The sequence below is a fragment of the Leptinotarsa decemlineata genome, unplaced genomic scaffold (assembly GCF_025532065.1).
Source record: "Leptinotarsa decemlineata unplaced genomic scaffold, Ldec_3_MD MMD2_tig00026314_RagTag_RagTag, whole genome shotgun sequence".
Lineage (NCBI taxonomy): Eukaryota > Metazoa > Arthropoda > Insecta > Coleoptera > Chrysomelidae > Leptinotarsa > Leptinotarsa decemlineata.
In genome coordinates, this window is record NW_027412684.1 from 15,654,554 (window position 1) to 15,902,613 (window position 248,060).

General features: G+C 35.2%; 4 protein-coding genes across 7 annotated transcripts in view; 2 read left to right on the forward strand and 2 right to left on the reverse strand.

Moving 5' to 3' along the window:
- The first annotated feature begins 92,626 nt into the window (after positions 1-92,626).
- Ey (eyeless) lies at positions 92,627-217,567 on the forward strand. Its single transcript, XM_074181696.1, has 9 exons — positions 92,627-92,928; positions 100,820-100,935; positions 120,831-120,996; positions 123,173-123,353; positions 155,678-155,909; positions 208,325-208,486; positions 210,953-211,220; positions 211,633-211,880; positions 216,070-217,567. Exons 2-9 carry the CDS (start codon positions 100,923-100,925, stop codon positions 216,159-216,161), a joined length of 1,362 nt encoding a protein of 453 aa, XP_074037797.1. The 5' UTR covers positions 92,627-92,928; positions 100,820-100,922; the 3' UTR covers positions 216,162-217,567.
- Positions 175,642-178,550, reverse strand: LOC111502535 (uncharacterized). 2 transcript variants are annotated; one of them, XM_074181697.1, is made up of 4 exons: positions 178,239-178,339; positions 177,879-178,044; positions 177,690-177,811; positions 175,642-176,404 (listed from the first exon to the last, which is right to left on the reverse strand). In XM_074181697.1, the coding sequence occupies exons 1-4, from the start codon at positions 178,296-178,298 to the stop codon at positions 176,009-176,011; spliced, it is 744 nt and encodes a 247-aa protein (XP_074037798.1). In that variant the 5' UTR covers positions 178,299-178,339; the 3' UTR covers positions 175,642-176,008. The 2 variants fall into 2 exon arrangements, with proteins under 2 accessions (XP_074037798.1, XP_023012403.2); XM_023156635.2 differs by lacking the exon at positions 178,239-178,339 and adding an exon at positions 178,396-178,550 and having other exon boundaries at positions 175,647-176,404.
- A 153-nt stretch (positions 217,568-217,720) lies between the features above and the next one.
- On the reverse strand, positions 217,721-243,534 carry Oseg6 (intraflagellar transport protein Oseg6). Of its 2 annotated transcripts, XM_023156636.2 has the most exons (16): positions 243,361-243,534; positions 242,895-243,271; positions 242,059-242,269; positions 239,992-240,278; positions 239,699-239,942; positions 236,949-237,194; positions 236,251-236,523; positions 235,618-235,765; positions 235,358-235,565; positions 232,940-233,037; positions 232,382-232,664; positions 222,815-223,580; positions 221,793-222,249; positions 219,607-219,905; positions 218,070-218,146; positions 217,721-218,014 (listed from the first exon to the last, which is right to left on the reverse strand). In XM_023156636.2, exons 1-16 carry the CDS (start codon positions 243,373-243,375, stop codon positions 217,912-217,914), a joined length of 4,092 nt encoding a protein of 1,363 aa, XP_023012404.2. In that variant the 5' UTR covers positions 243,376-243,534; the 3' UTR covers positions 217,721-217,911. The 2 variants fall into 2 exon arrangements, with proteins under 2 accessions (XP_023012404.2, XP_074037796.1); XM_074181695.1 differs by lacking the exons at positions 242,895-243,271; positions 243,361-243,534 and having other exon boundaries at positions 242,070-242,226.
- A 1,123-nt stretch (positions 243,535-244,657) lies between these two features.
- Positions 244,658-248,060, forward strand: part of eIF2Bepsilon (eukaryotic translation initiation factor 2B subunit epsilon) — an 8,095-nt gene continuing 4,692 nt past the window's right edge. For both annotated transcript variants that reach the window (XM_023156638.2, XM_023156639.2), the window contains exons 1-7: positions 244,658-244,834; positions 244,886-245,010; positions 245,071-245,262; positions 245,314-245,491; positions 245,720-245,964; positions 246,360-246,410; positions 247,864-248,060. The exon at positions 247,864-248,060 is cut by the window's right edge and continues 111 nt beyond it. In XM_023156638.2, the coding sequence (XP_023012406.2) occupies positions 244,724-244,834; positions 244,886-245,010; positions 245,071-245,262; positions 245,314-245,491; positions 245,720-245,964; positions 246,360-246,410; positions 247,864-248,060 (1,099 nt within the window). In that variant the 5' untranslated portion in view covers positions 244,658-244,723. The remainder of the gene's footprint in view (positions 244,835-244,885; positions 245,011-245,070; positions 245,263-245,313; positions 245,492-245,719; positions 245,965-246,359; positions 246,411-247,863) is intronic.

Below are 248,060 nucleotides of genomic sequence, written 5' to 3' on the forward strand. Positions count from 1 at the left end.
AATTTGGGAACTTTCGATTTTGCATATGGAGGTATCAAACGTTCAACTAAGAATGGTAAATCGGAATGTTTATCATGAAGTTCTTGGGGATAATGTATATCCACTTCCAATACATATCCATAAGGACTATCGATATCCACATTCATTATATCAAGATTGAGAATTTCATGAGGTGCTAACCATGAAAATTCACCTGTTGGTAATGGTTGCGACATGCTGTGACCATATAGATTTGTTGCATCCAAATATGAAATGAATGAAGATGGTTCATTTGGATTATAATCCGGTAAAAATGTATTGTTTGCTTTATGTTTCCTTTCACTACATTGACTTATTCCACCACGAATACCTTTTTGAAAGAAGTGAACCATATCAATATCAGTTAGTAATTCCAATTCAATATTAGTATATTTCAACATGGCATCCCACGATAATCCGGGTGCAGTGAAGTATTGTGCCGGATCCAATTTATATTTATCAACAGATATATTTCTAAAGTTTTCAAAAATGTCACATAATAGTAACACATCTGACTTTAAATATAAATCAGAGTATTCACCCAAATCCTGACATTCGAATAAATTCCAAACAAGTTGAGCTCTCCCATAATCATTATCTGATATATGTTCACAATTGAGTTTATCATAAAATTGATTTTTGGTTGGAAGTCTTGGATGATTCAGTTTTTCGATGTCATCAACAAAACTATAGGGAAATACACCTTTCTTTCTCATCAAATTGAAATTTTCAATTTGTGGGAAATGTTTGCGCATCTCGATACACTGATCAGATGTTAAATTTGCACCTAAATTCTCCAAAGAACTAGGCATGAATCTGAAACTATCAATGAATCTCATTTTCAAATAATTCTTCTTCACCCTACCATCTTTATCCGTATAGGAGTGTGTAAAGAGATGTTTTGTGAAAGATATATATTTTTCATTAGTTTGTGGGATGACATCCACTTTATCTTTGTTTTTATACAATTCCTTTATGAATAAATGACAATCATATCCACTGAGATTGTGAAAAATTATAGGAATGAAATTTGGCAATTTAAAATTCAAATTACAAGATGAATGAGCAGCAGGGGACCTTTTTTTTCCTGTGAGGTGACAATGATCCCTCACTTTGACTTCGCCATCATTAAATTGTTTGGAACAAATGCCACAATTTGTGGCAGAAGCAAACTGTTCCTCTTCCTCAGGAGTTTGTACATCCATAGGAATAGGAAACCTGAGATGATTTTCATAAATATTTTTCAAATCATCTTCGATTTTGCTAACGAATTTTTGGGCTGCATCCACACCCCTATACGAAACAAATTTTGATAAATCATCATTGTATGAACATTTAATCAAATAAGCAAATGAATAAGGCTCATGTTTGAATGTCTTGATCGAATACGAGTATTCAGGATTTGGTTTAGTGGTTTGAATCGGCTTCAGTACTGATTCAAAATCTGCATACACTACAAATGGTACCTTCATTTGTTTCTCAAAGTTTTCAAAAGTTAGTATATTTTCAGGTACCGTTTTCCCATATTTATTGACTTTGAAATTGGTTGATGGTGTTGTAGTACTCAAGTGATTACAATCATTTATCTTATGACGTAATAGTAATTGTTCATTAGAAAAATATAATAAACAGCCATCACAAAAATATTTCTTATGTTCATGAGCCGATAATTGGCTTGAAACTAATCTTGAAAGATCTTTGATCCAACAATAATGATTATTACCGAAATCATCTGTGATAAGTAACAAATTGACATGTCTTCTAAGTCTTCTCTGAGAGTAACGTAATGGTCCAATTATTTCATACATTATTTTACCCTTCTCGAATTTACTTTCTAAACCGTACACATTAACTGAAATATCATTCTTGTCTTCAAATTTCACAATATCTTTCAACTTTACCGGAAAATTCATACCTGTTACATCTATGACTGTACTGAAATGTGGATACGATGAAACTTCTGATGTTCTATCGATTGCAGGATGTAGTGCTGAAGTGATAGCCCATGCAAAACAATGCTGATCTTCATTACGGACATTAACCACGGCCTTCCTACGCTCAATACATTCAGGCAGCTTCACATATGAACATCCACTGAGCGGGCTGTATTTATTAATGTTCAACTCCAGAAACATGATTTTTTCACAAGTCCAACCTTAAATACAGAACAATATTACTAATCCATCCAATTAAAACTTGGTAGAAATGTTTACCTGAATCACGTTCCTGGAATTCTGTAGTTTGAGCGATAATCCCATTTCGAAATCCATCAAATAAGGAATTCAAATCAGTAGATTGATCAACTGTTCTATTCTGTGAATTAAATGATTTGGTTTCCTTCAGGTCTTGTGTTTGTAGAATATAACTCCCAAATACTTCCATATTCACTTTGATGATTTTGTGAACCCTGATGGCCGATTCCAATAATTCTATAACTTTCTGCCTGATTTCATTAAAGAATAACATGTAATCGGTGGAAACAATGGAACTCTGCACCCTGTATGTCGCAATCCGACGTTTGAAGGCGCTCTTTATAATTTGAACACCATCACTGAATTGAACACATGTATTATTCTTATGTTGTAGAGTTCTATTGTGAGAATTCACTTGAGTCAATGGAATCATCACATTACAACAATTACATGTGTACATAGGTGCTGCAGCGTCATCTAATCTCACTCGTTTCACTGATGGCCCTCCTTGGCAACTCTGGAGCTGATGACGACGAAGGTTGTCACTACGGGTAAAAGATTTACCACATTCACAAGAATACATTTTCTATGATATGTTCTCACTAACTCACTCGATGGAAACTGACATAACCAACACTCGCCCGCTTCTTAAATACCCTAATCCACGTCGCCTGCGCATCACCGTAGAGAGTGAGGGTAGGTAAGGACACATCGATGCATCCGCTAGAGATGCCTGACGTCACAGCCAAGCCCATCTCCCAATTTGATGCGAGTTGCCGGCACGAGCAAGCAGTGATCGTTGCGCTCTCGGAGAGGGCAGACGTTTGCACAGTCCTCGCCCGCCTGCGTGTCACCATCAATAGCGAGGGTAGGGTGATGCGTTACGTCACATCATTCACTGCTTCGAGAGCGATAGCCGAACAAGCAATTGTCGTTGCGCTCTCGGAGAAGACAGACGTTAGCACAGTCCTCGCCCGCCTGCGTGTCACCATTGATGGCGAGTCTGGGGCGTTACGTCACATCCTTCACTACATCGAGGGAGGTGAGAGCAGACCGATGAATACGCATTACTCTGCCACACGTCGTGGAGTGAACATGTCGCTCTCTAGCCGTTGAACGGTTATTGCTGTGACGTCACTCCACTACTAACTTGGTGCCCTCACACCGATGGAGCATTCATTACTTGGAGGATCTTCGAAGTATGCAGACGTATGTTTGTACATAGACAAACAAGCACATGATGAAACCCTGTACCGTGCATTCTCTAACACACACACACACATACACACACAAAATCTCATATGAAAAAAAAAATCTGAACGATCCATGCACCAGACACTTCAAGGTCACAACGCCTTGACTTCACTGCACAACAAAAAAAAAGCAAATAACACGTCATATTGGTGGGGGGAGGATTAGAACCGGGAAAAAATTTCTGAACGATCCATACACCACACCCTTCAAGGTCACATCACCTTGACTTCACCAAACAACAACCAATAAAAAAGCAATTAATACGTCATAGTGGTGGGGGGAGGCTTAGAACCGGCTCAAATCTCCTACTAACGCTACTTATAAAATATCCGTGCAAAGCTTATCGTTAAATCATCTGAAAATGGAATTTTCAACAGGTGATGATCGACTGTATTGCCAAACATGCGGCAAACTAACTGACTGTTATAAGAAAATAAGTATAGCTGAGGCACCAGTCAATCTAATAATAACACTGATGATCTTCAAATAAGACTCAACCTCTGACGAAAGCAAAAAACTCTTTGGAAGGTTCAAAATAGATGAACATTTCAATCTAGCAGACCACTATTATAATAGTCATGCAGTCATTGTTCACTGTGGTTCTGGCGTTGAATTTGGTCATTATTACGCCTTGGTCAAAGACGAAACGGGCTGGTTTAAGTTTGACGATAGTCGTGTCACGAAGTGTTCTGGTGATGCATTGAATTTATTGGAGCCTCTGGAGACACCCTACATTTTGTTTTATAAGAGAGAGGACATTGACAGATCAAGATCTTCAGATGATATGGTGCAGCAGGTTTTTCCGGGTTTTCCTGCAGCTGAAAAAGCAAATGCGCCACTGGAATCAATGAAGTCGCCCCGGAGGGCCAATTAATTTTTATTGTTGTTTTTATTTTTACTGTTGTTGTACAATAATTTCGAATATCATGAATATCCTTACACCGATTCGGTTGAAATTTGTTACAGTTATTAAAAGTAATAAGGCGCTTATTTTATTCACCCTAACTAGATTAAAATTACTAGGTCCAGTGGAGTCTCACCACAACCAACAATATTGGAGAAAAAACCTACATCACTGACTTGTTGTAGTTGTTAATTTTTTTTAAATAATCAACTGAAAATACAACTTTTTAATCGCTTGTGTTTTCTTCAAATCTATCTTCATTCTCTAGAAAAAAAAATCAAAACCACTTTGCATGTCATGAACACTTGCTTTGGAAACCAGCTGAGAGTGATATCTAGTGTTGTCATATCAGTGAAAGTCAGAGCTGTCAATTAGCTAAAATGTCTGACATGCACTGTATTTATGGATTAGCAAATAGAAATGTGAAAGAAATCATCATAAAATGCTCATAAAATCATCAAAGAAAATCAATTCGGATTTCAGGCTGAAAAGAACACCCAAGATGCAATTTTTTCCTTCCTTTATGAGGTATATTCAGATATTAATGCCGGAGATGTAGCTGCAGCAGTATTTTGTGACCTAAAAAAGGCTCTTGACTGTGTAGACCACAAAATACTTTTGCGGAAACTACATTGCTACGGCTGTGAGGGAGTTACTTTGGATTGGTTTGAATCCTACCTAACTGGGCGCAGTCAAGTCGTAAAAAGTGATGTAACTCCAAAATATATTAACATAGATTATGGAGTGCCACAAGAATCGGTTTTGGGACCCACTCTTTTTCTTCTATATATCAATGATTTACTGTGTATAAACACTTCTGGAAAAATTACCTTATTTGCAGACGACACCACCATTTTATGGCATAGTAAAACTGTTGAAGATCTGAATAATGAGATAATCAGAGATATTAATGTAATCAAGTCTTGGTGCCGACTCGAATCTTCTCTCTTCTAATATAAAGAAAAACAAATATAATAACTTTCAAATGAACTTTAGAAGATATGCCTCTAGGAAATGAGAAGATTGAAAATACAGATTGCACAAAATTTTTGGGCCTTTATATTGACAGTAAATTGAAGTTTGAAGCACAAGTCAACCGATTGAAGAATAAAATCTCCACAGGGTGCTATGCAATGAGAATTATTTCAAGGGAACTTGGTACTGCCACGGCTATGAACGCATATTATGCATTCATTGAATCTCAACTGAGATATGCCATTCCTTTCTGGGGGTATGTAACTCTACTCTGCTAGATTCAGTACTTAAACTGCAAAGAAGAGCCATTAGATATGTGCTCGCACTCGCCTAAAATCTAAAAATAATTTTAAAATATCATTGCCTTCTTCATCCCTAGTGAAGGACTCCATTTTTTATAACGGTATTAAAATGTATAAATCACTTACCGTCTCATTTTAGAAATAGCCACGATATTATTGACAGCTTTATAAAATACACAAATAAACTTCTCGCGAGCAGACCCTATTATAGTTTGCAAGAATTTTACAGTGACAACTTCCAATGACATTGTAATTTATTGCGGGTACTGTATAGCATACTCGATCAGACTGTTAAATTATAAGTCGTAAAATTGACAAAATGTTCAAATAACATTTCATGATTGATATTTTATTTATTCATTGACACTTATTTTATTGAATAAAATGTATAATTGTATATGTTTATATATTGCATATGTTTATATACTGCTTGTTTATATAACAATTTTATTTTTATTTTATTTATATTTAACATAATTGTGTGTATTTTGCCTAAATTTTATTTCTATACGTGTATATTCTACTTTGTCAACAAAACAAGAGTTTTTTCGACAATAAAGTATATTTTGATTGACACCGATAATTTACCAGGGCAGATATCTTAACTGAGTAATTCATGTGCTGAAACATTTAGAACGCTACATGCAAGATTATGTGAAACTAGGAGTTTCAATAAAAACGCAGGTGGTGGAAGACCAGAAACTGTAACAACGCCTGAACTAGATGAAGCTATACTTGATGCGATAGAAGAAGCTCCTTCAAATAGTACCAGGATGATTGCACTGGAGTCGGCCCAAAAACCGTATGGACAGTTCTAAAAAGCAACCTCCTATACTCATATCACATACAGCGGGTCCAAGCTCTACTGCCTTGGGATTTTCACCCAAGATTAATGAATGCTCTGCAGGTCGTTGATTCATACGATGGTACACAATAATATTTTTCTACCAAATATTTTATTTACTGGTTTTAGCCATCATATACAAGGAACAATTTGAAACACTCGCTATTGAAGAAGCCCAGTCTTCTTGAAATACGTTGAACTTCATAGTGAGGAACCCTAAAGACATAGAACTGTTCACCTTTTTGTGATGGCTTGAGACCTTCCAAAACATTACCAGTGGAGAAGGCGTCCACGACAACTTGCCGTTTTCAGATAGTGAAGAGAACAGACATAAAGTGGGAAACAATTGTAGCACGAAGAAAAATCTTGACAAGGAACTAGGCCATATCAGTAGAGGTCTTAAGTAGAATGTTTACTCTAATAAGCTGATACCAGATATTTTTCCTAGAAGACCTTTGCAAAGAAGTGAATCCTATCTCTTCCTTACGTCAGAGGATTGTCGTAGATGATAAAAATAATTGGGTCAAAATACAAATGCGGAAACACCATCCATAGCATCTTCACAAAAACTAAACCGAAAACGCATATAGCGACTTCTAATATTATTGGCTTTTTAAAGTTTTCAGATTGTTAATTTGTATTCAGCTCTTTCAGAGCTTTTCCATAGTTCGTAAAATTGGGATTTTGTTGTATTTTATTTCATTAAGAAACACGAAGAACGAAATGAAAAAATGAATCATGTTTACAGAATTGATAATTATAAACAATGAGAAATATTTTATAGGGAAAATGCTGTATGTATATAATATTCTCAACAAAAGTATGACTATTGGTGTTTCTTGTATTTCGAATCTTGCGAATAATTTAAAATTGCAAAACGGAAAAGGTTTTATGAAATACAGTAACAAAATATAAATATCCAAAACATATACGATTCACTTAATGAAGACAAAATATTGATCAGAACGATAGCATACAGTAAAAAATTGATTGATTTATCTTCGTCAATTAGTTGACTTTTCATCGGCAACTCTCAGAATGTTTTGTCAGACCAGCAAAGAAATTAAAAATTCACTCAAAATAAAAACATCGAAAAACATTTGTATATCAGTGAATAAATAATTACTCAAAAATCATATTCGTACTTCTTCAAATCACCTACCACCTCAAACATATTTTGTTGGAAATGGTTTATTTAAAAAATACGTTCTTGTGCGAAGTGACTTTCTCTCCCTTTCCCTAGGCGTATCATGTCAACAGTCACCACAATAATTGGCGTAGAGTGTAATCTTGTTGACAGCTTCGTATAAATTCAAATGCATGTCTCCAAAATAGCCTCTTATTCTACTATACTAAATGGATATTACCCGTACGTGATACGATAAAAAAACATATACGTTGTGGGAATATGTGGTCTCATTTCTGCTGAATTTAATGAAAAACTAATAGTCCATTTTTATTCATGAGGACAAATTGATGATACATGGTTGCCAATTTATGAACTGAAACTTAAAATACATTTCATTTCATGTAGATGTAAGTACTATTGAATTGATTTTGGTGACTTCTCAAACCTGTTAAAAAGAAAGTACTATTAGATTTGGAACCTTTAGTTCAGTAATGAATATTACTGCAGTCGTTTCTTAACACCAAACCGTTGTTTCAACAAACTTCATTTGATCTTCCTCTTGAAGATGATCACTTCGTGATCGAAACAAGTGCCGATGTGATGAAATAACGGTTTGGTGGTGGTAAAAAACTCCATCAGTAATATTCACTATTAGACTAATATGAGATAAATTGAAAGCTAAATATATCTTCTGAGCATTTCATTTTTGAAGCGGGCTTGATAGAGAACGGAAGAGGAATGGTAGAGGAAGAGCAAGAGATCAAGGAAGGGAAACGAGAGAGAAAGAGACGAAAGGTCAAATAAGGTTGCATCAAATGAACGTAATGACCAAACTTGAATAAGAACAAAAAAATATCACTGGGGATACACTATAAAAACTATAATAAAAACACACTTTTGTCTAATTTCCACGATAGTTCTATATTTATTGACTAGTTTCGGTCATCACATCATTTTCAAAACTAACTAGATTACATTCAAATCTGAGTAAATTATACCTATATTTCCCATCCTATCATAAATAATTTGCTATAGTCTATCCATTCCCAATTGGAACAGCAAAAAAAATAAGATTACAGTCATAAACATTTCTTGCCTGTGGCCCCTAGTCGCCCAGATAGTTAGTGAACGTGCTAGTTGAGGAATAAAGGCTCGGCTAGTTGGACTGGCTGAATACTAATTTTTTGTCCGTTTCACAATATTTCTTTATCAGTGCCGTGTGTTCGTGGGGTTAGGTGAGATAGTGAGTGGTTTTGCAAACCGATTTTTGTAAACTTTTTCTAGAGATCAATTACCCTAACACCAAACTGATATTTTTGCACTCGACGCGCGTTTCGCTAACAAGGTTAGCATCTTCAGGAGAAGCAAATTGATACTGAATCTAAAGATAAGGGTTAGCTGTTTATATACCTGAAGTTTTTTGGTCCGATGTCGACTTTGTTTGTTGAATGATGATTATCCTAATTGATTTTTCAGTAATTAACTAGTAGTACCACTACCTGCAAATTAATTTGTCAACAATAGATTAAAAAGCGGACAAATTAATTTGCAGGTAGTGGTTCCACTAGTTAATTACCGAAAAATCAATTAGGATAATCATCATTTGACAAACAAATTCCACATCGGACCAAAAAACTTGAGGTATATGAACAGCTAACCCTTGTCTTTAGATTCAGTATCAATTTGCTTTTCCTGAAGATGTTAACCTTGTTAGCGAAACGCGCGTCGAGTGCAAAAATATCAGTTTGGTGTTAGGGTAATTGATCTCTAGAAAAAGTTTTCAACTTTCACACCAAAGGTTCCAATCTCATCGTTTAAACCGATTTTTGTGAAAATCTTAGTGTTTTTGGGTACTTTCATCAATATGGCTTTTTGGAGACCTTTTGAAACAAATGATAACATTACGTGTGAGGAATCTGTGTCAATCGACAGGGATCCGGAATTTGGAAATAAGGACTTACATGTTCAAGTTCAGCGAGTAATTTTAAATATTCATGAATGCTTGAAGAAGGAAAACTGTCACACTTCACAGAATGCTATTGTGAATAGAATATGCGAGTTAACGAAACTATCTCGTTCGACAGTTCTTCGAGTTATTGAAATAGGGGATGTCATTGACCATACAATGAAACGAAAACAAAGGAATAAAAAATTCGCAAACGTTGATGGTGCTAAAAAAAGATGTGATTCGGCGAACAATTTATGGTATATACCCAAAAAGGAAGTACCAACCTTGGAAATGATTTGGTATAAATTACTGGACTATTCCGATTACAATTACAAATCTTTAGAAACTCTACGAGGTGTCTTATTGTCTTGTGGTTTCAAATATAAAAAAAATGAGCAATCGGATGGTCGAATTGAAATCGACACACATTGTTCAACTCCGACAAGAATATTTGAGGCGAATGAAAAGCTACCGAGAATCCAGCAGACATATATTCTACCTCGACGAAACTTGGTATGACACCCATGATGTTGTCAAATATGGCTGGGTAGAAACCAAGTATTGTGCTTTGAACACACCTTCTTCAAGGGGAAAACTTGTTATAATTTTGCATGCCGGGAATGAAAGTGATTTCGTACCTAACACTTTGCTACTGTCGGCCAAAAATATAAAAGATTCGTCTACTGATTACCACGAAGATATGACTGCGGCTTTATTCGAAACCTGGTTCAGTGAGCAGCTTCTTTCAAATATTCCTCCAAACTCGGTTATTGTTATGGATAACGTTTCGTATCATTATCGGTTATTGACTGCAATACCAAACAACAACACAGAAAAAGCAGATATTGTTGATTTCATGCGAAATCATGACATGGAAATAAAAGATTCCGACGAAAAAAGTATCACTGGCGACCATAAAACAACGTAATTTTAAAAAAGAGTATATTATTGATTCGATGTGTGAAACACGTGGTCATATTCTCTTACGTTTGCCTCCATACTATTGTGTGTTCAATCTAATTGATATTGATATATTGAAGTACAGTTTATATATTTACATGTAACATATTGTGTTTTTCAAAAGTCTCAGATCCAGTAACTTGGCCTAGATATGTTTATCTGTTCTGCCATGTACTAGATCTATAGACTTTCTAAAAAAGTGTACATTTTATGGTTATAACTAAGCAGTGAGTAGAGAAAAAATTTAGTAGAAAAATTAACATGATAGATTCAATGAATTTTTTTCTTTTTTTAAAAAATAACAAATAATTATATAATATAAGTTGCAAATGGTGAGGATTCCAAACCATTTCAAGCAGGGTCAGTTACAGAGGAGAACAGATATTTTTTAAAGGTAAGGTTCATCTTAAATTATTATTCATTATATTATAAAATTTGTTTGAAAATTGTAGAATATGTTTCTTTGTTTCTTTTTTGAATTGTTCTAGTTTTCGAATACATTTTAATTCAATCGGAATGCAGTTGAAGAATTTAGGGCCGAAGAAAAAGAAAGATCTTTGCGTTAAAGATTTTCTGAAAAGTTGTATACTGAGATTCAAATTACTAGTGGATCTGGTTATTCCAGTTTTTCTCTGGTTAGATGTTTCGTGTCTGATGTACATTCTTTTTAAACACTGGTGAGTAAATAACAGTTTTATATTCAAGACCTGTGATTCTTGGTATAGCATGTCAGTGGAATAGCGTTTATTTTTTTTTCAGAATAATTCTTAGAAGAATATTTTGTGTTTTTTGTAGAGAATCAAGTGTAGTATTGAAGGCCCCACCCCATGCTGTAATACAGTAGGTCATTACAGATTCAGCTAGGAAATTGTAAAGTAAATGGTTTGGGCCACAATGAAAGAAAGCTTGCAGAAATGTAATCAGTCGCCGACTTGACAATATAGGGCGAATTGTGAATGAAGTAGGTAATAGTGATGTGTGGCCCACGTTATAAAAGAAGAGAACAAATATTATGTGCAAAGTTCCATAAATCCGATCGTTATTCATCCCGATGATGATTCCACGTCATCCGAATATAGCGAAGAAGAATTTTGTTTTTTCTAGCAATTTTGTTGGCCTCTAGTGTTTTGTAAATATATGTTTGACGAGAATTCGGTGTGATTATTTGTGTTTTCATTGTATTTTAGAGTTTTCGACTCGGAAATCAACTACCTTAAATTTCGAAGTTTCCCATGGTGGAAAAATTCAGTTAAGATAACTTTTTCATGGGGTGATCAATTGCTATGATTGTAGGAATAAGTAACTGAAAAACTACCACTGAAAAATAATATGCCGATGCCTATGTCGAGGCGGGAATTCCTTATCTATTCTGTTTCAATTGGTATTGGAAATACTATACCTAAATTGTCTATACCTGAAATATCGATGAACACAACAAAAATTTTTTTGATAAAATGTGGGTTTTAGGAACTGGGTTATAGGTTCAGGAGAGGACTATTGTTTAGATCAAGTTGTTCGTTGAGGATAATCAAATTGGGATTTGGAAATGTAATCTAGTTAGTTTTGAAAATGATGTAATGACCGAAACTAGTCAACAAATATAGAACTATGGTGGAAAATAGACAAAAGTGTGTTCTTATAGTGTATCCTCAGTGAACATGAATTTCCACAAAATAAACAAGTCGTTACCTAATCAAAGAAGACAAAAAATATATTTTCTATGAATCTGACCAAAATGAAGAATTTTTTGAATTGAAATAATATTAAATTTCAGTTTTTTTGAATTTCAGTATTATCAAGTGCCGAACAACAAGCGAGATGCCTCATATTTCTAGTATTTGGAAACCAGAATCAGAAAGAACCATGATCATCAATCAAAGGAAAATACCAAAGGTAAAGAAGAAAGGACTATTCAAAGCAGAATCGTCCAATTAGGAACCTTATTGCTATAACCTACGGAATGAACAACTTATGTGTAATGTAATACCCACGGAATATGGGTACTGAATTCCTGAAGAAGAGTCACTTGAAGGCTTGAAAGCAAGCTTGAACAAAAAAAGGGGTTCTCATCGGATCATCGGATAGTAATCCAGGATGTATAAACCTCTGAAGAAGCTAGCCTCTGGCTCTCGCGCTAGCGAAACGTCAGGAAGAAATTCCAAAAATCCAGGGCCTTCAAACCCGAAAAATAGTGACACTGGAGTATCTTTCATTCTCCACCTCTATGTGGTCGCCACTGCCGCTTCTCTTAGAGAACAAAGGCCACCCGAATAATTCCCAAATCTCATTTACCTTCTTGAATCTGCGACGAGTGACTTTTATATGGAAGCGACATTCGTAAATATTTGCCCAAGTCCTTAGCGTAGGAGCACATTAAACCGGGAGCAACGAGTTGGATTCGAATAAACTAAAGAGCGTGACATGAAAATAGGGTGGGCGCAAAAAGGAATGTCAACAGTGTTAATTATAAGTTGGCGTCGACTCGAAATCGTTTACCACTTTGCTCCACTCTTAATTGAGTTGATGCGGACTTTTCTTGCGTATCGGGGTATGTTTTCAGTTGGGACTTTTTTCTTATTACTGTTGAAATAATGAGTATTGATTTCAGAGATAGCCTAAATGGCATTAACTTTCATTGCCTTATATGGTGCAGTGCCATGTGAGAAGTCTCAACTTCAGAAACTATTTTGTTTTCTTTGGCGATTGATTAATCTCTTTACTTGCTTTTTTCTAGATTTTCATTCCGGTGATTTCCTATTTGATCAAATTGGTGCTCTTTCAGGCACAAATGAGTTTATTTTTTGAGGGGATATTAACTTACTTCTTGTTTGTGACTTCCTTGTGACCTAGCACGTACATGAAGATTATTTGAGTTTCTTCATTCATGGTTCAAGGAAAGTTTTGTAGTCCTCACTTTGGATGCACAAATAAAGGTTTTTTTGCTGTGAATGACATTATCAAAATGTTCTTGAACAGACTTCTCTATAGGATGCATTTATGCTTCAAATATGGTGATTTTGTTTCCAGGGAGTTGGACGATCCTAAATTTCGGCTTTCCTAGGCCATTTTCAAATCAGCAGTTCCCTCCTAGCTGAGGCTTGCAAGGTATGCCTGTTGCTCCGATGGAATTCTGAATAAATTGGTTACCGGCCCTGAAATTGTACAATCTTTGGAAATTACACAATATCCGGGTTTGGTCGGTCGGTAGCCAAGCGGTTCGACGTGGGTGCTTTGTTCACTCACTCGAATTGACTGACGTGTTGATCGGTAGTTCAAGCCCTAGTCTGAACGATCAATTTTCACTTGCTATCCTCCAACTCGTGTCAGGAATCACACGTCAAAAGGTAAGACCTCGTATTCCTTAGCTCGCACAATTTTCGACTTCTGAGGGTTGTCATTCGTAGGGGTGCGACAGCTGGTTAACGGAAAACATATTTTATACAGATTTAAACAGTTACTGTGGATTACGTTAAGAGTTAAATGATGTGGATTTCTTAATGTTATCGATCAGTTTCAAAATGGTGAATCTTTTCAGGGTATTTCTGGAAGTGATACAAAAGTAAATGTATGACAAATCATAAAAAATGAACAAGATGGACCAATACTGTTTGAAGTCACCGATTGCAGTGTATTTTACTACAGATACTTAGTTCAGTGGAACTGTTTCTGTGAGCATCTCTTCGAAAAGTACTCCGTTTCGTTTATATGTTGCAGATTTGACATGTATTTTGCTGTACTTCAAAAATTCACATGTTTGAAGCACAGTTTCCTAATATTTTTTAATAGGATGTGTAAATGTAAGATACTTTCATTGTAGTTTTTATCATCTTGTGTGTTGTGTTATACAAAGATGATTCATGGGGCAACCTGAAAAGCAAAATCGAGTTAGATTTCGAAAGTGTATTGAAATGGTTTGACCAGAATAACCACACAGTAAACTATGACAAGACCAAGTTTATGCCATTTGCCATCTACAAAAACAATTTACCTCAGTATGAAACGATTTTAATTCAAAGAAATGATACAGTCGAACTTATCCATTCCACAATTAGTTTTAAATATTTGGGAATAACATTAGATCGACACTTGAGATGGGATATACACGCTCAGAATATCGTTAATACTCTAAGGTACATGCTCCCAAAATTCAAATATTTGGTGAAAATTTTGAATACTCACCATATGAAGGTTCTGTACCACACATTAATAGAATCAAGATTACAATATGGGATATTAGGGTGGGGAGGCATAGCAGATATCCACCTAAAAAAAATGAAATTTTGCAAAAAAGATTCCTAAAAATAATATTTAAGAGACCGTATAGGTATCCTACAGACGAATTATATAAAGAATCGAAATGCTTCGATTTGAAACAATCATTTTTTATAGCATTTCAGTTAACCTATACAGAAACAAACACGAACTGAAAACAATAGAACATAAATACACAACAAGACAAAAAAGCAATTCTGATATTCGTACGAAATCCTCAAAAGAGGGTCTTCCTGTTTATTCGTGGAAATCATCGAAGAAACTGATATTCATTATTGTACTCAGAATAATACAGAAACGTATATTCACAACAATAAGTATCAGTACTATTACATTGTTAATATAATATTGTCCAACTTAGGAGTGTTCTCTATATGCATCATCATTATTATTGTTTTACTTTATATATTTTAATATTCTGCCCACGCACAAGTTTTACTTTTGTGGGCCTTCTTTTCTTTTATTTATTCACCATTGTTATATTTATATATGTATATATTGTAAACTTGATTTGAAATCTTGGTAAATAAATATTATTATCATTATTATTATTTTTTTTTCACCGTAGTGGGCGCTGGGCAGGCCCTATCCCCCGAAGCCCCGATACATTCGGGAGGGCGCGCCAGCATAATCGACCAGTGACCACTCCCCACACCGTCAGGTGAGTGATCATTGGGTCCAAGAATCATGTGCCCTGAGCAAACGCAGTGAGCCAAGAATGACAGCCTTCTGCGGCTAAGATTTCTGCCTTAGTGCGGCAAGCCGGTATGATTTTGATATTCGAGAGTAGAGATATTCAATATCCCCCGGAGCGTAGGGCAACACCGGTGTCTCGTCAATACCGTAAGAGTGCCGTAAATGGCAATATAGCACTCTTAGGGCTGCGTTATGTCGATGGATATAGGCCGAGACTGCATATGCTGGACATGCTGATAGCAAGTGCATTAGGGTCTCGGGCGCCTCGCGGCAGGCCCTGCACCTTGTGTCACGAACCTCTATACCCATCACGCGACTGCGGTAGACTAAGGTGTTGAAGACACCATCCTGGCAAGCCATGATGAACCCCTCAGTTTCCGACTTCAGCCCACTCTACCTGAGAAAAGCGAAGGTCAGGCGCTTTGATAAGCCAAGGTCTCCAATGTTATTGAAGAAGACCCCATGCATTGGCTTATCCTTGTGTCTCCGCAGAAGTAAGGTGATCTCTGCGGCTTTTATCTGAGCTTTTTGCTGAACGGGTTCCAACTCGGTGACAGAGTTGTAGTCACCTCGTTCAGAGTCGAAAACTATACCGAGTTCATCAGGTGCTCGAGCAGCTGCCCTAAGGAGAAATGCTCCAATTCCTGCTCTCTCATGGTCACGGACCATGCAGAGAAGGGGATCCGAACTCCTGACGACTTTACAGGCTGTATCCAGTACCATTCTGTCATGTATACACTCCAAACTCAAAAGTCTACGACCTCCCTGTTGTCGGAGGAAGTACAACCATGGAACGGACGATTTGGGATGCAAACTTCTATAGAGATGCATCATTTTTCGGGTCCTTACGTCGAGTTGATACAGCTCCTCCCGAGTCCACTTCACTACTCCAAACGAGTAGAGTAAGATTGGAACGGCAAGCATATTTATTGCAGCAACTTTGTTCTTCCCCGACAGTTTCGATGACCAGATCTGTCGAAGTTTGTGATGATATTTGCCGCAGAGAGAGTTTTTCACTGCAGTTACCTCTTGTGAGTGGCGTTGTTCCACCCCGAGGTAAGTATACGTCTCTCCGGCATCCAGATGGTGTGGGATGCTTCCATCTATGAGCTGCACATCCTCTCCGTAGTCCCCGCATCGTCTTCTTTTGAGATGAACCATTGCACATTTGTCTATCCCGAATTTCATACCGATAGCATACGTGTACTCTTCCACCACCCTCAAGGACTGATGGAGATCCTTCTCTCCAGAGGCATAAAGTTTATTATTATCATTATTATTATTATTATTGTCTTCTCTTCTATCGGCAAAGGCAAGCATTCCAGATCTCGATTTCATAAAGCGGGATTTCCAGAAGTGATTTCATCCTCTGATATCCTAACACACCTGTTCTCCATACCTTTTTCAGAAAGAAGCTGGATGGCAACATACAGAATTGTGTATATCTTCAATTATATGAATCAGGCTCATGCGGAGTGTAGCAGATTGCTGTTCGACACTGAAACTCACATCATTCTGGAACTGATATTCGAGTTAAAGCTACAACCTGCCCTACACAGAATATACTAAGAATGGATAGCTGTTTGGTCACTGATTAAAAATATCTCAGGTTCCAAGATCTTATTTCAGGTGGAATTCTATACATAATCAATTGAAGCTACTTTGCATATCATGAACACTTGTTTTGGAGACCAACTGACAGTGATAGGATTGTCGTATCAGTGAAAGACAGAGCTGTCAATTAGCTAAAATGTCTGACATGCACATGGCCAGTGACTTGAAAAATAATGAAACTGCATTGCTTTAGGTTTTGCCAAACAAATAGTGAATATCTGGACTATAAAACTTCTGACAAAATCTACAAAAATTGATCCATTCCAAAGTGTTACGTAACCTACAAAGTACGTTACCAAACAATTGTTAGACTGTAGTAGGGATGACCTACATTATCGTCATATGAAGATAATTGGAGGATTGGAAGATGATGGTCCTGAAAGATCATTCATTAGAAAAGCCAATCGGCTCAATTGAGAAGCTTGAGGCATTTGGTGTATTTTTAATTGGTGGGAATTACAATATTTGTTCGAAAGTTGCAGTGGAGGCACGAATAGAGTCAGTCACTATGAACAACAGCATAACCAAGAGGCATAGGAGGGTGATATGCAAAATAGAGATGTTACGTAACAATTCATAATAATATTCGTTTTTATTTTTTGCAACATAATTTTTCAATGGTCAGGTAGGTAATTGTGTAAACTTTTTACGAGTCAAGTATCCAACTGGAAAAGTTGAAAATTACTTTGTTGGAAATGTTCCTTTTGAAGATATTATTGGAGACTTGAGAAAAACAGGTTGTAGTTTGACATCACATCTCTAAATCACCCTGTGAAAGTAGATCCCACGGTATCCGCCATCACGAGAGCAAGTTTTCATTTCTGGTCGGCGAAATTTCATGTGAAACAACATATTACCCTTATCTCGCATTCTCACACGGCGTACGAATAACTAGTTAGTTTTATCGTTTCACACTTGATTCTTGCGAGCTGAAAATGGCAAAAGTTTAGCGGCGTAGCTGTAGTATCCCATTCTGGTGGTGCGGTATCTTGAAAAGTTCGTTCTCTCCCTGCGATCTCCCCCAGATCTCCCCTTCTTTGCGAGAGCGTGGAACGACTATAACCGTCCTTCATTACGTTCGAGCCGGTGGGTTTGTGATTTTATTAAAACGTCAAAGTTTTCTTGTTGATTCGCACAACTTTTACTGGAGATAACAAAGGAGACGACCGGCTAGATACGTTTTCGTAGGAAGGGTTGCTCCACAAGCTTTAATTACTTGGAGTTTTGATAACTCATTCTTCTATTTAGAAGGTTTTCTTTTTCTAAATGAGAAAATATTGAACAATCTGGTTGCTGGAGGATCATCTTAGTGGTTTTCGTCAAAAATGATATGGTGCTTCCCAAAACTCGATGAAGACGTTGACAATAATGAAACAGAAAAATACAAATCAATTTTTATTTTTAAATTGTCTTTTCAGTACAGTTTCCAGACTACTTCATCAACATATATACATATACTTCAGCTGTACAAGGTGCAATTAATACAAAAATTGTCCGGTGATGATTTTGGAGGGAATGTTGCCCTAGAGCAATACTTTTTCAAGAAAAACAGCATCTTTCCATGATCCTCTTGGATTCTTACACTTTTTGTGAGTAAATTTTCCCCCCCAGGTGACGGTGATAAGCCAGATTTTCAGATGAGCAACATTTTTTCTCATTGCATTGCTAAGGCAATTTTTTTTTTCGGTTTTTGCAAACATTTTTGAGAACTCCGTATTTTTCAGAAAGTATTCAGTGGCGGAAATGAGTCACCTAGGCTGAAATAATCCAGAAAAATACATATTTGATCCCTATTTGAGCGAAAAACGAACAAAAAATTGTCAACCTAAACATTTTCAGTTTTTTCAAACAATTTACCTTTTGGCAGACCGAGGTGAATCCTTGGTGAGTATTGATTGCTTGCCAATTAGATCAAATCATCCATTGAACTCAAAGCTTTCATTTCAAAAAGACAGTATTTTTTTTCGTGTGGTGTGAAAAACAGTCCGGATTAGAATGAAGTTCTAAAGTGATAGTTCTAACGAACACGAAACCCTACATATTGATTGCTTTACAAACTAGGTCAAATCCATTGAACCCAAAGTTTTCATTTCGAAGAGACAGTATTTTTTTTCGTGTGGTGTGAAAAACAGTCCGTTCTAAGTGATAGATAGTGTTAGATAACTAACACGACACTCTACAATATCACTTATAACTCTTACTATTGTTTGGTTAATTGTGGGTTAATGAGTACGTTCGAAGATTTGAGATGAAGTTGATTTTGAATTGAATTTGGTTTCAAAGTGGTACAACACGTATAACAAATCATGAAATTTGAACAACATTGACCAACACTGCCCAAAGTTACTGATTGCAGTTTATTTTATTACAGATACTGTTTCTGTGATCTCATCTTCCAAACAGGCTTTTTGCTTCATTTATATGTTTCAGATTCGACATGCATTTTGCTGTGCTTCAAACAATCACATGTTTGAAGCCCAGGTTCTATTTTTTTAATAGGATATGCAAACATCGGATATTTCTATTGTAGTTTCGGACCTAGAAAACAGTTGCCTTTGGCAAAATTCAAAAATAGTTTCTATTCATTTTGCTATCTTTCTTGATGTGTGTTTGTACCTATTTCTGTCTGATGTACCATAGGGGCAGTTTACCTGGTCACACTGCTAAGCGTTTTCCTGAAACCATAGCACTGTTGTGCTAGCTTTCTGGCTGGATGGCAACATACAGAAATGTTTAAAAGAGACCTCGAGTGATACCTGCCATGTTTGAGCACTCATTCAGTTCCTCTTTCAGGCAAATTATTTGGTAGTCGGTTGGATTGGCGTGGGTGGTTTGCTTCACTCACTCTGTCGCTGTGAGAACCAGCGATTCAAGCCGCGAGGCCGGGCGATCGATTTTTACTTTCTATCTTCTATCCCATGCTAGGAACCGTACGTTAAAATGCGAGCCCTCGTCAATCTTTAGGTCGCACAAGGTTTGGCTTATGAACATTGTCGTTTGAAAGAGGCAACAGCTGGTTATCGGAAAACAGACTTGAACATATAGGGGTTTTCATGCAAATTAACGTTTTTAGTACCCTTTATTTTTTTATTGACCCAGTTTCTGATCTGAGGTATGATTGTTCAAACCGAATGGAATATGTCACCTATCACTATAGGGTTTCCAAGCATTTCTATGAGTGGAGCGTCCCAAATTTCTGGTCTCAACAGAACACTCATTATTAAGACTAGGAAAATGCGGAACGGGAAAAGAATTCTACTAGTTTCTGATTTTTTAAAGCTACAGTATGCAAGAATTTACTACAGCTGGTAGTAAATGACCCCAATACACAAAAACAATGCTCAAAGACAGCACCATTTCGACCCGCCATACCTATCATCAGTGGCGCATTGCTGGCCTCAACTTAAGTAGAGGAGATGTCGTGGACAAAGATGCCATCTATGGGATTGACAGAAGACTCGAGCCACGAATATCAAAGATGAACTAGGCTCCCATCAGGACATATATTTGCAATGCCAAGCGTCTACACACTCAGGCTTGTACTATAAGGATAGTTGAGTCTGATAAAGCATTCGTGGTTCAGCCTAGCACAAGTGATGAGACCTATGGCGGATCGAAACAGTGTTGTTCATTTTTGGGATCTGGTTTACCAGATTAGTTACCTTGCAGTGAAAGCTGATGTAAAATATAGAGATGAATCTTGTTCGGCGGTCTATGTCTCAGCTTGGCTTTGCGAATGACCGTCTTGGGGAGCCTCGTTTACCTTTGATATTCGCAGATGATGACATGAGGGTTGTCTACGAAAAATTTTATGCTGCATTGCAGCTGAAAGCAGTGCGTAATTTTTTCATGACAGGATGTATGATAACACGTAAAATCGAGTGAGTTAGCTCAACTATTGTTGAGCAATCACAGAGTCATACGAGGCAATAAAATAGTTACACGTTGTTACGATTTCTTTACCACTCAAGGTTATCTATTTCTGCTCCAAAATTTCAATTACATGAACATATAGCATGCACATAACTTTCTTTCATCCGAGAGACGCACCGCGCGCAACTGTAATACTGCTCTTCTTCTATATACTCGTATAGTTATCTCAGACATTTTTGTCGCAATTCGTTACTCACAAGAAAATTTTGCTGTTTAAAGTTCGGCCACCGTCGTTAAAGCCAAATTTTTTTGCAGACAATCCTATTTCATTGTATAAGTAATGAAGCAGTCCTTATTCTGATTAAACAGACGAGATAAGTTGTTTCTATATCGAGTTCTTTTATATTTTATCGACACGGTACACTGTACTTTCTGTCGTCAAGTTACAAAGAAATATTTCCTAAACATGCACGTCCATTAGTTTCTGACATCACCCTGTAAGTTTGACTCCTTGCAAAGTTCGTCATCCAAGTCTCCTAAGCTCCGTATACAGTTTGCCATTATAAATCTTATCGGCTTCTTGCAAGAGTAACTCCAGAAGGAGGTTGATTGATCCTGTATGTGGCCGTATATATCTGTCTATAAACAGTCTCTCGTAAATTAACTCGATGGATTCGATGAAGGAAAATTCATTTTCCAGCTGTTTGAGTCGCCAGCGAAGCGTTCACTCCGCTACGCTTTTCTTAGGCTGTTTATATAAGTTTGCTTAATCAGGAGCTCGTTTTCTAGGTATTTATTGCGCGATATTTCACTAAATACGAGATGTTTTACCGAATTTCCTACGTAGATTCGATAAGATCATTTTCGAGAGAGGAAATATACCCGAGCTATTTTCTCTAATACGTCGGATGATGGTTTTCCATTAGGAACTTCTTGTATTCTTGTTAGTTCCTCTCGACTGGATATGGAGATTATTGTTTCACTTCAAAAACATGCTTTATTCATATCGAATCGAGGAAGATGACTTCGTTGAGTTAATAGATGCCAGGAAAAAAAAAACAATTAAGAAAAATTGAAGGGGTTATATTTTTTAGGAATGATTAGTTTTTGGGAAAGAAAGTCAGGAGGACAGTGTTCAATGTAAGTGCAATTTGTTACTATTCATTTAAAGTAGAACTCATGTGAATGATATCTGATTTTTATTTCACAACGAATGTTTGAAATACAAACTGAGTAGAGAAAAGTATCTTCTGTATAATTCAGTGTTCATATAGAAGTATTTGTTTCGAAAGAATTTTCTTCTTTCGCATAATTCAATGTTTATATGAAAGTAGCTGTTTCAGGAGGACTTTCTTTCAGTTTGTGTCTGAAAGTTACTTCTTTGCATGATCTATACATCCATGTATAGAATTACTTCCTTCCTTTCTTTGGAAGATTCCCTCATCCTTCTTTTTTTTGTATCAAGATGGAGTAGTAGAAAGCCAAAAACTTTCTTTCCCAAAAATAAAAAAAAGAAATTCAACAATGTTTTATTTTTGAAAACGTTCAATTCTTAGTACAATTGGTAATCAATAATTTCTTAGCTATTTAGTATATCAAACAGAAGAATTCGTGGATAAACATTTTCAAAGTAACGAAAATGAATTGTCTTTTCGTTTCAAGCAGATATTGAAAAAATTGATAAATTTTCTTTCCTTCTCTTCTTCCTCGGATTTGTGTGACGTCAGTTTTTTCTATTTGGGAAAAATTTATTTGTGAAAAAAAAACTTTTTTCTGATCTGTAGACGTTTTGCAAAATTTTATTTGAATCCCCATAATACAACAAGAAGAAACTAACCCCAAATCAGTTACACAATTAAAAATGTACAACTTTACAACTGCTGAAAGAGAAATACTCGCATCTGAATATGTGCGAAATTACATAAAGGAGGTACAACTTTGCTCCCTATAATAACCCATATTTAAAAAATTACAAAAAAAATAACAGTTGAATGACACCTTATTTTTGGAAGGTCTTTGAAAATTTATCTTCAAGTTGAGAAAACAAAAATATGCCAAAAATATGCCACATTAAACACCAGCTTCTCCAGCTTCTTAAGTTTGATTTTTCTTTTTCTTGAGAAAGAAAGGTTTAGGCTTTCCAATTCTCCATCTTCATACAGAAAAAAAGTGGCACTTTTCCTAAGAAAGGAAGGAAGCAATCAATTTCATATAACAGGGGTCGACAAGTAGTTCTAGGTGGCCAAATTTACAGCTAGTTTCTAGGACATGTTTGGCCTAAAATTTTTCAGTGGATACCTTTTTATACATTCACGAAGACACATATTCTTGCAAATCAATTATCTCTATTTGAAGTGATGGCTTTGACAGATTAAATAACTTGTCAGCCACATATGTATATTCTGGCGCTACATCAACTTCAAATGGTGATTCAAGAAATGGAGATAGCTTGGCCATTTCTGAGCAAATGCTAAGTTAAATTCTATGGGGCTTAAAATATTATTTTAACTAATGAAGTTATAGTACACCTTATCTACGTATTAATTAATACTTGGTATACAACATATTACAATATTTGGCGGTCCGGGTTCGACCATTCGCTGACATTTTTGGAAAGGTAATTTTGAGCTCTATTGAAATATGCAGGAATATACAGGTTGTCTCATTAAAAAAGTTTTCCATTAATAACTATTTATCTTAATCTCTCATTTTAAAAAAGACGTTTTTCACACCATTGAATTCTGCGTAAGAAGGGGCTTTAGAAATGTTTTCATAAAAACAAGAAATTTTTGACAGGAAAAAAGTTACAGCAACTTTTTGAAAATGCACATTTTCGAAAAACACGCTGTAACTCAGAAACGGTGATAGATATCTTTATGTGGTTTTTCCCATTGAGTTTGTCATAAATAAAATTTGATCCCCAGACACGGCCATCAGTTTTCATCTATTCAGTTTGAAAACAGGAGTTTTCCTTGGCCCACTCTGTGCAGAGAAATTTCCTCAAGTAATATTTGTAGCGACATAAAAATTATTGATGGATTCAGTTGGCAACATCAAATAAAAGGTAAAGTTAACCGTTAGATTTACATCGATAAGCGATACCAATTAGCAATATTTTAATTAACCTCCCTTCGGAACTCGAACAAGCGTGAACATATTTTATTACAAAGGGTCTCAAAGTGTGTCCTGTGTTTCATGTAGATCATAAGAATGCCGATTGATCAGTCCAATGAGTACACATCGGGCTCAGAACGCGGAATAATTTAACGATGCGACCAGCGGGGGTCTGCACTTGGACTACACACTGTATATTCGCGGCTGTTGATTATTTGCAGTGTTGTAACTGTCGCTATGAAAACACACGTGCTCGAGTGTACTTCAAAGGTGTTCATTGAGAACGCTCGGATAGTAGATCGTTTTTTATATGCTAGGTACACAATTCATGGGGATTGTTATATATGAAAATGATTTGAGTATATAGATTGAAAATCGTCAGTAGTAGTCTGGTTCACATGTACTCGATTTAGCTCTTTTTGGTGATATTTTTCAGCCCTGTCCAAAAATTACGACCAAGGTGTCATTCGATTCGTATTTTTGCCTAGAAAGTTTAAGGGAAGGTCCGAAAACGCGCCGATAAAAATTACAAAAGTTATAAACAATTAAGTGAAAAAAATGAGGCTTTAGTTTTTTCTCAATATCTCGGAAAATTTTCACAATTTTGGCAATTTGAAAAAAGATTTGAAAAGATCAATGAATTTGCGTAAAAAAGTCCCGATTCCCGAAACTGTATCTCGATTATTTATAATTTTTACAGAGCCCTGAAAATAGAGCCAAAAGCGGGTAGTCTGGCTTCCGCGCGCCTTTCGTCACTCTGACATAAAAACAAAAAAAATTATTTAAACATATTGAATATTAATATTAAGGAATGAAAAAATTCTTGTGATGTTGGGATACATCAATAAACAATAATCCGCAGTCAAAAAATGTTTATCCCAATTTTAACGTTAATTATAAATGTGTTAATTAATAACTTTTTCTGAATTGAAAGTTAATATAAAAATCCCTATAATTATTAAACTAAAACCCAGGCATTTTTTTCCTTTGGTGAAGTTATCCTTAATAGGCAAAACAAATTGATTAAGGTTGCCAAAATAAAAAAATTGTTATTTTCTATTTTTTTATTAACAATTGAAAATTATAATATTATAAAAAATACATCACAATTTAATTTTTTTATTGTTTCAATGTCTCATGGCTAAAAACTAATTAATAATATTTTTTTTAATTTTTCACAGCTATTGTTAATTAATTTATTATAAACAAATACATTGTTTATGAGCAATTCGAAAATTTATTTTTGCATTATGTCAATTGAAAAAAATCATGATTTAAAAAAATGGTTTCTTAAACAAATTTCTTTGTTGCTAAAAAATGCGTTTGTTAATTAACAATCGTTTTTTGCAACTATATATTAAAATCAAAAAACCTTTTTTTTTCAATCATAAATTATATTGTTCTTTAAGGTTTTGAAAAAACTTTTTTTTTAAATTCTTTTTTCAATTGTTTATTTCAAAAAAATTGTTATAAACAAATTATTTATTTTTATTTTTTTTTCAAAAAAATAATGTTCTATAATTAAAGTAACTATGTGTTTTTTTTTAAATTTATTCTATTTTTTATAAAACTTTTAATATTGTGATACCTTGATACTTGTCTTTTTCATTCGCTCCTTCGCTTTTATAAGTATATAATTATAACAACTTTTAAACTATTGCAGTTATGACAAATATGCTTCAAGTCTTTTTTGTTCATTATGAATTCATTAACAATTTAAGCCTTTTACTAAAGTTGTGAGCATCGGAAATTTAAAGAAGGTTAATGAGTAAACTCATTAAAATTAAATTAACAGAATGACTGATTGCTTCATTTAATTTTTTTAAACTCCATTCAAATATGACAATGAGTGAATGTTAATGATCCTACAACTACTAAAAGTGCAAGTAATAAAATCCTTATGATTTATTGTTACATGACACGAAGTTTATGTTGAAAAGACTTGAAAATTTTTATTTTTTTAATAAATAACGCTCAATAATTAAATGAATAATAGGACTATAACTTTAGTAAGAGGCTTGAATTGTGAATGAATTCATAATGAACAAAAAAGACTTGAAGCATAATTATCATAACTGCAATAGTTTGAAAGTTATTATAATTATAAAACCGAAGGAGCGAATGAAAAAGACAAGTATCAAGGTATCACAATATTAAAAATTTTATAAAAAATAGAATAAATTGAAAAAACAAAAACACATAGTTACTTTTATTATAGAACAAAGTATTGAAAAAAAAATAAATAAAAAAAATAATTTGTTTATAACGATTAAAAAAATAAAAAAAAGTTTTTTCAAAACCTTAAAGAACAATAGAATTTATGATTGAAAAAAAACGGTTCCTTAATTTTAATATTTAGTTGCAAACGATTGTTAATTAACAAACGCCTTTTTTAGCAACAAAGAAATTTTTTTAAGAAACCATTTTTTTTTCTAAAAATCATGATTTTTTTCAATTAACATAATGCAAAAAAAAATTTCGAATTGCTTATAAACAATGTATTTGTTTATAATAAATTTATTAACAATAGCTGTAAAAAATAAAAAAATATATCAATTAGTTTTCAGCCATGAGACGTTGAAACAATAAAAAAAAACTTTGTAATGTATTTTTTATAAAATTGTAATGTTCAATTGTCATAAAAAAATTGAAAATAACAATTTTTTTATTTTGGCAACGGTAATCTATTTTTTTGCCTTTTAAGGATAACTTCACCATAGGAAAAAAATACCAGGGTTTTAGTTTAATAACTATAGGGATTTTTATATTAACTTTCAGAAAACATTTCAGAAAAAGTTATTAATTAACAAATTTATAATTAACGTTAAAATTGGGGTACAAATTTTTTGATTGCGGATTATTGTTTATTGATGTATCCCAACATCACATGAATTTTTTCATTCCTTAATATTTACATTTAATATGTTTAAATAATTTTTTTTGTTTTTATGTCAGAGTGACGAAAGGCGCGCGGAAGCCAGACTACCCGCTTTTGGCTCTATTTTCAGGGCTCTTTAAAAATTATAAGTAATCGAGATACAGTTTCGAGAGTTGGAACTTTCATTTCGCAAATTTATTGATCTTTTCAAATCTTTTTTCAAATTTGCAAAATTTTGAAAATTTTCCGAGATATTAAGAAAAAACTAAAGCCCCATTTTTTTCACTTAATTGTTTATAACTTTTGTAATTTTTATTGGCGCGTTTTCGGACCTTTCCTTGAACTTTCAAGGCAAAAATACGAATCGAATGACACCTTGATCGTAATTTTTGGACAGGGCTGAAAAATGTTACAAAAAAAAGTATATGTGAACTAGACTATAGCTTCAGGAAACGACACTGAATTGCTAAAAAATATTACCAGCAATCAGCCAAAGGTTTCTGGCCTTGATGTTTTCATTTGTGAAACGTTTCTTTTGGATTTTCCTTCAAATGAAAAGAATATTTTACCACCAACTTGACATCACCGAATATACAAGAAAAGTACACGGAAGTGAAAAATATACTCAAGAAGTGATAAAATTTTAACGCATCCACTTTGAAAAGGAGTCTGTACGTTTCTAATCTTAGAGTTCCTGAAAATATACGGTCTGCCAAAAATTCACAAATCTGGCAAGTAGGTGCTAACAATTGCCTGCCAATAAAAGTGCTAAATGGATAATCAAACTGTTTGGAGCTCTCGCAATCTCACAAATGAGTTTAAGTTTTGTTCATTCACAGGTGAAACTGAAGACGTCAACTTGTAAGATGGGGAGATTTTAATATCAACTGATGACCCTCAGTTGTTTACAAGTGTCTCTATACCAAAAACTATTGTATATTTGAGGGATCTTCTGAGGGTCAATGGTCTCAGTGGAGAAGTGATCAAAGGTTACATACAACTAACAAAAATCTGCAAGGAACAGAATTCAACAACTGTTTCTAGAGACAGCTCGAAAGCATGGCAATGAGAAACTAGGCACTGTTTATTGCTAATCTGTTCATGAGTAGATTGGAATTGAAAGCAAAACAATAAAAAATATGGTAGAGGACTTTGTTTCAACTTTCAACAACAGATCTCCTAACATTAAGTTAACATATAAAATTGAAAACAACGAGGAGTTACCATTCTTGAATGTCTTAGCAATCAGAAGTAACCAGTTTGGTTTCTATGGGAATACCAGTACTTTTAGATATATTTCTACTAGCTCACATCATTGTGCACAACATAATAGAAACCAGTTTCAGATTTAGAAGTTAGTATACTCCACCTCTTGAAGATGCTAATATCGTCGGTGAAAGTGTCGAGAAGGGTGTTGCAGTTCTGGTGTTTGGGAACAGTAATTATTATGGGTTTATTTTACGCTAGAGATTCCAGTTCTATGTTTCATCTCAGAATTGAATATTTATGCAGGGGGGTAATTATTCTCTCCATGAATCCGTCCTTGCTTGGGTTTCATGTGGTCCATGACTGTGGTACATTTGTTTTATCTCTGGCCATTGAACTGAATATTTTCAAATTCAACTAATATTCTGTTGAACCAACAGAATATGGCTGGTTTCAACCGTCCCTTTTTTTCCGTGAATACACTGGTCAGCAGCAGTGCTACTTCAGCCTTTCTTTACCAGAAACGCTGAATGTTATTTCGTATCTGAGACCTAGTATCACTTCTGGATATTCAACTCATCCATCTCCTTCTCGAAGTATTAGGGGTCGTTATTCTTCTATTTTGTTCCATTCCGTGAATGCTATGTGTTCGATTTGGAGGGGGTTGTGTTAAAGCCTTTAGATAATTTCATTTACAGATGGTCTTCAAGTATGCTCATTGAATATATGTAAAGTTTTCCTCATACGAGGAATTGGGCAAATTTGGATTTGGTTCCCTCGCTCACGGGCAGACGGGGCGATGATAAATATGTTGTTTGTTGTTCGCTTCAGCCTAGTTCGAGGAATGACACCCTGAAAGGAATTCGATTTTTAATTATGATAGACACTTTTAATTATGATAGACACTAGCTTGCACTGACGAGTGACCAAATAGCTCGAAACCGGTCTGCAAGTGTGTTCCAATAATTATTCGAGAAATGATGCTCTGGAAGGAATTCGATTTTTAATCATGTTCCAATAAGTGAAAATCGATTCCGGCACCTGTCGGATATAATAATAATAATAATAATAATAATGACCATTATTACCTGTACGTCTATAATATAAAATAAATTGACAAGAATACATTAATTATAAAACTACAGTATGGTCAAAAGGAGCTTGATCAGTCAAGACAGGTCTTCCTCAGTAACCTGCGACACAGAACAAAAAAAAAGTAAGGCTAGAGATCACAAATTATAAACTCCCAAAAAATAATTATGTGATTATTTCTAATTGAGAAGAAAAATTAAAAAAAGTATATCAATAGTAATTACATGTACCTATATAAGGTTGCATTGCTCATCAAAAAGTTTTTTCTATAGGTGTATATGAAACTTAGTCACTGACATCGTTTTGAAATTTTCAGGAAGAAGATTATATGATTTAAATAAATTATATGAGAGTGATTTTTCGAATTGTTTGGTACAGTGGTGTGGAATTTTGATTATTTTTCATGTTTCAGATTCAGTCTGTTCTAGGTATATCGGATTTTTTCCTGAGACAGAAAGGAGTATCATTAGACCATGAAGTTTCCACCGATTGCTCATAGACAGCCAAAAATTACTTTCAGAGAGGAATTTTGCAGTTTTTGTATTCTGGATGCATCTTTCGCTGTCAATACAATGCCCTTCGTGGTATTAGCCAGGAGACTAGTCAGTTTCTGATAGGTGTCAGTCCATTGAACTACAGTGTTGGGAGTTGAGACAGGCATGAACGAATTGTTGTTTCAGATGATTTTCTTTCTTCTTTGGTCTGATTTTATATAATTATATTACTACATGGGAGTTACTATTAATTTTTTTATAATGGTGAAATTTGTTCTTTTTCATACCATTAAGAGAGTCATAGTTACGACCGCACCGGGGGGCCTGGGGGGCCGGTTAGGCCCCCCAGACGTACCCTGGCGTTGGATGCGATCGGGCGTGAAGGGGTGGATTTTCGGGAAATCCTTGCGGGTACCGCCCCTCACCCCACACCAACAGGATTTCGCAGGGCTTCCTCCCGCTCACCGAACCCGGAATTGCTAAATTCTACTTAGTGTGGCTAACCAAGAGACAGGACCATCGGCAGCGTTCGACCGAACGTTCGTACAAGTTAACTACGCTCTTCTTTCGCCAGAGAGTGCTCGCGTCGAACACCTGCCCCCGCCAACCATGCCAAATCAATTGGGAATATAGTCCCGGAAGTGGCCGGCCGGGGTCCTAAGCTCGGATACTAGTAGCTCCGTCCAACCGGGTTCCGACACCTCAAGCGTCTGCCTTGGTGCCCTCCAAGGCTAGACTCGGATACTAGAGCCCGGAAGGACCGCGAGCCCCGACACCTCGAACGCTTGGATCCGTACAGAAGCAGGCGAGGATCACGGAACAGCATAAGCCGTCCAGTGCCTCATAATGGGGCTGCAATGCACCCATGAATGGATTACCGCAGCCCTGTATCCCTTTACCCGCTAGCGGAGCCGCTGCCCCTAAGAGGCCAACGCCAGTTGGAGATGAGGCTCACTAGCCTCCAGCCGCGAGCGGACACTCACCTCCCCCCTAGAACTCATGTTAGGAAAGTTCCCTTTCCAACGTTTGATGAGTAACCGTCGAGGACTCTCACGAGCATCCTCTACCACACATCATATGTCGAAGATGTCGCGCCCATTACCCGTATAGGTGCGGGATAGGGCGGTTCATCAACAACTTTTGGGTGTACGCCGTGTGGTCTGCACCGCATACCCTTACGTTACCCCAAGGGGCACTCATGTTAGGAAAGCTACCTTTCCAGCGTTGGATGAGTAACCGCCGAGGGCTCTTGCGAGACACCTCTCCCACACATCTAGCTTGAAATCGGCCAACGCCTGTTGCCCGCAGATGCGGGATAGGGTGGTTGACCGATAACGATGATGAGAAAAAATTTATGTACTCGTCAGTACAATGAAATACTAATAATTTTTTTCTCAATAAATCACTATTATACGTTCATGGGAGAAAAATTGATATTTTTTTTATTTATGTGTGTGTTCAGTTGTGTTCTGGCGCCAGCAAAACTCTTCTGCATATTAGAGTACGTCCGTTCATTGAAGGTTTCAGCTCGTCAAATAAGAGTAGCTAAAACAATTGAACATGAACTCAAGATTCAATTTAACATGCTCATGGATCTGTGAAATTGATGCGCAGAGTGAGCTGAACGATGTTTTTAAATTGTTTTAAACTGGTTGAGTTCCTATTCTCTGCATCGCATTCTCTAATTATGATTGTGATTACAGGGATGAAACAAAAATCAGGCATGGCTTTTTAGTTGTCCTGGATTGAACTTTAGGTCGAGGATGGAAATGTTTATGTCCCTTTTCTGTTTTTGTAACACATGACAACAATGGTGGGGCCTGTCAAGGGTGTCGTCGTGGTTTTCTTGATTTCTTTTCATTTTTATCAATCACCTTGTTGAAATATTCAAATTGGTGTTTTTTAACACGTTTCTATTAGCTTCACTTGTAGATTTGTTTGTAACCGACTCCATTGGACTCGATTTTGACTAACTTTAAACGGACATATTTATTTTAAACTTTGTACACTTATCAGGAATCGATGACAATACAACAATTCCATAAGTTTATCTCATTATCCTGATCAGGATCGCCAAGATGGAATAATTTCTCCACATAGTCTGTGTGTGACAGCAAGTGAGATAACCATACTGTCTGCGCATGTGTTTATATTGTAACGAATCTGTACACCGGCTGAATCATGGAACAAACACATGACATCACAGCGAAAGAATGCAGTCGGGAATCGCCGGTGAAACTCAAGTACCGAACTGAATACAGAATTCTAGAAAGGACCGTTACCGATGTAAGCACGTCTTCCCGACTCAAGAGGACAGTTCAGAAAGTGAATCGAGTGGCTAAACAAGAAATTCAAATAGTGGAAATAAATTAGGCGTTAGTTGTTGAGTGTTGTGATAAATGAATTAGTTTGTGATTAGTGAAATATTGTTGAAAATAAATTTGTTTAAGGCAGTTAAATCATTGGATTGTTACAATATTTTAGGTATATTAAAACAAATTGGCTTGAAATAACAAACCAAATTAAAAAGTCGAAAATAAGTAATAGTTTAAACAACTAAAAAAACACGCTATTGTTATTGATACCTGGTTAGCAGCTGTTTGCCAGATTGAAGCCATAATAAAAATATAATTTAAAACATCTCACGCTTTTTCACTACTGAATATTTTTTTTAAATGGATTTATTTTGATTTCAGCCTTATTGAAAGTTATTAGTTACATCAAGCCATAGGACTTATTATCGATGTTGAACACAATCTAAAATTTGTTTTGACGTATTTTATAATTTTTTAGGTTGTGTTGTTATCAAAGCGTGGTTTTTTAGTTTTTCAAACTATTATTTATTTCATTTGATTTTTAGACCTCCCTTTTGTTTTCAACATTTGCTTATATGTTCTAAATTTATAATTCCTGGTTACTTGTTTTTCCTACTTTCTTATCTAATTGGTGTTAATAATATCATTTCTCAAAACTACTTGGTGAAATATTGAACCGGCATCAATAGGTATTGACGAGTGTCACTAATCATAAGGAATCAAGTATCTCTGGAATATTCAAAGACGTTCTTTCAAAATGCCAATTTATGTTAAATCAATCCATAATTATTTTCTTACTGTCTGACTTCAACATAACCTAACTGTGCTCAACTTAACTTAACTCAACCCAATTTAAATTAACTCAACGTAACCTAACTGAACCCAACATAACTCAAGGCCAACTTAATTTAACCGAATCTAACCTAACCTAACATTAACTCGACTGGAACGGACTTAACTTAAATGCAACTCATTTCAAAGAATGTGAGTTTTTACTGAAGTCTGTAGATGTTTGTACTTGAATGAACTCGCTTGATTTCAGAAACTCTTCAACTTCGTATAGTTCTCAGATATCAGGGCTTCTTTCAGCCCATATTTGCAAACTGATTCGACAAATATTTTCCATACACTTTTGAAACTTCTTCTGTGTTAAAACCATAAAAATATACGATTTCACAAACTTTCCGAATCAAAAAAGATATTTAAAAACACTCCACTGATCTATTCAATCGAATGGACGACGCTGACGTTCACAGAAGCTCATCATTTATCAATTATACCTTTCATTGCCTTCTTTATTTAATGCTGATGTGCATTTTGAGCACTTAATGAGCCGAATATCCATCGATATTTGTTGCAACCTGTTAAACCGAATCAAGATTTTTCAAGCGATTGCGTCGCTAACTTGATGATGTTCAACGAAGAATCATCTACTTGCGAATACTTTGAGATTAAAAATATAATGATGAACAAAAATCAGTCGAAGAAGTGGTGTTATAGTAATTATTGGCCACTACTTCGTTCTGTAAACTTCAATAGCTCAATAAAATATGTTTCCATTTTAATGTATTTTATTTTCTTCCTTACATTTCATTAGTGATTTATTTCATTTTGAAATTTTTTCGAAATTTTTGTCCGTTTTTACGATAATAATAATAATAATAGTAATAATAATAATCACACTTTAAGTCAAGGCGTGCTGCTGACCACCAAACAGCACTGCCTTGCTAGTGGCTGCTAAGAAGTTACTAGTGAGGCGAGCGAGAAGTATCGCGAAAAACCTTAGGCTCTGCGAGAAACCTTCTCGCTTATTCCAAGAGCCTCCACATGTTGTGGATAATCCGCCGACCTCTGATCAGGTGGAATCCTTTTGGAAGTTTATCTATGAACACTCGCAGCCACTCAACTTAGACACTCCAGCCCTAGCGCAGTTCGAAGCTTTCAACAGAGAGCTTCGACAGCCTGAGCTCAATTAACCAAGCAACCCGATAACTCCGGTTGACGTTCGAAGAGCCATTGTAGGTTTAAAGAACTTTGCTGCTCCAGGCCCAAATGGTGGAGAAAACTACCAATTTTTCGAACGGACAGTTCTGAAAAATAATAATAATGATAATAATAAGCTCATCTTGCAATTGTTCAGATGCCTTGCGGTACCCGACAAAGTAGAGAGATGTATTGAACAACTGATACCACTCTGGCGAACTCGCTTTACCATAACATCTGGTCAAGCAAGAGTCCAAACAGGGTGGGCCACTTTCAGAAGAGGTGTATTTCAGGGCGATTCCCTTAGTCCGCTTCTCTTTTGCATCTCACTATTGGCATTATCCGTTGCGCTCAGAAATACTCGGCACATGGTCATTCATGTTTCATATAGATGATCATAAACTTTATGCCTCTGGAGAGAAGGATCTTCATCAGTCTTTGAGGGTGGTGAAAGAGTACACGCATGCTATCGGTATGAAATTCGGGATAGACAAATGTGCAATAGTCCATCTCAAAAGAGGACGATGGGGGAACTACGGAGAGGATGTGCAGCTCGTAGATGAAAGCATCTTACACCATTTGGATGTTGGAGAGACGAATACTTACCTCGGGGTGGAACAAAGCCACTCACGAGAAATAGCAGCAGTGAAGAACTCTCTCCGGGGCAAGTATCAGCACAAACTTCGACAGATCTGGTCTTCGGAACTGTTGGGGAAGAACAAAGTTGCTGCAACAAATATGCTTACCATTCCAATCTTACTCTACTCGTTTGGAGTAGTGAAGTGGACTCGGGAGGAGCTGTATTAACGCGACGTAAAGATCCGAAAAATGATGCATCTCTATAGGAGTTTGCATCCCAAATCGTCCGTTCCACGGTTGTACTTCTTCCGACAACAGGAAGGCCGTGGATTTTTGAGTTTGGAGTGTCTACATGACAGAATGGTTCTGGATATAGCCTGTAAAGTCGTCAAGAGTTCGGATCCCCTTCTCTGCATGGTCCCTGGTCATGAGAGAGCAGGAATTGGAGCATTTCTCTTTAGGGCAGCTGCCCGAGCAGCTGATGCACTCGGTTTAGTTTTCGACACTGAACGAAGTGACCCTTTCAGCAAAAAGCTCATATAAAAGCCGCAAAGATCACACCTAACTTTCGTTTTCCTCAGGTCGAGTAGGCTGAAGTCCAAAATTGAGGGGCAAGCCATGATGGTGTCTTCAACACCTTAGTCTACCGCAGTCGCGTGATGGGTATAGAGGTTCCTGACACAAGATGCAGGGCCTGCCCCGAGGCGCTTGAATCCCTAATGCATTTGCCATCAGCATGTCCAGCATATACGGTCTCGGCCTATATCCATCGACATAACGCGGCCCTAAGAGTGCTCTATTACCATCTACGGCACTCTTACGGTATTGACGAGACACTGGTGTTGCCCTACGCTCCGGGAGGTATTGAATCCGTTGTGGGGAACGAGACGTGTTGAATTTATTGAAACTACTCGTTCCCCATTATCCGGCTCATACAAGCTAATAAGTCTAATGTAGTCCTTCTCGACCAACAGAGTAAGACGATATTTGTCTTGGAATTTTCAGCTCCTGGCGAGACGAATATTGTCCGAAAAGAGAAGGAAAAACGGATAAAATATCGAGATTTTCTCTTCGAACTCCGCAGACTCTATCCAGACCACTCTGTTGAGATGGTGTCATTGGTGGAATAATGCCCCCTCTACTCTTGAATCGGCTTGAACCGGCTTGCCGCACTAAGGCAGAAATCTTAGCCGGACAGATGCAAAAGGGTGTCATTCTTGGCTCACTGCGCTTGCTCAGGGTACATGATTCTCGGACCCAATGATCACTTACCCCACGGTGTGGAGAGTGGTCTTTGGTTGATAATGCTGGCGCACCCTCCCGAATGTATCGGGGCATCGGAGGATAGGGCCTGACCAGCGCAAACTACGGGTAAATAATAATAATAATAATGCTTTATTGAAAGAGATACTACCCTAACCTAACAAATGGCAGAATTCAACGTTTGCACATGATGAACTAAGACCATTCAATTCAATCGAATTAGGCGCCATTTGATTCACTCCACTTTTGCCAACGTAACACAAGTCGACTATTTCCGTCAGCATAAAAATGCCTGCTCGTGCTCGATAAAGTCGACGAAGGCCGATTTTGCCTGGTCCTGATCGGCGAAGGTTCTACCGGCGAGAACGGTATCGGAGTACTTGAAAAGATGGTAGTCGGTTGCTGATCAATTTTCGGTACATTTCGTCGATTTCCTTTTCCTGTTGTCGTGAAGGATTCAGTTTTTATCACACGTGATGATCCGATCTGAAAAATCATTCTATTGGTTGCGCAAAAGCAGAAAAAAAAACAGACATCGAAACGTGACAATTTCTGTAGACCGTTCAAATCACGGGGTGCCACTTTTTGAGCTTTGCGACCTTTCTAATACGTTTCAAACCATCAAAAATCGCATGGGAGATGACGCCCATTTCTTCCGTCATCTCACACACGGTTTGTGATGAGTCTCCATCAGGATCCTCAAATCCTCATCCTGGATTACATTTTACGTTTCAATAAAGATATACCAAAAGTTGCTATATTTTCCATCCACCAAAATAAATTTTCTAAACTTCTTTTTGAGTAGGAAAGCCTCTGTTCTTTGATAAATTTGATGAGATTTTTCTGGGGACACAGATATTTATACTTTTAATTATCTTTGAAAGATGGAATATAGACCAAAAGGGTAAAGTGACTTCACAAAAGCACTTCTTGTTCCGTAGATTTTAAGTATTTACTGATGATCATCAATTTTTGGGGTTATCCGATGACAGTAAGGCAAAGGTAAGTATTATTATAATTATTTTCTTTGTATTATTCCCAATTTCTAAACATATACACTGGTTGGATCATTCAAAGTTAATTTATTATTATTTCGGTATATCACTTTGTTTACTTCGTTCTTCAACTATGAAAGTTTCAGCAGCTGCATGTGTACTTCTGATCATAGAAGTAATAGAAGAAATAGAAAAACTTACATTCTATGGCATTAGAGGCACGCCGTTGAACCTGTTCAAGTCTTACTTACAAGGTAGACAACAGTTTGTCCATCTTAACAACAGTTCTGATTCAGAACTGAAAATCATAAAACATGGAGTACCGCAAGGTTCTGTTCTTGTACCCCTGTTATTTATCATCTACATTAATGACCTATGTTTTCACATGAGGACGAAATGTCAAATTGTCCTATTTGCGGATGATACCTCTTTCATCAGTTCAAACACAAGCATTTCACGTCTTCTTGATAATGCTGAAACCTTGATGACTAAAGCGGAAGCTTGGTTCTCTGCCAATAACCTTCGACTGAATAAAGGGAAGACACAAAACCTCATAATTTCCTGTAATAATCAGATCACGTTAGGTGAGTGTTGTAAATTGCTTGGGGTTGTTTTAGATGATCGTTTGAACTGGACTCCTCATATAGATATATTGAATAAGAGACTATCCAGTCTCTTATTTTTGCTTAGACAGCTCAGGTACTGCCTCAATTCGAGCATGTTAAAAAATGTTCATTTTGGATTATTTCATTCTGTGATCAGCTATTGTGCGATTCTGTGGGGTAAGGCTGTTGATTCCTCAAAAATATTCAGGTTACAAAAACGCGCAATAAGACTATTAGCTGGGGCTAGGTATAGAGACCACTGTCAAACACTGTTCAAAACAATGAGGATTCTACAACTCCCTTGTGTGTATATATACCAAAATTTACTAGAAATCCATTCAGAAAGGCAGAATATACAAAAAGTTTCTGGCCTGCATCATTACACTACCCGGGCTGCTTCGGCTGATGATTTAGTATTCCCACGTTACAGGTTGTCCAAATCTGAGAAAAATTCATTAGATTTTAAACTATATAAAAAATTGCCCTGCGAATTTAGATCCATGAACGAGAAATTGTTCAAAATTAATGTAAAAAATTATCTTCTCGAACATTGTTTTTATTCTAGAGACGAGTTTATTCAGACAAAAATTCAATTTTGACGTGTATTACCCAATTTATGTGATTGTGATATATTTTATATTGTATACCTGAAGGCTTTTAGATAATGTTATTATATATTCATTCAATATGATATATTAATTGTGATTGACTTGCTATAAACCATATCATGTATGAGTTACATAGTTAAATAAATATCTATCTATCTATCTATCTATCATTATTGAACATTTCAGTAATACCTTCATACCTCACTCCATAGAAGTAAATCTGAACTATCGGAGTAATACAAATGAGGTGAAACATTTTTGGGCAGAACTTTCAGCAGTTCATGGAACTGAGGGACCAGTTGCGTGGCTAGCTAGATCTGCAGATTTAAATTCAATGAATTTTCATTCAAAAGGTTTCTTGTATGGCAAACCACTAACATCAGCATCAGCTTCGTCTCATGATAGTGAAATTACTGCAGAAATATTTACTACTGAATTGCAGAATTTTGATGACCTATACTGTTGTAAAATGAGTGGGAAAAGAGTTGAAAGAAAATGATTCATTCAATGAAAAACTGTAAATTCGTATAAAGTTTGAGTACACTGCACAAATATTTATCTGATTGACTCGGTCGATACTTGATGAATATCTAGCTTTTTTGTAATGAATAACATACTGAATTCTTCACTCTGACTTTTATTTACCACACGTAATCACGTACCTGCACAGGTTCATACACAATAAAAATATGTCTACAAAGACTAGGATTCTAAGAAAACAAGTTCAGTCTCTTGTTTATTCAAAGTTATGTTATTCACTACGAAAGATCTACTGTGAGAGCGAAACATGTAATATATTTGGACATACATTTTATGAAGATCAAATCGTTTCTGCTGCTGGTATTCTCAATGGAAACATTAGTATGGTGTACCTAATTTAGAATTACTAGAAGTGGCTAATCCACTGAGTTCATTCAATACCACTTTTTAGCGATATCCAAAACTGGCCGGAACTGTTTATTGCTAATGAAAATGATTTAGAATTGTTCATTTTGTATGTAGATAATTTAAGAACAAGAATTAGGACATAGTAGGTATACTATACACTAAAACAGTTCCTGAAAATATTCAACAAGGTGCGCATGGTACAGTGGACTATATTGGGGAATTTGAATATTGGAAAGCCCAAAGTACTTATGATTTTCAGATGAGGAAATGTTTTATTTGAACAGGCATATTATTCTCTAAAACATCGACTACAAAAGTCAATCTATGGGCTGGTATTGGTTCATATTTTCCTGATGAAAATTGTACAGCATTGTATCTATATTTTTCTTAAAATACATTGCATGATTTATGATTCGACCCAGCGTTTTTTTGATATTCAAATAGTGAACACTTCAGACTGCCTCTCCCGAGAGTTGCTCCGCCGCTGTCTTTCGTTATCGGAAAAAAATGAGCGAAAACATTGGAAACTTCCAATTTTCCGAGTATTTTTTATAGAACGAATAACACGATCCTCAATACATACGTACAACGTATAAATTCATATCGATATTAGGTTAGAATCAAAACGCACGTGTGTGTTATAGGCGTGGTTTTCGACGAGCCCGCCTCATTAAAGTCGCGGCCACTCCTTTATGCGATGTTACATCTCTCCCTTGAACCTCAAAACATCGGACAAGCGTTATGCGAAATCCATGCCGGTGTAAATCGTTTTAACCCATCCAACATCCGAAGGACTACAGAAGTCACTGGAAATTTACATATCGAAATTTATTGGGGTTCTTTCTTGCTGGCATCGGTTGATACCGTGATCATGAATGAAATGAAAGCCTAATGTCGGGGGGAGGATGCAGGGTACATTAAATAATATCTGGTACTTAGGTAGAATCGAGAAGAATGAGTTAAATGGTGTTGAAGATTGAGTTTTGTGCGCTTAAATAATTTATAGTGTTTCTGAATGAAGCTAAGTTGTTTAGTTTCATACCCCCTTCATGGGTGTAAGTTGTGTGAAGGTGTGTGATTTTTGCCTGAATATAAGTTTATACCAGTGGTCGCCAACCTCTTCAATGTGTTGAGCTACTTTGTTAATTTTGGAATAAACAGCGAGCTACCCACACGGAAGCCACGTAACGCAACGTAAATGAAATAATCCACAGTTTATTTATCATTATATGTATTTATTTTACTATTCAACTAGTAATACATAATACATAGGTACTAATAATAAACTAATAACAAAATAACTAAAATTACTAGTATGTACTTGTTCATAGCTACAATCCTACCTATCAAACGAAGGTGTTTGAAAAATAAACACAAACTTTTATCCAGCCACAACGGCATGTCACGTATGATTTAAAAATAGTTAATAATAACAACAAAAAAGTAACGCACTATCATGAACATAAACATTGAAAAATAAAAAAGCACGTTCAATGAGAAGGCTGACACTCAGACTCATCGATAATTTTTTTAATGCTTGCAGTATAATTTGATGCAGCCATTCGAATACAATTATCCAAATGTTCATCTGTAAGTCTATTGCGATATTTGTTCTTAATAAACTTCATATTGGAAAACGAAGATTCACACAAATAGGTTGAACTGAATAATGCTTTCACTTTCAAGGCAACACGGCATAGAACTGAATATTTATCTTTACTTACAATAGGCCAGATACATTCAGTACTTGAGACTAACGATTTTAAGGCTAAATCATTTTGAAACTCAATGACTTCCATTTCTGTTGCAGCGATGTCTTCGCCAAAGTTCTGCATAACACAAGTTGCAAACTGTTGGATATCAATTTCCATAAAGGGTGAAACAACAAACTGCGCTACTAAAGCCATTTCATTGATATCCTTAAAACAATTTTTGAAGTTATTCTTCAGGGTAGAAATTATTTCTACATGATATTTATTGTCATAGGGTTTTGATGGATATTGAGATATTTTTTCTGAAAGAATAGGAAAATGCTTGGCATCGCTGTTAATTAGGTTTTGTTCCCAAAACTCCAGCTTTTTGATAAATGCTTTTATATCAGAAATCATTTCCGCTAGTTCTTATTTGTCTCTCCCCTGAAGCTGCAAATTAAGTTCGTTTAATTTCTCTGTAATGTCCACGAGAAAACCAAAATCTTCCGGAGTCGGTTCATCGCGTTGTTTGAGAAATTGAACTATGCCAGATAGGACATTATTAAAACGTTTCAGCACCCGTCCTCTACTTAACCATCGGACTTCAAAGTGAAGGAGTAAGTCCCCGTATTGACAGTCAACTTCATCGGCCAAGGTTCTGAATAATCTTCTTTGTAACGCTTGAGCTCTAATCTTGTTCACAATTTTTACCACCAGTTTCATAACGTTGTTTACTTTCAGGAAATTTCCACATAATGCTTGCTGATGGATTATGCAGTGGTAACAGAGAAATTGCGGAAAAGTTTCATCTTTACGCCATAACGCCACCAGACCCTTATCCACAACCCACCATAGCTGGAGCGCCATCGGTTGTCAAGCCTATCATTTTCGATATTGGAATTTTCTCGGAAGAAATAATATTTTTTAAATGAGAAAACAACTCATGTCCAGTAGTGTGTCCTTTCAGTGGAATGAAATTCAAAAGATCTTCTGCCATCTGGGCAGTGTCAACGTCATCTGTTGATTCATCCAGTTGAAGTGAAAAATAAACACAGTTATCTAAGTCAGTTCTTAACTATAAAAAAATATCATTGCTCATTACTTCTACACGTCTCATCACTGTATTAGCAGAAAGGTGCATAGATTTTATAGCTGAAACTATCTCGTCTTTATTTCTAAAGTTGGCAAATAACGAATCAGCAGCTTCTAAAAACGCCTGTCTTATCATTTCCCCGTCTTCATAAGGTTTCTTTTTTTGTGCAATTATCTGGGACACACGGTAAAATGCTTCAGTTGCAGCCTTATTTTTGTCGACTGTTCTTGAAAATATTGATTGTTGTCCAATTAACTGCTTTTTTAACTGTTTCAGTTTCTCCTTTCTGGCGGCAGAATGTAGTGGGAATGATTTTTCAAAATTAGAATGTACAGTTTTATGATGTCTCTCAATATTTCCTTTTTTAGCAACGGAAACCGAAGTATTACATAACAAACACACATTTTTATCTTCAACTTCTGTAAAAAAGTATTGTTCTTTCCATTCCGAACGAAAGTGGTATGTCTTTACCTTCTTACAACTGCTTGCCATAATATTATTTTTGTTGTTCCCTACTAACCCAACCGCTGGACGTTGGTTACGCGTTCAGTTTTAAACTAAGCGCAATGTCGCCGCGCCGTGCGTATTTATCCCGTTCAAAGCAATCCAGATCGTTCTAGACACTAACGCGCTGGTCCGGCTGGTCGGTTCTAGCCGATTCTAGCTTGATGGCGTCAGCGGCAGATCGCTCACCGCAACGTTGCCGCTGTTTATGTTTAATATTATGACAATTATATTTTTTTGTGGAATTTTCGGAAGCTTCTCTGATTTTTGCAGTTTGTATTTTTTAAATTGAAATCGTTGTGAGAGCTACCAGAATTGCCTCCGCGAGCTACCGGTAGCTCGCGATCGACAGGATGGCGACCACTGGTTTATACGAACAAAAACAGTTTGAGTAACTTTTCACTTTTGTCAGCAAGTCAGTTTTGGTGGGAATAACAAAAAAAATACTGAAATGTATCTTTCTTTCTGAAGTAATCTCTTTTGCCAACTAGTGAAAAAATAGTGTACCTAGACCAAAACTCTGATGTCATGTGGTTTAGGAAAAAATCACTAGATTCGACGACTCCAAGCGACACACAAACATTTCTATCTGGCGGTATATGTCTTAAGTATCAACGGGTTTGAATTTTTGAATATCCTTGATGAGTACCTAAAGCGGGGAAACTGAAGTTCTTGAAATAATCTGCAGTCTTACTCAGATTCCAAATGAGCCAATACGGATTCCCGACCTGAATGAAAAATTTGCTAGTTTACTATAGGTCTAGGTATACTTTACACCTAATTCTCATCCTTGGGTTCATCCTTGGGATTATCCGCGCTGCTGAATAGCCTATAACCACTCAGTTTGGTGGTATAGTCGAAGTAAACGATATTGTACACATAAATATTACTGGAGTTTTTTCCCAACACCAAATCGTTATTTTCAACACCTCGACATGTGTTTCGATCATCAAGTGATCATCTTCAAAGAGGAAGATTAAAACTAAGGACTAGTGCGAGGTAATCCTATTTATGCTATAAAGGTAACTCATACAGGTAAACCATCCAGGCATACCAACCTAAATTAATTTTACAATGTTGCCTTATCTATTATTTAACAATATATGTTTATATAAAACAATTTTCAGCTATATAAAAATTAATTTCACAATATTGCCTATCTAAATTTATTTTTGCAATGTGTCCTTATGTAGTAATCAGTAAACCCAACAACATTATTTTATTTTATTTTAACAAGCTATATAGTATGCTTTTTGGTATAGGTCCGTCATCGTTATTCATAATATTATTGTGTTTACTTATTTCTACACTCTCATAGGCATCTAGTTGCCTGTTGTTGTTAACTTGTCTAACTGATCTTAATGAACTGAAGTCTATGGAATGGTTTTGTTGCAAAATATGATGGGCGACTGCTGATTTTTCAGGTTTTCCATATTTTAAGTGTGCTATGTGTTCCTTATATCTTACTTTAATAGATCTTTTTGTCTGTCCATAATATTTTGCATCGCAGTCCTTACATTCAATTTCGTAAATTCCAGACTTTTCCGAATTCTCGACTTTGTCTTTTGGACTTCCCGAAAGGCTTTGTAGTGTATGACTTGTTTTGAAAACCACCTTCATACCTAATTCCTTGAAAATCTTTCCAAAGTTCCTCGTATATTGGTGATATGGAACTGAGATGTACTTATCTTGGTTTTTGTCCTTTCTGAAAGTCGAGATTTCGTTCATCCTTAACCTAAACTTCTTTTTCCTTATTATGTCATCTGCAATACCCCTCTAGAAACCGTTAGTGGCTGTTATTTCCTGTAAAGTACGTTTTTCTTTTGTGAACCTATCATGTCCTAGAGGGAAAGTCAAAAGACGATGCACTTAAAAATTCAACCCAGCACGTTTGTGCTGTCCACAGTGATGTGAACTGTCAGGAATATACCTGTACGTGCTTGTTTCTTTTCTAAATATATCGTATTCTAACCCTCCATATTGGCTCCTCATTACCAAAACGTCAAGAAATGGTAGTTGTCCCTTATTTTCTAACTCATATGTGAATTTTATTGATGGACATCTATTATTTAAAATGGAAACAAAGTCGTCAATATTCGATTTTTTGGTATCGAATATCGCGAAAATATCATCCACATACCTTAGCCAAATCCTAGGAAAATACTTCGACTTTTCTTTGGTTTCCATTTCGAATCTGTTCATGAACAGGTCTGCCAGGTAGGGGGACAAGGGGTTTCCCATGGCCGTTCCTTCCTGTTGTTCATAAAAGCAACCTTCTACCTGGAAACGATTTTGTTTCATACACAAATTAGTAAGAGAAACGAATTCATCGATTTCGTTATTATTGAAATTATTTTTCTCTAGTAATTCCCTGAGGTATTGCAAGGTCTGTGGAATTGTGGATGGTTTACCTGTATAGCATAAATAGGATTAGCTCGCACTAGTCCTTAGTTTTAATCTTCCTCTTTGAAGATGATCACTTGGTGATCGAAACATGTGTCCAGATGTTGAAAATAACGATTTGGTGTTGGGAAAAAACTCCAGTAATATTCATTACCACACCAAAGGTTCCAAACAGTGCATCATAAGTAGATATTGTATACACTTAAAAGTTGGCGGTACTCTCAAAGGTCGAAATAACCAATACATAGAAATGAACCGGCTGCGAAGTAGTCCATGTGGACTGTAGAATTGATACTTTGTATTGGATAATTTTTACTAACCCAGTTTTATGATTGGCTGAAGAGTTATAAAATCAAATTTGAAGTCATGTTACGGTGACGAATAGAAATCGGGAATGCGGGGATGGTTATCGCCGTCGTGTTCAGTTCAGGAACTGATCGTGATTTGGGTGTTGAAATTCGATCTGAGCTGCTGTGACAAAACTCTTCAGAATTGGATGAAGAAAGTAGTATTTAGATTTAAAATAATAAACAAACCAAGCAGTTATGGAAAACAGAAGAATAGTGGAATTAAGTCACAAATACTTGGAACAAATAACTACATATAGACAAGAACAACGGCAAATTTTCTTTTTGGACGAAACTTGGTTTGACACTTACCACACAGTTACGATAGGATGGACTGATGGTTCGAGAACGTGTACGCCTAACATGTCTGCAAACAAAGGATCGCGACTAATCATTGGGCATTGCGGAGGAAGTGAAAGATGGGTTCCGAATTCTTTGAAATTATGTGGAAAAAACTTGAGAACTGCTATGTTGACTATAATAAGAACATGGAAGCTAATATTTTTGAGGAATGGGCTGGAAACACATTGATCTCAAATTTGGATGCGAATAGTGTAATAATTATTGACAACGCTTCCTATCATTCGCGACAGCTCATCAAAGTACCGAATAAAAATTCGAGGAAATTTGAAATACAAAGTTTTTTAATGGATAACAATTCATATTTTGAAGATTACCATACCAAAAACCAACTACTTGAAGTTTTACAGACAAAAACATTTGAAAAAGTGTATGCTCTTGAGAGTATTGCTGAAAAGTATGGGCACACCATACTGAGACTTCCCCCCTATTTTTGTGTTTTTAATCCCATCGAGTTGATTTGGGGAAAATTGAAACAAAGCATCAGGCTTAAAATTATTTTCCAAAATTTGATAGGAAGGTAATAGAGCTAATTGAAGAAGAAGTATCTACTATAACGAAGAAGACTGACAGAAAAGAAATAAAAAAGTAATTTCAGTTGAAAAAGAGTATGTGGAGTTCGGACACTTCCATATTGATGGTGGAAATAATTTCATTATTGACTTAAATGACGACAGTGACAGTGAAACAGATAATATGAAAGAGGAATTATCAGAAGCTTTCGAAGAAAATTAGTGAAGTGTTTTTGAAGCGATCATCGATTGATAAAGATCCAAAAATATTCAAATTTTGACGAGTCAGCAACTTTTACGTTTTCTTCCCAAACATTTTGTTTTGCATTATTCCTAAGAATACTTGCACAAACATAATAATATTTTTATTGATATCAGAAAGCCCTGATTGCAAGTTTTCATTTACTCCATCAGTTTTCGGTTTGATCGAGCATTTCAGTGGCATTACTTTTTTTAATGTGTAATTTGTAATTTGTACCCATGAGTTAAAGAAAATAAAATAAGTAAAAAACCTACAGGTCATCCTTATAACTTCTCGCTTCTTCGAGCTGAAAATTTTAAAAACCATTTGACGAAATCACTTGAATTGAAATTTTTAAACGATAGGCACTATCTAATGAACGCGTCGATTTTCGCCCGCTTTCCCTTTTTTGAACATTTTAATTTTTTCAAGCTGCAGACTTTCAAATCCTGCCCTGGATGTGGATACGAATTGAAATTTCGAAACATTCACATCTTCCAATCGAGATAGGTATTGGTTTCAATTAGTATTATTTAATTTTGTTTAGTTTAAATGAAAGAAATATTTTATTTAAACAACGATAAAAATAAAATAAAAACAACAATAAAAATTAATTGGCGCTCCGTGGCGACTTCATTGATTCCAGTGGCGCATTTGCTTTTTCAGCTGCAGGAAAACCCGGAAAAACCTGCAGCACCACATCATCTGAAGATCTTGATCTAACAATGTCCTCTCTCTTATAAAACAAAATGTAGGGTGTCTCCAGAGGCTCCAATAAATTCAATGCATCGCCAGAACACTTCGTTACACGACTATCGTCAAACTTAAACCAGTCCGTTTCGTCTTTGACCAAGGCGTAATAATGACCAAATTCAACGCCAGAACCACAGTGAACAATGACTGCATGAAAATTATAATAGTGGTCTGCTAGGTTGAAATGTTCATCTATTTCGAACCTTCCAAAGAGTTTCTTGCTTCCGTTAGAGGTTGAGTCTTGTTTGAAAATCATCAGTGTTATTATTAGATTGACTGGTGCCTCAGCTATACTTGTTTCCTTATAACAGTCAGTTAGTTAGGCGCATGTTGGACAATACAGTCGATCATCACCTGTTAAAAATTCCATTTTCAGATGATTTAACAATAAGCTTTGCACGGACTGGTTATTAGTCATATTAGGAAATGCTAGATGGAGTTCCAGAAATTCACATAAGTTTTGGGTACTTCTTGAACATTTACCACAAAGTAAACAAGTGAGGATTTTTCCAGCAAAAGATTTACAAACGCAAGACGAGATGGGCTGTACGGAATCATTCAGTCCAGAGCGATCAGGAGTATTGATTTTGCTATTGTTTTGCTCCTGAAGAGTATTCAACAAGAACCCCAAGAATTCGGAACAATCCTCTTGTTGTCCTAACGAGTATCTAGTGGACTTCAAAGACTCCAGGAAATCGGTTGGGGGGAAAGATGATACCTTCTTACGAATTAAATTGAAAACGTCAAATAAACCCCTTTTAAAAACGCAATTCAGAGTTGGAATTGAGAATTCGAAAAATCTCCGACCATCGGACGAATATTTAGGACATCGAATTTACCTTCGAGAAAAAGTGGCGCGACACGACGACACGTCCAGAAATTACGAGGCGGCCACTATGATTTACGGAATTCCAGCTCATACGCGACTAAGTGATAATGCACGAGGCCGGGGGTGTAAATCAAGAGCGGTTGTAGAGGTATAAATCAGAAGGTGCATTATCAGCCTGGTTCAGCACTGTACGGGGGATCGGGGGGACTGGAGAGGGTCGCTAGCGCCAGATTACTGATGATGGATGATTCGCACGACACCCTGCCACACACGTTATCCCTGATAAGGGACACGGTCTATGTTGCGGTGGAAATTTTGAAGAAAGTTGCCGAGGTAGGATGGTGGGTTGTACGGAGCGTTTTCTAAACGGTAACGGTAATAATTTGGGGTCAGTTTTTTTTGTGAATTCGTTAGATACTTATTATTTTTCAGCTCTATAAAGATCGATGAATATACACTAGTTATTTTACTATTAGCGATGAAACCAAAGCCTGAGGACAGATTTTTGATCTAACACCAGATAGCTGCTATAGGTATCAGTGGTGCTGGGCTGCAGTGGCGTACTCAGAACATAATTATGGGGGGACTGGCCGGGGTCCCTGGGCCAAGCAACGAAAAACTTTTTAAAAATTCCTTAGAATAATCGGTATTTAGGTTTGTTTTAGCTCTTTGAAAGCAAGTTTTGAGTAAGGACTATAGGAATGATTGATAAAACCCAGCAGATAAAATAAGATTTTAGGTTTTATTTTGACAAAATCTTTTTATATCAGCTGTCTTGTAAAATAAAATTGAGTCTTCTTTGGGTCTTCGTCAGTATGGATAATACACTGGCTGTGTCAACTGGAATTTCCCTGTGGATATTAAGATTGGCTAAGCCATTTAGCATATCATCAGACATCGTGTTTCTCAGGTATGTCTTGATTCTCCGAAGAGTGGAAAAGGAGCGTTCTGCTGTGCTGGGCGATATAGGTATAGTGATGAAAATCTTGAATAGGATATGGATGTTTGTTTTATCACAAATATTCAGAAAATCAATTGTATTGACATGATGTGCCTTGTTTCGTTGGAGAAAAGCTTGCCAAACTTCTGCCATCAACATGTTTAAGCTGTTGTTTTCCAAATCTTCTTCATAAACTTCAATCAACTTCAAAAAAGCCTCTTCCATGTCTTTACTTTCTTCACTATTCTCTGGATAAGTATGAAGCAAGCAGTGAAACCCTTTCAAAATGTTCTTGTGCTTTAAGAGGCGTTCTTTGATGCAGGAAATCAAACTTTCAATCCAGGGGATGAATACGTTAATTTTATAAAATTGTTCTGTGCTTACGGATGAGACATTGCTTCTGTGTCTGAATTTCAATTAAGGCTATGTTTTGGACCATATTTAGCAAAGTTTATTTTTTATCTCGAAAACAGATAGAGATAGGTATAGGACATTATCAACAAAAAAGTAATAAAATACCAGAGCGATTCCGAAAATGTATTAATATACGGGGTGTTCCATTTAAAAAAATAAAGTTGCTAGGACTTTTTGATGGAAGTGGCAACGCCGCAATGCTGAAAATAATTTAGATCGATAGAACAGGCAAGGAAATGTGAGAGGTGAAATTTTCAGAAAAATCATGCTTTGCGTTTTCCAGAAACGTCTAACCTACCATCGACCGTGAGTCACGCTGTATTTGTACTGAGGATTTCCTTGCAGAAGTCATAATTTTACATTTACCTATGTTGCTACTCTGACCAGGCGCGTATACAGCGAGGGGTGAAGGGGGTAATTACCCCCCCCCATGATCAGTCACATCATATATATGTATGAAAAAAATATCCGTAGATATCAAAAAATTATATAAATTAGTGAGAAATCAATTACAATTTTATTTTACTGTTAGTCCCTGTAACCCTATAATTTGTAAGAATCCAGTAATTAGAAGGAAATACCGACTCTTTTTGATATGCCGCACATTACTGCTGGGAACTGCAATGTTATTGGTCAAACGACTGACTATAAACTGCTACTGACGCTTGTCATTCAGTGCCGGTCAGTGCGAATAATTGTGAAGTTTCAATTGCATCTTTAAGAGTCCATACATATTGTACTTTGAATATTGTGTTTTATTTAAATTTTCTGCACTATGTATATAAGTTAACAGTGTTTTTGCTCCTTTATATATCTGAAGTAACTGGCGAAGTACCAGCTAAGACCGTTATAAATTTTCTGAAAAAGCTCAACTTGAATTTAGATAATTGTGTTGGTATTGGCACAGATACTTGTAATTTAATGTTAGGGGAGCAAAAAGGAGCTGTTAATGACTCCTCTAAGCGGTCTTTTGTATTGAAGCGAATGAATCAAGCAAAATTAAAATCTTTGTGTGATACTCGATGGATAGATAGGCATGTTGCAGTAATACTTTTCAAAAGTTCCTTTAAAAACATTTTAGAATGTTTGGAACATATAGCGGAATGGCGTGAATCAGAGACTTCTTCAAGAGCTGAATGTTTCAAAACTTTTATATTGACCACAAATTTTCTAGTTTCCCTTTATTGCTTGAGCGAAGTTTTGAGCATAACTGTGAATGCAAGCGAAATTCTACAAACCAATGTAGACTAATTCTACAAACCAAATGCAGCTAATTTGATAAAATCCATTATTGAAACATTAAGAGACAAACGTCAAAATGCAACGAGACATTTCCACGTTATTTTTGAACAGGTGTATCAATAATACTGCCCAGAATAACAAAATCACAGGTTCATCGGTCCAATCCAAAGTGCTATGACCCAGAAGATTATTATCGAATAACAGTATTCATTCCACTCTTGGACAATATAATTGGTGATCTTTGTACAAGATTCAATGATAATAAAATGTTTATTTTCGAGTGGTAAACTCAAAAAATATTGAAGAAATTCAATCAGCAATTGGCAATATCTCCAAATATTTATCAAAATCAGAGAGTATATCAGAAGACTATATAGTTTCAGGTATTTCTAGGGAAATTGATCTATACAGACAGTTCTGGCAGAACGTTAGTGATGTTCCCAGTTCCATAGATGACGCTTTTAAAAAGTGCGATTCTGACATTTTTCCTTTAATTAAAAAATGCATGATGTTGAATTTGACCTGGCCAAGCAGTGTCGCTTGAGCAGAGCGAAGTTTTTCAGCCTTAAGGCGCCTCAAAACTTGGCTCAGATCCACAATGAGTCAGGATCGTTTAACTGGTCTAGCACTTTTACATGTACATGCCTGGGACTTACCCATAGAAGCTAAAGCAGTAATAGATCGATATGTCAATAAGAAACACCGAAAACTAGAATTTATCATTTTATTTATCTGTTGCATTATCTTCCGTACAATTAGTGAGATATACTTTTCAATGAACATACCTATATTGGTATGTAGTATGATAAGTACAACGAATATCATTGTTTATTTTTACTCACCTTGCCAAAGACAAAAAAATGTTGTTTTTCTCTGAAATCTAAAGTTTATTTCTAATGAAATTTTTAGTTATTTATACTTTCTTATTTTATTTATGTTAAAATTAAAGATTTAACAAATCTGACGTTTTTATTTCACAGTTTCCTAATAATTCGAGTCATTGTGAAAGGTGAGTTGGTGAAAAGGCCAGTATGCATTTTTTTCTTGTTGGAATGGTGGTATGGTGAAAATATTTTTCTCCGCAATTACCCCCCCTGTAAACGAAAGTTGTATACGCGCCTGACTCTGACACCAATCATGTAACTCAGTAATATCGTTTTGTACTGATATACAATCAGAGTAGTCTTCAATCTCCCTGAAACTTTCTATGTTTTTTACCACCTTTATTTGTAACTAACGTTACTGCAGGTTCGTCCTATATAAGGAGTTTAATGTATAAGTCTGATAATGTCATTATAGGACGAAACTGCAGTAACGTTAGTTACAAATAAAAGTGGTAAAAACCATAGAAAATTTCAATTCTCTTTTCTTCATTATGATTTCCTACCACGTAGTAACGGCTACATCCATCAATTTACTTATTTAGAGTTATTTTCTCATGAATTTTCGCATGATAGAATTGTCAATGTCAATCACATTTCCAACCAGTGAAGGTACATTTTCCACAAGTTGGAACTCTTGTTCATTTCACTCTTGAACACATCATCTAAATGCCAAATCGACACGCGCCCATCCTCGTTGCAACAAACAGGTGAACAAACAAAAAATCCCGCGACGTTCCGTATGATTCGATTAGGCGATCATTTGTTTAACACGGTTCTATGCACTCGATTTGGTGGTCATTGAATTCAATAAGCCAACAGTGTTCACTTGAGATCTCGTTGAACGATGCTCCTCACTTCATTTCTCACTTATTTATACCTCATTTCTTGCTCCACTAGGATTCGAAGAATCCGCTGGGGCGTGAATGCTGCCTTTTTGAGATGCTTTGAGATGGTATGTAAACAGAATGTAGGTTCGATAGAAAATTGTATGGGAGGTTGTGTGTAGGCGAAGGAAATTTGATTTGTGACCGTGACGCGCAAAATGTTATTGATTGAATGTGGTCGAGTGTATTTTTGATAAATTTTGAGAATCAGATTACACTTCAAGAATCTGCTGTCGGGACTGGTGATAGGTGAATTATTAATCAGACGGACACAGCGTTTACAAATAATAACATTCATCATTAACACCAACAAAACGACAAAAAAAAAACAGTGTAACGTCGTGGCGAGGAGAATCAGAATTAGGATTAGTTCCCGGCCGAAATCGCTGAACAGACTGAATTAATTCCTCGGCTAAGAAATGTGTTCGAAGTAACTCTCTCACTGACAATGGTTGGGGTCATAAATATAGTCAAAAAGGGTCAACCACTTGGGCCCGAATTCCTTGTCTTAATCCATAAAAGTGTTAACAATGAGTAGCTACTCGAAACATCCCAAGTGGTGTCTGTTGTTCTAAATATTCATCTGTTTTTCGGCAATAAACTTTCGTTTCGAGGGAAGAGAGCATCTTAATGATATGCGATGAGAAAATACGAAAATGATAAGAAATTAAAATAAAAGAATTTACATAAAAACCCAAGCAGATACATATTTTGGACCACTTCGCGATAATGCAGTTATGAAAAGTTAATGTCCTAACAAATATTTATAATACAAATTTTAATATTGAATTTTACAATAAGGATTTGATGCTTTATATCTTCTATTAATTATCTGCGAGCGCTTTCGACAGCTGGTCGTACTGTCATCTTCTAGGCACTCCTCAAACTGAACTTGTCATTCGTCGTCTGCTTCTTTATACGGTCCGAACGTCTCAACTTAGGTATTTCAGGTACTTTAGGTAAATTTGCCTGTATTTGTTCTGCATCAGGTACTCTTCTTCGTGTTAGATCTTCTCTAGGAATGTGTACGGTTTTGTTTAATATATTGAATGTGAGGTCTTGTTGTGTTTTGATTTGTACTTGTTCCTCGATAAGTGATTTATGACTGTTAAATTCATGGATGTTTAAGTTTTCCCAAATGTCTATGCGGTTTCCCTTGTTGACTTGTTTTATGAGTTTTATGTTCTCTGGTGGGGGGAAATTATGTTTGTTTTGTATGGCGTGTGTTGCGAGGTTTGATTTATGTACTATTGGATTTATGTATGCCTTTTTGTGCTCATTGTACCTTTGGATCAGTTTTTTCTTGGTTTGGCCGATATAGAATTTGTTGCAGTCCGAGCATTGTATACTGTATATCCCGTTTTGGTCTTTGTCTTCTTTTTTTTCATAGTTGTTTATTTTTTGTGTTATCTTCGTGTTTGGCTTGTATGTGATGTTGAAGATCTTATCACTAAGCGGCAACATAGATATCAGGAAGGAAAATCAACACATACAACAATGTTTCAGTTCGTTCAAAATATCTTGTTACAACTCGAGAACAATAATTTGGCATTGGGATTATTTGTAGACCTGTCAAAAGCTTTTGATTGTTTGAACCACACAGTTCTTCTACAAAATCTGGAATCATATGGCATACGTGGCCCTGCGCTGAAATGGCTTACTTGGTGTTAATTGGCAAGGAATGAATCAAAGCTGAATCAGACATAAAATCAATTGATACTGGCACCCCAGTATCAATTGATCCAATGGTCCAATGATGTTTATCATTTTTCTAAATAACCTAGAGGAGATTTGTGGAAAAAATTGCAAAATGACAAATTATGCTGATGACACAAACTTGCTGGTCAATGCAATAGACCAGGGGTCTCCAAACTACGGCCCGCGGGCCAAATCCAGCCAGCCAGTGTCATCAATCCGGCCCGCGACAGCCAATGATTTACTGTCATCAATCTGGCCCGCGACAGCCAATGATTACCTAATTGTTGTTACTATTGCTGTGATAAGTTAAAGAAGAAAACACAGAATGATAATTACTCGGTTTTATTTACTTGCAAGGTAAAACTTAACGACAGAAATTATGACAAAGAAAACTTAACTTAAGTATCTAAGTTTAAGCATATTAATAACTAACAAATAATTGAAATGAATCACAGTAAAACAAAAACACTAATGAGATTTATGTAACTGTGATTTTCCACCGACAATACTTTGTAGTTGTGGGTCAATTTAACTTGTACCAATTATCAAAAGAGATTTAAGATGCTCATCGGTTAATTGAGATCTGTAAACATTCCTTGTGTACTTCATCTTGGAAAACGTTTTCTCACACAAGTAAGTAGTACCAAAAACAGAAAACAACCCACGAGCAAATTTATGCAAATTATCAAATTGTTCCAGTGGAAGACCCTTATAAAATTCCAACAAAGATGAATTTTGATATTTGTTCTTAAGCATATCACTGCACCGTATATCAATAATTTCCATTTGGACTTCCGGAGCTAGGGTTTCAATGTCAGAACCAAAAGGATTCTGAAAAAGCTCAATTTCATTCGCAATGACATCAAAATTTGAAAAACGAGTATCAAAATTTATCTTCAAAGCACTCAAAGTTTCGATTGCAAAATTGACGGGAAATTCAGTCTCTGTAGTGTGGCTGAATATTTCACATGTTTCAAAATGTGTGAAACATTTTTTACGTAATTGCGATTGAAATAGTATTATTTTCTGCCTGAAGGATTTGATATTGGTGTATAAATCAGGGAGAAGCTGATTTTCTCCTTGCAATCTCAAATTCAGTTCGTTCATATGATTTGTCAAATCGACATAGAAGGCTAACTTCCACATCCATTCACTATTTTCTAAATCGGCAAAAGGGCGCTGCTTCTCATTTAAAAAAAATTCGATCTCTGCTCGAAGTTCAAAAAAGCGTTTAAGGACTTTTCCGCAACTAAGCCAGCGTACGGCAGTATGATATGGTAAATCATTTTCTCCAATCTGTTGAATAAACTCGCGGAATTGTCGGTGATTCAGCCCAGTGGATCTGATGAAGTTAGCAACTGATATGACTGGTTTTAGAACTTCAGACATATCCAAACATTTTCCGCACAAGGACTGTTGATGAATGATACAATGTAAGACTAATGGTTTTGAACCACCATCATTTTCTACAGCCTTTGACACAAGTGCAACCACTCCTTTATTTTTACCATACATATTTTTGCCTCCATCAGTTGTTATAGATTTCAAATTTCTCCATCGTGAATACTATCAATATCAAGAAGTTCTTCATACACTTCATAGCTTTTATCTACTCCGCGAATGAAAATCAACACCTGAGCAGTATCCGACACATCCGTTGACTCATCCAATGCTAGAGAAAACCACTCATGATGTCCATTTTCATCAGACAGTTGAGATGATACATTTTCTGTGATGTCTTGCACCCTCCGAGCCACGGTGTTTGCTGACAAACTGACACTTTCAAAAAAATTTACATTTTCGGAGCATATTTCTTCGGCTACTGCAATCAAGCATTCTTTTATCATTTCTCCATCGGTGAATGGTTTGCCACGTTTTTCGATTTCAAGAGCCACAAGAAAGCTGGCGCGAGTTGCAGACTCTTGTTCAGTATTCGCTTTGGTAAACAAAGATTGCTGCGATTTGAGTCCGCGTTTCAAAGCTTCAAATTTTTCCTCCCGCAAACTTCCTGTATACTTGGAGTAACTTTGAAGATGTTTCGATTCATAATGTCGTTTAATGTTATAGTATTTGAGAACAGCTATGGTTTCATTACAAATTAAACATAGCGCCTTATTACTGGACTCAATCACAAAATAATGAAAGTTCGATTTTTCTTGGAACGTTCTGCATTCACTGTCGATTTTTCGCTTCTTTTCCATACTAACAAATCACACATAAAAACAATAAGTCAAATCAAAATACTTTTGTTGACGGGTGTTACTTTATTTCACAATAGACAGAATACACTAGCTAGAACCAGAACTTTCTCGAACCAACGCGGTAATTCCGAATATTTAATTACGCCTAATGCCACCTAGCGGGTAGCTGAAAAAGATAGTACATAGTACCACTACTCGCCACTAGATGTCGTTAAGTGTCACAATACACAATAATAATTGAAATGTAAAAAAAGCGTAAGTTTGCTTAGGTCACGCACTTTGCGTGACCTAAGTCACGCACTTTGCGTGACCTAAGTCTAGAAATATAGTTAAGGGCAGAAATTGGCCCTTGGAACAAACTGAAAAAATTATTATGGCCCGAAGGCTTCAAAGTTTGAAGACCCCTGCAGTAGACTATCCCGGTCTGATATCCATAACTGAAGAAAGCCTCTATAAGGCAGATGAATGGTTCAGGAGAAACAAACTTATTGAATGACAATAAGACCAAAACTGTAATGTTCAAAACAAACCATGCAGGATTTGACTTACCTCAAAAAATTCGGCTGACGAATATTTCACTCAAAATAGAAAATGAGTGCAAATTCTTAGGTCTGCATATGGACAGCACACTGAGTTTTAACAGTCATATTCAAAATGTTTGTCAAAAGTTGTTGTATTCAATGAGAGTCATTGGTCAGTATGTCGACATTGATGTGATCCGAATGGTCTGTCATTCAAATTTTGAATCTGTTTGTAGGTATGGGATTATTTTTTATGAAGGTATTAGAAATGCAGTGCAAATTTTTATTGTACAAAAAAGAGCCTTAAGAACTATGCTGAAACTAAACTCAAAAGAATCATGTAGAGGCAAATTCAGTAGTCTTAAAATACTTAATACTTTTTAAAAACAAAAATCTTTTTGAAAAAAGTCTACCACAAAATGTATATAACACAAGAAATTCTGACTATGTATACCCAAAACATAGACTAACTGTTACAGAAAGGAGCATGTTCTATCAAACCATGGAAATGTTTAACAAACTCCCCACCATCATCAAACAAATGAATAAACATGGTGAATTCAAAAATGGAATTCATAAGATTCTACTGAATATAGAACCCTATAGACTAGATAGATTATGTCAGACAGTATGGCTGAATACCTCAGCCATACTGTCTGACATAATTTATCTTGCTGGTGACGGTATTTCTGTTTTTGCATCTTTTTGTGATTATTCTTCAGAAATAAAGATATTTATTATTATTATTATTAATCCAATTTTTCAATTTCACAATTTGGGTCTTTATCTTTTTTCAAATTTTAATGCACAACTGTGGTTTATTTTTTATGTGAAACTTTACATTGACACCTCTGATAATGTGGCATATTGGAACACTTATACTTTACCAAACTTTTTCAAACCCCATTTTTTCCTTTGTACTTAGTTATTTTATTATCGGCAGATTCGATAACATTAAGTTACAACTCCTCCCATAGGAATGACACCAATTTCAGAAATTACGGAATATTTCGGAAAGAGATTGAAAACATAGCGTTATTATTATATTTCAGGGGATCCCATTCATACACATCCTGTGACCCATAAATAACGCCTGGCACTCGAAAGAATTCATAACGTGTTGTAAAATTTTGTTTTTCTTCGGACACATAATAAGCTCTATTAGCATTATTGGCAGAGCTGTTGTAGATACAACAAAGAAACTACACATGGTACAAGAACCCTTGAGAATGTAGAAATATATGATTGATTCTCTGCTTCAGGTAGAGACCCTATTGAAGTTAGCATCAATGAAAGTATCTCATTCTCCACCTTTGAATTTATGTGCTGGAGCTCATAGTAAGTTTGTAGATCTTTCCGTAGGCTTTTTATTTTCGAATCGAATGATTTTATATAGAAAACATTCTTCTATGAATTTATGGGCAATACATTCCACGCCTACGCGATTCTGTTGAATATTATTTCCAGCGGAATCTTTATTTTTATAAAACAACATACAGGATGTTTCAATAGTTCGATCTGTTTCAATATTATGAAGGGTGTTTGTGAGTGGGGTTTTTGGTTTTGGTGAATACTAATTAGCCAAGTTATATAAGAAACTAACTTTGTTTCTAATGGATGAAATCAACAACTAATACATGATTTTAAAATTATTTCGCCTTCAGTATTAAAGAAGAATAGAGACTGCTATGAAATTTTCAATAATGTAATCGTAGGTAACAAACATTTGCTTGTAAAAGTCATTGCTTTCACTGTGGAAACTGGTAATTACCCAAAATATAATGTACTACCTGTTTCTAGTGATCAACATCTCCATTAAAAGTCCGCTAGGCTATAAATCTGTCACAGTTAAGTCCAATAATCGTTTTTTTCCAAATTGATCCATCAAAACATGAGCATCATGATATTCATCCTTTGCCAACTGAATATTTTCATAATCGAGACTCATTATGCACATGATGCTAATTTATCTTCAAATTATTCGAATCGCAAGTTTCGTGAAGAAGTTGCAACGTCAGGTATAAAAAAATGTGAAAAATGCCGGAATGTGAGCAAACAACCTTAGATATAGTTTATTAGTGACATACACATTTTTCACTATAAAGCTACACTTTCTGATAGTAACATTGGCTACTTCTTCTTTCGATATTGCCTCAGAATTGGCAATTAGGCGGGTGAATTATTTATATTCTATAGTTCATGGGAATGAAGTCGCGGTAAAAACTGCGGTAACTATAAAACTTTGACAGTGACAACTGAAAATACCGAAATTAATTAAATCTATGAGCCGTGACAAAGGTTTCACGATAAAATTGCACTTATGGGAAGCCGGAGTTGGTCGCTAGTCTACAAGAAAATCAGGCGAAATATTGATTGTTGAAGGAAAGGAGCTTGAGTTCAATTTGTTTCCATATGATCCGGTGTGAAAGTTAACGACGCGGAAGTTTTTTACGCGCTCTGTACGTTGTTAATATTATCGAATGGGAGATCTTTTGATGTAGACATATAAGTAGTCGAAAAAATAATATTCCTGACCGCAACTCAGAATGGAAAATTGAAATCTGATATTCCGACATACGATATTTGCTTGGTGCAGTGTAAAGGCATGCACAGAGGTTTATGCATAAAAGATGGAATGTACGAGGGTCGTTCAAAAATATAAAGCAATAAGATTAGAATAGAATAAGATTATTTTGCAAATAACTACTTTGATTTTTATGAACGAAACTTATGCGGGCTAAGGGTTAACGAGTATCTTTCAATATGCGATTCTTACTGATAATAATGATAAATGTCTTCTTCGACAAGAAATGAGATATTACTTAGTAGTTCCCCAACGAAAAATCGACTATTTTTGAAGAAAAGTATTTCTCGTCCACAAAGTTTTTTCGTTGGCTGTCTAGTTCTTTTTAGAAAATCATGAATGGATTTTGATACTCTTTTTTACCGGTTGGGTGTTGTAAATGTCATATGTATGGTGTTTCTTTGTTTATGTCTCACTGATATTAGATCTCTTCGAAAATATCAAGTCATGTTTGAGGGAATTTGAAAGTTTTGATCATTTTACCTTCTGATGAGACCCAAAATAAATTAATACTGAATTATTATTTTTTAAATGGTAATGTGTTCATTACGATCTGTGCTTTTTTTAATAAATGTTTATAAAACAGAGTCACCTGATTTATATTTTCACCGATACTATTCACAAATTATAATAGAGTTTTTTTAAATTCAGTTAGTCGCTTGTTCCCCAAAGAATGTTAAACGTTACCAAAAGCGAACCCGCCTACTTGTCAACGATTTCCTTTCACCTCGTAAATTTCTCATACATTATACATCGAACTGGATACTTTATAAAAACCACCTGTTAATTTACAACAGGAAAGATAATATGACGAAGAACGACCACCTTGAAGAAAAACAAAAACTAGAAAAATCGTCGCAGTCATGTCGGATTTGGTTCAGACGATGGCAAATTAACCGTGTAGATCTGTATCTCTAATATAAAGTAAGCCGGCTCAGATTACGACGGGACTTTGTAAAAAATACAGTACCTACGTCTAGTCATCTAGAATTAGGTATTTCGTGAAAAAGGTTGGGAAACTCACTGCTCTCCCAAAATCAAATTCCAATTTAATGTTTTTGTTAATTACTCAAGATATCGTGATTTGTTGACAATTAGAAATGTTCGTCGTATTGTTAATTCCTGCTGCACAATTATTATTTATATGGATAAATGAAAGAAACGTGCGGAAAATTGAAATTCGTGAATTATTCTCTAATTTCATTATCCTTACTTTTTGCATTCGAAATTGAACTAGAGATTGTAGTAGTGGCAATTTCAAAAAGACAGTCAATAAGTTGCTTGATTTCTTATGGTTTCGATATTTAAGATGTAGGTGATAGTGATGAGAATAGAGTGGTAGGTGCTAACTCCACATTTTTATTTTTGGGTTAGATTGTTCTCAACTTTTTCGTATGTATTTAAGGAGACTGACTGATCAGCAATTCATTTTTTAATTTCAGAAATTCTATTCCATTGTGTTTTGCTCGTTCATTGTTACAGACAATATATCTCAGTTATTGAATTTTTCTCCACATACATAGTTGTCAAATAACATAAAAACGGTCTTTCGAAACAAAACAGTCATATATTTATCAAATTACACAATGATATATCAAGAAGGATATTGTGAGATATCTTCAACATGATATAACTCAGTGATTTCAGAAATAAATTATATGAAGTTGCAACGCCTATGTTTTTAGGAGTTTTTAGAATCTAAAGCTGTAATGAAAATTTTCCTAAGAATGGCTCCAATACAATTTTGAAACTATTGAAAAATTGATATCATTCAGCAACGAGATATTACTTTGAATATTGTATTGTAACATTCCATTTTAAATTTTTTCATTTTATACTGATTGCGAGACAAACAGAACACAAAGAAACCCCTTCTTGTCAATTTTGAATTGTAGAATGTAACTCACCAATTATTTAAAATTTCTATTTTCTATTTTCACAGATCTGGAAATCTTCTCAGCAAGCTGCTGCAGAGTCCATATTGTTCATTTTGATTATTTTCATTCATTTTACAGTCAGGTATACGAATCAAACGTAAACAAATACTCTTCTTCTTTTGTTCACTCAGTGAGAAATGAGGTACAGACAGAGATATCTACTTGAATCGGCGGGATCCGTGTATATGCCCGGAGGGACTAGTGGAATTGGTAACATTGCTTGAGTTCTGAATTAAAACCGATTCTATGTATGGAGGAGAAAATAAAAAGCATACAAACATAAAAATATTAGAACCACTAAAAGCATAAAAACAAGTAATTGTGTAAATTGGACACAACGAGGAGATCGTCTTTGTCGTGTCTGACTCCACTGTAAAAAATAGGTCTGAGGTAGCTACTGCTGGAGATTGCCGGAGTCCCGGATCTCAAGAATCAGAAAAGTCTAGTTAAAGGAATGTGTAACAAAAGCCTCGAATGTTCTTGATGGTTTCTGGAATAGGATTTCGATCAGAAGTTGTATGGTTTAGTGTATCGAACCCTATAGCTAAGACCCTTTATTTCGTTATTTTTCCTATTGAAGCAACAATTGGAAAGAGTAGAAAATTTCGGAACATTGACACTGATATTTTTATACAGTGACTATATTGAATATTAATCGTTTAGTATTTTTGTTGATTCAATCATTTCAAGGTTGAAAATGCAAAACCCTATTGAAACTCCCAAGTAAACCGCATTCCTTGTTTTATTGGTATGCTTGAAATTTCTTCTCTATCAGTGTGACAACGTTGATCTACAGTGACAAGTGTTGGAAAGGGGCATTTCTAGAAACTTCTGCAGAAAAAGTCCGAATAGGAGCTTTGAATTTGGTAACCCTTTTCTGCACTTATAATTAAATTTCTATAAAAACTTCAAGAACCGACCCGCGCCCTTGCCTCTGCAACTCAAGAGTTAGTCATTCCAAATGGACACTCAGGTACCGCTTTCTTGCTCTAGATCAAGGAACGAGTAAGGAAACGGTACAGTATGTGTGAAATATGGAGGAAGAGAATTCCCAAAACGATCAATGGACAACTATGTAACTTAGTTCTGTTATTGGTTTTTAACATATATTCTATATTGGCTCGATGAGTTATTAACAAAACCTAGTATCAATACGAGTCTAATAACACCGGGAAAAATTAGAAAAACGTATGTAGAAATATGTAAAAATTGATAATATTTTGAACAAATTTTGCTGGAATAAAGACCGTACTTTCATAGAAACAAATTTATACGGAATATTGGAATGCTTCAATAGACACTGAAATAGCAGGCGTCGGTATTTGCAATATAAAGAAGTTAAATTACTCCGCTTGGTGCACGAAATGCCACTGGTATATCTACTTTCAACTTTGAATATGCATTTTTATTTTAAGCTTGGGTATTGTACATTGTCAGAGCGTTGATTGATAAAAAACGTTTGCGATTTTGAAATACACGTAAATTTGCGACTTGCCCGACTTTGAATGGGTGGAAGCTCTGCCCCGACTTAGCACTCCATTTTTCAACATATACATATAAAAGATAAAAAAATCATAACATACACACTTTTCTCTTGAATTATTTTGTCATTGGGGAAAACCGTATGATATGGCAGTTTTTGAATTTATATCGTTCAAACAGACAGTGTTGAACACTTTGTGAGTAAGCTATCATCCATGATATAAATTGAATTGAAAAATGTTCACGAACTTTTTTTATTTCTCATGTGTTGTGACTGTGGAAATAAATATACCCCTGTCTGTCTGTCTTCATCCATGGGCAGCCACATTTTTGTTTTAGGTTTTACGTTTGGCATAATTTTCATACTACGAAAAGCCCTTTGGCTTTGTGAATCTTTCTTATGAGAAATAATTATACAGTGTCACCATTATAGTGCGCACCATATGGGAAACTTTTTTTTTGAAAAATTTCAATGAAGTTTAACTTCGACAGTTGTTTGTGCTTTAAATTCAACTTAAAATGATGCGGCCAACTGCGACCCACTGACGTTCAGTGTTTGTCAAATTCAACTTTTTTTTTTGAAAAAATTGAAAAAGTGCATTTTTAGATCGAATTTAACAAAAAGTTACTTGAAAAAGTTGTGTCTACGGCAATTTTATATCCATATGCCAAATTTTATGCAACTAGGATGGAGTTAACGTTTTGCTTATTTTTGACAGATATCCCCTTTATTTTAAAAAACAAGTTCGGTTAATTGTCATCAATTCATGAATACATAACAAACTCATCATGGAGTTTAACTTCTCTGATACATTTTTATTCATACGGACATTTTTAGAGAGAAATTAAAAATTTGCTATAAAAATTTTAACATGACTGGTGCAAAGTTTCAATCACTTGGCTATTTTCTTAAACAAACCTTTGATTTCGAAAAAGCAGAGGCAACTAAAAAAATGCAAATAATTTCGATAGAACTATTATTTATTATTATAAATTTTGAACAACAATAGTATTATAGAAAATACAAATGGGTACAAAAAATTACTTATTGATCTAAATGAGGTTGTCAAACACTTATAGCCTACATTTCAGTATGTCGTCCTTCACGTTCAATACAAATTATGGCCCTTCTACTGACATCTGTAACTGCATTTTTAATAAATCGGAGATTTATATTTGCACAGCAGTCGCGAATGGTTTTTTCCAGATGTTGTATGTCAGTAAATGGTCTACTTCTGTACACTTTTTGTTCCAGGTAACCCCACAAGAAAAAGTCTAAAGGCGTCAAATCGGGTGATCTAGGTAGTCAATAATGTTCCCAGTTACGTCCAATAACTTTGCCTCTGAACATTTGTTGGAGGGACTGTTTTACAGCAATCGTGTGATGTATTGGTACGCTATCAAGCTGATACCATATGTCTTATTTAATATTTAAAGGCATATCATCTAAAACTTCACTAACTTCATTATTTTAAAGGTTGAGATAACCGACGGATGATAAATTTTCCCTAAAGAAAAATGGCCCAATATTTGGTCGTTAAGTATCCCACACCATACATTAGTTTTGAAGGAATACTGATCACCACATTCAACTGTGAAATTGGGATTTTTTTGGGCCCACCATCGGCAATTTTGAGAACTTACCGTTCCGTTTGAAGAGAACGTTGCCTCATCTGTCCATAGAATTTTATACGGAAACTTTACATTTTCTTCTCTCTCCCTCTTTGAAACCAGAATGAAAACCCCAAACGGACATCAAAATCTCGTTCTTTTAATGTGTTAATAAATTTTGGCTTGTAAGGCCAAAATTTATTTTTTAATAAAATTTTTCTAACACTTTCTCTCTTGTAATCGGTATTTTTTATAATATCGGTTATGCTCGTTTGCCCGTGTTCAATAACTTTTAAACAAATGTTAAGTTGGGCCTCCTCATCATATTTACTTAGAGTGTGCTTTTTCTTAAATTGATTTGCTACGGATCCTGTTTCTCTGAATTTCGACATTATCCTTGACACAGTAGTATGTTGAACATTTTTTCCTGAATGCCGTTCATTACCGGCTACTTGCCGGTATGGTGTATTCTCACCAACTATTTCTATTCTTTCCTGACGAGACAACATTATTGCAACAACATTATTGCACTACCATAGCATGCATTTTGTTTGTCAAGACCTACTTAAAAATTTTATTCAACGTGATTAAGCATCCTTACCGCCCTAGTTAGTGTTTTATAAATGATCTGTAAATACTGAATATTGAAATTTTAATGTAATTTCAACTTTAGTAATTTTATTAATACTTATTGCAGTTTTTGAGATGTGTATTCTTTTTCAAAATTGAAGCTACTGACGTTTGTTTAAGAAAATAGCCAAGTGATTGAAACTTTGTACCAGTCATGTTAAAATTTTTATAGCACATTTTTAATTTCTCTCTAAAAATGTCCGTATGAGTAAAAATTTATCAGAAAAGTTAAACTCCATGATGAGTTTGTTATGTATACATGAATTGATGACAATTAACAAAACTTGTTTTTTAAAATAAAGGGGATATCTGTCAAAAATAAGCAAAACGTTAACTTTATCCTAGTTGCATAAAATTTGGCATATGGATATAAAATTGTCGCAAACACAAAGTAACTTTTTGTTAAATTCGATCTAGAAATGCACATTTTCAATTTGTTCAAAAAAAAGTTGAATTTGACAAACACTGAACGTCAGTGGGTCGCAGTTGGCCGCATCATTTTAAGTTAAATTTAAAGCACAAACAAGTGCCGAAGTTAAACTTCATTGAAACTTTTCAAAAAAAGTTTCCCATATGGTGTACACTTTAATGGTGACACTGTATGTATACGTTTCTGAGGGTATGTGAATATTCCACAATGTGCATTTCTTTGTTGAACTATTTCAGCGCAAATACAATTATTTGCGAAAACGTGTTTCAGTTTTCGGTTGTATTCTTCTTGCTTCTTTCCAAAAAACTAAAAAACAATCTATGGACCAGGTCTACTCAACTTGAAGAAACGATAGTGTCCGTAATGAGACACTGTCTTATTTTGGTAAACCCACCAATAATATCGCTCGTGGCTTCCACTATCCGACACCGAAGTTTTGTGTTTATTGTTTTCAATAAATAAATATATAAGTTGACTTTTGTCTCTTGTCCAAAACTTTATTTTGACTGATCGGGGATACCTTTTTTTCAAAGAATTAAAGAGCAAAGAAGTAGTTTCTTGAAAAAAAAAGATCAATTTCACATTTGAAAATCATCTTTTAGCAGCAGGACATGAGTTCCATCACGACTGTAACATGTTACATTTAGAATATACGTATTAGAATGTTTAGAAATGAATAGATTTTGGAATTCGGCTAATTTACTGAATGATTCAATATAATTAAATAACCTCCCGCTACTGAACTTTTTTTTAAATGTGAAAACTGGTAATCAACATTAATTGGCTAAGTAGGTACTTGAAATTAATGTAGTTGCCTGTAGTTGAAATGATTTTTGAAATCGAGTAAACAGTTCTAGTGTTTACTTTTTAAAATAATGAGTTTAAATTGGTTGACATTCACCTGTTTTAGACTCTGACGAGAGTAATTAGGTAATTAACAAACGAAAGTGAAGCAATCATCATTACATCCAATCTGTATTGAAGTAACGTCAGTGAAAACATAATTTAAAATAATTTACGATGTAACGAAAGCAAGTAAAGCCCTTCCACAATCGACCGACGATAACAATGAGGGAACAGCACCCGTGTCTAAGGACCTATTTACATCCACCCAGCTGCCGTTTTGGACGACTAAAGGACCGCGCATCACACATCCCCATTGTGCGACACTTCTTTACCGTGTCATTTCGGGTATGTTGCTTGTCGACAGGACTATTAGTCACAGGGGATTCTGGCAAATGAATAGTTTGCTCGATTGAGTACTGTTTTCGTGAAAAGGTATAATAATTTGAATTTGTCTGACAAGATATACTGAGTTCTGTGGAAATTAACTTCTTCTGATGTATCATCTTCAATAATTCGAAAAAATGGAAAAACCGTTGTACAAGTTTAGTACGAAATATATATATATATATATATATATATATATATATATATATATATATATATATATATATATATATATATATATATATATATATATTTCGTACTATATATATATATATATTTATATATATTTCGTACTATATATATATATATATATATATATATATATATATATATATATATTTCGTACTAAACTTGTACAACGGTTTTTCCATTTTTTCGAATTATTGAAGATGATACATCAGAAGAAGTTAATTTCCACAGAACTCAGTATATCTTGTCAGACAAATTCAAATTATTATACCTTTTCACGAAAACAGTACTCAATCGAGCAAACTAAGAATATGAAATTAAAATGGACTGCGACTAATATCACCTACGATTTTCACTAGTTCGGACTTCCATTGTCTACTATATAAAATGATTTGAAATCCCTGAAACAAGTAAAAAAGAATAATTAAAAAAGAATAGTTGGAAATAACAATTATATTAAGCAACAATGAACCTGAAATGAAATGATAGTGAAATAACCTACAAGTAAAAATATAATAATTGAATAAATAAAAATTAAAGGAATGAAAAAAGAAAATAAAAAACCTGAAAGAGAGAACGAATCTACCTATAGAAGTAATTATGGAATTACTAGGATGCTGTGTACGAAACTGTTATTTCCAACTGAAGGACGAATTCTTTACACAAGATGAGGGACTGCCAATAGGATCGCCACTTTCACCAGTCATAGCCAACATATATATGGAGTGGTTTGAAACTCTGGCCATTGAAGAAGCCCACAAGAAACCTCGAGTCTGGTTGAGATATGTTGACGACACCTTCATAATATGGAACCATGGGAATACTGAACTAGACGCCTTTCTGAAACACATTAACAGCGTGAGACCCTTCATCACTTTCACAATGGAGAAGGAAATCCACAATGAATTGCCATTCTTAGACGTTTTGGTGAAGAGGACCGACACTAAGTGGGAAACATCTGTATACCGAAAACCCACTCATACGGCACAGTATCTGAACCACGAATCCAACCACCATCAATCGACAAAAAGAGGAATCATCAAGACTCTATTAGACCGTGCTTTTGGGCTCTGTAATACAAAGGAAGGTCTCGAGAAGGAACTAGACATCATCAAAAATGATCTTCAGCGGAATGGATACTCCAAAGCGATGGTAGAAAAGACTTTGGCTAAAAGACAGCAGGAGCCTCGCAAGGAAGAGAAGCCGTCACAACCAGTGCTTGCACTTCCCTACATCAGAGGATTATCGGAGAGGATAAGAAGAATTGGTTCCAAGTACAACATTAGAACCTGTTTCAGATCCGGTAACACTATCCGTAGCAGCCTCACGAAAACCAGGCCCCCAAACGCGGACTGCGATTCCAAGAATTGCATTTACCGGATACCCTGTGAGTGCGGAAAATCCTATATTGGTGAAACTAAGAGGCCATTGAATGTTCGCATTGCCGAGCACAAGAAGCACACACAGCGAGGAGAAACCAGCAAATCAGGAATAGCAGACCATGTTTGGACCCATCAACACAACATCGAGTGGTCCCAAGCTGAGATCTTGCACAGAGAGGAACATTGGTTCAGGAGAAAATTTAAGGAAGCCGCATACATGTTGTCCAACAACGTATTCAGCCAGGCCAGCGTAGATATACGAAACATATGGAAACCCATCATCAAACGAAAAATGACCAACTCCCGCCAAAACGGTCATCTCTCACGGAATCAGTGAAGCGGAAAATGGAAAGTAGAGAAAGTGAAAGTATTTCAACGACTTATAAAATAGTCATCTCTCGGAGGAATCAGTCCAGTCATCACCCGAAGACGATTGTAGATACCAACAATCGAAACGTCGTGAACCAACGTGACTTGGAATCTCTACACTTTTTTTTTTTTTTCTTTTTTCATTCCTTCAATTTTTATTTATTCAATTATTATATTTTTACTTGTAGGTTATTTCACTATCATTTCATTTCAGGTTCATTGTTGCTTAATATAATTGTTATTTTCAACTATTCTTTTTTAATTATTCTTTTTTACTTGTTTCAGGGATTTCAAATCATTTTATATAGTAGACAATGGAAGTCCGAACTAGTGAAATTCATCACGAAACATTGTCAATCACCTTCAAACAAACATCACCTACGATAATATGAATTTTTTCGATTCCGTTTTCGAACTTGCCCTCTGAAATTCTCGTATTCAGAAACAAGGGTAACTTATTAGCACATATAGGTAGGAAACATGTCTTTTTTGCGTTGACAATGAGGAACCTACTTTTGGACATATATTCATACACTTTAGAATTTTCCAGTCTTCGAATTTATAGAAAATGACTGAACCATCTACGTATATTATTATGATCAGTGTAAGACATATCAAACAAGATGTTAATCTAGATACTGAATAGCACAGGGTCCAAGACAGTTCCTTGAGGTACAACGTATTCAAATAACTGTTGTGTACTAACCCGTTTACCAATTCTCACGGCATGTGTTTTATTTAACAAGTAACTAGATTCTAGAGACTGTCAATAAAATATATCTTCAATAACGCACATGTTATAACTCACACTGTCAAAAGCTTTTGATAGATCCAGGAAAACACAGGTTGGCTGTTGCCCAATGTAGAAATACCTTTCTTTGTTGAGTTGAAGAATGGTATATTTTCCCTGAAACATATTGTTTAATAGAAATTGCGTTATATTTATTGAGAAATTGAATGCGAAATAAAGATTGATCGTGAAAAGGATGTGTCCATAATACAAGTTCCCTAAAGAATTCCTGAACTTTCAAGTGGCCGTATCTCCAATAGTATACCGTAGCCCCAAGTTTTGACTCCAAATTTGAAATCAGCATTTTCACTGAACATCTTACAAAATCGCAACACGTGTTTTGCTATACAATAGCTTATTCAGAAGTGTCTGCACTAACTAAACTCTACATATTCAATGCGCTATACAGTGTGTAAAAGCCAATTGGAATAAATTCATTATTTCGATTACAGGTTCGCAAAAAGTTGGAAAATTGGGATTTTTATTAGTTTTTTTTAATTTTCAAGTCCATCTTAGGAACCCTATATAGTAATCAAGTTTTCTTTGAAATTTTACACATCTGGATTAGAGGGTACATTTAGATTACACATTAGTAAATATCAGTTCGTGAGAATTGTTTTGGTATTTGTGATAATTAGATTAATCTCTGTATTTGTGTTATAATGCAAACAGTTACTGCGCCAGACTTTCCAATTCCACATATTTTTGAGCATTATAATTTTCGATTTCACATCCGTTTGAATCTCCACTTTCGGTGAGTGAGAAAGACATTCTGAACAACTCTCTGTATCAATCCTTCAGTAAGGAGGGCAATTTTCTCAATAACCATTCGACTAACGTACCCCGTCGAATCGTCCGGACTATAGAGAATATCATAACCACCTATCACCCCCTATTAACGTCTTAACTAAGGAAAATTGAAACGTTGTCGTTGTACACGTGATAGATCGTTGTAATACAATAAAATTCACGCATAACCAGATTAGTCTCAGCTCTTTGACGTTCTAAGGGCAAAACACGACCACGACCGATCGAATGAGGGACAAAAGGCATTTTCGAGTGTTGTGGAAACTCATGATGGAAAATGATGGGACGACGAATATTGGTTTAATGCAGCGAGAGTCTTAATTAATGGTGTTTGATCTACTTCTATGTAATGAAAAATTGTATAGAGGGGTGTGAACGAGTTCGAGTTCATCACTATCATTTTTGTCTCTACTGGTATTGATGTGAAATTTTGGCCATTTATGTGGTATTAAATGGATATCACTGGAGTTTTTTCCTAACACCAAACCGTTATTTTAACACCTTGACACGTGTTTCGATCACCAAGGAAGAATAATCATCCTCTTGAAGATGATCACTTGGTGATCTAAACACGTGTCGAGGTGTCAAAATAACGGTTTGGTGTTGGAAAAAAAATCCAATAATATTCATTACTACAACAAAGTGCATCATTAGTAAAAATGTGGTACTAGATCTGGGAATCTAAGGATCTAAGGAATTTCAAATGAAACACCCATAATATTTATACTTTTTTGTTTTAGCAGTTTATTTAACATATGAATATCTATAATCTGAAAGCGCTGATCTGTCTGTTTAAAATATGTTTTTCCGTTAACCAGCTGTCACATCCCTACGAACGACAACCCTCAGAAGTAGAAACTTGTGCGAGCTAAGGATTAACGAGGTCTTACCTTTTAACGTATGATTCCTAACACGGGTTGGACGATAGCAAGTGAAAATCGATCGTTCAGACTAGGGCTTGAACCACCGACCAACACGACAGTCAATTAGAGTGAGTGAACAAAGCACCCACGTCGAACCGTCTGGCAATCGACCGCTGATAGAGCAGAGACGTTTCAAAATAATATGATGGTACCATTGAAAAATATTCATGTCATAAAAGGAAAATTTGTAAGGAAATTTGTAAGTGGTCACTTGTAAAAGCAGAGCTACTGATTCGTTTTCAACTTATGCTGACTAGCTGACTGTTCAAAAAATAAGGCGAATTTTCATTTTCCCAAAAAATATTCATTAAATCACCAATTTCTATTGTCCCCTTATTGTCCCCTTAAGAGTAGTCCCCCTCAGATAGGATACTTGTGTCAGCGTTTTTTAAAATTTATTGAAGCAGTTCTGATATGCACTTTTTGGTATGTCCTTGATCTCTCTCAGCAATTCGATTTTTATATCTTCAATCGTCGTAAAACGCCATCCTTCTAAAGGTATCATCATTCTTTGAAACAGAAAAGAGTCACAGGGAACCAAATCTGGTGAATACGGTGGCTAAGGCATGATTACTGTGTTATTTTTGACAAAAAAATTACGAACAAGCAATGGCGAGTTGAACAGTCCAAGTAGATTATGGGAGCAAAACAAATGTATTTCAATAAATTGATGGATGTAGCCGTTACTACGTGGTAAGAAATCATAATGAAGAAATGAGAATTGAAACTTTCTATGTTTTTTCCACTTTTATTTGTAACTAACGTTACTGCAGTTTCGTCCTATAAGGACATTTTCAAACTTATACAATAAACTAACAATGGCTAACATCAGCTCTTATATACCATCCCTGTAGGTATTAATAGAGGTACTTGGCTTGATTGAGTACCTGAATTTACAGTTTACAATGCGGATGTGCGGATGAACTGTTGATTTGGAAAATAGATGAATATGCTAGGTACTTCATTTGAAATTCCGAAGTTGGGATGAGAATTCAGTGTATTCGTTTTCATCTCCAATGAAGAATGACATCGATAAAACTATATTCAAACAACTATTTTCCCTTCAAAACTAGAATTGAAAAATAAAGCAATCTTGATTTAAAGTCAGAAATCACTGTTTGGACATGCCACAGCTCTCATACCACCGGTCCTAGATATTGAACCAGACTCAACTGTCCTCAAATGACTAATTCGAATGAATAAGTAGAAGAAGGAAATGAAAAGTTTCAAACCGAGCGACTTTACATCTTCAGATGATAACTTTATTAGCTACCTTGATGTATTTCTCTTGATTTTGAGGAGAACATTCTACATCACTCGTATAATTGACAAAGTAGTATCTAATACTAATTAATCGAGAATTAGTTAGTAATTTTTTCAATTTCATAATTCTATAACTATCGTTTCATCTCTGAATAAATCATTATATATTATAAAACAGATCACACTCGCCGCGTCTCTTTGAGAAAAGCAATTCACTAAATATTGTTTTTTATAGGTCTGCAGAAAAGTCCGTTATGGCATATGTCTTTCAAGAGCTTACTATATAAGCAAATAAAAAAAGTCATTATTGATATAGCGATTGGAAAACTATTTACACGATTACGATATCAACCCCTATCAATTTTAATGTTGGTTTTGAATGCTCTCAACACCACACAATTTAAATCAATATTTTAGGAGTTATCGCAGAATTAAAATAAAAATAAATTCAAGCGACCTGACACGTCGATGCAACACGAAGACAAGTTTTAATTGCGTCGGTTGTGTTCAACGTAGTGAATTACTTTGAAAGCTAAGGTCGCATTTTTTCTGTGTTGTCCTAATATTACAAAATGAAAAATAGTTTTGAACAAACTTATGTTTCAGTGATTTTTTTTCTGATTAATTCGGCCGTTATTCGATGAAGATCCATAGTAATTTCACAAACTCCACCTAAACGATTTGATCTCCACAAACTTTCTTGAAAAAATATATCACAACATGTTTCGCTAAACATTAGCTTTTTCAAGTGAATAATACATCAAATTATCCTTACATTCATATTTAAATACTACAGTTAACCATAATTGAGACTACCTGTAAGAAATTACCTGAACCTCTACATCTCGTACCTGCTATATTATTGAAGCATATTGCCTCACATCTACGTCAATAATAATTCTTTCTCGGTTTTTAAGAAAACAAGTTCAATAATGGTGAACTATTCAAATCTAGTTGGTCATTCATTAGAATGTTTGAATTTTTAAGTTTATTAATTTCCATTGCTTCCAAATGATTCAGTTTCAAACCTCTATTTTCAATGTGCAAAATTTCGAACTCTTCATTAAAGATGTGATTTTCTTCTAGAAGATGATTTGAATATGTTGAATTTGTTTTCTTATTCACATAGCTCTTATGATGTTCCTGGATTCGATTCCTAAATGTCCTGCCAGTTTGACCAATATATACCTTAGGACATGTTCCACACTTTAATTCATATACTCCTGATTTCACGAATTTGGATGTCTTATCTTCATTATTCTTAACTAACTTTCCCAGCGCATTACTTGTTCTATATGCAATTTCAATATCTCGTTTCCTCAAAAATGAAGCCATTTTTTCCGTTATTTGTATTTAAATGGTTTCGGACAATTACACTGAAATGAGCAGGGGCGCCATCGTGCATGTACCATATTCGATTCCTCAACGCAAGTGGCACATCTTCCAATAACCCAGGTAAGTCTTCTTCGAGAAAGTGTAAATAAGAACGACCATCAAGGCGTCCTGGCAGAAAAAATGGGCCTATTAGATGATCACCTATAATTCCTGTCCATACATTAACCGAAAATTGGTGTTGGAAATGGGTTTCGGTTATTGCATGGGGATTTTCTTCAGCCCACACATGATTGTTATGGAAATTTTGAATGGCATTCCGAGAAAAATTGGCTTCGTCTGTGAACAAAATTTGTGTCTCAAACTGCGGATTTAGTGCAATACTTTGTAGATACCATTGACTGAAGTTCACACGCTGTGGAAAATCTCTGGGGAGTAATGCCTGCACTCTTGAAATATGGTATGGGTATAACAAAAAATCAACCAAAATACGCCAAACAATTTGATGACAAATATCCAGAGTTCTAGCGATCTTGCTCGTACTCGTCTCAGAATGTTCCTCAATTTCTTGCAGCACCGCTTCCTCAATTTCAGGAGTTCTTACTACACGAGGTCTACCTTCCGGAGTCCCTTTCTTGAAACTACCAGTTTCCCCAAGTCGACGATGAATATTTGAAAAGGTTTGGCTATCTGGTAAGGCACGATTAGGATATCTTTCCTGGTAAATGCGCCTGGCTTCTGTTGCATTACCATCGGCAAGGCCATATACGTAATGCATTTGCGCCATTTCCGCATTCGTATAATTTACCATATTTACTGATATTCAGAAAAACAGCGGACTGCCAAAATAACTTCAATAACACTTCAAAATCAATCAAAACGCGCTGTGACAGTTTTTAACACCAACACCTTACTTTAAACCAACATTAATATTAGCTACTGACGTTTGTACATACAGAGAATTCGTTTTTTATTGCTATGGTGGGTACGCCGTTTTTTCTGCTTTTAATCTTTAAAAGAAATCACATATCGACAAACTCCATATTTCCAAGAGGTGCAGTAAATAAATTCTGCTACACGTCATTTATTCCAGGATAACTAAATTTATGTTTTCAAAAATTATTAAGCGGTGCTGCGTTATGACGTAATTTTAATTGAGAACAGTGCATCTGACAACAAACAAATACCTTTTAGATCCTCAATTATTTTGCAACAAATCTGATCTCTTAGTTTGCTTTCAGTCGATGCACGATACCGCATCAGATTTTTAAGGAATTTATCCTTAAGTAATGCGATTTTTAATTTTTTGAGCGAAAACCATGCGTCGGACAAAGAAAACCCAGCAAATCAAATGTGCTCAAAAATGTATGGAGATTTTAAAAATAATTTTTAATTCAAGATAAAGCAGTGGCGTAGTATTTTTTTCGCCAAAAATATACATTTCAAAACTCGTACGTACGCCACTGGCAGAGAAAATTAAGAAAATTGTACATCAGAAAATGCGCCTTGAGGCATGGAATATATGTACCATATATGCCAAAGATGTCTACAAAATTATCTCAGTTATTATTAAAAAACTGATTATTTTTGAAAACTTTGCCACTCTGTATCTCAAAAGTTAAGGCGTTTAGGACATACGTCCATAGGACGTTTTTTCCTTAAAATGGGTCTAAGAATTACCTCCTTAAATATTAGCATGTGTTCAAGGAACACCCTGTATTTTTTCAATAAAGTTTGTGGAAATCAAATAGTTTAGGTGGAATTTGTGAAAAAAAATTCAGTGAATTTTATCAAAACTCATTATTATTATTTACTAGCTGATGGGACATTATGACAGAAACACTGTCAGAACAGGTTGCTATTGAATTATAAATATCATCTCAATTGAAGGAGATACCTGTTCCACGCAGGCCCTACCGTATGTTGTTTTCTCCGTTGAAGCTTATGCATTTTGTTTGCGTGTGCATTCGGTGTAATCATTCCGCATGTCTAACCCCATTTCCGATATTTGGGAAGATCGACCGGCCGTCTCCGCAACTGGAAGGCCCGCTTCCGAATCCAGTAATAAATCCCTACAACTACGGGGCCTTTCCGTAAGTATGAGAAGACCCGCGTCGTTTACCAAATGCCAGTTTCCTATTGATGAACTGAGAACTGAATGGCTCAAAAAGCACAAAGTACAGAGCACAGCGCGATGACCGTCGATTAGTAATAATAATAATAATAATAATGACTTTATTCATGAAAAAGAATAATTATAATCATACAAACAAATAATAGCTATGTTGAATAAAGTAAAATGGCAATAAGTGCAGAAGCACTTGTTTCGCCTAAAAAAGAAAACTTAACACATACACACACAAATACATACAGACACTTTTTTTTAAAATAATGTTAGGGCTATAAAATGACCAAATTGTAAACCTAGAAGGTGAACGATCAAAAGGGTGATATTTTTCATTTCATAATAGGTACTGTTGTAAAAAAATTCAAAAAATAATAACGCGCATTATACATTATATTATGAAACTGCTTTATACTTAAATGAATTGATGTTAATGATGTACATGCAAACATATGCATCATATGGGTTCAGGTATATAACAAACATAACACACAAATTTCAAATATTTTTTTTGTCAACAAGTTCAGCAAAAAAATTTCTTGGTTGAGATAATATGAATAATCTTAATTTTTTCTTGAACAAATGAATAATTGTGACACTGCGCATTTCGTCGGGAATAGTATTGAACAGCTTAGGAGCAAGGTAATTGTATGAATGCTGGAAAATTGATTTTTGCGTTTGAGGAATAACATGGTTATTTTTTTTACGGGTGTTGTATAAGTGAGTCGGAAGAGTGAAACATCTGTTCTTGTAATAAGCTATGACAATATTATAGTAAAACAGTTGGCGGATATCGAAAACTTTAGCTTCGGAATACAATGATTCTGTTGAATAATGTGGTGGTTTTGATAGCATCAATTTCAGGAACCTGTTTTGGAGCACCTCAAGTGGATGAAGGTGTATATGGAATGTTCCACCCCAGCAAGCGATTCCATAGCTCAGATGACTCGCCACGAGTGCGTGATATAGAATTTTGAGATCAGAGTATGTCAGTATTTTCAACAAATATTTGAATTTGTATAGTATACAACGTAACTTATTACAGATATATTGAATATGTTCCTTCCACTTGAGATGTGAGTCAATTATCACACCTAGATATTTCACTTTTGATTCGGGAAGTATTACATGTTGTCCAATCTTCAATTGTGAAAAAGAAGGATTACTGAAATTATTGCAACTGAAGGGTAGATAATGAGTTTTATCGAAATTTACTGTCAACAATCGATGTTCAAGCCAATTTTTTATTGATCCGAGATCAGTTTCAACAATACTTTTCAGTTCCTCCCAGCCATTCGCCTTGTAGAAAATAGCCGTATCGTCTGCAAAACCTAATATTTTACCTTTGCTTTCGATAGAGTACAGTCCATTCACATATATGTTGAAAAGGATTGGTCCTACAACCGTGCCTTGGGGAACCCCAATAACAGTTTTTCGCGTGTCACTCAACACGTCATCAATTCTCACACACTGGAATCTATCAGTGAGGTAACTTCTGAACAAATTCAAAGTTTTGCCTCTTATACCAATATCCTCCAAGGATTTCAATAGAAGGTCATAGTCAACTGTGTCGAATGCCTTCTACAAGTCGATGAATACGCATAGGCATGGTTTATTTTCATTAAGAGCTGATGATATATCTGTGATGAGAGTTATGATTGCGTCCTGAGTGGATACTTTTTCGCGAAAACCAAACTGACGATTAGATATTATGTTATATTTCGAGACGTACGATGTTGACCTTTTTTTAAGGATTTTTTCAAAAACTTTGTTCAGGTGTGTAGTAAGGGAAATGGGTCTGTAATTTAACCACTGTCTCATCGCCGTTCTTGAATAAAGGAATAACTATTGTTTTTTTTAGTGCTGTTGGCCAGAAACCTGTATCCATACACATATTGAAAATGAATGCCAAAGGCTCCTCGATATACAAGGAAATGGATTTCAACGTTTCAGAACAGATACCGTCAATTCCAGTGGATTTTTTTGGGTTTAGATCTTTGATAACCTCTTTGATCTCATTTCTGTTGGTAGGAAGAAGAACAAAAGAATTTGGTACAGTTTCAGGGAAATATAGGAAATTTGGGTTTTTTTTAATCTTATCTGCCATTTTTTTTCCTAAGGTGGAATATATAAAGTTGAATTCGTTGGCGATTGCATGTTTATCTGTTACAGTACCATCCTCTTCAGTTTTTATTTGAGTAATGGGGCGTTTCGTTTTATGTGTGTTATGTGTTATGTGTGTTATGTGTTATGTTAGTCGTAGTTTAATGAATCCGTATGGATCCGTATCCTGAAAATTGCTACGTTCGTATCTTCTCCAAATTCAAAACAAAATGGGATAACAATTAGAGAAATTTTCCATCGCTGCAAAATTTCATCAGAAAGAATTTTAATTTGCGATACACGTTGTCTGCTAAAAAATAAGGTGAATTTTCATTTTTCCCGTAAAATATTTGTTTATTCATCAATTTCTACTTTTTCCCCTTCAGAATAGTCCTCCTCAGAAATAATACACTTGAGCCAGCCTTGTTTTCCAATCCTCGAAGCAGTTCTAATATGAACTTTTTGGTATGTCCTTGAGCTCTCTCAGTGATTCGGTTTGCATCTCGTCAATGGTCGCAAAACGCCGTCCTTTCATGGGTCTCTTCGATCTTGGGAACATGAAAAAGTCACAGGAAACCAAATCTATTGAATACGGTGGCTGAGTCATGATTACTGTAATAGGTAACTTTTCACATATAGTCAGTGGGCATACTTGGCATACTATGAATCAGATAATCTAAATCTAAAGGAACAATTCCTTCAAGGCCAGTCTCAACTCCCTACACTGTAGGTTATTGGACTGACACCTATCAGAAAACAACTACTCCTCTGGCAATACCATGAAGGCCGAAATCGATTTTTAATTATCGAACGAGCACATTTGCAGACCAGTTTCGGGCTATTTGGCCTCTCGTCAACTCTGTGTTGACGATATGTCGATGATATTCCATGATTAAAATTAGAATTCCTTTCGGTGTATCATTCCTCGAACTAAGCTGAAGCAAACAACAACAAATTTGTCATTGCGCCACCTGGTAATTGAGGTACCATCTAAAGGAACAATTCATTCAGGCCAGTCTCAACTTCCTACACTGTAGGTTATTGGACTGACACCTATCAGAAAACAACTACTCCCCTGGCTAATAACACGAAGGGCATTGGATTATATTTGACAGGTGTCAGTGTAGGGATCTTCACTGAAGTGTTTCCTGCATATGGCTATTTGGCCTCTCGTCCGTGTAAGTTAGTGGCCATCATCGAGTCTGGTGTTCGCTCTCCTTGGCTCTTCCATTATCATCGGTTGTTGACGTGCTGGGAAATCCAGGGTAAGCGTTGTCATTCACATCTTCTCGACCTTCTGTGACTTGAAGTATAATGACCTCTTGCTACTGTCAACATTTTGAATATTTTTGAGTACTTAATTCCATATTTTTCAAACGTATCAACACAAAAAAATTGATAATCGAATGTATCTAGCCCGCGAAATTTGAAAATTCAACTAGTTGTGGAGGCATCAATGCTGGATAGTAGTATGCTGACACATGTGGAAAGACATGGCGGTGGAATCTAATCCACCGCCCTACCATTTCGTAGTAAATGAGGACGCAAGAGTTGACCAATTCAACTGGAAAGTCCATAGATAAGGGATAAAGCGGATAAAGTGGAAAGTCATCTTCATTTCAGGCAGTTTGGAGCCCAGCTCCCTTACCCTTAGCACTGATGCTCGTCAAAAGGACGAGTGGGTCAAGACTGATTATTTGGTGGCGGTATGAAAGTCCTCAGCCATCGTTACCGCCCTTCACCGTGAACCCCTACCTGGCTGGGGTGTTTGGATGAACATATTGTTTATCTTCTAACGGAGGACATGAGGGTCTCATTCGACAGAATGTCTGGGCCTTCTATATCGAGAGGGGTCGTCTACAGTATAATCCATAGCTTCCCTGACTAACGGATTTTCATGGTTTTCGACACAATCAAGGACTTGCCGATTCCTCGACTGAATGGACTGCTGAATGGAAGGCAGCTGTAAATCTCTGCGGATGGTTTCACTCCGTACGAACCAAGGAGCATTCACAATCACCCTTATTAGCTTATTTTGCAATCTCTCCAACATGGAGATATTTGACGGAGCCGCTTGTGTCCAGACACCTGAAGCATACATGATGACAGGCTTGAACATCTTTTTGTAGGTCGTAATTTTGTTTTTGAGGCTTAATTTAGAACGTCTGTTGATCAAAGGGTACAGCCTAGCTATCCCACACTCGATCTTTGCCTTCACGGTTGTGATGTGCGGGTTCCAGGTGAACCTACGGTCTATTAGAAGACCGAGGTACTTTACCCGCGCTTGCCAGTCGATCTACCTTCCAGAGATTCTCACTTTTCAGGCCGGAGAAGATAGCAATCTTCCCATGTGTATCGCCTGAAGGGATAAAGAAACATAAGTTTCTAAATATAAGAAGGAACGAATATTATTTACCGACCTAATAACAGCAACTGATGGAACTGCTGAATGGAATTTATTGTAACTGTGACAGATAGCCAGGCACTATAAGGGATTATAGATAAGCTGATATATGTGTGTCAAATATGAATCATCAAAATATGGACTTTGAAGCAGTCGAGGGGGAACCAAAGTTATTGGTATGACACCAAATTTGATAATTAATCATTAAGAACCTGATGGGGAAAACTTCTACAACAAGACCGGTTGCTTCAACACGGTTCAAAATACGCGTAATTACAGCTATAAACTCGTGGGATTTAGTGAACTGCTGAGCAAAATAAAGCTATTCATAATATTTCAATGAATGTGTGGCATTCTGTACAAATCAGTTCAGGGAGGGAGAGTTTTGGTAAGAGTATAAAAAACACGGAAGAAAACCCAATAAGTCCATGCAGCAGTGTTTTGCAGAAATTTTCAGAGAAGAGACAAGTCATAAGAACACGCGCAAGAAAATGAAAATAATCAAGTTTGGATTCAAATGGATCCACGGTCGATAGAGAATTATTCTTTTTGGGTGCGGTCACCTGTCGGACTGGTTTCGTTTTTCATTCATATTCAGGAAAGCTTTTCTGGTGGTTTTTCAAGTCATGTGCACAGCTTAATAACTATTACCACCTTTTCAAACCGCAATTTTGTTTGCATTTTGCTAACCATTTGTAAACAGTGATATTAGTTGGTACCTGATCTACTCTAAGAGTTGGATGAGGTCGGTCGATGTCTCATTATCAAATCAAATCAAATCAAATCAAATATGCTTTATTGTCCAAAGTATAAACTCGTTGACAAAGCTAATCATGTATAAATGAGTTTCACTATAATAACTATACATTATACATATACATTGGTTTAATGTATGTGTCATACTGACATATGGTTACGATTTTTAGTGAACAACTAAAACAATTATAGATAAATTAATGAAAATGCATATATAAACGCACATAAATACCACACACATACATATTTATATACATCCTAAATGAACGAATAGTCAGACATTAACAGCTAAATAAGGAAGTTAATAAATAAAATATATAAATAAATGAGATAAACAGACACTGTTTTCAAAATTGCAGGAGCTATTAAAATCAACATAAGCAGTGCTTGAACAGGGAATAATTTTATTTCAGAATTCCATCCATATCTTTATCAAAGTACTCTTGAACACTATAAAACACCTGGTCAATGAGAACTTGCTTTACAGATTTCCTGAACTGATAAGGTGATTGGATATCTTTAAGACTGGTCGGTAGTTGGTTATATATTTTAGCTGCATTATAGATCAATGAGTTTTTAATCAAATTTGATGATGGAATAGGCAGTCTTAATTTGTCGCTTTGGCGAGTGAAACCAACAACAACATCGTAAGATGATTTGTTCTTATGTACTAGGCACACAGTTTCGAGTATGAACAAAGAAGAAAGTGTTAGTAATTTTTGCTCCTTGAACAAGGGTTTACAAGACTCTCTAGGCCCAACTTTGCACAGATATCAGATGGCACGCTTTTGGAGAATGAAGACTGTATTGAAGTGTTGTTGGTTGCAGGTGCCCCAGAATGATATGCCATATCTTAGATGCGATTCAACCACAGCGTGGTACATAATTTTTGCAGTTACAATACCCAATTCATTTGACACCGTTCGTAAAGCATAACATCCCGAAGCTATTTTTTTGCTCAGCAAATTAATATGGTTATTGAAATTGAGGTTGCTGTCCAGATTGATTCCAAGAAATTTATTTAGTTTTTTGTTTGATATAATATCATTACCCATCGGAATTCCTGACAAGTTGCAATTGAATGATATCAGATTGGTTTTTCTATATTGAAGGATAGCAGATTGGAGTTGCACCACTCTCTCACTTTAAGAATATCTTGTGCTATTTTGTTTTGAAGATCATTTTCATTAGTGTCATGCCACAGGATGGTTGTATCATCTGCAAAAATTGTGAACGTTCCCTTAAAATCAATATAAGCTAGATCATTGAAATACAACAAAAACAATACTGACCCCAGTACCGACCCTTGGGGTACTCCGTGTCTAACAGGGACTATATCTGACAGTGTGTCAGTTCTCACAACTTGGGTTCTTTGACTCAGATATGATTTCATTCAGTTGAGGCTTTGATTTCTGAAACCATAGTGTTGGAGTTTGCATAGCAGAATTTCGTGGTTCACACAATCGAAAGCTTTCGACAAGTCACAGAAGACTGCTGCGCATTTCTTTTTCAGGTTCAACTCAGAGTAGTCTTTTTAGCAGATGGAAAATTGCATCCCCTGTACTCTTTTTGGATTGAAAGCCAAATTGTTAAGGATTTAAGATTTTGTTGGCAGATATGAAATTCATCAACCTAATTTTTACCAATTTTTCTATAATTTTACCAAGGGTTGGAATAAGCGAGATGGGTCGAAAGTTTGAGGGATCTGAGGTGTCACCCCCTTTGTGAATGGGGATCACAACATTTGCTTTTAAGAATTGTGGGTAGGTTCCCTTGGCAAAGGAGTCATTAATAAGTTTGACTAGTAACTCTAGAGTAAAGATTGGCATATTCTCAAAAATTCTTATCGATATGTTATCGATGCCACAAGAAGTTTATTTTTTGAACTGCTTTATTGTATCTATCAGCTCTATTAGATTGGTTTCATATAAAATAAATGTTTCATCAATATTAATGTCATTCATAAATAATAATGGATCTGGTACATTATCTATATTATTTGACAGTCTCTCTGCTACGGAGCAATAGAATTCATTCAGAGTGTTGCCATCCAAGGTGACATTCTTTGCCAGAGTGGGAGTTTTGCCCTGAAACTCATTCACTAATCGCCATGTTTCTTTGATGGAGTTAATACTGTACCAGTGTTTCAATTGAAAATACTCCTTATCAGATTAAGTTTTCGTAGAATTAGTACATACTCAATGCATCGTTGTTGTACGAACCAAATCGATCAAAAGTTTTGATTCCTGGATCCGTATTCAGAATGTTGACTCGTTCATTATAGTTGCTCCTTGTCGACCCTCAGCGAACGCCCGTGTCCTCGGCAGTGCCGTAATGTGTTCGCTGAGCGTGTTCCAGGGGTGGAATGCATTCGACTGGACGTAACAGCTGATGTCACTCTTTCCCCTAAATTCAACGCCAGAGTTTTCATTAAAATTATTTGTGCTCGCGATAATTTCATAAAATATGTATTCTGCTTCCTTATCTTTGTTATATTAATGTTAGGAAGGGTTACGCTTTCTACGGGCGGCGGAAGTTAATGAGAGGCGGTCCACGGTTGAGACCGTTTCAAAAGAAATCGTTTTTTTTTTTCTCCGTACTCATGTTTGACTTTACCTAGTGCGATTTCGTTCGAGTTAATTTCATTTTTTGGGGTTTCAAACAGCAAATAGTTCTTTCTCATCTTTGATTGATAAGACAATCATTTTACAAATTATAAATATAGTTAAACAAAGTTTCAGGTTAATTGATTTTTTTTTACCTTTTACTTATGAATCGATTGAAATGAATCGAACAAAATATGTCAAGTGAAGCTTACCCCAAATCCCATCTCTTTAAAGATTGAGCATGGGTGTAACATTTGACTAGTTCCGCAATTGTCGAAGTCATCACGCCGTGGGTGCCACTGGTCCTAAAATTCTTAGTCCAGCCGCTTCCTTGGCTAAAGACTCGACAATGCGATTACCTTTACTCCTGTCGTGCCCTTTAACCCACCTCAGGATAATGTTATTATCTACCGAGGCTTTGGCTAAATCTTGGTGGCACTCTAGTGCTAGCCCTGAAGTAACACGCTGTCTGTTCAAGGCTAATAGTGCTTGTCTGCTATCAGTACAGATTGTTATGTTTTTGCCAGAAATTCTTTTCTTGGTTATTTCTTTTGTGGCGATTGAGATACCAGCCAGTTCTGTTTGGACCACGCTGGTATTTCTTCCCATTCCCCACTTAATCCTTAGGCTTAGTGATCTGGAATACATTCCACATCCTGAGCCTTCTTTGATTTTTGAGCCATTTGTATAAATCCGTATTGCATTTGTAGCATCTGACTCTGTGTTCTGCTTAATTTGTATTTTGTAGGGTTTATTAAACACAAACCTGGGTTCAATTGCATCACTTGTTGCCTGCAGCAGAGGTTGCGCAGTAAGCGCTTCCCGCCATAGGCCCAGCCTCAATTGGCCCATTCCTACTTCGAGGTTTACACCAGCCGTGCGCAATCGTACCATGGCCATTAACGCAACCTCCTTAACGTACAGATCCAGAGGGGTCTGACCCGTGATTCATTCCATTGCCGCGGTTGGTGTTGTTTTCATGGCTCCTGTGATGTTTAAACAAGTCAGTCGCTGTATTTGATATAATTTTTGGATGGCCGTTGCTTGTAGAACTTTCGGTCCCCATGCAATGGGGACTACATACGTTAACATAGGTCTTATTATTGCAGTGTAGATCCAGGCGACTACACGGGGTGAAAGACCCCATGCGCGTCCCACTGTCCTCCGACATTGCTCATGAGCCATGCATGCTCTTTTTGCTCAACTCTGTAGATGAGAGTTCCATGTTAGCTTCTTGTCGAGGATAGTACCAAGGTATTTCACCTTGAAGATTTCGGGAGGTTTTGAGCCCGTTAAACTTCTTTTCCTGGTGAAACGGACCATCTCAGTCTTCTTGGGATTGATAGACAGTGGGTGTTCCTTACACCATGTTTCTAATAATTTGAGCCCATCCTGCGCTCTATCGCACATTGTGTTTACAAATTTGCCGGTCTGCAAGATAACTATGTCATCTGCGTATGCAATTGTGTAGAATCCATTTTTGTTAAGGTGATTGATTAGGGTATCCAAGACTATGTTCCAAAGAAGGGGTGATAAGACCCCTCCCTGTGGACATCCCCTCATGACCAGTCCTTTTACTGTGATGTCTTCTACATTAATACTTATTGCTCTGCTAGAGAGCATCTGGAGTATCCATTCTCCTACTACCAGGGGTACATTCCTGGAGTGTAGTTGCTGGGTAATTGTTGGAAAGGTTGTCTTATCAAACGCTCCCTCGATATCTATGAATATACCCAGGGTGGATTCTTTGTTGTCCAATGATCTCTCGATTCTGCCAACCACATGGTGAAGGGCCGAATCAGTAGACCTTCCCGGGGTATATGCATGCTGATTTGAATGAAGTGGGTTGTTAACAAGTACTTCATCTCTTATATACCGCTCACATAGCCTCTCCATGGTTTTTAAGAAAAACGATGTGAGACTAATTAGTCGGAATGCTTTTGGTAGGGTGTAGTTCATCCTACCTGGTTTGGGTATAAATACTACTCTTACTTCTCTCCACTTACTGGGAATATACCTCAGCTAGAGAGGCTCTGAATATTCCAACCAGGTGTGGCATAAGAGTGTCCAGTCCCCACTGAAGTAGGGCTGGACTAAAAGGTTGGTTTTTGGGGACCCCATGCAAAAATTCAGTTAGGAAAGCTATGATAAAAGCAAACATTAGATTGGAAAGTAAAAGCACCTAAAGGCTGACTTTCGACCGAAGGAGGTCAGATTGCAATCTGACCTGGAGGAGCGGAAGTAGATAGACGAGATGGGTTGTTCTGCACACAGTAACCGTGTGGGGAAGATTTCAACTCAGGGCACTCCGTCCGGGAGGGTGTACGGGGAGACAGTAACCGTATATGGGGAAGATTTCAACTCAACCCGAGAGGAGGCATGGTGATATTCTACCGATTTGCTAGTAGTTATGACCACATGTTGATTATCCATCACAACTTATTTTCTGCATAATTTATAAAGGACTTTCTTCATTGCAATTACCTACTATTGTAATTTTACATCTCATCACGTTAGATAATTGTTACTAACGTAGAATATTCTCTGAATTTACACCATTTTTACTAAAATATAAATGTCAAAAACAAAATTTACATAAGTAACACCTGAAATGATAACAATAAACAGTTTTTGAAACCGCAACACATGTTTCACTATACAATAAGCTTCTTCAGGCATGTACAATACAAACAGTACAATACTTTGTATTGAATACGCCCCACTCTCATAATAATCAGTTTTGAGAGGTATATTAATATACAAATGAATTCATAATGTACATATTTTTATATAAAGATATTGAATTAATCACATTTGTGCAGTTCAATTGTCGCTAAACAAATATCTGTCTTTCAAGACCTGTTTTTCATTTCTCGTTTGAAATTGAGTTATTTCATTCGCTTCAGTATTCTCCATCGAATAAACAATTTGAATAGCATGCAACTCCTTCGCTTTAACATTTGTACACCCCTGGTTCCTGAATCAGGCATACGCTAGCGAATGATTCACTCATCTAGGGAGCTGTTTAAATCACCGTGAAGTCTTAATCCGAATTTGTTTCGATTTTAAATCTGGGTCATAAACCCATCTTTGGATTGATCCAGAGAACCGCCCCTGCCGCAACGAGTCTCACGTGTTCCTTTGATAAATATTCTCAAGAGAGACAGTATCGCTTCCGCCACATGGAGATCGCAGTTAATCCCTCAGTCTCTTCCTGAAATCGCTGAAGATATTAGCGTTCGAGCTTGTAGAACTATAGTTTGCGTATGTTGAAATAGGAAAGGGTGGGAGTATTTTTATAATTTTTCCTTGCGTCCAAGATGCTTTGAAGAATTATAACTATTTTATTTCTTTTTTTTAACTTTCAGCTTCTGGCGCTTTTCCATTATCATTCAGGAACTGGGAAGATTCCGAGGAAAGACAGAAAGTAATTGAAAACATCAATAAAAACAGAGATGGGTCATCACCCGAAGATGATTGAGGATAGTAACAATCGAAACGTCGTATATATATATATATATAGCACGGGGATTGAAACGGGTGTGCAGTCGGAGACAGAGAAAAATGAGAACTCTTTTTTCTGTTCAAGCTTTCGAGACTTTATTGACTCTTCTTCAGGAACTCTAGATGATAAGATGAAAATTAACAATTGTCAAAATTTGTTGTACTTTACTTACGAAAGTTGAGGTTATGTATATGAAGCAGGCATGCCTGTCCTCAACTTTCGTAAGTAAAGTACAACAAATTTTGACAATTGTTAATTTTCATCTTATCATCTAGAGTTCCTGAAGAAGAGTCAATAAAGTCTCGAAAGCTTGAACAGAAAAAAGAGTTCTCATTTTTCTCTGTCTCCGACTGCACACCCGTTTCAATCCCCGTGCTATTTCTTAACTTAGCCAGTCGTGCTAACCTTCAACCTCTATATATATATATATATATATATATATATATATATATATATATATATATATATATACAGTGTGTCCAAGATAAGGATCCTAAGCATGGGAATCTCAGTACCTGTTGGAGATACAGCTTAGGTTAAATTAGGAAAAGTTGTGTTCTTTAAAGCTTATTTACATGCCGTTTAGAAACTTGAAGAATTTTCATGGCCTGCTGAGATATTTGGGAAAAACGAGAATTTGACAATATCAATTTTATTTTTTTCTGACTTTATTTGAAAAGATATCAAAAAACGAATAACACTTTTTCATTGGCACTTTCAAGGTACTACACGATGGTATTTTTAGTTTTTATATCCGACGTTTCGTTTTCAAAAAACCATCATCAACTTTATTTTTTTAAATAGCCAGAAAAAAAAGTACACCCTGTATCTGATTCCATTTTTTATTACGAATTCAACGATGTAACACATGCCATTTTTTTCTTTTTAGTTTAAGGGAAAATTGCATTTTTACATTTATGTACAGTAGTGTACATTTATGTACAACAGTGGGCCTAAATTAGATCCCTGTGGTACACCGCTGGCTGCCGTATACACTTCCGATTTGTAACCATTGTATTGAACAAACTGTTTACGGTTGACTAAATATGATTCCAAAAGTACTATATACATTTTGGGAAAACCTACGTTCGCGAGAGCTTGTGTAATAGAAGTGAGTGATTTATTCTGTCAAAGACTTTTGAGAAATCTGTATAGACCACATCTAGCTGACACCTATTATCTAGTGTTTCGCACAAATTTGACTGAATATCGATAGATTACTTGAAATTGCTTTGCTTGAATTGCTCTGTAAATTGTTGTTACTGTTGGGCAATAAATGTTTTATTATTATTATTATTATTATTATATATAGCCTTTTTTTCACATGCAAACTCATTTAGTTAATATTCAATACCCTGAAGATTCGTAGTAAGATTGAAACAGATGTCATTCACAGGAACGCTATACACAACGTAATATATGAAGAGTTTTGATTCAATATTTCACTTGCATGAAAAATTATGTATATACAGGGTATTTGTTAAACATGCAGCTAAAAATTGAGGGACTATTCCTTGGACTATTCTAAGAATGTTTTGTACTTTGATGATTTTTGATAGGGCGCTTTGTTACGAAGATACGGGGTGAAAAGAATGTCAACAATAATAATTTTGGTAAGTGATTTTAAAATTATTAACGTAGCCTAAATAAAATTATTGCGTACCACACTGGAGCTACCAAGTAATAAAAAATCTAACGAGTCATTGTAGATTAAGAAACATTACTTTTCCACCGGTACCGCTCCCTCTAAGAGAGCCTTGAGAACTTTCCTGTAGTTCTTGTGTTTTGTCTTTGTGTTCACATCCAGATTTTAAACAGATTTTTAAACAGACAGCTATGAATAATGAATGGACTGACCGTTACTTGATGAAAATATATAAAACTTTCCATGATAATAACTAAACAATTTTCATAAACATTTTTGATTTCTAGACGCATTTAGTTAACACCGTAGCTTCCTGATAGAAATGAATATTTCACTCTGGGCTACAAGTTTTATATACAACATTAGTAGGTACCTACCTAACTTAATTGTTTAATAGTAAATGAGATAACGGGTAGAATTTGTAAAGCAATTACAATTTCAGTTCATGAATAGCATGTGAATTTTTATACATGTAGCCCTATGTGTATAGTCAAAGTAAACGAAAGTTGCGGCACTCTCAAAGGTCAAAAAAACCAATACATAGAAATAAACCGGCAGCGAACTAGTTTACGTGGACTGTATACTTGGCGGTTCGTATTGGATAATTTTTACCAACCGAGTTTTAAGATTGGCTGAAGAGTCATATAATTAAATTTCAAGTCATGTTACTGTGACGAATAGCAATCGGGAATGCGGGGATGGTTATCGCCGTCCTGTTCAGTTCAGGAACCGATCGCGACTTGAGTGTTGAAATTCGATATTGGTGCAGTTATAATTACTTAAAATTTTTGTTATCTGTTTAAAATTTGGCGTCGTTACACAAATACTAATAGTAATAACGAGTGTGATAACAACGCAGAATTTTTCTAGTGTATAGTGATTCCAATAACGATGGTGAACAAAGAGAGTATGACAAAATGGTTTAGACTTTCACGGCTGAGGTTTTCAGTGTCATTGCCTTTCAAGTTTGAAAGCCGTGGACTTTTGGAATTTCTTCCTGACGTTTCGGTGGCGCGAGTAGCTAGCTTCTTCAGAGGTTTAACCATCATGGCTTGCTGTCCGATGACTAAACCTTAAAGCCGAAGCCTAAAGAAGTCATCGGACAGCAAGCCATGATAGTTAAACCTCTGGAGAAACTAGCCACTCGCACCAGAGAAACGTCAGGAAGAAATTCTGAAAATCCACGGCTTTCAAACTCGAAAAGCAATGACACTGAAAGAGAGTATGTTCCAATGTATGTATATAAGAATCTACATCTTTGTTTGTAGTCAAAGTTACACTCATACGGCATTTGTGGCGTAGCACATTACTGGATTTCATCATTTTTAGAAAATAGGCAACAATATGTTACAATTAGTAACCACAGTACGAGTACTTATGATAAATGTAATTCAAGTTTCTCAATTGGTATTCCGCAAGGATCGGTATTAGGGCCTATATTGTTTCTTTTATATACAAATGATTTGGAATCACATATCAGGAATACTTCTAACAATTTATGCCGACGATACGTCTTTAATAGTATCTGACATGGATGAAAACTCACTTTTAGACAAATGTAAATATGCTTTGCAATCTGTTATGAACTGGTGCGGTGCTAATTCTCTCTATATCAATGCTAACAAAACACAATTAGTTAGAATTCATAATCGACAAAAACATTGCGTGCCTATTCAATTTCAAATTAAGAACATGTCAATTCTGGGAAAAGAAGAGACAAATTTTTTAGGAACTACCATTAATGCATGTTTGACATGGGAACAACATTGTTCGAATTTAACAAGTAAAATTAACTCATTAGGTTATCTCTTTAGAAACCTAACAGATATTTCGACAGATCAGCAACTTTTGGCACTATATACCATGCTCAAGTAGCTTCCAGACTGAGACATGGCATATGTATGTGGGGTAACTCGACTTCGATATCAATGGTAGGTATTCGTTGCGCAGAAGTTTATTTTGAGAATAATGGCCAAAGCCTCAAAAAAGGCCTCTTGCAGAAGTTTACTCAGACAATTTAACATTTCTACTCTTGTCGGTATGTATATATTCGAATTGTCAATTTTTGTCTTTAAAAACAAACATAAATTTATCACCAATGAAATCATACATAGTAGGAATACTCGTCAAAAATATAACTTCCACATACAGTAAATATAAGGTTACTTCTAATTCACCTTATGTGATGGGCCCAAATATCTTTAATAAGTTACCAAACGATATTAAGGAGCTGGATAAAATTAATGAATTTACCCGAAATCTGAAAAAGTATTTAATTGATAGTTGTTTTTATAACCTAGACGAATTTTTTATATCATATCATAGTTTTCTTTTGTATTGTATTTTATATTATGTGTTAATTTTAGAGTGTTTTTATATTGATACGGACACTGCCTTTTCATGTGTTCTTCATTGCTGGACAAGGCCTATACATTCTTATATGTCAAACGGATAATCAATAAATAAATAAATAAATCTCAAGTTTGTTTTCGAGGGAAACAAACTATTACAAGCAAGCAGATTTGACCGAAATTCCTTTCACAACTGTACGGAAAATAGTCAAAAACAAACCTTATGATTACCTACTTTCAAATGGCAGAGGTCCAGTATTGGACCTATGTCATTTGCAGGTAAATTTGGAAATTTCGGAATGAAACACGTGTCTTATCACCGTATCAGCACATTACAACACAAAACATATAACATTACAACTCCATGTGACCGAAAGAGACAAATCTGCTCTTGTCACGGTGTAGTACCTATACACATAATTCAATTTCACTCATTTTGTTAAAATTGAAAAGGAAACGGGAATTCAAACAATGAGGGAAAATTTATAGGTATCAAGATGGAGAAATAGGAAGCCAAAAAAGCTTTGGGAAGCTTCGTCAATACTTCAGAGGTATTAAAAGGATACTGATCTGAAATAATAGATATTGAAGAGATGAAAAACTTGTTTTTAATACAGACAAACTCAAGAATTATTCAGGCTTTTTTTTACCTACAGAAATATAAATTAACAATGAGTACAACAAAATCAAAACAAATTGTCCACAAAAGTCAGTTATTTGGCGGACACGCCAGAAAACCGTTAATTGGGAGAATAAAATTGGCGAAGGCTGTAGTTGAAAATAAAAATATAACTACAGTCACCAAGATATTGACAATTGAAGGAATGTGAGAAATAGTTGTGTTATGAACATAACTCACTATATAATGAAAGGTCACCATCAAGTGGAAACAGTGAAAGTTGGGGTGATGGGAAAGAAAGAAAAACTTGAGCTGAAAAAGAACATGGGACAGTGAAAACAAAAGGAAAGTACTAAATATACATTTTTTGAAAAAGAGGCGACGAGATAAAAATTAGGCGGACAGAGTTGCTTTGTCACTAAATTTCACTTGTTGTTGATGTTTTCCACAACAGTTCTCATATTCCTCCTGTTTAAACGCATTATGTCTAACCTGTTACGGACCATCTTTCTCGGGTTACTAGACTTGCCTCGGAAACTTTCAAAAGTAATTCGATATTTTCCACCAACTTTTGCGACTTCTGACGACCCCAACCACCGATAGTGTAAATATTTTCCCCTCAACTATTAATTCCTACCTGCTTTTTTCAAATCGTCACGCTGCAACGCCTCAGAAACGATCAGATTACAAGAGCCTGCTAGATATTGGAGAACCGCCGCACAGATATGGCGTAGAACGCTAGCACCCTCTGGTATAATTCCGACCAGTGAGTGTGTAATACCCGTGGCGCCCTCTTAACGGCGAGAATGCCTTCCGCTCCAATGAGTAAATTATTCTCACCGATCGATTCTATGTCCACGCCCATTCCCGTCCGCTATTGGTCGACTGATGCGACGGCTTGTCCCGATTGGATGGTGAGCTAGATCTGTTGACAGTTGTAAACACCTAGAAAGGTGTACATAGAGCATCCGCGTATGGTCGAGTGATAGATTTGTGGACTGTATGTTTATTCGATTCAGTTTAACTCGTGTACCGTCTAAGGGAGCACTAAACTGCTGGTTAGTTGACCGTTTGGGTTCGTGTTGAGCGTGCTTCAATTTTTGTAGCTCATTGAATCTCGACGCTTCTCTAGTCAAGTAGCGAACAATTGCCTAATTGCTCAAAAGTAATTTGATTTCTTATTTTAATTGGAGATCGACGAGCTCGATTGTTTTTTTGACTTGGTTGATTTGAGATTTTTTGAACGGGACGTGTTTAGGCGTGTGTTAGAACTTGGTGATTTTGTTCGATAGAGTAACGACGAGCGGTGTCATACAGTATTACTTTTTCCATTGAATGTAAGTACTTTATTTTATAAGAATGGCATCTCAGAATAAATAACAACCGTATTTTTGTTATTATGCATTTTACATGCAAAATTAAACTTGGTTAAGTATGTTGAACTTTTTTAGAACAATGTACTTAGATATATCCCAATTTTACATTCCATTTCTGCTGAAACTATTGATAGTGTTCTTATCATTCCAAAATATAGTGTAGTATAGTTTACTTCTGATTATCTATGTAGATGTCAACATTTTGACTTCATAAGTAGGTACCTACATGAAATAATAGCACACAAAAATTGTTAGGTACCTTGTAATATGTAGGTATTTACTTCATTTCAGTATATAGATATATAAACAATGTAATTTCATTACATAAATATTAATAAGTCATCTTAATATTGGAGAAACATTTTTCAACTACCGACGCATCTTCATTCGAAATCGGAGGCGTATTTTCTCAAAGACCTATACCTATAGGAAACGACGTACTTATCTAATATTGCCAATACCTAAATAACTTGTTCCGTTGAAATCAAATAATCATATTCAGAAGGTGAATTAGGTAGGTACTAGCTTCTATAAATATGGATCTCAACTTTCAGTCAAAGACTACATTCAAAATTGAATTAATATCAAATCAACGTTATTTGCACAACGCCAGGGAATTAAAAAAAAATAATCCAGAATCAAAGTATAAATACACTGACCCATTATTCGATGAAAATTAATGACACTATATACATGATGATAATCATACAATTTTTACACTAATATGAATTTTATTCAAGACGAATTTCACTACGACCACCAAGAACTTATTCTCTCATTTTAATTGTTTTTTCGAAAACTAACTGTACCTATAGGTGTTTCCATAATTAATCAAATCTAATTGAGTTTTGCATGAAATGCCAATAATTCACGTCTTTATAAATTACCTGTTTTCTTAGAAATAATTTTGTATTGCAATTATTTTTTCAAAATATATCTACCCGTTTTATTAGAATCAATCATTTATCCAATTGATGTAGTTATACCGTATAATTATTATCATGAATAGAATCATTCAAGTGAAATATGATTGAAATTTCATACAAATGAATTAACATTTAATGAATAAATTGAAATTTCAAATATAGAAGGGGGCAGTTCGAGAATTGATCTTTGTTATAGTTTTTTAAACGTAATACATCTTCATTTTTTCTCCATATGAATATAAATGGATTACGATAGATTCAGCTATTTTCACACATTGTTCACATAATTCAAAAATTCAGATGAAACCTTTCTTCCCTTCAAATTCAGTATCGATCAATATAATTTTAGGTTTCACAGAATTTTTTATGGGCAACTTTGAGATTCGAATACCCTTTCTTATATCCATTTTCTTTATTTTATAAAAAACCTGAATTTGTAAAATTCTCTATTAAAAAATGCAATTGAAACTTTTGCCACAGAATAAATCTAGCATTAATATTCTTTCCGCACATCAGAACTGTAACTATATAATTTTTGACGCAAGTTTCAATTATATAGGTATCATCTAAGTTTATCATCCCAATAAATATCAATCCTCAACATTTTCCTAAATATAGGTATTCATTTTACTCACCTACCTATGAATTAGAAGAAAATAATATTGTTAATACATTTTTATCTCACATTTGAGCAAGATTAAATTTTTTTCAATAAAATATACGTTTTTTTTTTACCAAAAATCAATATTTTAGAGCTTGTTTTGTTCAATATTTGTGCTCTGGGCTCTCGTCTTTCCCAACAGTTGTTACTGGTGTAATGAACATAATATGACTTTGTAGCAGTATAGCATGTGTAAACCTATTCGGGCTCGCCCCTATATTTTTGTTTTTTCTGGTATCAGTGTGGAATTTTGGTGGTTCAGTTGGTATCAAAGAAGTACTGATTTGATTTCCACATAGATCAAACAAATCAAACATGCTTCAGTGGTCATCATCATTGAGAGACAAAAAAGTTCCGTTTATACTCGGTAAATTTAGATAATATGGAAAAAATAGGTACACTTGATACATCTCTCAATACATTTATTTTGTTGAACTTAAATCAAACACTATCATTGCTGCGACATTCGTACAAAATTTTACCGAAAAATATTACCTATTTAAAAATGAGCAATATAAATATGTTACCTAAACATGTAAGTTCGTGAATTATAAACTGATGTAGAATTCTTTTCTGCCGTGCAAACCACTTGAGTAGAATCATTGGTGCAAATCTCCTGGCTCCATTCAATAAAGCTAATATTTACACAGTAGGTAAATATTACCCAAATCTACTAATTTTAAAGAGATCGTTATACAGATATTTATAAAGGAAGTTCAATTTTCAAATCCTGATTTTCTGTTAACCATCAGTTATTGATCTCTCACTTATGACAACCCTCAGAAGTCTGAACTTGTGCGAATCAAGTATTAACGAGGTCTCGCCGTTCAACATGCGATTGGTAGCGGGGGTTGGTTGAAATTCAATAAAAATCGATCGATCGTCCGTAGGGTTCGAGCGATCATTCTATATCGTGGTTGATTGAATGACTAGAACGAACTACTCACCCAAAAAAACCGGCTATACCGTTCCACGAATGAGACCATATCGGTTGTTTTTTTAGAAAGGGTAGAGAAAAGATTAAACGTAGGTTTCAATTCTTGATTTTCGTTCGAAAAACATTTCTCATTATCGTGTTCTATGAACAATGTCGCTAATTGATAGCAGAGATGTGATACAACTGATTTGCAAAAATCTCTAACAGAATATTTTGTACTTTTCCACGATCCTTCAAATGTCGATGATGAATATCAAATAAAAAAACAAGTTTGATGATTTCATCTCTCATCTGGAAGAATTTTATAGCTGTGTGCGATTCAGCATCAGAAACAGTCAAAATAACGTCTAAATGATTGTACAACTCAACGAGAGAGCTGTCCCCTCAATAAATTCCACTGGAATCAATCAATTCGCCCCGTAGAGCCAATTGATTTTTGTTGTTTTCTTTAACCCCCTCCCCCCTGGTATCAAACCGGAGTTTATTTTGCCACAGAAATTTCGAAATACATTGAGTTACTACGTTTTATATTGATATTTCAGATTTAATTATGAATGTCAGAATTATGTTGTATATTTTTTTATTGAGTGTAGCTAAAAGGACTGTTATATTGGTTGGAAACGAAACATATTTAAGGAATCCGGCCGGTACAGTTCGAAGTTGGGACATGTGAATAGGATGTGATTTATATCCGCCAAAGGAAAATTGTCACTTGAGCATAATGGATTTACATCAATGCCTATTTTTGCCAGGTGATTATATCTTGCGGGGAGCTGATATCAGTTATCAATTCTAGAGAGGTGGCTTCCCTCGCTGGCAAATCTAATTTTTCATTTCCGCCAATACCTAAGAGCCCTTGTATCCAAATGAAAACAATATCCATTTCATTAGATACTGAAGAAGTACTCTAAGGTTTTTATAATTTCAAAAATAAGTGAATTTTTATTGAAATGTCTTTTTTAATTAGTAAGGAAAAGAATGACAGATTTGGAATCCGATAAAATGACTGAACTAGCTTCGCCATTAAGTTTAACCCACAAAAGAGCTTGAAGTATAGCAAAAGCCTCTGCTGTGTGAATCGAAGTCTTATTGGGAAGGTGGAATTGAGAAATAATATTTTTGTTTTGTATATAGAACGCACTTCCAGTGACATTAACACTTTTAGACCCATCACAGTACATTTTGTTGGAAGATTCTATTGTTCCCAGTACCGATTTTGTTAGAGCTTGATTGAGTTGATAATTTACTGAGAAGTTGGGGAATTTGACCGTTGGTTTGAACATCAACATAGGAAATTCCAGCTGAAACTGAAACAATATGTTCTGAGAGTTGATATCATTTATCCTCTCTGATATTTCGGCAAAGGCTTCAGCCAAAGGTGGATTGTTTTTGTGGTTCCAGTATTGATAACCGAGATTTTCAATTGATATACAGTAAATGGTCCTCACTAGGTTATTATTACATAATTTGATGTTGGCAAATTTCTTGCAGAACAGAAAATTTCTACGTAGGAGGAAAAGAGCTTCCGCAAGTATAGCTTGGGTTGGAGATGATTTAAAGGGACCGAGACAAACTTTTGAGGCTTTTGCTTGCACTCGGTCTTATAGTAACAGATTCGACTCTGCGGCCGATACAAATACATCCATAAATTTTTGTTGTTGTTTGGTAATTTCATAATTTCCATTAGGTACTTTCTTTTTTATATATAAACAATTTCAATAACAAACATTTATCTCAGTCACAAATAATAATAAACGTATTGATTACTTGCTTTTGAAATTTCGGAAAAACAATTTGAAAACAACATAAAATTCCAAAGCTAGAGGGCGTTTTTTCGAATAAATCCATCTACCGAGCTCTTTTTCCGTTCAACTCCTAAAAGTATCTCTGAACTGATATACGTTGTAATCAGGACAATGAAATAAAGTCACAGTAGTGCGGTAATTGATATTTTCCCTTATTTCTTTTTTCTTCTCGATATTTAATTTTCAAGACTTCTCCCAACTCACCGTCGGACCAAATTATCTCACAACAAGCTTTATTGTCCCATCCATTCACTCCCAAATCCCATAAATACCCGCTGCAGATAAATTGTTACTAATTAGTAGATACAAGGGCCCCTTCGGCAGGGCGTATATATAACAAATACAGAGACCGAACACTGTTTCGGACTTAATTTCATTAACTTTATCAATAACGGAATCGGAACGGAATGGCAATGGAACTAAGAGGTATTTAAACATTAAACTCCCCCGGATTCCAACGGGATCGGTTGCGACGGCGGAGAGAGAGCGTTTAAGGGATGATGCCGGGGGTGAAATTCGAACGTCAGATATGTCGGACTTCTCATCGATTGTACTGCGATGTCGAATGTGTCAGTTTGCGAAACATTCAAATGTTTGGTAGTGATGTCGATTGCGAAAATAAACTGGCTCACCTGATTACAAATTTGATTGATATAGGTAGAATTGGAACCTCTGTAAATTTACCGTAAATATCTATGATAATTTGGAGTTATGCAATACAATACAATAATTTATTCATCGTGTAAGATCACATGTGATATGGATATATATGTGATTTTACATTATACCTTTTTCTGAAATGTATTTTTACATTTCAGTATTACATGTAGAGTGGATGAAAAATACATAGATTGTGAATACTTTCGCAGTCATGTGAATTTACATAATTTTTTATGTGCATTTGTTATATTGAGAAATTTTGGTGCTTCAACAAATGATTCGTAATTTGTCTTTTTAAGCAGACTATCATCAGACTTGAGGCAACTTCATCTTTGAAACTTTTAGTGCGGACCTATATTTTGAGTAATTTACATAAATTCACTGAAGAATTTCAACTATCTTGGAAAATTAGTAGGATATTTTTAGTTTCCCAAATCCAAAGCTTTTTCTCTCTTTGGAGAAAAAACTATCTCGAAGGCGATTGTGGATACTAACAATCGAAACGTCGTGAAGTAATTGGTTTGGAATCTGTTAATTTTATATTTTCAATCTTCATTTCTTGTTAATAATTTTTTTATTTCTTCAGCTCGGGTTGATAGTTCAATATTTTTGTTTTTTTTTGGTTGTTGCTTATATGTTATTTTATTGTAATTTCAGTTACTTTGCTTAATGAAATTGTTTTTTCAGCTTATCTTATCAATTTTTTATAGATTCTTTCAGGGATTTCAAATCATTTTATATCATATTAGACAATGAAAGTCCGAACTGATGAAATAGAGAATTGAAAATTGTATCTATATTTGTGATGACACCCAACTTTCTTGATTAATTTCTTTCCTTTCAGCTTCTTTCCTTCAATATATGAGAAGTGAAGAAAGAAAAACTTTTTTGGGAGGGAAACTGTAGTAGTTACCTCTGTTGATGATATCGACAATAATTCTGACATCAATCAGAAATAAAATAAATGATAGAAAATGTATTCATTATATACAGAATCTGAAGAAAAAAATATTTCATTTAGGTGCCATTGAAGTTTCCATATTCGGTTCATAAATATTGAGAAAAAATGTTTGCATTAATCTTTTCAATTAGAGAAGATACACATAAGTTTTGATGAAAGGCGTTCCATTAATAATACTTACAACAAATTCCTTTCGATTTTGAATTGATATTGTTTACATAATATCGTTGAATTGTAGTTTTCTCGATTCTCCACAGAGTTTCGCTAATTCCATTATAATTCAAAGCATACGTTGTGATTAAAAAAGTAGGAATCATTTCCAATACCAATATCAATACAGTCCATATTCAACATGTTTAATAAAGTTGCCCAAAGTCTAGCAACACCGTGTATAAATGCTTTGAGATCATTTTATAAAAGTTTTCAAAGACAAATAGAGGTACTAATATCTTGACAAATAAAGAAGATACAACAGAAAATGAAACTTCGAAATTTTCGGGTTTTCTCGTATATCTCTGGGACCAAAAGAGCTAGAGTTGATTTCTGGGGGATGAGAGATCTTTTTAACCCGAATAATTAATTTCGTGGTTACAATTTCTGATTTCAGAAAAATATGAGTACAGATGATGCAATTATGGATCTAACTTTAAATATTGTCGGAGGCCTGGATAAGTCAAGAAAATGTCTTGTGGTATTTCTTGACTTGCCCAAAGCTTTCGACACTGTGTCGCAAAATATTTTACTTGAACGTCTCAATAAAGTTGGCATACGTGGCACGGCACTGAATCTATTAAAAAATTATTTACAAAACAGGACACAGCTAGTAAAAATTGAAGAGTGTCTCAGTGATTCACTGAAAATCACAATAGGTGTTCCACAGGGTTCAGTGCTGGGTCCAATATTGTTTCTCGTGTATATTAACGACATTGCTGATCTAAATAACTTTCATGGCCACATAGTATCATATGCAGATGATACTGCTATTGTTTTCATAAATGATACATGGGAACAGGTATATGAATGTAATAAATTAAGCCTCTCTCACATCCACAGTTGGTTGAATCACAGCCTATTAACAGTAAATTTTTAGAAGAGTAATTTTATCACCTTCTCTCTAATTAGTGAAGACCAACCTACAGAAAGATATATTTCAGTACATAGTAATTCTTGTGATGAAATATGCCTCAGAGGTTGTCTACAGATTGAAAAGACTGATAAACTAAAGTATCTTGGTGTGATAGTGGATCAACATCTAAGATGGGATGAACATGCTTTATATGTAACAAAGAAATTACGGCAACTAATACATAAGTTTTATTTGCTACGTGATATTCTCAGCAGGAAGAACCTTTCCATAATTTATAACTCATTAGCTGAGTCAATTTTAAGATATTGCATAGTAATATGGGGAGGTCTCTACCACAACGCTCAAAAAAATTGCAAACTACTCAAAATTGTTTGCTAAGAATACTCTACAAAAAGGACAGATTATATAATACAAAAAGTATGTATAAGGAATCCAAGCAACTAAACTTCAAAAACTTATTTGCATAATACTTACCGTAAAACAAAGCCCATTGTTATTCCGCTTAAACAGTATTTCACCCGATTCATAGAAAACAAATCTATTGACTTGCCGATTTTCAAGAAAAGTCACTTACAAAGATTTGTTTTCTTCATTGACCCTAAATTTGAACTTTCAGTATGTTATGCGGGTTCCAGTGTCATTTCTTTTCGAGTTTGAAAGCCGTGGATTTTTTGAATTTGGATTTTGGATTTTTGGAAGAAATTCCAAAAATCCAGGGCTTTCAAACTCGAAAAGAAATGACACTGAAAACTCAGCCGTGAAAGTCTGAACCATTTTGTTCTTCGGGTTGTTTTATATTCCTTGTTCCTTTTCAGATTGAGCGTTTCGCGTCTGTAAGAAGCCATCATCATTCTCCCAGCACAGCAGATCGGAGCCACGGTGGCACCATGGCCATCCGGGATTACCTCCGTAGACGACATGGCACACAAAGGTAACTAAATTGAACGTTAATTAGGCTCCGTCACGCGAATTTAAAATATATTATGTGACTTTCAAATCATCACACTTAGTATCAAACGAACTTTTTTGATTATTATTTTCTCAACATTTCAACTTGTCTAATGTGAAAAGTATTCCTTCCATAAAAATTAATTATCGTCACAATTCACTTTTTTATCAGATTTACCTATATAAAAGTCAATGGATTTACACCTATGTGTTGGTGAATTTCACTCTTCCAACACAAAACAAATGAAACATTTTTTCATATCTTCCAAAACGAAATTGAACTCTTGTGCGACAAGTTTTTCAGATCTCAGGCTATAGTCATGTTAAAGACTATTATGAATATTTAATTCATCATATCAGTGACGTCTCACTGATAATAAATCTCAGCATTGATTTTTACAGCAGTGCTTTTTTAGATTCGATTATTTTACTATCGGATCTTTCCATAAAAACCACACGCACTAATAAGAAATCACATCATCACGCCCTTGATTTGCAGATTTTTTCACTTCATTTATTCACCCGAAATTTAGGAACAAATCTCACTTAAAATTTTTATTCAACCACCTAATAAAACATTTTCATAAAATTTTGAAAAAGCTTCATTGAGTTAGTAAATACATACAACTTGCAATGAATACAGTACAATAGCATCATCCTGTTTTGAATTTCTAACCGATGCATCGGATAAACATGAGTGAATGGGATAATCCAACAGCAAGTCCGGGAAACCTCCCTTTTTCAGCAACCAGTAACGATGATCCTTCATTCCACCACGGTAACTCCTGCTGTTATATATTGTACGAAGTATAAAATGTGGAAATTTCCAAAAGACTTGCTACTCTCAAATGGAGAAAGAATAAATTAACAAATTTTTTCACATAACAATCAAAGTATTGAAGCAACATCAACAATTCTTCAGTATTTGAAACCAGAAACCAAAAACAAAGCATCTGTGATCCAGCAAGTGGTGTTTCAATCCACAATAAGTGTCATCAGTGGTGCCAGGCTGAACCATGAATGTATTCCCGGGCTTCAGTATTCTACTAACATGGCTTATAAAATCAATGATGACTGAAACATACCTTTTAAAAATAACAAAGGCTAGAGTTTGGTAACAGATAGATCGGGAGTTTTTAAATTGTCGGTTTTATAGGACAAAATGGAAGAACATTAAGAGCACGATTGAAAGAACATAGAAATAATTTCCAGAATGGAAACTGAAACCCAAAGTATGCTACTCACCTCATCACAGGGAGCATGAGTTTGATCAAGCCTTCAAACTCCTTTATTTCCAGCAGAAAAGTTTGAGACTCAATCTCCAATATCTACGTAGTGGGAAATCATAATGAAGAAAAGAGAAAGAGGGAGTTTGATTATAAGTTTGATGTATGAGTTTGAAAATGTCCTTATAGGACAAAACTGCAGTAACGTTAGTTACAAATGAAGGTGATAAAAACATAAAAAGTTTCAATTCTCTTTTCACTGAGTTGGTTCAAATAACTGGCTTCTGCTGGATTTTTCTAATCAGGCAATCATATTATAATAGTCAATTATTTATTTCTATTAAGAATACTTTGATAGATTCATTTCATCTCAGAGGTTCAAATCATACCTATAAATACGTTTATTAATGTTCACTATAAAACAATTATATCTGGTCTTTAAAGATAGACTTGATTATCCGATTGCAACGTAGAGACTAATTGATCGTGTTAGAGTATAAAATGGAATTCATTTATCAATTCTACTTGAGAATGCTCTGTCTAGGTTTCTAATACAGAATCTATAGTAGAACGTTTTATAAATCATCTTCTCTGAAGGATGGGAAAAATTCCGGAAAAATAATATCACTTGAGCTAATCTCCCATAAAGGTACATAGATTCCCAATTTATGTACCCCAATGATTTGCCACTCTTCAGTAATGACCTTGGTGGAATGAGAGAATCTCCAATTGGTGTATATGGGATGAAAACACCCCTCGGTCGGTTTCGGCCGTAACTGAACGGGAGCTTACAACTGTCCGACAATGGTAACATTTCCAATTACAATTCGTTATGGCTTTCAAGAAGCCGACGTACAAGGGTTTGTTTGACGTTTATATTTCTCTATTTGCCGCATTATGTGTGTTTCTTGTTTGTTGTTTTGGCCGCGTCGGGCTTGTTGACAGATGCAATCGAGATGTTTTCAATGGAAGATAGGTGTGAATCGATGAGAGAAATATACTTCGAATATATAGGGTCTTTCATTCACCGCTTTCTATCTTTAATTTTGAATAAAACAAAGTGTGTGTGAGATATCATCGAAAATTTTTATTCATTTGACCCATTGTCGCCATTATGTTGAAATATAATATCCTTCAAATATGCGCATCCGAAACTTCCAACTTTCCATGACTCTGTCGCATAAATCAGGCTGAATTTGACCGATGACATGGGTTATGTTGGCTCTGAGGGCAGCTGTGGCTTATTCGCATACACCTTCGTCTTAAGAAAACCCCACAAGAAAAAGTCCAACAGAGTCAAATCGTACGATCTTGGTGGCTATTTCACATGAGATGACCATGTTCTAAAATCGCTCGAGCAGAATATCCAATGTGGCATGAGCTGTGTGGCACGTAGTTGCCATTTTGTTAAAACCACATGTTGTTGGTGTCCAGATCATCAAATTCAAGCCCATTTATCGAACACACGTCATGGTCTATTACCTTCAGTTCCTGGGTCAGTTGAATTTTGTACAGGTGCAGGCTCAAGCCACAACGCAAAATTCGCCAAGTTGTGGTCTGCGAAAGCCCGAGTTCTTGTGAGCGACTGCCTTGGATTCTCCTGCACACTCTCACAGATTCGGGTGATGTTTTCAGCACATCTTGCGTTTTGTCGACGTACGGGTGTTGGTTGATCGTTTACCGACAAATGTAGCCACCACATTGCAAATAGTTCTCTCGGTAGGATGATTATCGCGACCGTAAAATAGGCGAAGCGCGCGGTATGTTGCCGAACAGAACACCCATTTTGATAAAACAACTTTATTATTTACACGTGTTGTTGAATGCTACAGCCGTTCATGGTGATTTGGCAAAACAGATTGAATAAATGACAAGTAATTTGACAGATATAGATTCAATAAGATAGCCATTATCAATTGTCAATGTTCGGAACTCCCTATTGGAAGACCCTATTTTGTCAAAAGCGGAAACTTCACTATTCAATTTGAGTATTGAATACACTAAAAGTGAGATTGTCATATTCGAAAAAATTTTATCACAATAAATGAATAAATTATGTAGATGGGACAGGTCATATTTCTCAGGTATAATATAAATGTGTAATATTATAAGATGTCATTTGAATAAAAAAATAACGTGACACACATTGTAAAACAAACACATACATATTAAAATATAAGTAAAAACTAGAAATAGATGAATAAAGAAAATGTTAGCAACTGACATTACCAACTTCAAGTATCGATTCATCTATTGTGTGAAAACCTTTTTATGATAGAAACACTGTTTTTTAAAAACTCGAGGTGGCAGTGTCTTCATATCGCATGGCAGTATATTAAAGAGACGAATACCAGCAAACAAGATACTTTTTATACTTTGCGTGAAGGAGTTTTTGGGTGATGAGCATATGGTATGATAATGGTATGGTAATGATATGATAAATATGGACTTCCGATCTCGACTTTCGTTGTCTTCTATTTTCATGGAATGAACAAATAGACAACAGTTAGTATTTTATTTTGACGAAAAATCTCTTTACATGACTTTTGTTTGGAGGTGGTTGACAATCTTTCGTGGTGTATTTCATCAGTTCGGACTTCCATTGTCTAAAATAATATAAATTGATTTGACAACCCTGAAAAAATTAAAAAGATTAACCGAAAACAACAATTTTATTAAACCAAAAACTGAAATTACAAAGAAATAACATACAAGCAACAACCAAACAAATAAAAATTGAAATATCAATAAAAGCTGAAAATTGAAAATATTATCAACAAAAAATGAAAAAATGAAAATTGAAAGATTTCAAACCAAGTTATGTCACGATGTTTCGATTGTTAGTATCAACAATCGTCTTCGGGTGATAACTGGTATGTTATTTCTTTGTTATTTCAGTTTTTCTAGATTGAATCTAGTTGAAAATTAGTCTCAGTAATGCTTTCTGTTTTATGAAAATTCTGTCCACCTCAGTTGCTAAACCCCAGACAGCAATTTTATTGTAAATAATGGACTGAAGCTTGCGATATCAGTGCTTTAGTATCTAATTCATTCTTAAGGGATTTAATGAGATAATACGATTGATTAAATTTCTTGGATGTGAACTTTAAATTTCATACAAAAAGCTGATGAAAATATCCGTATTGTAAATTACAGAAATTTTAAACTAGACTTCAGAATAGCTCTAGTGGAGGGTGGAACATAACATTCTATGACAGATGTGTGACCCATCATAAAATTACAATATATGATGGAATTAGCCGATACTTGATGAAAACGTATTCAAAAAACATTTTATTGTAAGATTTTTACCAAACAATTTTTAGAAAAACGCGACACATCATACCATGGTTTCTTCTGACGTGTGTTTACTAACGGACTTAGTAAACACACTAACTGAGTTAGTAAAGACACGCCTGAAGAAGCCATTGCATGATGAAACACGTGTTTCGTTTCTGTAAAACTGTTCAGTGAAAATCTCACAATAAAGTATTTTTGAATACATTCATAAAATTACAGTTGACAAATGTTCTTCAAAATCCTTAGAAGTTGAAGTTCTGGTCTGTGATAATATATTCACTTCAACAGAATTGAAAGATATATATTTGGTTCTCATTTCATAGAGAAGAGAGTATTGAACAGGAATTCAACAGCTACACTCGAATATCCGTGTCATTGTCCTCAAAAACTTTCGATCGCCGTTAGATTCTCAATTTCTCACCAACACCGACGAAATTCCTTTCCTCCTTTTGAAAGAAGTGCATGTGACGTAGACAGGATAGAGTGTATAAGTCGCAGGACATTCCTCTTCACACACAAGAGAATCCCTTCGCTTCGTGAATGTGTCCGAACTGCGAGGAATGGGGGACGCTGTCGCTTCCCTTTTCTTTTCTCTGTTCTCTCTCGGACGGATCGACCAAAGTGTGACGTCCGGTACTTAAGAATATTTACTGGATAAAAAAGTCTGGACGTCGGGCGACTTTATAAATTGTCCTTTCCATCGTCGAGGAAAGGCACTCAATTGTAGGCGGTAAAACCGGAGCGACACTATAGGACTTTTCGAGAAATAATAGTACTCTTTCATTGTTTGCAATTTGAGGAAGCGCGGATTGGAAATTGGTGAAATCAGTGTTGAAAGTGCAAGATTTCTATTTCGTCCAAAAATTACTTGAAGTAGTTGAAAATAAATAAAGATGATTGATTACTTAAAACTAACGTTTCTTTTTGACTTAGGGGAAGGTGAGGGTATAATGATCCCCTTAGGGGAAAAACTGTGGCTGAAGTTGGAGGAAAAATCGCAAGAATTCTACTGTTGGAGGTAGTGAATTTACTCAACTTTGTAACTGCATACTTATTTTTTACTATAAGTATGTAGTTTTCTTGTATTAGAGGTTTGTGTTAAAGTTTAGTAAGGGATCATTTTATACACACCTATGCATGAAATGATCCCTGGGGTAGGGGTAAAATAATCCCAGGGATCATTTTATACCAAAAGTTAATAAACATTAATGAAATAAAAAAATCAGATGTTTATTTCAATCATGTATTGTTCATAACAATTTAAATAAGTTACACAAAACTTTTGCAGTCTTCTAGTGTCATTAGAGATCTTTTTTTTGTAATTATCTACTACCCAATCAACAAAACTAAACAATAAAACATTGCAACAAATTTTTGAAAGATTTGCAAAATTAACAACATACCTAGTCAAGCAATAGGTAATCAAATAAACTCTTCTTCTAAATAAAAAAAAACAAAATAATACTCATCTCTATCAAAGGTTCTTATCAATGTCTAAATGCAACAGAAAAATCAACTCTTCGTTCAAAAAATAATAATGTTCTTATCAGGAATGAAATAAAAAAAGACCTATAGCCTTAATTTTTTTTCACACTTTCAAAGTGATTACTAGAGAGGAAAATATCGTAAGTGAAGTCGCCTGCATCGTCACTATCTACTCCCACACAAGCCTCATGTCCCTATTTAAGACACACAACCCACCTAATCCACCCTTCGCCTTTACTGTCTTTGGAATAGCTTTCAGTACACAGAAGCATTCGGTATCACTCTCCTCTTCAGAAAAATCTGATCTGTTTTGCTTTTTTTTGCCTTTTCCCTTTCCTTTTCCTTTCCCGCCTCCTTTTCCTTTATCGTTTCGTTTGTTGGTCACCGTAGTTGTTATTTTATTCGCTTCCTTAAAGGCTTTTTTCTTCTATATCTGTTTTCTTTTTGACTTCCTCCTCAAGGTATTTTTTGTAGGGTGTGCTGGTCAATACTGATGTGTTTACTCTTATTCGTCTTGCACTCTTTTTCCAACTATCTTTGGTGTTGGTCGTACTTCTCGAGGTGTAATAACACCAAAAGATGTGGATGGAAGACCAGCAGCCAAAGCTAGAGGTAATCTTCCGAAAAATTCAGACGTTGAGATATTTTTTGGGAAGGACAGTGCTTGCCGCGATTACTGTGGAGCTTGTGGAGATTTTGAGTCACAATTGGAGTCGAAATTTGAAGTGGAAACAGCTGGTGTGTTAAATGAAGGGATTCTTGGACATCCATTTGCACGGTTTCTGCTAATGGAGGATTGGACGTCTCAAGAATCGGAATGGGAGGTTCTACCGTGTCATTGTCAACATCCATTTCAGTCGTTTCAGCTGCAATGAAGTCCACATTAGTGAAAATGTCAGAGTTGAACGGTTATATTTCTGTTTTGTTGAATCCATTCATACTATTCAGTGGAACTGCTGCTTACAGATAGACCTCTGTAAAAATTTTCGTTATTTGGAACACGGCCACTACTCTCCCAGGATTGTTATTCATCCACTTCTCCAACGCTTGGTTATGATAAACGCTTAGCGGATACATGACTCCGACGTCCAAGGGTTGGAGTTTGTGGGTGCAATGAGGCGGCAAGCATAGAATAGTGACGTGATTATCCCTGGCTTTTAATACCACATTCAAATTTTTTGTGTGAGATGGGTGACCATCCAATATCAAAAGAGCCGGATCTTCTGCTGTCAGTTGGGCATAACTTAAGAAGTGATCGAACCACCGAGAAAACACATCTAGTTCATCCAACCAGTTGGAATGCATGCACATTTAGCTCGTGGAGGTGCGCCATCCATCAATTCTATTTTGATTTGGACTCTGCGAAATATTAACATTGGAGGAACCACTGCAGTCGTTGTTTCACCTCTCTCAGCTGAAGTAATAATAATAATAATAATAATAATAATAATAATATTTATTTCGACGACAAGTTTCCATATACAAGTAAAACAATTAAGTAATTATGAATAAATATAAGAAGATTCCACGAGGGTTTCCCCTGTGTGTGGAAAAGGGTATATTTAACTTAAGCCTAGGAGTATTGAGATCATGGAGTATTACAATAAAATTAAATTTAATATTCAATAATAAAATTATATTTTCAAATTCATGGTTTACATTTTATCTAGAAATAATGAGTGTTTAGAAATAATAAGTGTTTTCCAGGACAATATATTGATGGATTTTTAAGCGTGGCAACGTATTAATCCAGGCGATGAGATGTTTTCGGAATGATTGCATTGATATGATTATTTTTAGTTCGTTGGGTATCTTATTGTAACACCTGGGTGCTAGAAAGTTATAATTTCTCATTAATGTGTTTTTCTTGGTTCTTGGTAGTGTGAGTGTGTAATGTTTATTTCGCGTTTCATATGTGTGTGTTCTACTGGTCGACATGTTTTTATTCAAATGCTGTCTTATAACGATTTTTACAAAGTATAACTGTCTGACGTCCATTATTTTGGTCTCTCGATATAAAATTTCAGTCGGGTAATCATATGGTTTTTTATAGATAAATTTGAGTATCCGCTTCTGTATCATTTCCAGTGGTATTATATGGTTAGAATAGGCAGCTCCCCAGGCAATGATACCATAGTTGATATGACTTTGTACAAGTGCGTAGTATATTGTCCTCATTTGTTCTAGGTTCAAACAATTACAGTAATGTCTCATTCTATAGAGCACAAATCTTGAGTTTTTTTACTGTGGCGTTTATATGATCATGCCATTTGAGATGTGGATCAATGAGTATGCCCAAGTACTTAGTATTCTGTGCTGCGGACACATTGACCTCTTTGCCATTGTTCAAAATAACTCTGAGTGATTTATATTTGGGGAGGAATTTTTCATATGATGTGAAACGTCAAAATATGGTTTTTTCAAAGTTGATTGTTAGCAGGCGACTATCAAACCATTGTATGATTTGTTTAAAGTCTTCCTCCGCAACCCTTTTCAGCTCAGCCCAGGTGTCTTCCGCATAAAGCACCGCAGTGTCATCAGCGAAACTGATAATATCGCCTTTAACTAACATGGTGTATAAATCATTGAGGTAACTATTGAAAAGGATTGGACCTAGAACTGTTCCTTGGGGAACTCCATAATTGACTGTCTTAGAATCACTGTATTGATTATCTATCCTTACGCTCTGTGTTCTTGATGTTAAGTAGTCTTTCATTAATTTATGCGTGTTTCCTTTGAATCCTATCCTTTCTAGTACCTCAAGTAGTTGGCTGTGACTTACTGTGTCAAAGGCTTTTGCTAGATCCACGAAAATACATAAACTGGGTGTTTTTTTATCTATGTATTGGCTGATTTTATTAACTAGATGACTTATAGCGTCCTCCGTGGACCTGCCTTCTCTAAATCCGAATTGGCGATCAGACAATATGTTATTTTTCTTCATAAAGGTAACAATACGTTTCTTTAATATTTTTTCGAAAATTTTGGCCAAATTTGAAATGAGCGATATTGGACTATAATTTGACACGTCAGTTTTATCTCCTTTTTTGAATATAGGGTTGATAATGGCCGTTTTTAATGCTATTGGGCAGTGTCCTGTTGAGAACATTGTATTGATTATATAAGTGAGGGGTTTTGCGATTTCATGTGCTATCGTCTTTAAGGTTTCAGCTCTGATACCGTCGATTCCGAGGGATTTTTTATTTTTTAATTCAAATATTGTTTTGAGAACTTCATCTTCAGTTGTTTCTTCTAGGAAAAATGACTTACATAAGCTTTTTTTGGAAAGTTACGGAGTTGCGTTTTATCTATTTTATTAGCCAATGATTTACCAACGTCAGTAAAATAGTCAAGGAACTCATTCGCTATTTCTTTTTTGTTTTCCAGTATGTTTCCTGTTTTATTTACTATCTTATCAATTTCTCTTCCTTTACTTCTTGTAGATATTTCATTTATTGTTTTCCACATAGCGTTAGAGTCATTCCCATTTTTTTTATCTGTTTTTGGTAATACTCTCTTTTGGCGTAATCTATTATTTTCTCAAGATCATTTTTCATTTTATTGTATCTTGTTTTGTTTTCCATAGTCGGGTCAGCTTTAAATTTTCCGTACAAACAGTTTTTCTCATTTGTTAACTTTATTAAGTGATTTGTTATCCATGGGCTACGTTTAATAGTTTCTTTCTTTATCTTAATTTTATTTGTGCTTCTTTCGACTACAGTTTGTATTTTTCTAATAAATAGTTCTGTTGATAGTTCTAGATTCTCGGCTGTGTATATATGGTGCCAGTTTTCTTTTCGGATATTTTTTATTAGTTTACTATGATCCAGATAACTTTTTGTTCATGTTAAACTGGTATTGACCTTCTTATTCTGTGATATAAGCTGTAGAATGATAGGGTAGTGATCAGTTATATGCTCCTCTAATATATAAGGTATGTATGTGAAGGTTTCCTCCCTATCCTTCACAAAAAAATGATCTATGCACGTTTTCGTTTCACCTTGTATACGTGTGTAATTATTAATATAGGAAAGGAATCCAAATGAGTTCATGATGTTTAAATAATTGTGGGTGTGGTGTGATGTTTATATCGCCAACTATCAGATGAATATCTGATTTAGTATTTTTGGTGACACCTGTTTACAGCCTGTTTGTGTAAACACTCTCGAGTTTTTTGTTGGGACAGTGTATAAACTCGTCTCGTCAACATTAAATATCCGATGGGGTGGAAAATAATGTTTTTCTTTCACGTTTTTCAAAGTCGAAAAAAATGTATCCACCATAGGCTCTTTAAAAGCTCGCGCTCGGGCAGAAGACGTTGATTTTTTGTTTTATTTATGTCGCACTAGTTGAGTTTTAATAATTTCTCCTTTCGCTGAGAGGACCTATTTCAATTAATTTTCATATGAAAATTTCCAACGCATGAACTCTATGATCTCTCCGTACACGTCCCATCTCAAATGAAAAGACGCTTCGCCAAGTTGTGAAAGCCAGTTCAATACATCAACGATCCTGCCAAGTCAATAAAAAACTTCCTATAAATATAAAGAAGCTCCAACAAAACGTATAAATCAGTAAGATCACTCTTTTGAGCTGCCAAAGCCGATTCTTTTATTCACTTTCATTCATTCACCACGTGACAAATGGAAGCTACCGGTGAAAGGTGAAGATTTTTCGATTTTTATATATATCGAAACCACGCATGAGGGATTCCGACCGTGATCCCGGGAGCGGGGGCGGGGCCAGCCGCATCTTATATCCCATTGAAGTCGCATTCAACAATCGCGCAGTTGTTGATCCAACAATGCACCCGGGTGTATTATTGTTAGAACGAAGAAGAAAACTAACTTGTCATTATCAGGGTGCAGAAAGTCGTCATTGATATTTATTGGCTGCTTCCAGTTATTCTATGTGTGAGTGCGACTCACATCAATGAAAATCGCAAAAAATGGAACTTTGCAACTTCAAAACCTGTTACTGAAACGTAAAAGAAGATTTCATGATTTTTTTCATCAATGGTCACTATTGGGAGTGTTTCCAATCTTTTTGTATGTGTCATTGGTGGGATACAATAATAATATAGAAGTATTTTTATAGAGTTTTCTCGGGATTTTCACCTTCCACAAACTGAAACAAAGAAAAATGGAAAAGTCCTACAGGTGTAGAAAAAAAACTTTTAGTTCACCCCAATAAGTTACTTTAATGCATTAAATATATTTTTCACAAGGGAAAATAATAATAATAATAATTGCTTTTATTGATAGGAAACAAAATACAGGGAAAAATATATATATTAACATAAATTTAAGCTCCTATCAAATGGCAGGATTCAATTTCTGACCATGCTACAGAGAAATCGCAACATGAGCAGACCTTGCTTTTCCATCCAACCAAAATGGGATATTTATCAGTAACTTGCCATTTTTCATATTTTTGCCTATCACAAAAAAGAGTTAAGAATTACATACATACATGTAAATGCATTCCCCTATCCTCAAAACTGAAAAAATCAAATGTATTTGCGATTCATTTTCAAATTGTCTCAACTCAACATATGTTAAAACAAGAGATTTGCTATCTGTGCAATCCTTAGCTTTTTTTGATAGGTAAAAATATAAAATACGACAAGCTACTGATAAATACCTTGTGAAAAGTACATTGAATCGACCCAGTAACTTATCGAGATGAACTTGAAGCTTTTCACTTATAGTCAGTGGGTATACTTGAAGACTGGCTATAAAGTATGCCTACTGACTATATGTGAAGTTTTTTTTTCCTCAAACGAGTAATTGGGCAAATTTCGGATATGCGATTGGTTACCTCGTTGACATGCAGATGGGGCGATGACAAACCTGTTGTTTGTCATCCGCATCAAGCTAGTTCGAGGAATGATACTCTGAAGGAATTAGACAAGTGGCCAAACAGGCCGAAACCGGTCTGCAAGTGAGTTCAAATCTATTGCGGCAGTTGTATCGCCAACATCATATGCAGGAATAACTTCAGTGAAGAATCTTGCACTGACACCAGTCGGATATAATCCAACGCCCTTCGTGGTATTAGCCAGAGGAGTAGTTGTTTTCTGATGTGTCAGTCCATTAACCTACAGTGTAGAGAGTTGAGACTGGCCTGAAAGAATTGTTCTTTTAGATGATTTAAGTTGAAGTTTACCCTGTCTGCACCTGTGTGAAGCTCTTCACTAAAGTTATTATTCTTTCAGATTGTGAAAGATGAGCATTTCCAGAAAGATCCATCAAAAACTAATGTCCTTCACAAGAAATCATGTTTGTTCAATATAGGAGTATAATCTGCCAGGTTTAAGTGATGTAGTATGAAATTTTTCATGAAGTTTTGTTCACACACGTGACTAGTTCCTTGAAAAGACCTTTTTCAACATAGGAGATGGAAGTACCCCTGAAAAAACCAGCCGACTGTGCTAGCGAAACGTCAGGAAGATACGATGGTCTTTTAACCTGACAAACCTGGTATAGTAGAATTTGGCCGGGAAGTTTTAACAATGTTTAAAATAATAGTAATAATGTTTCTGGATCATGTCCATAGATTAGGACGTCCAAAGAATTTGACCTAGTGAGACACCAAAAACTTATTCGATAGATTGACGAATACGCTTCGCCATCAGGATTAAAACGCACATTAGATCTGAGCAGCATTCGAAAATGAATTGAATCTACCGCTATATATTGCAGAAAATTAAGAATTTTCTGGCACAGAAAACAAAGCGATTTTTTTCCTGCTGCCTTGGCAATATTTCCAACCTACTCATCTCATGATATGAGGAGATACAGTTGATGGTGACTCTAAGTATATATTCATGATGACAACTCCCTTTGTATTAAATGTTTTGGCCGAACAAACAGAGACGTGGAAAACTCTTTGGGTTGAAACCGTTGTAGATTATATTTATTTGAGAATCCTAGAATTTCACGTCAAATTCTAGATTTTAATGATACCTACATAGGTTGGTTACAGAACTTTTATAGGAACACTGAATTATAAAAAAAAAATCTAATCACTTCGTAATCCAAACGTAGGAATTGCTATTCAAGATGTTGACACCCAATTCTGACATTGAAATACGAGGGTTGTTAAAAAATAAGGTGAATGTTCACATTTCGCGGGCTGCGTAAATTTGATTATCGATTTTTTAATTTCTTTATGTTGGTACACTCATCTCGGAAATATGTTCACAGTTTCAGCTGCGTAGCATGTTTAGTTTATTGGTGAGAGGCGTAAAAGTTAAAAATGTTTTGCGTGTTCAGTGTTTTTCTGTTATCGAAATAAATGGATCAAAGAATTTGCATCAAATTGAGTGCTCGAAAAACCATTGAAATGTTGACAGTGGCATACGGTGATTGTACTCCGAGTCAGAAAAATGCTTATAAGTGATATAAGCTTTTCACAGAAGATCAAGAAGATGAGAATGACGAACCTCGCCTTGGACGCCTCAACACATCAACAACCGATGACTATGTTGAAAAAGGTGTAACGTTACCTTACTCTTTTCTGAATTCAGGGTAAGGCAACGGTACAAGTGCCACTACCAGCAGTGGATTATGCGGAGGCAAGAGCGTGGTTCGTTACTTGATTATTTATAGAGGTACCCCTTTTCAGCACCCAGTATTGAGCCTCTATAAAGAATCAAGTAACGAACCACGCTCTTGCTTCCGCATAATCCACAGCTTGTGGTGGCACTTGTACCGTTGCCTTACTATGAATTCAGAAAAGAAGAGGTAGCGTTACAAAATTGGCGCCCAACGTGGGGCTTGGATTTGGTAACGCTTTTCATCACCCAGTATTGAATCTCTATAAAAAATCAGGTAACGAACCACGCTTTTGCATCCACATAATCCACTGCTATTCGAGGCACTTGTACCGTTGTCTTACTCTGAATTCAGAAAAGAGTAAGGTAGCGTTACAAAGTAAAGAAAATTGTAATGGAGAATCATCAAATCACTATTAGAGGAGTTGCTGGGGATGTTGGCAGCGTGTGGCAGCCAAGTTCATTCCAGAATTGTTGAATTTTAACCAAAAAACCGTCTCATGAGCATCGCTCAGGAATTGTTGAACAGCGATCCACATTTGCTTGAAATGATCATAACTGGTGACGGATCATGGGTATATGATATGGTTATAACATAATACCACGGTGTGGGAAGTGTTCATTGGTTGATAATGCTGGCGCGCCCTCCCGATTGTATCGGGGCTTCGGGGGATAGGGCCTGACCTGCGCACACTACGGTAACAAAATAATAATAATAATATGATGATGAACTGCTGATGAACTCGGTATAGTTTTCGATACTGAACGAGGTGACCACAACTCTGTCACCGAGTTGAAACCTGTTCAGCAAAAAGCTCAGATAAAAGCCGTAGAGATCACCTTACTTCTGCGGAAACACAAGGATAAGCCAATACATGGGGTCTTCTTCAATAACATTGGAGACCTTGGCTTATCAAAGCGCCCGACCTTCGCTTTTCTCAGGTCGAGTGGACTGAAGTCGGAAACTGAGGGCTTCATCATGGCTTACCAGGATGGTGTGTTCAACACCTTAGTCTACTGCAGTCGCGTGATGGGTATAGTGATTCCTGACACAAGGTGCAGGGCCTGCCGCGAGGCGTCCGAGACCCTAATTCACTTCTACGCTGCGGGGGACATTGAATCCGTTGTGGGGAACGAGAAGTGCCGAATTTATTGGAACTATTCATTCCCTACCCTCAGGCTCATACAAGCTAATAAGCCTGATGTGGTCCTTCTCGACCAACAGAACAAAACGATATTTGTCGTGGAGTTTTCAGCTCCTGGCGATCGTCAGAAAAGATGAGGGAAAACGGATAAAATATCGAGATTTTCTTTTCGAAATCCGCAGACTCTATCCAGATCACTCTCTCAAGATGGTTGTTCTGATTACTGGAGTTCTTGGTGGAATGATTTCCTCTCTACTTTCGAATCTTAAAATCATACTGGCTTGTCGCACTAAGGCAGAAATCTTAGCAGCACAGATGCAGGAGGCTGTCATTCTCGGACTCAATGATCACTTACCCCACGGTGTGGGGAGTGGTCATTGGTTGATAATGCTGGCGCGCCTTCCCGAATGTATCGGGGTTCGGGGGATAGGGCCTGACCAGCGCACACTACGATAAAAAAATAATAATAATAATATGATTTTATTTCCTTGAGACAGCACAGGCTGTATGGAAAAAGTCAAAGAAAGGGTTTCATACAAAGTGCATATACCATCAACAAACGAATAGCAAACACCGCATAAAAAACATACAAACGGTTATATATAACAGATAATCAAAAGCAAATAAGTACATAAATAGATGAGAAAAAAAATCCCTCAGAAGTGATGTTCTAAAAACTGTTATATGGAGTAAAAGCAATTTTGCACTAGAGAAATCTTTCAGATTTGTTTCTATAATGAAAATTTAGCTACTATTTTTGATGTTTCCTGGGATCGAATTAAATATTTCTGGAGCCCTGAAGTTTGGGGCATTTTGAGTTATTCTAAGTTTTGTTAAAGGCACTATAAAGTTATTTTTGTGTCTAGTGTTAAACCCATGTTAAGAATCAGTCTGAGGGAATGTATCTTTTTTCTTATATATATATATATATATATATATATATATATATATATATATATATATATATATAAATATATATCTATATATATATTTATATATATATATATATATATATATATATATATATATATATATATATATATATATATATATATATATATATATATATATATATATATATATATATATATATATATATATATATATATATATATATATATATATATATATATATATAATGTATAAAAGTGAGGGTAAGCTTATTATCTCCAGGTCTTTGAATGCATTTCTGCAGGAGGTTCGAGAGCTCAAACCCAACCCAGAAGGTCAAGCCATATCGTAGTCTACTTTCTACCTGTGCATAATAAACAGCATAATAACATCGAAACCAAAGTCCAGTCGTTCCAATGAAAGAGCCCAGAAGAGTCAAGACCAAAAAAGCACGCCAAGTTTGATCAAATATCAAGGTTTGGCTCACCGTTTTCTTCGATTACCGTGACGTAGTGCATCAGGAGTTTCTGCCACATGGTCGTACGGTCAATAAGGAGTATTATTTTACTTGCGAGAGGCATTAAGAAGAAAACGTCTGGTATTGTGAAAAAACAATCCATGGCTTTTTGCATCAGGATAACGCACCTGCTCACCCGTCATTGCTTGTTCTTATTTTTTTGCCAAAAACAACACCATATTCACACTTCAGCCACCGTATTCACCATATTTGGCCCTCTGCGACTTTTTCTGTTCCCAAGATCGAAGAAACCCATTGAAAATTTGTGTTTGGTGACGATTGTGAAGATGAAAACCGAATCGCTGAGAGGTCTCAAAGAGATACCAAAAATGCATATCAGAACTGTTTCAAGGATTGGAATAAACACTAGCATTATTGTATTATATCTGAGAGGGACTACTTTGAAGGGGACAAACTAGGAATTAATGAATAAATGATTATCTTTTGAGGAAAATAAAACTTCATACCTCGTACAAATTTGCATCTTAAAAATATTAAGGTTATGTTACTTCTTTCAAAATGTACTATAGTACATATATGCATTGTTTCTAGTTGAAATTTGAAACTTGCTCATTCATTAGTATTATTCTTTTATTAAATACCGTTTCTATAAAATTTCCGAAATCCGCACCCACAGTTCACGATAAACATCGTCGTTTCAGAGAAACTTTGATTAAAATTCAAGTCGCAAGCACCGAATCCTGTTTTTCCCAAAACTTTGTCATTGCGAGGAGTGGAAGTTTCATCAACCGACTGGATGATTGACGTTTTAAAGAAATTTCCTCGTTTTCGATTCTGATGATTTCCCCTTTCCACACTCGTCTCGTTCTTGGATACTTTTATACTTCTCGGATGAAAAACTCGACAGTCGTCGCACGTACGCAGGGGGTAACGCGGAAATCGTCGAAAATTTGGGGAAACTTTTCAAATACAGGAATAGTCTGTTTGAAGGTGGGATGATTATAGTGAGGGAACTGTGACGGACAAAAATCAGGATATTATGCAGTATACTTGAGTCTCCCTAAGCCAATCATATAGTGAAGCTTTTTTTGTTTGCAGAGAGGTGGTGGTAAGTCGATAGTTTTATTCAACGAGCAAAAAATGTGGTCATTACTAGTGAGAATGAAGATTGTGAGGATTCATAAAAATAAAATTCATTTGTGAAAGATATCCTGAATGAGATAAAAATAATCAAATTTGATAACAAGAAGAGATTATCATTCAAAATATTTCCTATTGTTGTTATTATACTAAATTTCGAATATTTTGTAAAAAGAAGTCCGACATTGAACACAGGACCAGTGGCACTCGATCCAGAATTCTCACAAATTGGTGAGATATACCAGGTCTGTTGAAAAAATAAGGTTAAATTTCATTTTTCTTGAAAAATATTTATTTTTTCATCAATTTCTGTTTTGTACACTTGAAAACAGTCTCCCTCCAATAAAATACACTTGTGCCAGCGTTTTTTTCAATCCTCAAAGCAGTTATGATAGGCACTTTTAGTATGTCTTGGAGCTCCCTCGGCGATTCGGTTTTTATCTTCTCAATCGTCGAAAAACGCTGTTCTTTCATGGATCTCCTCAATCTTGGAAACAAGAAAAAGTCACAGGGGGCCAAATCTGGTGAATATGAGGGCTGAGGCATGATTACGTAGTTGTTTTAGGCCAAAAAACACGAACAAGCAATGACGAGTGTGCCGGTGCATTATCATTTGTTTTTCCACAATACCGAGCGATTTCTTCGTATTGCTTCCCTCAAGCGGCGCATAACTTCAGGTTAATACTCCTTATTGATAGTACTACTATATGGTGATAACTCCTGAAGCTAGGGCATCCAGGGCGAGCGTCATCATTCACATCTTCTCGGTCTTCATTGAAAAGCTTGTACCACTTATAAACATTTTTCTGACTCAGGGTACAATCACCGTATGCCACTGTCAATACTTCAAGTGTTTTTGAGCACTCAATTCCATTTTTTACAAATTCTTTGATCCATATTTTTTGATAGCGGAAAATTGCTAAACATCTGAAATGGGGAATGTTCCTTAATTTGGTTTATTACAGCAAATGCAAGTTTGAACAAAATAAATAGAGTTTTATTCATGAGTTTTTCAAATTCACTTCGAAAAGTATTCAAACTGATGTTTCAAATGTTGGGTTTTAATTTTTAAAGGGATATATCAAGTTGAAATAATTTATACGTACCCAGATATTCTACTTTAAAAGAGGAAAATTATCTTTATAAATCAACAATTAAGGCAAAATATAAATTATAGTTCAATACCACCTCCACAAGCCACATAAACAACAGTTGTTTTGTTATTTATTTATATAGAGGAAGATAGGTTAGGTGCACAAAATGTCATATGTCACAGAATGTCTCGGAACTCGGAACATAAGTAAACAGAACAGCACGCCTCTGAAATATGTCATCTTTGTTTGTCTCATACAGGTAACAGATTCATTGTCCTTTATTAGCTATAACCGATGTTGCCAAATGGTGAAATAGAAACGAATCCCTTTAAATGTTGAATGCATTATTTCATTCTTCTTTTTTAAGTATTTAAATAATTTTTCAAAGAAAAAGGTTGAAATGATAAGTTTAAAATGCGTTGTTGTAGAGCTCTTTTATGAGAACTACTTGATTTTCGTCAGGAGGAACATTCCCCATTGTGAAAGTATATTTGAAAAGAGTAACGACATAAAAAAATAAAAAACGCTAATCGATTTTACATAGCGCGCGAAATTTGAACATTCACTTTATATATTGAACAGTCTACGCAGGTCTTGATTTCCCCAGTCATCATGCCGTTCAACTGATTGAAAACATCACTTTCTTTCGCATTAGAGGATTTTTGTCATTGAATTTTCACACAGTTCAAAGTAGATGTTTTCACAATCCATTGAATCCGTTTTGATAACGCTAATACTATTTTCTAAATTGTTAGCGTTACCAAACCATTTTGATAACGTTCGATGAAAATTGTGTTTACACATGCAATAATGTTGTTTTGAGTTACATTTAGTTACAGTTTTGTCTGTCTGTTTTTACTATAGAAAACTTTTCATTGTATTCTTATCTAATTTTTCTTTTCCAGGTAAATCAAGTTGTCTTGGAGAAACCTGGAGACGTTTCACTGAAATGAGAACTCATTCGATGTTATGTCAATGAACCATCAAAATTAAATTAATGATCTATTTGGAGGGTCAACGAAACGTTGTAACGTTCAACTCATCCAGATTAGTAACTGAAAAAAAATCTTTCATGATGAGAATCCATTTCATGAGTATTTTTGATGGAAGATTTTCAATGTCAGATGTGTTCACATTGTGAAGTGAGATAGTTTCAACAACGAACTGGAAATTTGTTACTACGCCCTATATGGTGTGCACAGTTATACATTATTTTTAGTTGATATACAGTGTACCTCATTTCAAATTAGAACAGTCTCGTGATTTTTATATCAAAGGTAGCTGTTGAAGCCTGTGTAGCGTTCAGTTCAAGATGACGTTTCAATAAGAAATTCAATATAAGTAGATTTTCAAGGATTAATGTTGGAAGCGATATATTTTTCTTGAATAAAATTTGAGACACACTGTAATTGTTAGATTCGCGTGGTAGATTGGAATACAGCTGCCTGCATTTCTCTCGTATTACAGTAATTGAGAAAACAAAGCTTCTGTATTCTGAATAAACCCCGTATTATTTTTTTTTTAATTAGAGAAAAACTAATGATAGTATGACTGTGGACAGGGCATAGCGGCGTGAACCAACTAGGAGGAGTGTTTGTCGGGGGGCGACCCTTGCCCGATTCTACCCGGCAGAAAATCGTCGAACTGGCACATTCGGGAGCCCGGCCCTGCGACATCTCAAGAATCCTCCAAGTCTCCAACGGATGCGTCTCCAAGATCCTGGGCAGGTATATATTTATTTATACACCATAATACCTGTGAATAATATTACTGGAGTTTTTCCCAACACCAAACCGTTATTTCAACTCCTCGACACATGTTTCGATCACCAAGTGATCATCTTCAAGAGGAAGTTTATAATAACGGTTTGGGGTTGGGAAAAAAATCCAGTAATATTCATTACTACACCAAAGGTTCCAAACAGTGCATAACAAGTACATAATATATGTACATAAGAAATATTTAAAAAAATTATGCATACAGGTTTGCATACATATTTGGGCAAATATTTATGTAAATACTATACTTTTGTGAAATACTTTGCATCCTGAATTTTGTTGACATTTTTAGAAATATTTCTTCGTTTCCTGGTTCATAGACACAGTTGACTATCTCTAAATAAAAGAACATTAAGGAAAATGTATTTTGTTTGTATTCAAACTGAAAATGATCAGCTAAAATCGCCGATCCAAAATCGTATACTGTTCAATACACAATTATTCGAAATGAACCACACAGGTATGATCTTTTTATAATTTATCGTTGTCGTTATGTATGTTTTTATCCGCTAAGATATTTTTGTCACTCTTGAATTGATATTAGAAAAAAAAATACAAAATTCATCAAATTCCTCTCTTTTTTATTCTTCGATTCATTTAAAATCATGTTTCATTTTTGAATACTGGTACCTACATATGCTGGTTTCGTGATTCATCTTCTTCATTGGGTGACAAAATTGGTCTATTCGACGCCATTCATATATTTCTAGGGTGATAAATTTTCGAAGCGTACCTATACTTCTTTGGAACTGAATTTAATGACAAAAAATTGGAAACCCCCAAAACCATCACTTTTTCCAATCACCAGAAATGCAATACTCTTGTAAAAAAAAATTTGACTCGGATTACAAACACCTTATGCCACTGTCAACATTTCGAGTGTTTTTGTGCACTTAATTCCATTTATTACACGAAATTTGATGCAAATTCTTTGAAACAATTTTGTCGTTCAACTTTTATACCTCTCACCAATAAACTAAACATGCTAAATTTGAACATCCGCCTTATTTTCCAACAGTCCACTATTTTATGTTTATGAATATTGTTGTCTTCATTGCATAATTCGTATGAATTAATTTTTTTATCTACCTTACATCTTTTTTATGGCAAAAAATTGAGAATGTTCGAAAGACATTTTTAAGGATTGTACTTTTCACTTTGATATGAGTACAGTCAACTCTTAATCAAGTTAAATATAAAATCACTGGAAGATAGGAGAATTTCTATGAACCTCGAGTTTCCTCTTCAAATTAATAAATAATGAGATAAACTGCCCAGAACTACTTCAACTGATAACTTTCCATATTAAAAAAAATACGAGAAATCCTGACATTCTTCATATACATATTTTCCATATCAATTATGCTTTGAACAGTCCGATGTTTCGTATTTTGAAGCTGGGAAACCAATATCATAATAACTTAGATCTGTTCAATGTATCACTTATTTTTTGCAGCACTGCTTCTATTCAGTGGTTGAGTTTAAAGAATATATGCAACATCTTGAAGTACGTCTTTGAATACTCCTTTCAGATCCTACTCGCTCGACTCTGTTTTCTCAGAAGTGCTCTGATAAATATCATCACTATTTCATTTTTTATATCAGAATGATCATAAGTATACTCAACGTGACAATCTTTATTTGTCGCTACTATGTCCTTCTAGGTATTTTTTATATATTTTTAATATATCTTTATGTATTTTTTATCTAACTGACTTGCTATAAATGTACTTTTGTATATAGTATATAGTTAAATAAATATTCTACTCTATTCTATTCTATGAAATAAGTAATTCGAAATTAATTCGAAAAATTGACTCCCTCTACACAGTAGGATATGGCAAGTGCCAGTATTTTTTTAGTTTGTCGCTTTCATACCTAGAGACAGACACAGCAAGGAACTGTATGTATGTAGTGATTTTCGAATAATTGTGACTGCAACCTTTGTATTCTCTCATTCGCTTTCTATCTATTTTTTCCACTGTTTTTCATTCCCACTGAAGGACATATTCACTACAGAACTGTCAGCGCTATAGATGATACTATTTGAATTTTTCTCACTTGAAACCATTGCCATTTCAGATATTTGATGTCTGTAAAGCACCTTAACTTTTTCCGTTCCCAGATACTACGAGACTGGATCGATCAGGCCTAGAGCCATCGGCGGATCGAAACCGAGAGTAGCCACGGCGGAAGTAGTTTCGAAAATCTCATCCTACAAAAGAGAGTGCCCCTCGATTTTCGCCTGGGAAATCAGAGACCGATTGTTGCAGGAAGGAGTCTGTACCAACGACAATATACCGAGCGTGAGTACTACTTTTACTGCATCAGTTAATGGAGACATTTCGCTGCTTTTGCTGCTTTTGCTGTTTACAAGCCAGGGTCAAAAATAGAAAACACAGCACATGTATATATAAAATCTTGAATAATTGTAAAAATTATGAAGTAATATTATGATAATTATCACCCTTCATGTACCTAAGAGCATAAAATACATATTCAAAATACATTTAAAATGCATTCAGGCACCATAGTCACTCAATAAAAAATTCATCTACTTTATGGTAACATTTAGTGAAGCTTTCTCAATTTGTTTTTGAATATTCTGTAATTCCTCTCACTGGCAGTATCCTCAGGCAGCTCATTGTATAGTTGAACCCCTGTGAAAGAAAGGGCATTTTCGAAAAGAGTTGCTCTATGTTGTGGTATCTGCAAGCGAGTACCGTATCTTGTATTATAGATGTGATTATCACCACTTGTCGGGTGGTTAGAGAGTTGTATTTTGATTGCCAATAATGATTTCATGATGGATATACATGGCACAATGAGGATATTATTTTCAATAAAGTAGGGTTTGCAAGAATCTGTACGTTTAATTCCGAAAATCAGGCGTATTATTCTCATTTGTGATATCAGCAGTCTTTGAGATGATACTGCATTACCCCAGACAACTATATTATAGAATATAAAGGGATATATGAGGGCATATTGATGAGTTGAAACGTATCGAAGATGTTCTTCATTTGCAGAATGGCATGATACCCACTATTTACTTTCTTGTTGATATGATCGATACAATTTCTGAAGTATAGATTGAAGTCTAAGAACGTGCCTAAAAACTTCGTCATAACATGCTTTTATTTGTTTTGCATTGTTTGTACGTATGTAGGTATGTATGTAGGTATGTTATTTTGGATCAAATCTTACAAATTAATTTTGAAGCAGTTATCGTCAACCACTTGAGCCGAAATTTTGCATACACATTTAATTTGGATGACAATGCATGGCTATAGCTAACTAAAGTCATTCTAATTCCACCATGGCAGACCGCCCAATATGGTGGACTAGTTTTTTATGCACCTTCATGATATGGGTCTCAAATGAAATAATTTGAAAAATAACATGACAACACTCTGAATCCAATATGATGCACCTCCCAAGATGATGAACTATGTTTAATGCATCCCCATGATATGGATATCAAATGGAAGTGTTCAACGAAACAATAATAAAAATGGCGGAAAACAAGATGGTCGCCCTACCAATTTGAAAGAGTTATAACTCGGAAAGGGGTAGGGACGGTTTGGCGGTGCTCGACCAAATGTGGTAGAAACTGACCATGTTACTTTGGCACATTGAATGAAATTAGAAGACTAAGGAACATGTCTAGTGATTATTGAAAAATAAAATAAATGTATAGTGGAAAATAATTTTCAATAAGTTTTTATTTATAAACTCCAAGAAGAAGAAAATAAACTTTAGAAAAGCTTATTACAAGACTTATCTATGTAGAGAGACGAATACAATCTGTAACTTTATCTTGACGTGAGTAATTCTGAAGAAAAAGTTATGTTATCAGGGCTTATTTCGCGATAAGCTTTCGTATCATATAAATTGTGTAATGTAATGTGGGTTTGATTCAGTTTAAAGTTTTATTTTCTTCTTCTCAGTGATTGTAAATGAAAAAAATGTTTTTTCACTATTGATTTATTTTAAAACTGGAAAATTTGTTGTTTTTGGATGAAAAAGTTCAGTCATGAAAGATGATCTCACATCATTTGCACTGAAAACATAAGAAACATTTCTTAGCGGCTGTATTTGGTACGTTTATCTCACTAAAATACCAGTGCATCGGGATAAATATTCATATAGATCAGATATGTTTATGAAAATGGCTACATCTTTGTTCATCAAACAAAATGTGCTTACACGTACACGGTAGTACTTTCTTCTTAAATATTGGGGGTATATTCAATAGTTTATCCTTAGAGTCAATCATTTAGATATTGAAGGAAAGGATGGACGATATAAGCTGCAGGTGGATAGATTGCATGTTCGGCCCAAGAGACTAGTAACGAGACTATAGTAGCATTAAGCGAAGGGTCTAAGACCTCTAGAAATCCAAAATGAAGACATATAAATGTCAGGGGAGGTTAAACATCTGGGAGTAATCATACTTCTCAGATTGACATGCAAGCACCATTCAGACAGCAGGAAAGGAACGCAGAGGTAGTACTAATGCTTGCCAAAGTCACGTAAGTCGGGGTTGAAACCAGTTATGATGTATTAAAATGGTGGTTTTACCCATCATAACATATGCCTCTTTGCTTTGAAAGATGAAACAAGGGGTTGTTCTCAATAAATTGAGCAAGGTACAAGGGCTTGCTTCTTTGAGATTCAAACATGTTTATGGATGATTTAACAACAAAGAATACATTTGAATCAGTTACTCAAACAACAGAAGGAAGTGTATCTGTATCTGTAGAGCAGGAAGGGGGATTGTAAGCCCACAGCACTTACACCACATGTGACCCATTGTACCCCCCATGCCCCCTCCCGGGTTGAGTGCCTTGAAGTAGAAGCTTCCCCCCAGCTATTTAGCGAGGAGAACCTACTACCCCACTCCATCCACCCCCGCACTCCGAGTGGTCCTCAACTTACTGATGGGCACTTCAGCAAGATTGACATCTGACCTCTTTTGGTCGAAAGTCAGCCTTTAGGTGCTATTCTTTCGCGATCGGTAAAAGTGTTTTGTCACGTAACTGAATTTTTGCATGGGGGCCCCCAAAAACTAACCGGCGGCTATTGTTATTAGTGTAGAGCGTTCCTCAGGGAATCTAAGGATAATTGAATCGCGGTCGAGTTGTTCTGCGGTGAACTTGCTGAAAGAAAGTCTGATTAATATGGTTACCGGAGTCGCCTGACGGCGAATCGTGGGGGTGGTCGTAGATTCTGTTTCGTCGGCCTTGAGTGTTTGTCCCTTTCTCGGAACCTGGGGTCTTCCATGTTCAACGCATCGTTTAGATCGCGTAGCGCTGGGTTGTTGTGCGACCTGATTCTATCGAACACGCTATCTGCGTGTTCTCTCATATACACGTCCACAAATTGCGCATCCAGGTCTAAGTCTCTGTATATAAATCTATTGGGGATGTAGTACGGTGCGTTTACGGCGGCCCTTACACTCGCGTTCATGAAAAACTGTAAGCTCTTCCTGTATGTCTGTGCGCACTGGCCCCAGGCAGTGCATGCAGTGCAGTGCAGTGAGAACGGTTTTGATCATCAGCAACTTCACTTTCAACCCCATGTTACTTTTGCGTCCTATGATTGGTGCCAGCCGTTGTCTGGAGTGTCTGGCCATTCCAATTCTCTGCCGTACATGAGACTGAAATGTTGATCTCCTGTCTAAGGTTGATCTCCGGTCCACGGAATATCTTGTCCGTTGAAGGTGACGTTGCCCTCCGGTTGTACAAACCTGCGAGTGAACAGAATTGCCTGACTCTTCTCAGGGTTTATACTGATCTTCCACAGGTTGGCCCACTCCTCTAATCTGTTCGCCTGTTGTTGCAAGTACCTTGTAACATGCACTTGGCTCGTGGATCTCGCCAGCAGGGCCGTGTCGTCCGCGAAGAGCGCCAACTTGTTAAAGTTGTTCTCTGGCTTGGGCACGTCCGCTTTGTATACGGAGGAGAGGTGTGGCGAAAGGACTGCTCCTTGCAGGACTCCTGCTTCCAGTAGTCGAACTGTTGATAATTCATCTCCTACTCTGCAACGTCATCGCCTGTGAGCTAGAAAAAAATGAATTAATCTTACCATTGGTTTTGAATATCCGAAATCGCTCATTTTGGCCAGTAGTCCGTCATGCCAAACGCTTTGGAGACGTCTGAGAAGATAGCTCCGGTGTTGTGTCCTTTTCTGCCGAGGTTGAAGCCCTCGGTCGCAAAGTCTACTACCCTCAGGACTTGCAGCTCTGTCGAGTGTTCCGAACTAAAACCGAATTGCTCATCCGAGAGAGTTTCTAGTTCTCTCTAGTTCTCAAGATGACACGCTCCGCCACTTTGCTTATGGAAGGAAGTAAGCTAATTGGCCTGTGATTGTCTGGGAACAGGTGGTTCTTCTTGGGCTTCGAGATGTGGATAACCGTTGCCTCTTTGAACGGGTACGGTAAGTGCTGCAATCTGAGTATAGCATTTATGATGTTAATTATGGCTGCTATACCCTTGCGCGGTAGTACTTTCAGTGCCCGGTTTGTTATGTTGTCAAGGGCCTGGTGCTTTTCGAGTGGATAGACGTCTTAGTATGTCTTTCACTTCCTGGGGAGATGTCGGGGCCAGGGGTTGCGCGTTGTCCGTTCGTTGTCTCAGTCTTCGTACCGTTTTTTCCACCTGCCTCTCTATTTCGTCTACCTCGTCCATGAACGGGACGTCATTCTCTCTGCACTGCCTTACGAAGTTGTCTGCGAATGCCTCCGCCTTCGTCAGTGTAGATGATTCCTTGCTCGCCATGTATTGGTGGGCATGGATGTCGAGGTCCGTTCCTGAGTACTTTCTGCATTCTCCATGCAGACTGGTCTTCAGTGTTTAGTTCTTCCAGACGGGCAGTCCATTGTCTTTCTCGGATAGCTTTCAATTCTTCTTTCAGTATCTTGTTGGCTCTCTGCATGCACCTTTTGTCCATAGGTGCACGTGTCCTTTCGTACTGTCTTTTCAGGCGTCTTCTTATTCTTATCAGTTCCATCGTTTCTGGTGGAAGGTGCTCTTGGAATTTATAGCGCAGGACTGGGACTTTCCGTGCGCTTCTTTCCATCGTTTGGGTGATCGCCTATTGCAGCTGTTGTATGGTGTTCTCCAGATCCGTTTTTGTTTCGATGAGTGGTATCTCACCCATCGCACCGTGTATGGCTCGCTGGAATCTCATCCAGTCTATGACCCGCTTTGTTGGGTTGTCTGTTTCCACTTCATCTCTTCCTATCGTAAATAGGATGGGGTTGTGGTCTGACGAACCTTCTTCTAGTGTTTCCATCTCCGTAGTTTCGATGTTTTGCACTAGTGTGATGTCGAGAATATCTGGGACTTGGTTTTCTCGCGGGTAGTCTGTTGGGGTGTTCGGTGCTACTACCGCGATGTCCTCGAATTCTTCTCTCGTGTTTCCATTCCTGCAGTTCCAGTCGCGCGACTTTGCGTTGAAGTCGCCGATGGAGAGTGTTGGATGGTGGTCTAGGACCCATTGTACATCCTCCCGAGGAGTTGTCCTCCTAGGTCATCGTCCATCCTGTCCTTTCCAGGAAGGTGGACAGGTCTCTGGGAGACATTTCTTATTGACGATAACTTCGGACATTCCTATAGGATATTCCTGACAGTTTCATCTTCCTGTTCACACATCCTGCTTAGAGGTGTGCCCATTAGCCCCATATTGTGGAGGTGTTTTCTTAGTTGACAGTGGCCAGTCAGAAATCCTGCTAATTAACGTCGATTTTTCCTGGTCATTGCCAGATATTTCTCCGGCGGCAGCTTCCCAGGGTCGCTCAGAATGATCCTGCCAAGATTTTTATCTTTTGATTTCATCCCATCTCTTTAGGGATTGAGCATGGGTGTGACGTTTGGCTAGTTTCGCAATTGTCGAAGTCATTAGGCCGTAGGTGCCACTGGGTCCTAAAATTCTTAGTGAATAAATGGAATCATGTTCTCTCAAAGAACCAGGCTACATTAGCTCTAAGAACACACAAAAAATCATTCAGTAAGGGAACTTCTAAGAAAACAATAGAAGAACTGAAAAAGTATTCACCCAAAACTCAAGGGCTTTTTATTGGACATTGTCCGTTTGAAGGCCATCCAACAAAAAAACTGTAAAAGCAAACTGAGTAACAAAGGAACAAGCCATTCATCTTTCAAGCGAATATAAGGCAATGTATAACTGTTGTAGGGAATTTATTAGAAATCATTTCTTGAAAACCTTTACATCAAATCCAAGAGGTTGCGTGTTTTTTGAGACATAGAAAAAATCGATCCTCCTGTTGTATTCTTTCTGAATTCATTTCATTGATGTATGAAAAACATATTGAAGCTGAACAGAGGGTTAAAAATCTCACCATATCGATTGTTAGATGTCCTGTGCAATTTTGCAAGGGCACATTTGAAACACAACTACCGTTTAATCAATTCAGGAAAACTCACGATCGATAGATGACTTAAAAGAAAAAGCAGAGGATAAAATCGAAGTGTTGATATTTGGTTTAGGTCAAGGATGGAGGAAAGGGTGGCGGCGGATGCGGGCGGATGCAGCTCGCTTTTCTTGTGAAACAGGCGGCAAATCTATGCACCCTCCGCACCGAGTCGACTACACACTCTTTACGGTTTGCTGCCTTCGACCCCTCACATTACGCAGCATAATTCCACACCACCGGCTCAATATACGGATCCGAGTTCGAGATTGTCTTTCGACGTCGCCGTAGAACTTTCCGGTACATATCAAAAGAAGACTTCCACTGTGTAGCGAACAACAATTTTAGTTTGATTCTTCTGTCTTCAATACTTTTAATAAGATGTATAAAAATGAAACCTTTTAAAAACCTATTGTGATTGTATAATCATTCCCTTCCTTGAGGCGATAATTAGATTCATATACTTGCAGAAATATTACCTATTTTCAAATCATCTAAAGGAACACTTTGTTCAGACCAGTCTCAACTCCCTACCCATTAACCTGTAGGTTAATGGACTGACACCTATCAGAAAATACTCAAGAAATCTTCAGAATCATTTGACTGCTTTAATTTAGTGCCTCTCATTCAAACGGGGTTCAACTGAATAAGTGTAAAACATTAAAGGAGGTGATTCCTTAGATAGGATCTTTCATATGAAGAAACTTCATTGGAGCATCCCTTGTTAAGATACAGACCCTTAAAGGAGGTACATAAAATTTGTATAACAATTTTTTTCATAACCACTGAAAAAGTTACAATATCGAAATTGACCTGACGTCTTGTACTACCAAAAAGACACTCAGTCAGTAATTTATTTGGTTTACCCCAAGGTTGTAAGGGGTGGAAAACTGTAGTTGAGGTTTCTAAATCTATTTTGTTCGAATGTCCTCTGATGAGTTAATCCCTAATCTATTGAAGCACTTCTTCAGTTCTTTTCTTAGATCGATACTTTATGAGGGTTTTCACATGTGTGTCAACGGGTATATCCTCCGGTTTTTTTTGTATCTTATTGAACCATTTTCTTCTTCAATTCCCTGGGTCAATCTATTTTTGTCCGCTATCAGCTCTCCAATGTGTTCGTAGATCTGTTATTATGATGACTATGAGATAATATTAATCTGTTCTACTTGGATAACTGTCATCTAAAGCTGATATTTGTTTGGACTCTGGTTTTCAAATAGTTGCCTTGCAGTGGAAGACAGAAAAATAATCTCGCCTACGGTTGATGTTGAAGTTTGTCTTTGCAACTGACCTCCTTGTAAAGCCAGGTTTATCACTGACATTCAAGGATTGTGTTGTCTGTCGATCTCATAGATTGAATCATAAATGAATCATACATTGATTCATTAATGAGTTGCGTTTAGGCTCTGGTTTTCAACTCTCAGATATTTGTTGAAAAATTTGATGACCTGTGAATAGAAAGGTTCTGAAGACAGATGGAAAGCCTTTAATATAAATGATCAGCAAGTATAAAAATGGCATTCAGTTAACTTACCGTAAAGTTTTAAAATCAAGAATGAAGTTCTTTATAAACAACTGACACAATTTTGAGAACTGAATATATGCCTATAATCAGTTCCATTATCTTCCATTATCTATATGATATAAATTGATTTGAAATTCCTGAAGGAATCTGTGAGAAAATGAAAATGAAATTACAATCACATACAAGCAACAACAAAAAAAAAACAAAAAAAAATTGAATTATTAACACGAGCTGAAAAAGAAATGAAAATTAAAAATATAAAATTAAAAGATGCCAAACCAAGTTATTTCACGACGTTTCTATTGTTATATCCACAATCGTCTTCGGATGATAACTGACGATTGTGGATACTGACAATCGAAACGTAGTGGAATCTTATGATTTTATATTTTGAATTTTTATCTCTTGTTAATATTTTTTTAAATTTTTCAGCTCGTGTTAATAATTAATTTTTTTTGGTTGTTGCTAGTATGTTATTTCATTGTAATTTCAGTTTTTTGCTCAATAAAATTGTTTTTTCAGCTAATCTTTTTAATTTTTTCACAGATTCTTTCAGGAACTTCAAATCAATTTATATCATATCAGACAATGGAAGTCAGAACTAATGAAATGCATTGTCAAACAAACTGAATATATCCTGTCCTGAAGGAGTTTTTTTAAATATTTTTGGGATATACATTTTTGCGTGATGTACAAAAACTAATTTTCCTAGAAACGCTAGTAAAATTTATTAACGACCAATAAGTCATCGAATTGTAATGATCGCATTTCAAAAAGTATTAAAAAACGACACGCGTCTACCCGACAACCGACAATTACGCGAATTTTAGTGAGAAAAACGTAGTTTTTCATCCGAGACAACGATTTCGAAAGGGTGCTGGGGCTGGTGGAGGGGTACTGTTGAAAATTCGTAATGTGCAATAATCTGTTGGAGGCACGTGCCGAACACGTGCCAATCGCGTTTAGCTCTATTGCAGAGCTCTCGACCAAAAAACTTATTACGTTATTAGAGCTGGAGATTAGAAAGAGATTTTAATAAAAGCTCCCCATCGAGTACTTTGAGCGATCTTATCGAAATTTGTAACCGAAGTAAAACTGACAGGCACGACGCCATGAGTATGTTGTTAGTGTACAGTTCCAGATAATGAATTCATATGATATGATTTTAGTGGACGATTTTAGGATGTTGTGAAAAAGTAATTGATAAATGAGTAAATTCCTTTTCTTGATAACGTTTCGTACATTCTTCTGACTTGTAGCAGGTTACATGAATTTTGGAAAATAACGGGTAGATATTGTATGAAAAATCCTACCTAAATCCTTATACTCACTGATATTACAATGTCTTCGGCAGGCGCGTATACAGCGAGGGGTAAAGGGGGTAATTACCCCCCCCCATGATCAGTCACATCATATATATGTATGAAAAAAATATCCGTAGATATAAAAAAATAATATAAATTAGTGAGAAATCAATTACAATTTTATTTTACTGTTAGTCCCTGTAACCCTGTAATATGTAAGAATCAAGTAATTAGAGGGAAATACCGACTCTTTTTGATATGCCGCACATTTCTGCTGGAAACTGCAATGTTATTGGTCAAACGACTATAAAGTGCTACTGACGCTTGTCATTCAGTGCCGGTCAGTGCGAATAATTGTGAAGTTTGAATTGCATCTTTAAGAGTCCATACATATTGTACTTTGAATATTGTGTTTTATTTAAATTTTCCGCACTATGTATATAAGTTAACAGTGTTTTTGCTCCTGAAGTAACTGGCGAAGTACTAGCTGAGACCGTTATAAATTTTTTGAAAAAGCTCAACTTGAATTTAGATAATTGTGTTAGTATTGGCACGGATACTTATAATTTAAAGTTAGGAGAGCAAAAAGGAGCTGTTAATGACTCCTCTAAGCGGTCTTTTGTATTGAAGCAAATGAATCAGAGAAAATTGAAATCTTTGTGTGATACTCGATGGATAGATAGGCATGATGCAGTAATACTTTTCAAAAGTTCCTTTAAAAACATTATAGAATGTTTAGAACATATAGCGGAATGGCGTGAACCAGAATCTTCTTCAAGAGCTGAATGTTTCAAGACTTTTATATTGACCACAAATTTTCTAGTTTCCCTTTATTGCTTGAGCGAAGTTTTGAGCATAACTGTGAATGCAAGCAAAATTCTACAAACCAAGGCCATTTAATAAAATCCATTATTAAAACATTAAGAGACAAACGTCAAAATGCAACGAGGCATTTCCACGTTATTTTTGAACAGGTGAGGAATATAGCATCTGAATTAGGTGTATCAATAATACTGCCCAGAATAACAAAATCACAGGTTCATCGGTCCAATCCAGAGTGCTATGACCCAGAAGATTATTATCGAATATTAGTATTCATTCCACTCTTGGACAATATAATTGGTGATCTTTGTACAATATTCAATGATAATAAAATGTTTATTTTCGAGTGGTAAATTCAAAAAATATTGAAGAAATTCAATCAGCAATTGGCAATATCTCCAAATATTTATCAAAATTAGAGAGTATATCAGAAGACTATATAGTTTCAGGTATTTCTGGGGAAATTGAACTATACAGACAGTTCTGGCAGAACGTTAGTGATGTTCCCACTTCCATAGATGACGCTTTTAAAAAGTGCGATTCTGACATTTTTCCTTTAATTAAAAAATGCATGATGTTGAATTTGATCTGGCCAAGCAGTGTCGCTTTAGCAGAGCGAAGTTTTTCAGCCTTAAGGCGCCTCAAAACTTGGCTCAGATTCACAACGAGTCAGGATCGTTTAACTGGTCTAGCACTATTACATGTACATGCCTGGGACTTACTCATAGAAGCTAATGCAGTAATAGATCGATATGTCAATAAGAAAAACCGAAAACTAGAATTTATCATTTAATTTATCTGTTGCATAATCTTCCATACAATAAGTGAGATGTACTTTTCAATGAATCTACCTATATTGGTATGTAGTATGATAAGTACAACGAATATCATTGTTCATTTTTACTCACCTTGCCAAAGACAAAAAAATGTTGTTTTTCTCTGAAATCTAAAGTTTATTTTTATTGAAATTTTTAGTTATTTATACTTTCTTATTTTATTTATGTTAAAAAATCTGACGTTTTTATTTCACAGTTTCCTAATAATTCAAGTCATTGTGAAAGGTGAGTTGGTGAAAAGGCCAGTATGCATTTTTTTTCTTGTTGAAATGGTGGTATGGTGAAAATATTTTCCTCCGCAATTACCCCCCCTGTAAACGAAAGCTGTATACGCGCCTGGTCTTCGGTTTCGGCGACTATGTTCATTGAGGTGGATCTCCACCAAACGGACAAAACAGCAACTGTGTCGATTTCAACAAAACAAAAACTTGAGTTGTCGAAATAAGAAACATTTTGTAAACGTTGCATTGCGTGCGTCTGTTTTAGTCAACAATGAAATATCTCACCGTCAGCAGGAGGTTGCGTATCTTAATGAGGTTCTAGAAATGATTTCGAATTGAGGTGGAAGTAACCAGGTTCAATTCAATGCCAGAAAAATCCAGGCATCGGTTTTCTCCAAAAAGATAAATGTCTCCAAACCGGATATGATAATGTCAAGATAGAAAATTCCGCTTTCTGCTTCGATTCATTGGGGGTTAAAATGAACTCCAATATATCTTGGCACAGCCACGTCGCTGGAATTGCAGAGGCTGCTTGGAACACTGTTTCGAACTAGAAAACTGTACACACCTCAGCAACGTCTGATGCTGTATAAAGCTCAGATCCTTCTTTGGAGTATTGTTCTCATGTATGGAGCTCCACCCCTAAGCATACCCTGAAGCTGCTGGATTCCATCCAGAAAAGACCCATCCGCCTGATTGGAAGAGCGAACCTTGATAGTCTGGATTGTCTGGAACATCGAAAGAAGGCTACAGATTTGTTTCTCTTTTATAGATACTCTCACGGGAAGTGTTCAAGTGAATTGGCACATTTTATTCCACCAATAGCGGTACATATCAGAAATACACGATGGATTGTGGCTGCTTATCTTTTTGAGGTTCAACTAAGTACACCTCGAACTTCATTGTTTGAGATTTCTTTCATTTAGAGAACTGCGTTTATGTTTCCAATCCAATGTGAATCGCTACTTTCGGACAGGTACCGTTCTGAGAGAGCCTTAAGGATTTTCCTGTAGTACTTGTGTTTTGTCCCTAATAAAAAAAGGAAAAAGAAGTTTCAACATCAAAAGATTTCGGTGTTTTGTCTGTCTGTGTTTTTGTAAACACAGACTATGTGGAAACGGTAGGCTACAACAACAATCAACCATTCAGTTCACTATTTTGTTTTGGTGTGTGACTTCATGTGATATTATTACTTTATTTAAAGTGTTAATCTATGGTGGGTGTAAACGTGGATGATCTTAGTTCTCTATTCCTTCCTATGTCATCCATAATGGTTCGAAAATTATCTCACAGGAAGAAGTCAGATTGTGAAAATCTCATCATCCTCATCAGAAGGCGAAATAAAAAATGGCGAACCACAAGGTTCAATACTGGGACCGATACTTTTCCTGCTATACATAAACGATTTAGCATCCATCGATTTAAAAGGAAAATTCACCCTATTTGTTGATGACATCATAATATTGTAGCGTTATAAAACTTTATGTAATCTACACGAGAATATAAGTGCAGATAAAAAGTGGTACGACACTAATCTGCTGTCTTTCAATATTTCCAAAAACAAATTCAATATCATTCCGCTGCTTTATTTTTACCAACACAGGACGCGGACAGGATAATTGAAAACAGACCTAGTACTAAATTTTTGGGGGTAATGATTGACAATAAACTCAAATTTTCCGATCACATTTTGCAGTGAGAATAACATATAAGAATCTTGGTTTGTCTGCCGCTAAATCGGCTTATTTCTCACTTGTTCAGTCACATTTAAGGTATGGAATTCCTTTCTGGGGAGTATGTTGCAAAACTCAAATGCAGTCTTCTTCATTCAGAAAAGGGCTATAAGATTCATGTGTAATGCCAAAAATCGAGACTCCTGCAAACCCCTATTTGAATTACATAAAATCTTGACAGTTTTTGGAATGTTTATTTTAGAAACAGTATGTTTAATTAACATAAATTGATGTTTAGCGGTTACTCCAATTATTATGCTCTTCGTCAAATATATATATATATATCACTATATATTCACTCCTTTCGCTCAGAATATTCGATTTTAAAAAAATCGTAAACATCTTTACTATCATTAGAGCTCTTGTTAACTCGGTCCTGTATACATTGGTTATGAGTATTTTCGTTTATCTTTGTATTTTTGGTAGGATTTTCCTGTGAATTTGAGTCCCCACGGCTTCATATCATACTTCAGCTACTTAGAAGTATGGAATCCACCACTGAATATAGCAGCCTCCAAATTTTATAGAACAACAAATTCCCAGCATCAATTTTTTTCAGTACTTTTATAGCTTTGTTGGCTTTTCTGTAACTTTCCTCACTTGCACTTCCATCTCCATGCTTCTCTTCAACGCCCAAGTCTTTTAGATTCTCCGTACAGCTAATAAGTACTGCTCTCGAACTAAAGTCCAATGTATTCACAATTCTGCCCGTTAAAGTTTTTCGTGGAGCCAAGTTCAACTACTTGCTCTACATCAGCCACTCAGTTACAATGTGCAACATACGTTTCGTGATTATAGTTAGCATTTCTTCAGTTCTCGTCCTAATCACCAATGCAATATCGTCAGCGAAACCAATCAAGGTTCTTCCGAAACTTTTAGCGTTGGGATTCCTTCGTGAGATACAGCAAAGTTTCTTGTGACACTCCATATGAAATTGCCATAGTCTCTGTTTCTCCTATAAGCAGAAGCCTCTTTTCAAAGTAGCTTCCTGAATATTACTGGAGTTTTTTTTTCCCAACACCAAATCGTTATAATGCGAGCTAACCCTATTTATGCTGTATGAATAGGAAGAAATTTTCCAGATGTGAAATGTGGAAATCCACTATTTTTAAATCCCATTCATAAATCTGTATATTTTTGTTATATTTAATAAAAATTGATGACACAGATTCAATTATAAAACTAATTCGTTTACTAAATGAAAATATCAAACTTGAATGAGTTTAATAATATTTTTGACAACCAGAATTTCATTTTTGTGCTCATTTTGCACGCGATGAAACTATTTTTCGAAGCAATTAATTCTACAATTTGTCCGATTCATATTCGCCAAAACTCTGACGCTGAGTATTACATTATTTTTAATAAATATTTTGCACTTTCGCCTGATAAATTATTTCCATCAAAGTTTTATAAGAAAATTTTAAAAACTTCGACATAACTAGATGATACCAGAACTAGATTAGGTCATAGTTGCAACGTCCGAACTTGTCTGCACAAAGAAAATCCGTTGACTACTGACCCTATGGATAAAAAAGAATGAGGTAAACTATCGGTTCTTATAATCTGTCATATATTGGTTTGCTCATTAACCTTCACATATAAAAACAGTGTCCTTTTTTGTACCTTTCTGTCGACCTGCGATAAGCAGAACACATTGTTAGTTGATAATTAGACTGCGAAATAAAACAGTTCAAATTAACGTAGCGGTGTTATAATTTCCACACTTTGGTCTTACCTGAAAATTTTCAGGATATAACAAGTGGCGACGAGGATATTTCTTCAAAACCTACGAGCCTTGTGGTTCAAATTTTTTTTTTCGATCAATTTATCGAAATAAGTGATTGTATTTCCAATAAAATGGCATCCAGTTCAGGATTGCTGGGAACATTAAACACCTTCGATCCAAAATCATCGGATTTCTCAGTGTTCAGTGAAAGGTTGTCACAGTTTTTCATAGCAAATGCAGTAGACGATGAAAGACGTAAAAAAGCTATTCTTCTCAATACTTTATCAGAATCGTGCTACATTTTATTGAGAAATTTGTGTGTTCCTGACTTGACGGAAAAAAAAGTTATAGTGAACTACTTAAATTGCTCAAAAATCATTTTTCCACGGTCAAGTCCTATTTTGCAGAACGTCTAAAATTTTATTCATCACAGCGGAATTTAAACGAAAGTGTTTCCGAATGGGAAGCTAGTAAAAACTTGGCTTCAACTTGTGATTTTGGTCCCGAACTAAAAGTAGTTATGCGTGACGTGTTTGTGATTGGCATCAACAATGAAAAAATTATGGAAAGATTGTTTGAAGAAGACGCATAGTCTTCAATGGGATTATTCAAAGAGTCCGCGCTGAAAGAAAGAGCAGCTCGCGAAAGTTTTGGTGTAAAATTGGAGGTGATGAAAGTGAAACAAGAATCAGAAGTAATAGAAGAAGGTTCTTCTTAGACAATTATGCGAAGAGTTCTGCTATATTTGTTCTTAATTACGTTTCAACTGGCATTTTATTAATAGTGAATCACCACCAAATAGTTAATAAAACGTGGAAAACATAGTGGGATATAACGAAAAAGAAAAAGGTTTTTTACTTCCTTTGTGGAAAACCTTTCAAAATTTCAGAGTTTGTAAAACTTTTTGATACAGTTGATCAGCACCGATTCAAAGTTTCGCCACCGCTTTTTATATGAACATCAAAGGTTGACCACGCCAAAAAAAAAATACGAAACGTTTACACTGTTTGATCAAATCTGTATTTTATAAATGAATTGGGAAGTTGAATTTGTGGAAGGTTATGGAAAAATTAAAGCACTGGAAACAGTTGTTAAACTTAGCCTCTTCGCCTATTGAGTCTTGAACATCTACCCAGTATATACGATTATTTTGTCTGAGTTCGTTTACTTTCTTTCTCCTAAATGTATCTATGATACTCAACGCGTGTCAGTCACCTTCCATTTTGGCAAATCATCGTTTTCCAGGGAGAACGAGCGACCGAAGAAATATCTCCTCCCCCGCGTTAAACGGCAGCATAAGCTTGTGATAACAGCAGCATCGAGGCCCCTTTTAATCAGTGTGTAATCATCAGTTTAACCTGCCTGACGAGCCTCTTATGAAACTTCGCTCTTCTGAATATTAGATGATCCCGTATCGACCTCTCCTTGTTGGAGTGCGCGAGGTTGAGGTTGATGCTAATAATTTGCTTGGAACGGGAATGTTTGGGAGCGTTCAGTTTAAGTTTATTTCACATCAAATACGTGGATTTGTTTTGAAGAAATTATCTCTGATGCGATTAACGGTTCAGGAAGTCGCACCTCGAAAGAGAGGCAAAGTTTTATTCGGAGACCATTCAAGGGTGATAGATTTGTACCAGAATCAAAGAGTTTAATACTTTTTTGAATTATGATGCAGTGATTTAAAGAAATTCGTCTGGGAAATAGGGTTCCATTTTTGTATCTATCCTATTTGCGTTTCAAATTTTTGTAGTCCTTTTAACAAATGCTTAGGCAGCTTGGAGTTGTTTTTTAGCTAACTTTTTCGGTTTAGTAAAAGCCTAGCCTATTGAAGAGGTTATTTCGAAGCAACCATTTCTGACATTCATTAAATACCTACTGATAAACTCAGTAAGGAAGTTTTGTATAAATGAATTTCGGGAACATAAGGGAATCAAATATCAATTTGGTGCATCGACATCTGCAGAATAGTTTTTATATTTTGACACAAATATTTCTCATATAGTGGTCTAGGCTTTGGATTTCATTCCCTATCAGTCATGTGATTTCTCTTACCATCACGTAAGAGACACTGGAACCTCAAAAAGTTGTCATGTGGTTTGAGATAACGTAATATAATACCTTTAAATCAGAGGTTCTCAAACTTATTTTGTCTACCGTCCACTTCAAGAATTAATTATTTTCTAGCGCCCCCCATTTTTTTTTACTTCACTACATCTTGAGAATCACAATCGCAGTCATTATTTTAATAATTAAATTATGTGTGTCATGTGAAAATAAGACTTTTTGATGAGGGTAATGTAAAACACTATTTTGTAATATTAGGAAAACTTTTATTCATGTTATTAAAACAAACATTTCAATTTGAATTTTAAAACTAATCTAATGAATTTGATGAATTTTAACAAGTTTCCCTGCCAATTGCGGGATTGGCTTTTTTAGCCAAAATTCTTGGTATCCATTTTTGAATTTTATTTTTATTTCTTCGTTCGTTATCAGTTCTATGAGTTCTTCTTCCAGCTGAGGTGATCCTGCTGTGATGACATTTGAAAAAGTCCAGTCCGGTATTTCCAATTTTAAAATGTCATGGAATCGTTCTGCTAAATCACTGTGGAGGTTTTCCAAACGTTGGCAGTAAACAAGCAATACGTCGTTTTTGAAGGATACTGCTGACAAATTTGAGAAATTGCGAAACTCACGTCTGCCGATATTATTCTTGTATGTAAAAGAAATTTGGCTACAAAAGCAGCAATGACATTTTTTATTTTAATCAAATTCAAGTCGTCACCTTGAAGTTGGAAATTTACATCATTCCATAATTTATACAGGTCTGTCAAGTACGCAATATCATTCTTTGAAGTGAGGAGGTTGTCGTGCAATTCTTTGTCTTTGTTTTCTAAGAACTCTATTACAGACTCAGACAGATTGTAAAATCGAGTCAGACAGTTGTTACCTTTTGATAACCAACGCACTTCTGTGTGAAATAGCAATCGGTTGAAATATTCATCATTAGCAGCACAAAACTGATTTGTCATTTAAAGAGCTGTTTCGGATTTTATTGACTGCTTTGATGATATATTGCGGTGATTGAAAGAGGCGCTCACTCGAATTTTTCGCAATCAAATTTTGCCTATGAATGTATAGACAGAACATCTGGAATTTTATTTTTTATGTACGCTATGAAGTCTTTGTGGTGTTCTATCATAGCGGGAGCGCCATTAGCAGCTGATTAAATATTCTTCAGTGGAATTTCTTTCTCATCACAAAATTTTTCCAGTGTATAATATATGGCTTTTCCTTTTATATCCGTCTCTAAATTTCTGGCAAATAGTAGTTTTTGATATATTTTCTCATGTTTAATAAACCTCACGTATGAAAACAACAATGCTTTATTGGTTGGTAAAGTGGGCTCATCTAACTGAATTGAGAATTAAGAAGTCTTCAGATGATTGCACAATGATTCTTCAATGTTTTCAGCCATCTCATCAATTCGTTTTTGCAAGGAACTATTGCCCAGAGGAATTTTTCAGATAATATCTGGTAAAATTAAATTCTCTCCGATAGTGTAAGGTTTACCTGTTTGAGCAATTAGCAAGGAGATATTGTAGGAAGCTCGGAGTCCGTCGTCGTCTTGCTTAGAAGAAGCCGCTGAAAAAAGTTTCAACACAGTTGGCTGAGCTAAGTGTTTCTTTTCCAGTGCTTGACAATAAGTTACACTTTTGTCTTTTTTTATCTGAATGCATTGTATTCAAAGGATCTGTAGCCTTAAGGGTTTCATCGCTTCATTCGAAAATGTTTTTTGACAAAGAAGGCACATAGGCGAAGATGAATCTGTGGAATTTTCAATAAATCCATATTCTATATATTCCGCGCTATACTGCCTATACTTGCTAATTACACCACTCGCAGTATTCACCACCGCACGTACAGCACTTTACCTAGCTAGTCGCTAACTAAATTTACTTGTTTTCATAATATCGTCGAATGACATTACTGGCTGGATGGCGCGCGCGCTTTTATATGAGGCAACGGGCGGGCCTAGTACTTTCGAGAATGGAGACTGGAAACTTCCCGCGTCACATTGAAGCTTACCGCCATCTATTGTACAGTTTGACAACTATTGGAGAGGGAACTCTCTAGTCCCCTTGATGGCGTTACACGAAGAAACGCGCGTTAACTGTAAACGAGCGGTAATGTTTGTGATAGAAGCAAAAAAACAGTTTTAAATTAGCCATCGCCCCCCTAAATTGCTTCAACGCCCCCCCAATCTTCTCTGTGCCCTTTACTGCCCCCCTATAGGGTTCCACCACCCACAAGGGGGCGTTGTCGCCCACTTTGAGAAAGACTGCTTTAAATGCATGTATCTTTGACCTCCGAGCTTTTGCGAATCATTTGGTGATTTCAATATCCAGAGTTTTAATGGGCTAAAATTTGTTTCAATGTTAATGATCCATCAACGGGATGAAACTCTGAGATTAATCTATGGTACATGGATGCTAGGAGTATTTAAATGAAACGAATTTGCTAACGACAAACCATGATCCAACAAAAATTTCGAGAAAGCTGTCGCCTCAAAAATCCCGGCGCCAAAAATCTAATCATCTGTATTATTGCAACAATTGTAAATTGAGAATAAATGAAAGCAAAGAACTGCACAACCAGATATCTAATTAGGAATAAACTGCTTGTCAATCCCAGCGATTCTAGACCTTTCTTAGTGGCGTTAATCAAAATTTCATCAAGTCCACAATTTTACCACCAATATGAACTGATTGTTGCTGAATAATTTCGTGAAGTTCACCAACACCTCTGAAATGCAGAGTGGTTTTTCATGAACAACTTGTTTTTTCATTCGTTTTTTACAAGGAGTGCTGTGGAAAGATTTCACAGCAGAACTGAGAGTGATCTTTTTTATGTTTTTCAATGTACAGTTCTACTTCACAAATATGTGAGTTCTTTGTTTATCAGTGGATTTATTGCTACATACCTGTCGAGGTGTTCTTTGAATATAGTAGGTTATGTAGAGTGAAACTGCGTGTAAAAAATACGCTTCTACGCTTTATTTGATGTAAAACATACATTCGATAAAAAATGAAAAAGTAGATATTCATATGCTAAAGGCACTAAATCCTGTAGCATTCATTAGCCATGAGGATTAGTATTATTGTGATAAACAGGTTGATGTTTAATTTATGATTTTGTAGAGCGGTTGATCAGTTAATTGCAGTTTTCATAGTACAAATGTGAAAAATCTTTTCAATGATAGAAGGATATTTCTCTTCATTATACTGCTCCCACATGTTCTTCAGAACCTAATCTTATTCAAATCTAGAATCTAAGCAATACAAAACGCGAAAAGAGAAATATTCCCCTCGCACACAAGCACTGGCTATGAGACCCTAAACGTTCTCATCGAGATTACATCGGTATTCCGAAATTAAAAACTAAACAATCGACTTGCCCTTGATTGCAAGTACCTTATCCATTATTACGCGCTGTCGATGTTAGCTGTCAATGGTACAGGTCACATGCGGACAAAGGAAAGCGGCGGGATACCATTTCATTGACTGTCACCCCGTGATACCCATTTCGACCTTTTTCATCTGAGTATTGTGCCCTGTCGCGCAAATAATAAAAACTTCAATATAAAAACTCTTATATAGGTACGCGACACTGAATTCTCGTCCTATATACTCCCCGAGCCATTATTTCTTCTAATGATTTCACTTCCCAAAGCAAGGTGGTCTTGTTCGTTGACATTTGACGTCTGTCGGTCCGTTCGACGAAAGTTGCGGTCGCAGGCCGTCGAACAATATAGACGAAAATGCATTCAGATTTGAAGGAATGCTCTGTTTGACATGGGAAGCACTTGTCGCCTTTGTTTGTTCCGGGCGAATTGTTTTAGACTTCGCAGAGTCGAGTTTGATTCCTGTAATATACCACACCTCCAATATAGCAGTATCATGCGCGTAAAGCAACAATGAATTTATTGGGCAGATCAGATGGTTACACAAAACAAGAATCACGAAGCATCGGATTCAATCGAAAGTCAAGTAAAACAAGTTTTTCGAAACATTCCAGAAGTTCACTACGGAATGTCATTAGCTCGCATTACTTCTATCATTTGTTAGATCGACGACTTGTATTTCAGTCAATTGATGATGAAACTTCGGTGTTTTTCCTGTTTGCTTATTGAAACTGTGATCTGCTGCTTCTGCTGATCTGCTTATATTCACGTCCCGTCACATATAGCGATAGATATCTCAAACTGCGAATATCAAAGATAAATAAACGCATTTAGATCCAACAACAGATAGCGTTGTTTCGACCAGCCATAGGTCTCATCAGTGGCGCTAGGCTTAACTACAAATACATTGCTGGACTCCACTGAGCTTACCGTTACCGACAAAACTAAATAAAAAAATGGAAAGAAACAATGTATTCATTTTTATTAAGAATAATAGTCAGCGTTGACCTTTTCGGTCACTATGCATACTTCAATTCATGTCAAAATGTCCCTAATAAATTGTCAATACTTTTGAGAAATGAGTGAACTTTACCCATTCCTACGATGTCGCTTGAATCAGCTGCCCAATATTTCTAATGTTGGGCAGCTCAATTCTATAAATTACTATGATCATATTATGAGTACGCAAACCAATGGCAAACAAATGGAAACTTTTTGTGCTTCAAGGTATCGATCCACCTTGTTAGTGTTGAGAGGAAGATTATCCTATATTTCAACATAGCTCCCAGCAGATGAGTCTGTTGCTTGAGAAGCAGTTTTTTCTTCCAATCTAATGATTTTCCAGAGTATGATCATCCCTGCTCTGTATTTTGGAAGAGATTTGTTTAGCTTGTCTTTATTGTCTTCGTGGAACTCATAGAACCGGAATTTGATAATCTAATGTGAGGCTTGTTGAGGCCCGTGCTTTGGATTTGTTCTAATAACTCCAGTAATCGTATGTTTCTTTGCTATGTAAACCTCTAGTATGGTCCCTCACTTTTCTGTGGCTTAGGACTTTCCAATCCTGAATACCCTCCTCACTTTTTTGAAACCGTTTTTGTGTCACACCTACCATAGCATTTAGACCTTTATTTATATTTACTGAGACAGTTTCAATAACTTTTATTGAAATTGTCGCATTGAATTTCACAACTGGAAACAAATTAATTGACAGTAATCAACAAATGTGAGTTTTTTATGTCTATGTTGAGCAAAAACAACAAATAATTTACCAATGTATCACGTTTTTTCCACGAAAAAATGTATAATACGAAATACCTGATAATTTCATATTGGCTGTAAGAAGTAATAATTGGTTTAACAAAACCAACAACAACTTAGGCATGAGCATTAAGAATAACAAAGATAAAAGTTCAGTTTCAGGAAAATCGGCAGTGTATATATTATCATGTGGGTCATGTCTGATGTTTTATATAGTTCAAACTGAAAGAACATTCAAAGCCCGCATAAAGACACACAAAAATAGTTTCCAAAATGAAAAAATAAATTCCACATATGCCACTCATTTAATCACAGAGGGACATGAGTTCAATCATGAATACAAGCCCCTCCAGCGATCATAACACTAGCTATTGACACCTTCTCAATAGAAGAAGGATTTTTATAACTAGGGAAGTAATGACTGTTTTCACCCGAATAGTAATTCGGGAATATTTTGCTTCCTTCATTGGACGTTTGTGAATGTCCAAAAATAACTATCATGAATGATAAAACAAACCATTTATTTTAATCACAAATCTTTGCAGTGCCTTCAACGCTTTGCCGATCAGTTCTGGTTTTGCCAACCTGGATAATTCTTGTAAGATTTTTTCGACTGGGGAATCTCTTCTTGAAATCTAAGAAGCTAAAACAGTGCAGCAAAATAATTTTGCCAAACGAAACCCTTGAGGTACCAGGATATGCGTAGGTTTCGCTATCATAAAAGGTTAATTATCCTGTCTCTTAGTTGCATTTTTGCCGGGACAGACAAGACTAATATTTTTTTTTAATTTGTCATTCGATATAGGATCGTGAATTACGTTCTCGATTAATTTCCCAGTAAACTCTCACGACTCTCGACGCACTACAAGGTCTCGATTCCAATGTCTGGTTAGTTTTCGCGTCACTAACCACACCGCTCATATAACCTCACTAGGAGCCGGTCCAGTATGTGTCATCAAGAATTACTTACGGTTGAGAGGCTCACATGCGTCAAGCTAAAAGGGGATATCTTTGACACGGTTTTTTCTTCAGGCCGATATACTGGAATTAAAGAAAAAAAAAAGAGACGGTATCGTCTCGGAGCATGATTATGATGATATCGTATTTTAATTGATATTGTTTAATTCGCAATCATTCGGAATGTGCTCTAGTCGCGTGTATTAGGTACCTCTTTTGTTTATGATTTATGGACGAAAAGCTGTTGTTTGGTTGATTGACTTTTCGGTCCCCGTGTTACAACACTTACTGATCATAGCTTTTATTAGGTTGTTTCAAAACTTTTGTCCATTTTGATGTCATCTGTCTTTATAGCTCTATATCTCAATAAATATTTATTCTACTGTGTTGTGGTGTATACTGAACAATAGATAATTTTGTACACTACACACTGATGCTGTTCATTTTCGTTAAGCGATTTTCGTCCAATTTTTCTCTACGAATTGAAATTGAACCAGAGCGCTGCCAAAGCAGCCCGAAAAATTAAACAGGCATTCGGCAATGATAGTGATAATGACCCCACTGTTCAAAATTGGTTTGCCAAATTTAGTTCAGGATATTCCAGTCTCGAAGATGACCCCCAAAGTGGTCGACCTAGTGCAATCCAGAACGAGGATTTGAGGCCTGACCCATCACAGACTGTGCGTAGTATAAGAACTGGGCGTCAGCTCTCATGCGGTTTTTGATGATTTAAATCGTAATGGAAAGGTTAAGAGGTTAGAAAGTAGGTGCCCGATTTCGACATCGACAGATCGAGATCCGAGATCGACAGAAATGGTCACGTTTCGAAGTCTGTTCTTCTTTGCTTTTGCGCAACCAAAAGGATCTTTTTTTTGTGATGTGAAGTGAATTATTCTACGACAACAGGAGACGTTTAGGACAATAGTTGAACATTGATGAGCCACACCGGCTTTTCCCAAAGGTGAAAACCAACTTAAAAATGCCACGGTTACTGTTTGGGAAATTAGACGAATTGAGCCTCGAAGTCCTTCCTCATCCACCTTACTCTCCAGACCTCTAGCCAACCGACTACCATCTTTTCAAGCACCTCGACTTTTTCTCATCGTTGGAACCTTCACCATTCAGGACCATAAACGGCCTTCATTGACCTCACCGAATTCCGAGCACGAAATTTGTTGTTGATGGACCTAAGTTGGCAAACGTGCAGTGATTCAAATGACACTTATTTTGATCAAATTGAATGGGTATTCACTGATATATTACAGTTTAAATTGAACTCAAAAAACAGACGTAACTTTTGAAATAATCTAATAGTAATGATTCACTAGCCACCAAACCCCAATTCATGAAAATTTTACAAATGAAAGTGAAAAGATAGAACGGAATTGTTTGATAAAAAGTGAAATGAGGATTAGATAATATAATATATCTACAAAACTGAAAAGAACGTGAATTGAATATTTGGTTGAAACTGAAAAGAAGTAGAAAAGTTTTGAATCGATTCACCATTGAAGTTTCAATGGTTTTATAAATAATGACATCTGCATATTTGACACAGAACAGACGCAGTATGGTATTACCATAATACTTATATTTTACCTGCTCATAAGATGTTGTCCAAACATTCCGAAACTTCTCTAATTTTATCTTGATAAATTAATTTTCGATATAATGTATGTAGATGTATTTTTGAGAAGGTTTCTGAAGTGGAATGACATTTGGATAGTCTGGTAAGACAGAGTTATTGTTTACGTTTGGTGGTCTAGTTTTTGTTAGGTTATAGTTGTCACTTGTAGTTTTCCATTTCTTTGTTGAAACTTTTTTCTTGGTGTTGATCATTCATTAGTTGGTGTCCTACATAAAGAAGTTTTGTTGGTATCTCAACAATATCAAACCTTAAAATTAATTATTGGTTTTTGAAGAGAAAATAATCAATATCGACGGGAATGTTTTGGAATCGTTTAAAAAAATTTGTTTGTTTTTCGGATAACCAGCTGGCTACAGCTAATGGCCACAGATAACAGAGAAAAATTGCTGGTTGAGAAATTATTTCTCTACAAAATGCCAATTTATAGTAGGCTACAAATATATGTGATAGATCTAGTCGATGATAATCCATGATGAAGTATTTGCAAACTGTCATCAAAATGTTGTTAAACAGTATGAACACACCTGAAGAAGCTTTTGTAAAGTAAAACACGTTGTGTGGTTTTATAAACTGTTTCAAAGTCTTACCTAAATACGTCAGGTTATAAAGATAGAGTTGGTGTCGTTTAGTTTAGAAAAGTGACATGAAACATGATATAAAGAGCTATATACTTCTTAGAATCAATGTTGTTGTACTGGTAATCAGACACAAGTTATTGACTGCAACCAGAATGAACTGTTTACCACTAATTACTCTTTGTAGTTAGTAGTTGAAGCCATCGAAAAGCATTGAAAAACTGTTAATCTACTTATCCGCAATTATCATTCACATATGCCATTCCTATTCATTGGATGGTAAAATGAACAATAATAATCTAATAATCAATAATTTATTTTATATATTGTTTGACTGATCTTTCAATGTATGTGTCAATTATTGTAAATCAGATCGCACCTTAAGAAATAAAGAAAATGGGAAATTATATCTCTAAACAGAGTCATGGAATTCAATAGTAGGAACATAAACCTCAGACCTTAGTTTTCTCAAAATAGGGGAATATGGCAGAATCTACCATTAAAAAATTCTACTGGTTTCGCCGATAAATTTACCGAATTTTGAATTGCACAACAATATGTTTCGGCACAATCATTTACTAGAACCACAATGACTTCTCAGAAATTATTCAGTACAAGAGAGATGTAAAATCTTCAACTAGATTTCTAAGATGGTTTTTTCAAACAAATATAATTAATCTATAAAGACTTCGATTCAACATAGTCATTTTGTAACAGCCGAATTTGTACGTCTATCTAGATAAAACGTGTTTTGATTTTCATCTGGTCTCTTTGGGGTTTTGGTAGATGTCAATATATAGAAGAGATTGTCTCTGATATTGGTTGTTCCTATACTCCAATGGTTTTTAAACGACTGCTGCCATAATTTTATTGTTTCATAATTTGTTTGTCCAAATAGCAAACCATGTATATCTGTTGTACTAATCGCTCTGTTGTACTAGCTTTGTTTTTCGGCATTGTGAAAATTTTTTACTCATAATATCCAGACTTACAAAAAACTATAACCTAATTGTGTAATCAAAAAAAACATTCAAGGAGCCCCTGACTTTATTTCACTAGCGTACATCACACACTGCTATATTATTCCCGTTTGCCTCTCTCACCTTCGTCATACTTCATCGTAGATCTCTCTCGAAAAACCCATTCGTCGGAAGGGTGTATATAACTTCGGCCGCACGAGCAATTCCATTTGATAAAACAAGACATTTCAGAAATTACAGGAGGGATTCTCTCCCAAGAAAGCAGCAGCGACTACTTGCGCATTTAGCTAAAAAATCCATAACGTTTTTGTTTTGGGGAATAGAGATATAGGGTGCCGGGGGGACGTTGCCATGGAAATTTGCATGCATCCAATAAACGGTGGAGCTGCGAAGATTCACATTCTTCGAAAAATAAGCCCTTCAGGTCAGAAAACGGAGTTGGATGTAGCGGAAAGAAGGAAAACTATTTGGTTTACGTTGGGATATGTATATTCGAACTATGCACGTATTAGGGAGGTTTTATTTTTATCTTTGTGTACGGGGTATTGCCTAAGTGATGCTAAAAGTTTCCTTAGGTGATTCGGTTGGGGGAAAAGATGTTGTAAACATTAGTTCTCAGCTGTTCTCTCTAGAATTTTGAAAGTCTAAGAAGAAAGGCTGATCTGATTCTTATTCCTGTTTTTCCACCAGCCCGAGACATGTAATTCGAAAACATTTTTAGACAACAAACTATGTTTCAAAAGTTGCGAGCAAGCTGTCGCCTCTAAAAATCTTGTCTATCGACACTGGCAATAAAATGCCAGTGACTGCAGGTTTCTTGATGCTCGCAATAAATGACAGAAAGTAAACGAAAACAGAGAATCACATAACTAGATAACTTACAGGAATAAACGAATTTAAATGGTTCCGAATCTTTCTGGTCAGTGGTTGAACCGTCCTTCAAAATTTCACATTCAAGTCCATAATTCCATCACACAAGTCGATATTTCAATAGCAACAATGGCGATAAAAGATTTGCATCCCACTCAACAGTTCATTTACAGTGAAAAGTCATGAGTTATTTTTTTGCTGGTATCTTTTTGGCAACACTGTTTTTGACAGATCAAGCGTGAATCGTGTCTTGTGTCATTGTCAAACTTGTTCAGTTTGGTCTATAATTCAACCATGAATCGACATACGAATGAACAAGGTTTGCAAATTATTGAATTTTATTATCAAAATTCATGCTCGGTGAAGAAATTGCATCGTGCACTTCTTCCAATGTATGGCCAGTTTCGTCGGCCTACTGAGGGAGCTATTCGGAAGCTTGTAGCTAAATTTCGAACCTACTTTACATTATTGGACATTAAACCATCAACACGCATACGTACGAGTGAGGACCGAAGAAAATATTGAGGCTGTATCCGCCAATGTTCGTGATGACCGTGAAATGTCGATTCACCGCCGTTCGCAGCAATTGGGCCTCTGTTACTCCACTACGTGGAACATTTTGCGAAAGGATTTGGGTGTAAAACCTTATACGATAGAACTGGCGCAAGAATTGAAGCCACACGACCTCCCACAACATCTAACATTTGGTGAATGGGCGCTGGCAATGTTGAAGGAAGATCCACATTTTTATCAAAAAATTGTGTTGAGCGACGAGGCTCATTTCTGGTTGAATGGATACGTTAACAAGCAAAATTGCCTCATCTGGAGTGAAGACCAGCCACAAGCATTGTAAGAACTACTGATGCATCCCGAAAAAGTCACTGTTTGGTGTAGATTATGGGTCGGTGGCTTTATCGGGCCGTACTTCTTCAGAGACGACAATGGCCGAAACGTTACTGTGGATGGCGAGCGCTACCATGTGATGATTGACTTTTTGTTCCCCAAATTGAAAGAATTGGACATGCCTGACTTGTGGTTTCAACAAGACGGTGCCACATGCCATACGACACGCGAAACAATGGCCCAATTAAGAGACGCCTTCGGTGAAAAGTTTATATCACGTTTGGGACCCGTCAAGTGGCCACCAAGATCGTGTGATTTAACGCCTTTGGATTATTTCCTGTGGGGTCATGTTAAGGCTCATGTCTACAGGGATAAACCAGCAACGCATTTATACGTAAAATACCGGTCGATATGTTAGAGAGAGTGTGCCAAAATTGGACCTTGCTCCATCTAAAGTCATCTGAAGCGGAGCCGCGGACAACATTTGCGTGAAATAATCTTCAAACATCAAATTATATTGATTGTTTTATCGATTCCAATAAAGATATCATCAATTTTTTCAAATTTTTTGTGTTTTTGTAAAATCGTATACCTCTTAGAAAATCACCCGTTATTACTCACCCCTTTTGCTAAGCAATCCAGCATGATATCAGTCACTGAAGACATGCCCGAAGAAGCCATTGCATGGCGAAACATTGTTGCGTTTTTGTAAAACTGTTTAATAGAAATCTCACAATAAAGTGTTTTTCGAATACGGATTTCGAATATGGATTTTCATAAAGTATCGCCCGATTACATCATATATCACAACACGTGTTTCACTAGACTGAATTTTTCCTAAATAGTGTTTTACATAATATAACAGTTCGAATCACATGTTTAGGTACGAACCAATTGAAACATTTTCAAACATTAGGAAATAAATTCAATATACTCTTCAATTGGATTTAATTTGATCATTCGGTACATTTTCAGAATTTTCAAATATATTCATTTCTGAGCACTCCTGAAAATCGAGTTTCAAACATTACTCTTTTAAATGTAACACGTCTCTACCAAAATATGGTTTGCAAATGTGAAATTGATCTGCACACTTGAGAAACTACTTATATGCTCTTTTATTATCTGGAAAAATTTTCAACCTGTCTGGCCAATATGATGTTTTGATCAAGAACCACAATTCAACTTATTTACTCTTGATATACCCGAGTCTGAAGTTTTGTCTTTATTGTTTTCTATGAAGTTGCTTAAATTAATATTTGTTCTGTAAAACATGTGCAACTCTTTCTTTTTTAAAAACAAACGATATTATTGATGGGTTCACCAAAGTATATCAATGTTCTATGATGCTACTATCGTTTCTTGAGGTGGGATAGACCTGGTAAATGGCTTGTTTTCATGGTTATTTGGAAAGAATTGAGTCGATAGTATGTAATCGTTGTTAATAGAAGTTTTATTGGAAAAATTCAGTTGTTTCTGAAAATTTCTTTCTGACAGTGAAATATTCATACTATTAAATGCTGCCTTTTTATGCTGATGATCATGCAAAGAGGAATACCCGTATAATATTGTTTGTGGAAAATTGCAAAATCATGTTTATTATTGATTTTAATATTGATAGAGCCTAGAAAATAAATTGATGAATTTTATTAATGTGTGAATGGAATTTAGAAATTCGACAAACTTGTCCAACTGTCACCTCTCCTGCCACTAAAAAAAATTGAGATATCATCTACGTATCTGTACCAGTATAAGAAACTGTTAATCAACTAATTATTATGAATGTCATTTTCAAGCTTATCCATGACAGTATGTAACATGTACGTGTATTTACACCAGTATGTATAGATATTATTTACTTATTTACGGCAATGCCTATTTTTTACAAAATAATTAACAAGTTCACACATATGTATTTAACAGTAATAAAAGCTAGGTTCAAGGAAAAAATATATAAAATAAAATAAAAAAAAAACGTAAAAATAAGTTGATGAATTACAATCTTTTCAGTCTTTTTAAATGTTTCCAAAGAAGAATTAGAAATATCTGAATCTACATTGCATGTATTTGCAAGTCTCAAAATTCTACCTACAAATTCATTCCGGCCATAGTCGGTGCGACAAAAGGGTTGAAGATTTCCGAATTTCTTGTTCCCCTTCGATTTACATTTAAAGTTATAAGTTATAAGTTCCGGGGAATTGATGCTACCATTGATTATTTTATGAATTAGTGTAAGATCTGATTCTAATCTTCTATGAGCCAGAGTATTCAAGTTAAGAATGTCCAAAATAATTTTATAGTCATATTCACCGATATGATCCCAGTTTATATGCAGAGTACCTTAAAAACTTATTTTGAACGCTTTCAAGCATATCAATATCCACATGATATGAAGAGCTCCAAAATGTGGAATTGTATTCGATTATTGACCTAACAATTAAACAATATATGATTTTTATTGAAGTGAGAGGTTATTCATTTGTAGATCTAAGAATGAAACCTAACATTTTTAGTGCTTTAGGAGCAATATTTGCAATATTATTTTGTTTGTTGTTTTCAGTTCTGATTGATTGATCTTATATGGCCGGTTAATGGCATTTTTGTTTCGAAAAAAGTGAATTTTTGATATTTGTCTATATTTAATTGCAGTAGATTTATATCACATCAGCGAACAAAGTTAGATAAATCGTACTGTAATAATTCTGTATCAGTTGAGTCTTGAATAACTTTAAACATCTTCAGGTCATCAGCAAAAAAAAGAAATTCACTATAAAGAATAACATCTTTCAAGTCATTTACAATCAGGTTGAAAAGCAATGGCCCTAAATGAGAACCCTGTGGTACACCCGACGAAACTGTGATTGAGGAAGCTACTGAGTTACCATATTTTACAAATTGTACTCTGCAGGCTAGAATAACAAAATGTTTGTCATCGAAAGACTATCAACATTCTTCCGACAAGAAACATATACCTATCTGAAGGGCTCTACGAGTTCATCATTTTTAGCCCTTCGCTGCATGAATGAAACTTTTCATTATTGAAAATTATTCTGAAATAGACGAATAGTTAGTGTATCTAGATTTTTCTGTCGGATTACCATGTTGCGGTTTTGTAAACAGATATCAAGTATAAAATAGTGACACATTCAATAATCAGAAGCAAAATGTAGGCACTTAGTCTTAAGATGAGGAAATATTGAGCTGGGAAAAACATTTGAAAAGGTTTTTCAGTTCAATAAATCTAAATTCAAATTGTGTGATGGAAATTGTTTGATACTGAAATGAAAATACATAAAGTATTCAAGAAACACTATTGTCAGATTTTCACTAAACCTACAGTGAAAATCTCCCGATACATTGTTTTTTGAATAAATTCAAATCGAGGAAAACAAACCTACTGGTGATGAAAATGTCCATGTCGAGTAACTTTATGTTGATTTGATTTTCAGCATAAAAAAGTTGAAAGTCAAACAAACAGAAAAAATATTAAATGTTTTTCATAAACGCCCCATAAAACGTATTTCCAATTCCAACAATCACTTTGCCCCCCTTTCCCATCATGAGGATTCTCCATGCCGGTTCCTAACGCAATTAAAAGTTGTTATCAGAACTGTTTAACCGATACTGTATATTTCGGTGTACGGCAGTCGGGGAGGCGGGAGCGGGGACGGCATGCCTGCCGTTTTAAAGTTGATTTCTCTCGCTTGACTGGTTGGGAGACGCTCCAATCAATGCGGCTCGTCCTCTGTTGCGATACACGAACAGATTCCCCGGAATACCCTGCTTGCATTCCATTCAATAACTTTATCCCCGTACAATAATTCGACTACGAAAAGTATACAGGGTGTTGCTGAATCTATTAACTATCAAATCGATGTAGATTCTGCGGTAGATTGCAGTTGGTAATTTTATGATCTAGGTACAGGTGTCTGATCGAAGATTTCAAAAAACACGTCAATTTTCATTTCGTGTTGCACTTTTGCGGGCTCCAGGTACTTTCATATTTTTTTAAAACTAGTGATTGAAGTTGTGTAAAACAGCAATTGGCTTTTTCTTATAATTGTCTTAAATCATCACGTCATCAGTACCATTTTGGAAAACATCCCAAAACCGAGCACTGATTTCTTTCATAACATTACGATTTTATGCCACCAAAAGGGACAAATCTGCTCTTGTCAATCCCAAAAAAGTTATTTTCGTGAAATTCAATGTTTACATAAAGGTAAATGTTTGAAAAAGATTTTTTTTCTAGTTTTAATCTGAGTAACACTTTCGTGTATAAACTACATATCTAAATCAAAAGTTGTTATTGTTAATCCTAACCGTGTTAGGAATCACACGATAAAAGGTAAGACCTCGTTAGTCCTTAGCTCGCACAAGTTTCTCAACTTCTGAGAGTTGTCCTTCGTATGGGGGCGACAGCTGATTAACGGAAAAACAGATTTCAAACAGAATTTTAAACAGATTCATTATCTTTCATCGTTTCCTTGGACGTTTCATGCAATTTTCATTGATGAAGAAGTAGAACTAATTCCTCCTAAAATATTTTCTTCATAATTTCAAAAATTTTGTATGTAGACTAACTATCAATCACGGATTCTCAAATATTCTTGATATTATATGTATCAAAATCAACTTCTGTATCTGCCATCTGAACCATTATATTATAATGGATAAACTGAAAAACTTCTCAACCAATTCTCAATGTTTTGTCTCCTATATCAAGCGACATTATCAGAGATTATATTGGATGTGCTTATTTTCCAAAAAAAAAATCTCTAGAGACCTCTACAAAAATCAACCCGAAGTATAGAAAATGTCCCTTTTAGTGGTAATAATTTGGCGGATGCGCCGGGAATTCTCTAGTAAACAGTAAAACGGCCCGAATAAAAATCAACACTGACGTTTTGTTATCTTTCCAGGTATCATCAATCAATAGGGTATTACGTAACTTGGCGGCTCAGAAGGAACAGTCTTCAACTCCACCATCGTCGAGCGGAAGTGACAGCGTGTATGACAAACTGAGGCTGTTGAACGGCAACCAAAGCAGTTGGAGACCTACTCCATGGTATTCACCAGGAAATACGACGTTTCCCTTGCAGCCCCTGAGTCCGCCACCCACGATCCTCACGGATGATATAACCTCCAAGAAAGGTCAGTGGAAAATAGTAGTTTTAATGAAAGATGTTTTTTTGGATCAAAACGTGCTGGAGCGAATTTTATATTTCACTATTCCTAGTATTCATCATTTATTTATTTATACGGGATAAACCCCATTACAGTGTGAACATTTCACAGAAAAAAAGAACAATATAAAAATGTGAAATATAAACTAAAACGCTACGGAATGTTTCTGCAGCACACAACTATATAACATTATAAAATACTATAGGATATAGAATTAAAATTAAACTTGTTACTACCTTATGTAAACAATTACCAACTTAAATTATTCAATGATTGTTTAAAACGACCATAAGAGACACCAAAAATACTGATGTTTTTGTCATCTACTAACTTTAGGGTTCTTTCCAAGGGTGTATGTTTGCCATCATTTGTATGATGGAAGGGTATATGAAATAAATGGCTGTGTCGAAGATTCCTGTTCAGAACATGAATGTTGACAGATTCAAGTAATTCAGGACAGGTTATTAGTCCATTGAGTAGCTTGAATGCATAGCATAGATCTGCATGAATTCTTCTGGTTTGCAATAGTTTTAGCCCCATTTCTTGTATATACTCAAATAGTCATGGTACTGTATTTGAAGACACAACTTGAAAGAACAAAATCTCAAAAATGTGTTTTGCACTCTTTCTAGAGACACACAGTGCGCATTGTAAAATGGAGACCAAATGATACATGCATATTCTAACTTAGACCCCACTAGAGCTAAATAAACCCTTTTTAATGCTTCAATGGAAAATCCTGAACATTGACGTAGAATAAGACCCAGTGTTTTGGATGATTTCACACTCACTTTGTTAATATGCTTTACAAATTTGAGTTGTTCGTCAAAAATGACCCCCAAATCTTTTATGGAGGAAGTGTATTCTAATTGCTGATCATTAATGTTGTATGATGTATCGAATTTCCTACCAACTCTTGAGAAAGTAATAAAATGTCATTTATTTACATCAAGAAATAAGTTATTTGTAACGCAGTATTTATAAACGTCATCTAGATCATCTTGAAGGAGAATTTGGTCATTGTAAGACTTTATCGGTCTTTATCATAGAGATATAGAGACTTGAAAATAAAAATATTCAGTATTAAAATAAATACAAAGTATTAAGTAATGGTAAACAACGTAAAATGTATATACATATATAAATTGATGGATGTAGCCGTTACTACGTGGTAGGAGATCATAATGAAAAAAGAAATGAAATTTTCTGTTTTTTACCACTTTTACTTGTAACAAACGTTACCGCAGTTTCGTCCTATATGGACATTCTCAAACTTATACAATAAACAGTAAACAAAAAACAATTTATTGTATAAGTTTGAGAATGTCCATATAGGACGAAACTGCGGTAACGTTAGTTACAAATAAAAATGGTAAAAAACAGAAATTTTCATTTCTCTTTTCATTATATACATATATATTTTAATATTAATACTTTCACAAAGAGGATTTGAAGCCTTAATAACTTTCTAATTATTATATGTGAGCGCTTTCGATAGCTGACCGTGCTATCATGTTCATCGCTATACTCAAAGCAATTCCGAAGATCTGCACATGTCTCATCAAATTTTTTATAAGCACTTTCGAAAGTTTTGATGTTTTAACGTTATATGATCACTGTCAACAGTATATGTCGACCGCACACTGAACACTGGGTCATGCGAAGACATGCGAGAGATACGGCTAGCGCTGTGTTTTAAAGTGAGGAGAAAGGGAAGCCAGACATACTGGCACCGTTATGCGTTACGTTACCAAGCGGTTTGCCCTCTCATAAAGAGTTATCACTTCAAAAAAACTCAGTTTCCAGAAAAACCTCCCTTAGTCGATTCAATGAATTGATTATTTGATTGATGAATTTGATTATGATATATGGAGTTTAAACAAACTATACTCTATCTCATTTTACGCTCGAAAAAGCTATTGTATATCAGCGAAACACGTGTCGCGGTTTTCGTAAAACCCTTTATAGTGAAAATAAAACGGTAAACTGTATTAATGTCTTTTAATATGGATTTTCATCAAGTATCGACCAGTTCTATTCAATTATTTTATAATAAATTCATAGCCAACAAAAAAAATAATTACTATACATTCGTTCATGCGTTTTAAAATGTCTAGTATAAAACATTTTGGGTTTTTATGATTCAGTATTTTATTATCCTACAGTTTTCCACATTATATTCATCACACGACTTACGAACGAGAGCATTTTTATTACAATCTCGTATAAAGACCGGCCGAACACGGAAAACATCCAGAGCGTATCGGTCCTTGGAAATCCGTCGTAACTTCCGGATTTATTTATTCTTCTTGCGTGAAATCGGCCATAGAAAGTTAGGCGTATCGGAAGTGCGGGAAGCGCGTCCCTGCAACGTCCCGACGCCCCGCGGCGTGAAAACGTCGGCCGTCGCCGCCGCTTTTCAACCCGAATCAAAGTGTCAACAAACAAACGACATTAGGAGAAGATCCCCGGAACCGCGCGGGTAGGCCGGAGAAAAAAAAGCCGATCGATTTCTTTCCGGTGGAGATCGGGTGACTGGAGTGACGTCACGGGATTCGTTTGGAGTTGAATCTACATATTTTATAAGGGCACGGAGGAATGTTTTTGAAAATTACATTTTTACAAATCTGTTTTTTGCAGATTCCAGCTGAAAGGTATCCGTTCTCTCCGGCGAGAAAACATTACAGAAAACCTCACTAGCAATTGACTATTATGCTGCCGTAATTCGTCTTTTAAGTTCTTCAATATCAGAAAGTTGTGTTTTGTGCCTCCAAAGAAAGAAATCTAAGGGTGTTAAATCGATCTCGGAAGCTATTCAACTGCTTCCCTTCTGCCAATCTATCTATCCGAAAATATCTCGTTTAACCACTGTCGGGCGGGGTGAAAATAATGAGGTGGAGCACCGTCCTGCTGGAAATTTAACAGATCCTCTTGCAGAAGTTCATTACCTTCTGCATCCATTTGAGTTTCTAGCTCTTGAGTTATAAGAGAATCGATAGTCTCTTCAAGCATTTCAAGGTAGAAATTGTCAGTCAAGTTTTCTTACAGAAAAATGGACCAATAATGGCACTTCCAAGAATACCAACCCGAACAATAACTTTTTGTGGGTGTTGTGTATGCCCTTTCCAAAAAATATGTGGTTTTTCGTCACTCTGATAGCGACAATTTTGTCTACTAATATTGCCATTCAGAGAAAATGAACAGTCATCGCTGAAACAGATGTTTAACATGAGATTAGGGATGGTATTGACTCGATGAGACATGATTTCACAAAACTCTATTCTTCTATCATAATCATTCTCGTGGACCTCTTGAAGAATCTGCATTTTATAAGGATGAAATGTATGCATTTTAAATGCTTTTCTTACAGTCTAACGTGACGTTTCCGTCTGTTCTGATACTGATCGTAAAGAGCTCGTGGGCTCTGCAGCAAATGTTCCCAAAACTTCAATTTGAGCTGCTTCATTTAGTACTCTGGGGTTATTTTTTTTATTTGTCACTGAAACCGTTTTGTACACATTTTTCACCAAATCAAGTACATACCGGTGACTTACATAACAATTTGGATGTCTTTCGTTAAAAAATGCCGCCTTTGGTGCGCACTTTCCAACTTCCCCAACAGGTACAACTATATGTACAATACTAATACCACATCATTAAAATTTGCGTACCAATTTTTTGCCTGAAAACAGAAACTTTTTACAGCAAAGGTAGCAGCAAAAAAAGGACGGCTATATGTACATTACTATTAGACTACTCTTTGGTGTAAATTAATTGTATCTAATGGCTAATGTTGCCTCTAATAAAAGGTTGCAACGGTACTATCTTGCCAGTTCTGGTCAAACCATGCATCTCAGTATAGGCGTACTAATAATTACTTCTGTTAGTTTAAACGCTATTTTTGGAAAATGCTCATAAAAAAATAATAAGTCGGGTTATCATTGGAAGCAAAATTGAACGCCAATCGAAATGATGTGCTACTTGACCCCCTTCCCTTTTAAAATTCGTATCATCTACCCCACCTAGGGGGTTGAACCAGGAGGGCTACAAATAGTTCGTAAAGTGTCCCCCTTGACAATAAAATTGACCTGTTTTTTCGATTCCTCATATCATCTACTAGAAGGAATATATCAAGGGTGGGAAGTTTTCAAACTGACACCCTGTATAATGGACAGTGTATAAACGCTCTGAGGAGTGGATATATTGTGGAGGAAGAATTAATTATATATCAAACTTTGAGTAAAGAAAGCTGAGGAGTGGGTGTGGATGATCACTTCACGAAAAACTTTTTATGCTTTATACTTGTCATGCAATTTTTTCATTAACCCTTTTGATGATTTTTTCGATGACTTGTAATAAGAATATTTCTAAATAAGATTTATTCGTGAAAGATACCCTAAATCGGAATAAAATTATTCTATTTCAGAACAAAAAGTAATCTTGAAAAGCATTCGGAAATACTTTTTAGTTTTGTTATTTCATTTATTTAATTGGAAATAATTTGAAAATGAGTGGAAAACGTTCGGAAATGTGACTTAAACCACGATTGAACCCTCGACAACCACCACACTACCAAAGAGTTCTGACCACTACTCAAAGAAGCTGCTTACAAGTTCTGGGACATGAAGCTATTTGAGAATCTATCACTTCAAATTTATTATCAATTGACCACCTTTTAAAAAATACCAATTTCTTTACCACATTACAAATTTCTAGTAGGTTTAACTCGTTTTAATTTTTCCTTTTAATTGATATATGATTGATTGACCAAGAGGTAGTGAGATATGAATCTGGTCAATTGTTATTGTTTCGAAGATGTGTTTTATGTTGGTTAGTTACTCAACAAGAAACGGTGAAATATTTTACGCTTTTTTCAATAGTCATAGAAAAAATAATATTTACTAGTACCTACAAACTATCTGCTATGTAATCATGAAAGTTATTGCAGTAATAAGTATTATAGATTATTATAATCTGAATTCTTGATAGGTCAATAATATATTTTTTCCCAATCGGCTCTCATTATTAATAATTACTTTGTTTATATCAATAATGATATAAATGGATTATAATGATTATTATCCCCATTTACTATTTTTTCGGCAAATTCGAAGATAAAAAAATGACAGTGTTCTGAAATTTCAAAGATGATAAGTCAGATTCTGTTGGCGGTCTTTTTAACAGAGCAACAAACGGAGCAAAAACTGCAGTAAACCTCTTGTATCGTAATGGAAAACAAGTCGGCCTAAGAAATTCATTCCCCAGTTTTTGGGGCATTCAAATAATTCCTTTCGTAGATGCTCCTTTGAATTAATCTCGTTTCCGTACATTCCTCAACCGGTACAAACAGATAAGTATCTCAGTTAAACGGGTACAAGTTCTCACAAAGGATTTAGCAGCTCCCACGTTTTGGATTCAGGCATCCGCGACCTTAGAGTCGGCTCTTTGTGTATTGACTATTTGTGTTTGTGTGTGTGCGTATCTCGAGAGCTCGATGCAGAGTCGTCTTCAGAGCAAATGCCGGTCTGGAATAATTTGCGAAAATGTCTGCTGAGAGATCCAGTTTTGATGGTACAGAAAATACCGTTGAAGGTTCTCAGTGGTAACACAAAATATTATAAAATAAATGAAGGCACTTTTTCTCTTCAGATCGATGCCATTTTTCGTAAAGCACCACTTTTGTGAATTTGAATAGCAGATATCTAAAATTGAAGTTACCCACTACTAATAATACGCCAAAGATATCCCTGTAGACATCATTAAGGGTGTCCACCTAATTAGTCGGCAAGTCTTTCACTTTTGTTGGTGAGAATGGAAATCAAAAGAACTGGCAAGAGCACAAAATCTGATATAGATATCACCTTGAAACACTTCATCCGCTGACAGTTCCCAAAGAAGATATAATCTTTGCTGACTTACATTAGGTATCTATAGAAAATACCACATACAAGTTAGGACCCTGAGAAACCCTAAGAACTTCATTTTTAACTTGTAGAAGAATTATATATAAAAATATGTATTTTATCCCGTATTCATACAAAAAAGATTCCCAATGGACTACGCTGCTCCAGAACATTCTACAACATTCGAGACTGTTCTGGAATGTTCCATAATGTTCTGGGATGCTCTAGGAAGTTTCTGAACTTTCCAGAACATCCTAAAACATTCCAGAATGTTGCGATATGTTCTAAAGTGTTGAACAATTCTTTCGGACCTCTCTCAAATACTCTGGAAGATTCTAGAAATTTTCTGGAGGGCGAGACTTCTAGCCCTTTTATCTAGCACTTCAGATTAAAATCCAAACCTTCTGTTTGACATACCTACTTTGGTGTATCAATAATATCACTCGTTTTCTGCAAGACTTGGACGTGGTTCACAGAACAAATAATAATTTAAGCAAATTTATTGAAAACAATAAAATAAAACTTCAGTATCGTTTAAATTGAGAGTGGAACAGTTGACTTATGATTTTTGTTCAAAAATTGTATTGGGAGAGAGAACTGGAAGAACTGTATCCATAACAATAAACGAACACAGTCGTTTTTTGAATGAGATCAATTCAACATTTGCAAATCATCTTTTGAGAAAGGCATGAGGTCATTCATGATTACGATGCGGCGTATTATTGCATTTGGAACAAAAAAATTCAAAACTCCAGTCTGAATGCTCAAAAATCAATGACTCTACAAATTTGTAATGAAAACTGAATAGCCGAATAAAATTGACTGATTTCCCTGTTTTCTTATGTTAGAATTTGTAATTAAATTACACCTAAACTCAGGTAAAACCATCAAACATTCAAAAATATAGTAAATTATATTATTAACTTATATCATTCAAATTATTGATTTTATTGAGATAAAACACTAATTAGGTAGAACATAGTTAGTGGTATGAACGAGTAAGTAATATAGTAAGTTTTATTATAAAGTTATATCATTCAAATTATTGTTTTAATTGACATAAAACACTAATTAGGTAGAATTTAGTTAGTATGAACGAGTGGAATAAGTTTACTTATGATTCTGTATTGGAAGAACTGTATCCAGAAGAATAAACGAACACAGTAGTTTTTTTGAATCAGATCAATTCAATATTTGTAAATCTAAAGAAATTAACTTCAACGGGCACACTCGCAGACCGGTTTCGGGCTCATTAGCCACTCGTCAGTGCAAGATAGTGGCCATCATCGACCTAAAGTCAATGATATTCCATAATTGGAAGTAGAAATTCTTTCAGAGTATTTCTTTCGGAGTGTGCCCGTTCCAAAATTGAGGGTCGACCCTTTCAGTTGTATTGCCAACTGCATATGCAGAAAATTTTCTGTGGAGATTCCTGCACTGACGCCTATCACATATAATCCAACGTCCTTCGTGGTATTAGCCAGGGGAGTAGTTGTTTTCTGATAGGCGTCAGTCCATTCAACCTACTGTGTAGGTATATCGAGACTGGCTTGAACGTTTAAAGTTCATTTCTTTATATTTGTTTACAGTCAGTATTCAAGCATAGTCCGCTGACTAATAAGAAAGTCAACATTTGTAAACCATCTTTTGAGAGTGGGGTGGTAGAATTTAGTTAGTATAAACACGCTTGAAGAAGCTTTTGCATAGTGGAACAGGTGTTGCGGTTTTGTAAACTGTTCTGTGAAAACCTCACATTGAACTTTTACTTGAATACCTCATGGATTTTCATCAGATATCTGTTATTTCATAATGTTGCAATTCACTAATAATTATATAAAGATGAAATTGTTTTTTTTAATAATACACCGGAAGATATTTGTCACTCATGACTAGTGCGGATTCAAGATCCGGACCTGTAACAAATGTGTTTCGAGAGTTTGGAGAAACGTCTATTTCAGCTTTCCTCTTCTCGCAAAACACCTCTTATTATGTTATTTAGTGGAGATATCTTGGCAGGAGGCCGTCAGTGCAAGAAAGCCCGGAGGAGGTTCGTAAGTGGATTATTCCGAGAAGGGTTACAGAGCGGAGCTCGAAGGTGTGAAGTATTCATTTGCGGGTGGAAATGTTGATTTGGTGATTCGGATGGAAAGCAAACACGAATGAGCATCCAGGCAAGGTCGGGTCGTGATTGTTGGATTAGCTTAACAAGACCTAGTATGATTAGAGGTTATAGTGGGCTTTACTTTGTAAATTATTGATATTTTTGTCATCTAATTGTTGAACAGAGTAAGGTATAGTTACATGAACGAAAGATATTGTACTGTTCCCAAAAACAATATTTTTCTCATCAGCCTCCATATTGAGTGATTGGAATGTACCGAAACATCAGATATTGAAAAAAAATAACAAATATAACATATAAACTCGATATTCGGCAACTTGCAGATATCTACCATCAACAATTCGTTCTAACTTGTTGCGAGCATTTGAAATTTGACACTCACTTTTCTCGAAACAATTGTAATATCTAATATTATTAATTTTCCTCGTTACCCAAAGTTATGATATCGTCCTATGTCAATCTCGAATTATACCTCAAAAACAGGGTGGAAATAACATATCTCCGTATCGCGTTTTATCCTGAAGTATATCCAAAAAAATCCTGAGGAAGCCACTCTGTAAGTTTCACTTGAGACGTCCTACAATAGTGAACTGTGGAAATCAGCATCATCACTGATTTCATCTTCGGGATGTGGTGGAGATCAGTAATCCAGCAAGCCCTGCCCTAGGAAGGATTCATAACCTCTCAATTTCAATTCATCGGAAAATCATTAGTCGATGAAAACTCAATATTTTCGATTAATTTCTTCGCTCGATTGAAGGGAGATGGATCAAAATCACCTTCCGGTTATGGTGTTTCCAGTCGCAGACCCAGGGCAGAGATATCTGCCCTGGACAAGTTGCTGACTCCCTTGCAAAGGGAGTCAGCAACCCGTCATAGGACCTGTCATAGGCATCGCTTTAGGCTTTGCCAAACAAAGATTGAAAACCTGGATGGCAACAGGATTTATGGACTTCTGGTAGAATCTTCCAGAATTGGCTCTCTCCAAGAGCCCGTACTCACCATCTGACCTGAAAAACCACTGACCATACAAACTAATCGGCTTCGTTACGAAGATGAGTTTATTTGGTCGAGTGTGAATCGGTGTGAGCCACAATAAACCCTTGCTAGTTGCGGTGGAGGGTCGAATAGACCTACTCAATTTGGACCTAACCTAATCTAGCTCTAATGAGAATCCATCCTTTTGTTTGTACTTATTTGCATCAATTGAGATGTATAAAGCATATTCAAGCTTTCAAGAAATGGTATTGATATGTATATTTTACGAAATCAAAATATGATAGCGCTTTTTGAGGAGAAACTGTATGTTCAGTGTTTTTGAGGACTAATACCAATAGGATTTCATTCCGAACATTTATTCCTGAACTGCTCACTTGTTTGTCCTATTTTATTCTGAAATTATTTTTGAACGTTTCTCGTGTTATCTTCGAGTATTTTCTTCTATTCCATTTTCATTGTCATTGTTTGGAAATATTTTGAACATTCCATTGTAGGAGATCTAATCTTACTACATACATACTACTTTTTAAGTACAATTTGGAACTTTCTGTGACTTGCAAAGTGTATTGGATGATAAAGAGAATTTATATTTTGCTTCAAACAAAAATCTGTTTGCCAGTGTTATAATTAAATACTCATAGGGTCGTGAAGATTTATTTATTACTAGAAATGTTGGTTACATTCAGTCATAACTATTCAAAATGATTTTTATTTGTTTTTATGTTTAATTATTTTCATTTGAAATTCCTCAAAGTCAACTTCTTCGCATAATATGAGATCATTTTCAATGAATAATAATTCAGAAGAATATGAATTTGATAATTTATTGGAAAATTCATCACTTGTCTCGACAGTATAAAATATTTTGAATTAACAACTTCATTTGAATTGAAGGGGTTATATTTTAAGGAGTGATTAATTTTTTGGGAGAGAAAGTTTTTGGTTTTCCACCACTCCATCTTGATACAAAAAATTAAATGAAAGGAATTTATTTCATCTAAATATAAAATTGTTGGGAAAGAAAGTTTTCGCCTTTCTACTACTCCATCTTGATACAAAAAAGGGGATGAGGGAATCTTCCAAAGAAAGGAAGGAAGTAATCGATTTCAAAATAAGTAACTCTATACATTGATGTGTAGATCATGCAAAGAAGTAACTTTCAGACACATATACACACATATATACACATTGAATTACACGAAAGAAAAAAATTCTTTCGAAACAAATACTTCTATATGAACACGGAATTATACAGAAGATACTTTTCTCTACTCAGTTTGTATTTCAAACATTCGTTGTGGAATGAAAATCAGATATCATTCACATGAGTTCTACTTTGAATGAATGGTAATAAATTGCACTTACATGGAACACTGTCACCCTCACTGGTATACACCGATGTTTCGCCCTAAGACACTTGCCCCACTTGTATAGAGTTACTTATTTTCAAATTGAATACTTCCTTCCTTTCTTTGGAAGATTCCCTCATTCCCTTTTTTTTGTATCAAGATGGAGTAGTAGAAAGGCGAAAACTTTGTTTCCCAACAATTTTATATTTAGATGAAATGAATTCCTTTTATTTAATTTTCAGTTCAGATTATAAACCAAATGTGATCACTGTAAGTTCTCTTTCCCTGTTGGACTATTTCTGACCTCTTCACTAAGTAAACTTTCTGAAATTATTTTCAAATGAAATTCCACTTTCAAATGAAAAATTGATATTATATTATTTGCATTATATTTGAAAAAAATTACTTGTTTACATTTTATTTCTCTCGAATTATTTCTTGACCGTTTTTGTCCATACATAAACTTCGATACACTATTTTTTAGAAACTCGTGCAATGCAAATTATATAGTTATCACCCAAGCCAGAAAAATCATTGTGTTGCTTCATTTCATGACTTGAATTTTCTTAAAATAACCTCCTACATCGTTTTCAACGGTGAACGATTCGAGGAATTTATCCCCTCAAGGGAACCCGATTATACTCCTTTCTGTCGAATTTACAGCAAGCTGGAATACCGCAGAATTCCTCAAATTTAATATCTGCTCTTTGGTTTCCTCTCTCACCCACCTCCTGTCGTTATCTCTTTCATGATTCACTTTCGGAGCTATTTCGTAATTAATTCAACAATAATATTCATTCAATGTCGACCGCGTTCAGAAGGAACCGCAAAAATTATTGTGGAGGTTTTATGTAAAGTGAGTAGTTGACAATTTCAATGTTATTCAAGTAAATGCAAGTTTATTTGAGGTAAGTAACATTTTTAATAATAGCAGGTTGAAATCTCGAGAAAAAAATGATACATAACAAAAAAAGAGTGTGGCTTTTCTACGGTTTCTATGTTTTCAGGACTGAATTTATTGAAGCTGTGGCTTCTTAATCTTGGAATACGTTTTCTCACACAAGTAAGTAGTACCAAACAGAAAACAACCCACGAGCAAATTTATGCAAATTATCAAATTGTTCCAGTGGAAGACTCTTATAAAATTCCAACAAAGATGAATTTTGATATTTGTTCTTAAGCATATCACTGCACCGTAAATCAATAATTTCCATTTGGACTTCCGAAGCCAGGGTTTCAATGTCAGAATCAAAAGGATTTCGAAAAAGCTTAATTTCATTCGCAATGACATCAAAATCTGAAAAACGAGTATCAAAATTTATCTTCAAAACACTCAAAGTTTCGATTGCAAAATTGACAGGAAATTCAGTCTCTGTAGCATGGCTGAATACTTCACATGTTTCAAAATGTGTGAAACATTTTTTACATAATTGCGATTGAAATAGTATTATTTTCTGCCTGAAGGATTTGATATTGGTGTATAAATCAGGGAGAAGCTGATTTTCTCCTTGCAATCTCAAATTCAGTTCGTTCATATGATTTGTCAAATCGACATAGAAGGCTAACTTCCACATCCATTCACTATTTTCTAAATCGGCAAAAGGGCGCTGCTTCTCATTTAAACAAATTTCGATCTCTGCTCGAAGTTCAAAAAAGCACTTGAGGACTTTTCCGCAACTAAGCCAGCGTACGGCAGTATGATATGGTAAATCATTTTCTCCAATCTGTTGAATAAACTCGCGGAATTGTCGGTGATTTAGCCCAGTGGATCTGATGAAATTAACAACTGATATGACTGGTTTCAGAACTTCAGACATATCCAAACATTTTCTGCACAAGGACTGTTGATGAATGATACAATGTAAGACACATGGTTTTGAACCACCATCATTTTCTACAGCCTTTGACACAAGTGCAACCACTCCTTTATTTTTACCATACATATTTTTGCCTCCATCAGTTGTTATAGATTTCAAATTTCTCCATCGAAGGTTCAAAATACTGAAAGTTCCATTTTTCTTGGATCGTTCTGCATTCACTGTCAATTTTTCGCTTCTTTTCCATACTAACAAATCACACATAAAAACAATAAGTCAAATCAAAATACTTTTATTGAAGGGTGTTACTTTATTTCACAATAGACAGTTTCGCTTCCTTCGCCTTTCCTACGCAGACTAACTCGCAGTTGCGCCGCTAGCCTTTTTATATGCAATTATTACTGCCATCTCGAGGTGATCGGAATACACTAGCTAGAACGAGAACTTTCTCGAACCAACGAGGTAATTCCCAATATTTAATTACGCCTAATGCCACCTAGCGGGTAGCTGAAAAATATAGTACATAGTACCACTACTCGCCACTTGATGTCGTTAAGTGTCACAATACACAATAATAATTGAAATGCAAAGAAAGCGTAAGTTTGCTTAGGTCATGCACTTTGCGACTATCCTAGTCTAGAAATATAGTTAAGGGCAGAAATTGGACCTTGGAACAAACTGAAAAAATCATTATGGCCCGAAGGCTTCAAAGTTTGGAGACCCCTGCTCTAGAGTATCTAGATGTTGAGTAATTGAGGAACGAGATACAATTTGTGAATCTGTTTTCAACTATTTCTAAACGTAGTTTGTGAAGGCTATAGTAGGTTTTATATAGCTCTAAGCGAAACTAAACCTACTGCTTATGTAGATGAAGTAAATTGGCCTTACTCTTTATGTCTTCAATTTTATTTACTCTGACGATATTTGGCTCTACACAAATTATAGGTGAAATCGATTGAATATTGGGAAAGTTAATACCGAGAATATTGTTTCAGGGATAATCTGTTTTGAGAGTCAAGTCTGGTATCTTTGATGAATATATTCTAAACAGGATTTTTGCGGAATTCCTGATGTGACAGTAAATTATTTTGTTTTTTAAACCAATTATAGTGACAAGGTGAGATATGTCATGAATGTATAAAGCAAACAATCGTTGTAGACTACCATGTTCATAAGTATCAGAAGTTTTAACAAGATAATATTATGATCAATCTTACTGGGACCGGTATAGATGAAGTTTATTATTGAGTGTCCATAGAATCAGAATCGAACGTTATCAAACATTTTAATAACGTTGTGGATGGGGTTGATTGTGGATTGGGATAAAACCTCGGCATGCTTGACTTGACAAGAAGAAAGCAAGTGGTGTACACAATTAGACGAAAGAGATATAGGTTGGTCTAATATCTTTCAATTTTTTTTTCTTTATCTAACGTCTGACAACTCAAATAACAAATTTGGCACATATGGTTAAGTATGTTGTACTAGCAACGATGGTAGTCAAGAACGAATTTTATCAGTGGAAACAATCCATCAGAATATTTTTACTGAATTTTAGAACTCGCCCCAGATGATGGATATTGAAATATCGGTTGTTATAACAACATGTTTTATGCTCGTGTAAACATGACTAATTTTAAAAAATAACTCGCTGGTCTGAAGATCAGCAAAAAATTGATCGTGTATAAGAGTATAAGGCTCTCTCTGGTATCTGTAGAGTAGGGCCATATGTGACCCATTGTACATCCTCCCGAGGAGTTGTCTTCCTAGGTCATCGTCCATCGTGTGAATAGATCACTAGGAGACATATCCTTTATATTGGCAGGTGTAGGCCAAGACTCGCCGAACACACACTCTCTTTGGCAACCTTGAGGTGTCTCACGGCGGCCTCCGCGAAGGTTTCAGAAGGTGCTGCGATATTACTGTCGTTACGCGGCTTCTTCAACATTCTTGGGGTTCCCTTCTTGGAGGTGCACACAAGTGAGGGAGCTTTCCTGCAGGGCAGCCGTTTCCCTGCCTTTATTTAAGGCAGAGCTCTTGGCACCCGCCGCAGGAAGTGACTTTCCTGTTGTAGGTAATCTGCTATGTCCAGCCTCATTTCAAGCGGTAGATTGGGGTGGAGATTTCTGTTCATTCCCAGCCACCGCTGTTCATTCCCAGCCTCGGGATTGGTTTTTGTGTTTGTTGTTTCTGTTTTTGTGTTGTTTCCTATATGTGTGTTCCCACGAGTAGCAAGGGAAGAGTTGGTCACCTCTGGCAGAACCCCGCATTACCAGAGGTAGGCTGATTACAATGGGGTTTCGCGCAGTTCCCCAAGGGAATCATTCGTGACCGCATATCACCCTGCGGCCATTCAGCTGTCGACCCGATTCCTTACTCTTTAGCTTGGGTAGGATGGTCCACGGTGGCATGTTTAGCAAAGGCTTTTGGAGGGTTTTAGTTCCCCTCACCCTACTTATTTCTGCCACTGACCAGGGGTCAGGCGACCCCGTCTGTAAGGCCTCATTGGCTTCCCAGACAGGGCCTCCAGTCCCCTGGCCGTTCCTCTATCCCCCACCTGGGGACGCGCCCGATAGGTAGCCCCACCCACGGGGTATATATATAAGTCTCTGAAAAAGCTAACTAAATATTCACAGTTTACTTATTGCTCTGTGAAGAGTTGCAACATTTTCTTGGTCTTCTTCAAAATATGCGTCAAACGATCTACAAACCTTGAAGTTTTTTTAGGAATTTCAATGAAATCTCTTGGATCCTTCAATACAACTTTATAATTCCAGCCAAGGTCAAGTACGATCTTTGAGAAACTCACTCACTGCAAGTATACAAAGTATAGTAGGGTATAATTAAGTGAATGAGAAACACTGGGTACGTTTATGAACCCAGCTCTGAAGTTTCACGAACGTTTACTAGATCAAATTGTGCACGAACGCTGATGATCAAAAATGTTATAACTTCCAAATGAATTGATCAAATGACGGTATTTATTGACCACATAATAACCGCAATTTACGGATGATTCGCAACAATATGCTCATCTCCAGCAACCAATGAAATCGTTAAAATTCCCCACGGACAACCCACCGTTTCCGCGGCATGAAATCACTGAAATATTCATGACTAAAAATGAAACGGCGGTAATTGCGATGCCAAAAAAAATAGCGGAAATTAAACGTGAGCATTATAACATCAGCGCAATGGCACAACAAAGCATAGCTTCGTTCGAACGGACGCATCGAATGAAATTTTAATTAATGCGTAATAATTTGATTAAAGCCGTTTGCGGCCGAAATTGAATCGTTGCCGGACGTTGTTCGAAACGTAACCAATTAGCGCGTGTCCTGCGGCCCGTTCGCATTTTTAACGAATGTGTCACTTGCAGCCCAGACCTGATACACTGTAACAAAGTGGCGCCCGGGCCGGATCAGGATTACCGCAAACCTCTCTCCGGCTTTTGATGCGAAACGGGCGCGGATTGCGGCGGTAAACAGCGGTAATTCGCGGGGAACGGGGGCCACAGTGGTGGGTATAAGAGGGGGCCATGGTACTTCTTCGGCGACTCAGCGGGGACTCCATGCAAAAATATGTATTCTCGGAACATTCCAAAATATTTTGAATTGAAAAGATGATTATTTAAGAAGCTTTTTGCTTTCTAGTTTTTCATCATTTAACGAACAATGTGAGAAACTTTCGAAGAAAATAACTGCGATAAAAACTCTTTATGAAGATATTCAGATTATACACAGATCGACGATTTGTTAATTGTATTTCTTTTCTTTCTTACCTTCCTTGGAAATTTCTTCAAAAGTTTGTTCAATGATGGAGAATTAGAACGCCAGAAAGATTTTTTTCTTCCAAAAACTAATATACCTACCAGCCATAGGACTATGGCTGGTATTGATTTCACTAATCGTGTGAATGTAAGATGTATCATTCGTAATATGAGTAGAGTTGTCTCTTCCAGTGATATAAAACAGTGATAGCATGAAAAAATATGGTGCTAGTGAGGTGAAAACAAAATGTTTTGAATTGAAGGGGTTATATTTTTTAGGAGTGATTAATTTTTTTGGGAAAGAAAGTTTTTGGCTTTCTACTACTCCATCTGATATAAAAAAGTGATGAGAGAATCTTCCAAAGAAAGGAAGGAAGTAATCAATTTGAAACTCTATACATGAATGTGTAGATCATGCAAAGAAGTAACTTTCAGACACAAACTGAAAGAAAGTCCTCCTGAAACAGCTACTTTCATATAAACATTGAATTACACGAAAGAAAATAATTCTTTCGAAACAAATACTTCTATATGAACACTGAATTATACAGAAGATACTTTTCTCTACTCGGTTTGTATTTCAAACATTTGTTGTGGAATAAGAATCAGATACCATTCACATGAGTTCTACTTTGAATGAATGGTAATAAATTGTACTCACATAGAACACTGTCACCCTCACTGGTATACACCGATGTTTCGCCTTAAGACACTTGCCCTAAGGCTCTTCAGTACCAAATTGGATAACATTATAGAAAATACACACAGTTCATTCATAAATTACGATTTTGGATGTCACGGAATAAGCTTGATCTACTTATGTCATCGATGACATCGTAATGACATTCATTCACCTATTTGATTTAATCCCAGCCAAGAGGAAACTTATTTGAATTGAAGGGGTTATATATTTAGGAGTTTCAAATTGATTACTTCCTTTCTTTCTTTGGAAGATTCTCTCATCCCTTTTTTTGTATCAGATGGAGTAGTAGAAAGCCAAAAACTTTCTTTCCCAAAATGTTTTGTACCAAAACTTTTAAAAATACAATTGGGAATGATATTGTTCCATGCTAGTGAAATTTTATATCAATAATCTTTCATATATTACGTTATGTAGCGTTGGTATGAATGATTTTGTTTCATATTCATAACAAATGTACAAACTGAATATAAAAAAGTGATTTTCGTGTGAATCAATGTTCCTGCAAGTAATTGTTTCGAAAGGGTTTTTCTTCCAGTTTGTATCTCATAGAAACGTCTATGTATGATCTACATATTTTCATAATGAATTTTTATTGTAGTTATTTTCTATTAAACTATCTTTGAAAGTTTCCCAGATCATTTGTTGAATGATTGGGCAGCAGAAATCCAAAAATCTTTTTTCCAAAAAATTCCAAAAGGAAATATGCAAAGAACATTAATATAGACCATGTTCAAACACATATCTTACATTCTTTGTTGTAACAATCAAGGTTCTAACATTCACTCTCTACCTTTATAAAATCCGTCCCTGACTACCATCGTTAATAACATCATTAACTTGAGTAACTGTTCGTTATTTTGGGTTGTGCACAGTCAAAAAATTTAAAGTCTTTTTCCTATAAAATAGAAAACTTTTGTGATAGCAAGAATATCTTCACGTCAACCCTATTCGTAGCGCCATGTAATTCGGTTGTCCCTGACATTTCTATTTCATTTTTTTAAATGATACCAAAATTGTCCAAATCGATGTGGACCTACAGTTTAATGTTCTCAGATGTGTTTTCATATGTTTAGCAGTTTTCAAGTAGCCATTTCTTGCATAGATTTTACTGCTGTGCTCAACCCAATTCTTTTCCCATCTAATTGCATCCATCACTAATCTTTTTGATAACATGTACCTGTATACAGGTACTCACTCTGGTTTCAGTAACATCTGTTATTAGAGATTCTCATTTGAGATGACCAATACGCTGGTTGTAATGGAAAGCGTATTTCTTTCACTTTTCACTACTATAAACCATGATTTCAGCCCATATTTCTGTGTACATTCAATTGGAATTTTCACACCAGCATATTTCAAGATGCGTATTTTTGTCATACTCCTGACCTCAAAAATATTTCCGGAAATAATTCAAACATGAGTAGTACTACAGATGAAAATTTCTGACTTGGAATGACTAGAAAATTCTATCAACCCTTGATGCAGTTGAATTTGAAACATCAGAAATAATCTCATCTATTTTCTTGATCGTGCCCCCATTGAGATTATTCTGGATCCGCCACTGGGCGGCCAGACCCTCTATATATATACTAACGACCAATTTGGTTCTTGATTTTCTTTGGCGTCTCTCTACTGTTTGATGTGTTATCGGAAAGATTAGGAAACGATCGGAATCCTCGAGCGATCTGTTTCAAGTATGAATAGTATTTCTTTGTTGAAGAGAGGCTTATCAAGTCCGTTGGGCATGCGAAGGATTTCTTCGAATGTTAATATGTGGTTTTTGATGAATTTTGAGGCTCAATTTGATGCTCAGGAGCCGCGCCTGAATATTTCATTTCTTTCAAGTCTTCGAAGAGCACTACAGCCGTATTGATTGTTGCGGTTCTTATCCCAAATTTTCCTGCCACCCCTCTGAACATGGAGTCCTTCCACCTAAGGCTTGCTTTGATTCCTTGAGAACAAGGAATCGAAACAAGCCTTAGGTGGAAACATATGTGGAAACTTAGGTGGCAACATATGCTTACAAAAACATATGAAACTCATATGTTTTTGTAAGTATATTCTGCTGTTTCTGTAATCCGACATAAGCTGTTTTTCATATAATATGACAGTGGTCTGTTGACCAGCGATCCTTCAAGAAGTTTCTCGAATATTTTCGAAGTAATTTACTCGATACTGACTCATTCCGAATCCTATCTGATTTTCCTATGACTTGGAATGAAGGTAGTCCTGATTAGTTTTCACGTTTTGGAAATGTATCTCAGAATCAAATCTGCTCTGGGGTTCCCACACAATATTGTAAACATAAATTTCTGTCTTTTTCGCAGTATTGCCGGTTAAAAGGAGTTTACAGCCCAGTCAATCTTCTCCCAATCAACTACTTTCTTTTCTACCAGACAATTCTTCCTAGATATATTTTCAATTCAACAGCTTAACAATTTAACAGCTTCATTATGAATCATGGTAAACCGAATGCTTAGTTTTTGAGCTCCTGTTTGAAGGGTACCAAAGGGCTGACCATGGATAGGATAAAAAAGGCGAAGGTAGCATTGATAGTAATAAAACGTACCTAAGGAACTATATAGTGATTGAAACGAGGCATAATGTATTGATTATGATCTATCCCGTCATAACATAATTATGCTTCATTTGTTTGGTGGTCAAAGATGAAACAAGCGACTATGAACAAACTAGAAATACTTTCAAAGACTGGTTTGTTTGGAAATCACGAAACAATGTAAACTACTCCAATAGCAACATTTCAGCTGATATTTCTAATACTGTGCTGGTGTTCAGTATATACGAGTTTATTACAGCAGTATCTAACATTGTTTCAGTAGATATAAAGGGATTTACTTATTGAGTTTTGTTTTTTGGTGAAGAATAACTTGGGTTCAATATGAGAAAATTGTATTTTTACTATATTTAATTGCTTCGCATGTTTTCTTTAACAGTACACTTGAAACATGACTATGACATAAACTCTCAGTTGACAAAATTATCTTTTATCAATATCTAATCGATCGTGACCTTTTGTAACACCAATTTTTACTGACTTTTGATTGAGAAGGTCAAATTCTTCACAGAAACATTAATATAAAAAAATTCAAAATATGTTTTAAATGCGGCACCAAGTTGTCCAAGACAGTCTAGTCTATCATAAACTTGAAGATGTTTCTCAATTAAAAGAAATATATATCTGTCATACATTTAATGTTCAGTTATTAACTATTAATACCTTTCAAAAACAATTATCATTAGTTTTTGTGTGAAATGAAATATACTTAATATAATTGTTTTTTCAAACCGATTACTCATGGCATAACTCAACAATTAATATACATATATCGATAATATTTACATGAATATTAAATCATCAAATGAATAATTACCAATGAAATTCATTATTGATAAATCTGGACGAATGACGAGCTATATGGCGAAACAACTGATGTCCTTGAGATAAAGGAAGCGTAATTATCTAAGGGAAACGCCTGAATCTGTTGGTACTGCACTGCCTGGGGATATTGTTCGACCAGCACTGGAGCAGGAGCAGCCTGAATTTTCGCCAGTGCTGGGACTGCTTGAACTGGTACCGGGGAAGGGTCGGCCACCTCGACGAGTTTCTCTGGGCGGTTAACAGTAACCAGGCTAGGGTTGATGGCTCTTAACGGAGAGCTGAAAATCACTTGTTGGGTCTGAGGAATTACCACATACACGGGATTGGGTTGGGCTGGTACAATCTCAGTTTTGGCAGACTGGATTTTCTCGCTGCGAGGGGCTTGCTTTATGTTTTCCGCCTGCAACGTGAAGAGTTCATTTCTGAGTTGAAAACAGAAATATGAGTGGAATTTTATTCAGTGCTGATATATAGTTTCAGCTATTATTTGGAGAAGGCAAATGAGAAATCTGAACAACGAAAAAAGCGGGAGCTGTGCAATTTAGCATCTTACCACTTCGGCAACCTTATTTATTCATTTATTTATGTATCCAACGTGTAAGTTCATAAAATGAGGCCCTATCAAAACAGTGCATATATGTAAGCTTAGGTATTAATAACACAAAACATAATTTATAGTCTACAGCACAAAATATTTTCCTAACAAAATTTACAAGCTCCATCTGCGCAAATAACCTAACATTTAATGAGCTCTGCATTTTGTTTATGTGACATTTGAAGGTTATTTTACTATCGAATGTGTAACTTCAAAATCTGTGATACCTATTGATCACTTTGATGCGGTAATATTGATTTTTATGAGTAAAGTCAACAAGATAATTATGTTATTTTATAACAGCAAGTTGTTTTTAATGAAATTATTCAACTAGAACTGGAAAATCTTAGTGTCACAAATACTTCGAACATTCAATCAATTATTGCAAATGATTAAGGTCGTTTGCGGAAAGATTGAATAGTGATGAGCCTATATCAAATCATTTTTTCCCAATTTCATTTGCTTTTGCAAGCAACTAAAAAATGATAGTTGACTATATTAAAAGCTTTGAGAAAGTATGGGTGTACATCGTCAATCTGGAGCTTTTATGATGTCATATTCATGATGTACGTGATATACGTTGGTTAAGGTGAATTTTTAGCGACAAAAACCATATTTTTCTTTGATTATAACAGTTTCCAAATCCCCGTGATAGCTTCTGACTCACTAAGAATTTACCTTTTTTGGCACTTTTATAAATTGGTTTTAACAAACTGTTTCCACGAAGAGAAGTCTATATCTATATCTATAGCTTAAGGTATTTAATGCTCTACTGGCTATTTGACGATTGCTATAATAGTATAATAGACTTATTATTTCTCTCATATCACCAAAGTTGAAGTGTGGAATTCAGTTAACTCTACTCTTGTCATAATCTATAGAATATTATTGAAAAATAAATTTACTATTTAATGAAGATGGAAAAAAATATTGCCAAGAGTCCCCCAAGGAAAAATCAGTTGAAATTTCCGGGATTATTCAACAACAGTTAAAATGAACAGAATTTCCCAAACTTGTTACCATATACTTTATGTATCGTTTAAATGAAATTTGTTGATATTTTCAAAGATCAACATCATTCAAATCTTACCTCAGATAGTTCAGTGGCTTGCTCAAATGCAGCTTCAGTTGTTGTTGCTGCTTCTGTTGTTGTCACTTCATTATCTGGGGGTCCATATTCCTGTTGAGGTGGACCGTATGCTGCAGGTGGAGCTGAAAAACAGACGAGTACAATTCGAATGTAGTTTCGGAAAAGGTTTATTTGGCGTTTGGAAATTACCTTGAGATTTCTGAAGTCGATCAGGTAAACGAAATGCAGGACCATTAGGTCTCCATCCACTTGGAGCGTAAGGGCTATTCGAAGAAGCTTGGTTTGATTGGTATCCTCCACTCTGCGGCTCTGTCGCTACAATAGACACCACGAAGAGGACAACTGCTACGAAGGACTATAAAATAACGCAATTTGATTATGACTCCTCCAAAATCTAGAATATAATAGTTATAATATCTATTTCTTTCCACTCCTCCATCTAGTGACTGAAAACTCCTAATCAAACTTTGACCCTATCTACCCTGAATCCATAAAACTAAAACTCCATAAAACTCCACTTTTCATAATACTCTGAAATATTCCACCTACATCAATCTTGTCGTACAACCCATCATTTTCACCTGCCACATACGAATCTTTTTTTGACATTGCCGCAACGAAGCAAGGATTCGTATGCCTTGTTGAACCTCATCACTATTAATTTATACCAGTCAGCAACTCACCGGTAGTAAGTTCATTAACATACCTTCATTTCTTCTGGGAGATTGTCAGCTGAAGATACCGAACAATTAACTGATGCTTATCAAAACTGTACCAGCGGTATTTATACGATAAACAATTGTTTGCCAGGGTTGGTTTTAGAAAAAGCGGACCGAAAATGTGATTTGAATTTTTTAATTTTTTGTATTAAGTGGTAAAATTTGCAAGAACATGGAATACTTATATGGACTTTACGAAGTTAGGGTATGGAAAGAGTATTCTGAAAATCAACCAAACTTCACGGTCAGACATAAAAATTGTTTTTGATGATAATATATTATCCACAACAAAAGCTTCGGATTTTTTTGTAGTGGCAAAAAATTCTATATCGTTAATTTCCGTATCTAGTAATGAAAGCAAGTGGGTACACGTCTCTTATACAGAATTGGAAAACTAAGAAACAGGATAACGTTCAAATTAGAAACAAAAGCTTAAAAGATAATTTTCTATATAGGGTGAGTTCATGAAGTCCTGTAGTGAATGAAAACAAGTTTTTGAAAGGTATACTTGAACTCTCTTTTTGAAAATGGGTGTGCTGAAATATGTGATATCAAATGGTAAATGGTTGTAGGGCTTGAAATCTAGTGAGTTTTCTTACATGCTAACCAAGTTAGCATCTCCAGGAGATGACAAAAATTAGTTTTAGTCATCTCCTGATGGATATATAGATCAATCTATTGTACCCACAAGGTACAGTACTGGGTCCTCTGCTTTTCAATTCATATCTAAATGAATTATTCAATTTGGACAGCGTTGGGAAAATAATTGGATACGCAGACGATACTGCGATATTCTATGAGGCAGACACTTGGCTTGATTTGAAAAAGAACGTAGAAACAGATTTCCACTTGCTCAAAAAATGGTTTGACCAAAGGCTCCTGACAATGAATCTGGAAAAAACTAATTTTCTTCCTTTTAGCTGCAATCTATCCAATGATTGTCTATTTGAATCTCTTGATGTCGGCGAACAAGGAAAAACAATAAAAATAGATTCCCTGAGAGAAATCAAATACTTGGGCATCTACATAGACAGAAACTTAAGGTGGGACTCACTGCAAACAATGCTTCACAACTTCCGTTCCTTGAAAAAATGTATGGACTTCTGACAGAATCTTCCAGGATTCTCACTCCAAGGCGTTTATTATCCCTTTGAAGTTTAATACCAAACAGTTGTTGGACAACAGTAGGGATGAACTACGATGTCTAACAGGCCTTCTTACAGGTAACTGTCATTTCAGTCATCATATGCAGAGACTCGTACTATCGGAAGACAGTGTGTGTCGCCTCTGTTTGAAAAATGATGAAACGGCAGAGCACATACTTTGTTCCTGCCCCGGTGACCTGATTTGGTCCATCTGACCTGAAAAACCACTCACCATACAAACTAATCGGCTTCGTTAAGAAGCTGGGTTTATTTGGTTGTGGTCGAGTGTGAATAGGTGTGAGCCACAATGAACCCTTGCGGGTTGCGGTGGACGGTCGAGTAGACCCTCCAAGAGACATATTATTGAATTGGAATATTTGAGAAGAAACATACAATGTAGATCTAAGAAGTTCACATACAGAGCTTTGGAATAAAAAGACTCGCCGTCAAGAATTCTGAAAATATTAGAAATATTAATAACAATATTCTAATGAGACAATCTTTTGAAACACCCAATAGTGCAACTTCGTTCTAATTATTATTGAATCCCGCGCCGGTCCTGCTTATTATACGTGAGACACAGGAGTCGACGTAGAATAAAAAAATATTTAGCCCGAATTTGATTGCCGAAGGTGCCTGGTTGATAAAATATGCGACAGGGATAACGTATTGTTGACACTGACCTGCTAACGTGATCGTGGTGTACGCGATTGAAAACGAATGTGTTTTTGTTGACACTGAAGAGTCACTCAACTGAATTTATAGGAAATATAAGTAGAAGACTCACAAGTACCAAATATAACATAACTTCCAACATGTCAAAGTATTACTTTTAGTAGAGCAAATAATCCAAAATGACTATCATATTGATGATAAGAACATCAAAAGAGTATCGGTTGTTAAGGACTTTGGAGTATTATTTGATTAAAAACTTTTGTTTCAGCTGTGAGCAATGGCTCCGGAAAACTAGGTTTTGTTCTTAGAAATATACAGAAATTGTCAATTCTCTCAACAAAAACATTATACACATCACTCATATATTCTTGTCTCCGATATCCAAATTCATAGTCATTATCTTGAGCATGTATAAAATGGGCTTACACCAGGGTACACATAATTATTCCTAGGTATTGTAGCACATTTCGAATTGACCGAAAATAACAATTTTAGTAAAACAAAAAACTGAAATTACAAGGAAATACGTATTTGATTTGAAATCCCTGATTTCAGATCAATTTATATTATATTAAACAATGGAAGTTCGAACTGATGAAATACACCACGAAACATTGTCAACTACCTTCAAACAATCGACCTGATTTGATTTTATCACAAGAAATTGCGAACTTTTCAGCATTCCCTATCACCTATCAAATGGTGTATCTATAACTGGTATGAGCTTATGTACTTTTAAAAAATCTCTTGGTGGAGTGGCTACTCTGTGATACCTTGTCATATGCTGGAAGAAATGCTAAATATATTCTCTAAACTCAAAAATAAATGTTCGTCTGGACCTGATGACTTACCTAACAATATAATAGAATAGGTAATTCAAAAATTATTTGGTGAAACCTATAACTCACTTAATAAATATGCCTGTTTCACTGGAAACAGACATATTTCCCGACGCTCTCGAAATAGCGAAAGTGATTCCACTCCATAAAAAGAAGGAAAAAAATATAATGAATAACTATAGACCCTTATCACTTACATCAGTTTTTTCCAAACTTTTTGAATATTGTATGCTAAAGAGGCTAAACTCATTCATTGCAAGGTTCAGAACTATCCCTGGAGAACAGCATTGATTCAGAAAATCTAAATCTACATCTACGGCAACCACATATACATATATACACATTCACAATGAATTAGAAAAAAAAGGGCCCTATAGGCATATATTGTGACTTAAGTAAAGCCTTTGATTGTGTTCCACACGATCGACTACTTGACAAGCTTTGGTCTTATGGTACCAGGGGATCTGCTCTTAGCTGGTTCGAATCTTTTCTCAAAAATAGATATCAGTATATACAAATATCTTGCAATGAGAATAGCGGTTGAAACACAATTCACCACTCTCATCTTGCACCTGTGGAAGTTGGAGTTCCTCAGGGAAGTGTTCTTGCTCCAGCTCTATTTTCAATCTACATAGCAGACATTGTAAAATACCTCTCACATTTTAAATTAACGTTAAACGCTGATGATCTCTCCATATTAGTATCACAAAAATCTCACGATCTCAATCAACAAGCTTGCAATGATCTCATGGTAAAAATCATTCTATGGTTCTCCATTGATAGTCTTTATATCAATGCTAGCAAGACACAGTTCATTATTTACCACACAAAACAGAGAACGGCTGAAAATATAGAGATTTATTTAGGGGAAATGACTCTAGAGAAGTGCCACACCATTAAATTTCTGGGTGTAACTATGAGAGATACACTTGATTGGGGATCTCACATAAGTGAAACAATAAAAAAATTCAATAGTGAGCTTTACCAGATCAGATGTCTTCAGAGAGTAATTAATATAAATGTTCTTAGAAATTATTATTTTGCGGAAATACAATCCCTACTATCATATGGAATTTTGTTATGGCGCATGTCATCTTCAGCACAAAAACTATTCCTAGTACAAAAAAAATGCATACGTGCAATGCTAAATAAAAATCAGAGAGAATCATGCAAACCTCTTTTTAAAAAATTGAATATACTCCCACTTTTCTGCATATACAGGGTGAACCATTTTTAATTGAAACACCCCCCTAAAATTTGAAGTTGTAAATCGATTTTAATAATTTTTTTTTAATGTCAACTACTGAAAGATCTACCTTGGGACAAAATTTGAAATGTTTATTAAAGTTTCAGGGCATACTACGATATTTTTTCTTAGTCGAAAATCGGGATTTTTCATTAGCGATTTTTTTTATTGAAGAAATCACTACGCCACTGGATTCAGAGTGCCTCTAAATAGGTGTGACCAAAATTTCATGAAAAAATATTCATTAATTACAAAGTTATGACAACTCAAAAATTCGAAAACTCACACAGCTAACAGTCACAATATATCATTCTTTTATGATTTCAACAATGAAGTGCCGCCAGATGAAAAAAAAAACAGCGTAAATATTTTTAATGAAAATAACGGAATTACATTCACACAATTCAACTAACAATGAAGCAAAAAATTTTAATAAACGTAACTAATAACTAATTATTGAAATGTTTCGATTCAGTGCAACAATTAATTCTAACTCATATTCTAGTAGCCTCTACTAATCCACCACGTATTTCGATACATGTGTCGTAGCGCTTACGAATGTTTCTGATTACGTTCCTTAGTTCTTGAGGGCTAATATCTGCACATACCTGTCGAATTCTTGCACAAAGTTCATTTCTATCTCTTGAGCGGTTTTTGTAAACCTTTTGTGTGAGAAGTCCCCAAAGAAAAAAGTCCAAAACTGTGAGGTCTGGAGATCTGGGTGGCCACTCTATAAAGGGACTACCACGGCCTATCCATCGGTTTGGGAAATGTTCGTTAAGCCATTACCTCACAGTTCTGGCATAATGAACTGAACACCCATCTAACTGGAAAATTGAATTTGATCGTTCATTGATTGGCAGCTCGTGAATAGCATCCCAAAACTCTGTGTTTAAAAATTCTAGAAACCTCTGCGCATTAAAGTTTTCCTCAGAAAAGAAAGGACCAATAATTCGTTCGTTCAATATCCCACTCCATACGTTGATTTTTTAGGAATACTGGCTTTTACAGTTTTTTACCCAATAGCGACAATTCTGTGATGACACTACTCCATTTGTAGTGAAAGTGGCTTCGTCGATATATAAAATATTCTTCAGGAAATTTCTATTGTTTAAATATTCTCTTGGGCCCAGAAACAATATTCCAGGCGTCTTGCTTCGTCGCCTTCTTGAAGTGTGTGTAAAAATTTTGGTTTGAAAGATTTAATATTCTTCGCCTTGAGACATCTCCGAATAGTTTCTCGTGGAATATTCAAATCTTAAGTGGCATTCCTTATACTGGCATTAGGATTATTTCCGAAATAATCTAAAATGATTTGATCATTCCTGTTTCGTCTTTGTACAGGATTACTTTTTAACATCATTTTTGATACTGCACCAGTTTCATTGAATATTTCATTTATTTTATTCACCGTACCTCAGCTAACACGAGGACGATTTGGATGTCTCTCATTAAATACTCTACAAACCTCTCTAGCACTTCTAACGTCATCTCCCGAAAGGCGTACAATTTCAATTTTCTCTCTTACGCTCAATCTTGCAGCCATGACACAAAATAATTCGAAGAACTGTAAGGTAAATATTGTTGACGATAGTACTCTTAAATCTTTCACAAGTGTCAAACTGTAATATCATTTCCATGGCAACTAAGATTTAAATTGAAATATTAGGTATTAGTTTTAGTTAATTTGCGTGAAAACTTGAATGTAATTCCGTTATTTTCATTAAAAATATTTACGCTATTTGTTTTTTTTTTCATCTGGCGGCACTTTATTATTGAAATCATAAAAAAAATATTCTCATGGCTATATCTGTTGATATAGGGTGTTTTTTGTGACTATTAGCTGTGTGAGTTTTCGAATTTTTGAGTTGTCATAATTGATTTTTTCAATAAAAAAATCGCTAATAAAAAATCCCGATTTTCGACTAAGAAAAAATATCGTAGTGTGCCCTGAAACTTTAATAAACATTTCAAATTTTGTCCCAAGGTAGACCTTTTAGTACTTGACATTTAAAAAAATTATTAAAATCGGTTTACAACTTCAAATTTTAGGGGGGTGTTTCCATTAAAAATGGGTCACACTGGAAGTGTTCTATTGACAAAAATTGATCAGGAGGTATCTTACTTCAGATTCAGAAAAACGCTGAAAACATACTTACTGGATAACTCGTATTATACTATGGACGAGTTCTTATAGCATTTAAAAGTACATGTATTGTTTGCCTAATCTATGTTCAAATGTCTTTTGACTTGATAAATTTGGATTACATACAAAGTATGTACTCCTCCTCCCATTAAGCAAGGTTTATCTATGAAGAAAAGAGGAACGGTTAAATACCCTAATCTCCCATCTGATCTTCGGCCTGTACGACACTCAGACAATTTGCCAGTCCCTTCTCCACCCCAAAACTATGAAATTTTAGAGGAAGGTGATGAAGACTGTTTAGAAGGAGCAACCCATCCTTCTACATCCTATGACCCTGATTTTGAGGTAAGCGATAGGTCTAGTGATCCGCACAGAATTAGTCAAGCAGAGTTGAGTGACCTTATAAGAGATCTTCGCTTGTCTAAGGAAAAGGCTGAGCTGTTAGGGTCAAGACTACAACAGTGGAATCTTCTAAAACATGATGTGAAAATATCTCAGTACAGACAGCGTCAAAAAGATTTGCTTCCTTTTTTTGAAAAAAAAGAAAACCTCGTAGTTTGTTCGGATGTTAATGGTTTGATGGACTGCTTGAATTTGGATCACACTCCATCTGAATGGAGACTGTTTATAGACTCTTCAAAACTAAGCTTAAAAGCTGTACTTCTGCATAATGGAAATCAGCTACCCTCTATTCCTGTAGGTCATGCAGTTCACATGAAGGAAACGTATATGAATATGAAAACACTTCTCCAATCAATCAAATATGAACAACACAAGTGGCACATCTGTGGTGATCTGAAAGTCATTGCTATACTCCTAGGAATGCAATTAGGGTTCACCAAGTACTGTTGTTTTTTGTGTCTGTGGGACAGTCGGGATAGAAAATCTCACTATAAAAAAATGAACTGGCCTACACGAGACCTAAACCCTAATGAGAAAAATGTAGTTTACGAGCCTCTTGTAGATCCTAAGGATGTTCTCCTTCCCCCATTACATATTAAGTTGGGACTAATGAAAAACTTTGTGAAGGCCATGAACCAGGAAGGACAAGCTTTTAAGTACTTGAGAGCAAAGTTTCCCAGGTTGAGTGATGCTAAAGTCAAGGAAGGCATCTTTATTGGGCCTCAAATCCGTGAAATCGTAAATGATCCTGCTTTTGACATGATTTTAACAGGAAATGAAAAAAGAGCCTGGGAAGCCTTTAAGGGGGTTGTACATGGGTTTTTAGGTAACAAAAGAGATGATAACTTCACAGCATTGGTTAAAGAGCTTCTTCAAGCTTACCACCAACTTGGATGCAACATGTCCTTAAAAATTCATTTTCTTCACTCTCATCTTAATTTCTTCCCACAAAACTGTGGAGCTGTGAGTGACGAACATGGAGAAAGATTCCATCAAGACACTGCCTTAATGGAACAGAGATATCAGGGCCGTTGGAATGAAGCAATGCTTGCAGACTACTGCTGGTCTGTGTGTAGGGATGCTCCAGAAGTGTTTTATAAAAGACAAGCTAAACGACAGCGATCTTACAATGAATCGGATGGACTTAATTGAAATTTGGTGGTACAAACTTCTTTTATTTGTCAAAACACTAAGAATAATGTTTTTTTTTATTAATTTTGTACTTAAAATATTCTAAAAGAAACATAACAATATTGTTTTATGTACTTTCACTTTTCACGTATAGTATAACTACTCTTTAAGATTAAGTACTGTGTATCTCAAAAACCAGAGCTAATAAAAATTTTTCATTGTTATTTTCGTTTTTATCACCCCAAAATTAGTAGAAATTAACTAATTTATTGTAGGAAACATGATTTACCATTTTTTGCTAGTTTCGGAACTTGAAGAAAGCTATGCGTGGATACATTGAATGATACATTCTTATCAGGCTGGCACAGTAAACAATATATTATTTTGAATATAATATCACGCAAAAAAAAACTAGAATCAAATTCAACAATGGGCTTTTCTCAGAAAAATGAGGTCATTCCAAGAATTTCTAGTTTTACCTTAAAAATTTACTGACTCTTCAGTGGTTTATATTAACTTTTAGGTCAGTTTACACTTTAGCAACATATCTATTGATTTATCTGTGTTTTCTTTTCAGATTTTGGTGAGGTAAAAAGTTAGAAAAATAGTAAGACACATACACAGACACAGATAGTATCTTACTACAGTTTTCTCATAAATTTGTTGATGACTGACGTTCCCAGGTTGTTCCGCCAAAAAATAACACCGTTAGCCTTTTGACTTCGCCAGCTCTCAAATACAATAACACAAATGTTGACATATCAATACACACTTCTGAAAGTAAGTGGCAGGAGGGCGGACCTGAAAGAATCGAAACACCCTTTTCTAAAATGTATCGTATAATTTACGATCGGTAGCGCTCTAAGTATCGGTTATGCTTTATGAATTATGAGGGGGTCCATTCCTCTCAATAGAATAATAGAAATATATTTCTCTCTATCAAATTAGTATTGTTGTGTACCGAACCGTGAATTGTTCGCTAATAAAGCGGTACTAAACGATGGTAAAAGGGCAAATAACAAAATGCTGCGTCGACAGTTTGGAATTCTATTCGCGATGGTTTGACTTGTGCCCTTTCTCCTTGTTTGATTTCAACCACTCCCGATTATTTGCTGAGAGTTCTTCGTTTTTTGTCACGGTACTTTTTGAAATGCGATATGCCCATTAGAAAATGACTTTTTGTATGGCATTGTTCCTGTGAAGGACGCGTGGAACAAAAATTTTGTCAATGGAAGTATAGTCTTTGGTTTAGCGAATCACTTGTGTGTGTGAATCTGAAAAGTCCTAATGAGAAAAAACCTAATCAAGTGATGGAATTATAAATTTCAAAACTATAAAAAATTCCTTAAATAGCAAAATACGTGCAGTTGACATATATCTTAATAATAATAATAATAATAATAATAATAATAAAGGTCTTTATTATTTTCAAATAATATACATATAGATTTTAACATTGTATGCAAAAAAAAAAAATAAAAACATTTCTGAAAATAAAGGGCGAAGTTCATTTTCTGCAGACAAACGATAGTTTTACTACGAAAATGTTCTTCCACTTAACCCTAATACAGTGCGTCGAAGAATTCATATGCGTTTGTACATGTAATTGACAAATAGAAAATGAGAGAAATGAGTGATAAGTGACGAAAATCGTTATATTTGTTGGTTTGGCAGCGGGGCAGAGGGGTATCTAGACTTGTGTTTTGAATAAATTATTTTTATATTCTAATCTGAAGCAAGTAATACTGAGGTTCTTCAAACTTTCAGGAACGGAATTATATAAATTATAAATTTGGTAGGTGAAAGATCGTCTGAACATTTCAGTTTTGAATTTAGGTGGGGATAATAATCCTTTAAATCGTAGATTTAAATTATGTATGTCTGTCCTGAAAGATATTTTGATGTACAAATATGAAGGAATTTTAGATTACTTTATCCATCATTGTGTGAACATAATGGTAAATATTGGAGAATAATAATTCGATGAACGTTGATGATACAATAGATATCTTTATTCACTCCAATGATTGACACTGAGGTTATATTAGTTGTGAGGAAATTTTGCCCAATAAAATTCAAAACTGTAAATGTTTCGATGAGTAAAGTCAGGTCCATGCGAGCTTAAACATGTTATTTCCATTTATAGGGACTGCATTTAGATTTCGATGTTGATTCAGTAGTATTTTAATTAAAAATAAACATCAACTTTCCATATTCCATCGATTTATTTCTCACGGGGGAAGACAAAACTGCTGTTTGATTGTATAATGATAGTAATCAATTACATATGTCTAAATTTTTGCATTCATTGTAAATCGAACATTTTTCTCATTTCCAATAATATGGAAACATGCTTTATCTTCGGACCAAACTAGAAATTGGATTCCTTTACTTTGGAAAAAAAATTGCAGTAGAATCAGCGATATACCTTAATATTGATATTATTGACCTGGAGGTAATCGAAAGTAAATTATATTTCCTTGGTTTTCGTGGAAATTTCTTGTCATTGCTCATGTCATACGTGCGCTTCAGGAAAATATCAGGAGAGCATAAATCTGAATATTATGAGATGGACAATTGAGTTCCTCAGGGATCGATCTTGGGGCCGCTTATTTTTTTTGTTATTCATAAACGATCTACCTGACTGTATCAGTTCAGATTCAGTAGATCTGTATGCAGATGATACTACATTAGCCATTGATTCAGATAGTCCTGAGGACTTACAAAAAAAACTAAATAATTTAGCAGAAAAATTCATAAATTGGTGTGAAAGAAATTTCTTGATGGTGAATGCAGAGAAAACAGTCTGTATGCATTTCCATTCTAGGTGGAGACCTGTGACTGATATTCAAGTGTTTGTCAAGTGTTTTCTATGAAAAAAGCCCCTCAAATAGAGGTATAAAGTTTTTCAATCATCTTCCCGCAAACCTGAGGAAGCAACGGAATAAATACTTCTTCAAATCAAAATTGAAAGTATATTTGCAAGACAATTGTTACTATAGTATCAAAGAATTTCTTTCACTAGTTCGGACTTCCATTGCAGTCTAATATATAAAATGATTTGAAATCCTTGAAACCACTAAAAAAGAAGAATTAAAAATGAATAGCTGAAAATAACAATTATATTAAGCAAAAATAACCTGAAATGAAATAATAGTGAAGTAAAATACAAGTAAAAATAGAAAGATTGAACAAAAAATTGTTAGTATCTACAATCGTCTTCGGGTGGTGACTGGACTGATTCCTCCGAGAGATGATTATTTATGGGTCGTTTGAGTACTTTCACTTATTCCGCTTTCCACTTTTTCCGCTTCACTGGTTCAGTGGGAGATGACCGTTTGTCGGGAGTTGGCCATTTTTCGCTTGATGATGGGTTTCCATATGTTGCGTATCTCTACGCTAGCTTGGCTGAATACGTTGTTGGACAGCATGTATGCGGCTTCCTTGAATTTTCTCCTAAATCAATGGTCCTCTCTGTGTATGATCTCAGCTTGGGACCACTCGATGTTGTGTTGATGGGTCCAAACATGGTCTGCTATTCATGATTTGCTGGTTTCCCCTCGCTGTGTGTGTTTTTTGTGCTCGTCAATGCGAACATTCAATAGCCTCTTAGTTTCACCAATATAGGATTTTCCGCACTCACAGGGTATCCGGTAAATGCAATTCTTGGAATCGCAGTCCGTGTTTGGTGGCCTGGTTTTCGTGAGGCTGCTACGGATAGTGTTACCAGATCTGAAGCAGGTTCTGATGTTGTACTTGGAACCAATTCTTCTTATCCTCTCCGATAATCCTCTGATGTAAGGAAGTGCAAGCACTGGTTGTGCTTGCATTGATGCAAAATGAAAATGTGTTTGCTCAGATGTATGAACATAAATGTAATAAATGTTTTCATGTATATGTGTACAAATCTATTAAATAGTAATATTTTGATATTGTTGATTGTAAAATTGTCTACCATCACACGGTTTTTTATTTGTGGCGTATCCTATATCATGCTGTATGAGATCTGTAAGGATTGAATAAAGATAGTTATTATTATTAAGACAGGCTCATAAGCAACAACAATAATATCTGTAATCATCAAGTGTCCTTCTTAGTGTTAGCAAATTGTGTATTTTTGTGTCCATCTCCCTCGAAGTCTTGATATTACTCGACTGATTCAACGGTTTTCACTTAAATGCTAAAATGCAATGAAATTAATTGCACAAATGAAAATTATCTTCTATATTCAACCATTATTCTAATAATATTTATCACTACAGTACTGTATAATCTATTGTAAAAACAGATTTTTTTGTTGAGAGAAGTAGTAGAAGTAGGAAGCTAAAACCTTTCTTTCCCAATTATTAATCTCATCTAAAAATATACCCCTTTCTTTTCGAAAAAAAAAATAGTGATTAAGAAAAATTGGGCAAATTATTCGTCCTCCTTTTTTAATATTACCTGCGAAAGATGTTTTTCAAAATGAATATTTTTCGTTTAATAACGTCACCTAATAGCAGTTATTTATTATTTCCACTTAATGCAATTTACCCATGTTGAAAATCTCCTGTTATATGCTTACCAAGTAATGCTTTCAGGTATTTTGTCGGTACTTTTGACGACTTTCCGGTAGTTTGCCCCGCATTTAACTAACAAACTCAATTTATTTGCGAATGTAAGGATACTTTAAGTAGATATTTGCCTGTTTGAATGGACTCCATTCATATCGTATTAAGAGCCTCCCGGGATTCCAATTTACACAAAATTCAATAATGCCGTGGAGAGCAGGAAACGGATACGTATATTGTAATATATTTGGATAATCTGTTTCTAAAGAGGGAAAAGGGATATTTACAGATTACAAGAGTGATATACAAATAGGTTTGAATGGCGGGGAAAACAGATACATTTACAAAGAAATTGAGTTAACGGTTTCAAAATAGAGGCGAATTCATTTATTTGAACAGGAAATGACATTTACCACTTCAGTTGACGATGATGAAAACAATTGAAATAACGAAAATGAGAGAAAACAAGGTTTACATATACTGAGTATGTTTCTCCGTTCAATTCAGATATTAGGAAGAAAAAAGAAAAAGGAACAACAGAAATGTATATCAATAAGGAAATATCAAAAAAATAGATGAGTGCATAAAAAGTATAATGCAGTGAACAGTAACATTGCATTTGAATTGGATAAACTAACACGGATTTTCACTAAAAATAGCTTCTGAGACGATCCTTGATATAAATTATGGTGCTTGAGTATCAACCACTATGCTTCCAAAATGAATATAGAGATCTGTATTTTTTAATATTGCTTACACGAATCTCGGCTACTAATTTTGCAAATTACCATAATGGTTCTTTTTTGCGCAACCTAGACCTTCTTCGTTGAACTTTTATGGCATGTACCCCAAAAAAAATTGTATATTCATATGTAATTCAATTAATTCATGGTAAGCAGATTCATGACCCAAATGGCACCCAGAAGATAATTTTTTTAGATAGTTTTCGGGCATGTCCATGGAGTGTTAAGCTAGTATCACTATGAAGACATAAGAATTTTATGAGGAGTTAATATTAGTTGAATCAGGCATAAAGGTTACAAGTTCCCATTTGAAGGTTAATGAATCAGTTTTAGGGATACTGAGTACAAGAAGATTATATTAGCAACCCAGGTTATTATTATCGTTTCAAGTTCGCCTTGTATGTCATTCAGTAAAGAGATTTCATCAACGTCATGTCAAAATATAGTAGTATCATCTGCAAATAACGTTAATTTCAAATTACGAATGGACTGACCTGTTACACAATTTTCACAAACATTTTAATTCTAGACGCGAGGACTAATTCGGTGGCCAAATCCAGGACTAAGTAGAGGGTCAAGTCGAGTTCTTATCTTGTGGCCCAAATCGAGGACCAAACAATTTTTTGGGGATATTTGATGTTAAATTAAGGGGGGATGCCTCATCTCAGTTCGAGGTCGAAGTCCTATCTCGAGGCCCAACATTTTTTTTGAGGATATTAAACGTAAAATTTTAGAAGGGCCTCTATGCAAAGTCCTATCTCGAGGACCAACCCCAACCATCGGCCATCGAGATATCTACTAGTCATCGAGAACAGGTTAGGAGGAGCCAAACTTGGCTCTGTCTATCTACATGGGAATCTCTGTTTCCCATAGAAAGGGGCGTCATTCTCAACTTTCCATATAATGATCATTATATTTCCTCTAATGTCAAATATGTTATCTTAACATATATTTTTATGGAAAAAATATCACCACGATATGAAAATAAAAACTTGAAATACAATAAAATAACAGATCCCTGTTTTGGGCATTGATCAGAGATACTGTTCAACATGGCGGCCCAATGATGGGCCTTCGCGATAAGGTTATCTTAGATTGAAGATAAAAGTTGTGATCACAAAAAGTACCTACTAGTACACTAAGATCCGGTGGTCTCACAGGCTAATTCTTATTCCGTATTGCAAGGCCCCGACCAATTCATCGATTACGACCAAAATTTAGTTGATTTTTCCTCAACCTGAGGTTGCTGGCAACCTAAATTGTATCCACTCAATATTTATTTTTTCTTACATGCGACTATTTCTAGAACTTTATGAATTTTGGCTGAATACTGAGTGATGAGCACAAAACCTTACTATTCATATGCCACATTTAATGTTGTAAAAGTCATTACTCTTTCAATTGTAATGAATCATGTAGTAGTTTAACTTGCAACTGACTGATTAAGAAACATGTTTCAAAAGTTTGGAAGTTCAAAATAGAAAATTTGAAGGATAGTGCGACCTATATGTAAACGAAGTATTCAACATCCCTTATTTGACAACAAAACTAGCTGTACTATCGTTAAAAAAGACAGTCCTGAATTTTTTGTACCTACTCAAGAAATCTGTAGGGGATTCAAGATCTCTCAGAAGTCTGTCAAAGATTTCAAACATATATCATATATATTTTTAGATAGAATTGAAACCTTTGGAGTGGTATACATTCAACTTATTTCACAACCCAGCTTGTGACAAATTTATTCTCGATATAAATCTACCCAACAAAATTGGCATCATCGGGATATTGGAAGCTACAATTACATGGAGTAATCGTAGCTTCCAATAACTTTAATGTTTGAAAATCAACACAGACACGATCGGCAAAAAGAACAACAATTTTTCAAACTTTGGTGAAGATAATGGTGCTTGCTATATTTCTCCCTTTGAAAATATTCTCTCTAGAAGCATTCTCTCGTCTCTGGCTGTCTGTAGCCCATATCTGATACATGTATATGTATCGCGGGGCCCTTCTTTTGTCCTCATATTGAAATGGAATCATTTGGGCGTAAGTAATTCCGTTGTCGGCTGCCGTACCCTGTTGTGCGTCCTAACTACAAGCATAGGCGTAGATCTGGGGGTCGAGATACGTGTTTCGGTTATAATATATCGATTCAGTCAATCAAATAGATCAAAATGTTCGGTTTTGAGCAGTAAATAACAGTAAGAAATAGATCCAGTCAATTTCTAATGAAGGCATTTTTCAGTGGGTTCAATGACAGGGATTTATTTCGTGTCAAACATGGGTCATTTACGTGATAATAGTAATGAATGTATTTTAAGGGAAAAGGGTCATTTGATAATCGTATTTTCAAATCTTTAACATCAACGCTTGATTGCCTTCTCATTAATATTGAATTTCAGGATAATGATATCCTAGAAATGGACATTTCGCAAAATAGATCATAAGAATTCACAAAAGACATTAAATGCCTTTTGTGAATTTTGAATCAGTAGTACAATGAATTAGTAGTACCTACATTGAATGAAATTCATTTAATGGATTCAATTCACTTAAAACAGTTCTACTTCGATATCGACAATTAGTTCACTTGTTACGGTCACACGATCTATGGCCTCATAAATTTGTATATTGAAAAGCTCGCGAATTTTCTTTAGAATATTCTTTCCTCGCAAGAATGACTGATCATATTGTTAGCCCTAGCAGTCTACGCTCAGTCTGAAACATTCGTTTTGCATACATTCATTCGTATTCACAGGCTTTTTGTATCGGTAAACGGACTAATTATTAGCGTTCGTAAGAGTAATTTTCAACTTGTATTTGTTTAGATGTTAGCAAAATACAAACTTCAATAGGAACGTTAGAACTGAAAGAATAAGAACATTTGTTTCAAAATATTAGAAAATATTTTTGGTGTCTCAGGTAAAAATCAGAAAAGTAGTCCACATTAGAAAATGAAAAAACTTGATACTAATCAATAACCGAAAAACTGTTAATTACATTTCATTTTCAGAAATTGTTTTCGTACTCAAAGTGAACCCAGTTTTCATATTTTATATTTTAATGGAGAAGTTTGAAGCCAAAATGTTGAAAATATTCTTCAATAACAGTATGCTCCTGGAATTGATTTTGAATATGTTTTTGGAGTGCTAATCATTTGTTTTATTTTCAATCGATCATTCATTCTTTCATTGGTTCAATTTCGAAAGTAGTCTTGCCTTTCAGCTATTCAGAAATGTAATGATCTTCATTACTAATAATATATCGATCAAACTACATCGAATTTATACTGAAAAATTTATAAAAATTTCAGTGTTCAGAATATGTATCAAATAAAAGCGACACCTTTTTATATTCCCTAATGTATTTTTCACCAAGTAGTTAGGGTACAATTTTGGGTTTTTCCATTTAATTATTTCCTGTATCCTGTCTGTACTAGTTTTTTGACAACGAAAATAAGTTTAAAATATTTTTCTACACCCGTACTCTAACAATACACTTATATGACCATAATCCGTTTCATAATGATATCCATTATGATACAGATTTTTCATAATGATACAGTAGATACCAGATACCAAAAGAAATCCATAGTTTTTCAATCAAGAATCCTGTTCCTTTGTTTGTCCTAGATTCTAACCTAAGTAACTAATTGCTTTATTTGTCAAAATCAGTTTTCATATTACCTACCTATATTATCAAAATGTCTGAAAACAGCGATATAGAAGGAATACCATCGACTCCAATATTTTTAAAAGATCAGATTAATTACAGTTGTTATATTCAATATAAATATAATTAGAATCTTTATAGTTTTCATATATCCATGATAATACCATTAAGTTTGTGTTTTTTTAAAAAAATATGAGTTAATTACTGTAAATGTGTTCAATACAAATATAATATTTATAGTTTTTCATTATTTATCGGGTTTCGAAAAAATAGCGTATGCAACTCTCATGTAATGGTTATTAATACACTCGCATATACTATACAAAACTCGCCTTCGGCTCGTTTCGTATCCCGGTTAATGCTCGTGTCTTAATAACCATCATTACATGATCGTTGCATAATATACTATTATACCAAAGATTGCAAAGATTGACAAAATAAATACGTTCTACTTCTATCTTTAATTTCCTTGAAGTTTTCCAATTTTGATCGTAATTAAAAAAAAATCGCATCAATTTGGGATATGTCAATAATAATTCACAGGCTCCATTTTCATTCAATACATGAGTCAGCTTAAAATGACGTTTTATTGCTGCGAAATCCGTAGAACTATTGAAATGTTACAGACGAGAGTAATCTAAAGAACATAAGAACTCAATTGATTGTTTTGGTCCTTCGAGCCGGATCACATAGCTAACTGATGTCTTCAATATTTCGTTGAAACAATTAATTTTTGTTGATGTTGCACCTCGCCTACACCAATGAAACCATCTTTCATGGTTATATGCGATGAGTTATTGTTGTTGTCTCTCTCGAATGCCAAGACCTTCTGACAACTTATTACCACCAGTCTAGCGTATACCTCTCTCGCTAAATGCGATAACGAGTTTCATATATCTTAAGTTGAAGTTGATAACGACTTGGCGTATGCGAAAGGGAGGAGGTAAACAGGCTTGTTTAATGAATACGTCTTCGGTGATGGATTATTAGATATCGATTCATAGGATAAACGTCGTGAAAATGAGGATATCTTCGTTGGGAAAAACTTTAACGACGCAGGGAGATGCAAGAAAAAATTGAGAAACTTTACATTCTTTAGAATATTCATCCATACGCAGTTCTCGGTTCTTCTCAAGTTTTCATCAAATATGTCAGTCATTTCATTACATAGCTCACCTCTCTGTACTGAAGAATTCATTCTAGACTCTGGGTAGACTAATGGAAGATCAAGTAGTATTATAATTTTCACACTCAACCACAACAACTGATTAATTGAGTATTAATTTGAACAGTAATATGTTGGAGTATCTGAAGGGTCTAAATTTAAATAACTTGGAATCATATTTAGAATAAAAAACTCCATCAACTACTTGAGAATGCTACACTGTAACAAAAAGCTTCTTGATAATTTTCCATCAGTGCTTGTGAATATATACACTTAAGAAATGTAATAAGGTATGAAAACTATTTCTTTTCGAATGGAATTTCAGCAGTGATGTAAGTGGCATCTTGTTTCCAAAGGGGCAAAAACATTTTTTTGTATATAATGCTATGAATTGAATTAATTTCCTAATGATAATAATAATAGTAAATGTTCTTATTCATCATATCAATAACACGAAAACCCACACAAGAAAATGGAAGAAATGATGAATAGATGGGATTCAGCCATCAGCCAAATTGAAAATATGTACACAACTGTTTTTTAAGGACAAAACACACACTACAGGAAATCTTTATGGCGCTCTAAGAGCGGTGCCCGTGCGAAAATAGCGATTCACTTAAATCCATTTGAAAAAACATTCTCAAGAAGTTTATTCTACATAAAAGCAGTTCACAAAAAAAAGAGTCCTCAAACAGTGACGTTCGAGGTGTACTGAGTTGAACCTCAAAACGATGAGCAGCCACAGTCCGTCGCGTATTTCTGATATGTACCGCTCTTGGTAGAATCTAATGTGCCACGTCACTTGAACACCGTAAAAGTATGTATAGAGGAGACGAATCCCCGATCTTTTTTCGATGTTCCACACTATCAAGGATGCAAGTGATGTTTGTGTCTCCAATGAGGCGGATTGATAAAGGTTTTTATTCTCTTGAAGAAGGAGATCAACTCGTTATTTATAGACACAGATTCTTCTACTTTAGATCTTTTATTATTGGGTTCAGAATACTCCCTCCTATGTACTAAGTCACTGGATTGCAGCGACACAAAATTTTGCCCCTAAAATTTGATAGAATGAAGACATTGATTTCATCCAAGAAGAACATCATTACGAATGCATTTTATAACTGAATTTAAAGGATTTAGTAATACTGTAATAATTTATATAGATTAAGTAATAGATTTAGTAATTCTAGATTTAGTAATACTGTAACAATTTTCTATCTTTGCATTCTTCGATCTCACAATAAAGTGTTTTTTGAATGCGTTAGTTATGGATTTTTATCAAGTATCGGCCAATTCCATCATATATCTATTTGAACTTGGTCAAAGTAAGTCAGAATGTGAGAAAATTCCGAGTATAAAGTAGGAATACAACAAAATATCGAGTTTAAAATCGAAAACTCTATGAAATTTCGAGTTTAAAGTTCAAATTAACAAAATTCTGGCTTCAAAATAATGATTTAATGAAATTCGGAGTTTTTAATCGGGAATTTGACAAAAAGTCCGAGTCTGAAATCGAAATTCATCAAAATTATCCCCATTAAATTACAACTTTAATCTCGGAATACTGTTAAATACCGACTTGAATTTTATTACGAATAAAATGGGCTGTCTACAGGCTTTCATATAAATAAATGCCATTTAATTAATTCACTGCAAATATTCTACAGGTCTAGGGGCCTAGCACGGATGAAAAGAACGTACAAACGGACATCTAAGTAATGCCTAAATCAGTGTCGAATTAATCCAAGTACAAGCCACCTGTTTCGAATACAAAGTAGATCACGTATAATTGGTGTACGCTGGCGAGAGACTAATTTTGAGGTCCCCGTTTGTTTAACACGAGGTGAACCTCGGTTTAATACGGTCAAGGTCCATTAGTTCGTCGCTTGTTTCACCCCCGGTGCCCTTCGTTCTCTCGGGACCACTTATTGTTTTCGGGGATGTTTACTGGAGTACAGGGAGTTGTTTTAAATTTGGGATATGAGATTATTAGTAGTGCTGCGGGATTATTTTAAACTGAAATTTCATTGTTAAGGGTACGTTGTCCGGGGATTCAAACACTCGACACAACAGTATTTCGATGATAAAGATTTATAGATGGTTAGATATTCATGTTACATAAAAGGTAATTTAATGTTATCAGAATCATCATTGTTACATATGACTGCAATCTTTGAAAGCGGTGGCGACAGTGACTGAGGGATATTCTTTCCGAAACTGTTATTTTATTGAAATTTACACAAAATCAATTCCACAGATACTACATAAAAAAGCTGAGGGAAAGGGATGTTTTGATTCTGATGAATTCATATACAGTGTGACCCATTTTTGATGGAAACACCCCCCTAAAATTTGAAGTTGTAAACCGATTTTAATAATTTTTTTTTTGAAACGTGAAGTACTAAAAGGTCTACCTTGGGACAAAATTTGAAATGTTTATTAAAGTTTCAGGGCATACTACGATATTTTTTCTTATTCGGAAATCGGGATTATTATTGAAAAAATCACTACGCCACTAGATTCAGAGTGCCTCTAAACAGGTGTAACCAGAATTTCATGAAAAAATATTCATTATTAACAAAGTTATGACAACTCAAAAATTCGAAAACTCACATAGCTAACAGTCACAAAAAACACCCTATATCAACAGATATAGCCATGAGAATATTTTTTTATGATTTCAACAATAAAGTGCCGCCAGATGAAAAAAAAAACAAATAGCGTAAATATTTTTAATGAAAATAACGGAATTACATTCAAGTTTTCATGCAAATTAACTAAAACTAAGACCTAATATTTCAATTTAAAATAAATTTGAAGTATTTAAATCTTAGTTACCATGGAAATGATATTACAGTTTGACACTTGTGAAAGATTTAAGTGTATTATTGTCAACAATATTCACCTTACAGTTCTTCGAATTATTTTGTGTCATGGCTGCAAGATTGAGCGTAAGAGAGAAAATTGAAATTGTACGCCTTTCGGAAGATGACGTTAGAAGTGCTAGAGAGGTTGTAGAGTATTTAATGAGAGACATCCAGATCGTCCTCGTATTAGCTGCGGTACGGTGAATAAAATAAATAAAAATATTCAATGAAACTGGTGCAGCATCAAAAATGATGTTAAAAAGTAATCCTGTACAAAGACGAAACAGGAATGACAGGAATGATCAAATCATTTTAGATTATTTCGGAAATAATCCTAATGCCAGTATAAGGAATGCCACTTTAGATTTGAATATTCCACGAAAAACTATTCGGAGATGTTTCAAGGCGAAGAATATTAAACCTTTCAAGCCAAAATTTTTACACACACTTCAAGAAGGCGACGAAGCAAGACGCCTGGAATATTGTTTATGGGCCCAAGGGGAATATTTAAACAATAGAAATTTCCTGAAAAATATTTTATATATCGACGAAGCCACTTTCACTACAAATGGAGTAGTGTCATCACATAATTGTCGCTATTGAACAGCGGATAATTCTAACTGGGTAATGAACTGTAAAAGCCAGTATTCCCAAAAAATCAACGTCTGGTGTGGGATATTGAACGAACGAATTATTGGTCCTTTCTTTTATGAGGAAAACATTAATGCGCAGAGGTTTCTAGAATTTTTAAACACAGACTTTTGGGATGCTATTCACGAGCTGCCAATCAATGAACGATCAAATTTAATTGTCCAGTTAGATGGGTGTTCAGTTCATTATGCCACAGCTGTGAGGCAATGGCTTAACGAACATTTTCCAAACCGATGGATAGGCCGTGGTAGTCCGTTTATAGAGTGACCACCCAGATCTCCAGACCTCACAGTTTTGGACTTTTTTTCTCTGGGGACTTCTCACACAAAAGGTTTACAAAAACCGCTCAAGAGATATAAATGAACTTTGTGCAAGGATTCGACAGGTATGTGCAGATATTAGCCCTCAAGAACTAAGGAACGTAATCAGAAACATTCGTAAGCGCTACGACACATGTATCGAAATACGTGGTGGATTAGTAGAGGCTACTAGAATATGAGTTAGAATTAATTGTTGCACTGAATCGAAACATTTCAATAAATAGTTATTAGTTACGTTTATTAAAATTTTTTGCTTCATTGTTAGTTGAATTGTGTGAATGTAATTCCGTTATTTTCATTAAAAATATTAACGCTATTTGTTTTTTTTTGCATCTGGCGGCACTTTATTGTTGAAATCATAAAAAATGATATATTGTGACTGTTAGCTGTGTGAGTTTTCGAATTTTTGAATTGTCATAACTTTGTTACTAATGAATATTTTTTCATGAAATTTTGGTCACACCTGTTTAGAGGCACTCTGAATCCAGTGGCGTAGTGATTTTTCCAATAAAAAAATCGCTAATAAAAAATCCCGATTTTCGGAAAAGAAAAAATATCGTAGTATGCCCTGAAACTTTAATAATCATTTCAAATTTTGTCCCAAGGTAGACCTTTTAGTACTTGACATTTAAAAAAAAATATTAAAATCGATTTACAACTTCAAATTTTAGGAAGGTGTTTCCATTAAAAATGGGTCACACTGTATATTTCTTCATGATTTCAAAGTTCTAGTAGGTGTGAGAATGAAAGTATAACCAAAATCGATATTAGCAAAAGAGTTATTCAATAAATAGGAAATTATCAGTTCCCGAATATTTTCATATATGTACAAAGGATTGAAGAAAATCCAGTCACAAGGGGCCATCGAAGCTTTATGCGCAAGATTTTCGGGTGGGACGTATCTTCACAGTCTTTCTGTACATCAGTAATCAACCATCACAGGGATGTACCCCCTTCTCTGGTACCGCTCCTCCATAGTTCTGATGTCTCTGTTTTTCACTCATATCACTCATTACCAGAAAAGCAGTCTTAGTGACTGACCTACCCCTTGGTTAAAATCAGTAACATTAATCGTGATAATAATTGCAAATTTCCATAATACAGACTTTTCAATACGTATTTCACTATAGTAGCATCGTCAGTTGGACTGGTACCTACTAAACACTACTTTACAATGCAATTTATACACATTATCCACCCTAACTAATTACTAATTGGTGAACGGGTACTTATAACAACAAGTAGGTAGGTAGCAGGTGTATGAGTATAAAAACGAAAATATTGAATATTTTTGTTTACTTCCAAACGGCTCGATTTTAGTAGTCAATGAGTTTGTTAAAGCATAAACTTTTCATTCTTTATTGTCACTGTACATCTGTCTGTCTCATTCAGGTTCTAGATACAGTGATTGCTATTTTGGATAAAAGAAACATTAGGGTGTTAACACTTCTAGATTTTTCCAAAGCATTCGATACTATCATAGTCTCGTATATGCTGAATTCAAATATTACGGTTTTTCTGATAGTTCACTTGCAATGATTAAGTCATATCTAACGAATCGAAAACAGAAGATAGTATCAAATGAAAGAAACTCTGAATACGTTGAAATTAAAGCGGGAGTACCACAAGGAAGTATTCTCGGTCCACTATTTTTCATTATCTATACCGCTGATATTCTAAAATCCATAACCGCTTGTAATGTTCAGGCATATGCAGATGATACGCAGTTAATAATCAGTTTTCCTCATAACTTGAAACTAACTAAATTTTTCTAGGTCAAAAATACTAGTTTTCTCACCAAAAACTCAATATGATTTTATACATACAAATTTGGCAGTTACTATCAATGATGTACCATTAATGGTGATTGAATCGGCCAAAAGCTTGTATTCAATAACAGACAACGATCTCCGTTTCAAATCTCATGTAAATAGCATCCTCAAAAAACCATTCACGTCACTGAAAACTCTTTACAGCAACCGGTTTATTCTCAATGTTCAACTCTATGCAACACTCTATGTGAAACTCTTATTCTCTTACAGTTTATCTAATGTGATTTTTTGTACGGTCCTTATCTTGATAACGAATTTAAAAATAAAAGATTCAAAAGGTTCAGAATTTTTGCGTGCGTTTCATTTACGGATTACGTCGGTGTGACCACGTATCTGAAAAATTAGGAGAGCTACAATGGGTCAATATGGAAAATCGTAGATGACTTCATATATCCATGTATGTTTATAAAATGATGAGAGATGCAAATGATGTCAATCAAAGGAGATTACTTCCTAGATCTCATACACATTCTATTAATGTAAAGGACAAGGGCTTAATCACGATTTCACATCATTCGACAGCTACTTCCAGAGGAGCTTTACCTATACCGCTATTGAACAGTTCAATTTCATCATTCAGAACAGTGACTTTATTTAAGAGCCCTTAAAAGTTTATAAAAGAGTCCTTACCATCTGCGCAGTAAACAATGTAAGCAAATATTGCTGGTCAAACATAGTAATGTCATGTTGTTTCGTTATTAATAATTTTTTTTTGATATTGTAATTTATAGGGCCATATGTTATTAACTATAGATGAGCATCGTGGGGTTAGATGTAAGAGTAGCCGACGGTTAAATCTCGCCTCGTGATGTTCAAGCAAAAAAGAGATTATCTATCTATTGTATTTCCTTGAATTATGTAACAATTTGTAATCTCTACATAATATTATTACTATTACTTCTTTCACGTTTCACTTCATTTTTCTCAGGAGTTGCAGTAATATCATTACTACATATATCTTTTCTCGTTTTTGATGGATTCAGTCTTTCTAATCTTAATCTTCATTACGAGACGAAGTTGTTACATTAAACAAATCTTTCTCTCAGACGAAGATTTCTTTGAAGCCAGTCGAGTTCCAAGCACACTACTGTTTAGGTTGGATCTTTCCTGCACTCATGAAAGGTGATACCTCAAATCGGTCTTTAGGTGATTTACAGCTATCTGCTGCTAGATGAATGAATAGCATCTGCAAGACTATCCCTCTGTGAGGTGACTTGCATGGATCTGTCGGATACGATTCAATATCCATCGTGGTATTAGCCGGGGAAATAGTTGTTTTCCGCCAAGTATTTAACAGATTCTACTGTATAAGCATGTGTTGGATTACAACGTAGGATACATTTCTGTACGAGCATCTACTTTTCTGTACCACAACTACATCTGTTGTACAAATTCTTCTTTTTATAGCATCATCAATCATTTTGTAGACGTGGATAGGCGTGTGCACAATTTTGGAGAGTTTTTTTTTAAATTGAACGGATTTGCCTCAACTACTAGTTGGTATTTTTAAATTTTTCCTGATACTGAGTAATTTTTGTTCTCATCAAAATGCCTACTCCAGGTTTCAATGAATGTTCTTCTCAAAAACATTCCACTCAAAGTCCAATTGGCAACTCCGTATCACTGAATATTCCTGTTGCGAAATCTCGATTCCGGCCCTGTCTTGCGATCCTCTCCGGCATCTTCCATCTCCCCTCTACCGATTCACTGTTTCCTTCGGTCCTTATCATCAGTTTCTGGTTGGTTGACTCCGCTACGGCAGATCTGTATGTCTTATCTTACGCGGGACCGGCCCACCCAAACAGAAAGGATCCGCCAAAGCCGCCCTCTCCGCTTCCTAACCCCTCTAGACTTGATCACTTTACTGTACCGCTCACTATCTGTCTCTTAACCTAAACGTGTTACAGCAGCCGTATATTATCGGCCCGATACGGTTTTAACGCGTTTTAAACCTGAAAGTAAAAACTAGAGGGTTGTTTTGTAGGAGAATTGAGAAGGGCTGAAATTGGCTGAAAATTGCCTGAAACGTAGGGTGTTTTTTTATTTTTTTCTTTCCTAGATTCAACTCGTAGACGCCACAACAACATAAGTTGTATATTATGAAACTAGTTTTATAACACGAAGATTAATGCATTAACGAATTTCTAGGAATGCTTCACTTTTGTATATTTATAAACTGAAACATAAGTTAGTGTAATCAAATATGTTATGAAAGTTACTCTTGAAATATACATACTTCCTGTGATTCTTTGCCAATTTACATCCTGAAGATATGCATTTTTTAACCGAATTCTGAAAATGATCAAGCAAAGTACATTTCTGAAAATATCAGAAGAAATGTTCAACAAAAAATTCAATAAATTTAGTGACTAGATGCGGAACGAAAATGGATAAAAAATTATAGACAACACTCTGCTTTCCTCTTTTGTGTGAAACATTTGTCAGTTTATGTCACATGTGGAGAAAAGTAATGGATTACTAATAATTGTGACGTTTATAATGAAAGATTTCTTACGCTTGTTGATAATAAAAAATGTATATCTTAATTTAAATACGAGGTATAATGGAACTATCCACTATTCAGGATCATAATTGCACAATTGTCACACTATAAATTTCATTAGATTTGTAAGTTTGAATCTGTTTCACTAGTTCAAATGTTGAAACTCTTCTACATTAAAGTTGTTGCCTTCAAAATAGCCCCCATTAGCACTTCTTTCAATTCTCGAACCACTTCTCAAACTCGAGCTTTCGAATAGCCTTCAAATTTTTCAGCATTGCGCTTTTACTATCATCTTTGCTAGTAACACGACTCCCTATAAGGTTCTCTTCATTTTTGGAAATAGGAGAAAGTCACACGGAGCCAAGTCTGCTGAACATGTGGGCTGGCTCGTCGTTACAGAATTTTTTGGCCATAAATTCATGAACCAGCAATGAAGTGTGAGTAGGTGCAAACTAATGAATTTATTTTTCACAATCCGTGCGTTTTCATCGGATTGCTATACACAAATTATCAGCGACTTCTCTGATTTTGATTCGACGAACGTTTAAAATCATTTCCTTCACTTTTTCCACTTTCGGAATCTTCAACGTCTTCACAGGTCACGGCCATCCTGGAAACGCTTATACAACTAGTAAACTCACCACTCACCATATGGGTTTTGCTCACTCAATAAGCCTTTCTTCCGAATAGCGGCCGATTCACTGTCCGAAGCAAAAAACAAACAAAGGTTGCTACCCAACCGACGGGAATGTACGAGTAGAGAGGTGATGTTAGGCGACTAGGCAATATGGCGCTTGACCTTGAGGGTCACACCGTTTGTCTCACGGAAAACCGGTCCCGTTATTTTGTGGCCACACCCCGTATATTCAAGAAGCTATATCTATGATATAGTGCAAGCAAAGCAGAAAACTCTTAGAGGATAACAAGAAAACATTTTTACCTACCTTGTAATGAAGATCACTATGTTACATTCAACCACATTAACAAATAAGGCCTTCAGACCACAAGTTGTTCTCGAAAACAATGTTTAATTATATTAGTCATAGACTGTAAACTTTTACGGCCGGAGATAACTATATGAAAGTTATTTTCCGGGTTTTCTGGTCGTGGTCTACAGTTTTTTATGCAGAAAACCCGAAAATAGCTTTCATACATATATTACTTATTTTTCGAAACTCTCTGCAGCAACTTTTGACTATGGAAGAAGGCCATATTATTTCTCAACATTTTCTTTCCTATTGACATATACATTATTATTACGAGGAGCGAAAAATATCATTCTTCAGAAAACACGAATGAAAAATACATTTTCTGCAAGAAAAAGTTCTTCAACTAGAAAAATATTTACATAGGTAGATCATTACAGTTCATAACATCGTCAGAAATGAGTTACTGACTCCTTCATTTTATAAATAAAACATATTTTCTACAAAATATATTATCCAATTGCCGTAACGGTCTCGGCAAAACCAATAAATCACCTCGTGAAACATCTTCAATATAAGGGACACGTTCCGAAGAAAATACATAAACACACTCAAATTTCATACTGCATATTATTTGTGATACCGGAACAGGCGAACACAAAAAAGGACATGTGTTCCCTTATGAATCGAGAGAGAACTGTTTTTGGATTTGCGCACCGAAGCAGAATGTGCTATATTAGGAATATAATTGAAAAAGGTGGCCGTTTGATGGGGACCTTTTCGAAATAAATTATTGCGCATTGACGCGGACATTAAAAAAGGTACTTAGCTCGATCGGCAGCCGACTGGTGCGACGTACGGTTGGCTTTCTTTTGAACGGTTTCTTGGATTTCTGGAATTCCATCTGTTATTGAAAAAAATAGTCATTAGTCTGGAATCAAATGTCTTATAACGATTTAGGGAATTGTATCAATACGGTTCTGATACTTTTGATGAAAATGAAGAGAAAGCATCTATGATAATATTTATAGAATTTTTACAATACATTTTATTTAAGACGGGTTTCGCTTCTCGGTAGGCTTCATCAGTTGGAGTGGTATACACTACACAATGATCAATTATTCAAAGACACTACTCACAAGTAAACTGGAGCACGTATAGTAATAATTCAACAGTCATATAAATAACTAACATTTTATTCAATGGTCAAAATTATATGCGGAATTGAAACGTTTGTTGAATTTACTGGAATAATACATTCCATTGATTGTTGAATAAAAATGTTTGTTCATTGCTGAGTTGAATGAACTATATGTATATAGATTATTTTTCAGCACAATATATAGCAAATTGGCGTTCCATTTTCCAATACTCTGAAACAATATTTTTCTTCGGAATCAATAAAAGCTTCAAGTTATTTCATTAGTCTTTTTTATTCAAATAACAATTTTCAACAAACCCCTCTTCATTCCAGACACTTCTTTGAAATTGCGCCATATTGAATGAGTGTTTTTCTATGAAATCGAAATAGGGCTACTGAAAATTGGTCACAGGTGAGCAGAGTTAACATTGTTTTGTATCAAAAGTATCATCAATAGTGAAAAAGTATTTCAACAATAGTTCAAATAGTTCAATGAACTTATGATCTAATACCAGACAATACCCACCAAGATTTTATGAGTGGTGCTTGGCTGAACCACTCAACTTTTCTGAAAGAGAAGGTAATGACACCTATCCCTACGAAGATGTCATCACATTTAGGTGCCTGGCAGTGAAAGACAGAGGACCAATTTCGTTCGGCGGTCGATGTCAAAGCTTGATTTTGCAACTGACCGCCTTGAGGAGCCTTGTTTATTTTTGACATTCAAGGATTAAGGCTTCTGTCGATCCCAGATGTCGTCACCTTTACTTTCAATATAGTTTTTATTCACCAAACTAATGGAATTTTAAATGCGTTTGAGTTTTATACATATTATGAATTTTTTATTTGAAAATTTGGCCCACAGTTAAACTAATTACTTTTGTTTTCTTTCTGAAAATAATTGAATATAGAAAACGATAGGTATATTGGCAGGTGAGTTCGGGACTTGTGAAATAACTTCTTGGTCTCTCCTATTGTACTTAGAAAAAAATATGAAATATAAAATTCTGTAAACTTTGAAAGTTTCATGATTATTACCAGATTTTCCTTTGAAAAATGCAAAAATCGATAACCTACTAACCTGCAAATAAAATTGATGAACTTGCTAATTTCTAGCCGTAGAGAAAATTCTTTATTTTGGTGAAGTCGGGGTTGAGTATCTATTTTGGCGAAGGCGGTTCTTTGAGTTTGTGGGAGTAATATTGATTTTGGTGAAGGCAGTGGGTTCGCTCATAAATTGTTATTTGAAATAGATCATGGATCGCTTTCTTTTCAGTTTGCCAGAATAAATGAATCAAGGAATATCGATGAATTACTGGTTTTCAAAATGTTCATAATGTTCTCAGAAGATAATTTCAAAAATTATAAGGACTAAACGTTTTCTTATTTTCCGTGATAAGATCTTACCATTTATCTCAAGCTCTTGTTTTTATTAATCTACAAAAATTTGAAATATCACGAAAACAATGAAGACTTTGAGAAAAGGTTGAGATGTAAAAAAAAATGGCATACTTTCATTTATGTATCAATATCTATATCTTTCAGCAAAATGTCTTTTACATTTTTCAATGAAAAGACTGGCTTTCTCATTAAATTGACTTTAGCAGCTCATTGCTCCATATTCTTTTGCTTGTACTAATTTTGTTGTTTGAGAAAAATGTGTATTTCAAGCAGAAACTGCAAGCAAGCAGAAACTGTTTTCTGTCTTACTTAGATGGCCTTCTGTCATTTTACGTTATTGATACATAAATAAAATGTACACCAGCTAACAAACATAATTTCTGTAATGTAAAAATTTATAATTTCTTCATACTTGAATTTCATAATTTCCAAAATTATTTGATAAAATTGTGCTGAATACTGATGTGACATACATAGTTCCTCTACCGGTGTATCAAATCCGTATTAACAAATATTCAATCCCTCGCGCCCATACTGAAAATCCTTTTATTATTCCAGAACTGGACGGCATCCATTCCGATGAAACGAATTCCGGAGATAACTCGAATGCTGGCTCGAGTATAGGGCCTGACGATGATCAAGCTAGGCTGCGCCTCAAGCGGAAACTCCAAAGAAACCGAACGTCTTTCACGAACGACCAAATCGATAGTTTAGAAAAAGGTAAGAGAAACATGCCGTTCGAAATAATGTCGAACGATTGTTTGAGTGGTTATCCAAAGATTCTTCGAAAAGTTGTGATGTGATCCCTACATCTGGTTTGAATTTCAGCTAAATCATATGTATTTGGTTATTTTTAACTTGTTTGTCCTCTGTTAGTTTTCACTTCTTGCGTTTTTTAATCAACTGATAATGTCCATCGATCTGAACATAATGTGGACGTGCTTCACTAAAAGTATCGTTTGAGAAAAACAAATTGAATCCAAAAAAGACTTCATGACAAGACTATATGTGATGAAATATCTTTTGTAAGTATTTAGAGATAAAAATTAATAGAATCGAATATCACTACTGCAACTCATAATACATGCTAGCTTAAATAAAAAATAAAAGGTAAGCAAATAACAAGTCAGCAGTGTTTAAAAATATGTTTCTGTTTAAAATTTGTTTTTCCGTTAATCAGCTGTCGCCCCCATAGGAACGACCACTCTGAGAAGTTGAGAAACTTGTGCGAGCTAAGGACTAACGAGGTCTTACCTTTCAACGTGTGATTCCTGACACATACTTTTCAATAATATGGAACTTCCAATGCCAAATAATAAATGTTAGGTCATACTTACATTTACTAAAATCAATTGATATTGACTTTTGTGAATCATGGATCTTTTCATCCGAAACAAGCACTATTCTCAAACACCAGAACCATAACACTCTTCCCGACGCACAACTTTGGCTTCTTCAGGAGATGAAGAAAACTTTTCATGTTAACTTGTAGTGATGTTACTTAATACCTTGACTATACACCTTTGTGTCACAGTAATGATACTTTCATACTGATAGATATAAAAATCAGTTACTAACAAATTGAAGTTCAACAGATTTTATTGCAATCTGTACCAGTCCTCTTCTAGGATATGATAATCATCGCTCTTGGATGAATCAAATAGTCTAAACCAGTGAAATACTTCTTACAAAAGCATTTATAGCACCTTTCCTGGATGTTTCAAAGTATCATGATTGTTTTTTGTTCTCCAATCAGACGATTAGCTTTTTTCATACAATATGAAAATCCTTACTTGTGATATACTGTTTGGAACCTTTGGTGTAGTAATGGAAGATCTTCCTCTTGAAGATGATCACTTGATGATCGAAACACGTGTCGAGGTGTAAAAATAACGATTTGGTGTTGGGAAAAAACTCCAGTAATATTCATGAAAATCCTTAGATTAACTCGAGAGACAAAGCTCCATATACAGCGAGTTGAAACCATATGGAAATCATTTTTTATTATTAATTTATTGTGTGTCGTGGTTTGTGGAAAAATATAAATGTTGCTCAAGAGCTTTATTTTTGTTAATATCAAAAATATGTATGTTTTTCCGTTAACCTGCTGTCGCACCCCTACTAACGATAACCCTCAGAAGTCGAAACTTGTGCGAGCTAAGGACTAACGAGGTCTTACGTTTTAACGTGTGATTCCTTACAAAAATAGTTTATCAGAATAAAAAATCACGTTCAAAAATGCAATTGTCCCTATAAGGACATTTTCAAACTAATATAATTGTATTAATTTACAATTATGCATGCTTTGACCCGTTACTTGATGAAAATTAATAACACTATCCCTGACAATAATTATCACTATTAAAATATTTGTTTAAACGAGATTTTCTACACGATAGCTTCATCAGTTACTGAAAATTCACTATTCTAGAATGTCTTTTATATAAAAGTAGGTAATGAAAAAACGTATTAGAAAAATTATTTATCAAATAGATTTTGAATAAACAAATAGGTAAAAATTGGTATTTTATGTTAGAACTCGAATAAATTATTAAGATAAATTGGAAAAGGGCAAATGGAAGGAACAGGTGGGAAAAAGAAAGATAGGTAGAGAGTAGACATGGAAAAGAGGAGACAGAAAGAGAAATAATGTAAAAAAAATATGAAGAGAAAGCCAAAGGTAGACAGAATAGAGGAAGATTCTTTGAAAGGCATGTTTGTAAAGTGCTGAATCAATTTCATTAGATTTTTGTTGCAGAAAATGGGAATATTATTTGCAAACGTGGTTGAATTGAAGTCTCATTTTTTCTCATTTTTGGTTTCTGATCATTTTATTAAATTCGTGACTAATATTCTTAAATATATTATTAAAAAATGTTTAAAATATGTTTTTTTCGTTAAACAGCTATCCCACCCCTACGAACGACAATCCTCAGAAGTCAAAACTTGTGCGAGATAAAGACTAACGAAGTCTCACCTTTTAACTTGTGATTACTATTCAATAAAATCTCCTTGTTTATTCGTATAATTCACATACTGCACTTTTATTTATGATTTAATGATGCTAAGACCGTAATCCAACTGCAACACAATTAACTAATTGCTGAGGATTATAGTTTCATCAAAGATATGTTGGCGAACTTCTTAATTATGAGCAATGTTTCAAATACTAACTTTTTCTTACAGAATTCGAACGTACTCATTACCCAGACGTCTTCGCCAGAGAAAGACTCGCGGCAAAAATAGGATTACCCGAAGCACGAATTCAAGTATGGTTTTCGAACAGAAGAGCGAAATGGAGGCGAGAGGAAAAATTAAGAAATCAACGGAGAGGGGCTCCCGCTCCGGCAGAACATCCGGGACCTGCTTCATCGCCACCTAGGCTGCAGAGCTTCAACAACACCTCCATGTATTCGCCGATCGCGCCGCCAATGTCTATTGCTGATACGTACAGGTACTTTCAATACATTTTGAGTAATTAAAATTTTTATCCGGCTCGAAGGACCATGTCTTGTATCGTCATGAATTATGTTGATGAATGAAAGAGAGCGGCAGCTGTTTTTCTTATCATGTGATACATTATTTGATAAACCTGTTAATTCTCTATCCTGAACAATTACCTATTGGTAGTATATTATTTTCAATAAATTACAAATGAACGATAATATCACAATTTCATCAAAAACAACATTCACCAGTCACTTCTTGGTAATAATCAAGTAGATATGTTTGTTTTTATCCACGAGTTTTGAAATAGACTCCGCTTGTTTAACGTAGACGGTGGATTTCACGAATCCCCACGATTTTGAAATTGATGATGATGTATATACAAACATTTTTCTTCAAAGTGATTTTTAAAATTTCAGCTCGATGTCGGGCATGTCAGGTTTCACCCACGGCGGTCTCACTTCTAGCATGGGTCCGTCACCGGGCGCTTGTCTGCAGCAGAGGGAGAGCCCGACGATGGGGAGTGCAATGGGGGGATACTGCATGGGTCGACCACCCAGTTACGACCTCGGGATAGGTTACGGGTCGAGACCGTCTCCTTGTAGCCCTTCGCAACCATATCAAATGAACGGACACCAGTACAATACTAATGGATCGTCTTCGACAGGTGAGATATATAGTTTTTAAGTTGTTGATTAAAACCTTCAGGAGATACTAAAACGTGTATGTATTATTTGTTTTTCTTGATTTATATTGAGCTAGTGATTTCAATAAAACTTTGCTTTGTTGTGGGAGTATTCTACTAACACTGAGTGACTACAGCCGTAGTTAGGTTAGATTAGGTTAGGTCCAAAGTGGCATCCATCTCCTCTGTAGACTCGCTCCTAATCTAAATATACAGCTCGACATCCATCTCCTCTGTAGACTCTGCGTCAGAAAGAATTTTCAAGCTTACTCTGTCCATAAAAGTCCCACGAGTAGCTAGGGAAAGAAGGTCAATCACGGCAGAGCTCCGCATTACCGTGACAGGGCGATGCTACGACGAGAGGGCACCCAGTATCTCGAAGGTTCCGTTGAGACAGCTGACAGGCTCAGTGACATTCATCCTCTCGACACGGATACACACACTTTGGGATTAAGCCATCGTTGGGATACCATTCAGTTAGGGAATAACAGAACCACAAATGATTCTGTCATTCCTGTATCCAGCGGAGCTATATGGAAGCAGGCATCCGATGGCTGATTTGCTCAACCCCCACAGCCCAAGCCAATGCACTCGCCAAAAACAGCATGAACAGTGGTGCAGGCAGTGAAAGATGAACAAGGACAGCAAGCCTGCCACAGCTGTAGTTACTACAGTTACTAACAATAACGTGAAAATACATCCTATGTTGTCAGATCTAATTCGTATGTAATCCAACGTAACGGCTTGTAGCAGGTCTATCAAGATAGCAGAATAACTCTGACGGAAACCATTTCGTCAAACTAGTCATTAGGATTCTTATAATTATTGTTCTGTTAGTAGTAGTTTTTGATGATACCAAACTACAGAAGCATTGCCTCTAGGATCCAATACCGCTCAGCTCTGATTCAACCTGTAGTATGTCTCAGCAATGCTAGATAGGGTTATGGATGCAACAGTTGAACTCTTTCGAGAGTTTGAGAAGAACAGTGTCAAGTTTAAATATGACTTGTCACCACTGATATCTATGACAGGTCGAAATTGAATTGAAAACTAGATGAAATCTGAAAGTTCCTTATATTAATTATTTTTTTGCATATACTTTGGAAACAGTTTTCTTGAATTCACTGACAACATCAACGTTTTTTATGTGACTGGGTGAATTATTGAATTAATATTTCGAAGAAGCATAATGAATTTTTAATAATTAAATCTAACCTTGTATTTGAAAAGTTATTTGGTTCGATTTTCTTGTAAACTACTCAAAATTTACAGCATATTTGAATTTTAGTATTAGTATTAAACAATGAATCGATGTCCAGTAAACTTCTAGATTCATACAATTTAGTTGTTGGTTCTAGAAATAGCAAGTGGTAAATACATTTCATTGCTTAATTTTGTAACTTTTTTAAATGATTCAAAGCCGATTTTCTGGTATTGCTTCAAATAGAAATTCAATATTGAAGTTTTGAATACATAAAAGTATATATGTTCGAGTGTATATTTAAAAAATTAGAAAGATGTCAACTTTTTAGATCAATGTATAAAAGTACTCTATTTCATGCTAGTGAGATTTAAACTTGAATACGGTTCTGTAATTTGAAATGGAGAATACCAAACAACCTTACAGGAACTAGAAAAAGTACAGAATAAATTTTTAAAGTACCTATATAATAAGAAATAGAGCCGATTGAAACAGCATTAGAACACCACGATTGAAAACTCAATTTGATATACCCTCATTAGACTCCAGGCGAAAAATCTTTGCACTGATTTTTATATATAAAATTAATAATAGTATGAATTCTGCAGAATTATTGTCACTAATACTAATTAATGTACCTACCTCCCAAACCTACGCGTACTATCCTCAAGTTTAAGACTCTATTCATGACTGTTACTTCTACATCGTCTGGCAAATGACATCAATTGCTTGCAAGATATCGATTGGAATATGTCTCTCACAAAATTCAGATGTCTAGTCCGTAGACGTGTTGAGAATTTATCAGTTTAGCAATTAGTTTTTCCGTTATTTCTTATTCTATTTTTGTTGTTGCGAGTAGTAATAAGTACTGCTCGTTGTTAGATTATTGTACATCCCCATATTATATTATATTATATATTACCGTATTATAAAACAACGATAAAAATAAAATAAAAACAACAATAAAAATTAATTGGCGCTCCGGGGCGACTTCATTGATTCCAGTGGCGCATTTGCTTTTTCAGCTGCAGGAAAACCCGGAAAAACCTGCAGCACCACATCATCTGAAGATCTTGATCTAACAATTTCCACTCTTTTATAAAACAAAATGTAGAGTGTCTCCAGAGGCTCCAATAAATTCAATGCATCGCCAGAACACTTCGTGGCACGACTATCGTCAAACTTAAACCATATTGAATTATATTATATTATATAACATATCGTTTCAAGTGCTTGTATATTCATGTATATTTCTTATTAGTCATCCTGGTAATGAGGTCATCAGGCTGTTAACGGTGAAATAAATAAAAGATAAACTTACACATTTTCAGTGTTTACATATCTGTAACTACAATTATTGTTAAAGAGAAATGTTTTATTGTTACTAGACTTTCACGAAGCTCAACTCATGAGAATTTGAATTTCACTAGTTCAGACTTCCATTGTCTAATATATAAAATGATTTGAAATCACTGAAACAACTGAAAAAGATGAATTAAAAATAAATAGCTGTAAATAACAATTATATTAAGCAAAAAAACCTGAAATGAAATAATAGTGAGGGACTGCCAATGGGATCGCCACTTTCACCAGTCATAGCCAACATATATATAGAGTGGTTTGAAACTCTGGCCATTAAAGAAGCTCACAAGAAACCTCGAGTTTGGTTGAGATATGTTAACGACACCTTCATAATATGGAACCATGGGAATACTGAACTAGACGTCTTCCTGAAACACATCAACAGCGTGAGACCTTCCATCACTTTCACAATGGAGAAGGAAATCCACAACGAATTGCCATTCTTAGACGTTTTGGTGAAGAGGACCGACACTAAGTGGGAAACATCTGTATACCGAAAACCCACTCATACGGGACAGTATCTGAACCACGAATCCAACCACCATCAATCAACTAAAAGAGGAATCATCAAGACTCTATTAGACCGTGCTTTCGGGCTCTGTAACACGAAGGAAGGTCTCGAGAAGGAACCAGACATCATCAAGAATGATCTTCGTTGTCCAACAACGTATTCAGCAAAGCCAGCGTAGAAATACGCAACATATGGAAACTCATTATCAAGCGAAAAAAGGCCAACTCCCGCCAAACGGTCATCTTCCACGGAACCAGTGAAGCGGAAAAAATGGAAAGCGGGGATAACTGAAAGCACTCGAACGACCCATAAATAGTCATCTCTCGGAGGAATCAGTCCAGCCATCACCCAAAGACGATTGTGGATACTAACAATCGAAACGTCGTGAACTGACTTGGCTTGAAATCTCTTAACTTTTTATTTTTATCTTTATTTTTATTTCTTTATTTTTAATCAATTGTTTTATTTTTACTTGTATTTTATTTCACTATTATTTCATTTCAGGTTTTTTTTGCTTAATATAATTGTTATTTACAGCTATTTATTTTCAATTCTTCTTTTTTAGTTGTTTCAGGGATTTCAAATCATTTTATATATTAGACAATGGAAGTCCGAACTAGTGAAATTCATCATTAGACATTGTCAATCACCTTCAAACAAATCATGAGAATTTCGCCACAATATAGTGGAAGAGAGATTATTTTCCATTTTTTTATTCGATTCACTCATATTTTCATCGAAAAAGACCAAAATAATTTCAATTCGCCATTGAAATTTAATTTTGATAGTGAATTTATGTTGAAGTCATCATTACTGAAAACTGAATACGGATTTCTATGATTCGTTGGTACGTTTTTGATATACATGGGCTATTCAAAAAATAAGGTGAATGTTCAATTGTTTTTTTTATGTTGGTACCCTCGTCTCGAACATATGTATTTACAGTTTCAGCTATTTATCATATTTAGTTTGTTGATCAAAGGCATAAAAGCTTAGATCCAAGATTAAATAGAATGATTCTTGTGATATCAGGTTGCTAATAGGCTTGGTTGTAGAGGATGAAATTAAAATAATTGACACTCGTTTTTGTTTTTCAGGATTGATATCGCCTGGTGTGTCTGTGCCAATAGCTGTACCAGGACAAACAGACATGGCTTCCCATCAAACATACTGGCCTCGAATACAGTGACCATGGTGGAACTAAACCAATATGTTACTGAAAATTGGCTGTTTTCATTACCTTCAATTTGCTGCGTACACCTCGAGATTTTACCATATTTTTGTAATTTTTCGTTTATCCGTACTCTATATACATGTGCAAATTGGAAAAAGTGAGGTGGTTGGTGAAAAGAACCAACACAGAAGTTTGTAACATATTTATTGATGAAAACAAACATGATTGTACAGTGAAAAAACAGAGAGCACATTTCAGTTCAAAATTTGGCCCTGTAGTTCATAAAGTCGAGAGTTGAACTTTAAGAAATGCTCCTTTGAAAATTATTTTTTTGTCAAAACTCATTATGGGGAAACGATTAAATAAAGGAACACAGAAAGCAATGGGAATGAAGGAAGATAGTAGACAGAGAGAATGAGAGGAAATAAAGAGGAGGAAGAATAGGAAAGATGTGAGCAGAAAGATACGACAGAGAGAGATAGAGAGAGAACTGGAAAAGATATAAAAGTTGATATGAAAGTAGAGAGAAAGGAAAATGCACCAAAATCACAAACTGAGAGGTGGAAAAATTCAAATAGTTAAAATAAAGCTAGTTGAATTAGATATGAAGTAGAAAAACAGTGGAAAAATGAAAAACACGTTGGAATGATAGAGAAAATGGAAGAAAATTAGTTTTAAATCGAAGACTGTTGAATTGATGAAAGAGTGAAGCAGGTTCGAGGAAGAAAAAACGTATTGACAAGGGAATGGTTGAGAATATAAGAGTAAAAGAGGAGGTAGAAACCTGAGATAGAATCCGAGAATGAATAAACATGTGAAAGGGTAAAAATAAAAAACAAGAATATATATAGAAAACAAAAATAAGATATGAGAACAGAAGGTGAAAGAGAGTGATTGAAGAGTGAATGACGAAAAAAAAAAAACCGTAAAGTATCAACAACAAAATGTTAACAAACAGTAAACGAATGATTTCCCGTTGAACAGATTGTGAACATTTCTTGAATTATGGAGCATGTATAGAAAAAAAATTAATCTTGGCCCGAGGTGCAATATTAAGGATTTTCAGTCTTGTACGACAAAGGAATAACGAAATTCAAAAACAATTTAATACACAATTGGAAATGATATCGCTGAAAATTTCCTCAGCAAATGTCCAATAATACTTTTAAGAGTTTTGAAAGAAATGAAATGTAAATCCCTGAATTTTCATGAATGTCATTTGAAGTATTATTTATCGTTATCCCTTACCATTTTCAACCTGTTTTTGTGTGGACATATCCCAGATATCAGTCTTGTTAACCTCGTCAGAGGTAAATGAATCTTTGTGCATGTGATTTTTACAAACATTTTTAAATTGTGAGAAATAGTTTTAGCAATTCCTACCTTATTTCGGGGATATTGTGTGTAAATATATTATTCAATGATGAAATGGAGTTTTTATTTCATACATTAAAAAAACAGTAACTGCAAATATTGACTCGTATCCCAGGGCCCCAGAACCATACTTTGGGGTACCCCACAATTCAATTTAATGTTTATATCTGAAACTGAAAGGTTCCTAATGAAACATATACTTCTCAGTGAATTTTAATAGCTAGGAACTGGAAAAATAAATAAATTATCAACAATACCACAACAGACTCAATTTGAAAATAATTGTACCATCAATATTGGACGGAATCAGGATCACTTTTCATCTTATAACTACTGAGTTGAAAAACAATGAGATCATTTGCGTGAAATAAAATGATAACTTTTATGATATCTATTCTACGTTCAAATAAGGTTTGGTGTTTCCTATCTTGAACAATCTCCTAGAGTCGACCTTTTCCGAGCACATAGGACATTGCTCTTCATTCTTTAGGTATCTAAAAAAGAAACGTTCGCAAATTAACCATCAAAAATATCTTTTAGAATACTTACTCAAAGAATTCAGTTAGCAGAGCTGGAAAATCGCATTCGGGACACGCAGTCAAATCAGTATTTAAAATATGGCGACCCTGAGAACAAAAATTTTGTCTGAATTGAAGGGGTTATACAGGCTGATTCACGGTGGATGGCACATTAGACGTTCTGGTGAACCAGACAACGGATCACTTTGAAAATTTAATGGAGGGCATATTCGGACATTCTCTAGCCAACTAAAATATTTTCGACAATGCGGTGTTGCCGCTTCTATTAGAAAGCAGTAGCAACTTTGATTTTTCAAATGGAACACTCTGTATATAATATTATTTTTGGAATCTCCAACAATTGCCCGACAACTTTTCTTGATATTTCCCTATACCTATCTGTTACCGTTTTCGAAATAAAAATTAATTTCAATTTTTTTCTTTGAAAATCATGACTTCTAAAAATGCCGATATCTTTTAGTTAAGAAGTACTATGATATCGAAATTTGGTTTGGAGTTAGGTGATACTTGGACACTTCCCACACGTTAGCCTAATCTCCGTTACTTCAATACAGGGTGGTAAAAAAATACAGTTTTTTCGTTTGCTTGAAAAAGTTGCTGAAATTTGATTATTTTAAATGGAACACCCTGTATATTATTGAAAATTCGGAAAGCTGCTGAAATTTGCTTTCTTTCTATGTATATCATACCTATACCTAACTAGTCAAGTTTCGGACTTATGAACATTTATTTGTGAAAATATCCCTTCAGAATGGTATTTCCATTCGGTATTTGGTAAGCAGGCCATGATTACTATTTGACAGTAGCGTTGTGACATTCTCCTAATAATATCGACATTTTCGTCACTTCAGAAGTTGCAAATACCTTCAAAACGATGGAACAAAACTATTCAAACGAAGTTCTTATGAATTTGTGATGAACCTTATTGTTATCAATAAGTGGAGCCATCTTTTGGAATTTTCATAAAGCTCACAGGTTTCATTAATTTCAACTACGTTCACCAGAATTAAGTAAGTTGGAGCATTTTTTGAAATATTTCATTTGTTTGGGATAGTTGGTCTCTGGCCCTGCCCATGTCTGCTCTGAAGAACGACAAAACTTATTAATACAGAGTGTGTCGATGCTATGAATAACTCGCGCCATCTTTTCGATTTTATAGAAAATTCTCTAGTTGCATTAATACCAACTACGTTCACCAGCCTCAAGTAAGTTGGAATATCCCATCTTAAAGTTGTATAAATTATATCAAAATGAACTTATTACTGCTATTATTGAGTGGAGCCATATATTGGCTACTTTTTGAAAATATTCTCCGAATTTATTATTATTGGTTACAACTATCATCAGTCGAAATGAATAACAGCAGTCAAAATGAAAAATACTGAATATTGACTTTGAAAACAAGACCTCATCTATTGAGAGAGTTTTGCTTCTGACATATCATTTCAAATTGTTCCACTGTCTATCAAAAGTGGCACTTCCTGTTGGCTTTTACACAAACATTGCTGGTTTCATCATTATCAAACGTTTTTTCACTCTTTACTTACCGTAACTATGCAGAAAGGTATATTATTTTTACAGCTGCTGCAAGTGACTTCAGTTTCTGGTAACATATTTTCGCAGTACGGACATGGAGTTAAAGGTTCAACTGGATCACTGATCGGTTCGCCGTCTTTACCGTTTTTCGGCGGTTTTCTAACCACCGCTTCTATTTTCTTACTGTATTTCGCGTCGATACTCCTTCTATATTCAGGGGTCATCAGAGTAGTAGCATATTTGTAAGCCGCATGCCTCAAACCTGCTCTGTGACATTCAATGACAGTTGACGTCAAAATTGGTACCACATCTAAAAAAAAAATCTATAAGAAAGTCATCCTTGTTGACAGTTTCAGCTATTGAAAAAGATGGATCAAAGAATTTGCATCAAATTGAGTATGGGAAATGAGATTTAGTGATCAAAACAACTCAAAATGTTGACAGTGGCATACGGTGATTATACTCCGAGTCAGAAATATATTTACAAGTGCCACAAGCTTTTCATAGAAGGTCGAAAAGATGTGAATGATGACGTTCACCCTGAAAGCCCAAACACATTAATAACCGATGAAAATGTCGAGAAAGTGAAGAAAATTTTCATGGAGAATCATTTCATTTCATCTTTATTTGCCTCAAGAAAATTTTACATTTTATAGACACGTCCAAACCTTAAACCAAATAACTAAAGATAGATGATAGAATAATTTGTAGTCCTGGGAATATAATCGAGGTTGACAATGATTGTGATATGGGATATTGAAGAATAACAAAAACATATATGATCTACATACAAGATAAAATACATTTTAAGGGATGGCTAAATATGAATATATAAAATGTATGAATTATATATAAAACGTAAATGTATAAAATATATGGAGTATGATGTATAAAATGTAAAAAAAATATATAATGTTATTGTATAGAATGTCAAATGAATGAAATATAGATAATATATGGATATATACCGTAACAATAAAATGGGAAGTTATATTCAATCACGGTGATTATCCATGAACAAATGCCAATTTTCAGCGATCAACTGAGTAAATTCTTGAAAGTTGTAAATACAGTTACTAGATGAAATACATTTCAATTTGGATTTGAATATTTTTGTAGGTAAATCTCGAAATTGAGATGGTAAGTTGTTATAGAGTCCCGTATCAATTTTGGTGGTTTTTTGAAGCCTTGTTTTTGGTTCAACCATTCTGGTTTTAAACCTTGTATCATATTCATGTATCTCTTCATGAGTTTCATAGCATTCAATATTATTTTTAATATATATTAGTTTGTGGTATATAATTAAGGCATAAACAGTCATTATCCCTAGAGCTGGAAATAAAGAACTACAACTAGCCTCCCAATTTGACTTTGTAATACATCTTATGGCAGACTTTTGTAAAATTAGTAGTTTAACTATGTATGTTTGAACTGCATTACTCAAAGATAAAGTAGCATACTGAAGGTGTGAGTGGAATAGGCAGTAATAAGAAGTTAGCGCTGCTCTTTGATTTACAAGGTCTTGAACTTTTTTAATAGCAGAAACAGCCTTGGAGAGTAGGAAGTACATTAAGGAAGTTACTGAGGATGTTGACATATCGGTTGGCTCATGCCATACTAATTTTTTGAAAATGTTGGGCAGGAAGCGTGTGGCAGGATTATATATTTCTTGGGATCAATAAACAAATTCTTTTTTTTTTTCTACTACTCAGCAGCCGTATGACATCCGTTTCTCCCAAGTCTTCAGGAAATACTGGGGCCTCATGGGCATGGGCTTATTGCATTTTTTCCCATCTTTTTCATAACACAAACTCAAACAATCTGCCTTGTACTAGTTTGTACAAGGTCCTTGCCGGATGCTTGTTATATTATCCTGGGCATGATTTGGGTTGACCATAACATGTTTGCTTCTTGGAATCCAATGCCTCACACTCGCATTGCCCGCAGTTAAAGTCCCCTTTGTACAGCCCTATTTTGTTCAGGTGGCTAGTGAGTAGCCCTGTAATTGCTTTGAGCCGATCCCTGCTATGGAGATTCTCTACTGCTCCATTTTTGTTTGTGGAAGGTTAAAAAAGAAAAAAAAAAACTCAACGAAGTTCCTACTTCAATTTTTACTGTTGTAGCTAAATCTCTACTTCACCGTCTATCATCTGCCAAAAAATTCAAGCAACATAAATTATAGTAAAATATTACTTACGTGACGGAAACTTGGAGATATTATTAGCAACCCTGATTAACATCCTCGCACCCTTCAGGTGATCTCCTCTGCGTACATGCAACCTCACCAAAATATAACTGTGCAGCAACATCAAGTTGGCATACATCTCATACGGAATCTTGATCCCGTTCTGCTTCAGCTCCTGACACATGGCAAACAGGACGTCGTGGGCGTTCCTGTAGTTGCCGTTGATCTGCTCCTCATTGGCTATGATGAGGGCCGACTTTGATGCGTCTCGGTACTGCTTCTTCGCCATGTAGAGCCTGAATAGGTATTTCGGGTCTTTGGGCAAGCCGTCGGTTTCTCCCAGCAGGAACTCGATCAACGTGTTCGACAAGGAGTCGTCGTTTGATGAAGCGACGACGTCTATGGCAGCGGTAATGGCTTCTTTTTCCTTCGAGTTGGATTTGGCGGCTTTCAGCAGATGCTTCATCGCCTGTAACAAAAACTCGACAAATTTAGTTCGTACTGAAGGATAAGCCTCCCACTAACTAAAGATAGATATTGCCCATACAACTTATGTCTGATTCGCACATCAAACTTCAATTTGAAGAAAGTTGTCACGATGTAGATTAATGGAAGCGTTCTTTTACTTTTTCTTTCACTTTAACGAAAGGATGTGCATGTGTTAACAAACAGTGCAGTCAATATTATTGGTAACATAACCTTGTTTAACCTTGGTCATTTCCATTTGTTTCTTTAATTAAGTTCAATGTTATATTTTCACAAAAAAAATTCAATTGAAAAATATACAGCTCTGAAAAAGTTTAAGCAAAGGAAAGGGACAGAGAAATATAGACATAAATAAGGAGGAGAAGAGAGATGGAGAAATGGGTGTAGTGAGAGAGAGAGAGAGAGAAACTTTTACCAATTTTTCACGTTATTGAAGTAAAATGATACCATTTTATAGGTGTTTTTTCTTTCTATCAGAAGATCGAAAAATTACCAAGTGAATAACAAGAGAAAATATCTGAACTGAAACTACCCACTCTTAAACTCACCTTTTGATAATTCCTAGCATGAAACCAATATTTCCCCGCTAGCAAATAATTCCGTTCGTTCTCAAAGTGCACAGCTACTGCATTGAAGTCCTGGGGTTTAATCTCATCCTCTGAAAATGTATCCAGCAGGATTTCTCCGTACAGCGACATCTTCCCGTTCTGCTTGGCCAAATCAAATGCTTCTTCACAGCATTTTGAGAGCACCAGAAACTTGATAGCCGACGTAACATCGTTCAAGCGTAAAAAGAACTTGGCTACCATTTTAGCGCCTTCGACGCTCTTAGTTTCTTGTACCAACTCTACGGCGATTTCGGGGTTGCTGAGATGATCCAGCTGAAGCCTTATTACGGAATCAAAGTCTTTGGCAATTTCGTAGGCCTTCGCGGCCTCCTCGTACTTTCCCTCGGTTTCTTTTGCCTGAGCGTACTGCAGCTGAATCTTTGTTGAGGTTATGTTGGGTAACAGCTCCCCTACTTTTTCCCAATTCTTTAGCTTGATATAGTTTGAAGCAGCTTTTTCGAACTGCTGGCATCTTTCGTACAGCTGCGCGGCTTCGGAAAGTTGTTTTTTCTTGTCCAAGATCTCTGCACACTCTTTCAGAAGCTGTTTGTCGTCCAGTTCTATGGCGATTGACATACCATGCCGGTAGTTGGAACAGTGCAAGTTCGTTCTTGCTATGCCGGCTTTGCAAGTGAACGTGTGTTCGGGGTTTAAGTTTTCTTGCAAGCCTTTTTCGTAGTGTCTTAGTGCTTCGGAATGATTACCACTAAAAAAAGGAAACAGTAATGGAGAAGTTTATACTTAACATACATAATATGCCATTAGAAAAATCTAAACTTATTGAACAATCTTATGTTATGTATAGAGATGTATCAGAGAGCATAACTTGAAACAACTCTCCTCGACATTGTCCAAAACCAGTTTTGATGAATTATATAACAAAACTGACATAGATGAGAGCTTTCTGGCCTTCATGAATATTATAAGTGATGCTAGCGATAAATGTTGTCCAAACAAAAAACACAAATCGTCCACTAGTAACAAACATAACTGGATAACTTCTGAAGTGAAACAGGCCAGTCTTGATTTGAAAAGTATACATTGGTTATGTGAAAATACAGGCAACGAAGATTCTCGTGCTGCATACAAAAAAGCGAAGAAAGACTATGAATCATTGTCGATTCTCAATATGGTTTCTGCAAAGGCAAGTCCACTCAATCAGCTACTTGGAGATTCTTAGAAATCATATACGCTTCTTTAGATAGTGGTAAGCAAGTTGCAGGAGTATTCTTCGATCTGTCACGTGCGTTCGATTGTTTAAATTTTATATTCATCGAGAGCAAATTATATAATCTAGGATTTAGAGGGGACTTCCTAGAATGGATCATTGAATTTCTTACAGATCGTATGATGTTTGTCAAGATTAAAGATATGAAATCAGACTATCATGATATATGTTCTGGAGTTCCGCAAGGCTCTGTGTTAGGTCCACTAATCTTTCTGTTGTTTGTAAATGATCTGCCTACTTATTTCACCTGTAATGAATATGCTCCCACTCTTTTTGCAGATGACATGTCTTTAGCTGTATCAGCAGAGAGTCAGGAGGAATTAAAATCAAAAACAGAGGAATTAATATCACTGTTCTTAAATTGGTGTGAAATGAACAATCTGATTGTAAACTTGACCAAAACAAAATATATCTATTTTAATTTAAAAAACGATCTGAAAAAGCAATCGCTTGCCTTACTAATCAATGGAATGGCACTGGCATGCACAAGCTGTACAAAATTCCTTGGCGTTCATGTAGACAACTGTTTGAAGTGGTCTGACCATATCACAGTTGTATGTAAAAAAAATCAATCAAGGGTATTATGCAATCTCAAAAATTGGGAATTGTATGCCTTTACACGCCATTTTAGATGTATATTACAGTCTGGTCTATAGCCACCTAAGTTATAATGTGGTCCTATGGGGAAACAGTGTTGACAAAGATAGGGTTTTCATTGCTCAAAAAAAGTTATTAGGAAATTACTAGGCATCCCTTGGAGGGAATCATGCAAGACATTTCTCATTAGTCATCAAATTTTAACCTTTCCCTGCATCTAAATCTTTAAAATACTTTTATATGTTCGCGAATGTATAACAGACTGTACTAAGAACTCATTCTATCATAGCTACCCAACTCGATATGCAGAGGAGTTGAGCATTCTTAAACATAAAACTATAAAATTTGAACATTCTCCCAAATATATGGGAATAAAATTATTCAATCGGTTACCAGACCATTTCAAACAGACGAACACTGTAGCATTTAAAAAAACAGTTTGAACATTGCTTCTTTCTAAGGCCTACTATAGTATTGGTGAATTTCTCTCGGACCATCTCGACTGAATGAGTTCATGCGGCTTTGGCATGACATATTCAATTTTTATAACTACAATTGTTTTAATTTTTGTAATTCTGACTTTTATTGTATAAATTTTTATTCAAAATGAATCTTCTACTTCGAATAATTAAATGTCATGAAACAAGTGTCTTCATCTTTCGTGTCCAGATATGTTTCAACTGGACATATAACCTCACGGTTTGGACATATAACCTCACGGCAATTATTGTGGGAAATTTTACATACTGTTAACATGTCATACATTATTTTCTATATTGAAAGAAATATATGTAAAGTGAATTCGAGTTTTATCAAGGAGATTACGTACAGCGCCATCTGCCCGCAAATAGATCAAGCAATAATGTCGATATATCAAGGAGGTTACGTTTAACGCCATCTGCCCGCGAATAGATCAAACAATGTCGATAATTCTGTCAAATACAGATCAACGAGCATTTAAACGAGAATAAATATGAAATGAAAAGAAGAGTTACAAACAAAGAAACATACATACATACAGGTGAAGCTAATAAAAGCGTGATAAAATAATAATAAAAATATCCTTTATTCAAATGAAGAAATACATGTAAAGTGAGTTCTTGTTATTTGCCGATGACCTGAAAATTTTCAAGGTTGTAGAAAGTGTCCATGATGCTAATCTTCTTCAGAGTGATATAAACTCCATTTCTGATTGGTGTGAAGCAAACTGTCTTTATCTCAACACAAAGAAACGCTACTCAATGATGTTCAGTAGGTCTCGATCACCAATCAAATTTAAATACTTTTTGAATGATGAAATGTTGGAATGTATTTTTTATTTATTTATTTTATTTATTGTTAGATGCCAAGCTTTGTTTCAACAATCATGTGAATTCTGTTTCTATGAGAGCTCTAAAAATGCCCGTCTTTATTGTGAGATCATCAACCAATATTTCTCCATTCACAACCAAAGTATTATATTGCTCTTTAGTACGCCCTATCATAGAGTATAACACCATCATCTGGAGTCCCTACTACCATAAGTATAAACAACAATTAGAAAATGTGCAAAATAAATTTCTAAGGACCATGGCTTACAAACTAGGGTTGGTTATAGGTGAATACAGTTACAGTGAAGTGATGAGTATATTATCTCTGTCGTGTCTTGAGGATAGAAGAACAACTGCGACATTGGTTTATCTATTCAAAATTATATCTGGTCTCATTGATTGTCCGGAAATTCTATCTCTTATCAACTTCAACGTTCCACAGAGGTCCACTAGACAAAAAAAGCTATTTTTTACACCATATCACTCAACCAACTATGGTTATCATTCTCCTTTATCTGAAATGTTGAGACTGGGAAATAACTACTGTGAGAAAGTCAATTTTTTCTGTGATAATCAAAATACTTTTAAAAAACAAGTCTCGCTCATTAGTCATATAAATGTATTTTATTAGTTAATACTGTCATTGTTTTTATTGTCTTTTATTACACACATAAAGGTATTTATAATTATTAGTATAGTATAGTATATGCTTTTATTGTTACACAATTTATTGTAAACAAATATTGGGGTTCAGCCGTAAATAAATAAATTATACCAAGGAGATTACGTACAGCGCCATCTGCCCGCGAATAGATTTATTTATTTATAAACGGGTTACCCCAATACAGTTAGAAATAACATATATGTTGCGACGTTTAACTTATGCACTATATCACATTGAAATATTCGAGATGGGTGTATAAAAACCATAGTTAGTTGAGTGATGTGGTACAACAAATAAGTTTTTTTGTCTGGTTTGTCTATTTGGAACATTGAATGGTATAACAGATAGAACTTCCGGACAATCGATTATGCCAGAGATTATTTTGAAGAGATAAACCAACGATATCATAATCCTGCGATCACTTAGACTAGGTAGACTCATCAAGTTCATTCCTTCATTGTAGTTATATTCACCAACAACTAGACCTAGTTAGTATGCTATGATTTTCAGAAATTTTCTTTGTAAATTTTCTATTTGATGGATAGATATACTTATAGTATGGATTCCAAATTATGGTATTGTATTCAACAATGGATCTGACTAGAGAGCAGTATAAAACTTTTATATAGATCAAGCAATAATGTCGAACATACAAACATACATACAAACATACATACATTCATACAGGTGAAGCTAATAAAAGCGTGTTGAAAAAGGGCAAACTTTTTGAAACAACCTAATATTTCATCACAAAAATAAACATCTTTTGAGTTTTGCGACATTGCTGATCAAAATTATGAATTTATTCTTTGTTCTTTGTTGGTGATAAACAAAGTGGACAGGAACGGCTTCAATAATATTTTTAATAAAATATAAATTTATTTTGATAAACCTTGAGTAGAGGTAAAAACTAATAAACATGGCAAATTTCAATTTCAAATGCTGCAAACAAAAGACCGCACCATCATATTATGTTTGTATTAAATGCATTTCTATATTCCACAAAGCATGTGCCCTAAGAAATAGTCGAAAAGTGAGCTTTATTGAAAATCATAAAGTAATATGCTGTGAAACTGAAAACCTGTCATATAAGGATGAGATCTTGGAAGAAAAGTCATTGTTGGAAGAAAGTGTATTAAAATTGACACAGGAACAAGAAGTACAAAACACATATATAGAAAAGTTGAAGAAGGATGCCAAATTTTATATGGACGAAGCTTTAAATAATGAAAAGGAACTGAGTGAGCTGATAGAAAAACAAAAAAAACATATTTCTGAAGCAAAAGAACAAATAAAACAGCTTACAAGTAAATTAGAAGATGTTCGTAATGAAAATTCAAAATTACAGGAAGTTATTGGTGCTGCAAATGGCAAGCAAATGATAAACATTGGGTGTCAGACAATCCTCCCAAACAGGAAACAAATAGCATGTCAAACAGAACAAACACAAACAGAAAAAAAAGCTAGTGCAACACAATCACTTGAAGATGAAGATTTTTCAAAATACAAAGACCAGAGTACCCCAAGCATACGAAACGACATTCCTGTAATAAAGAGCAGGATGTTGATAGTTGCAGGTTCAAATGGGAAGGATTTAGCAAATATTGTATTAAGGCAATCAAATAAGTATGCCGTACAAGCAATAATAAAATCAAATGCCCCAGATGATGAACTCATAAAAACTGCTGTATACTATTCTTCTAGCTTTACAAGAAACGACATTGTGCTCATATGGACTAAAATCCTCCATCTTCAACTTATCGAGACATATATCGAGAAACTAATGCATACAAACCCTATAATCATCACTAGACCATACAGATACGACCAAATATATAAAAACCATGGAATATATATGGAAAACTTAGCATTCGTCAAGGCTGTGTTTAATAGAACCAATGAACTTGGGCTTGTTTTTGAATGTAATTCTGCACTAAGGAAGACAAATTATCACACAGATGGATTCACTATAAATAGGATTGGAAAGTGGTATCTGATGCAATCTCTACTTCGTCATATAGATAAGCACTTTACTTGGATTAACAAGTTTATGAAGATATGCTGTGTATCTGTAGAAAAAGAAAATGAAGTAGTTCAAACGTACTCTAAATCAGATGCAGAAACAAACAACAAAAAATTTTCAGTGAATTTAGAAAACAATACTATTTCTGGTGATATTTTAGTGATGAACTCAAGTGTTGAGGGGACAAACAAACAAAAAAATTTTTTATACCCCAGACTATCACAGCTCAATCTGCAACAAATGTAAGAAAGGTTCTACTAAATAATATAAACGTTAGTAAAGATAGTGTGTGTCATGTAAATGTCCAGGGATTTTTTAACAACTATAGCTCTATCGAGGTTTTTGCTGATGAAAATAAATTGGATTTTTTATGTTTTTCTGAACACTGGATAACAAAAGATTATGGGTTAGTTTATTTGAGAGGCTATAAAGTAGGAGCAATTTATTGTCGGGAAAATCATGAACGAGGGGGTGTACTGATTTTAGTAAAAGAAAACACAAATTGTAATGAACTAGAGTCTATAAAAAAGTTATCTGTAGAGTGTCATGTAGAGATCTGTGCAATTTTCTATCGTAAAAATACAACTAAAGTCACTATCATAACCGCATACAGACCACCAAGTGGGGACCCTCGAGTTTTTTTTAAATTGTCTATCGCAGGCATTAGCAATAGCGGAGTGCAGATCTAACTTTACTATATTGTGTGGAGATTTCAACATAAATTACCTAGCACCAGAAGATAGTAACACTAAACTGCTCAGTGACCTTTTCAAGTCTTACCAACTTAATATAAACTCTATAGGCCCCACTAGGATTTTTACAAATATAAATGGACACACAAGCCGAACATGCATTGACTACATGACATCTACCTATTCAGATCATTACTATGAATGCAAGTTAAAACAACCAAATATAGCAGACCATCTGTCACATATTCTTACATTTCAGATAAGTAAAAATCACGTTAAGGAAGAAAATAAAAAACAAATAGTTTATAAGCGTCAGTTAAATCCTGAAAATATAAATGAATTCAAAATAAGGCTAAATAGTATAATCTGGTTTCCTCAACTATATGATATGAAGATTGATGTCAGCTTTTCATATTTCTTGGAATCTGTTTCCTGGTGTTTTAATGTCTCATGCCCAGAAAGATGTCTCACTGTAAAAAATCATTCTAAAACCTGGGTTACAAATGATATTATCCAGAAGGGAAAACAATTGAGAGAAATGTTTAGAAATATCAAAGCTTCTAAGGAAGCAGATGCCAGAAGTTTAACTTTATATCAAAACAGTTTAAAAGAACATAAAAAAAACTTGAAAGAGGCTAAAATCAATTATTTCAACAACAAAATTCTGAATGCAGACAATAAGACCAAAGCAACATGGAACATTATAAATAATGAACTAGGAAGGAAGAGTAGATCATCGAACAAAATTATCAGTATTTTAAAAAATGATCAAGAAATTACAGACCCAAATGAAATAACAGAATTGTTTGCTTACAATTTCTCAAATGCTGCCAAATTTGCAACTGAAAAAAACTTTGGTCAAAATATGGCACTGCCTTGTACAGTCTCAAGGAATCACCATATAATTCATCCTTTCCAAAATGATCCTATAAGCGAATCTGAGGTGCTAAGCACACTGAAAATATTAAAAAATAAAAAGTCTACTGGATTGGATGAGTTGTCAATAGAAACAATAAAAAAAATAATCGATGTGGTGATTACCCCTTTGACTTATTTATTTAATCAGTCTTTTTTGCAAGGATACTTTCCCGAAGAATTCAAAAAGGCATTAGTAATACCTCTTTTCAAAAAAGGCGATCGCTCGGTAGTAGAAAATTATAGGCAAATCTCTTTGCTCTGCTCACTGTCTAAATTATTTGAAAAAATAGTCGCAAATAGGATTACGCATTATTTGGCAGAAAATAATATACTGTGCAAAGATCAACATGGATTCAGAAAGAGTAAATCAATTGAAACTGCAACATATCACTTACTGAATTATATCTACAAAGAAGTGGATTCGAATAATTTTGTAATGTCTTTATTTTTTGATCTAACAAAAGCGTTTGACACAGTGTCTCCTGAATTTCTAGTTGCAAAACTGACCCAACTTAGGTTCCCGAATAACTTGTTACAATGGATTGAATCTTACCTCAAAGGGCGTACCATGACTGTAAAATGTGAAAATGTTAGATCAAGGTGCAACGACGTTAAGCTTGGAGTGCCACAGGGGTCAGTGCTTGGACCATTGCTTTTTTTGTTGTATGCAAATTATTTGTCAGAATATCTGAAAGATTGCCACCTTACCATGTTTGCGGATGATACCACTATCACAGTTACAGGGGGAAATATTGATGTACTGCTTAGTAAGGTAAAATGCATAATCGATAGTTTTAGCTCCTGGTGTCAGCGAAACAGATTAATATTAAACTCCACAAAAACTGTAATAGTAAATTTCTATAATAGGAAAAATAATGTTCCAGATGACCTACAAACTATTGACGAAATAAAGATTAGTAGCGAAATAAAATTTTTAGGAACTTACTTGGATGAAAGCTTATCATGGGATCTGCAAATAAAAGATGTCTGCAACAAATTAAACAAGACATTCTTTGCTTTAAGGCAAATGAAATCATGCATGGACACAGCAGGTCTACTAGAAATCTATTTTGCTATGGCATATTCACATATATCCCTCAATATCATAGCATGGGGTTGCAGTAATGAATTCATCAGAGTATTCGTAGCACAAAAGCGCATTGTTAGACTAATTTTCAGCATTGAACACCGAGACAGCTGTAAACCAGTATTCGTTAGGGAAAAATTATTACCGGCTCCCTCCATATACATTCTTAAATGTATAGGATTTGCTAGATCTAACATCCATGAACTAGAAACAAACGCAACGGTGCACAGTTACAACACACGTCATGGTGATGTTTTGCGTATTCCAAGTCATAAGTCAACGAAATATAAAAAGTCCCCTTTGTATAATGCCATAAATCTGTATAATAAATTACCAGAGCAGATCAAACAAATTACCTCTGATAAAGTGTTTCATGGTAGAGTAAAGCAATTGCTGCTGCAAAAATGTTACTATAGTTGTGATGAATTCCTGGAAGATGATTTCTGTTGAGCAATGATTTTACTAATTTTTTTTTTTCCTCTTACTATTATTTAGTGTTATCTTCGACGCCTGTTCCATATTTTTACTAAGGAATTTATATACGTGTCTTGTCTATATATGTGTATGTATGTGTGTATGTTTATATATGTGGGTGTGTGTATGTGTGTATATATGCATATATGTATATATACATATATGATAAATGAAATACCTACCTATTTTATTCGTATCACACTGTTATTATGTTCTATATATATATATATATATTAATTTTAAGTTATTGACATACCATATGTACATACTGTACCTCAGTGGCAAATAAATAAATAAATAAATAAATAAATAAATATACCCAGCTCTCACCAAAAAAACTTTTGCTTGTAAATATTATTGAGTAACGCGAACCCCTTTACAAGCATTTCTTTCAACATATAGATATTAATCAAGCAACCATCATTCATCACAAGAGAGAACATCTAGATTATGTTTGTAGACAACTATTATTCAAATAGATTTGTCAATCAACGTTATTGTTTTTATTACTTACACAAACTCCAGCTGCTGAGCATACTCTCTAGAAATCATCGCTACTTGTTCGGGTGCCATTCTTTTCGCCAGCTGAAGCGCCTGATCCCACTGCAACAGATCTCTTCGCATATCCAATGCTGCTTCTGGATGGCTTGATTGCAGAAACCACTCTTGGGCTTTATCATACTCATTCAAATACATTGACATGTATCCACACAAAAGTTTGTAGTCCTCAATGTCAGATATACTTTCCAAATTCCAAACCATGGAGACATCCTCTAAGTATTTGTAGATTCTCAAGGCTAAAAAAACATCAGTAATATGTTATTATTGATCAGAGGTAACTTGATGATTTCATATTCCTTTGGATGAGAACTAAGAGAAATCAACAATACACAGTGAAAAATAATGACGTACAGTACACAAATATCCAGTTGAAAGCAACTGGTATTCTTCTATTCAATCTTTTTTTTTATAAAAATAGCATCTTCTACTGAATATTTAATCAAACAGTTTTTCCCTTCAAATTTCAAGTTGTGCAAATCATACCCCATAGTAAATTCGAAAAATATCTCACCTGTTTCGATTTCCAAATATTTGAGTGTTTCTGCTGCCAACCTCCTTTGAAGATCTGTAGACTTCAACAGAATACTTGTTTCAAATGCGGAAGTAAATCTATAATGAATTAATAATAATTAGAATATCACAGGCAGTATTCCAAAATACCCAGTATATTGTTTGAAATACAATCATTTGGAGAAATTGAAATATTTTCAAAGAGATTTATTCAACATATTGTGATAAAGGATGACATTGGGCAAACACGGTAGACTTTCAAAATTCGTTTCAAAGCACATACTAGTATGAGACATCCGTATTGGTAAGTCAGAAAAGGTCTTTAGATTTTATTCACTGTTAACTGACACTGTCTACGACAATATTTGTCTACTATATAGATTATTTTACTATAGAAATAGCTAAGAGTGGAAAAATGTTGACATGGGTCTGATTACATTTAGTTTTTATGCACTAAAGTAGCAACAAAGCAAAGACTTAGTTCTTAGCTGAAAATATTTCTTACTGTGTAAGTATAACTTTGTAACCTATATTAAACACAATATTTTCATAGAATTGACTCTTTCCTTCATCTCTTCTCCAAATTCAGAGCAAAATAGGATAACAATTTGCTATTGTCATACAAACGTTCGAAACAAAGTTTATGAAAATAATTTTACTCTGGTTGAAGAAGTCAGCATTTGTGAGCCAAGATTTATGGCACATATGAAGTCAATTCAAATGTCATAAAAACTGAATAGTTACCGAACATTGGCAGTTTTTTTGTATGGCATGGGCGGCGTGGTATAATTTATAAGGTCACATAGTTTTATGTGGAAGGTTTTTATATGGTATTAACTAGTAAATTCATCAGACCGGCTACATTAGTCTCTTATTTAGCTGTTAGGATTGACTTCGTATAGACTATACACTGATCAAAGTCAAATATCTTATAGATCATTTTAAGATATTACTCTCTGTAATCAGCGAATAGAACTGTTAAAATCGGCTTTTTTCTTAACTAGCTGTCGCCCACTGCGAATGACAACCCTCACAAGTCGAAACTTGTGCGAGCTAGGGATTGAAAAGGTCTTACATTTTAACGTGCGATCCGTACCATGGATGCAGTTTATGGCTAACATTTGTGGGTATATCATTATTGTACCTTATGATCAGCGAAGATTGAAAAGAGATCTCTATGATAGGCTTTGTTTTGAGTTTCAACTGTTGACTTTGCTTTTTTCCAAATTACTACTAGTAAGTTAAATAAAAAAAAATCTGTTTAAAATCTGTTTTTCCGTTAATCAGCTGTCGCCCCCATACAAATGACAACTCTCAGAAGTTGAGAAACTTGTTCGAGCTAAGGACTACCGAGGACTTACCTTTTAACGTGTGATTCCTAACACGGTAGCTCAACATAAACCATATTTATATGGTTGTTTGTTATATGTTTTAGTAACAACATCAGAAACAGACATAGTATAAAAATTTTGCTTTAACCTAACATCCTATTTACTGAACATTAACAGTTAGAATTCACCAATCTACCTGGTATATGTATCATCATATTTCTGGAATTTCCTATACAGGGCTTTTCATGATGAGCGTTAATTAACCGTTTCTCGCAAACTATTCAACGGATCAACCTGAAAATTCCACAGAAATAGAAATTATGTGAACAAAGTTAATCTAAAATTGGATGTAGAGCTCAAAAATGTTGAAATATACAGGGTGTTCCATTTGAAAAAATTGAGTTCCACCCTTTTTTTCATGAGATCAAAGTATCTGCATTTTTTGAAGACCCTGTATAAGGCAAATGAAAAATGACTTGGAGTGAAGATCCTCATAGTATCACTCCACTACATTTCAAATTTGATCGTTTTAGTGCAAGAGAGTTCAAGATTATCAGCATTTATAAAAGTTCATGTTTGGTAAAAAAAATATCGAAATTGATTTATATCTTCTAAACGGTAATAGATAGGTATAGGGAAATAGTATATGAATTTGTTGATAAAGTAATATTGAATCATATATGATATTATATATGGGGTGTTCCATTTGAAAAATCAAAGAAGCCGCTACTTTATAGTAGAAGCAACAACGCCGCTTCGTCTGAAATATTTTAGGCGTGTAGGTCATATTGATTTATACATACTGTGAAATTTTCAGGTTGATCCGTCAAATAGTTTGTCAGAAACGGCTAATTACCGGTCATCATGAAAAGCCCTGTATATCCAACAGAAATTCCTAAATATGAAGACTCATTAGAAAAACAATTGGAAAATAGGTGAAATACTGTACTGTACTGTACTGTAGTTATTACTATCGACATTTTGACTGTCACTTACCAGGGAATACAAAAAAAAAAAAAAGAAAAAAATGCTTTTTCAACAAACAGGTTAATTGATACTCTGAAATATTTTACATTTCTCTAACTCACCTATGTAGAGCCAACTGTTTGTTGAAATTAGTTTCCAAAACAACTGGATCCCTACCATTTATACCAATTTGCACGGAGTCATGAGTGCTCAATGACAGCTGAGCCAACTGCCCATTAGAAGTACCAGACATAACCTCACCTGCATACATCAACAAAGGCGTCTGCTTGGTAACCAAAGCAGTCTGGCCGATCCTTTTCACAAAAGAACCTACAAATCAGTGAATTCATTGGGTGGAATCCGCGGAAAGATTTTTATTTACCATCAATTGAATGTTTGACGTAGATGTAAGTGGAAATTTCTTGTTCCTCATGGACAATGAAAATGTTTCTGTCGGTGATGTTGCTGTCCCATGTTATTCCCAGCACCTTGTTTGGCAGTGACGGTATAGGTACTGTTTCCATTGAAACCTCCAAAAGAATTGAACAACTTAGAGCCCATACAGCTAGCCAACAGATTTTTTTAGTTTAATGGCACAAGTATTTGAAATTCAGACTAGTTGGAGTAAATCTTTCAGTTTTCCCGAAGATGTTCTGAATTTTGTACATTTACACAGTTTCTGAAAGGTACAATTCAATTTTCTGGACTTTTTTTAAGCTTTTTTGTGAATTAATTTTTAGAATATTAGAAATACCATATAGTGTACCCATAGATTTTATAAGGAGATGCGCTGAGAGAATTATATAATATACAGGGTGTTCCATTCGAAGTTTGACCATATCCGGTACAGAAAAATTGATGAGAATAATTTTTACCATAATTAAATGAATTCATAACTTTTAGACACCCTGTATCATATACACCCAACACACGTTACAATTATAAGTGTTTTGAATGAACATGCCATATCCTGAAATAGTAAACTGAATAATTTCATACACTAAACTATACTCACAGCATTGAAAACATAACCATTAGTTTTGATATCGATAAATATCAATCTAGTGCCGGCAGGATCGACATAAATATTTGCGATTCCTACAATATGTTTGAACTCCATGGCCTTTGTCCAATCTTCCAAATAAAAATACACAATTTGACCCGTGTTTGTCGCGTAAATCAGAAAATCTGTTGTCAACTCATGACAAGTAATCACTGTTGATTCAGTATTGCTATCAGGGAAGATAATAGACTCCTTCTCCTCTTGACTAGCTTCAGAAGGTTCGATCTGTTAAAAAATGTGAAGGACTCAAAATAATCCAGTGAGCAATTATAAATGTATAATAAAATTAAATTCAACATTTTAAACGTATAGCAGCGTTGCCTTTAGAAAAAAAAGTGGTGAGCAAAATGGGTTTTTGGATATCTTTGCATTAATATCGGTTAACTAGGTATCAATGTAAGAATTTCATTAATAACGAATGAAGCAAATGAGAATTCATGAAAACAAAATTATAACTTCTGAAATCCAGTATTTCAATTCGTTATTTGAAACTCACTATGATCAGTTCACTATGTCGTGGAATGAAATACACAAAGCCACCTGGACATTCTAGGTACTGAATATTTCTAGAAAAACTATCGAGACTGAATGAGCTGAATAATATTTCTTCAGAGCAGAGAATTAATCATCTTACTTTTCTTTATACATACCAAATGAAGCTGAAGTCGTCCCTCAAATAATGCACAGGCATATTCAGAATTTAGCTTCATACTGGACACTGCTCCTATATACTGCCTCCCTTTGAGTTTGAGAGGGGCCTCTTCATTACCAGGTTGAGATTTCGTCAGATCATAAAACCAAACGCTGTTATTCATACCCGCCGCTAGATGGTACTGGCCTACTGCTATGAAACTAGGCTCTAGTTCCAGCGTGACAGGAATGGCCTTCAGTTTTGTCTGAAAATAATACTCTGATACATCTGTGGATTCTCAACGTACTTTGTGAAACATTTTTTATTTACATATTTTTATATATTTTGATAGTGCTTGTCATCCCGAATAGAATAGAAAAAATTTGAGGTCAACAGCATTTACCGTTATCAAGTTACACGACTTCAAAACTGAGCGTTTGTAAAAAGCTAGTGTGACGTCATGGGATATGTGCGCTTGTCGAAACAGCGTCTGAACCACGTCTGAACTGTTATAAAGTGAAGCATTTAATGTTTGGGATTTGGATGATGATGTGTTCAGTCCAGAAACGTGTTATTGAGTTTTATCATTAGACACTAATAATTATAAGTTATCCTTGCAATGAAAAAATGTGAAAATGGGCATATTTATCAAGTTCTTTAGATAAGTATACTCGAGATATATTCTCTGGACATCAAACTTTATAATATATCACCTGAAAATCAGAAAAACTCAAGTGAACAGAGTTTCAAAGCTAATTTGAATAATTATTTGCTAGATCGCTGTTTCTACTCAGTAGAGGAATGTGTAGCAACTATATCCGTATCATGTCTTACCTCACATACCAACTCTTGGATATTTGTTAGATCATATTCACAAAACATTTCTTTTAAATAATATCTTGCCTATCACGTCTCCACCTTTTCGCTCATCATCCAATGGAGCGGCGAAAAATGCTGTAGAAAACGTCAAGAATACATTGGGAACAGATGAAAATGGTAATTCAATTCCGATTTTGAATAATTTTTTAAATGATTATCATTCCACGTTGCACTCAACCGCCAAGATGAGTCCAGCAAAACTATTGTTCAATATAAATTGTGAAATGAATTTGATACCTATTTTATATTTTATATTGTTTTGTCTTTAGATAAATTTATATGTAACTACCTGTATACTTACTTATTTTTATTTGTATTTTTTAATATTGGTCTTGTAAGAAAGTTAATAATAATTTTTTGAATATTACTACATGTAATTTTGTATGTAAATTATGTTTTCCTATTTTCAATAAACTGTTATTATTATTATTACAAATTGTGAACTGAATTTGATACCAATTTTATATTTTATATTGCTTTGTCTTTAGATAAATTTATATGTAACTACCTGTATACTTATTTTTATTTGTATTTTTTTATATTGGTGTTGTCAGAAAGTCAATGTAAATTTTTTTCTTAATATTTCTACATTTAATTTTTGTACGTAAATTAGGTTTCCTATTTTCAATAAACTATTATTATAAATTTGCACACACGTTTTGATAATCTTCTAACAGGTAGCAGAACGAATTTGAAAAGAGCACGTTACATAACTCAAGAAAAACCTTTCATGATTATAGGAAGAAAGGTGTCGCCGAACGAATAAGAGCAATTATAGTAATAAAAATAGGAAATGTCATGTATGTAGTAAAAAATCCAGAATTGGATGACATTGAGTGGAAAAGACATCTGAACCTGTCTAAAAAGTTTCATGTATGAGATTCTGAGTTGCCATCTTCAGTCAATACCTCAAAATATATACTTTATTGTATATATATTGTATATATACTTTATTGTAATATACTTTATTGTCCAAGAAATCAAGTTTATATTGACGAAGCACGTTAGGAAAAAGAATTGTTAAAGAGTGCTTTTTTAAATATACAAAATATTTACAAAAGTAGAAAAACCCTTTACTAATCAGTTGAAAAATAAACATATGTCAAATATAGATAAAATGAGTGGGTATAGGAAAAAATCACATAAAAATTTTCAATTTTGAACAATAAATAAAGAAATTTGGAACAATCATGAAATACAAATCAATTCAAAGAACTAAGATTATAAAAAAAAGGAAAGAAGAAAAAAAAATCACATCAAAGGTGCTGCTTCGTTCCCTCCTGTTCATAAAAGAGGACATATGCCTCATTGCTCACAAATGATTTTGGCGAAATTGGGAACACGTGTGAATCGTTGTATTCATGCCATGTGCCACTATATGGGTGTCTGCAATATGCTGTATAGATTATAACGACAAGGAGCCACATTGTCTGCTGCATAACTGCTCATATCTAATCCATCCGAAGAAAAGTCAATGGAAACATTCAATTTGCCTCTGAACCTTTCAGTTGGAGAGAATCTTTTCAAATGAATTACTAAAATACGGGGAAACTTATAGATTGATAAGGACTTTGTACATTGTCTCCTTTGCTTGCACCTCAAACACATGGGTTTTTCATCTCCATCCATGAAATAGCTATTGAGGCTCTCAAATATATTATAATTGTTTATTCAGAAGAGCAAATGTAGGACATTTGTTTGAACCATCCTGTAAGTTCAATAATGAATAGAAGATGCTTGGTCTGTGGAATCTGAAACTACTACTGTTGAAATGGTTGTAAAACAGAAGCTTGAGTTGCGAAGAGACCACAATACAAAAAAAAATTTGGCTGTCACAAAACAGAAACTAGAGGTAATTCTGATATATTGTCAAACTGTGAAAACCCTTACCTTATCTGAACTGTAGTTATACAGGCTCACTTCTGTTAGACTAGAAAGAATAGCGATCCTTGGCGGACAAACAGACGTCAAAACAGGCATGAATGATACGTAAACATTTAGAGAACCCCCTCTAGTACAAACACCTAGAAGCTGTCCGTCAGAGCTCCAAGCGATACGATCAATACCCGCTTCCTGTGCCAATGTCAATACACTGGACGTTTCTTGCAAATTGGTCAAGTCATGAATTTTAACACTGAAAAATGTACAAGAAGTACAAAGTACGGTTCTCTGGAGTATCTTACGTGTTATCACCGCAGGATGCTGCCTTGTCAGTTACCTCACATATGGCTATATCTGTCAGGGAATTCTTGTGGTTGCGGATCTGGAACAATTCTTGTCCTACTTCTTTGATGTGAGTAGAAATCGCAATGAAATAGCCTGCTGTAAATCCCAGCAAAATATATCCATCTCCAAACCATTTATAGTTTATGATTGCACCATAATGGGGTTGAAAAGCTAGTTCTATGGGATTTTCTGGATCTATCATATTGTATAGGTACAAAGTTTTCTTTCCAACCAACAGACTGATCTAAAATATAAAACGAAATAAGAAGAGAAGAATAATTGAATAGTTTATTTGACTACATTGTACACAGCTGCAAATTTATAGCAAGCCACAAAATTAAAATATCAACAAACTCTCAAGATATGGTGTAAGAGGAATACCCCTATCCTTACTAAACTCATACTTATATAAGAGAAGGTAAGTAGTCAAAGTTGGAAAAAGTCTAAGTACTGAAAGAAATATTGAGGATGTGGTACCACAGGGATCCATTCTAGGACCCTTCTTGTATTTAGCTTTTGCCAATGACTTGTCAGTGTACCTAAATAAGAACTCGGCCATTCACTGTACGTGTTATGCTGATGATACTAATATATTAATTATTGAAAACGATATGGACTCCGCGAAAAACACAGCTCTTGAGACCTACAAAAAAGTTATAATGTGGTCAAAGAAAAACAATTTAATCTTGAATGAAGCCAAAACTAGCTTGTTAAATTTCAAGATGAATACCGGACAACAATAAGGGTTGAATCTGTTTGTTGATACTGCTCTAGAATTGAACCTAACCTAGTCAACAAAAATGTTGGGTGTTGTTTTTGATGACAAACTTCAATGGAGGACACATATTGACCACTTATGTAATAAACTTAGAAAAGCCTGTTATTCTCTTAGGTTTCTCTCCCAGCATTGTGGTCAAAGTATTTTATTAACTGTCTATTATGCAAACTTCAATTCGCATCTTAGATACGGCATCCTCAACTGGGGCACATCCTCTACCGTGTCTCGTGTGTTTTGTATACAAAAGTATGCTATTAGGATCATTACTAAGTTGGGCTAGAGAGATTCCTGTAGAGAAACTTTTCAGAATTTGAAAATATTAACGCTAGCAGGAGTATATATAAAGGGAGCTTGCACATATATCTATCGAAATAAAAACACATTAGCTGCTAACAGAGCCTATCATAATCATTCAACTTGGAATGCCCACTTAGTATAACCTAGTCAACATCGCACTGCTCTTTCCAATAAAAGTTTTGAGTTTCAGGGCTGCAAACTTTTTAATAAACTCCCCAACAATATCAGAAATTCTGAAAATGTACACATCTTTAAATTAAGACTGAAGCAACTTCTTCTGACGAAAGAACTGCTACAATATTGATGACTTTTATCTGTAATCCAATACTATATGTGTGTATAGGAAAGAATTATTTATTATTATATTTATGTGGTATACATCTGTGTATGTTGTATGTTTGTATGCGTATGTGTGTATATGTATATATGTGTGTATGTGTATATGTGTGTGTGTATATATATATATAGATATATATATATATATATATATATATATATATATATATATATATATATATATATATATATATATATATTTACTTTATAACTTTCTGACATTATCTATTTCGTACAGTTTTATTTATTTTCAATATTGTACATTGACGTTTTCCTCTTTTTCATTTGTATTTCTGCTCCTGTGGTTATACAAATCAATCTTAGTAAATAAAGAGATTATTATTATTATTATAATGAAAGTAAGGTTGAGTATTGATATATCAAAAAGGTTACCCCTTTAAAATAGTTCCCATGTTAAAATAAATAATAATAAACAGCAATAATAAAATTATGAAATGAGTGGTTTTTATTTGCTTGTTATCTCTGAATTTCCCGGATTGTTTACCCCTAAAAAGAATTGGGTTGGTTGCTGTTTTCCGAGATGAATACATACAATGTATGTTTTGAATTCAAATTGCATTTCCAGTGAATAAAACATTTTCTACAGGCTTACTGTGTTCTCACCACCAACTCTCTCATCCGTTTTCATTTCTGAAAAATGAATTTCTGAGGGTTCAGCTCTCAAATTTACTACTCTCAGAGTGTCCCCATCAACATTACTGACAGAAATGGTCTTGTCATCAGAACCTAGAGCTAACAAATTATCACTGTTCCAAGCTCCACAAGTTATTTTCTTTGAATGTTTTCCTAATATAGGGGTACGTCTGTAAAATAATAACTAATTAGTTATCGATGAATATAACATCAATTAACATTTTGAAAGCCATGGGTGTATCCGAATTTTGATCAATATTTTTTCCTCAAAATTGGTTTTTCAAAACTGTAATGTATGTACTATTGTAACAATAAATTGTGAAAATCAGAAAATACTAATGAAACAAAGAAATAATTTATTTATAGTTTACCTTGTTCCTATGGAAAATGTTGTATAGGTGAAACTTCAAGTTCCTCTGAAGGTATAGAAAAAACATGTCATCTTGAATATATAAGTAGAAGACAGATAACAAGAGCAGATTCTTAAATCAACAGGGGATGTCGCTATATAATGATGATGCAATAATTGTGACCAGAGAATCTCATGACGAAGTGAAGAACTCAGAGAATCTGCTTATGTAGTCTCTTAAAAAAATAAGGTGAATGTTCAAATTTCCCGGCCTACGTACATTCGATTACAATTTTTTATATTTTTTATGTTGGTTTCCTCGTCTCGAACATATGCTCACAGTTTAAGCTGTTTATGTTTTGTTTGTTTATCACTATGGATATAACTGGCATCCAAAATGTTAATTAAGAAATAAATTCTCATGTACTGAGTACCAGAATACCTACTTTGAAGTGTTATGATTATAAATCGAGACATTTCCCTTCGAACTACCCATAGCTAATATCGCAGTCGTTTTTGCCCATACCAAGCAAGTCATTGTATCCTTCAAACCAACATCTACAATGTTCTTCTTGGTCGTATTCGAATCCCACAATATCAACTGAGAAGACTGACATATGATAGCTAGGATGTCGCCCTCGCAATCCCAAGAGAATCCAGTGCAGAGGCTTGGCAGTCTTATCCGTTCTTGAACTTCTCCGTAGCGATCGAATATATTAACCATAGAATCGATGCCTGTTGTCGCCAGATACATTCCCGAACCTTTCTGCCAGGCGATATAAATGTCTCCGGAGCCGTGAGGCTGTTCAAGTCGAAAAAGAATCTGCAAATTAATTAATTTTCAAAATACCCATTTGTGAAAGATTGGTGGAATGATTTTCTGTAGCCAAATTCGATTTGCTTGAGTTTTACCTTTTCTGTGGTCATTTTGAAGATTAGGAAAGAAAGTATGGATTATTGATAATTTTTTTCAGGTTTTTTAACAATACAAACACTTTTGTTTTCATCTCATATAGGACACGAGAGTTGGTTTTAGGTTAGAACCATCTGTTATGATTAAAATTTAGAAATCTAAGAAACTATGTGAAACAAAACGTAATGGTTCGTGTGTTGAGAATGTCCATCAAAATTCAATTTATCAACAGAGTGAAACGATTCCTTTGAAATAGTATAGCATAAAAAAGAAATGTGCCTTTAAAATTTAAAGGTCTGTCAGTCTACAATCACATTTTGTCTCTATTCTAAAATTTCAGTCATTTCATCAGAAAATCAGGCAAAAATCATGTCAAAAGTGAGACTGACGATTCCACTTGGAAAAATGAAAATTCCAACTTCTAATGCTCTCATTTTTTAATACAATTTATTCACTTTTTATGGTCGCCATCTTCAAATCAATTCTAGAATCAATCGATTTCTTTCCTTCCTAAGAAATAAAATCGCTAAACATCAGAATGAATGGAGATATTCAATGCTCATTCTTCAAAATTCAATTGGTTAATTCAGTTCCGAATAAACAAGAAACACAAGTCTTCTTTATCGTCTTCAATGACATTTGAACTGGTCTTCCAAGATTTTGGGATCAAAGGTTCTGTCTTCATTGATATCGCTCTGATATGGTAGACTGGTAGAACATTGAGAAAAGCTTGCCGAGAACACTGGCTACAAGCTAAAGAACACTGCAACCCATATTTCCCGCATCCACAGAAAATGGTTTTGAGCAATTCCTTTAGAGCAGGTGCTAAAATAGTCGTGATAGGTTCCAGGAAACATATAATAGGTAATAAGCAATGAAAATTATCAATGATTATGTATTTATAAATAATTAATAAACTTAATATGGTGACTTTTTGACCGGGACTACCGGTTGACCTTAAATGATGCTTCAACCGCGCGCTCTCCGCTCTCTATCTCAAAAACGATTCAACTCTGAGGTCTGGTACCCCTGAAGCTCAAATATACATTGCCAGTGATCCCCAAGAAATCCGAAAAAAATTGCTAGAAAAAATTTGTTCATTGCCATGTTGACAAATCCTAATTGGACTGGGCTAATTGTTGAGAGAACAGAAGCTCGTGTCTCGTGTCGCCATCGCCATAAGCACAGTATATGACAGTCCCACACACAGAAGTGGGTGTATGGTCTGTGAGTGCCACAGCACGATTCTGAATTGTGACAGTGTCATAAGCACGTGTAAACAAAGCTTTAATAATTGTTTAGTGAATAGTGTGTTTTAGTTTTTACTGTCTAAATTAGGAAAATAGTATTTTGTAAGATAATATGTCGAGTAAAAACAAAGAAATTGTTTGCAAAGAAAACGCTGTGCAGGCTATAGTGGTTGCAGACACTTTTGGAGATGAATTTGTTCCTGTCTCAGATACAATACCATTGGTAACACAATTCAAACAAATAAAAACATTGCGATAACAATGCACTTTTCAGGCCCTTTTGCCAATCCTCAACAGACCTTTAGTGGATTACACCTTGGAATTTTTGTCCCTCGGAGGAATAGAAGAAACATTCTTATTCTGTTGCACACATGTCGAATCCATCAGAGAACATATTGAGTTAGTAATGAATAGGAGTTATGCGAATATGCACTAATCCAGTTAATTTTCTGTTTTCAGTAAATGTATTAGAAATATGGATGGTTGGACTGTTACCATGAAGGTGAATATAATAGCCTCTGAATCATGTCATTCTCTTGGAGACTGTCTACGTGATTTGGATGCGAAAGGACTATTGAGGGGCGACTTTGTGTTAATAGAACCTGGTACAATTTCCAATGTGCAACTGTTGCCATTGTTGAAAAGACACAGGTTGGTTCATGATAATTTTTGGCCAGTGTTTACTTCTATCTGAACTTTCAGTGAGACCACAAAAAACGACAAATATGCTGCCATGACATTAGTACTACAAGAGGCAGGAGTTGGATATATTGGAAGATGTCCTGAAGAGGAAATGCTGGTTTTAGTAGATCCTGATAAAAGGATATTATTTCACAAGAAACTTGGAAAAATAAGGGAAAAGAATATAAAGTTTCCTTTGGTGAGTTTTGAAATATACTTGAGGGAATCAATACACATTTGTTATCAATAAAAATTATGATGAAACACATACTAGTTATTGTTTGCATTCAAATAGAGCTCTCATGAAAAATGAAAGCAATTCTTCATCGAGATGTTAGGTTGTTCAAAGCAGTAGAGACGTCAGTGTCCTTTTTCATTGACCTCACCGTAATATTCAATTTTTTGAATGGCAAAAATTCAATTTCAGGACATCCTCCTAGACAATCCATGTCTTTCGTTACATTACAACATGAAAGATACCCACATTGCCATATGTTCGCCATCAGTATTACCATTGTTCTCCGATAATTTCGATTTTCAATCGAAAGATGATCTTATCAAAGGGTTGCTTATGAACGAAGAGATATTAGAAGGAACTGTATATATAAATGTATTGAAAGGCAGCCAATGTGGAGGAGCTGTTACCAACTGGAGAATGTATCAAGCACTTAGGTATTGAAATTATGAATTAATTAATTGACTTCTCTTATAATCAACCAAATAGAAATTTTAAAATAGCTGCCAAGAACACCTGATCAACCTCTTGCTTTTTTAAAGAGGGACATTTGAAAAAATGTACTGCAAAATAACTGAAAAAGTATTATATCGTAACTAGAAATTTTGTTGAAAAGTTACTGAACGGTTTGGAACTGTCAGATATAATTCAGTATCCAACGTGGGATCAGCCGGGGAAGTAGTTGTTTTTCGGCAGGCTTTTACCAAAATCTACCGCGTAGGTAGTTGGGAGAGATCATCGTTTCGAAATATCATTTCGAAATGTATGTATCTCTCCTCGATACAGTTTTCATTACTTTGACTTCTACTATTAATATTTGTTTTCATTTCAGTCATGAGTTGAAAAACAATTGGATGTACCCTCTGTGTCCACCTAGGAAAAAGTAAGTATAGATGAATATTTTTATTTAACATGACGCAGTTGAGCAAATGGAATCCCAGTTAGTATTCTTAGTAATCTTGATCTTTTGACAGTTCATTGTTTTTCTTCCATAAAGTAGATGAAAATATGCTTCACCAAAATATGGTTTACGTATCTATATAAATTTTTCAATCATCATCGTCTTGGAGACTATTTCAATATGTGGAGAAAATCTTGAACTAAATTGTTGATTTCCAACCTTTTTTTCCATCACTTATTCAAAAAACACTTCCTTGTGGCTCTATTTCTATCAGCTGAAAAGATTTAAAAGTACCAATACTAACTAACTGCGTATTACTCACTATTTCACTCCAATTTAATGTATGGAACTCTCTTATGGGGAAAATCCTCTCATTCTCGAACGATTTTCCGTATGCAAAAAAACGCACTTAGAATAATAGCTGGAGCTTCATTCAACGAACCATGTCAACCTATCTTCATCTTTTACAAAATTCTGCCTTTGCCTTGTATATTTATTTTAAACACTTTGTTAGAGATCCATAAAAAGAAAGTATATTCTCCACCCAATCAGACTACTCTTTTTGACCTGTCATAAATGTATTGTTTGCATAACATGGTTAAATTAAATCTGTCTGTCTACGTTAGGGATTTTCATCAATTATCGTCCGATTCTATAATTTTTCCCATTACTTGTTAGAGAAGAATTAGTTCCAATGGAAAAGCGAAACTATCACATAATATCAATCTACAGAAGATTTGTCATAACTGAAAAAGTACAAAGATTTTTGAGTTCAATATTGAATTTTTTTGGTGTGAAAATTTAATAATATAAGAATTCCAAAAAAAAAACAGAGAAATTCTGATTTTTCCTTCAAAAAATGACCTTTGTTCAAAATTTATTCAAATGAATATTACTGGAGTTTTAACCTAACACCATACCGTTATTTTTAACACCTCAACACGTGTTTCAATCACCAAGTGTTTCAATCACCAAGTGTTTCAATCACCAAGTGGTTCAATCACCAAGTGTTTCAATCACCAAGTGTTTCAATCACACACGTTTCAATCACAAAGTGATCATCTTCAAGAGTTTCATCGTGCTTTTGAAGATGATCACTTGGTGATTGAAACATATGTTGAGGTGTTGAAAATAACGGTTTGGTGTTGGGATAAAACTCCAGTAATAATTCAATAATTTCAAACAGTGCATCATAAGTACAAAATTTATTTATTTATTATTATCTAATATATGAAAAATGAGATTTTCAACTCATCAGAACTAAAAACCAAATATTCTTCTCTTCATAAATTACTTTATTGACTTGAACGTTTTGTATGTTTTTAGTGAACCTTTACTAATTAATCTTATTATTTATGAATTGCTTTTACTTCATTGCGAATTCAATTTATTTCTGGTATTTGTGACTTATCATAAATATACATGTACTCTACAGGAATCGAACATTGAAAAATGATGTAATCATTGGCCAAGATACAACAATTCACGAATCAGCGAATTTGCAGAGGACAGTCCTAGGAGACAATATAAAAGTGGGTCCCAATGTTACAATCAAAGACTCCTTCATATTGTCAAATACAAAGCTGGAAGGCAACGTAACTATATCACATAGTTTGATAGGCCCGTGGTGTA

Coding starts and splice junctions, on each gene's coding strand:
- Ey (XM_074181696.1), top strand. Junction 208,487..210,952: donor AATCGATAGTTTAGAAAAAG/GTAAGAGAAACA, acceptor TTTTTCTTACAG/AATTCGAACGTACTCATTAC. Junction 211,221..211,632: donor TCTATTGCTGATACGTACAG/GTACTTTCAATA, acceptor TTAAAATTTCAG/CTCGATGTCGGGCATGTCAG.
- LOC111502535 (XM_074181697.1), bottom strand. CDS start 178,298: ATGTCAAAAAAAGATTCGTATGTGGCAGGTGAAAATGATGGGTTGTAC. Junction 178,045..178,238: donor GGTTGTACGACAAGATTGAT/GTAGGTGGAATA, acceptor GTTATTTTATAG/TCCTTCGTAGCAGTTGTCCT. Junction 176,405..177,689: donor AAGCCACTGAACTATCTGAG/GTAAGATTTGAA, acceptor TTCACGTTGCAG/GCGGAAAACATAAAGCAAGC.
- Oseg6 (XM_023156636.2), bottom strand. Junction 239,943..239,991: donor GCATCCTGCGGTGATAACAC/GTAAGATACTCC, acceptor TACATTTTTCAG/TGTTAAAATTCATGACTTGA. Junction 237,195..239,698: donor ATAACTACAGTTCAGATAAG/GTAAGGGTTTTC, acceptor TATTATTTTCAG/ACAAAACTGAAGGCCATTCC.